Genomic DNA, 288,358 nt, shown 5'->3' with positions numbered 1-288,358 from the left:
CCTCGTGTTTCAGTTAGGACTCTAATAACTCCTAACTACTCACTGTCCCATCTGACCTTATGGGTTTGGTTACTGAGTGTCAAGAAGAAAGAATTTATTCTCAAGCATTATGTGGAACTGAATCACACAAAAATTATGCACCTGCACCTAGCTACAGCCGCTGTGTTCCTACGGCAAAAACACAGCAACAACACATTCCTTAAGTGTTTCTAAATGTTGGCTCTGCTCCACATGGCACATGGCACTGAAAGAAAAATCCCTATAATAAATAATAGTGTCTTTCATCTGAGGTCACAATCTAACATCTGCAGGGGAAAACTTCCTTCCCTAAAAATTCTAGGCATGATACTGGACAGAATTAATACTTCTAGACTTAGTGGTTTCCTACTTAGTGCAGAGAAAGTGGTGAGTATCTGACCTATATTTAGTGACCGTTGTCTCTGAATTTCCTTGTCATAGGAATGATGAAATTGTTTTTGAAAACCAGCATTTGTAACTATATGTTGCACTAAAAATGTGACCCTTGCAGAGTATAATACAACTTTGTTTCTCTCTAAACCTTAAAGTTTTAAAATCTTTGCAACGCTTTAGCTCCCAAGAATCCACAAGGGAAAGTTTCACCCACTTTAGGAAAGGGTCATGGTAAAATGATTTCAGAATACAGCCTATCCATCTTAGAGAAGTTACTTGTTCTGTTAGAGAAGTTAACAACCAATCAACCTTTTAAAATAAAGGAGCAGTGCCAGGTCTCTAAACCTGGTCTCTCTCCACTGAATGACTTGAAGTTGCTCACCTTAGCCATCGAAGTGGGGGTATATTCACTCCTGAGGGAACCATCCAACTGTATTCCTGTCCATTTAAAGTGTATCCATGATTTATCAAGCCCCATACAGATGACAGTTTGGCAAGCCACATCACATAGAGGATAAGAACCTATTTATATAAGCTGGTGGCCTTGTAGGGAATTAAGAAATACAAAATAAAATAATCAGGGTAATATTCATTTACGTATTGAAGTAAGGCTTATGAAATGCTACAAGTAACATAGCCTTAAAAGGATGCATCACAAACATTCTCACTGGGATGTTAAGTATTGCATATAGACATTGCACTAAGATATTTAAGAGAGACTACACAGATCCAAATTTAAAATGGAAATGTTTAATACAATCAACAAAGAGAAGCATTGTGAATGTGAAACATGAGATGTCTCGTGGTTCCCTTTGTAAAAATTTTCTGTGCCTTTCCCTTGGCCATATTTAAATTGTGATTTTCTTAGGCCGCCCCCTTCCTCTCTCCTCTTGGTGCTAAGTAACGATATCATAGTGGTTATACGGTGCTAGGATTTTAAATGCGTGTGTTCCTTAATGCTGGTGAAAGAAATCTCAGGAATATAAGAAGGATAAAAATGTTTCCCTCTCTACAGCTGTAATATATCATATATATGTGTGTGTGTGTGTGTGTGTGTGTGTGTGTATATTATTCTGCCTCATATATCTAGTTCTGATATATTCAGTGAATGGAAAATATCTACAGAAGTATTGATCTTGTTCCTCCTATGAAATACATGTGAAAAAGTATAATCTTTTCTGTATTAGGCTATTGAAACTGTACTTATGCATGTTATTTGTACAAAGAGACTTTTGGGACACCTGGACTTCAGAGGTTAGTGCTCGGCCCTGAGAAATATAACCTGTTAGCCCTCCAAGCTTGCAATTCTGACTGTCCATATTACAATAATTATCTGACCTGCTAATAATATTCAAATTGGCAGCCTTATTTCCTGAAAGTGTAAATAGTTGTGAGGTTTCTTTTTAAAACCAGAAGAGCACTTCTGGAATTCCCTTTTCTCTCCCTTTATTCATAAATGTATACCATAAAAAAATGCCATGAAAATGCTGAATTCTCTTCTTTGTCTCATTTCAAATAAACCTAGTATATTCCGGGGCATTCTAAATTACAGTAACAAAAAAATAAGTCCTGAGACTACATACTTTTTTAAATGCAGAAAGAAGATAATCATTTCTAGCTAATAATATATTTAGGGAAGAATTATTTAGTATTTTTCTTGAAACCTCAAGGTTGACTGAAAAACAGAATATGCCTTGAACTTCTCTCTCACTTTTAACTTGAATTCCCATCATCTATTTGCAAAACTATGTTCAAATATAACACGCCAGCCCTCATGGGAATCTTCCGATTTACCGATGAACAAATTACAGAGCAATGGGGTTAGGTAAGAATGTCACAATCATGCATAAAAGGGTGAAAAAAGTAAGATTTTAATCTGCTAAATACTAATTTCTGGTGTGTGACCCAGCAGCTGCTTCTGAAAGAATACAATTAATTCCATATGACATTTTGTCTAGTTATTAATGCCCCAATTCTAACACTAGGGTAAAATCTTCTGACACGTTACAGAATAGACATAATTAAATGGAAGACTAATCTTTTGCTGTATTACTCATAGTGAGTCTTTTTCGAGATCATTCATAATAACTATCATTTCACTTTGCTTTATTTCAAGTAGTATAAAGGACAAATGTTTGAGTAGATGTGTATAGGTTCATGCCCAAAAGAAGAAAAATTAATAGTTTCTTTTATATATATCTTCTCTTCCTATCATCCAATTTTACATTGTATTACACTTAAAATCATTATGAACTCTCCATCCTTAAAGAATATCTCAATTTTAACTTAAGCATAACATTTTTAGAAGCATATTGCCTTAGAGCAGATTCTGTCATCCATGTAGCATTCTTGATCCTTTCATAAAATGGCACTTAAAAGGAGAAAATACAAGACTATAATAAAGCAGAATAAGGGAAGCATTTCAGCCCTCAATCAGAAAGAAAAAAATTTTTTTAATATAAAGAAGGAGTTATTTTAATTTCTTCTTTCTAGTAAACTACAGTGAGAAGAATAAGATATGATTAACTAAATCAAATCCATATTTCAAGTAATAAAGGAGAATAATGATAGGAATCACTTGTCCAGCCAACTGAGAAGAAATACAATTGTGTTTTCAGATGTTAATCTAACTTCACTGAGCCAAATCATCCATTAATAGGATGGGATACAGAATAAGAAAAGGCCCTTGTGGAATGTGTCTAGGAATGAAGCAACAGACCCATACAGAAATAATTATGAAGCAACATGCTGTGACTGGATGAAGTGCTATAACTGAAGAAAAGTGCTAGGGGAACATAGAGGAGGGAGGCACTATTTTTGGTTGGGGGTAAGGAGGCTGGGTGAGAAAAGACTTTAGGGTGATATTTTTCTATCTACCTCTCTACCCAAATTATCCCTTGCTATGGTGAATAGGTGAAAAGAAAAATTATTTATAAAACTATGTATTTCTGTACAAGTAGTAAGCTCTTCTCTCAGCAAAATTTTAAAAATTTGAATAAATTGTACATTGTTTATAGTTAACGCCTGCTGGTTCAAGTGGAAACTCTTTAGTATGATACTCAAAACCACTATTATCTGGCTTAACCTAAGTTCCTAGTTTTATGTTTCACCAAGTCACTTTCTTCTAAGTATACTCCTGGAAACTAGAATATTCTGGTCCCTGTGTATAATTTCACAGCTTCCTCTCTCTAGAATGTCCTTTCCTAATCCTATTTTTATCTGTCATAATTATCAATCTCCCATACCAGACCACTCAATGCTGTCATCTATCTTTCTATCCATCTGCAGTGGGTAAAGACGGCATAAATTCTTTGCCACTTTCCAAGAGGTGGGGTCTATTTATGTATCCCCTTTAATCTGGGCTGAACCTGTGACTGTTTTTGGCCAATAAAATATAATAGATATATTGTGCCAGTTTTGGACTTATCCTTTAAGATAAATGGCAGCTTCTGCATCCTCCCTCACAGTCCACTTGCTCAGAGGGGAGCTATTTACTGCCATATAAGAAGTCCAACTACCCTGCCACGCTGTCAGGAAGACATGTGAAGAGATCACACTGAAAGACAGAGATGCCCGACCACCCCCAAGCTGTTCCAGTCATTCTGCCTGAAGCCCCAGATGTGTGAGTGAAGGAGCTGTCTCAGACTCTTAGCCCATCTTCAGGTGACTGCACTGCCAGCTATCACCTTACTGCAGGCCCTGGAAGAGTTCAAGCAAGAATTGCCCAGCAGAACCCAGCCTGTATATAATAAAATTCAAAATTTAAAGAAAGGACACAAAAAAGGAAGATGGCAAATCAAGAATTTTATTTATATATATATCTATATCTATATATATATCTATATATATAGATATAGATATATAGATATATAGATATTCACAGTCTTACTAAGGCTAGTCATCTCCTAGGGCATTTTGGGGACCTCAGATAAATTTTCAGTGATGGCATATACAGACACCCAAACAATAGAAAGAAAGAGACCTCCGGTCACTAGGTGGCATTGTCATTAAGTCAGTGGAGGATTCACCATAAAGCACAGAGCCTGACTGTCCATCCATTCAAAACATCTCATAAATGGATCCAGAGGAAGGTCTTAGCTTCCCATGATCCGTTTCAATACAAGATATGTAGTTTTAAAATCCAACTAAACTGCACTTTTATGACTAAAATGTTTTAGATTTGGTGCAGTCTCTTTTGTAAAACAGCCCCAAAAGTTTTTATTTATTTGCAATTTGAAACACATTTCACTTTAAGAAAATAACTTACTAAATGTATGCATGTTTTAATTATGTACTGTTTAAGACATAATTAGAGAGTATGAGTTTTAATTAGGTACTGAGTTTTTATTTTCATTCTTTTGTATACTGTTGGGTATGTGCGGGTGTTTATGATTTTAAAGACCTGACTCTTTCTTAATTAGTTTCCACCCATTCTGATCTTTCTGTGAAATAATAAGCCAGCCGCATCATCCATTGTGTACATCTAAATATGTGCAATTTTCTAAGAGACAAAGATTTTTTTCTAAGGAAGTGAATTTGTGAACTTAATAAAATAACATTTTTTTCTAAGATTTTTACCTGTGGCTAAAGTTGTATAGATCTCCACCCTTATTATGAAGGTCTAACAGTTATATTTTCATAACAACCAGTGTAATTTCTTGAGAGCATACTGTAAAAATAATTTTTATAGTCACCTTGATATATTTAATAATAAATGTTTCTTAAAGAAGATTATATGTTCTCGGTATCAACATACTTTCTAAATTCACTTATAGATTTTAATACAAATAATCAAAGTCTCCTTACCTAGGGACCAAAAAGTATGATCTCTATTGGCTATTCCAATTCAGTCACTGTTATCAGCATTTGGGACAGGTGAATAAAAAGGAGGGTAACATTTTCAAAGTGCCAACTCTGTGCTAGGTCCTTTTATATATAGTCTCACTTAATTCTCTGATTAGCCCTGTGAGGCAGGTATTATTCCACTCTTTAGAAAGTACTTGGACTGGGATTAAAATATCCATGAGATCTGTCTGATGCTAAAACTCATGCTCTTTCTGAAATACCAACTTAATTATCATTAGAAATTAAATTTAGAAAGTAAAATGAGAGTATACCACATATACAAGTATTTGTGTGTTTGGGTGCATTTAATATGAAATAAACAGTTTTTGTTGCTGGTAAGAAATCATAATGAGACAAATTAAAGCATCAAAACAGATGTTTTTCAGCTTGTCTTAAATACTGAAGGGACCAGGCACTGTGAAACTACAGGAACATTCTTTCATTCTCTCAAGCTGTAAGAGAAACATTAAACAGTGATCTTTTCATTTGCCTTTTCAGAAATAAAAACAGTCATGAGTTGAGAAGCGATATAGTTCTTTATGGTTAAACAAAAGAAGAATACCTAGAATATGTCAGTAACTAAGGAAAATTAATTGTATAATTTAAAAACGCATCAAGTCTTCTTACTTTGTATGGCAGTACCAGCATTATTCCAGAAACAATCATTTTTTCTAGGTTGATCTTTGCCCAGCATACTACATGGCACTTCCATGAGTAACACTACTGTTTATTCATAGTAGATATAATTTCTTAAAGTAAGACACTATGCTCAAGAGCAGTACCAAAATAGCTGTCTTCTATCGAAAGGACAATGTTAAGTTCTTAAGTAGTTTGTATTTTGACATCTGTAAAATTTGGATATTATTACCTCATGGATCTAGCATTGGGATGAATTAAGAATAAAAACATAAAGCTATTTTGGTGCCTGATATACATAGGTTCTTGTAGTGGGTTGAATGGTAGTCCCCAAAGAGACATGCCCATGCCCCAATTCCTAGAATCTGTGAATGTTACCTCATTTGGAAAAATAAGGTCTTTACAGATTTATGTTAAGGATTTGGGGATGAAGAAAGCAGCCTGGATTATCAGGGTGTGTCCTAAATCCAATAACAAGTGTCTTATAAAAGAAAGAGGACACTGATAGACAGATGTAAAGATGGAGGCAGAGACTGAAAGGATGTGGCCACAAACTAAAGACACCAACCTCAAGCCACCAGAAGCAAGAAGGAAGTATTCTACTCTGGAGCCTCTAGAGGGAGTATGGCCCTGCCTACACCTTCATTTCAAGAGGTCTGGCCTTCAGAACCATCAGGGATATTTTTTCTGTTATTTACCACAAAGCCAACCAGTTTGTGTAAGTTGAGAAAGCAGTGACAGGAAAACGAATACAATTCTTGCATGGTAGTTACTAGTAGGTTAAAGTAATTACTATGCCTTCCTGTTGGTTTACTTCAAGGGCTCTCAACCTTCAATTCACATTAAAATCATCTGGGAAACTCCTAAAATATGTATGCCTAGACCGTATCCCCTGAGATTCTAGTTTAATAGGAAGAGGCTAAGGGAGTGATAATGGTTCTCAGTAGTTTTTAAAATATCCTAGGTAGACACAATGTGGAGCAAAGGTTGAGATTCATTGTTAATATTGCTCACTCAGAGTCTGTCTTTACCATTTGATTTTGAGCTCTGTCAGGACAGGGACCATGTTTGAATTGTTCCTGCCTAACACAATGCCTGACATATAGTCATGTATTTTGGGAATAAATGAATGAATGTCTAATTCTCTAACATATGTTTATTCAAATGTGAAAAATGAACGAAGTATGGCACCTAATCTCAAGCAGTTCTTGATCATGACGGGAGGATGAGAAGGCAGTTTGGGGATAATAAGCATTACATCAAGTAGAATCACATTCAGCTCCAAATAATAGAAACCCTAAATAACAATAGATCAAATAAACAGAGGTTTCTCTCACAAAGAAAAGTAAGCAATTAGTAGACTAGAACTAGTAAGATAGTTTTAAAGTTATCATGGACCTGAACTTCTGTCTTGTTCCTCCTTGCTTCTCAGCATATGGTCCCTAATTCATGGCTCAGTATGGCTGCCTGAGGTCCAGAGATGACAACACAAGCACACTGTCCCCAGCAGGAAGGCATGAGGCAAGCACCTCCCATGAAGGACCCACTTAATATACATGACATGACACTCCCACTAAATCACTATCCCAGTATCCCAATAACCACAACTTACTCATCTAGCCATCTCTATCTACAAGATAGGCTGAGAATATTTCTTTATTTCGTACATCATATGCCCAGCTAAAAATTGGGAGTTCTATATATTATTAACAGGAAATGGATATTTAGAGGAATAAGTTATTATCTCTGTCATAATAAATAACTTTATCGGAACAAACTTAGATACTGGGCTGTCATAAAGGTCCATACTTAGGGAGTAAAGGAAAGGAACTAAAAATCCTGCCTGGAGCATCAGGAAAGGCTTTATTGAAAGGTAGCACTTGAGCTGTGAAAGAGAAATGGAACAATGGGCAAGGAGAAGGGTGCTCAAGCAGAGGGAATATTGTGAACAAAAGTACAGAAATAGACAGAGCATATATCACAAAAGGTGCATCTAGTTGAGAATATAAAAAAGAGGAAGGGTGTTCTGCTGTGGAAAGAGAACAAGGATTTTGAATCACAGAGATGGAGCTTTGAATCACTTCTCTAACTACTTAATAGATGGGTCATGAACGGTAAGTTGTGAGATTTAGATTAAAATATGAAACACGGTTTACAAATAATAAAGTTGAAAACTATACACATGATAAGGATGAAACTGAAGCTTCAATCAGTGATGGAGCAACATAACTGTCATACTAAAAACTTTGTGTTTATTCTGTTAGTAACAGTGAGGAAACTGATTATCTTAATAAAAATCATACTATTCTTCTTTATGGAATGTCTTTTTAGTAATTTTAATTATAATTTAATTATAAACGTATTTAATGATTATTTTAATAATAAAAAACTATTCATTACAATGAGGAGCTCTACATGCTGCTGCCATGGAATTCTTCCACACCATTTTATTCCTCCTTACAGCTTTCAAAGCATCTACTAGACACATGCAGAAAAATCTGTTTGAAAATGACAAGTGAAGGATGTTTCATAAACTCCAGATGGAATTTGGTCTTTACTCAGATCAAATATGAGAAGACATCCAGCCACCAGGGTAGATATCTACCAAGTAAATCCTATCTGACTTCGTGAATTGAAATTGTCTGCATTTTACTAACTGAACCGAACTTCAGTGTGGAACCTCAGCAGTTATGCCACTATGGGGAGGACAAAGGGAATACGGAAGAAATGGTGGAAGATTATCCTTAGTTATTGATAACGACAAGGTACTAGGCATAGTACCAGATATTTTATAGCCAATGTCTCATTAAACCCAACAACCCTACGAGCTGAATATAACTGAGGTTCAGTAAGGTTTAAGTGTCTTGCTTGAATCATTGGATGACCAATGTCATCCAGTCATTGTACGACCAAGATTCAAAATCCCAAGTCTGTCTAACTCAAAAGAATTTTCCTGTCCCATACAGATGATAGGCACTTTCTTACTCACTCACTCACTAATTCTCTTTTCACCATTAATTCTCCATTTCCAAATTATTCTATCCAGCTGTTAAACCAAAATCCATCTCTCTTCTATTTGCCCAGATGTTTCCAGCTTCAACATTCACTGATTTTCTTTTCCATTTCCAAGTTATCTCACTTCCTTATTTATAATGTAACATATTAACGTTTCAAAATTTAACAAAAAAATTATCAATGGAGTTAACATGTAACACTTATCTTGCCTTTAAAAGCTCCCCAGTCTTTATTGTCCTTTGCATAAACAGCTGCTGATTGATTTAACATTTCTTCCTTTCTCTTTTCTGCAGGTGTTTGCTTTGATCAGTGGTGGGCTAAAATATAGACAACTATCTTTGCTCAAGAGAGAAATTGAGATCAACCTAGGCACTAAGCCAGTTGTAAACCCCTAAGAGATAATTTATTTATTCTAGGAGTATTCATAAGATGACTACTGTGAATCATGAACAAATACAATTATCACAAGTCACCCCTTATGTGCCCTGTGCTACTAATCTACCTTGTAGCTTCCCACCCCTTCATCAGAGGCAATTGCAATTAACCGTATTTGGACTACTGCCATTCTGTAAAAACACTCTAGGCATTTCCACTTCTGAGATTTTATTTATTTTTTTCTCCCTACCCAGAAGGCTCTCTCACGTCTCACCTTATAAGAATCCTATTCATCCTACAAAGTTCATTGCAGCTCAAAGTCCATCCCCTCCAGGAGACTTTTCCAATAACTAAAAGTGGTCTCTCCTTTCTTGCAACTGTTATACATTGTATTGTATAGAAAGATATAGAAAAATCATATAAATCAGATGTTTGGCTTAATAAATTACGTTAAAATGAATACCACCCAGGTCAAGAAATAGAAACCCCTTCCACATTCCCCCACCCTAATCCCAACCACCTCCCTCCTGCCACAAATCAACATTATTGTGATTGAGTCATTTTTCACATTCTATTTCATAATACTGATTTGAGCATATATGTGGGCCTCCCCAATTAGAGTATAAGGAATTTCAGTCTTCTTACCTAGTAATCTGTGCAGTTCTACAGCTCTGTGACAATTTCAGATTCTGTTAAATGCTATGAAAGAAATAAATATGATGATATGGCAGAGTAGCTGTGGTGGCAGGAAGGAGGGGAAAGATAGGAAGGCAGCTGCTTACTTTGGGAAAGTATCCAAGGAAAATTTTTCTGAAGCGGTGGCATTTCAATTGCATCCTGAAAGAAGAGAAAGAGATAGCCATGGGAAGGGCTGGAAGTAACACGGATAAGTACAAAAGGCTCTGAAGAAGGCGAATATGAATCTGTGACATCTTACTACACTGATGGACAGTGACTGCATTGGGGCATGGGGGGGACTTGATAATATGGGTAAGTGTAGTAACCACATTGTTTTTTCATGTGAAACCTTCATAAGAGTGTGTATCAATAATACCTTAATAAAAAATATTTTTTAAAAAGGCTCTGAAATATGAAAGAATTTGACATGTTCAAAGAAAGAAAGGAGGTCAGTGTGACTGGAGTGCAAACAGCAAAAGCAAGAATGATAAGAATGAAGGCAGGGGACATGTAATAGGGTCCAGTGCCATTAAAGAGTTTGAATTTTATTACAAATGTAATGGGAAGCCATCCAGGCATTACATCCAGATATTGACATGGTCTGATTCACATTTTTAAAAATATTATACTCTGAAGTTCTGAAAACCTTCTCCCTGGAGATGGCTCTGGCTATTACTTTAATCTCAGGAGAGCAGTCTCTTCCAAGCACCAACTTCACATCTTCAACAGCCAATCAGATCTTTCTTCCTGAGAGACTCAACCTTACCATAGACTCAGAAAGCTGAGAACAAACTTGTCTTCTCCCCAGTAACTGATTTAGCTTCCTTATTACCATCACTTCCCTGGTTCCCTGGCTTCAACACCCTACAAGTCCTCCTTCCTCACCCACTGAGCCTGGGCAGGGCTCTTATGTAGGACATTCTTTTTCATTCCCACAACTACTGCATGAGATCAGGATTGCACATAAAACTTGATTCTAGACTACCAAAAAGAGAACCCAAAAGATCTCCCCTTCCTTCCAATTTCCCAGCCCCTCTTTCTTAGAGCTCTAATAGTTAGGTGATACATTCTCCATTTAACAACTCATATTCGCACTCTGCTATGTTCAAACTCTGCAGTGTGGCTCTTAAACCCCATCCCAGCCATGAACTTTAAACTTTATCTTCTATCCCTTTAAATCCATTATTACTATCAGATTCCACTTAACTATGAGATCTACCATCTAAAACATCCCCCTCGGATTTGCTTATGTAAGGGTTTCAATTTGTATATCTTATAACATTAAACACTGGTCTGGAAATTCACAAACAGAATTTTGAATAATTGTGTCTACTCACATTCAACCTGCTTTAGCAAAAAGTGTAAGTTTAAAAATTACGTGCATAGTTAAGATGATTCAGGGGAAAGAAAAAAGACTGAATTCTCAAACCATGAAATATTTTACCTCAAAGCTAAAGTCTTTATGGAAAAAAATAATGAATAACAAAATAAAATCTCAAAGATAGCTATTGTTATTTATCACATGAAAGATTTGAAATGCTCTAACTCAGTATTACACCAATATCAAAGAAAACCATTACATGTTCATTTTCATATGCTGAGGATCACTTCTCAGAGGAAAAAGTGGGGTGCCAAGTCAAATCATGACTACTGAAGCAAAAAACAAAAAACCTTGAAAGACACAAGTAATACTTTCCATAACGTCTTCCTGAAGGGAATGCCAGCAAACAGAAGGGACATTTAGTGATGAAATATAAGGCTTTGTATGCATTAGGTGTTATGGGTTAAAATTGCAGTATTTCCAGAATCTCACCTAGCCTTAGTGCTTCTCCATATCAATAGGTGTTTCCAAGGGGTGAAGAAAAATAGTTCATCTCCATATTTACAGATAAATTACAAGGGGAGCCAGGGTATATCTGGACCTAAGAGGTTGGGTGGGGCCCTTTTTTGAAGCCAAGTTGCAAGAGACTGCAGAAGTAGATGACTGCTTGTAAGAAATAAATGGGTTTCTCTCACTTTATATCTCCCTTTGACTGATTTCATTTTCGAAGGTATTTTGCCCCAGGACTTTCCCCCCGGGAGTTACAGGTGCACAAAAATTTTTATGAAGTCAATTCCATGTTAAAGTGGCTCCTTTTTGCTCTCATCCTAAACTGATGGAAATACAGGAGATGTAGGAGAGGAAGCTGTCTGGAGGTTTTCATAACAAACATACAAATAGTTATATTCTGAGAACCACATTTGAGAGAATTCTGTATCATCTTTTAAGTCATTAACAAATCGATTATTGCTTATTATCACAGATTGTAAGACGAGTACTGTGATATACATAAATTAAATGCTGTGATACAAATAAATGTGAAATAAATTTTTAAAAGTCTTCCTTTGCCATTTGAGATGAAAATAAGATACATAAAGGCCAAGCTGACTGGTAAGCTGATGTCATGAAAATACTGATCATCTACTGCCCCTAGGACTACTAACAATAATAATCATAATGATAATGATAGCAGTTTTAATTTTGTGCCTGGTATTTGACATAAATCACCTCATTTAACTTCATCAATAACATTGCTTTGTAGATGTACAGCTCAGTCTAGAGAAGTCATGCAGCTTGTGTTTGAACTTCAGCATATTGTAAAGCCTGGATACTTTACATTGCTGCCTCTGTTGAATGTGGAAAGAGAAGGAATGGAGGGAATAGAAGTGTTTTTAAGAATGATTCCAATTATCAGAGGTAGAAACCAATTTATGTCGGGGCAGCAGCTGAGGGAATAAAAACAAACAATATTTGTCTTAAAATTTCGCCATGAGCACTCACACCAGCCATCATCCTGACAAGTCAGTAAACGTTGGTTTGGCTAACCCCCCTTCTCCTGGTTGGGAAAGATCACATGGAAAGATGACTTGATGGAGTACAATGAGGCAGTCCCCAAAATAGAGAAAACCCAGGAAAAGAGGTGAGCAAAGCTCTAAAGGGGTCAGTGTAGGAGTCTAGAGAGAATGCGCAAAGACAGTTTGGGTCACTTGTCTGAGATCTCACAGTGAATGAGTGGAAGGCAGGAACACTGACCCAGCACAGACATACTGAGGCAGGGAATGGTGACCCCTGAGGCATATCTGTTTCTATAGCTATTTAGAGCCTTGTCCAAACCATATTGAGATTTTTCTCAAATTTAAATAGTCCCAAAGAATATAATATAAGACTTTTCTTTAAATTTTCCAATATTTCACAATCTTCATTATTAGCTTCTTCAGCCCGGACCTGATCCTCAACAGATCTATTTTTATTTTATTGTGAATATTTTCATCAAATTTTTTATTAAGTCATGGATGTACATAATTTTCAAAAATGAAATTTTAAGTAGGCTTGCAAGAAAAAAGCAGTTCTGCCAAAGACTAGATGTTTCCGTATGTTAAGTCTTCACTCCTAATGTGATGATATTAGAAGGTGAGACCATCCTGATCTTTTTGCCATAAGGTGATTAGGGGAGGTGATTAGGTCATGAGGGTAGATGGAGGCCTCATGAATGGGATTAGTGTCCTTATGAATGAGACCCGGAAGAACTCTCTCGCTCCTTTTGCCTGGTTTAGACACAGCAAGAATTCCCACATATATACCAGAAATCAGTCCCTTAACAGATGCCAAATCTGCAAGTACCTTGATCTTGGACTTTTCAGCATTTAGCACTGTGAGAAATAAATGTCTTTTGTTTATAAACCACCCAATCTATGGTGTTTGTTTTAGCAGCTCAAACTAACTAAGATAAGTTCCTTTCCCTAGTACTCAATACTCCCTAGTTCCAACAGCAAGCACTTCCAATTATTTAATGTTTCCTCTGATATTTTCATTCATATTTCTGAATAAAATGCTTATACTGCTATTTCTTATCAACTTCAGAAATTACCTATTTACTTCCAATTATGATAGGTCAATATGTAACGTACTTAAACTGCCACCCCTACATCTGTTTCCTACCCTCCATCCTCACAGTACAGTTATATCTTAGTTTTGACAACTTGGTAGTCAATCCTTAAACTACTGTTACTTTGTATTTATCGTTATCAAGCTAAATAGTGTACTAAGATTTTATTCCCTTATTTGCATACAGTTTCCTCTCTATGTGGATTTAATGATTGCCAGTTATTCTCTTGATTAATTATGTGATTTTTTCCTTGATTACATCCAAATGTCCCAGTAGATATTTCGGATATTTACTATGTTATTTTCAAATGCTCAAGGATTTCAGAAGCATATCAATTCCTTTTTTCCCTGATAATATCTCCGAGAGCCGTCCGGCTGCCTCCTCTGCTCCAGACCGGTAGGTCTCTAGGCCTGCCACAGAGCTGTCTTCTTGGGTCTTTTTTTCCCCCTGATCCTGATCTTTTCTTGAAAATCCCATTGCAGCTCCACTATTTCTTCTATCCCATGATCCTTCTTTTAAAATTTATTATCTATCCTCCAGTAGCCTTCTAGTTAGAATGAGCAGAAGATAAATTCGAAGTATCTAAAAATGAAATTATTTTTATTATAAATTCCCACTTGATTAACAAGTCTGACTTGTTATAAGATTCTAAGTAGTAAATTATTTTCCATCAGATTCTTGAAGGCATTTCTCCTTGTTTTTATCTTCCCAGTTTATAATAGTAGCTTTCTAGTCGGTCCAGTCATAATTATTTGGTACGGTGTTTTTTCATTCTCTAAATATCTACCGAATGCCTACTATGCACTATGTGCAGAATCTCATCTACTTACAAGGCAGTATAATATGTAGTTATGCGCATGAACTGGAGCCAGGCTGCCTGAGTTCAAAACCCAGCTTTGCCTCTTTCTAGCAGGTAAACTTGGGTAGTTTTTTTATATCTCTTTGTTTCAGTTTCCTTACCTATAATATTAAGAAAATTAAATGAGTTATTTGTTGATGTCCTGGCACATAGTATGAACTAAATAAATCTCTGCTGTTATCATTAAGGCTGTCTACTTTGCATACACTATCAAGTAAAAGGCAGACTTTGCTCAGGGATTCTCTAAGAAGCCACTGCTCTTTGTAGGTGGGTTTGTTTCCAGCTTATCATTGGCTTCATGATGCCACTAGACTTGCCTGAGACAAACTAATGCAAAATACTTTGGATGAGTCCAAGAGAAGTAAATCTTTAGTAGCCCTAGCATTCTAGTATATGGTGAAGCTAAGTGAGACTTCATACTGTGAAAAGATTTAGTTGTTTAATCCAAGGGTACTAACTACAAAGTTTTGTTATTCATGGTAATGTGATGTAAAATCAAGAGCCAATGCTTCCTTGCTGTTTATTTAGTATCAACAAAACTCTAGATGCTTGCAGGCCACCCCTTACAGGGGAATTTAATTAAACTGGACAAAAAGAATGCTAAAATAAGTAGGGAGGATTGCTAGCACCAGTGTATATAGACAACTTGTACTGAGTGGGAAATAAATTCACTCGGAGCTCTTCACATTTTAGGTTCCATTTCTTTTCCTTGAAGAATACAGAAGAAATCATGATTGATTTTTAAGAAGAAAAAGGCTAAATGTTAGCTATCCTAACTTAATAAATACTTTGGTATTCTTGAGTCACCAAAAGCAGCAAACAAAAATGCTCAGCATGGGAAGCAAAAGAATTTTTTAAATCTTCATAGGAAATACATTCAAGAAGTGATTTGCTAACATCTTGCAGCACTGTGGTTCCACATCAGTCAGGTATCAATAGAAACTTGAGAAAGAAAAGCATATTGATTCCCTGAGATTGTTTCTCCTCATAATATTTTTCCTTTGTAGATTTTCGTTTTTCAGGAGTGTTCATAGCCAGATACTACTGCCAAAAAGGAGGAATTAAAAATTCCAAAAAGGCAAAGAAGTCCAAACAAGAACAGATAAAATGGAAGAGACTATGAAGAATAATAAAAGTTCTTAGAAATGAAGAAACATCATTCTTTTGGTGAATGAAGAGAAACTAATGAAAAACTTTAAAAGGAAAAATGGCTGGGAAGCAAAATAAAAAATTTAAAAACCTATGAATATACAACTTAGTTTACAGAGAATAAGATCTAGAGACAATTTGTGCAAGTCCCTATGTGGCTCTGCAAGTACTATTGCATTTCTCAGTTATTCAAGCAGCCAGCTTTACGTACAATGGAGTGAAACTCATGCTCAGGGTACAGCCATCCCTGTAGAGTACACCAAGCTAACTCCTATACCCCAGGACCCCTTTATCGTTCTGAGAAAATGAAAGAAAATATGGTGTCCCTGGGCAAATGATTGATGGATCTGAAATATTAAAGTCTGAAACAAAACAGATTAAATCACATTATGAGAAGCACTGAATAAAAGGATTATAAAACTTCCAATAATGGTTGTATGCAAGAATATAGAAATTACATTCAGAAAATGTACTGACTGCAGCCATATGTCTCTTATCTGTATGGCTCTCAAACAAAAGTGGAATCAGAGGTCATTCCCTATTGCTCATACATATTTCAAACAAATTTACTAAGGTATATTTTATAAATAATAAAAATTTTGCTCATTTTAAGTTTATAATTTAATTATTCTTAGTAACATCTCTGGATGGTGCAACCATGAACATAAGTCAGTTTTAGAACATTTTCATCCTCTCCTCCCCAATAAGATCTCTCATGCCCATTTAAACTCTTACCCTACTTCTAGGCCCAGGTAACCACTAATCTACTTTCTGTCTCTGTAAACTTGACTTTTCTGGACATGTCACATAAATGGAGTCATACAATCCATGTAGTCTCCTGCCTGAATGTTTTCACTTTGCATAATGTTTTCTGAGGTTCATTTGTGTAGCAACATATGTCAGTAGTGTATTCCTCTTTATTGTTGAATAATATTCCATTATATGGATCTACCACATTTGGTCTAACCATTCACAAACTGATAGATATTAAGATTGCTTCCAGTTTTGGGTAGTGAGATAATGTTCTAAACATTTAGTCACAAATCTTTGTGTGGACACTTGCTTTCATTTTTCTTGAGTAAATACCTAGAGAGGGATTGCTGGATCATATATGGTAGTTTAATGTTTAGCTTTTTAAGTTTAATTTTATGTTTACATGCCAAACATTTTTCCAAAGTGGCTGCACTATTTTACATTTCCACCAGCAATGTATGAGGGTTCACATTGTCCACACCCTCACCAGCATTTGTATTGTCTGACTCATTTCTTATAGCCATTCTAGTGGGTATGAAATGATATTTCCTTCTGGTTTGGATTTGTATTTCCCTAATAACTAATGATGTTGGGTAGCTCATAACACTTTGAATTTACAAGATCCTTATTTTTCAAATTAGGAGATCTCTAAAAAAGTGATTTATCTAAGATGATTCAGAAATTTAGTGGTAAAAATAGAATATACATTTCTTGGCTGCTTACTTAATTTTTATTTTTCTCTCCGAAGCAAAAAAAATGTATAGCCATTGTGGGTAAAATGGTAATATTTCCAGAATATCTTACCTGGCTTTAGAACATCTGCAAATCAATAGGTGTTCAGAGGTGGAAAGAAGTATGGCTTTAGTGCATTTGCATCATTCCTCAGAGGTGGAGAGAAGTTCATCTCTATATCAATGGGTAATTTTCTGGGCAAGGAGGGCTTATTTGTACCTGAGAGGTGAGGGGGAGCACCAGATTTTGCTTCTGCTGAAGTAGGAAAAAGAAAAGGCCCTGGACTGCAGTTTGTAAGCAATAAACGGATTTTAAATTTTATCTCTTCCTTTGACTGATTTCAGTTTTTAAAAGTATTTTGCCCCGGGATTTCCACTCCCTGGACCTACATCTGGTGTAGTCAGCAGGATTCCTCTGAACCGGAAATCTGTTATAATGGGTGCAACCTTTGGGAGGGCCACCTCTAGAAATGATGGGGAGAAGTGGCACTCACACCAAAAGATGTGTGCCTACACTCATGTGATTGTGGAGGCGCCCCCCCTGCTGCTGGCCATGCCAAACCCAGCCTGTGACCTGAGCCTAAGGTTACTGCTGCTGCTGCTTCTGCTGCTCCTGCTGCAGCCAGAGCCTGGTCACAACTGTGGAAAGGAGCAGAAGTCCAGTACATGTTGATAGAGAAGCAACTGGCTGCTGTGTACCATGCCTTGCTGGCTATGGAGCCCATCGCCGGAAAAACTCCAACCAAGGTAATAACCACCTATCCCATCACGGGGTGGGTGAGAGACTGGACCCAAAGGCCATGGAGTGGTGTGGCACAGACATCTACTGTATATCATGGGACTGGCCATTTGTCTTTGGCATCCCCAGGGAATGATGAAACAGACGCATTGGCCCAGATGCACTGGCTAGAAGGAAAGCCTGCCTCTTATGTGGCCCAATGGTTACATCAGTGTTTGTTGTACATGGGGAAGACAATGTGGGCTATAGCCCGTCGTTGGGGTTCACCATTGACCTCTGGAGAAGTCAGCCTGGAAGGAGTGCCCTGTACATTGTGCAGATCAGCAAACCACCAAGAGGGCCCTAGAGTGTGTCTGTGTCTCTTTGCAGCCTATGGCCGGTCGCCAGTGATTGAGAGCAATCACAGCACCCACTTTATTGGACATGCATTGCAAGGATGGGTGCAGCAATTAAGAATAAAATGGATGTGGCCCTGGACATTTTGAACACATGGACCAATGATGGCTGGATCTTCTGGCACCTTGGGAAAAAGGCCTAGAAGCTGGCTCCTGTGTATTCCTGGAATAACAGCAAGGTGACCCCCCAAAATCACAGTTATTTGCTTCTACAGTCCTTGTGTCCTGGATGCACCCCCTGGCTGCAGCTGCCATGTGATGACTGGAATAGATGAGCTTTGGACTTAATCTGCATGGGACTTTGAACCTAGCTGAATCCTCTGGCTTGAGAATTATCATGATTGTATTGCTGTTGTCAAGAAAAAATTGCTTAAAGAGAAGCTTGACTTTGTCTAATGTTTAGTAAAAGTTTTGTGAGTAATTTAGCATGGTTGTTAGGAATGAGCAAACAAGTATAGAAACATATTTTATGCTTAGTGAAAGATTGTGCTGTAAAGTACATTTATTTAATCTGCATAGGCTGAGTCCCCTGGCTCAAGGATTATCATGATTTTATTGTTGTTGCTATTGTATGTCATTAGTTTGGTCAGAAGATGGGGAACGAGTAAATTGTAAGGCGAGATTTCTGGAGGGGTGACCTGTGGGTAAAATTGTAATATTCCCAGAATATCTCACCTGTCTTTAGTACATCTGCATATCAATAGGCATTCAGAGGTGAAAAGAAATATGGCTTTAGTGCATTTGCATCATTCCTCAGGGGTGGAGAGAAGTTCATCTCCATATCAGTGGGTAATTACCTGGGCAAGGAGAGCTTATCTGTACCTGAGGGGTGAGGGGGAGCACTGGTTTTTGCTTCTGCTGGAGTAGGACAAAGAAAAGAACGTGAAAGTATGTTCTATCCCTTCAATTAGCAGGTGAAGTGAGGTATTTTTGCTTACTCCCAAACTTGATTTGTGCTCACCACCCCCACTTGCACTTCCTAGTGAAGTCTCCATCATTTCCTAATTGAATTATAGTAATAGCACCAAAACTGTCTTTCCTGCCACCAGTTTTCTTCAACTCCTGCTCATCTGCAAAATAAATATCTGAAGTCATTCCCCTGTTTTAAAACTGCCTTTGTCTCACAAATATTCTTAAAATCCAAGTTATTTCATATGATACACAAGCTCTTAATATTTAGCATGATACACTAGTCACATATTAAATGGGTCTTAAGGACCAGATAAGTTGCCTGGAGATAATGGGTGGGCCAGCACCAAGAAAATCTCTATTCTGAGGCAGGTTTTCAACCTAGCCAATAGCGTCACTTAAACCTTCCTAAGGTGTAAGCCTGGATTTGCAAAGCCTTTCTAAGCCTGTAAACAACAACAACAAAAACATATAATTAATCGCTCCTGCTCAGGCTGTTATTGTGGAAGATGTGAATACTTGCTAGTATAGCACAGTCCAATCTCCATTCCCCAGAATTGGTTACCTTATTGTCTGGCTCCAAAACCATGCCATTTTCTCTTCTCTCCATAAAACAGAAAACCACCACTTTGATGGAAAATAAGCCCTTATCCAGCACCACTGGGATAAGTCCAGTGCTTTCTGAGGTAGATAAGCTGAGGCTTAATGCTTCGCTGAGCTCACAGATGCAGGAACCCTGCTGATATCTTTGTTCTCAAGCAAGGTAATCCAAACTCTAGGATTACTCATTCCCTGTGTTCACGTGCATTTCCACAAATATTAGCATGGATTAATGCATCAACTCCCACTTGGCATGAGTTTACGATTTGTTAAGAGCAACTGCGAATTAGAATGTGACAGAAGATCTGTCTATGCAGAAGAACACCATGCCCTTTCCAACTTCTGGAAAATGTAATGCTACAGACAGGCCAAGGTAAATACCATACAAAGTTGTGATATATTTCTGTCTACTCTTAATTTGTCTGTCAGATTTATTATAAATGCCTTAAGAACTACCTCTGGATCCTTTTTTTACTTGATCACAGTTTTAAGCACTCTTATGTGTGATCTTACTTGTGCCATTGTCAATGGCTTTTTTTATGTCTTAAAATAACCTGCAGATTTTGTGAAATACCAAATAATAGAAGTTCACTGTAAGTTTTTAACAATACTTCTTGTTATGCAAAACCTTATAGAAGTACAATTATATGTATATTTAAGTATCATGTAAACTTGAGATATAGTTTTATATTTTTGTAGATATTCCAGATGGTAGAACACCTAAAAATACTTAAATAATTTTTTAAATGATGGTATAAACAGTTTTTGCTGGCATTCTAGAAACCCACGCATTTTATTAGCATATGCCTCCCTGTCATATTTTAACAGTCCCTAATAATAACCAAAACAGTTAACACATAAATAGCATTGATAAACTGAGCCAAAGTATAATGTGGAGAGAAAATGGTGCTTCAGCAAGAGCACTGAAAAAGTGTCAGGATGCGTTGTTTCTTGTTGTGGCTTTAGCATTAACTGTGTGACAAACTTCCCCACCTTTTGGGTCCTCCATTTTCTCTTGGATAAGAAGTGTCAACAGGGTTTCCTGAGGCAGGGTCTAAAAAAAAGGCCTACATGCAGTTTATTTGGAAAATGATCCCAGAGATCGTAAGTGAAGGACAAGAGGAGTGAAACACGGAAAGAGGAGAAGCCAGTAGGAGGATTTTTATGCTGTCAAGTTGGCCACTGCTTTGAGCTACTGGTGCTCAGAACCTTGCAGGAGCCTTAGAAAATGAGCAGTCTTTGAGCAGTCCACCCAGGGGACAAAAGAGGAAAGGAAATGTTTATTCATCAGCTCAACGCTGCCTGAGTTAAGTCTGGCCCCTTAAGGGAGCTAAAGCTCCTGCACTTGGAGTTTGCACTTGCACTGGTGCACACCAGGGTCCTGCAGGAGTCCTCTTGGAGCTGTCGGAGAGGCCTGGTCAGGTCAGGAAGTGAGAGATGTGAAGGGAAGCCTGAAACAAAGTGCTCTCAGGTTGCACTAAAGGGAAGCAGGTCAAAGCCCACATAGAAATGGTCACCTTTGCAGTGACTAGAGTGAAAGAAAAGTCAAGAGCATTTGAAATGGTGCACAACAGGTGCATGACACAAGACAGGTGGTGACATGTGCTTATAAAACTTCCAGTTATAATATTATTTAAAACAAATATTTACAACTACCATCTATTTAGTTTCTACTAAATAGATCACTCTTTTTACTTTATTATCTAATTTGGCTGCCTGTAAGTAGCTGTTGCTATTCCATTTCATGGATGACTTAATTAAACTAAGGCTTGGAAGGTTGAGCAATTTTCTTAAGGTGAGGTTCCTCAACCTTCATACTTTTGGTGCTTTGGACCAGATAACTCTTTGCTGGGAAGAGGGGAGACTGTCCTGTGCGCTACAGGGTATTTAGCAGCATCTTTGGCCTCCACCCACTAGATGCCAGTAGAACCCCTGCATTGGTGAGAATGAAAGATACCTGCCAAATGCCCCTTAGCAGGCAAAAATCACCCCCAATTAAGAACCACTGACCTAAAGTCACAATTGCAATAAGCAACTTAAGTGCAATTTGAATGCAGAAGTGACTGCAAAATTCATGTGAAGCCCAGAAGTGTCCCTTTTCCTGTCTCAAATTAATCCAGCCTTTTGTGTTAAGGAAATCAAAGTTCTATGGAAATCAACTGGTGGGAGAAAAGTCAGCTCTTATAGATTGTTTGAATAAATACAAAGGTAGGGACACAGAGTTAGTAATAAGAATCCTGAAGTAAGACACCAGACATCCCAGCACACTCCTGACGACGTAGGAAATGGGTGAAGTCCATCACACTGTACAATGTTCAGACTAGATCATAGCAAACCATAGTAACTGAATCTTGTCAGCTTGGTAATCAAGAGCAAATAAATGCTGAGATCAAACCTTTATTAGTCATTATGTATGCACATATGTGCAAAATGAGTTATCAATAAAGTAAATAGTTCATATAAATATCTGCTTTCTCCAATCCTAGGCAAGAAGGAAGCCAATATTATGTTTCTAAGAACCTAACCAATACTTACCTCCTCATGCTAGCAGCAAGTGGAGTATCCCTTTCAGGGAATGTGCTAGGAGACCCCAGAATAAAAGGAGATGGAAGCTACCAGTGGTATTGAAAGGAAGAAGACAGAACAAAAAGATAAAGGAGAGAAACAGGAGTATCTAATTTTCCCAAATGCAAGACAGCCTTGCCTGCTTGTAAGAGACCACGGGGAGATTGCAACGAGATGCACTAAAGTCTCAAGAGCAAGGAAGGGCAAGGGTCTCTGGAAGCGCTTGTGGTCAAAGACAGACTGAGATTGGATGTCCTACCAATCAAGGGGGACAGAGGCGAGGAAGGTAGTTTTGTAACAGATTGAACTTGATTCAAAATAAATTAATTAATGTGACAATTTTCATACCCTAGAATGAAAAGTGGATAGTCATATTTAACTATATATATTTAATCTGTAAATAGTGCTCATTCCAGGCTGACATTCTAAATAAATCATCTGATCATTTTTAAAATTCTGAGTTTAAAAACTTCTTCTGTCATTGTTAAATATCTGGTCTAAAGGTTTGTATGGTCTATCTAACCATAACAGGCAAAGCTCTGGGATGCATAGGAGTGGAGTCAGGTGAGCCACACCCTTCTTCTGAATGCTACTATAGCTATGCTCATTAATTTTTTCAAAATTGCTATGTATTCTTAATTTCAATTTAATTATTAATTCACAAAATATAATCATTTATTCAAAAAATACAAGAGAGCACCTACTATGTGCCAGGCATCACGCTAGAAGCTGGAATTCAATGTTGAGCAAAACAGACATAATCGCTGCCCTCATGGATATTAGCCTGCTCGGTGGGCTAATAACATGAGCGCTAAAACAGGAAGATTTTCTTATTCAGAGGTCAGGAAATATATGGTCCTTGATGCAATAATACCTGAAAAGATGAGTAGGAATAAACAGGCAAAGAAGGGAGTGGGGAAGGGCAGAGTTCTAAGCAAAAGGAAGAGCTTGTGAAATCTCTGTTGAGAGGGAAGAATATCAGGGTGCCAAGTGAAGGCCAGAGAAGTAAATACAGATGAGAATATACATGTTTAAATCATGTTAACAACTTCATATTTAAGAAAAATGACACATGATTGAAGTGGTTTAAACTGAAGATGGGAAAGAGGGTAGGGGTGGGAATAACATGATCAGATTGACACCTCAGAAACTGTAGCATGAGATACAAAGGCCAAAGTTATATAGACATAAAGGTGCTAGGGTTCATGAAGATAGCTGGGAGAAAAATTTACTTTCAAGGTCAAAAGAAATTAAGCCAGGGGCAACAAACTATTATAATAAGCCCATTATGTGCCCTAACAAATCTTGTGTGGCAATGAAGGATGAGAAATGCTCAGGATAGAGAAGCTACATGGAAAAAATGACCTAACCAAAGGTATCACCACTGTTACAGGTCATCTTCTCATGAGGTCCTCCATGGCTAGAATTGATATTTTAGAATGTGAACATTGTTTCCCTTTTTGTTGTTTTAGAATTTCCATTTAAGCAATATATGTTGATTTGGAAAGTACCAAGAGTAAAAAGATAGATAATGACCATCCATAATCCCACCAGACTATCAAGATGTTATTGCTGCCTGGCTCACCACTGAGGAAAATTGAGCCCAGCCCCGTGGTTCAGGGAAGGTATTTCATTCTGTGAAGTACCAAGAAGCTACGTGAGATAACAGAAGACACCGAGATTCCCGGATAAATCAAGCCAAGTGACTAGAAAAGAGGCAAATATCCAAGTCCTGGAAAAAGCACATAGGATCACCAAATCTAGCAGTATCAGAGATAAGAATTAAAGTTAATGGCACAATGTCAAAAGATAGAAGACAACAGAGTCAGAATTTCCTTGAACAACAGCTGGCGTTTGAAGCTCATTATTATAGGCAGGCAGATTTTGTGATACATGGAAATTCCATCTGGTGCTAACAGAGATAAAAATCTCTGAAACTGAGGTTCAGAATTATGCATTTTCAACAAGTTTAGATAATTCTTATGTGCACTCAAATTTGAGTATCACTGGTCAGGGCTATGACTACCATGAGGCCTGATGCTAAAAGAAACCCACGCCTATTAAGCACTAGTGACCATGCAAGGAACACTGACTCACCCTGCCTATTTAGAGGTTCTTTTTCTCAGCAATCAGAAAGAGACATTGAAGGTTCATAAATACAGGTCCCTGCCTTCACTATAGCCTTCCCAAAGCCCAAAATCTAATAGTGTATTTCATCAACTGCATGAAATACTTTGGATCAGCAATCTTTTACAAATAAATTAAATTATTAGTTATCAAAAGCTAAGTGAAATAATATTTGGCCTCCTTTAAATATCATCTTTCCTTCTTACTTGTAATATTCCTTAAACCAAAGCAACACCAAATGAGGGCTCAATATACTTTCTTTTCTTAAATTTTCAACAGAGTACTAGGAGACAGATTGAAACCTGCAATAGCAGTGATTTACAGCTTTTCAGACTTAAGAAGTACTTAGCTCATATTGGAAGAGCAAAAAATATCAAGCAGAAAAGGACAGGTTCTGTGTGATTATCATAGAATAAGACCAAGAAATCACAGAAGATAAAACACTGAATAAGAATCTCAAAATATCAGTTGTTTTTTAAAGTAAGCATAACTGAAATTCATAAATAAAGTACATGATTTAATATTTATAAAATAACCTTCCTATTATATTCAGTAACAGTCAAATACTCAAATATTGGATCCAATTCTAATTCTGAAGTCCTCAAATTGGAATATAGGTTTGAAAATACTTCAAATCTGCTTAGCTAGTAAAAAATAAATAAGCAAGTGAAACTATTTCATGTATAGCCAGGTAGAAATGTCTTGTTAAAGCAGAAATCCATAAGGGATGGCATTTATTTGGTTTGTTCTCTCTAGGAATTAGAATCTTGACTTTATTATTTAACCAAAAAATCAACAACAATTCTTAGAAATATTCTTTACGAAAACATCTTTATAAAAAACACAAATAGAGGGTGGGTGAGGAGAGAGGGAAAAGGGGATTGAGGGGTATTATGATTAGTATACATGGTGTAGAGGGTTCACGGGGAAGACAGTGTAGCACAGAGAAGACAAGTACTGACTGTAGCATCTTACTACACTGATGGACAGTGACTTCAATGGAGTATGGGGGGACTTGGTAGTATGTGTGAATGTAGTAACCACAATGTTTTTCATGTGAAACCTTCATAAGAGTGTATACCAATGATACCTTAATATTTAAAAAATTAAAAATAAAATATGCAGAATGAAAAAATAACACAAATGGAGGGTCAAACTAAATCCACATAATGAATAAAAATTACATACAATTTATCTTTCAGTTAACAGGCATATTAATATATAATGAGCTATGTAAGATATACAACTACAATCTGAAGTGAATTTCTAATGTATTGATTCAACAAGCAATTCTTAGACAGTTAAGTTTCCAGGTATTATTTTAGATGCTGAGGATACAGCACTTAATAAAACAGACAAAAAACCCTTACACTCAGAATTCACATTCTAGTGAGGAGAATTAGACAACAAACCTAATAAATAAGTAAATGCAATAATCTTTTAAATAGCAAAAATAAGTCATTGGAGAAGAATAAAACTAGAGAGGAATGGAAGAATTTCTAAGGGGACTAAAGGAAAAGGCTTTTAAACATGAAATTGTTTGTCCAGATTAACTATTGTTCAAGTATGAGGAAAAAGTAAAGATGTTTTCTAACATGCAAGAACTAAGAAAATTTTCCACCTTGATTGATTAGGATTCTTTCAGGTGAAAGTGAAATAAGTCTAATTAAAACATGTTAAATAAGAGAGGGGTTCTATTGGCTCATATATCTGAGCTGCCTCTTTCCACCCCAATGTGTTTTTTTTCTATTTTATGTCATTTTTCTCTCTCCTACTGCATATATCTCTTCTCCATATCATGGGAAAAAGAGGAAACATGGCTGAAACTACTCTGATTTTTATATCATCCCACTTGTAAAAACAAAAGAATTACATCAGTACATATAAATTCCCTGGAAAGACTTGGATCAGATTCAAATGATGCACCTATCTCTAGAAAAAATCTCCTGTGTATCAGATGACTTCCTTGTTCTTTTCTCACGCTTTTGAATTTGATTAGTGAAATTTATACCCCTGGTTGTTTCCAGTCCTCTATCTACTCTAAATCTGAATTCATGAAGCTGAACACCACTGAAGAAAAAAGCAATTCCACACATGACTGCTCTCACTTTCAAGTTCAAGACCATGAACCTCAAATGGGGCCTTAATGTTGCCAGGGAAACACCCCATAGATCCTGGGTTTATGTATTCTGCTATCCTCCTAAACAGCTATTTTGCATATTCTTCTTTCTTTTGGAAATCCTTCCAATACCCCCTCTGTAAACATCAGTCTCAGCATATAACCAGCTTCCTATATTCTGGAGGATTTGAAATAAAAGAGAAAATTCAAACATCACATTTACAACCACCTGCATTCTCACCTGCTATCAGAATGAACTTTCAAGTTCCTACCTAAAGCCAATTCTTCCACAAATACATTAGATACCGTCCCTTTCTGCTTACTCATAGACAACTTTCTAACAATTCTTTCCTTTCTCTCCGACATCAACTTCTTGCTGTCTACTAATTTCCTGCCAGCATACAAAGCTACATGTGAAAAAATAATTCTCTTTTCCTTCTTCCCTCGTAACTACCACCTCCATTTCGCTGCTCCCTTTTCCAGCAAAATTCCATCACTACATCAAAACTGTTCCCCTTAATGTCATCATTGTCCTCCACATTGCTAGGTTCAGTGGTTAAGAAGGGAGTGGCCCATTTTTTTACTTGACTTTCAGAACATTACACTCCCTTGGTTTTTTCAACGATCTCACTAATTTCTCCTCTCTACTTTGATGATTTCTCCTCTTTTCATTGATCTTTTAATATAGGAGGGACCCAAAACTTAATCTTTAGTCCTCTCCTCTTCTCGATCTACACTTACTCCCTTGTTGATCACATTTATTCCCACAGTTTTCAATACTTTCTATAAATTGATGATTCCCAGAGTAGCAGCTCTAGCACTGATGTTTCAAAACTCCAGACTAGTCTGTCCTCTTGCCTCCTAAACATTCCACTTAGGTACCTAATGAACATCTCAAATGCAGAACGTCTAAAGCTAAACTCCTGATACCAACTGTCTTAGTTGGCTTAGGCTGCCATACCAAAATGCCATTACCATCATCTGGGTTTAACAGAAATATATTTCTTACAGTTCTAAAGACTGGAAGTCCAAGATCAGGGTGCCAGCAGGGTCTGGGGAGGGTGCTCCCTTTAGGTTGAGGATGGCCACCTTCCCACTGTATCTGCTCCTGGCCTTTTCCTTAATCTGTGTAGGTAGAGAGACATTTGAAGCAACCTCTTTAGTCTGTATTATAAAGACATTAATTCCATCATGAGGACCCCACCCTCATTGCTTCATCTAAACCTAATTACCACACAAGGCCCCATCTCCAAACACCAGCACATTGGATGTTGGAACTTCAACAGAAAAATGGGGGGCCTGGGGGAGCACAATTCAGTCCATAGCACCGACCCCTCAAGCCTCCTCCACCCTCAGCCTACTGCCTTTAATTTGATAGCAACAGCATTTAAGTTACTGGAGCCAAACATCTTGGAGTTACCCATAGTTTTTTTTTCTCACTCCACACTTCCAATGTAAGAAATTCCTTTTTATCCTATCTATAACAATATATCCAAAATATTTCAGTCAACTCTCACCAACTCTACTAATACCTCAGTCTAATCTTCTGTTCAATTTCCCCTCCTAACAGGTCTGCATCTTATTCTTTCTTCTCCACTATCTATTTCCCAACAGAGTGATGCTTTTAAAACATCAGTCAGATCTTACTCTCTTTCTCATTCTTAATTTTTCAATGAGACCTACCCAGACCACCCTATTTAATACCACAACTTCTTACCCCAGATACATCAGTCTCTTCCTTTACCCAATTCTGCTTTTACTTAACATCTTCTAACATACTGTACTATTTGTTTATTGTTTATTGTCTATTGTCTGTCCTGATTAGCATGTGAGGTCCACAAGAACAGTAAATTCTGTTTTGTTCACTGATGTATTCCAAGTATCTAGAACACGTCTTACACATAGTACGTGTTCAATAAATATTTTTGGATGAATTAATAAAATCTATTAGATCTTATAATAACAAATAATAATGAACACTGGAGCAACTGTTCATGACAGTGCTCAATTAAACATGAATTGCTATAATGTACTAAAGGACTATCACAAACGAAGCACCCTATTGGACAACTTACAAACTTTACTTAAAATTTTGAAAAAAATATGAAAGTCAGGTCTTACTATCAACAATTTGCTGATGGAGAAACAGAGAGTCTAAGAAGCTATGGTTGCAGCCATATCTCTCTTATCTCCAAAACCCCATGCTCTTTCTGCTGCAATATGCTGCTACTGCTTTCAGTTTGTTTGTTTCACATCCTTTTTGGAAATGCAGGGTATGACGTGATCAAAAGTCATAACAATGCATTTATTTTCATCCCTTGCCTGATTCCTTTTTTACCACAGAACCACAACCCAGTCTTCTAATTATGTTTCCATATATTGGAGAAAGAGGTACTAGTCCACATTTTTCCATAGTAGTCAAGTCAGAGGGAAATATTTAAAGAGCTAAATATTACGTCAGAAAGAAGAACATCCAACATAGACTTTAAAGCATCAGTGAAGCTGAAAAGTAGCACATCCCTATTGGGAGAAAAATTATTATTTCTCCTTTTTGCTTCAGAATAAAAAGATGAGGCAGAAAACCTTCATAATTGCCAAAGCTGAAAAGTCTTGCATGGCTAAAAAGACTTGCATGTAAAGTCTTTACATGGCAGAGCAATGTAAAGAATCTCAAGACTTAAAGACTATTAAATCTATATATCTAACAATCCTTTAAAAATGTTTAACTTCTATCACTAAATACACTTCATTTCTTATAGTCTGCAATTAGGAATGGGACAAGGTAATAATTCATTATGAACTCATTTTTAGGGATTAACTAATTTTAAATAAAATCTTTCCTTACATGTTTGTGAACATTATCAAATATGACCTTTTCTAATCTTGTCAGTGACAATTTGACAATTTTAGAAGGTTGTGTTTTAATTTTTTTAATTTCATGTTTACATGAAAAATTTAGTTTTCCCACCTTTGACAAGTTGTGTTTTAGCATAAATAAAACTAGGGTTAAAATATATACATATACAGTTGACCCTTGAACAAAATGGGTTTGAACTGCATAGGCAAACTTATGTGTGAATTTTTTTTTCCATAAATATCCTGGAAAAATTTTGGAGATTTGTGACAGTTTGAAAAATGTTTTTTTCATCTAGTTTACTTTATTGTAAGAATATAGTATATAATATATATAACATACAAAATATGTGTTAATCAACTGTTTATGGTATTGGTAAGGCTTCCAGCAAACAGTAGACTATTAAAATTTGGGGGAAGCCAAAATTGATATGCGGATTTTTTACTACTCAGAGGTGGGTATCTCTAACCCCTGCCTTGCTCAAGGGTCAACTGTATATGTTTGAAATGATAAGAAATGTGGAAATGAACATAAATTGATTATTTTGTACAACACTTTAACTATTACATAATCTTTTATGCCTAAATTGAATATTCATGCATCGGTATATTTATTAATGTGTCATTTCTTTGCTATCACATTTTTAAAACACAGCCCTAACAAGGTACTGAAATTAAATAGTAAGTTAATATAGACTAAATTTTTTGCTTGTTTATCAAGAACCCATAAACCTTAACAACACTTAATGTCATACCACGACTTTAATGTTTAATATTAAAAAATAAATATTTTAATTGAGAAAATTAAATTTAAATTTTCCATTGAAAGGTTTTTCATGTAAGCCAATGTTCTAAATTATGAAAATTCAGGAATATAGGTATAGATAATGAAGAAATACCTTAACATTTAAAAGATTAATTAAAATACTATGCACTATTGATAGATAAATATTATCTCTATTTTCCTGTATCTGTAAGATGTAAGAAAAAAAGAACTCTCTTTTATTTTTATTTAACTTTTTTATGTATGACTCCTGTGTTTCCCTAACCAGGTTGTCAGTCTCATGAGAACAACCATGTTTTATATCCATTGCATACCCAGGAGTTAGCCTGGTATCTTGTATATAGTAGCACTCAGGAAAAAAGAAGAGGGAGAGAAGGAGAAAGAAAGAAGAAAAGCAATATTAAAGCAAGTACAGTTATTAAGTTAATGGAAAGAGCATTAGCTTTTATTTTAGTTCCACAAGATTTTACTGTGTGTCATATATTATATTAGGACCTAAAATCTAACATCTCTTTACTTGAATAGGTCACTTAATCTAAATTAGTTTCATTATCTGAAAACAGGGTTGATAATGGATTGGTGAGAAAATTTAATGAGGAAAAATATAGAATGTACTGTCAACTTTACGAAAACTACACAATAGACATAAGGATGACAATGATAAACTAGCTACCATTCTACAAATGAACATGATAATGAAAAGGAAATTAAGAGTAGTTTAAGAGATAAAGTTAAATTTTCTGAATTCTTATAATAGGATGGAGAGATAGAAAAAGATATCCTAAAGAGGGATATCTGAAAAAATTTCATGTTGTATTCCTCAAATAATTATTGAGTACTTAGAGTGAAAGCAATTCAGAGACAATCCTTACCATCGATGACTTCATGGTTTGTGAGACAGACGGTCCAGCGAAGTATATAATAACACTTGAGGGTAGTAAATCTTCTATTACTATGAAAGTGTTGATCATGAAATCCCTTTCAGTCCCCAAAGTTTTGATTCCATGGACACTTCCATCAGGAACACTATAAAAATAGATGTGGAAGCAGATTGCAGCCATATATTTTAGAAAAGGAATATTATTTGAGTAAAGGAGAACAGAAAATAAAAGCAAAGTGAATCAGGATAGGAAAAAGAAATAGGGAAAAAGGGAGGAAGGAAGGAAGGAAGGAAGGAAGGAAGGAAGGAAGGAAGGAAGGAAGGAAGGAAGGAAGGAAGGAAGGAAGGAAGGAGGGAAGGAAGGAAGGAAGGAAGGAAGGAGGGAGGGAAGGAGGGAGGGAGAAAGAAGCTTGAATAGCATGTCTTACCTTGGAATTATCCTTCAGCGTAGAAAGTTTAGAGAAAGAGTTTCTCCATAGGCATATGTATCACTAGAAAATGAGGTTATTCTCCATTGGGGATCTAATGTGTGAAGTACTAAAAAGTAATTTGTTCTAAATTCTGGAAGTTCAGTATACTGCTTCCTACCCCAGGAAGCCTCTTTTAATCTTCTGATTTGTTGAATATAAAGCAAATTCACAAAATTAAAAGGGACTTCAAACTATAAAGTAAGGAACAATTTTTTGCTATAAGAACAGAATTAAGACCTTCAATATACTTTCATTTTAGTCTATAATCCCATAAGATTTTATATTTAAAAAATCATAAAATGAAAAAAATATCGATACATATATAAATCTCCATCTAAACAATATTGCTCATCTTCATGCTATCCTAAATAGAACCTTCCCTTGCTCCCTAATCTATAATTACTAAAAATTTTAAGATTTAGCTCTAGTTCTACATGTTTCATATAAATCCTCCCTCCCCAGCCAGAATCAATCTTCCAAAGTTCTGTACCATCACAGCACTCAGATTGTTCACTCTGTTCTGTATTATCTGTCAATATGTTTTCCCCAGGAATTAGATGGAAATTCCATATCTTGCCTATCTTTGTAACTCCCACAGTACTTAGCAAGTGCTTTGCATCTATCAAATCCTCAAGAAAAGTTTATTCAACTGAATATTGTATTTTATGGATGTTAATCTAACAATATTTCGTGCTTTCTTTCAAATTTACCAATATGCAGTATCCTTCTATGTCTAAAAATTACTATTTTTCTAAGTTTAAATGCATTTCAAGTATAATATCAGTTACTTTCATAATTCTATTCCAATTTAAAAGTTTTCTCCATAATATACTGTGTTTATAAGAAAAACCTGTTAAGTAAAGGAACTTTACATCCAACTTCTAACAAATTCCCAGAGCAGTTTTCAAAGACATATAGTAAATGCATTAGCCATAGCTAAGAATCCAGCCATGCAATCAGTTTGAGTCAAAAACTAGGAAGACTTGCAAAAGTGTATTTTCTTACATCTGTTGTTATGCGTTGTCACTCTTGTGATAAAAAGGAAAACTGAACAAAATATATTTTTTTAATTAAGTGAAGTTCAAAAGCTCTATATACAATGTGAATGTGCTTAATGCCACAACTGTATACCTAAAAATGATTAAAATGGTAAATTCACACTATGTATATTTCACTGCAATAAAAAACTGCTGTATCTTTTTTAGTAGCTTGTTTATAGTAAAAGGAGTTCCATGGAACCTAGCACAACACGTTAAACATGTTAAAATAAAATAGTCCAAATAAATGATGTGTTTGAATTGTGTCTTAATAAAGAAAGTGTCCTGAAAGGTCAATATCCAAAATATACAATAGGCTTCAAAGCATAAAGGTAAACATTCCTTAGCTTATGCTTCTTAGGTGGGATTCCTTAAGGCAGGAGAACCTATGGGTAATCTTTTTATTTATAACCTTTAAGAGATGAGAAAGCTCCTTTCTAAAATAGAAATAATGATAGCTATTAGTAATTACATGTTTGCTATGTACCAGGAGCTCTGCTAGACATTTCCAGTATATTATCTCTAATGTTTGTCCCATGAAAATCAGTCAAACCCTGCTCCATTCTGCAGATCCCCATAATCACAAACATTAGCATGATTGAAACTTTTTTTTCTCCTGGTATAAAAAATGTCACAAATCCATAGGCTTGTCTTCATAACTGATTTCAGAAAATCCAAGTAACCATTTTTATGATTCCAACTGTATGATATTCTGGAAAAGGCAAAACTATAAATATAATAAAAAGAGTATTTTTCAGAAGTTGGGGATGGGGGGTAACTGAAGAGGGATGAATATGTGAAGTAGAGGGGATTTAGAGGCAGTGAAACTATTCTCTGTGACCCTGTATTGGTGGATACATGGCATTATTCATTTGACAAAACTCATAGAATTACACAACACAAAGAGTGAACTCTAATGTAAATTATGAACTTCAGTTAATAAAACTGTATCAATATATCAACAGTTATAACATATGTACCTCACCAATGCAAGATAATAATAGATGAAACTGGGGTGGGGAGAGACGGTAGTATTTAAGAACTCTGTACTTCTATTCAATTTTTCTGTAAATCTAAAATTACTCTAAGAAATAAAGTCTATTAATTTTTTTAAGTTAATATTATAAAAATGTTAATGGTTTATAAAACTATGCCTCATTTCTTAACAAGAGATTTAATTTAGCATGAGAGCATTCTCTCTCTTCAGGTAAGCACATTTTCAGTGCTATACAGCTTTATAACATTGTATGTTTATGAATTGTTGTTACATTTTATTTCTTTGTAACCATCTATAAATTGTTATTTCTGTATGTTCAGTACCTTCAAAAATATTCCTAGATCCAACTCCAACTTTCTGGCATTCTAATTAAAATACCCATCCATACTTTAAGGAAGTTCTTCCCTGTCAAAAAAAAGTGCTTAATATTAAATAAAAGATTAGAAATAAATGTGAATTCTCAGTTTTTAGAGAAATAAGTCAGTAGTTACCTCAAAATTACACACTGAGCTAATTTCTATATCACTCTGCCATGTGCAAATTAAAATTTTCTGTCAGTAAGTTTGTAGTTTGTCAAATGCTAAGAGGGGGAGGAGTGCAGAGAAATTTTGTGAAGGTATATAAAGTATTTGAACAACATGCTACTAAAGTGATTAGAAAATGAAGTAGCAACCGAAAGACTGTGATCCACTCAGCTATACTATGAAAGAAACTTTCATTTTGCCCTATTGCAAATAAGCGGCCTCCAAATTTTGATTATTGACACTAAGTGCATAGGTCCTAAAGCAAGTTGTCCTACTCATCAAGGCACTTGACAGCTGTTAACAACGATCACAGTAATGATGAAGAAACTGTTTTACAAGTGTAGCATTTAGAATAGCAGTAGACTTGTGAGGTATTCTTTTGCGAAGTAAACTTTAGAAGACAAGGAAAAAAATAATTTTGTAGAACATTCATTTTTGCCTATAGATGAAAGTATTCATAAATGATTTCATAAAGTCTTGTTGAAAATCAATATTAACAAGGAATAAAAAATGTAAATCAATTTAAGCAGGTGTTAGTCATAGTAAAAGTCACTTATACAAGCCTTGTGAAGAAATAGTTGGGTTCTGCTTTGGCCTCAATATTAAGGGAGAAAGGATAAGCAAGAAAGAGCTAAAGACAAAAATATGCCAAAAATCCCACTGAACATTACTCACATTCTCTTCCACAAACCAAAAAAGGCTACAAATTTAGCAGATTTGTCAATAAAAATATAAAGCCAAACATTAAAAAATTATTAAATAAATGCTATATGAATATTCAGCATATAATCAATAAACATTTTTGAACATGAGACACTGATCAAGTGTTTAGAGACTATAAAAAAGTTTCTAAAATAATGCCTATACACAAGCTTAGATAGGTGAAGAGATAAATAATACAAACAGGTGTACTAAATGTTTTATGAGTCAATTTAAAAGGGAAGTACTATTGTTATTCATGAGACACAGTAACTATATAATGTTCAAGTAGTTGGAGAAAGCATTGTAGAGGCTGTAGTTTAATGATAAGATTTAAATTGGTAAAAGAGGACATTAGGAGAGGAAATACTGAGCAAAATGAGAAAACATTAGTTGGTAGAAAGTGAAGTACTAATGGACTAGTTTAGTTGTAGGGAAGTTGTTGGGTGGTTATCTGAAAGTTACACTATTAGGTCAAGTCAAAAGAATGGAAAATGATGAATAGGTTAGAAAACACCTTAGAAGAAGGAAGCAACAGGATTTGATAGTGAGGAATAAATGCCAAGAAGGAGAATGAATGATAACTGAAAAATTTTTAATGATTTTAATGATGACTGATATATTGAGTTGAAGTTAATGACATGTAGCAATGTGGAAATTAGAGCAGTGTACCATAGCAGTTAAGAGCTTTGGCCCTGAAGCAGACTGCCTGGGTTTGAATACTGATTCTGCCAATTAATACTTTCTGATGTTATTAAGTTACTAAACTCACAATGTAAAACAGAGCTAGAAATAGTATGACTATGGGGTCATTTAGGATTAAATTACCTAATATATATAAAGAGCTTAGATTAGCTTCTGACTCTAAGCATGCACTTAATGAATATTAGTTTTTTTGATTATTGCTATGCAATTGAAAGTAGAATTAAAGAAAGATACAGTTTGGTGACAAAACCATAGATATAGTATGGTAGGTAATCCCATGAAAATTGGTGAGATTTCTAAGGAATATAGAAGTAAAGAGCAGAAGTCCACAGACTAAACTCTGGAGTTTACTTATACCTAAAAATCAGAAAGTAAAATAAATAGTATACTCAGAAAAATAAGAAGTAGTGTATTATCACAAAGTGAAGGTTTCAAGGATGGAAGGCAGCTAGCAATGCAAAGAAATAAAAGAAAATGCAAACTGATAAATGACCAAAGTCCTCAGTGACTCTTAAGATCATTCTTTCTAATGAAAGGAGATAGGGCAGAACAAAGAGATTAAGACTCTCAGAGAAGAGAAAGGATGTGTGTACCTATAGGTGAAACCTACAGTAGAAATTAGAGCTATGGGACATAAAGCAGTAAAATAAAAGAGAGAAATTGGAATGGCAATTAGAGAGACCACAGAATGAACCACAAAGATTTTTTCAAAAAGGAGACATACGACCATATAATTAAGCATGTCGATAAAATTATACTTATTAAAATAGGAATATTATGTTAAAGTAGTATTAAGAATATTTTTAGAAGTTAAGAATCAGAACTTCTAAAGTTGCTTTAAAAACTGTAATTTTAGTCAATATTTCAGATTCAAAAACCCATTTAATTTTTCAAGTTTGTTTCTTTAGCATTAAAAGTTTTTCTTTCAATTTTTTAACATGGTGAAATGCATAACTTACTGAATTTATTAAATATTCTCTCGAAAGTATAATTATAAAATAGGCAGCAACCAAAAATACTGTATGCTTATTAATAAATAAATATTAGTGTTTCATAAAAATATGTAGGGGCAAAGAACTACTAAACTGTCTCCTCCACTGATGGAAATTAAAGAGCTAAATGTCAAAAAAGAAGAGGAGGATTTATATTCAGTGTTTCTTTATCCTTTTTTTATCTTTTGAATTTTGTACCATGTCTAGATATTAATTTTTCAAAAATAAATAACTGAATAAAACTTAAAAGATTATTTAAAAGGTAAATATAATAAAAAGTCAAAAATAAAAATTTTGGAGTACTCTAACAGCTGTTTTTTTTTTTACTAACACAAAGGAAATAAGAAGTTAGAAAATTTAAATTTATGTTAACTGTATAGAGATTTTAAATGGGATAAGAGGACAATGAATTTTGAAAAGTATTTTTATAACTTAGTTTCCAAAATTATTTTAAAATTATTCATGCTATAGTTCACTTTGTTTTACCTTATTTTTCTCTTCATAGAAAAAGCTAAAATTCTGACAAGTTAAGCTGCTGAATTTCTGAAGAAAAATACATAGTAACTGATCTAGATCTGTGCTTGGTTTTCACATCTTTGGTAAAAGGAAAAAATGCAAGAAGACTAGCACAGAGGATGGAAGAGACCTTTAAATCCTAGGAGGGCACAGAACTATATGCCTCAAGAAGAAAAGGCAAACTGATACCTTTAAGACACACCTATTCTTGTTCACATTGTTCATTCTTGCATTCAACTACCCTTTATTGACTATTTATTATATCAAGCACTGTCCTAGGCACTGGGAATACAGTAATAGGCAAAATAAGAAAAACTTTGGCTCTCATAAAGTTTAAAAACCTAGCGGGAAAGGCAGACAATAAGCAAGATAAGTAAAATACACAGTATGTTGATAGTAAAGTATTAAGGAGAAAAAGATAACAGCAGAGAAGGCACATGTGAATGTTAGTAGGAAGCAAAAGCCACACTGAGAAGGTGACATTTGAGTAGAGTTCTAAGGAAAGGAGGCAGGGCAAGCTATACAGATACCTTAGGAAAGAAAACAAGTAAAAAGACCTTAAGGCAGGGACATTCCTAAAGCATCCAGTGAACAGCAAGGCCAGTGTGGTTTCTGTAGAATGAACAGGTGAAGATATTAAAGAGGAGTTTAGGAAAATGAGAGAGGGTCAGATCAGTAAGTGACGGAAAGTCTCAGAAAGCATCGAGCAGAGATGTGATGTGCTACGACATACATCAAAGAGTAGTTCTGGCTAATGTGTTCAGAATAGATTGAGGGGACCAATTAGCTCTCTATTGCAATCGCCCTGGCAGAAAAAGCTAAACCCAACAGGATTTGCTGATGGGCCAGCTGTGAGTTGTAAGAAAAAAAGAAGTGTCAAAGAAGTCTCCAAGATTTTTAACCTGAGTAACTGAAAGAATGGAGTTACCATTTGTGGACATGAGAAACCGAGTGGGAGGAGTAGTTTGGGGGAAAAAGTCAGGAGTTCATTTTGGGGCATGTTACGTCTGACATGCTTATGACTTCACAGTAGAGATGCTGAGTAGACAGTTACTAGTTAAGTTCAGGCAAGAAGGCCACAAGACTTCCTTTTTAAAAAAATTACATGTGTATAAAATTCCAGAAACATAATTACAGGGATTTTTAGATCATGAATTTTACAGTTTTGCCCATAGCCTGAATAGGTAGATTAGTTTTAATGACTATTTCTTTTGACTTTGCTATTATAGCATGTGCCTGGGCTTTAAAAAAATAAAACATGAAATAGGAATATCTGGCAAGGATATTGAAAGGAAAGGAGCGACACACAGCAGCAATTCACCGGAGAATTCCGCTTTATTGGGGAAAGGTGCTGGTTATACAGGAAGGGGCATGGGGTGATTGTGGTGTTACTTCTACGGGGCTGGTGGCTATTGGCTAGGTGCTGGGATTAGGGGGGTGAGGGGTGATTGAGCTTCAGGTGGCACCAGCGGGAACTGAGGACTCGGAAGAGAAGCAGGAGGTTCACCATCTTATGAGTGGGGGCCCTTCATTCCCCCCTTTCTCCTCTGTGGGGTTGTGGACGTTGCTTTCTCTCTGACTGCTTCCTGCTGAACGGGGGCGGAGAAGGGAGTGAGGGCTTGAGGACTGGGAGGAAAGGGTTGATAGGACTCCCCACAGTAAGGACGAGTAGATGTGGACTTCCTCAGGTTGGAAATCAATGAAGGTTCTCTGTAACTATAGGTTGAGGACTTGTTGATTCTAATGGTGCCAAGAGGATACGGGTGCCAGAAGCCAGGCGTCTGCGGCCATTGTTTCCAGGAACAGTTTCCAGAGGAGAGAGGGGTCCATCTCAGCGTGTGCTGGGGAGGTCACATGAGGATGAGGGATCTTCTGTGGCTAAAAGCTGGTAGTTCCTGAGTAAAAGCTGGTTGAAAGTTTGATTAGATATTTTACTAACTTGGGATCAAGGGCAAGGGAGGTTGGAGCTCAAGGAATGCTGCCATGCTGTAAAGTGTAAGCTGTGGGATTAGGGTGATGAGAATGCAGAGTGTGCTGGAGTTGGGAGGCAGTGAGTTGAAAAGACTGCCATTACACCAAAAGAAGTGACCTGGTTGTGTAAAAGTCTTAGAGCCGGAGGTAGGGGTGTAGATAGAGAGACAGTGAAGTGCGCTGGAGGGGGGAGGGGTTGGGCCTACACAGTGGTGGATGGTGAGATTATCTGCGTATTCTGGTTCCCATAGGGGTACGTCTGCCAGGGGATGGAAGGGTTGTCCTTCTGCATGGAAGGAGTAGTTGTAAATATTAAGGGGCACGGCGGCCAGCAGTGGGCGCTGTAGTGATGCTCACAAGAAACAATTGGCGGTGTTGAGGGTGTGGTTGAGAAAGATGGTGGTGTCTTGAATGAGCTGTAACCAAGAGTAGGAGCAGGGGTAAGAAGATGAAGAGGCACTGTCAAGAGTTTGGACAATGACTTTTTTGGAATGTCCGATATCTGATGCAACTTGAGAGATCTGGGAATGAGAGGGAACATACTCTCAAGAGATATGAAGGGTACCGTGGAAAGTGGGGGTATAAAGCCTCAGAACAGCCTTTCAGAGGGCAGTCTGATGTGGCAATGAGGGCAGTAATTTTTGTTTGATGCTGTGTGTAAGTCTGTCTGACTTTGAATTGCCATACAAAGGAGGCTGGGGTGGCGGGGAAGACAATAGGAATGAGGAAGAAAAGCAAGAGAGAGCGAGGGAGCAGTAAAGGAGGAAAAAGTCATGATTTGGGTATGGATGGCAAAGGGGGTGATGGGATTTTAGAGGAAAGAGGACAGTAAGGTCAGGAGTCTGGAGGGAGGGAGAGTCTGTAAACTTTTGTTGGTTAAGAGATCCTTTAGGTGATGTGGGGACAGAATGGTAAGGGGCGCCCCGAATGTCAGTTTATGAGCTTCCTTCTGCAAGAGCTGTCCAGCGGCTAATGCCCGTAGGCAGGGGGCCCATCCCTGAACCGTGGGGTCTAATTGCTTGGAAAGATAAGCTACTGGGGCAAAGGATGGGCCATAATGTTGGCCTAGGACTCCTAGAGCTTGACTGGACCTCTCATGAATGTATAATGAGAAGGGCTTCGACAAATCAGGAAGATGGAGAGCTGGGGCTTCCACAAGGGCTCCACGGAGCTTAATGAAGGAGTGTCGGGGTGAGGAGGATAATGGTTCTTCATGGGGGCTCTTGCTGAGGTCATATAGGGGTCTTGGCAACAGGGAGAAGTTAGGGATCCACGCTCTAAAATACCCAGTCAGGCCTAGAAAGGAAAGAATTTCTGTCTTGGTTTTGGGAACGGGCAGGTCAGAGAGGAGCTGTTTTCTGTCTAAGGTAATGGACCTTCTTTGTTGAGATAGAAGGAATCCGAGGTAAGTGACAGAAGGGGAAGAGATTTGAGCTTTAATGGGGATACCCGGTAACCTCTGGAAGCTAGAAGGTTAAGTAGGGAGGCAGTGTCAAGTTGAGACTGTTCCCACGAGGGACTGCAGAGTAGAAGATCGTCCACGTATTGTAATAAGGTGGACTCGGAGTGATCATGATGAAACTGTTTGAGGTCCTGAGCTAGGACCTGTCCAAAAATATGGGGACTATCTCGGAAGCCTTGTGGCAAAACTGTCCAAGTGAGTTGTTCAGAATGTCTTGTGTACAGGTCCGTCCAGGTGAAGGTGAAAAAATCTTGGGAGGAGGGGTCCAGAGGGATATAAAAAAATGTGTCCTTGAGATCTAGGACTGAGAAGTGGGAGGCCGAGGCAGGGATCTGTGATAAAAGGGTGTATGGATTAGGGACTAAGGGATGGATAGGGATGATGGCCATGTTGATGAGGCGAAGGTCTTGGATGAGGCGGAAAGATCCGTTGGTTTTTTTAACAGCTAATATGAGGGTATTAAATGGGGAGTGAGTGGGTCTGAGGTAATTTTTGTTTAAAAGATCTTGAATGATGGGTTGAAGGCCTATGAGGGCTGAAGTGGTTAGGGGGTATTGGGCCTGACAGATATACTGAGAGGGGTCACGTAATTTGATAGAGGCAGGAGGACATAGAGCCATGAAGGGGCTTGTAATGTCCCAAACTTTGGGATTTACAGGGTGTAGAGGGCAGAACTGGAGCTTTCATTGGGTAGAGGGGGGTCTTCGGCTATGAGGGCCATCAGAAGGGAGTACTGGGGGCTGTGGGAGTGGATATAGTTATGGAAACATGGAGGAGAGAAAGGATGTCCCATCCTAGTAAAGGGATGGGACACTGGGGCATAACCAGGAAGGAGTAGGAGAAAGGTATGGGATTGTCTTGGATTGTGCATAAAAGGGAGGGGGTTTTAATGGGAAAATCTGTTTACCTCCTACCCCGACTATAGGAGTAATGGCAGGCATGGTAGGGCCCCAGTATTCTTGCAAGACTGAGAAGGTGGCTCCTGTATCTAGGAGGAAGGAGATGGGGCGACCGTCTACTATTAGAGTAACCCTGGGCTCCTGTTTGGTGATGGAAATGGTCAGGCGAGAAGCTCCCAGGCCCCGTCAATCTTCTTCTGCCAGCCCCACTATGGCGGGCTTAGGATGGGGGTTGTTCGTCCAGCCTCCCCTTCGGGTGGCTGGGCAATCAGACCCCCCAGTGGCCCTTTTTGTGGCATCTGGGGCATGGGGTGGTAGGAGATGTGGGGGAGGGGCATGCCCTTGACCAATGTCCTTCTTGTCCGCACTTGAAACAAGCTCCTGGGGGGGGCTTGTTTGTAGAGGGGCGCCCAGGTTGTGGTTTTATCAGCTGGACCAACATTTGAAAATTGGCCTGATCAGCCTTTTGTTTACAGCGTTCTTTCTCCTCCTCCTGGTTATGGAAGACTTTAAAGGCCACTGTTAGGATCTCAGTCTGTGGAGTATTGGGGCCCTGTTCTAACTTTTTGAGTTTAGCTTTAATGTCGGGGTAGCTTTGAGCTAGGAAGTATGTCATAAGGACATGTCTCCCGTCAGGCGTTTCTGGGTCCAGGCTGGTATACTGTAATAGGGCTTGAGTGAGTCTGTCGAAGAACTCGGAGGGAGTCTCCTCCCTCCTTTGAATTATGTCTTGGAGCTTTTGAAAATTGACTACTTTACGAGCTGCCTATTTCAGACCTGCTATTAAGCAGGAGGTGAAAATATCTTGAGAGCAGAGACCCACGGCAGTGGGGGACTGAAGGGTTCTGGCTCAGTCTGTGGGGGAGAAACAGGTGATGGGGGCAAAGACGGAGGAGGCTCCTGGGACTTAGTTAGAGGGGGGGCTGAAAGGCTCAGGCTTGATCTGCAGGGGGGTGAGGTGGGGGAGGAGATGGTGGTGGAGGAAGGGGGAGGGGCTGTTGTAGGAGAGGAGGGGGAAGGGAGTGGGTGGGAGGCTTCTGCGGGGAAGAGACGGCTTGCAGGCTAGGAGAACTTGGGGGGAGGCGGGGGGAGGAGGCGGCAGTGAGGGAGGCAGGAGGAGGAGACGGAAAGCTTCGGTATAGGGAATCTCCTTCCATTTTTTCAGGCGCTGGCAGTAGTTAAAGAGATCGCGAGTGATGTTAGGATCAAGAGCTCCCCCTGCGGGCCGTTGGTTGTTATTGTCTAGGGGGTATGTCGGCCAATCTTGGGAGCAGTATTTACGGAGAAGTTTTGGTTTTATATCAGGCGTCAGGGAGAGGGTGGCTAGATGCTTGAGCAGGCATCCAAGAGGTGAGCTTTCAGGGAGGGATGAGGAGGCTCCCATGGCTAAAGGACAGAGAAGGGGACAAACAGGGGAAGATGAACGGAGACCCTCGGACTGGGAGCAGACGGCAAGGAGACAAAGGGCGTCCCCGGTGATCCTTGGGGGTCTGCGGAAACTCGTATAGGAGTCGGTTTCTTAGGAGGTGTGGGTCGTCACCCAGACTCCTCTAAGAAGGCAGAGTGCCGGGGTCACGAGGAACCTAGTACTAGGAATTTTCGGCGGAAGGAACGGAAGGAGAGGGGGGGAGGGAGCGTTCTCATCCGCAAAGGGGTCACCTCGTTTATGGCTGTTGGAGGAGGGGGCCTGAGGGTCCGCCGCAGCCGTGAAGGCCTGAGGCAGGGAGAGGTCCCCCCTCGTCGGGGAAGAGTGGCCCGCTCTGGGGGAAAACTTACCCAAAGGCCAGAGAGGAGTGGGGAGTGTGAGGAGCCAGCGCCAGAGAAAGAGGACGAGGGCAAGCTGCTGCTGGTGTGGGGGGAAGACGGGGCCCAGTTGGGGTGTCCCGTCTCCCGGGTTTCGGCACCAATGAAAGGAAAGGAGCGACACACAGCAGCAATTCACCGGAGAATTCCGCTTTATTAGGGAAAGGTGCTGGGTTATATGGGGGGCATGGGGTGATTGTGGTGTTACTTCTACGGGGCTGGTGGCTATTGGCCAGGTGCTGGGATTGGGGGGGGGAGAGAGGTGATTGGGCTTCAGGTGGCGCCGGCGGGAACCGAGGACCCGGAAGAGAAGCAGGAGGTTTGCCATCTTATGAGTGGGGGGCCCTTCAGATATTTTCAAGCAATGATATATTTTACAACAAAGTATGGAAAGCATAATCTGGAACCTTTCTGTTACCTGTATGTCTTAGTTCTCAGCATTACACAGCATTCTCAACAGAAAGAAAACTGTACTTAAATAAACCCAACAGGAGGAAGATGTTCTCCTTGCCTGGCAACAGCCTAGCCAATGAAAGACTGTCACAACTCAGCCAATGAAAAGTCACTATACTTTGAACTCTCAGTTAACAACAATGGACTATTTGTTTATAACAGCCCCTCCCAAGTACCCTCTTTCCTCTATAAAAGATCCCTTTCCTTTCCTTTCCCTGCTATTCCCAAATAACCCCACTTTTCCTGGTTAGATAACTGACAATTTTATTTTTAAGGTTAATAGTTTATGCACCATTTATTAAAGAAATGATGAAAGCATCTATAAGGCCTCCTAAAGATTAGGAATAATACTGGAAGCACGTAAACTTGACCTCAAGAAAATATGAGAACAGAAATCAATATTCACACACAGGGACAGAGAACAGGGAAAAAGACCAAGGTTTTTGAAGATAAACCTTCATTGTGATTAGATTTGTCTTGTATAAAGATAAAAGAAAAACCCAATATGAGGCTTATAATAATAATAAAAAGAAGGAAAAGGAAGATGAAGAAACTTGTAGAAAAAGAGCAAAAGGGATACCTTCATAAAACTCAAAGGAATAGGCAAATATTGCTAAAAATAATCTAATTCATTATCCAAAAACAATTTCAAGAAAAGTCAAGCATTCTAGTATTAAACATTGAGTGGTTACTATGTATCAGTAAATTCTTATTCATTATTGAGTAGTTAGTATGTATCAGAGCTGAAATATATAACAAGTATTTTCTCATTTAATCCTCACAATGATCCCATAGTTATCTACTTTTTTAGAAATGAGGACTTATCCAAGATCATAAAGCTCTTAAGAATTCAAAAGGACATAGCTATTATAAGCAGATGCAGAAATTCATTCATTCACTCAAGTAATATTTTAAGGGTACTTTGAAAGGACAAGTACTATTCTGAGCACTTGGGATATATTAGTGGGGGAAAGGGAAAGAATCCTGTCCTCAAAGAGCTTGTATTTATTCTAGCAAAGTATAAATGATTTGGCATGTGAGAAGGTGATGAGTTCTCTGGGGGAAAAATATTAGAGCAGTGTACTGAAGTTAGAAAATACATGATGGGGGATGGAAATTGATGAATAGAGCTGAGTTTGAGACTGCTTTTAGTATATCTGAGAACGTTGGTTTATAATAGAATCATTTAATCCAGTCACATTCATTTTATGAATTGATACTTTTAGTCTTTGTCACTGTATGTTGTTTTTTGTCTTCTTGATGCTTCCTTCTTTCCTTACTTTTTGTTAAGTAGGCCAGTTTAACGTTTTTTAAAAGTATTATTCTACTTATGGTTACTTTAAATCATGTATATCCTCCATTTCTTTACTAATGAAGCAGAAAAATTAAGCTCCATAAGGCAGTCTTCTTCTGTATTCTATTACAGAACCTAACACAATGGTAGGAGTACTAAAATATATTTGTTCTATGAGTGAATAAATCAATAGTACATATTAACTACATCATCATAATTCTGCTCTGGGACCAAAGGTAGACATGGGATAGGGGAAATAAAAATTAGAGAATGCAGAGAAAAGTAGGAAAGAATGCTACAGAAGAGAGTGCCTCTATCCGAATCTGATATTAACAGTGATATTGAAAAACTTACCCATCCTCTTGTACCTCTGTTTTTTTCTCCTTGAAAAATAGAAGTGGATTGGAACAGTGGTTCATTGCCTTTTTATGAGTCACAAATCCTTCTGAGAGATCTATAAAGGCTATCAATCTCCACAAATATCATGAAGAACAATAAATTGACATGTTTCTTAAGACAATGAAAAGCCTTTAATGGGTACATTGTTAATGTGACATGAAAACATTAATGAAATATTTATAACATTTAGAGGTAATTAAATAATTCACATACACAAACTCTCTCCATACTTAGTAATAAGGAAAAGCCAAAATTCCTAAGCTGGAGGAAAGCATTTAACTAAAGACAGAAAAAAAGATTGATAGGTGTTGTGAAATGCTTTGAAATATATTAAAGTCCGTTATCTTCTTTTAAGTTCTCGCAACATTCATTTCAGATAGGGATGGAGTTTTTTAAGTTTAGCTTTTCTTGACAAACCAATTCTGATTGGCCGACTGCATGTCTTAAGAGGTAATACTCTTGAAATTCCATGTGAAAAGTTACTACCTAAAAATATAAGACAATAAAAGTATATAAGGGAGTAAAAATTACTGTTTCTAAGCTTAAAACTGTTTACTTTTATCATAATCTAATATTTACTTAGTCACTGAGCTAAATGTTTTGAAGACATTAGTTTACTTAATCCTATCTCCATTTTTCAAATGTGGAAACCTCAGCACAAAAAATGTTAAGTAACTTTCCCAATACAAAATAGCAACTAAATAAAATCAGCATTCCAATAAGGCAGACTTAACAACAATAACAACAGTATATAGGTTCTTAAGGTTAACTTGATATAGTGGCTTTAAATAAACCATGTCATTTTTCTGTTAAAAGCTGAACAACTAGGCTATATTGTTAATAATTATGTTTGGCTTCTGATAGAGATTAATTATCAATAACAGAGAACAAATGTATTTCATTTGTTATACATCAATGGAGGGCTCTGATATTGAAGCTTTATTTAACATCACACTATCATTTTCAAGAAAGTTCAAAACATTTCATGGAGGTATATCTGTTAAAAAATCAGTTGACCAGACAGATAGGATGAACTATGCTTGATAGCAAAACACAAAAAGACCTCTAATTATCAAAGTGCTTTTTTAAAAAATAGTGGTATACATATGTAAAGCTAAAAATGTATCACACTTTAAGCAAGCTTTAATGAATTAGTATGACCTTAATATAATAGCACATTACATTGAAATGAAAACAGTGTAATCAACCTAATGCTAAATCTGACATAAGATTAAAAGCATGATTTCTATTAAGTTGAACACAACAAAAATCTGTGTGTGCATCTATGTAAACAATAATGAAATAGCATACAAAATTTAACTATATTTAAATAGTGGAAGAATACAAAAATAGCTATAAATCAGTTTTTGATACCTTATTCAACATTAAAATTATAGTTATATACAAAATAAGAGGGAAGTACAAACCATTAGATATTTTTTTCATTTTTTATAAAGGGATCTCCCAAATAAAACAAAATTATTGGATCATACCTGATGCACTAGATTTGGTTATAAATTAGATAATTTCAGCAATTTATGCAGAGTGGACTTCTTCACTATGAGATTGTTATTTCAGAACGAAGCCATGATTAGTGTATCTGATTACTTTTTCAAAGTATAGCCTTCCTGTTTTGCATTCTAATATGATAGATACTTCTGATAATTTTGCAGTGAATGGGAAATCATTGAACCAATTTGTATCAGCAGCAGATCTTCTGCAAAGCCTATGCCCTTCAACAGTCATTAAGCTGTGATTACATAGATGTGCTTCTCTGTCTCCTTGGCTTTCCTACATTTCTAATAAATAAATAGTGATCCCTTTTATTATTGCTATATGCTGGATCAGTCTATTGTTTTATATTGTTTAACAATTCTAAATATTCAAGCACAATACCATAAGTTGTTTATTTTAAAAATCACTGTTTAAAAAAGGTCATGAAATGTATTAGTGGTCTTTCAGAAATAATACTAGCTCAATTGTTTTCTAAATCGTTGCAATCCACAGACTAGTAGCACCTACATGTGCTAGGAGCTTGTTGAGAATGCAGAACCTTAGGGTCTACCCCACAATAGAATCAAAATCATTTGACAAGACACCTTGGTAATTTGTATATACATTGAGGTTAGGAAAGTATCAGTGTTAAATGATATGTAAAGCACCTGGTGCACTGGCTGGTTGGTATATTACCCATACTCACAATAATTCCAAACTACTTCCTTGTCCACACCACAAGGAGAGGAGAGACAAAGAGCGACAGGATGCACTGGAGACATTAGTGGTAGAAACTTTTGTTGGAGGCATGATGATGACAAGTGGGTAGGTATCAAAAACATTTCATCACAACCAGGAGTTTCCCAACCTTTAAAAATCACACTGCATACCCACTCTGCCTGTGCAGTTAGTTAGTCCATTCTTAGTATCTCTACTTCCCAGTATCTCCCCACTTTTCCTTATGAATTTTCACAAGCCTCGGGAAGATCACTCCATTTTTATGTACTTGGAAAGTGAATGCAAGATGACTATCCTAACATAGTATTAAGTAATTCCAGCTGACCGTATAATTTCTGATATTCAGGACAATGAGGCACTTTTCCTTGTGAAGATACAATAGAGTATTACGGGTTCAGATATTTCAAATGAATGTAATATGTCCAAACAGTGTGTATTTTGTAATCTTCCTCATATATCCATTTCATTATCACAATTGCAATCATGATGATAATACGAGCACAGGCTCCCTAATGGTCCTCCATTCTATCTCAAAATATGTTCCTAAACCCAATTTGTTTCTTTCTGTCCTGGAAGGAATAACCCCTATCTTTTGCAGGCTAATTCCACCACTCTGTGTTTAGTCTCACAGAGTATAATTACCTCAGTTATTCCCTTTGTTCAGGGGAGAATAGACTACCTGTGAGCTTTTGATCTTCCATTGGCATGGATTAATTTTTATGATTATTTCATTGTTAGCTAAGAAAACAGGGAAAGATGCAGATCTAAACTGACCAAATCTTTACTCCAGTACTAGAGACAGAATTCTACTACTGATGAGAAGCCAGGAAAAATGTTTTGAGAAATGATGTTTCTCATCTTCTGCAATTGCAGATGTTTTGCTTAATATATTTCACCTACATCATTATTCTTTTTAGATCTGGTCTTGTGTAATACCAGAAATTTCTTACCATATGAAAATTTAGTCAATTAGAACACCATTTCCTAATTTCAGTCCTACCTTACCTCGCCCCATCGGTCCTCAAAGTTAGAGTAGACGGTAGATTTGGTATGCTTTATTCTGATATCACAGACCTCTTAGGCAAAGGATAGGTTAGTTGTTTAACTTTTCTTTAGTTTTATTTTTTTACTAGTAATCAAAAGTTTAAATGGCATAGTCATAAATCATGTTAATATATCTAAATGATACTCAATTTTTTAAGTTATTAAATAAAATGTCCAGATAAAGAGCCCCATAATATTTAAAGGATAAACATTGATAATAAATATATGATTGTAAGTAGCATCTCATCAGTGGAAATCCAACTTAGATAAATGCTTGTTTTGGTTTTGCCAGTATTACACACATTAGATGCATATATTATATTCTAAGTAGCATTTTAATTTTTAGCCAATTTTTAACCATTGGAATTTGGATCAGTAAATTATTATTTACAAAAGCATTAAATATACAATCTAAGTATATTTCCCTCATGCTAAAAATACAAGAATGCAATAATCATCTCAGAAGGTATTCTAGCAAATAACTAAAAATCTTACCTCCCCTCAATAAATAGTTAAATTTTTCTTCCTTAAAATCATCAGAGAAAAATGCAGATCTTTCAGGTAAAGGTTTTTCACCATCTAAAAATAACGATAAATCTGTTATAGAAAAGAGTAACTTTTATGTAAAATGTTAATACTAAAAAACAATTATTTTTTCAAAAATATTTCTTTCCATTGGCTCCTAATATTTAGAAAAATGAATCAAGACTTCTTGAAAACTCCTTTTAAAAATGTCATCCCTTGTTACCTTGACTTCTGTGTATTATTTAAAGTTTAAATAGCCTTTCATAAGAATATGACAGGCATCAACATTGTTTACTCCTTATCTTCTTTTACCCAAATTATATATTTGGTTGACACAGAAAAAAGCAGCAATTTTTCTTTTTCTTTTTATCATGAGAAAGAATATGTTAAAATTAATTTCATACCTTCCTCAGGAATAGAATAGAGAAATTCTTCCTCTGACTTTCTTGGACAGCAATATTCATTTGGAACTTCCTGTTCTCCATTACTGGATACTGTTTTCCATTTAAATAAACTTTGGTGTCTTTTGTGCATATTAGGACACGCTGTTATATCACAGAACGAAGAAGATGCACATATTTTGTTGACTGTAGCTATTTTCAAATCTCTTGTTTCTGTTTTTACTGCCTCAATATCATTATTTCCTTTAAAGTAAGTTTCTTGCCCATTGTTTGTTTCCTCAGAGCTTTGAATTTCATTTTCCTTACTGATTTCATGAAACATACGTAGTTCTTCAAGCACTAAATCAAATTTACTCTTCATCTCCAAATCTCTTACTATTGTCAGAGCTTCTGTTGATAAACATTTGGCAGTTAAGTCCTGAAAACATTCATTGTTCCCTACACTCAAATCAGTTTCAAACTGATGATTAACACATTCTGTAGCATCATTCTTTGGATGACAATGGTTTGAATTAGCCAACTCAGTTTGTTGTAAAATACTCCAATTTCTGTCAGCTACATTATTTTGATTAACATATTTCATTTCTTCCACATTTACCTCTGTACCCATTAATGGAACTAGTTGCACGGAAAACATGCCATCCATTGAATAAAAACTATTTTTCTCTTCCTTTTCTACTTTAATATCTTTATGAACTTGGCAACTGTTTGTTAAATTTTGTGGTGTGACTTCTACTTCCTCTCCCAAAATTGAGTCATGTTTTTTTCCTTCAGGTACACTTAGCAAGTTCCCAAAATTTAGCACATGAGTTATAGTTGTGGGATTGGTTTGTTCACTATGTTTTGTGTCACAGTTTGTCAATATGGTTTGTTGCTTAATATTAAAGAAATCTTCAAATATGCACTTAAAATTAAAGCTTCTGATCCTATTATGCTCATGTTTTCTTTCAATATCTAAATCTTGGTTGTGTATATTTATTTCATAAGTTTTTTCATTAATATGTCTATGGTCGTTCTCCATCATTTTAAGACCAGACTTAACATGCGTTTTCACAGTATTAGGACTACAGTAAGCCCAATTTTCCACATTCTCAAATTGTTCAAAACAACTCTTACTTTTGTAACTAATTTCTTTTGTCAAAAGAGAAACTTTTTCATGTGTCTCAAAAATCGGAAAATGTGTATTTTTAGTTGCAATACTGAAGGAATTGATGGTCTTTTTCTTAGGCTCTTTAGAAACTTGCTCAGTTTTAAGTAGCTTTCTTTTCTCTAACATAGGTTTTATGTTACCTTCTAATAGTCTTGAAGTTAAAATCTTCATTAGATACACAGTATGATTTTCCTTTGTGTTTTTTGAATAATTCAAATACCCTATCCATTTGAAAATGCATCCCTCTTCTAATTTAGAATTATTTTCAGTTTTTGCTAAACAGTCAAAATTATTGAGCAAAGAAGCTTTGCTGATTTTCAATATGATATTTGGAGATTCTGAAACACTGGCTTGTAAATAGATGCTTAATATACCATTCTTGCCATTGATAATCATATTCTTAGTTACTAGATATTGAATATCAATTTGTTTTTTACACTTCAAATTTTCATACCAGGTTAAAATACTATTATCCTTTTGATTTCCTGAAATACTTTTATGGAAATAAAAAATTTCTATAATGAAACTTTCAAAAATGTCACTTAAATGGAAGTCTTTTTGTGTAGCAGTATATCTCAGCTGTAGCACATTATTGTTTTCCCCTTTACTATTTAACCAAAAGAATTGTTTTAGAGCTTTTTGGCTATCTAATGTTGCTTTCATGAGATGCCTTGATTGTTCTTCATATGAATTCGTGGCTTTTGTATTGTGATACTCTTCTTTGCTTAAAAGAACTACTTCTAATAATTGCAGCACAGTTAATTTTTCTCCAGTTTTTTTCATATCTTCACATTTAGCCTTGTAATTCTCCATAACCCAACAATTTTCTCTATTTTTTCTCAGAATATCTCTAATATTACAGTCCCAGCTTTGAGATTTTTCCAATCTGGTAGATATGTAACTGTCCAGGCATGTTTCCACTTCTTTCCAATTTGCACTTTCTAGTATTATAATGAAATTATTTTCAGAGTCTCTTACATCAGACTTGACACTACTGCGGTTATAGCAGTTTAAACCGATCAAGTCTTTTATTCTCGCACAAGTATTTTGGTTGCTGAGTGGCTGTTGGTTACTCTTAGAACATGAAGAAAAAATACCTTTTGCATCCACAATTTTTTCATCATCCTGTACCTTTTGCTTCTTCACATCAGGTCTATTTTGGGACCAGTAAATGTCTGTGAAATCCCTAACATATGCCTTATTTTTGTCATTCTTTTTCTTTGCTGTTTCCTTTAAATAGACAGAGGACATTTTGTTATTCAAATCAGTTGGAAACTCAGGGATACTTATTGTGCTGCTATCTCTAAAACAGCTGGATTTGGCAATTTCCACACTGGGCTGGTTCTGAGGTTTTGATATTTTTAGAAATGTAGATGTTGAAATGTTATTTTCCTTTTTATTTGATGGCATAACACTGTCAGCCTTACATCTGTTGTTAATTTCATGAGATGTTGATTTGGTTTCCTTGCAAAAGGTGACATCCAAAAATAGATGTTCTGCCTGTTTTATGTAACTGTTGTCCTGAATATTGTCTCTCCCTTGGACTAAATATTGTCTTCCATCCTCGTCGGGAACTGCATGTCCATCGTACACAGAGGCGCGGGGCAGAAGCTGCCCAGCCTCTGCTTCGGCGCTCTCACTGCAGGGCACGCTGGACACCGACTGGTCACCTGGCTTCCGGTCCAGAAGCCCCAGTTCAGAAGACCTCCGGGAAGCCCTCACACAAGAACCAGGACTTCGTGAGGGGAGAGACTGCCGACAACTGTTCATCCCAGATTGTCCATGTGGGCCCCCCAGATTACATCTCTGCTTCCCGCTGACGGATTTCTCCACACGCGAATCCGTGGAGTCACCAAAATTCGCGTTAGCTGGAACAAGGAGCGCCTTGAAGGGTCTGGGCGAAAGCTCCCAGACTTTTTCCACCTCAGACAAGCGAGGCACCAAAGGCAGCCTCCAGCTCAAATCAGACGCAACGCCGGGCTCCTGGAGTCGGAGCCGCTTACTGCGGGGCGGCCGGGAATCAGGGTCCCCAGGAGGTGGCGAGGGGGAGGCGGACTCCCCGAGCTCCGTCGGCTGCGTCGTGTGGCGCGTGAGCGACATGACAGCGAACTGAGAAGAACCGCCTGAGTTCCCGCCAGGCTTCTGTCTGTCGACCGGCGCGAGGCGGCTCCGCCCAACCCAACCAGCTGCCGCCCTAGCCACGCCCCCGACACGCCCCCTGAGTCCCGGCTTAAGCCCCAGCTTCAGGGCCAGCCACGCCCCCCACCACCCGCGCGAGACCCAGAAGGTCTGTTTCAGAGCGCAGAGCGCCAGGGTCCGCTACCCTGTGCATTTCTAGCTCCTCTTTCGAAAGCCGCGGACCCTGACCTAAATATTTCCTCCCCTCTGGTAGAATTAAAAAGAAAAGTCAGAATCTCTTTTTCTAGGAATTTGTGAACGGAAACATTATTTTTAAAATTCTAAATTCCATGTTTTCCTCAGAAGCGGCTTCTCCACAGTTGCTCTTGAGCGTATGGTCCAGGAAAGTTGTGTCTTTCTGTCAGGACCGGACTCAATTGCGGTGTGTGTGGAAAAGGTTTTTTAAACGCTCTTAATCATCCCGGTGGCATTTCAAACCAGATTTCCACATTTGGGGGGAAGAAGCCACTGGTACTTCCAATCTGAGTATTTCAGGAAAATGTCTGTGGAAATTATTACCCAGATAATTATTAATTTTCACCTTAAGACTGTAGAAAAATAAGTTTCGTATCCACTGTGGGATGCCCTCCAGTATTATGGACAAAATAAAGTAACAATTATATCTTGCAACTGTTTCATTTATTTTAAGAAAAAATAATACAGTTCTGACTCACACCTAATAGATATTGTAAATGTTATCTTCTCTGCTTTGAGAATAATTGATTTCCAGGCACTTCCGATTTTTGTGAATTCCATAATCATAAAGAAAATAATTTTCAAAATATTTATTACTATTATGTACACGTTTATAAGAAACATGTAATTACCACTCAGTAACCCCAAACCCCAAGCCCCTTGATGATTGTTTCAAAGTTGATAAGTTTTATGTCACCTGGTAAAAATCTATAAGAAATACAATAATGTATCACAGGAATCCTAACTTCAGAACCCCTGGGAGCATATAGGGCAAGATACAACTGGCATACTACTTGAGGTAATAAGATGTTCATCAGCCTCCTGTCTTGTAAATACTCTTAGATAAATTGTGATTCCAGTTCTGGGCATTTGCTTTGACTTTAGCTTGTAAATTCCTCCAGAGAAATGTTTACTTAAATCTGTAGAAAGCCTTGCTGGATAAGCACTTCATCAACACTATAAATAAGAATGTGGCAGCAGTTCAAATTATACATTAGTGAGTTCTTAAAGTTCTATATATCTTAAATTCCATTGTTCTTTATCCTAGATTTTCCACAATTCTACATTCCATTCTAAAGCAATCTGCTCTAAGCTTGAAGGACAGCTTTCATAGCTAAGGTGGTTGTAATCGGTGTACTAACATGATTTTAGGAACAAGCATTCTATCTGTAAAGAAAATGCCATAGTTTTGCAATTCTAGATTGGTCTGTAACTTAGTATTTGATTCTTCATCTTACTAATTGGCCCAAGAACACCCCTTTTTTTTTTTAAGATTGCCATCACACCATCATTTAAAAACTATGCACTGTTTAAGGACTAGAGCACAAATAAAACCCAGAAGTATTCAATTTAATTCAACAATTGTTTGAGAACTGTCTAAGACACTGTTGGATGTACAGAAATGTACACTGTTTTGTTTTCTATCCTGAAGAAACTTATAGCAATGATGACAGAAAAAGAAGTCTTTTCTTGCACTTACTTATTTAAATATTACACTACTGAAATTACTATTTATATGGGGGTTTGCTTTATTTTTAAAATGTTACCTTGAAAATAGACTAGTGATAAACAAGAAATGCAAAAGGTTTTATCCTCCACCCATCATTATTAAAATATTAATGACACTTGTTCAAATCTTACCTACTCTTCTAAGCCCACTGCAGATACTTTTAGTAACAGTAAACTGCTTTAAGGACAGCACCTGTCATTCCTTTCAGCTTGGTATCTTTTCACAGCTCAGACCTGAATGAATGAAAGAATAAATGAGTTCACGAGATAAACCCCAGAAGGAAATGCTGACACAAGCTCCCACTAGAGTTAAGTCAGAAATTCACTCTGTACTTCGAGATTCCTAAAGTCTAATGTCCTAAGCATGGTGTGCCATATCTTCACAACGAGGTCCTACTTTAACTTTCGGTTTCATCTCTTTTTCTAGTTTGCCCTGTGCTGCCTACCCCAGACTTACTTTCTTGCTTTCCCACGCATGTTCTCAATGTCCTTCTCTTTCTGCAACTGACAAATTCCTCCTATTCAGCCCTGTGGGTTCTACCCTCAAGTAATCTCCACTGTGAAAGCCCTTTACCTCCTCCTTATTCTATCCAATCTCCAAGAAGAATTACTTGCATCCTCATTTGTGTTCCTATAGAACTTTATTTTCAACTGTACTATAAAACTTAAAACATCTTACCTATTGAGTTGTCTACAACCCCTCCAACAGACTAAGTGTTAAGGCAAAGATTTATTAATTTTTGCATCATTTTTGCACTAAGTACCTTAGTTAATAAGAAAAAAATTGAATGATATTACTGTTACTATAACTTTACCAAATGGATTTAGTGGTGTCGTGAGAGTGTTTTAAACTTCGTTTTGGTTTTGGTTTTATTAGTTACAATGGAGACTTGCTTGAAACTATACCACCACAAAGATCAAAAATTGACTTTAACCATTACTGGTTTTAACATTTAAGCTTCATGATAGAGCCAGATTATTTGACATCACAGTTTTTCTCTTTCATGTCTTTCAATAAATTGTGTAAATGGTGAATAAATATGCAAAGCCTAAAACTTTGTTTCAGACTGACAAGATAATCAAATATATTTTAAATACCTAGTAAGAACCACTAACAAAAATAATTAAAACCAATACAAGAGTTAGAAAGGAAAACATCATCACTTACTAAAAATATTTAAAATAAATATGGCTATAAATAACAAAAATGGCACTTTTTATCAAGTTACTAAGAAGCACTAAATGGGAAAATATTTTAGAAAACTATGATGCTGTATATATCCACATATTCAATTAACCTTTCAGCAGAGTGATAATGGTAATTTATAACATAAATATAATCTTAATTAAGACAATGTATGTGTAAATATTTTAAACCATAAACCGCCTCCTTTCTCAATTCAGTCTCCTAAAGTAGAAACTTAGTGTTATTCTTAACTTTTTTCTCTTTTTACTTTCTCCAACATCCATTCCCTATGTGGATATTTATCAAATCTTTTTGATTTTACATCAAAGAATACCCTGAAATTAATCCTCTATTCTTTATCCATAATGTTTTAGCTTTATTTCAGTCCCTCGTCATTTCTTGCTGAGAATATTGCAATAAGCTGATATTTTTACTAGCCTCAACTTCCTTAATTCCTTAAATATTATAAGGCTCTTTCAAAGTTTCAGTCTTAGGCATATGGTGCTTCATTTGCCAAGTGTAAATGGCAGGTCTTACTTAAAGTCATTTGAAGTGATTCCAAAGTTTATGGCCATCTTGTGCCTTTAGAAACCTATAGTCTTATCTGTTCCTCATTCCTTTGTATTTCTAAATCTTACCTCATTAATGTACTATTATAGTTTCTGCATTTTAGCAATAATATTTTTCATGGGCTCTCTGTTCTGGAAAACCAGGTGGGAATATTCAGCTATTTACAACATCCATTTGATGTTCTAATAAATTTCAGCTTCAATTCAAAGATACTTTACTGCTGAAATGAAAGCAAGAGTGTGCATTATTTTGAAATTCAGGTGATTATAAATAATACCTTTTTTAAAAATAGTTGTGATTTCTTTTCAATTAACCTTTTTACAATAATCTATTATATGATTTTAAGATGGAAAATGTCTATCACTTACATTATACAAATTTATAATTACTTCTGTTGCTTTCTCCTTTGTACAGTTTTCTGCTGTGATGAGTCACTTTGGTTCGCTGTATGAGAAATATTTAGCTGGACATTGCAAATTCATAGAACTACAATTTACTTTAAATTTTTGAAGAACAAGATGCATTTATATTAAATACAAAATACATTTAACATGAAAATTATGCTGAACATAATTTAATTTCTTAACATTGAAAGCAACATAGTATAATATTTTGGTGAACAGGCTCCTGGGGTCAGACTGTCTCTTTGAATCTATGATCTTCTTCTTCCCAGCTGCATAATGTGAGGAAATTACTTAATATTCCTGAGATACAGATTCCTATAAGTGGAAATGATAAAGTAGAATTACCTCATAGGGTGTTGTATGGATTAAATGAAATACACCATACATATAAAGCATTTAGAACAATGTTGGATATGTAAGTAGGTGTTCATTACAATTTTTAAAAAATATGCTATTATTATTAATGCCTAACTAGCAGTGCACTGGATTCAATATACAGGTTTAGATGAACTGATTGTCAGCATCTCTTCCCAACTATGTGTTTCTATAATTTCATGTGGGTAGCTTGGAGTGGGCCATGATGGAAGTATTTACATCACTGAAATCAGCAAAAACTACAAATCAGGGTTTTTTTCTTTTTATAAAGCCAGCTGTTAAACCGTTATTAGCATGGTATTGAATCAAACACTTCCACTACTTCAGATACAGTACAATGTAAATCAACTCTCACTACAGAATTGTAGCTGTAACAAACCAAGCAGTTTTTTTTATAGTTGATACACAATCTTACATTAGTTTCAAGTATATAACACAGTGGTTCACCAGATACCCATATTATTAAATCCCCACCCCAACTAGTGCAGTTACTATCTGTCAGAATATAAAGATGTTACTGAATCATTGCTTATATTCTCCACACTATACTACCATCACCATGACCAATTTATATTATGACTGAGAATTTTTGTGTCCCTTTATCCGCCTCCCTGACCCCACTCACCCACCCAACCTCTCCCCCATGGTAACCACCAGTCACTTCTTAGTGTCTATGAGTCTACTGCTGTTTTGTTTTGTTTTGTTTTTAGATTCCACAAATAAGTAAAATCATATAGTATTTGTCTTTCTCCGCCAGCCAGGCAGCTTTTTATATCTCATCTGGCAAAGGTCAAAGATAGGTAATTTGACAGACTATATTGATGCCAGGACATACTGTAAAACTTTGTTAAACAAATAAAATAAAACTATGTTAGTGTATTTCAATCTCATCTGATACTTTTTTGAGTAGAGAATCCAAACTTGCTTACATTAAAAAAATGACTTTCAATATTTTAAATTTGCTTATAGTTTTATGATTTCAGGATGGAAATAGGTTTAGTTTGGGGGAATAATGGATCAAAAGGATAATGCTTCTATCATTATCTAGGGCAGAGTATGTCACTGTTTATATCAATAATCATTGACAACTGAATAACATAGTTTTCAAAGTACTTTAGGTAGATGGTCTCATCTGATGCTTTTAACTCTGATTTGTTGAGCATCTTTTATGTGCAAAGGACTATGCTTGACACTGAAGTAAATATGATGATATATCAGATATAATCCTTGTCTCTAAAGAATGCATTCTAGCGAGAAATATGCATATAAAAGGATAAGTAACAATGTGGCCCAATCTATAGCCTAATCAGGCCATTCACAACTCTGTCCTAGACTATTTTGTAGCCTGATTTCCAGCCACTTCATTCCTAGGTCTCACACTCTGCCACATAAAACTGCTTGGTATTCTCCAAATAGTTATGTTTTCATCTTGTTGTTGTTTAACTCAGAAGTCATTTATTGTTATGCACCAGGTACTGTATTAGCTATTAAGTATAGAAAAATAAGACAAGTTTTTTTTTTCAAGGTATTTACAATATAATAGGGGAGACAGACATACAGAACTTATTACAGTATAATAGGATAAATGCTACAGTAAAGGAATACACAGACGCTGAATAGAGGGGACCAAACCTAGTCAGGAAGCTTAAGGAAGAAAATGTGCTCAAAGCTGATTCTTGAAGGATACGTTCATGCATTCTATTCCTTTGAGCCTACAATTTTCTATAAAACTCCTTTTCCTCTCCATACTAATCAATTTTTCATCCATGTTCCCATAGTATTTCAAACATCTATTATAATACTTATAAAATTATATAATGGCTAGCTGCATATATACTCTCTTCTTCACTAAATTATTAGCTCTTTGATACTTCACCTTTGTATTTCCAATGTACAGCAAGGGACCTACCATACAACAGGACAGTACTATTTTTTTATTGTTGGTTTGAATATATACCAAGAAATACATAAGAAAGAGCTATTAAATACTATATTCAGAAAAGGATGAAATCAGTTTTACATAGGGTAGATAAGAAGGCTTCAGAGGAGAGAACTGAACTGGATCTTAACAAGTGGGGGCTAGGCAGCCTCAGGGGTGTAGTGTCAACTAGAAAACAAAAACTGGAAAAATAAAACTCTATTCCTCAGAGACATAGGAAGTAGAGAAATCACTATAGCTTTGGACTGACAGGCAGAAGTAAAGATGAACTAATCAGAAAAGTCATTGACCCATAGACTCTGGTTATAGGAAGAGCGAGCCAGTCAGGATGAAAAACAATGAAGGTCTGGAGGAAACTAGGTGATATTTTTAAAAATAACGACTAAATAGGACTATAATCCAGTAATTTATCTATACTGAATATATGTACCAATAAATGCCTCCGAATTTTTCTAATGATAAATAACACATGAGTTTGGCACATTCTTCATAACTAAATCCAGCATGTTCTATACATTAGTGGACCTTATAGAGATGAACTAATGATAAAAAAATGTAATCAAAGCCATGACTCCCTTTAACAGCTTTTTAGAGGCGTCTCCTAGAAACAGCACCAAGAATCATAGAAACAAGGAGGGAACATAACTTTGGGGCATGGGGAGAGACAGTTAGTTGCCTGCTGCAGTGTGCTGTCACATAATTCTATTAAAGAATATTTTCTCTGATTTGTAAAAGTTTCTCACAGCAAATGCCAGATTTCTCACAGATAATATGCCCATGAGGAAAAAATGTAGGACGAGCAGACGTGTATAGTTTTGTAATGTTATCTGACACACATTCATTACATACATAATACTTATTGTTCCACATAACTTACTCATGAACAGAAAGGAAGGAAAGTTGCAAAATGTCACTTGCTTTGCAACTTTGCCTGAGCCCAGTCATGTAATCACCCACTTCTGCAGTCACATACCCGCTGCCAACAGCTAAACCTGTCATCTTTGGGACCACTCAGGAGGATTCTAGAGGTGACTTCCTTAAACTCGTTTAGTTCATTTCTTGAACAATAACCTGGAAAAACACAGATATAGGATGTGGACTCTTTAGTTAGTTACAAAGTCATCTGTGAGAAAACATTAAATGAAGGTAGGGGCTGGGCTTGGACTATGATGTTTAGCTAAGCAGGGACAGAACCACCGTGATCATGGTTGGAATGAAAATCATCTTTCTCATGAGAAAAACCAAAAGGTAAGAAGGAAAGGGAGAAATAGAATCATTGTGGTCATATATTTCCGAGTTGTACTAATTAGAATATAAAGGAAAAATAACTGTGTGTATTCTCCAATATAAAAGTATTACAGTGAATCAAAGGATTATAAATAGAATTTAGTTTAATATGTCTATGGCCAAGTTTTTTACACATAAAAAATAACATTTAAAAAGGCACAGAGGTTTTCTTTTTTGATTTTTGCTATATAATCTCTGATGGGTGGAAACAAACAGAAAGTTATTTAAAATGAAATAATTTTAACACAAAATATGTGCTCAACATTGCACTTGAGTTGCCATGATCTTCTCAAAAGTATAGGTTTGTGAAAGGAAAGGAGCAACACACAGCAGCAATTCACCGGAGAATTCCGCTTTATTAGGGAAAGGTGCTGGGTTATACAGGAAGGGGCATGGGGTGATTGTGGTGTCACTTCTACAGGGCTGGTGGCTATTGGCTAGGTGCTGGGATTAGGGGGGCGAGGGGTGATTGGGCTTCAGGTGGCGCCGGCGGGAACCGAGGACCCGGAAGAGAAGCAGGAATTTCGCCATCTTATGGGTGGGGGCCCTTCAGTTTGCAGTCATGAATGCATAAATATGTATGTGTCTTTCTGTTGACTAGCCTGCTTACATAGAAATGTAATGGCAATACCATCTTCTCTACTTTTACTCTCCAACTCCTCTTTGCCAGAATAAATGAAAAAAAAAGAAAGACAAGTATTTTAACTTCTGCGTGACATTGAAGAAAAGACCTCTTCATTGGCTGTGATTTATAAATTAATTGCCTCAAGCTATAATTAATCATCCCGGAAGTACCGATACAAGTTCAAACTATTAGGAATGTCAATACAGAAACAAAATATGCCAGTTTAAACTCCAAAAGGAAAGTTTTGTGTTTGCAGGAAAGTTTGGTACTAGGGACAAACAAGTAGAAGGCTAGAAACAGAATTGTGGTATCATTCACCATTAACTCTGTCTTCAGCCCTTGTCCTCTTGTACAGACCCACAGTAAGATCATAAGGGTTTGCATAGAGTCAAAACTGTTTTAAGTACACTGCTCATAAATATGCCATCACTGAATTTTTCAGAGGCTTCATAGAATTACAAGACTATGTACAGTATCTTTTAAATTTTTTTTAAAGTATTCAAATTCTGGCAGGAAAACAACCTTAAAATTCAGGGTATTTCAACAAATTTTGTTTCTATTGCTTTTTATGAATGAATACTATAAATTTGAATAAATGTAAACTGAAATCATACTAAGAACTTGAAAGTGGAGAATAATGTCTAGAAATCTATTGAGAGGCAACATAGAGAGCAGTGAAGAACATAAGATTATGGACTCTGTATTCTGGCAGACCTACTCACGCTTCCATTATCTACGTCTTTATCTGAATGTGTATTCATTTTGTGATGATTCATTGTGATAAACATTTATGAATGGTATCACTTTATGTATGCCTTATTTCTATTAATAGAGAAAAAGAAGAAAGAAGAAGAGAGGAAGCAAGGAAGGAATGAAGGGAAGGAGGGAGGGAGGGAGGGCGAAGGAAGATGGATGGATGAATAGGTTCTGGAACTAAACTGCCTGGATTTGAATCCTGGTTCCACAGCTTACTATCTGTGTGATTCGGGGTAAATTCCTTAACCCTCTGTGCCTCAATTCTCTGAACTGTAAAATGAAGATGATTATAATGGTACCTGCCTCCTGGGTGGTTATGGGACTTTATGAGTTAATATATGTAAAACATGTACAACAGTGCCTTACACACAGCAAGCTCTGCATAAGTATTACAATTTTTAGTAGTAACCATTTTTAGTAGTAACCCATTCACTTCTGTGACCATTCTAGAATGAGAATCCTTAGGCCAACTCTAAAGAAAATCATTGAAATGTATTTCCCAACTTCTTCCAGACTTTTCATTGATTTGTCAAATTTGTTTCAACAAAGTTAATTTTTCATTGTTTTCCCCCATATGGAAAAACTCTAGGAAATAACTCAATATCATTTTTGTCTCTAGATTTAATATAAAAGGAAAAGAGATATAATATATCCCCTTGGATATTTCCAAATATATTAAACAACTTCACTAATATATATGGCTATCACTCTGCTTTTCAAATACACTATTAAGTCTACTTTTTAAAGTGTCTGTTATATATATTTATTCATTAATTCTCATTTAAGAATAATTAACCATATATCCTGATTTTTTAGCATCAGCTGTCATAATTTACAGTTTTTAAAAAATGACTTTATTAAATATAGCCAAATAAGACCCTCATTACTAAGGGCTCAAAGGCATTTACTCTGGAAACCAGTTTTGACTCAATGAAACAGTCATTTAGTACTGTGTAACTTTATTCAATATTGTATCAGGTGCCATACAAAGAAGTTATGACACAGACACAAGGCATTAACAATAAAAAACATTTAATAACTATACAAAAGGTTAAAAGGCTTGTATGTTATTTTAAATAGATTATATAAATAATATATGCTTGTGGTTCAAAAGAATTGAGTTATTAAGGTTTGGAGTAGGCTTAAAGGCATCATAGAGAATACTTACGATTTGGATACAAGCAGAATAGCAGAATATATTGCAGATACAGAATATGAACAAAGGCATCGACACAAGAGTAAGATATATTTGGACAATAGCATGTAGACAAGTGTATTTGAGAATGTTTTTGGGAGGAGGTAAAAGAAGGTAGGCAGGAAACAAACTGAGGCCAAGGGTGTTCAGAACCTGAATGCCAGGCTAAAAAAGGTAGACAACTAAATTTGTCGATTTGCTTCAGAAGAAAGATATATACTAAAATAGCATTTTAGAACAAATTCATCCAGCAGCCAACATTTAGGATAAACAGAAAACAAGTTGGAGCAAAGGCCATTCCTAACAGAAATTAGTTAAGAGGCCATTGCCACATGACCAGAAATGTTAAGGACCTAAATGTGAGGATCAACCATAGGAAAGGAAAGGAAAAAGCAAGTAGGAATAATATTTTAAAAGAAATTATCATTAGAATTTAATTATCTCTGTGCTGTTGTGGGAATAAGGAATCAGTAACAGTTCCAACATTTCAAAGCTAGACGATTAGGAAAATAGAGATACCATGAATGGATGAAGGATATGGAGTGGCTGTTCTCATTTGAGAATTGATAAGGATAAAGGTGAGGAGTTTGGATTTAGGCATATTGCCTTGAAGAAACTGGTAGACTTACTGCACTAGACTTTTAATTGGAAAAGCAAAAATGGAGCTTGGGAAGAGGCAACAAATGCAGAATACTTTGTCACCATGTGTATTAAAATGTGTTGGCATGTTTGTGAAAGACATAAATACCAGAACTGTGTATTCCCAGAAACGTCTTGCTGCTGTTACTGTGTTCTAACTATACATGGTAACAAGCAAAACAATATAATTTATACACTGTGCTATTTATATGTACTATCAATGACATGTGTGGGCATAGAAACCTCTTAACTCTCAATGGAAATTAAACCTCATCTTTTTTTACCAGCATGATTGGCTTGGTTTTAAAACATGATTTCGAAGTATGATCCCTGCTTTAATGCAGTCTGATTTTGACTGCATTGTAAGCTGACAGAATTTTTACCAGGATATGTAATCATCAAAATGCTTTTAAGCAGTAATTCTTTGAAGATACTTATTGTTTAATATGGTAAGCTTTAGTATTCTTATTTTGGAATTACTTCCGCAAAAATTAGAGCGAGTGGCAAAGAATCTTTAAGTCAACAGCACATGGATTTCAGTGTTACCTGCATATAGACAATCACTCTCAAAATATAAAAATATATGACATTTCCCTTAGAAAGTATAAAAGGGAAAACTATTTAAACTTTTGCAAATACCTTGAAAAGGTCCAAAGAAGTTACCAAATAAACAAAGAAAAAGAATGAAGTCTAGCACAACTTTCATTTTTCATTACTAAAAAGAAAAAAAAAAGACAACTATATAAGGAAGAATGTAAACATATTTCTTGGCTTGCAAATGATTACTCTGGTTGCCAAAAGATGATTCAGTTCCAGTGTCTAATGGCAACTGTAAAAACTGTTGCCCAGTCAAATAAACCTAGAAACTCCCTTTTGTCAAGTCTAATTTCTTCTTTCTTTCATAAATCAAATCTAATTTCTTCTTTCTATGAACACGGTATTTATAGAAATTAACTTAAACATGAAGTCACTTTTTATTTAAATAGTTTTATAATATATTCCACCATATCTAGTAAAAACCTATATTGAATAATAATAAATATAAATACCTGCTGGAAAATGTCAAATTCTCTCTTTAAAATCAGTATAAGAAAAAAGCTAACCTTTTCAAACAATATGGCTTCTCTCTCACTAACCAACTTTACATTTCCCTGTATGTCCCCGGAAGATGACTGGTTAGCCAGAGACGGGTAAGATTCCTCAAGGGAGGAACAACCTAAGACAGGCACAGTCGCAGGGGGGCCATCAGGTGAGAAATTGGGGATCAACAGAGGTGAGGCTTAGAACCTCACTCCCCCTGTTCTGAGAGAAATCTTCTGCATCCGTGGATGTTTTATTGCCCTTGTCTAGCTTGGATTAACACATAGTCTACAGGCACACACCTGATCATCTACATTTGCTCTCTTACAGCACCAAACTATGTTTTCTACCTTTATCTTACATCTTCCTACCACTTCAGCATTTTATTAAAAATAATAATAATAATAATAATAATAAAGGGAGAAATGTGGGATCCACATATAAATCAAGTATAAAAATCAAACGAATATTGAAAAAAAAAACTGAAATATCTGCAAACAGTGCAATCTGGAAAGCCACAGAATCGTATCGTTGATGTTTTTTTGACTCACTCATTTGTTTGAAAACAATTAAGAAACAAAGCTCGCATTTAATGGTTACTCCAATTCAGTAATATAGTTCATGTATGAACTAATACGTGCACTTACTGACTATATTTCATGGTTTGCAAAGCTTCACTGTCTTAATTTTAAATGTAAAATCTCCAAGTGGTCACACAGAATAACAAAATGGAAATAATTCAAGTTTGTGTCTTTATCTTTATCATCACTGTGCTCTCCTTGTGTTTCGAGTATCTGTCTGGCAGAGCTTGGAGACCCTCAGACAATCCCAAGCCATTACAAATTTACTCTTCAAAATCACTCTCCAAAGCTAAGAGTCTTGGTGTGTCAGAGTTGACTGTATAACTGAGGGTCCTCTGAATTAACTTCCATGCGGAGTACAAAGTTCATTAAATATTATGATAATATGAAGCTTACAAATAAACTACCATAATTCAACAGTTAAAAAAAAAATCAGTATAAGAACAACTGTTTTTCATTGTTTTGGGCTCTGTAAACAGGAAATTATGTGTCACCTACTATACCAATTATGAAACAAATTTATTTATTAAATTATACCTTTATCCTCATGATATACTCTCAAACAAGGACAACCTCTCCACTCAACTCTTCCCTTAATGGTATCTCTACTTTCCTAATCATCTAGGCTCGAAACCTTGGAATCATTGCTGATTCCTTACCCCCATGACAGGACAGCAGTAATCAAATTTATTAAGTCATAAAAATAATTTTCCCAATTACCAGAATTTCCAACTGAATTTTAATTCTACTAGATAGTAAAATCACAGAAAAATAAATCACTGAGAATGAAAACTAAAGAGAAAGAGGAAATAAATCAACCAAGTAACTACTGAGCTCTACTATCAATCAGGAGCTAGGCATTTTGAGTGGTACAAAGAAAGCACATAGTTTCTGTGCAAATTAGGTTTACAATATAGTGAGTTATTAAGATCTAAAAGGAAAACTATATGTTTTGTCATATTTCATTGATTACTTTATTCATCTGCAGTCTACTAGAAAGTGAAAAGAAGGAAATACCATTCTGGAAAAGATAATCAGGGAAGTCTTCATGGTTGAACAAGACCTTGAAGAATAAGTAGGAAACATTACAGTTATCCAAATTCAGCACTGCACTATAATCTGACTCTTTGATGGAAAAGTGCTAATCCATTGTAAAAGTCCTCATTTGGGGATACAAATTAGTGAGTTGGGAGATCTCTGATAAGATTTTTGTCCTGCTCAGGCTCTTTCAAAAGATTCTGTTCTACTCTAAATTCAGCCTTAAGGTATGGTCAGAAATCACTGTCACTGTCTATTATTTGCCCCAGTCCCAGTTTACCCCACAGAAAAGCATCACCATAACCAGAAAAGGGTATAATTTTCCTCTCTGAAGGAAAAAGATTTTGTCATAGATCCAAGGAGATTTGCCTTTGGTGTACTCTCCACTCATTCATACTATCTGAGTAAAATGCACCACCAAGAAGCAATGTGATTCTTTCTACGGGAGGGGCAAAAAAGAGGAAAGAAAGAATCAGAGAAGGAAATGAAAAGCACACTAACTTGACAGCAGTAGAGACATCATATCTTAACTGTTTTAATGTTCATGGATAAGGCTTTCTTAATTAGTTTTAAAGTGACCCTACAGGTTATTTCAACAGCTGCTCAAGAGATACAGACTCTTCAGATGAACACTGGTAGTTTCTAAAGACATAAATAGAGTAGGTTACTGAATTATTTCCTCTGGACCAAAGTGGAAAATTGTTCACACAGCTTTTGGGATAGAAAGAAGACAAGGATAAATAGTAGCATTAATAGTCCATTCTCTTAGATTAATAGATTTATTAGCTCCTAAGAAGAAAGAGCTTCAATCTATTTAGAAGTATTTATAAAGGTCTATTTTTAGAAATGCATGGGAATTCATAAAGACCAAAGAATGAATTTTAGTTTTCTCAAAACTTTCTTAATCCATTGGATTCAAACTGCTTTCAAAATGACCATGATCTCATGTCTCAATTACTTATTTTTCAAGTAGTACAGTGATGTATGGAAATTTTAACATTTCCAGGTAACAGGATTTTAATAGAATATGACCTCTATAGATTTAATCTTTGGGTCCTATCTATTCGTGAATGACCCTGAAGGTTATAATGACAGTAATACATCATTTTGCTAAAGCACAAATGTGAATCTTATACAACTATGAAGCTGGTGCTTGTAATTGATAACTAAATTAGTAAGTCTAGTCAACTGATTACCCATATCTGCAGACCAATAAAGCTTTGCTGTCCATATTTATTGTCTCAATACTCTATAAATGGATTATTAACTCCTTAGAAAGGCCAAATTATAATGCCTTTTTAAATCCTAGAATGGTATCCATATATTGGTAATCAGGAAGGTATTAGGACATATCTCTCATGGATATCATGGGCCTATAATATATTAAAGATGCAATACTATTAATCTGTTATTTAGTCTTATTTTTCATCCAATCCATAATCAACATGTTTGAACTTCTAATATGATACTAACAGTTTGTATAACCAGAATCTATTAAGGCCTATGGTCAACAAATGTTTCTGAAAACATTATATGTACTGTGAACCTATAATTTCTCTAAAAAGTAAAGTCTATTAAAAAAATTGTATTGCCAAAGTGTTATGTAATTCTAACTTCAAAATACTGTTCAACATTACAATGTTATTAATACTCAATTTTATTGTAAGATCTATAAACTAGCCTGGGAAATCTTAAACAGAATTTGTATTACTTCTAGCAGGAGTACTGTGATCAATGTATCTAGTTTGATTTTCATGAGCAACATGAAAGGTCTCCTAGGAAATTATTTTAAATGAACTCAAAACCAAAACTATGAATTTAATTTAGTTTTCACTTGGAAGAAACTGGCTCATTATCATCTTAGATGCAAATTAGCACAATTAACTTACCACCAGAATTTTGTGGATGTTCAATATCTTGAATTGTTGAACTATAGAGTCCTTCTTTTAGGTAGAGTTTTAATCTTTCTACATTTATAAATGAAATTAAGTCATGAAGAGAGGTTAAGGATTTTTCCAACACCACATATAATAAATAGCAGAATTCATTCTTGAATCCAGGTCTCTTAAATCAAAGTCCAGTGATTTTCACACACAAAAAAAAGTATGTCTATTTGTTGGGGAAAAAAACCCTTTATTTTCTATTATCTCATTGCCAGAATATTGTTTACTGTGAACCTAATTGCACAATGCTGTACTTAAACGCGTATAATAATCCTCTGTGTTAATTTCCTAGGACTTCTGCAACAAGATATCATGGGGTGGGTAGGATGGGTGGCTTAAAACAACAATTTATTCTCCCACCGTTCTGGAGGCCAGAAGCCTGGAATCAAGGTTTCACAAGGGTTGGTTCTTTCTGAGGCTCAGAGGAAGAATCTGCTCTACGCCTTCCTTGATTCTAGCTCTTTGTGGCTGCTGTTAATACCTGATACTCTTTGGCTTGTACATAACTTCAATCTCTGCCTCTAAATTTACCGTATCAGTCTAAAATAATAAAGCAAACTATGTCTCAATCACTAAGTATCAGTGGGGACTCAGAAATTCTGCTACAGATAATCAACTAATTAAAATATTTCTGTCTTTGTTATATTTCAAGCAATTTGAATATAGGTAGATTCCTTGATGGCTCTGAGATTTGGGGAAAAATGTAAAAGTAATAAGTGCTTTAATAAACACATAGTTTATAGCTTTAATGTAAAAAGTTCTATGGGATTATACTATGGACAGCTAATGGATGCTCAACGCACTTTTTCTTTGTGTTCTTAATGTACTCTGGTTTTCTAAGTTGTGGAAAACAAAGTGAGGCATTTTAACTTTAAATAGTTAAAATTTGTCTTTTTTAACTCTGAAAGTCAAAACAACATAACTCACTTTCTTCCTAGATTATAAGCTACCACTGCATGTTCTTGTCATGCCAAACAAGAATCTGAAACTGAGAAAGATGGAAAATAAGCAGAGCATTTTGTCAGTATCAGAGAATAGTCGCTGAAAAAAAAAAAAAGATTGCTGAGTTGCGTCTAGTTCCACCACATTAAAGCCACGTAACTTTAGAAAGCATTATAATTTGCCCTTTTTAAGGAGATAATCTCATCTGTAAAATGAGGATAATGTATCTGGGGATCAAACAATACAAGAATTGTAAAATCTTTTAAGAGCTATAAAATACAAGATATTTTATCATAGTTTTATGCTTACAATTTATGCATGTCTAGAAAAACAAAGAACAATAGAATAAAGGAACCGAAAACCAGTTAGTTTATGAGTGATTTTGAGTATGCCAAATGTGGATTATTTGCAAAATAGTTCAATGAAGGTGGAAGACACTCATACAGAAATGTTACAAAATTTCTTTATATCAGAGTTAGGAACTCTAAATTCAGTCAAAGGCCATATATTAGTCAAAACAGTTGAAGAGTTTTGTTCCTAACCAATGTAATATATTCATTTTGTCTTTTGGAATGAAAAGCAGACAACATAAAGCCTTGACTTAATAATTAATAGACAAATTGCCATTTTACAGTATCTTATGTTTAATTAGAGCTTCATATCATATAAAATATTATCATATACACTATCTCAGTTAATCTTCACAACAATCCCATAAACTGTCTACTATGTGCTAAGAAGGGAAAGATTCTTCTGTTAGGAGATAATATTTCAGCTGAACTTGAGGGATTTATAGAAATCTCCCAAGCACAGGAAAGAAGGATTTCCCAAGAAGAAAGAAAGAGCATATGCAAAAGCACAAAGAAGTAAAAGTACAGCTCACAGTGTGATAGTGCAAAGGACACTAAAAGATGTGGTAGGAGATTGGGCTGGAGGAGTAAGCCAAAGCCAAACAATGAAGGGTCTTTAGTGCTATGTTAAGAAATTTTTATTTTTATTGTTCAAAGTGAGAAACCACTTAATGGTTTTATTCAAGGGAGAGATGTGATTTTGTTTGAGTTTTTGTGATACTTACGAGAATGAAAAAGAGCAGGTCCAGGAGTGAGATGAAAGGCTGAGCTAATCCAGTAGCAGTAAAGGACGAATTCGAGAGATATTCAGGAAATGGAATTCATAGGACTGATTAATGGTTTGATAGGGAATGAGAGAGATGGAGGAAGGTGATATCCAAGGTTCTGATCTAGAGGACTAGGTTGAGAGCTGGCACCTTCGAAGTCCTAGAGAGCACAGGTGGGAGGAGGTGGAGGGACAGAGGTGATAATTATTTTGTAGATGTTGAGTCTGAGGTATCTGTAAGAAATTCACATGAAGATGTTCTGCAGGGAGCTGTAAATAGGGAATTGGAAAAGAGAAATATCTGGATTTAAGATTATCAATGGTCATTCATTCTCAAACACCCCCACTTTAGGACGGTAAAATAAACTTCAAGAAGAAATTTTGTTAGAACAGCAAAAAAATCTGGGAGTCTTCTGTTTCTTTTCTCCTTTAGGCAGGAGATGGCAATGCAGAATGCTGGGAAAGGTACACTTCGTTGTGGGCCTCTTTCCTTCCTTCCCTGCAACGCCCTGCAAAAACAGATGCTTGGTGGTTAAGGCAGACATGCAGCAGTCTACCACATGGGGGGAGATTCTGAATATATGACTGAGGGCTTAGCTTTCTCAAAGGAAATGGGAGACTACTGAAGAGAAATTATGTGATCACAGTATTCACAACGTTTATCTTGCATAGCTATATTAGGTGGATAAAAAGGCAGTAATTTATAGAGGATGAATCATAACATTAATTAGAAGGGGGTGAAGAAGGAGAAATTGAAGCTAACTGAAGAACGCATCTGGAGATAATACTAATACATACATTGCTTCAGTTTCCTCCTCACCTGTAAAACGGGTTATACTAGTACCTCTCTCATACATAATCAGGGTTGTTTAATGTGAAATGGCATACAGCATATAAAGTGCTTAGCACACTGCCTGGCACAAAGCAGGTGCTCAATAGGTATCTGCTAAATGAATAATGAATGAGACTTAAGAGAATTTAACCTGATTCCACTATAAAACACCACCATTAGTTACTCAAGCTCTTTTTTTTTTCATCTTTTTAAAAATCAGTGCAATCCATCCTTCCAAAACTACATTCTGAAAAAAATCAAAGATTTTCAATGGTCATCGTTCTCTTCTTGAACCTCCTTAGGATGGTAGAATGAACTTTAAAAGGGGAATATGATAAGAACACTAAAAAATGCAGGGGCCCCCTATTTGTTTCCTTCATGAAATAGGTGAAAATACAAACCCAATTAAGGAAATCTTTTGTTTTTGGTGACTGCCTCAGAGAAGGTGTAGAATTTATTTTTATTTTGCCTTAAATTTTATGCTAAGATTCTCTAAGTTTCAGAGATTCATTAAAAATGGAAATGAGCAATATTAAAGAAAATGGAGATTGAAGGAAGAAACAAGTCCACAAGATCTGCTTTAGGCAAGAAGGGCTTTTGAAAACCCTTCAGGATCAGAAGTTTTCCCTCCAAAGTACAGAAGTTCCAGAATATGAAATCCATGATTATAGCTGCAGTGGCTATTCACACAATTAAAAAAGAATACAGCCTAGCATAAAGAACTACTTAAAAATCATTGAAGAAAAGAAATAGGGGTGATATACAGTCCAGTTCTACTATCATCCATTCTTTTGTGTTGTCAGTAACAAAAATGGTGAACATTTCCAACTTAAGAGCACTGCTAGGAATCCACAGGTTAGGCCCAAATGTGGAAGAGAGAAAAGAATAAAGCATCTTCTATTCTTAAGGCTGTAGACCACCTGCATTTGCTATGACCATTTCTAAGACCCCAAGAAACTTCCAGGAAACTCAAAGCCTTCACAATAATTCACTTGGCAAGGACTTATGAAACTTTTATTGTGACTTTTTCAAATTTTAAGGGAAACTGGTGGCACAACTAAGAGTGAGGTTTCAAACTCAATTTAGATTTGATCATGAATTACAGAGATAAATGAGGGGTGGACTGGGAGAACTGACCAATGGAATCCATTCAAACTAGAACCTTTTAATCCCACATATGTATAGAAAGGCATAGAACTCTCCCACTTAATTGCATGGGAATCATTCCTTCATGGCCTTGCATTTTTCCACTTATTTTAGAAAATCATATAGAAGGAATATAAACGTATACAATGAAACACTTCATGTGTTAGAAAAACTGCTGCACAGTCTTATTCTCCACAATGATAACTTCCTGTTTGACTTTATAGGAAGTTATTATATTTTGTTAGTCTCTCCATGTATGTTTTTAAATGGGATTAAAAAATTCAGGACAAACATAATTATCTTACATATGTATCTCCTCTATAAGGATTAATACCCTTTGCTTTTTAAAATAAAGACACTTTACCCATATAAGAAAATTACTATCATTATTCTGTGTGAATTTAAATGAATATAAATCCATTTTTCCAATTCCTCTTTTCATTTTCTCATGTTGACTTTCGAACACTTAATTTTTCTTCTAATTTCCTAAATGTCCCTGTGGGTAAAATGAAGGTTCCTGTGGCCAGGATTCTCACCTGGCCCTGATTGGCTAGCTCACTACACCTGTGTGAGCAATACGTTTTTATGGACTGTATATAAAGAGCTCCACCCAGTGCTCTAGGCGACATGGTGGCACGGCTACAAGGCTGCAGGGGAGCAGAGCAGAGGCTGGAGTGGTGGCAGGGCCAAGGACAGAGGCTGAGATGGCTGCAGGGGTAGAGCAGCCCAGAGGCAGAGGCTGGCTTGCTGCAGGTAGACACGCTCTGAATGGACGGGATTCTAATGATTGACTGGCCACCATGGAAATAAAGTTGGGTATAACCCTTTCACCCCAAGAACGTTCTACTCTCATTTCTTTGGTCTCATTGAATCCATAGTGAACCTGTCTGGAGCTGAAACATACTGGCAAGACAGTCCCCATGCCTTACATTCCACCATGCTTGGTTCTACTTTGTACACAAGATACCTAATATTAAATTGTAAATAATACCATGAGCTCACAGGACTACAAGCTTAGACCTGTTACACTATTGGCATTTTGTGCTTTTATTGTTATTCTCAGTTTACAACTTGTCCATACCACCATTAAAGTGGATTGAAGTATTAAATGAAGTTGTGTATACTTAAAAAGTCATTTTTTGTTTTGCTTGTTTGAATCTGGGAAGGAGTGAGGTAGAAATAGTTCGTTTCGGAAAATAATATAATTTGCAGCTGAGGAAAGGAAAATGGCTCCTCAGTTGCCTCTGGGCAAGTGAGGATTCTACCAGGTACTCCAGGAAAACACACCTCTTCCCCGCTCCACCATAGCACCTTCCTCCCCTCCTCATCCTTTTCTCAACTTACCCAGCCCCAAAAATCTCCAGAGTGGGAAAGCTCACAGTACCGTCGGTCCGCAGTGTTGCGGACTGGGCTTTAAGTAATGGGACAACTGCTACAGCTGATGGCGTTCTTCACTCAAAACGGTGCAATGTCCCAGCGTGCCTAGCAGAGCAGTGCACCTCTGCTCCTTGGTGACCACCAGTGACTTGTGCAAATGCCTGAATAAGGAAAGAAAGAGAGGGCTCATTTATGTTTTAGTCTCCCTACCACATTCCTCTTTTAAAGTTCATTCTACCATCTTAAAAGGGGAACTGCTTTTCTGTAATTTAAACGATAACATTCCTTCAGTGTCTTTTAAAATCAGCTTGCCTCCTGTGACTTCGTGCTTCATATAAAACTCGACTAGAAGACATCTCAAAAAAATTGTTTTAAGAAACACAGTATTAGAGCTTAAGAAGATAAAGCTGCATTAATAGTTGGAGATTAAAAATGAAGATATTAAGGACGCCAAACAACCCTTCAGTACAAATAGAACTTAAACAAAACAGCCTACCCCATTAGACAAGACTGCTTTACAGAAGCACATGTATCTAAGTCAAATATCGCCACAATAAAACACGTTTTAAAGTATGTGTTCATTTTTTCCTAAACTCAAGTCAAAGTTAGTTAAAACAAAACATTGCCACGAAAGAGACCTCCAAGGCGCAATCACTAGGTACGCCTCTTCCAGGCAGAAATGGCTTTATGACCCCTTGGGTGATGCAGATGGCAGTGCGGAAACCGTTCTTGAGAGAGGAACCAGAGAGCCCAGCGCAAAATGCTTTAAGGGGGAAATCGACAAAACACGGGAAATCACTTTGAAAGCTTTGGAGGCTGTCTCCATAGCCAACCAAAGTGACTTGGGCAGAACTGACTTTTGCCCCCACCTCAGCCGAAGAAACAGAGGAAATTGGCCGGGTTAGCCCGGCTGCGCAGTGCGCACTGCGGCCCGGGAGCGCAGGGCTGGCGCAGCCAGACTCGGAACGTGCTCGGCTGCGGCAGGGCCGCCCGGGCCGAGCGCCCAGCTCCGCGCGGCTCCGCATTCCGGGTTTCCGCGGTCACCAGCATTCAGGCGCAGAGCCCCGCGGAGAGCGGACCCCAGCGAGCAGTGCCTGGGGAGTCCCGAGAGCGCTCTTGCACCCCTCACTTCGTCTCTTTCCCCAGGCGACTGGCCTATCGGGAAGGGCGTTCCTGGGCTTCGGGCGGGCCGGTTTGGCCTGAAGCTGCGCCTTAGGCGTCACCGCGGGGGACTTGTCTGGTGGAGTTTCTCCTAGCTTTCGCTTAAGTACGCTCCAGTTCTCCCAAGCGGGAGCTCCCCGCCCCGCCTCGGCCACCTTGCAGCTAGGAGCAGCTCTCCCAGGGTAAGGGAGATTCGTCAGGAGGTGCTTTCGGTGTCCTCAGAATCCAGAGGTTAACCCTGCAGTTTTCCTGAACTGTTACGGTGTGTGAAGGCGCTTTGCAAATTGTAAAACTCTCTACTTCAAGTAAGCATTGATCTTCAGTGCACCCCCAGAACTCCACACCCTTGAAAATAAACTGCCACCTGAATTTAAACCTCAAGAGGGGTTTTGTTCACTACGTTTATCCCCAAAGCATAGGAACAGTAGTGCCTAACAGGAAGTGGGCGGACAATGCAAAATTGTTGAATGAATGAATGTACAAACCCTTGAGGAAACCGATCAGGTTGGGAGCACCTGGGAATTCTCCCTGCTTTCCTGGTAGGGAAATGACCAAACACCGTGCACTACTCCTTGCCAAGTCTTCTAGGCTTTGGCAGTACAGTGAAGAGCGGGAGAGGGCTAGCAAACGTGTGCGGCCTTCAAGGACACAAAAGGGGGCTTTATAAATCACTTGGTCCAAGCCCCCAACCCTGGATTGCAAGAGTGGTTCATCCCCGCCCGTCCCCTTCCCCCCACCCTCATCCTACCCAAAGCATATTCAGTAAACATTAAGCGCATACAGAGGCACTTATGAAATGTTTGTTGATGGTTATCGTGATTTGCGCAAGGTCACACACACAGAGCAAGAAGCCTCCGACCCAGCTCCCTTCAACACACGTTTGTCCAACCGCGCTAGACCAGGGCCGGCCCGGGTCTGGGGTATTGGAAGGCCCGGGCGGCCAGTACTCCCAGTCTCAGAGCCTCAGAGGAAATGGCCCACGCCAAGTGCCCACCATTCAGGGCTTTTTCACAGTGAGCCCGGCAGACGTGCTCACAGCTTGCTGAGACCGCTTCCTTCTGAGAAAAGGATTTCTGCAGTTTTCGCCTTCACTTTGCAGCCTGACAAAGGGTGAGCCGGGCTCTCTATGGCTGAGAGCGGCGGGAAATGCAGGCTCCACGTGTCCCATCTCTGCCCTCAGCCTTTCGTCACCAGACTTGGTAACCGCTGGCCGTGGTGAGCCCGACTCGCTCTTCTTAGAACCCGTCCAGGTGCAGGCAGCACGGGTAGCCAGGCTGCCTTTTCCTATCTACTTTCCTTTTGAGTTTCCGCTAAAATCTGGAGACCTGGAATCCACCCGCGGAAACTCCGAGCCCCTCCATCTGAGCATGCGCCGATGCCGGGCGGCTTTTGGTCACTGGCTCCCGAGCTCTCCAAGCTGGGGCTGCGGAGTTGGAGGAGGAGGGAGGAGGTGAAAAGGAAGGGGGTGCCTGGGGAGGCGGAGGCTCGCGCGCCTGCGCATCCAGCTCCAGGGACCCTAGGTTTTCTATGGGATTCCCAATCTGCAGTAGAGATTTACCCGAGATTGTTGCGGCGGTGGCTGGGCTTGCAAGGCGCGATCCAAAAGGGATTTAAGCAGCCTAGAGCTCCAGAGAAAATAAGAGCGCCAGAGAACCGCACGCAGACGCAGCTTAACCTTTTGTCCGAATTACGTACATATATATTTAACTGAACTGTTGAGTTTTATCATTTTCGTTAAGTGACCGTGCGCAGCGCTCTGACTGTAAGTGGAAAATACAACCTTCGTTGCATGTGTAGTGCAGCCAATTGTCTGGGAGATGCTTTAGCTATTGTCACATACTTTGCTTTGCATAAATGCCTCCAAATGCATGGTGACAATTGCTTTGGTTAATGCTGGCGATCGGAATGTGTTGTTCGTCCACGGGGTACTTTTTAGAATAATGGGGGTGGGGGAAGGGGGACTGTTTATATGCAGTGTGTTTGGGGGATTGACTTGGGCTCCATTTAAGAAAGGTGAAGCAGAGGTGCTTTTTAAATTTTAGTCTATAAATAAGTGGATTTCCTTACACAGATCTAAGTAGCAAATTGGCCAGTTGTGAAGTTTTCCGGTTGCTGATAAAACTATTGAGCGGTGGCAGTCAAGTACCAACCTGTCAGCCGTGCGGTTGGTGCACCATTTTTCTCACCGTGGAAGAGCAGCGAAGGTGTTTGCTAAGTGAAATTGAGTGAGCAAGATGGTGTGGCAATCAGGGTTGGTTTCCAGGCGGGATGTTAGTGTTCAGAACCACGGAGCTACGCGCAAAATAAGCACATTTCTAAGTATTTAGAAATGAGTAGATAATTTTTCGTTTTTGATTTTTCATCACTATGGTGAATGGGCAGAAAAAGGAAAAATGTTCAACCGCGTAGTCACCCATCTATTCTGAACAGTCTGAGACAGAGTCTGTGAATGGGAACTGTCAGACTTAAACTAGTTACCTGCCTTCACATCCCGTGTTCGCATTCTGGAATGCAGGGGTGAGAAATGTATACCCAGATGTGTTACATTTGGTAGTGTTTCTTTAAGGGAGAAAAGGTCGTTTTGTGTTTTGAGTTAAAATGGGTTGTCCCTTGCCCAGAAACTGGAGAAGGGTCTTTGCAAGGTCAAACCCCCTGTGGAAATCAGGGGCACTGGTGATAAGGGAGGGAGGAAACTGCGATGCTCCCTGCGAGTTCTCCGCACTGCATGGATCAGTGCCCTGTGAGATTCGAGAGTGGGAATCCATTTTTCTAGAGTTGTCCTCCTGACCATATTTTGGAGACTAAAATGAAATGGAAATAATAGTGGGTGTAGAAAACACAAGTGTATATACTGTGTGTCACATCCCACTTGAAAACAAGAGCAGCAAGAGAGTTGTATTTCTACATATTAACCTAAACATTTTTAAGGAATTTCAGGTTGAGACAGATTAAAAATGAAAGTCTTGTGAAAACATATTTTATCCTCAGGACCATCTGAACTGCCTCCCTGTGTGTGTGGCGGGGCAGGTGTGGTCCTGCACGGTTGAACACCTCATTCATGAGTGCACTCTGATTAAGCTTGCGTGTTTAATAACCCCAGAAAATGCTGCACGGAAGCAGGTTGGTAGAATGGCATGAGGCTGGCAGACAAGAGAAGAGCATGGCCAGCGTGTGCTGGATTTCCTTGGGAAAAGCAGATCCAGTTTCTGGGATGAAATGAAATCAATTTTCACCCAAATAGGGCAGATCATTATAGTGTTCTTTGGCCCTTTAGTCAGTCAAGTAGTTGGAACCCCTCAAAGGAATTATAATTTATTTAAATGGATGAAATTTGAAATGGAAAATTCGAGAACACCCTCTCCTTGGAAACCCAAAATGTAAATCATACTGCCTTTGCTATTCCTCCCTTCCTTACTCCAGGGCTGAAGAACCAATCATTTGTCATAACTGAGCCATATTCTTGTCATCACTAAGAGTTGGGATCAGCTCCATGAATGGTGCAGGTGTTGCCCTGCATTGATAAATGGGAAGTGGGGCAGGAAGGGGAAATCTGGTACTGAAACTCAAAGGCGTTGGCACTCATAGGCTGACGGTTATGCAGGGTCACGTTAGCTAGCAGAAACCTTCTAAAGTATCTACTGCAAACTTTTTGTTTTACAGATGAGAAAACTGAGGCCCAGGGTCTTGGAACTAGGGAAAAGTCAATCAACTTCTAGTCTATGAAATAAACAATTAAAACATGGTGATGAGTGGAAATGTTCCCTTCTGTCTACACTTTTAGCATCCTCAGAAGCCTTCAAATATAATACTGCTTCCCAGCACATCTTTTGAGAGAGTCTCAAGGGTTCCTTTTTACTCCATAGCACTTCTCTGCCTTGTAAGGTGTCTCTCTTTTCCATTGCTTCTCACCTCTAATACACCCACCTCATTGGCTGTTAGATCTGGCCCTCCTCGCCTTTTCTGCATCTCAGTCAAATTTCTTTGAAATCCTTGGAGATTTTTGAAAGAACTGACGAGTCTGTCAGACTCTTCAGCTCCTGTCTGAGGACTGCCTAGGCCCATCTCCATCCTCACCCTGCTCTAATTCCTCAGGAAATCCAGCCTTTAGAGACACTGCTGGCACCATCCTCACTCTTCTGCTGTCTTACCTCTTCCCAAACAGCTGCAGCTGCAGGGACTGGGACCTAGTGGAGTGAGGAAGACGCAGTGTAAACACCCAGTGGGCTCTGCCAGCTCTCTTCTGGCTCCTAGAAGGCAGAACCCACATCCAAGATGCCTGCCAGTCTCCAACCTTCATAGAAATCCTCCAGATGAAGCTACCCACAGAGAAAGGGGGTTGGGGACTGAGGAAGGAGGCTTCAGTGATTCAACCTGAAGGGGGCGCTAAGTGGGGGGAGGCAGTACAGCTTTTTAAGCCCTTAGAGCTTTTAAAGCCCTTGCACATTTTTTTCTTGCACGGCTTCCTTCTCTGTCTTGCTGGACAGGGACAGCAAAGCAGGCAGTAATACTGGCCTAATTGGACCTTTTTCTCTTTCCTCCTTTCCTTCTCCTTTCTTCTTACTTGCTTTCTGTATTTCTCCCTCATTTTCTCCCTTTCTTCCATAAAAATTTCCTGAATGCTTATACAGTAAAGCTCCAGGCCTTCTTATTCTTTCTCCAAAAAATTGATCTCCCAGGCCTTCAGAAAGATAAGTATTACACCACAAATGTCCACTTTGGGGAAATGCCAGGAATTCTTACCTGAAAAGGCTGAGGCATTAGGAGAGGCTTGAGGAAGATAAGAGTCTGAGTTTCTTATTTGAAGGCTTAGCTGAATACCCTTGGAAGCTATTGAAGAAGCGGAAGCAAGGTGGTGAGTTTCTTAACATATTCACCAATTTAAAATTTAATTTAACCCTTCCCCTCATGGAAAACTTTACTGAATTGGGATGAGGTCTGTCTTGGATAGGGTCTTCTTCACATAATAAATGCCCTTGGGTCAGATGTCACCTGGTCTTGCTATCCCATTCTGAAACAGTCGTGTCCAGGCTATTCTGAACACTAAGTAGCCCATGCAGAAATCAGAAAATTGTAGCTGCTAAGTGCCCTGCTTTGATGTGTTATGCTGTGAATCTCATTCTGCATTAGTATACCATGATTGGAAATGTCATCCTCAGCAAGCCATAGGTTTTTGACTGGGGTTGCATATAGATATATCTTCCAAACATTGCTGAGGATCTCCCTGGGGAGTTTCCTAGAATGACAGTATAACATCAATACCAATGAGTGTTTTCCTAATTCACAAGAGCAGTATGTTTTAGTGTCATCCTATAGGTCTTTTTCTTTGTATTGAGTGATTGCTATGCTATGCTCCTAAAATTAGTGATGATTTGGGAAGATAAGAAGATTCTTCTTACAGAAAGGATCACATTTGGTTTCAATATGGTTGAAATTGACAATCCATCTCAGTTACATTTAGTAGATACAAATATATTCATTTTCCTAAAGTATCATACATTACTAATATAAATTAATAAATAATTGATATTTCTACTATCCCAGTGGTTAATTCACATAATTAATAGAGTATATGTGCTGGATGGCACCCATATAAATTACCTAATCCATCTCCCAATACATAAAAGGTACAGTATATTAAGGAACATTTTTCTCTTAAAGACATATCTACAATATGAAAGCATAGTTCCAAAGGGTAACGATTTTAATAATCTTTTATATTTCCACAATACCTGTACAATATTTTATAGTACTCTATGTTTGTCTATTAAATATTTGTTCTAATAAGAATAAGTTGCATGTTCCTTGTTAAGTATATAAAGAAATTAAATCATTTATACAAAAGCATATGCACATTTATACTAAAATGCATATGCTTTAAGTTTCTGTACTAAAAAAGCAAAGTTAGACCAAAGATTATTCTATAATTTATTTTCAGTAAAGATATGAAAGTACTATATTAATACCTTTGAATGCTTTTCAATCCACTTACATAAGTATCCTCCCTTTAAACTCTTAATAAGTAAAAGTATAAATTATTTTTAGTATTTACAATAATTGCTATTAATAAGTCAAAGAGGGAATTTGAACCTAGACTGTGGTGGCTGCATTTACCATTATTTAGATCATGATTCTCTTGAGCTATGGAATTATTTTAACATGTTCACACTGTGAAGGGACCACAACACTGCATTTCTTATTTACAGTTTGTTTCTAAAGATAACTTATGCTCTCTTAAGTGAATCAAAATAGTTTGAGTAACCTGATTCATTGAGAATTTCTCAAATGGGGATCTTGGGGGTGCTTTAGGAACTACTTCATGAATTAAACAGAAATGAAATAGCAAATTACTAAAGAATCCTCAAAGAGGTTTGACACTTTAATAATAAGGTGCCTGTAACTACATTAAAGCGATGTTCTATATACCCTTGTCAGCTAACTTAAAGCATGCAAGTCGGCAGCTAATTTGTTATGATTCTCATGCTTTCTCTGGATTTCTCCACTGCTTAACTTCACTGCAGTTCTAACACAGATGACCTGCTGTGAAACCACCAGCTGTTTACTTTTTTTAAAAAACAATGCACTACATTTCTAACCATTTGTTGGATTATTTTTAGGTGAACAATCTATTTCCTTTTGTTCTAAATTACAATTAAGACTTGGAGTACTCTCATTCACCAAGTGGCCTATAAGTTCAATATGTCTAATACAATAATTGCTGAACTTTTTATAGAAATTAGGGCTCTCAATTAAAAAATTGCATTTTTATGAAATATTGCTCATAAAAGACAAAGTGTTAAAAAATCAGTTAAGTTTACTTGAAGTTATAGATGTACAGAATGAATCCAATTTTTCTTTTGCTTTTATAGGGACTTTTCTGAAAACAGAAATCTGTCACTTACATATATTTTTTTCTCTTTTGTTTTATCTCTTAGGCTCTGAAAGACTATGAACTTTTGAGGAGCTGAATGTAAATAGATTTTTTGCAAATCATTAACATGTTAAATGTGCTTTGGAGTCTGGGTGAATTTTTTCTAATGCAAACAACTAGACCTTATTTCCGTTGTTTCATATTTTAGAATGCTTAGGCAGCTGAGGATTTCTTAAAATAGTAGATCTGGTGCTGCAGGATTCTCTGGTGTTTTCTATTTTGCATTACTTCTATTTGTGATTTGCTTGTTTATTTCTAATTTCTTAAAACCCAATCTCAAATTATGAGTGAAATATCCCATTGGAGGCCCATTAAGCATGATCCAATAAAGTTGACAGGCTTATTAATATAATCTTTTTAATGTATCAAATAGTGCTTATAAGTCTGACTTTCAATTAGCAACTTCTATGTGTTCAAATTCTTGGCATTTGATGTTATAAGTTAATGCAAGACTATCAATTTCATTTATTCCAGAACTTGAAATGTTTTTTATTTTTATTCATAAGACCTTGGTGTTTGCTTTCTTGCTCATGTGTGAAATTTTATGAAAAATACAAAATTATGAAATAAGTTTATTCTATACAAAATTGTTAGTTTTTCCTTTAAATGTTTATAAAGGTATTCCTTCCTCTGAGTGAGATGAAAACCATCCATTTACTCTTTCCTCATTTTAGTTTGTGAATGAGAAAACTCCTTAGCCCTCAGTAAGGTTTCAATTGGCTCAAAATTATGAGAAGAAATATAAACAAGAGTTTTCAAGCTAGATAGACTTAGAAAAAATATCCAGTTCCACAGTTAACTAGGTCTATGACCTTGAATTATTGCTTGATCCCTCAGCCTCAGTTTCCATTTAAAATAATAATTTACAGAATTCTTGAAAAGAAAATAGAAGACTACATATGTAAAGAACATAATGTTTCATTATTGAAAATGTACAATAAATGATAGCTATCATTATCATTCCTTTCATCAGAAACAGTAGTTCATAAACCACTTTAGTCTCTAAGTTGCAGTAATCTCATGCACAGCTGAATCTCTAAATAAGGAACTATTAAGAGCATTTAGTTAACAGTGCTTAACCTACCTTGTAAAGCACATACAGATTGAGTAAATGTGCTAAGCACTGTGTAGTCACTGTGAAATCAACATTAAATAAGGTACAATCCCAGCCTTCAAGGAATTTATGCTTAAGGAGGAAGACAGACAGATACAAGTCAGCAAATCAAGTGAAATAAAAAGGTGGTATGAACCCAGAGAATAATTTCCAGAATGCCTCAGATTTCACATTTCCTTCATTCTTTAAGTGAATCCCCTTTCCATTATACAACCACTTTACCATCAGCACCCACCATGTAATACCAGTGTGTGACTGGCACAACAGAATATGGAACTAATAGGACTTATAAAGTTTGTTTCCTTTTTGGACACATTTTAATATCCTCTATTAATTATTTTTGACTGGACAGTAGTGCTCCCTTCTCCAGGGTTTCGCTTTTCATGGTTTAGGTTACCAAGGTTCAGGGGCTGGAAACAGCTGACCCTCCTCCTGTGGTAGCATCAGAAGATCGGTAATAGCCTGACGCTATGTCACAGTGCCTGCATCCTTCACATCCCTTCATCTAATCGCAGGCATTTTATCATCTCACATCACCACCAGAAGAGTGAGTCCAATGTAATAAGCAATTTTGAGAAAGAGAGGACACAGTCACATAATTTTTATACAGTATATTATAATTCTATTCTATTACTAGTTTTATTAATCTCTTTGCCAAATAAATTAAATTTTATCAAAGGTATGTATGTGTAGGAAAAAACAGGGTAAATCAGAGGATTCAGTACTATAACCAGTTTCAGGCATCCACTGGGAGTCTTGGAACATAGACCCCACAGAGAGGGGGCCGTCCTGCAGCTAAATAATGTGGCCCTTGGCTCCCACCCAAGTCTCCAGTGGGACTGAACTTCAATAAAAACATTCTAAGAATCCTGCCTTTTGGCTTAAATATTATATGATGATACTTCTATCCTTTAATATCTTCCAAAAAAGGAATTTCTCTCTGATATTCTCCCCTCACCTCCCTTATTATTCCAACTAATTTCATGACTAATACTTCAATGCGTATCTGTGGGAGGACTCTTATGCGATTTACTCTTTTATTCTTTCTCCCAGGGCTTTTATGATAAGGGAAATATACCTCCCAACTCCTCTTTCCTGCTGAACTGAAAACTTGTTTCCAGCCCCTACACACACAGCCACACACAGACACCCCATGCACACATACAGCACAAATCCAAAATGGCCTTACTGTCTTTCACCTCTTCTTTTTTACCCTCTTTCCCTTCTGCCTCTATTTCCTGCCCGATTTACAAGGGAATTTCAAGTATATTTCTTATCTGTGGTTAGAAAGGAACAACCTTTTCTCCTTTAAAACTCTACCGAAGTTGCACCTATATTTCGAGGCTCTTTTGAATAATAGGAGTCTTGGATGATTCACAGAAATGGGTAGGACTTTTGGTTCTAATTATTCTTAGAGGCCCATTGTCCTACTTGTGAAATGGGGATAAGATATTTACCTTATAGTGATGTTGAAGAATATATATATATATGCCACTCAAAAGAACTTAGCTCAGCGTAAAAAATATGTCCTCACCTCTAGACCTCTACCTTCCCTCCTGCTCATCCTCCTCAGTTTGAATATCACCATTTCTCCTAGTCTTGTGTTCTAAGTGTTTCACTCTTTCCAAGTAGATTTGCCTAACTTGCTGGTAGTTAAATAATAGCTAATACATACATATCCTGGGTAGCTTGGTGAGAGTGGGAAAGGTACACTAACTGCACCAATGTCCTAGCTTAGACCCATGTTCCTGAACCTATTTGGAAAAGTTTTTGCATTTATTTAAGACATCCTACCAAAGTTCCCGAAGCTTCATATGACGAATGTGCAGTTGATGAACAATCTTCCCCAATGCCAGTGCTTTGTAGTGCTCTTCATAAATAAAGTCAGAGGACATCTGCTACCCTTTGATTGTCTTCTGAGCCTTATCCTCTTCCCTTTGCCTTTTCCTCCATGCCCTGAGTGACACATTCCAATGACACACTTATTTCACTTTTGTGTCTCATGTAGAGCTGTCACCTGCACATCTTTTGTTCATCAAATAACACCAGATAAACGGCTGAAAGGGAGCCTTCGTGGTGCACACAATACCTATTGCAGAATATATTTGAGTCGGGATTAGCCCATCGGAACCTTCATCTGTTGAGTGTTTGTAGAAATGCACACTAATGCACTTTGGCCTGGAGCAGAGGACAGCTCTCAAGGCAGGGGTGAGGGAGAGATGCACGTACATACAGACACATACATACATACCTGATGTGTGCACAATGAGTTCAGTGTACTTTCATAGATTGTTTTACCTTTTTAAGTAAAATATTTAAGAGCAAATAGCCTTATAACAAATCAGTGCTTATGAGATGAAGTGGTTATTAAAAGGAAGACTTATTGAAAGTTTCCTCCTCAGTGGAGGGACAAAGGCAAAAGGCGCATGGTTTAAATTTGGTAGTAAGGAAATTTTAGACTTTGTTTCTTTAAGGAAATATTTCCAAGACACTGAGTTATTTCCCTTCAAAGTGTTTTGTGGAAACTTCTTTAAAGGGAAATAGCACTTCCTACATCCCACTGGTAGATATTCCCAGTGGACGTTTTCACTCTAAGTCCTGTTGTAAAGACCTCAGTATCTGTTTAGCTTTGCTTAACCTTACTTTTCCAAGGTTTGCTCAGTGAAATTTATGTTAAAAATACTTATTACCATCTCACTATAGTTCTGAAAATCCACTTGGAAAAGTTGCTTTAAAAGGACAAAGGCTGAATTACATATACATAAGTACATAACACTAGCAATCACTAGCTGTGTTTTAGGCATCACAGCTGTGCTGTAGTCATCTAAGTGTGAAGTCCTAGAAAAGTTCTTTAACTTTTCTGAGTTTAGTTTCCTCAAGTGAAGATAAATAAGGGATTACTTATCCTCTCTAGGTAGGAGTTATCGTGAGCTTGAGATAACTTTGAATATACTCTGTAGATTGTAGAGTGCCATGTAAGGGTAATAAATGTATTATTATTCAACTTTAGAATTTTAACTATCTTTGATTTTTAAAAAGAGATAACTTAAGAAATTAAGTAATAATTGCATACAAATTATTATGTCGAGATTATATCTGGTAAAATAAGTCCCCTCTCCCCTGCCCTCCCCAACATAAGCTCCTAGGATAAAATGGCAAGTATATGATAACTGTAACCAGGTCTTCACAGTTAAATTGAAAGAAAAAAATGATACTGAAGTCAAATAATTCTAGAGGGAAAATCTAACATGTTTACGGTCTGAGGTACATCTGTATCTTCTATATTTTTCTCAGGATTTCTCATCCTGTAGTTATAGAAGTTGAGCCCACAGCCACTTCTCAGTGAAGCTTGTCTCAATTTCTAGAAATTCTTGTGGAAATAAAGGCAGCCATGAGCATGCCATGTGTTTACTCTAGCAGAGAAGCTTCAGAAATAAGAATTTTATCCTGATGAGATAGAAAATTTCCATATGAATAAATGGGCCTTCCATTCGTGGAATCAGCATGTGTGCATAGATCTGCACAATATAAGGACAGTGAAACTGACAGGAGAAACAGAAGAGACCCATGTGTGCATGTGTCCAAAGCAAATCCATTTTGGACAAATTCCATGCCTGCTCACTGTAGGTTTCTTCTTATGTTCATTGGAAATCATTTCTAAAGAGCTGCCCACAGCTCTGATCATCAAAATCTGATTCTTCCTTAGGAATCCTTCCTAGTCATCCTGGCCAAGGGTTATCTATCCCTCAGTCTTCTTATCACATCCACACCTATATTAAAGTTGCCCATGTATGTGCCAGCTCTCCTATAAACCTGGATGTTCCTTGAAAGGAGATACCATGTCTGATAAATTTTTAAGTCCTATTTAGAGAGATGTACCACTGGAAGGCAGCAAAACATGAGTGGTAGCAAGCCCATGGTGCATTGCCCCATCAATAAATTATCAAGTTTGGAAATCTCCATCCAGGAGTTGTTAAGGAATCCACAAACACTTCAGAATAATAAGAAACAATGTTTGAACATCCAGCTCACAAAGAGTGTCGATGGCTCAGTTCACCAGCACCAGTCAAGTAAGACTTTGCCCATTTCCTGCATAAGCCCCTTTTCTTGTCCCTACTAAAAGCAGCAGAGCAAATAACAGAGGAGGGATGTGAGCAGAATAAAAGAACAGATTACAGTTCTGTACACAGAAAAAAACAATTTTCTGCTACCTGAAAGTGACCTGAAAAGATACAGATCAGGCCAATATATCATCCTGAAATTGAATGGGAGACACAAGAGCATATTTGAGACAGTGATGAGGGAATAAAACTATATAGCCAGCCCATTCAGTAAACTGGTTATGAAAGGAGTGACACAAAATGACATATGATTCATTCATAAAACAAGAGGTTTAGGCCCGAATTGCTGGTGTAGGTATTAGAAAGAAGAAATCGATGTGAACTGGAATGGCAAAAGAAGGTGGTCTGGATCCAGGTCCCCAGTGGCAGAAACTGGAAAAGGATGGCATTTATCCAAAGAGGTGCTCTGTAAAAGACCACGTACACAGAGGGTTTATATCATTCATCTTTGGGTCTTAGCCAAAACCAGATTCATCTGAATATTGGAAGTTATCTCTAGGTTAAGTCAAAAAGCAAGAGGGAGGAAATGAAAGCAGAGATCATTTATACTTTGTAATATGAACTAGCAGTGTTGTAAAGGACTTAGAGTGTATAGAGCTCTGTGGTGGATATTTACTTCATTGAATCCACATTATAGCTCTGCAAGGTAAGTGTCTGCAAGGTAGGCTTCATTTTATGACCAAGATCTGTATTACAGAAAGTAATTTGTCCAAGGTCACATAAATGATTTGTCCAAGCTACTAAGTGTTAAAGATGTTACATAAACCCAGGACTCTACCAATCAACCTAGGCTTTTTTTTTTAACTTTTTATTATGGAGTGCACATACATTAGAAGAGAATGATGTAATGAACTCCCGTGTACCCATCGCCCAGTCTGAACCACTATTAAGGCCACTTTGTTTCACTTCTATCCCCATCCTTTCTCCTCCAATGAATTAGAGCAAACAAATTTATATATATGTGTAAAATATCATTTCATCTATAAATATTTAAGTATTTGTCTATAAGGACTCTTTAAAACATGTCCATGATGCTGTTATACACCAAAAAAAAAATACTTAATATCATCAAAGATCTTGTCAGTGTTCAAATCTCATAAGTATTGTAATTTATCTGCATCAGAATCCAAATGAGATCTACACTTCCCAGTCAGCTAATAGGTAGCATCTTGATTTATATAAGATATTTATATAAAAAACATGCTCTTCATTAGAAAGAAAGATGGTATGGACAAAAGAGAGGTGGTTTCAAAGATAAACCTAGTCTGAAAAAGTTACCTAATTTGGGGAAAATTATATCCCTGACATTAATTGTGAGAATTCATAAAAATGCCTGTGCCAGTGCTTAGAATAGTTAGTCTGGCAGATACAAAGTTTTCAATGAATGTTAGTTTCCTTTCCTGAAAAATTTAAAATGAAAAAATGGAATAATAGTCCAAGAAGCTCGAGGAAACTTCTTGGACCGTTTTGGCTCCTGATCGCTGGGGATCACTCCCATTTTGTTTCCGGATGGAAATTTTATGATAATTGCACCAAAGTGGCTAATGACTAATGACTCTGAATCCTCCCCACTGACATGACTGTAGTTCTGTATCATTTCCTACATGAAACGGAAGGAAATTTGTGACACTAAAATGATCTCAAATTCAGAAATATGACAATATTCTGAAATATTTTAATTTCATGTCAATTAAAAATAACAGAAAAAATTAAAATATGATATGTTAAACAATGTTGCAGAAATAACATAATTTTAAAAACAAGTAAAAGCAATGAATCTAACTCAGATTAGAGTTTGCTTTTTGTTTATATGAGCTTGAGCAGGTCAACTTGACCTTCATTCCTCAAGGTCTCTGCTTCTTAGAGTATAAAATAGAAGTTCTGAGTAAGATTAAGTAATCCAAAGATCAAACATCAACAATATAGGCAAATGGAAATTATACTGGACTATAAATCAGATCAAATTTGAATTCTGACTCCACCACTTAATGGCTGTGTGACCTTAGGCAAATAATTAAATCTCTCTGAGCCTCAGTCTTCTTTGTTAAGTGTAAATTACAACCTGTCTCACAAAATTCTTGTGAAAACTAGAGATAATATCTATTTTTCTAGATATTAGAAAAATATCTACCATTTAATTGATATGCAATTTTTAATAATGATGTAGCATATGCTGTTGTTAAAAAGCTTTTAATTTAAACTGAGAAATTAAATGAATTCAGAATCAAGAAGTATAGAACTATAGAACTGAGTATAGCTGACAGGCGACCTCCTGCATTAGGTACATCTAAAATCACTTATGAAGTTAATGCACACGTTGTCTAGATCATGGATGTTGCATGGATGTTTGAATTTAAAACAGTATATTTATAAAGGCTCATGGCACAGTGACAGTAATGTTCTTGTACTGCTTATGCCTGCTTATTTAGAAAATATAAAGTAAGCAGCTTCTATGTTATGTGGGAACCACTTCCTAAAATGCCAACCAGAGATTGCTGGTAAGGAGGGCTCAGACTTGTATAAGGTTATATATATGAGTAAGGTTAGACATCTGTGAATGAAATAATAGAAGGAAGGCTAAAAATCCATGCAGTATTCCAGCTAGCTTCTCTGAATTGTAGTTATTGGTTCCCATGGTAGATAACCAAGAATAACATCATATCTCTGAATTTGGAACTAGTTTGGATACCACTGATTGATTGTGATTGAGATTGTCTCATTAAAGCAGTGAGGATATTCCAGTTTTGTGGTTGCCTAGGATTAGATATAAGTGCAGAATTTTTTTTTAATTACTAAAGGCAACAGAAATTACTTTTCTCTTTTAGAACCCTTTTTTAAGTCTAGTATTACAAACTCATTTGACAAAACTCCAAGAACTGTAACTAAGGAGAGCTGATGTTGGTATTTCAGATAATTCCTTGAACAAAAAGTTGGTTCCTTACATCCCAACTCTGTACAACAGTTCTTAAATGAGCTTCATTAAGACCTGAGAATTTGCTCTTTTTAGATTAAAGACATTAATATGTCATTAATTATTTTTCTTGAAAGAAAGTATATTAAAAAGACATTATTATATCTTTTTCTAAACTAAAACAATAATGCTTATTCATTGTAGAAAATTTAGAAAGTGAAACATAGAAAAAAACAAAAATCATTTGCAATTGTTTTTTATAGCTTACATTTCCCTCCAAATTATTTTCTAACTGAAACTACTCATTTCTTTAAAATTTGTATCTTTTTTTCCCTTAACATGATCCTTGCAATTAAAACTCATCGCAAATGCCATTTTAAGGCATTTCGCTAAATCTTATACACCGACATGGTTTACATCAGTATTCTCTTATTACAAATTTTAACTTTTAAATACCACTGAAGGAAACATCTTTGTGTATATAGCTCTGAGGGTAGCCTGCACAATGTCCTTGGTCTAGATTTCTAGACATCTCTAGCAGAATGAATGATTTCACTGAACCTAAGCTTGCTGCCTAGCAACAAAGGGTGGGATTCTAGAGAACAGCAGGCCTAAGGGGTTATAACATTTAGCACTTTGTGGAAAATTTGTCTAAACTTGTTAGTAATTTTCAGGTCCAAATTACAGACAGATGGCTTTCTTCCTTTTGGCAGCTCTGAAAAGCATCTTCTGATTAAAACCTGCCTGAATTGTCCGAAATTCCATTGCTTACATCACTTTGTTTTGGAGCAGAAAATAGGAAAGACAGCCATATCTAGGCTGAGACTCCAGGACACTGGCTTAAATAGTTTTTGTGGCATGCTTTGCTTTTATTATCATTATGACTACTACCACCACTACTGTCATCATCCTCTTCATCATTGTTTCTAGTAATAATCTTTCTAACCAGTCCGTGAATTCCTAGAAAGCAGACCCAGGGCCTCATTAATCTTTGAATCTCTCATAGGTCCATACACCTAAGGGGTCTTCAGGGAACATAGTTACTTTAAAATGAAATTCATTCATTTATATTTTAGCTTAAATAAATTTGTGATTTTTTTTTCTTGAAAGCAAGTTTTGTTAGAAGAAACTAAATTAAAGGCCATTGGGCTCTGAAGAGGTAATGAACAACAAATTTCACGTGTTCAAAATTTGTTTTGTCCCATGCCAGTGCAAGCCCCACTTTGACACTCCTAGGAGGCTCCTAACAGAATTCTCCCTTCCTCATACAGCAAATGTCTCTTGTGCTTCTGCCCTGTGCCAGGGATGGAGCTTGACCACAAGGATACAAAAATCCTTAAGATAAATCTCTGCTTTCAAGAAGCTCATGGTCTAAAGCAGGAGCTAAATGAAGTGAGCCAGGTGTTAAGTCAGTGTTAAAATGATGGTATTTCAACCAAGCAGGATAGCTGCTTAGTATCTTTACCTTTTAAAATATAGCATCAAGCAAACCGGCCGATACAAACACAGCCATGGTCTTATGTGGATCAAGGTCCATGAATCTGGCACTCCTGATCTTAAAGAAAAACTCCTGGATCCTGACTTAGATTCCATTTTAAGATGAGTTTTGAAAGGATCGCTGTACCAAAGGCAGGCAGTGTCATGTCCCAGTGAAAACCCAGCCTTTATGATCGCATATTTTTACAACAGTTATTAAAGGAATCATATTTGTTAAACTGAGCAATCATATATGAGATCAGCCTAACAAAAGGAAATAACATTCTAAAATAATGCCAGTTCATCACTTCTTAAATCATTTACACTATTAAAAGTGATTGACAGGTAGACAGGTAGAGGAACAGCATGGCTGTAGTTTCACACAGATCTGAACTCCCACCTCAACATTACCACTCACCAGTTGCATAGCTGCTGTTTTCTTGCCTAAAAATGGAAACTATTAAATCTATTATGCATAGTTCATGTAAAGATTGAGTGAGTAAGATTATGCATGAAGCATACCTAAGACAGAGCTGGGGATAGAGTAAATGTAGAATACCAGATAGTTGTCATTATTACTGTTTGCAATGATATGTGAATAACTAAAGCCCTTGAACCTTCCAGACTTATTTAATTATAAATAAAGCTCTTAGACTAACACCTTATCTAATCCATCAGTGTATTCTCAGAGCTAAGTCTACTGTATAGCATGCCATAGCTGTTCAATAAACATACATTCAGTGAATCAAAGCATACCAAACGGTTGTCCCAAACGGTTGTCTAAGAAATGGAATTGGAAGGTGGGACTTTTTGACCACATGGGGAAGCTATTTCAGGGGAAAAGGACCTTAGATCTTCCTGGGTTTTTCTCTTCTGAGTTCTTACCACTTTTCACAGATTCTTATACCTTATGATGTTCAGGTGTTCCAAAACTCCCCACACTTAATTCATCAAGGAAGGAGGAGAAAGGGAGAGATGCTTTTTGAAGTGCACAGAGTTTGTAAACATTCATAGTGTATTCCATCTGTCTGTGCTAAGGACTCTACCCAGTGCTTTGCTTTACATGCATATTATCTCACTCATTTTCACAACTCAGTGAGACAATCTTTACTTTAGATGAAGAAATTGATACTTACTGGGATCAAATAATTTGCCTACAATCATAAAGTGTGTGATAGCTTTGAGATCCAAAAAAGATCTGTGCTCTTCCTGCTTATTTCACCTTGTTGCTTTTATATTCACTATGTTGCTTTTATACGAGGTACTGTCTCTTTGTTTCACCAGTTCATTCATTCATTCAACAAATATCAATTGAGCAACTGTTATTTGCCTAGTCCTAGATATACAAGGTAAACTAAAACAGCCTTAATCCCTGTTCTCTAGAGTTCAGAGTGTAGTTAGGGAAACATATTAAATAAATAATCACAAAATAACATAAAATTACAAGTAAGATTAAGTACCATGGAAGAAACAATACATGATGCTGTAAGAAAATGTAACAGGGAGACCTATTTTGAGCTGTTTAAAGTAAATGATTTCAGAGAAATCCACTGAGGTCTAGATTTCCAGCTCAGCCTCCTGGGATACCTACTAAGATGTGTTTACAGTTACTGGGCCTTGAGAAAGGAGATGGTTGCTGCATTTCTCTCTGAGAAGAGGAGAGTGGGCCCAGGTTTTGCACCTCCCAGTTTATCCATGACTCACAAGACCCCCAATAATGAGGACAACAGAGTTCTGAGGTCAGTATTTCTCCAAAAGACTCACATTCTTTTGAAGATGCATAGTTCACTGGGACAGTTTCCAGAGTACTTATATGTCATGTGTCTTCCCAGACCCTTGGTTGCTTTTATATGATATAAGCACATTGGTCTTTAAACATGCCCAGTGGCTCTATAGTTCCATTAAATTAAAAGTGGTTTTCACTTATTCAACAACTGTTTAATTAAACACTTACTGTATACTCTGAGGATACAAGATATTGTTCGTACCCTCTCAGAGCTCACATTCCACTGGTAGAGCCAGATAACTGATAGTCTGATAAGAACAATCGTGAGAGAAGCATACAGCACTGAGAGTACTTCTGGGGATGAAGAACCCAAAACTCCACAGGGTGAGGGTGGATGTGGGATAATTTCAGGGGTGCCAAGATTAGGAATTAGCTAGACAGTGGGCAAAGGGGAATAGAGATGCTATTATTGACAGAGTAAGCAGGAACCAAACTATACGATACTGGCAGGAAAATAAAGAGTTATAGAATCTTGATCAAATAAGATGAGCATGGATCATTAAAAAAATGTGGATTTTGTAATCAGGTTTGACACAAAATATTCCAAATTATATGAATCATTTCATCTATGAAATTTAGATAATGATACTATGTGACAGTATTCATGATGACTAATTATAAATATTGCCACATAAGTATCATTTCATGTTTGGACTTTAGAGGTGGTGGCAATATTGGTTTCAATAAGATCAGTTATACTTCCTGTGGTTAATTTATACTGCTTTCATCACATGCATTTATTTATCTAATGCTCACAGAAACTCCTGCTAATGATTTCTGTTGTTCCCATTGTAAAGATACAGAAACAAAGACTTGCAAGTAGTAAATGACATGCCCACAGTTACATATCCAGTAAGTGGCAACACCAGATAGTCTGACTTTAGAACCCATTTCTTAACTGCTCTCCCTTGTCTCCCTGCAGTAGTCAGTGTACAGATACTATTGTGATTCCCAGCATTACAATTATTATTTTAAATTTAAAGTTCTCAAGATCATAACCAGAATTCTGATATTAAGTATCTATTATGCTTACTTGCTTTTTTTCTTTTTGAGCAAGAGTTTGTAGATTATCTTTCAGATAATTGTACTTATACTGTTTGTTACACCTTATAATTTCTTTGGTAAACCAGTTAGAATTAGATTCAGCTTAAAAATGATAGAAAATCCCAAATAACAATAGCTTCAGTAAAAGAACTTTCTTCTCTTGCATATAAGTCAATCCAGAGGTAGGCAGTCCAAGACTGACAGGGGGTCTTCACAAAGTTTTCAGGGGTCCAGACTCCTTCTGTCCTTTACCTCTGCCGTCCTTAGCATGTGGCCTCTACCTCATGATCCAACATGGGTGCAGCCATCACACTGCTTTTTACCAGTAAGGAGGAAAGGTAAATAAAGGTGTGCCCCTTCTCTTTTAAGGACACTTCCCTAAGTCTTCCCAAAAATTGGCATACACACCATTGGCCAAAATTTAGTCACATTTAGCAAAACTCCTGCTAAAAATTAGGAATTTTATTACTAAGGAAGGAGGACATGAATCTGGGAGGAAACTGGAACTTCTGCCATTCTAGTTGTAACAAAATTATGAAGTTAACACTGACGGTTGTAACTGAGATTGCCAAATTGTTCTTTAAAGTGTAATATGAATAAATCTACAAAAATAATAGTATTTTTAATTCATGTCCAAGGTTCTGATCAACTATGTCTTTTACAAAGAACATTGCCTCAGGGGTCATAAAATCTTGGTATTCTTTCTGGGGCTTTGCTTCTAGCTTTCCATTTTGGTCAAATCACTTTTTCCTGCTGTTCCTTAGTTTCTTCTAAGGGTTAAACTAGAATGTAAACTAGAATGTCTCTAACATTCTTCCAGATCTACCTACTATTACTGAATGGCATGGGTAAATCTCATGCATTTCTTATAAAAATTTTAAAGTCAAATTAAGTGTTATAGGGCAAAAATTTAGCAATGAGCCACTTTCTCAGGAATAAGTACAGGTTCGTCTCTGCATATTTATAATGTCTCAGAAAGGATTAAATGCTTCAGTTTTCTTTATTTGTGCAAAATCAATATGATAAAAAATGAAATAAGCTGAATAAGCATTGGAAAATAGATGAAACTATCATTTTGGGCTGACTATATTACTGGGAAAATCCAAAGATTAAAACAAAAACAATTAATAAATATTTAATAAGGAAGCTGGATACAAGATAAATTATAAAAACAACCTTTTCTTTTAGACTATCAAAATAACTCAAAAATGAAAACTGGAAAAAAATATTCTTTGTACAATAGCAACCAAGATGATAAAATAGTTCAGATTAAAAATTATAGGAAAGGTAAAGTGCCTTGTAAATGGTAACTATAAAATCTTATTGAAGAACAGAAAATATGATAACAAAAGATAATAGGAATACTGATTATATGCATACATATATATGTATACATAAACAATGATAATGCTACAGGATTTTTTATTGTAAACATTATTTAAGTTGTTAAACCTGATTTTAAAGTTTATCTGGAAGACTGCATTTTCAAGATTAATAGCTGAGAAAGGTATTAAAAAGGAACAGTGAAAGTAAGCTTGCATTACCAGATGTTAGAACATAATATCATTATAATCAAACTAATAGACATAGGCATGGGAGTAGATAAATAGAGCCATGGGATGAAATAGAGAATCCACAAATATATCTTATTTTTTATGAGATTTTATGAATTACCAACATAAGTGGCATTTTAATATAGTGGGAAGGATGTAGTTTATGTAACAAATGGCCCTGGCACAACTGATTACCCATTTAGAAATGAACAATTTGGATCCCATCTCATACTTTGTAAAATGTATCCCAGATATGTTAAAGACTTCAATTTTTTTTAAAGGCTTAGAAGAAAATCTAGAACTATACTTACAAGCTACATGCAAAGGGAAATAGGCAATACAGAACCTATAAAAGAATAGGCATATATGGTTACATAAAAATTGCAGGCTCCCATTATGTAAAAAGGTCTTACTATGGAAACTTCCAGTGTATTTTAGTAAACTTTGGAAGACAAGTTTCTGTGTCCTCTGGACATAATGCCTGGTCATAGTTGAGATTCAGATTACAACATACAAGTCATACTGAGATAAGAGCCACTACAAGAAGGGTAGAGTATGTATTAAGAAAGTTTGGATGTGAAAAGGAAAATCTGATTTCAGTGCATTTGTTAGGTTGCCTCTTTGGGGCTCAGCAGTTTCTTCTGCAAGAATATGACAGTTAATCCATCTCAACAGACATTAATTGATTAATCCATTTTAACAGACTAATTTAGTATTTTTTTATGTGCCAAGCCATGTACTAGAAAAATTTAGAACCAAAGAAGATAGACTCTCATGAAATTTATGATAGGGAAGGCACAATAGATTATTACAAATTGATCAACCTGGCAACATAGGGGGGCATGGATTATGTTCTGGTGGGCATGCATAATAAAGAGGTTTAACTTAATCTAAAGAATCCAGGATAGAGACAAAGTGAGATCTGTCTGCTGAGATCCTAAGGAGGGGCAGAGTTAGCCAGGTGAAGAGAGGCCCAGAAAGAGTAGTGCTTCCCACACAGGTATTAGCCTGTGCAAACTGGATTGTGACAGTGAACCTGGTGAGAAATAGAATGAGGCTGAGCAGCCAGGTTCCAGATTGCACTGAATGTTGGAAGGAGTGTTAAAGATTTTTTTACTGCCTCCTAAGTGCAGTAAGAAGCTACTGAAGGTTTTAAAAAGGAATGACTTGATCAGACTTGCATTTGTAAAAGATCCTTCTGAAGAATGACTTTGGGAGGAGCAAGATAGAAACAGAAGAGTCTGGAGGCAATTGTAGTTGTCCAGGTGAGAGGTGATATTACCTTGGTCTACGTGACATGGCACAGATTCAGAGACTTATACAAATTTGGGAGATATTTAGGAGGTCATACAGGAGCATGACTGTATTTGTTAAAAGGAGAGAGTGTGTTCATTGGCAATTGGGTTGAAGGTGGTACAAGTCTTCAGGTAGAGTATCTATTCTTCTCTGTGCCTCTTAACAATAGAGCCCTGAAGTTAGCCTAGAAAATGACACTCCGTTTACAATGTTCTAAATATGCACACTCATCAGAATAGAAAATGTGACTCACGCCAAATGCCCTAACCCAGCCAGCATGGTCTGTAATACTCCCAACCTATGAAATTACTATTGGATTCTACTGAGGTTCAATTCAAACCTATTGAAATGTCCCTAGGTCTACAGTGTATGTCAGGTGTTCCCAATCTTTTCCAGCACTGCTTCATACTTCTAGGACTCTTTGTAATACCAACAACTGTCCAAGCTCCCAAGGTTAGTACTTGTAATTTCATTATTGGTTGATTGAAAGAGCACACAGTGACAAATAGCCTCTGTGAATTCAACAATGTTTAGAATTCATATTAATAGCAATAACACTGACATATATTTGAAAAATAATTCAATGATATGTGAAAGATACTCTATTCAGTTTCCAAGGCTTAACGTTCATATGTATTCACAGACCCATTGCAATAATTTAGTGGGCTCTCCCACCTCCAGACAACACCCCAGTAAACCACAGACAAAAATTTATCCTTCAGATGATCATAAACATTTTTGTTTCAAATAAGAAACACAGCTAATGTTAACATGATCTTTTTAAGAACTGCACATTATTTAGATATCAAAGAATCATTTTTTTGCTCCCTATTGATAGCATTTAGACAGAGTAGTGGGATTGTATAAACAGGTATTATTTTTGCTCTGCATAATTTGGGTCCTAGGTACTGAAGCTAGAGTCTGTCCCCAAAAAGGGATACTTATTTTAAGAATAAGCATCAGAACTAGACCTACAGAACCGTTAGGAACCAGCAGAGCTCTAGGTATTTGCTGCTGTTGCTTTTCTTGGTTTTGTAGGATCCAAGAGGTTCGTCTATTTATACACAGCAGTTCGTGTCCCTGCAGTTTCATTTTGCATTCACAATTGATAAAGGACCCAGGACCATTTATCTTTCATTCCAAATCCCTGAAAGGGCAAGTCTGATTACTTTTGTCTGTGTTAGTAGATCCTTTCCCACCATGTAACCTCATAGTGTGTGTCACTCTTGGATCTGTGAACCCAACTTTGAATTTTTAGGCCATCTCTGCCTAAAAACAGTTTCACAATACGTCCCTAAATATGAAGTATGAACTGGGCCATTTCAGCTAAAATGACAGATGGGATGTATTAATAACTGATATGTCCAGGATGTTGGGCAAGGAGTAACCAGGAAGATGAGATGAAGAAAAAGGGGGGCTATTTGATACCAAAAATAATTTAGGCACATCACATGTAGGTATTCCATCATACATGATTCTCAGAGCAAAACTCAGAAGATTTATATTATCTCCATTTGACAGAAAGAGGACAGTGGAACTTTGAGGGCATGAGCAATACACTTGGTCATCTCACAGATCCAGGTCTGTTTCAACCCAAAACTTGAGCTGTTTACAAACTCATTCTAGCCAGGAGTGGTTAGCGATGGCTGGCATTTGTATTATATGCTTAATACTGGGAATGGAGGACATTGGTTAATCAGTGAACTTGGTTGGTTAGGTCAGTCACCACAGCTCTTAAGATGTTAAGTCAATAGGTAATTGCCATACATTTAAGAACTGCCTAAGTACTACCTAAATTTGTAAGTAGTGTTGTTATGAAGGTAATATTTGACAGTGATAAAGAATCTGGAAGATATTAAATCAGCAAGAAATAAAAATCATCATGCTAACACTCAAAGTTAATTGTTGGGATTCTTTGGCATATATATCTTTCTCATACTTTTTCCATATGCCTACTTTTTTACATAGTTGTGATCTAGATAATATGTACCCTCTTCTAAACATTCCACTTTAAAACCAGTTCCTTTAATTACCTCAAGTGTTTTATCCCATTATACTCTTCTCTGTTTTATTCTAGTCTTCTGCCTTGCTTCAGAAAAGATTTCAGTTAGGTTTAGAAAATACATCAAGTATATTAAAACAAAAAACGAGAATTAAAATGGAGAGATTTCAAAAAAGGAAAACAAAGATTTTCTTCTGATTTGTTCTTCTAGCTGTTAAATAGTTTCCCTGTGTGACCTAGAGACCTCTTCTGTGCCTTCCTCGAGTCCTTCTGACCTAAAGTACACTTTCAGAGTCAATAAGCTGAAAGAAACTATGCCTAGACAGTTGGCCAAAGACTGTGTTCCATTTTGGCAAAGAAATGCGTATTTATCTTTAAGTGGACTTTATTATACCATTTCATGAGGCTGTTCAGAGTGTGGCCTTTCAGAAATTATTCCAATATTCATGCTTAGGATTTTGGAGAAACAACAGCTACTACAGGAATTACATACTCACTTTATGTGTTTAGTACAATGGCAGGAAACAGGTGGCTCAAAGGGTCACTCCTTCCCGTTCCATTGATTCTCTCAGAACCTTGAAAGGTCAGAATCTTTCACGATACCTTGCAAATAAATGTTTTGCTAAACTACTGTGTCTGTTCTCCCCATTCATAAGAAATTTGATATTTTATTAAGTAATTTTTTAAAAAACTTACTGAATGCCCATCTGGTGTAGGAGTTGATGAGCAAGACAGGGTCCCCATCGTCAGAGTGTTCCAAGAGCCTAGTGGAGTCATGCAAGTAAACACGTAATTGCAATCCACAAAAGTGGGCACCTTGGAAATGTTAACTGCAGATGAATTGCAGCACTAACCAAACAGTCATATGATTATGGGAACTAATTTGAATTTCCATTTTACTTTGTGATACCAAATTTGTATTTACAAAAATGAGGTCACTTGAGAATTACCAATGGAGGATCAGAGAAATGTATTTTTTTCCTACTTGAAATAGATTTGCTTTAAATTAGTAAAATTTCTAGAATATGGTGCAATTTTCTCTTTTTCCTGTGATATGAATATGATTACTCTCTATGATAAAAGCTAGAATAAAACATCATTATCCAAAATTATAGATGACATCCAGGCCATTTGATTAGTTAATCTTCAACAATGTAAAATACCTAGGAAAATGTCAGGATTAGAGAGAAATATGAATTACAAATTGCTTTAAAAGAAAATACATTAATTTGTATTGTGAAAAATGTCAAACATGCATTTAAGTTCAGAGAATAATGTAATAAATATCCATTGACCTATTACCTAGAATTCATTAATATTAACATGTTCCCATATTTTGGAATTACCTTTGCTTCTCTTGTCAGTCCCACTCACCTCTCTTCTCAGAAACATTCTATTGAGTTTAGGATGCATTTCATTCAAGAGCACATTTGCCTTTTTTACTAAATATGAATATCTCTGTAGTATCATTTTGGATCTTTTTTATTTAAGTAAATGATGTACTATATGTATCATTCCCCAACTCATCCTCCTGAAAATATTTTTATGTAACTTTTTATTCATATAATATCATTCATTCTCCTTGACAACTATATAGTATCTCATCATGGGACTACACCCCAAGTTAATTATCTATTCCCTATTTAGTAAACATTTAGGTTGTTATCACTTTTTTTATGTTTGCTATGACAAACTTGCAGTGTACAATCTCTTTCACACATCCCCTTGTTTATTTGTGGGTGTTTTCTCTAGAGTACATGTGGTGAAAATAGAATTGCTAGATCATCTTTTATATGCATTTTCTGCTGTATTAGATATTGCCAACTTGTTCTCCAAAGAAGATAGGCCAGTTAATATTCTCACCAGCAATATATTAGAAAGAGTTCATATTTCTCTACAACTTTGCAAACACCTGACATCAGCATATTTTAAAGATATTTTTATCAAACTGATTGTGTAAAAAATTATCCATTGTAATTTTCCATTTCCTTACTCTTTATTGGCCATTTAGGTTTTTTTCTGTGTATATTAGCTGTTCATGTGCACTACCTAATAGGATTGTTTGTCCTTTTCTTATTCATTACTTGGAATTCTCTATATCTTGAATACAAACCCTTTATTATGCAGATACCTTCTGTGTGTCACTTATTTAATTTTATTATGATTACTTTTGTCTTAAAAAAACAGTTCTTAATTTTGAGGTGTCATATTTATCAATCTTTTACCATAATTTGTGCATATTGTGTATAGTTTAGGTTTTAATCCATTGGAAATATATTTTTGTGACTGATGTGAGGTTGGCATTTAATTTTATTTTTTTCCTTTAGTAATAATTTATCCTAACAGAATTTTACTGAATATACTTTCCTTTTACTGGTTTCTTATTATGAACTCTATCACATGTAAAGTCCTAATATTATTAGCTCTGTTCTATTGCATTGATTTATTTTTCTGTTCTTACCAGTACCATACTCTCTTAAATAGTATGGCTTTATAATAAGCTTAGTGATATGATGGAGCAGAAACTTCTCCTTGTTCTTCAAACTTGCCTAAAATATTCTTGACCTTTTGATTTTCCATTTAAACTTTAAAATATTTTATCTAACTTTATGAAAAATACACTTGGGATTTTTATTAGAACTGGATTGAGGGTTTACATCAGTGAGGAGACAATTGATATGATTTGATTTCTAATTTATTCAGATTTTATTGCTTTTTTCAATGAAGTTCTATAATTGTTTCAATAAAATCTTGGAAAATTTTTATAAGGCTTATTTCTAAGTAGCTTGCCTGTTTTATTCCTATTATAAACAGGGTCTTAACTTTTTTATGTCAGTTTGCTATAGTTTTTTTAATATAAATCCTTTACTAGGTTAAGAACATTCCTTCAAGTCTTAATTTAGTGAGAGCCTTTTTTCTAATATCATTAATATGTATTGATTTTATTGAATGTCTTTCTAGTGAGCATTTTTTCTTCTTTTATCTATTAATTAGGTCAGTATCAGTAATAGATCTCTTAATATGTATCATCTTTGCATTCCAGGAGCAACTCCTACTTGACAGCAATATTTTAATACATTGCTGAATTCTATCTGATTTTTTTTAGGTGTTATACTTTTCTTTTCAGAAGTTAAATTAGCCTATAGTTTTCTTTGGATGTTTTCTTAAAAATGGTATATAGCTGGGTTTTATTGTAATAACTGATATATTTAGATTACATCTACCTTCTTATTTTGTATTATTTATTTACTAGGCTTTTGTTGCTGTTTTTTCTCTCCTTTTCTATTTTTTATTAGATTAAGTTTTATTTACTCCTTTTCCTGTATTTATATGGAAGTTACAAATTTATTTCTAATCTTGTGGGGGTTTGTTACCTTTTGTTGTTTTCACAGTGGTAAAATGGCTTTATGTTCCAATATGTAAAGTAAAACGTCCATGCTATATAACACTTGAAGTTCCATATCGCTTTAGCTAACATGTCTTCCAGTAAAGTTTAACCTATAGTTTGTGTGTGTATTTTTATCTAAATCATTCTTAGTTTTTAACAACAAACGTTTCTTAAAAATTTAAATAGATATATTTCCAAATATCCCCCCAATGTTCATTTTGTTAAATGTATTCATTTGTAAAATGCAAAGCTGAATTTAACATGTGGCTTGCATTTGTGAGATATTTATATGCATTTGTGAGAGCTATATATGTATGCAAATAGTTTAGTTATTTCCCAAATCTGATTACAGAGTTCATATCAGTCACATGGATGCTCTGGTGATATTCAGTGCTAAAGGGTTGTGCTGAGGACTATAAGATTCACCTTACTGGAGAATTATCTTTGCTCCTCTGAGCTCACTGGCTGAACTTACTGGAAGAAAATACTTAACAAATTCTGAACGTAATCAGTATTCTTCTCTGAGGTTGACAATAATTAAGAAGTCTACTAATTGCTGCAAACCCATGAGCTCATGATCAGGTAGATGGGGAATCTTTCTTCCAAACAATTCGACAGAGACAACCTCTTTGCCTTGACATATGAAATGAACACATTCATATAGTAACTATCAACAGCTATCACTTTCAGGAAAGGGAGCTTGTCTTTAAATATTATGGAAAGTTAACATATTCATCTTGTGTACTGCCTACTCAGTACCAGGGATTGGTCTAGATAGGGCCACAAAGAATATAAAACAACGTAATGGGGTGACAGTCACTAAGAATGTGTTGGGTGAGAGGCTGGTTTTAATAGTTTAAACAAAAAGACCCAAAGATGACATTTAAGCAGTGAATTGAAGGGTAAGACCAGCCAGGGAAGATCTTAGAAGAAAACTCTAAAAGGAAAAGTTAATGCAAAGGTCTTAACGTGAGAATAAGTTCCGTGTATTACAGATAAAGCACAAAGTCAGTATGGCTGCAGCATAAGGGGGAGTGATCAGAGATAAAATTGGAGAGGCAGAGTGACTATACACCCCAATTTGCTTAGGATAGTCCTGAATAATGCCTGTTGTCCTGGTATAAATAAATAGCACCTTCTTCACTCTTTAAGTGTGCTATTTAGAAAATAAGTTACATGATCTTACTATTGAGAGTTAAGTAGCTGCCAGATTATAGCAAATGAATAAAAATTTTAGAGACTAGCTAGCAAATGAATTCCTTCTTATTCCATTGGCCCTTCCTATTTTAATCTGAATTAGAGCCAAAACATTTTATTTTGCATTAGTCTAATGCATGCAGTAGAAGAAGTAAGTAATACTTAGATAAATACTGATTGCCCACAGAGCACATCCTGTGGAGAGCTTTTTAGATTTAGACCTTAAAAATGCCCCTAGTCTACATAGTGAATGGCTGGAGCAGCCTGAGATACTTGTGCCAAACCAAAGAATTACCACTAGGAAGAAGAGGAGAAAGAACAAGGAAGAGGAAGGAGGGGAGAGCTCCTGTTTTTTGCCAAGCAATAATCAGTATTCTATATTATCTCATTGTTAATCAAAATTTATTTTAAGATGAGGAAATGAAAGCTAAGAGAGTTTTAATAGCTAGATTAAGGTCATACAGATAGTGAGAATTAACTCAGGGATTTGAATGTTTCTACTCCTTTCCATTAGGTTATGCTCCCCATCTCAAGCTTTCCAGTTATCTTCTCTTAACTCCTTGATCCCTGAAAATGCTATGCTCTTTTGTATCACATTATCTGTTATTTCTACCTGACAATCCCTATTCATCCATCACAAAGTTGTCATATGAAACTCTCCTTAATTCTTACAAATGTGGCTGATTGTTTCCCCAGCACTTCCATAACAGTCATACAGATTTTTCTTACAAAGTTTAATTTATTCAACCACCTGTTCATTCATTTATTCAACTTTTAAATGTTGGATATCCAACAGTGAGCAGGACAGACATTGTACACATCCTTACTGAGTTTATGGCTAGAGAAGATTATTTAGCCCAGGTATAGATGTCATTAAGAAATATCTATCAGGTCTCTTTCATCTCATTTTTTCATTCAACAAGTGCCTACTATGCTAAGGGAGGCCTGATAAGATACTGAAACATTTTTGAAAATGCAAATTCAATGTGAGCATGAGTCTGGGTATATGAGAAAGAGTAAGAAGAAATAAAACTGGAAAGAAAGGCACAGGCAAGATTATGGTGGTCCCTGTGGGTCTTACAAAGGAATTTGGACTTTGCAACAAGGAGGCATTGAAGGCCTGAAGTAGTCAGGCATTTATTCTAGTAAAATCAATATGGTAGCAATGTCAAGAATAAATCTGAAAGGTAGAGATTGCAGACAGGAAGACTAATTTGGTAGTTGTTGCAAAAAAAGTAATGTCTGAAGTAAAATAGAGTCAATGGGATGGAATGTAGAAGAAGGGTCCATAGTTAGTCATGACAGAATTTCTGACTAACCGGAACTAGGGTTCAAGGAATGGAGAAACATATACAGACTCTTAAGTTTCTGACATGGGCTTGCAAACTCATGCCCTCTTCCTAAATTATTGAGACAGATGAAGTCGTGCCCTCTATGTACTCTATTGCTTTGTGCTTCTCTAGAATTTAAATAGCCCAAGTATCTCACTTCTTTAGTCACCTCCTTGGTGTTTTTGTTAACGGGCTCTAGGTAAAAGCTGCATTTGAAGAAAAAATTGGGTTTGCAATCAGAAGATGGGCTCTGGAACTAGGTCTTCCACAGATGTTCTTAGAAAAAGCTTATGTCTTCTCAAGGCCTCAGTTTTTCATTGGGAAAAGGGAAGCATTGATCAAAACTAAATAAATAAACTAGTTATTTACTATCTCTGGACCTCAGCCTTTTCAACTTTATAATAGGGAAGATTAATTAGATTTTTCAAAGATTTTCACAAGTTCTCAAATTCTAATGCAAGTTAATATGGTAAACTATCGGCGATCTTATTTAACATTAATGTGTTACCATAGAATTTTTACATTTTAGGAATGTGCTTATCACTCCATATTATAAAATGCAATTAAATATTTTACATATTATTTGTCTCTTCCACTGGGTCATTGGTTTCTACAGGACATAAGCAACTTCCTATTTATCTCCATATCCTCATACATAGCATGATTTTAGAACATAGTCTACACTTTTTATTGATTTATAGAGAGGAAAACAACTGACTTGATATTTTGCAGTAAATAGCTGTAATGACACTGCAGATTCAACATTTGTGCTGTTTTCCATTTATCATAGCATAAGTAATTTGCCATGTTTCAACATGGTATTTACAATTTTACATTCCATTGAGTTAACATGCCAAACCTTACTATCCATTTTGCTAACGGGGAATGGCTATAGTTCTAGAGTTTTTACTATTATTAAATAAATGGTAACTATATCCCCATGTATTATTTATTTAAATAATCAACTATTTCTTTAAATATTGGATTATTTCTTTAGCTTCTCCTTGAATCAAAAGTGTTGTTATTTAATGTGTCTTGATATTTAGTATTTTCTAGTGGGTTGTACCAACATGTAATTTTACCATTTTTGATTATTTGTAGGATTAAAGTTAGCCATTGATATTTCATCTATTGTTCATATTTTGTCCATGTTTGTTGTCCAGATTTCTAACATATTCACTTCCCATTTATTTTTAAGCATCTTTTATACTTAAAAGACATTTATGCATATTTATTCCCATTTTGATATTTGCCTTTTTTCTCGTGTTGTTAAACTCCCTAAACTTGGAATTTATGTAATTATATTTTTCAATTCTATCTTTTATGGTTTTGGCTGGATGTTTGCTTTTATGTTTAGAAAGTCTAACCTAAAAAAAAAGAAAGAAAATCTAACTTAATCTTAATAAATAGGTTAAACATGTTTCTGTGGGTCTGTTTGCTATTTGTGTCTCCTCTGGTATGAAATACTTATTCCCACTTTATTTGTTCATCTCTTCTGATTCTGATGGTTTCTTTAGTAATTGGTATTTGCTTTACATATAAAGCTATGTGTTTACATGTATATATAAAGCTATGTGTAGTTACATTTTGTCTAACATTCTCAGTTTCATTTAGTTTTCTTTGATTTAATTTTTATAATAAACTGCTTATTCAAAACATTAATGATATTTTAAAAGACGGTATATGTGGTAGATTCTGACTTGCTTTTTCACCAAATTGCTATCAAGCGTTGATGGCATGACTTACAAAACTGTATTTCCTTTCCCCTTTGTTCTGAAAAGCTTCCTTGATCATACATGAATTATGTACAGCCAGATCTATATCTAAACTCTCCATTCTCTTACACTGATCTGTGTGTCCAGTATTGTGCCAGTAAATTCTTCACTTACTCTAGGAGAGCGCACATTTCCTCTCCTGAGTCTTTGCCTCCCCAGGCTAAACATTCCCAGTTCCTTCAACTGCTGCTCCTGTATTTAGCATCCAAAACCCTTCCCAACTCCACCCCCTTTCTGAGGGCCAGAAGCAGGCAATCGTGGAATAACTGAATAAGCCTCAGGGTAGCCCTCACTTCAGTAAATACACGTAGAGATCAGGGCAGACCAGGCAAGGAGGGAGAAAGGTGAACCTCACACTGAAGTAACCGTTTTTATCCTGGTAAGTGCTGTTTTTCATTCTCTTTAGCAAGGCGGAGGAGCTGACACTAAGTAAGAGCCCTCCACGGTTCACTTCTCAGCTCCATCATTTTGTTGCTCTATGATCTTGGCAAATTTCTTAAATTTAACTAAGCCTTATTTTTCCTCAAGTGTCAAATGAGCCCTAGTGATATCTACTTCATAAATTATTGTAAAGATAAGGTGTAGAATCCACGAACACAGGGTAAGCACTTGATAATATAAGCTATGATTATTACTGCTAAATATCAGTCATGTAGATTATTTCATTTCATGTTTCGAGGTAGTTATTAACATACACAATTTAAAGTGGAATGAACAGGACAGTAACTTTCCCGAAGGCACCAGCTAACCCGAGTGTTAGAGCCGGGGATCTCGCCTCATCTAACTCCAGGCCCTGCCCTGCCCTGGAGGTGACACCACTGCGCAGCATGCCAGACAGTTCTTAGAAGTGGTTCTTTCGGTTCTGCAGTGATTACAGAGGTGAAGCTGTAAATTCTTAGGTAAAGGTACATATAAGGTTCAAATATATCATTGCCAAGATTTCCTTTTGGTTTTAAGATGGAAGGCATTAGATTAATGGTAAGGAGCAAATGAGCTGTAAATGAGCTAATGTAGAAACATATTCCTTCAAACTAAGTGTTAATCAATATACTGCTCCAAGTGGCAGTGACACAGGCCCCGAAGCATGTGTCATCCCCACAGGGCGCCAGAGGAAGCAATGATTTCTCTCCTTCTGCACGTTACCTGTGCTCTCAGAAGGCCCACAGCCGGGAGGGAGGCAGCCTGTGCACACAACTGCCAGATAGAACCGGAAGGTCTAATTTTAGCTCTCTCAGCCTTGGCATTGTCCCTTTTAGCCAAGATATTTTTCATGCGCCACAATAAGGTGCTTTGTTCCAGCCTTGCTGGATGGCTCACAGAGGCCCCGTAAGGACAGGGTTGACCGCAAGTCAGAGCTGGAAACACATCAAAGCCAGGAACTTCACCGGAAAGGGTCAGCACTCCTGCAGCAGCCTTTGGTAAATGTGCCCTTTGCATCTACCTCCCAAAGACCAGAAGAGACACATGGCGCTTCCTCTCCCTCCAGCTTCTTCTTTGTGAACCTTCTGTCAGCTGCTCACGGACCAGTGTCTTTGTTCCTTCATGCCTGGGATTTGCATTTTACTCCCCATCTTCATCCCTGCCTAACAAAACCCGCTTCTTTCCGTATATCTTTCCATATATATATATGTCCTGTTTTCTTTCCCGAGATGTCCTGGCAAGTGCACTAGCTGGAAACAATTTTACAATTTACAAACTGCCTCAGTGGTTTGCTCCTTACGATACCCGGTGAATTGGGTGCAGTGGACACTTTCAGAGAACTTTTGGAGATGAAGGAACTGAAGCTCAAAGGGAAGCTGACTTTTGCTAAGGTCACACAGGAAGACGCTGGCAGAGTTCATTTCTGAAAGCCAGCTCTGGTGCTTTAGGGAAAGGTAGGGTCCCATGAACCTAACAAAGCACAGGAAACCCACTCAGCCCAGTTGGGAGGGCCCTGGAAAACTTTTCCTGAAGATGTCGAAGATTTTGTGGCCCACAGTTCCAGACTGAGTACTCAGATAGTGGGCTTCAAATTTAGGTGAATCACCATTTCCTTATTTCCTAGAAACAGGTCAGGGAAGGCAGATCCACACATCCATCCAGAGATGCTATTCTTTCCAAAGCCTTTGTAGAGAAGGAAATATAATTTTCCCTCTACCCTTCTAGGTTCTTGGCTAAGACCTCCCACACCCCACTCCCATGATAAAAACCAGATTGATAGGAGAAAAACAGAAGTTTAATAACATGTATACCTCCTGTAGACCTGGGGTATACCTAGGAAAACTGAGTAACTCTGAAATGGCCTGAGCCACCACCTTAGGTACTATCTCCAGCTAAAAGCGAAAGATGTAAGTGGGGAGGCTATCAGGCAAAGCACAGTAAACAAAGGTATGGTTGTCCTGCAGATTTAGGTTAGTGTCTTCTCCATTAATAAGAGTTTCTTGAGATTTAGTCATCCTCCTCTTCCTGGTACAGGGAGGGAGACACCCTTACAAATGATTTCCACTACAAATATAAATGTCTCCTTCAGAAGGGTAATTTTGACTTGCTTTTTTTCTCAAAGATTGTCCTCTGTGTGCTGGTCCTCAAAAGTAATTGACCTAAAATAATTTTTATGCTAAAGAGGCATATTTTGGTGTGGTGATTTTGCTTCCCTTCACCTTCTTAGACCTCCTTGGACAATCCTAGATCTGGCATTAACACTCAAAAATGATGATCTATAGGATCATATTTTTCTTTGAGTTTTCCATCATTTGAATTTGAATTTGAATCATTATAATGAACATTGGATAGTGCTTTAGCATTTACAAAGCTCTTTCCTATCTCACATCTCATTTAAACTTCATGATAACACACTGAAATTGATATTGTTAACATTGGTCTCAATGGGAGAGTTCCTGAGGGTCAGGGACTCTGATGGAGGGACCCTCCCCACCCTGTCCAACACACACACACACACACACACACACACGCATGCACAGTGTCTCCCCATCCATCACTGCTTCTCCAAGTTGCTAAAACAGGTGAGCAGGTGGTAGTCTCAGGGTTCTCCCTAGTTTGTCTTCCTTGTTCATCTCCATCCAGTGCTAACCAGGTGGGCCTCAGAACTAAGGGTCTTTGGCCTTGCAAGTAAACCTGGAAATATTACTGGAATTAACTGAAAGGGCTTGGCTTTAACTGAAAGTACCGCAGGAGTTCTCTTTCCAGGATTCCTGAGACTGATTGTTTTGTAAACAAAAGACATTTTGTTTGGTGAAATTATAAATATGTATTTTTTATTATAAATGTTATATGTGCTCTTCATAAAAAGTTCAGAAAGGTGTTGAGGAGTGAAATACTACCATTATACTGCCAGCAGTATAGCCACTGTTAAGATTTTAATGTAAATTGTGTATTGCCCATGCTCTGCTCCCAAGATTGAGCGTGTGTATGGAGCAAAACCAAGGTGATACCCCACATTCTCTTTCGTAAGTTGCTTTTTTTTACTTAACAGTTTATTGTAATATCTTCTCCTTTTCAGACCTCAAGGGCACACTTATGTTGATCATACACCTCTGTTCATGCATGCTGTTATCATTGTCTATAGAAAACCCCTCTTGTGCTTTATTACATATCTTTTGTCTCCGGTACTCACTTCATTCCCCTCCTCCATTCCATTGTATTTAATACATGTCCTCCGGTAAGCATTTATCTTAGAAAATATGTACTTGTTTTGTATATTTATGTGTTTTAATTTAAATAAGTGACATTGAGTCAATACCAGTCCAAGTCAGTCAATGTATATCTGCATTACCACTTTTAATGGCTTCATAATTTCCACTGTGTGGTTCTACCAAAAATCTAACCAGTTTCCTATGATGGACATTTAAGTCATTTTTAAAACAGATAATTTTTTGTTGTTTTAAACAATGCTGGGATAAACATGCTCGTATATACATCTCTGTGGACTTCTGTGATTATTTTCTTGAGATAATTTTGAAGGACCACTTTGTAAAAAAATGCTTCACCCAATTTTCAGCTCCTAATATGCTCTTGTTACTGATTCCCTGAGGTCCCCCCTCGTTTCTTTTCTGTTCCTCTCCTCATCTCTCTCTCTCAACGCTTTGCTGGTCTCTCCCTGATGGCACGTCGCAGTCATCTGTGATCTCTGTTTCGTACATTCTCTCTTATCATGCAGCTGATAAGCTCTAGCTCTGTGTTCACAGGGATCACATTGTGGTTAGTTGCTTCAACAGTGTTTCTGGGCACCTGCTCAGGAGTAGGCTCTGAACTGGTGCTGAGGCAAACATGACAGTCATTCTGCCTTGAGGAAGCCCAGTCCAGTGAGAGGGCAGACATGCCTTCCAGGGACCACACTGTGGCAGGCGACGTGGAGACAGCAGTGCTCACAGTCAGTATACCAAAGAGGAAGCCAGATGATGTACTCACCAGACATGAGGTGCCTCATCTGTGAATGGAGTTTCCTAGAGGCCCAAAGCAAAGCTAATGGGAACTGCCATCAATGCAAAAGGCACAGCTAGCACACAACCAGGGGGACTTGAGATTATGATAGCAAGTTGGAGCACAGCATGGGAGCTAGGGGAGGGAAGAGAAGAGAGTTCCTGGGTGGGGAGCAGAGTGGGCACAAGTGAGCTGGTCTTGAGGGCCGTGCTGAGGACTGGATCCAGAGTGGATATGATGGGAGGCCGCTGAAGGGCTTAGGCGGGGCAGGGACATCACTGGGGTTGGTGTTTTAGGAAAGTCATTTTGGGTATGGTGTGAAAGATGGGCTTCAGGAAAGCAAGACTGTAGATGGGGAAGCAAGTTAGGAGGCCATTGTAATAATGAAAGTGAGAGATGATGATGGCCTTAACTAAGATAGTGGCAGCAAAGAGAGGTAGATGGAATTTGAGAGTTATGAGGTAGAAGCTACAAACTACTGAACTTGCTGATTGATTAGATACAGGAATATGAAGAGGGCAGAGTCCTGGGTCATCCCCAGGCTGTGACTGAGACCCTGGGCAGAAGGTAGGCCATTTACTCCGAAAGGAGCACAGGACGAAATGTTGAGTTTGGTGTGCTTGTAGGATATAAAGGTGGAAATGCAGTCAGGTAGATATATCATCTATTGATAAAGCTTGCCCTAGAGATAGACTTGGGAGCCATATTTATCTTTATAATATGTGATAATAGCGAGTAAAAGTTTGTTGAATAAGTGAGTGAATGGATGAATTTTTAGCATTATATGTCCTTCAAATAAAACCTTTTACTTTTATGAAACCACCTTTATGTGAGAATTTCAAAAGTGTCTGTATCTAAGTCCCAAACCCATGATTTATAGTACTTTTTACAATTACCGTAGAGATAATAATTTAGGGACATGGTAAGTGCAAACAGCTCTCAGAGGGGAAAAACCATGAGAGTCAGACCTGAGTGACTCGGCCCTAGCAGTGGATGACATGTCACTCACCCCTCAGCATGTCCACGTCGTAACTGAGAGCAAGCAGAGGGCTTGCACCAGCGATGCTTTGAGGGTGCTCTTCGCCCTGGGACTGGGGATGTGCCGGTGACGTCAGTGGCTGTTCTGTGCTTCTCCTTTGCAGCTCCTGCTACTCTGAGATAAGGGCCACGGTCCTTCCCCACTGGGACTTGGCAGCTCAGCCTCGAATGCAATCTGTTGGACAGAAGGCTGTGATTATTAATGAAAGCATTTCCTCGGATATCTCACAGAACTAAGTGAGATTCTAACACTGCCAGAGATGGCCCATTTCCTTTCATGGAAATCAGTGCTCAGAAACACATAGAATGGTCAGAGACAAGACTCACAGAGAAGTAAAAATAAGATGCAGAAAAGTGGGTGGCTGCTTGAAACACTCCCAGATGAAAGGTTTACCAGCTATTAATCAGCTCACACTTGTGTTCAGTGGGTGAGTGAGGAATTGGCTGGAAACTTCACCAGACAGTTGATGCTTACTCGGGGCTGTGGGGTCCTCAGATGACTTGACTCTGTTGGGTCCAGTATGAAGCACTTTTACTTAGAAGAAGGAGAGTAAATAGGACCACAGTAGAATCTTCAGGTTTCACAACTTGATACTTCCGTTGATACATATTAGACCTGGTGCTAGGTATCAAGGTTATGACGACTCCCAGATATTCAGGCAGAATTTTGAAATGTCTGCCTTCCCATCTTCTGGAGCAGCTCAGTTTGCTGGATACCGTGATGAGGATAATAATAGCTACTGTTGGTTGAGCACCTGCTACATGGAAGGCACTGTTGGAAGAAATTAAATGTGTTTCTCATTCATTCTCTTTACAACCTTGTGAGCAAATGTCATTATTTCCATTTAACAAGTGAGGAAACCAAGGCTCCAATAGGCTAAGTAACTTACCGTAAGCCCTACACCATGTATGCAGCAGGAACATTGTTTGCTCCCAGGTCTGACTCCAGAACACTTTATTTCCCCATTAAACTAAATCCAAGTGAAAAATAGAAGAGACACTGGATCCCAATAGAATGAGAAGGGAACCTGCAAGGTGTGATGAAAGGGAAACTGAGTCTCAGTAGAAATGTTTCCAAAGTCATAGCCTCCAGCACCTGGGCACCAGGGTGGGTAGTACCTGGGCACCAAGTCAAAGTTTCATTCTCCAGGCCCTCGAGAACTGGTCTTTGTGCCTGGAAAGAGAGGAAACACATAGACTGGTCAGAGACAAGATGCAGTTGAGTCTGCGTCAGGTTGAGTCTGACCCCCAAGGCTGATCGGGCTACGTGACCCCTTGCAGTTCAGAGTTCCTGAGCACCTGGCCACCTAGTTATCAGGTGGGATTCAGTTTGGAACCATCCGGTTAGATCCAAGGGCTCGTGTCCGCTGATGGCTCTCGTCCTGAGTCAGGGCTGTCCCACCCAGCCAAGGTGCCAGGGTCCCTTCAGGCTCTCAGCCGAGAACTGTAGAGGGACCCCTCATGCAGGAACGTGGCTGAAAGCTGCTGGAGCGGGCCTGGGGAGGGAGCCCACTCTCCATGCCCTGGCCACAGGGACATGGATTGCCTCTCTCCAATCCTGCAGAGCCTGGGACCCATCTCAGTGCCCAAGGATCACAGGCCCAGGCATTGCCACAGCCCCTGAGCTGTTGCTGAGGCTCAGAGCCAGGGCACTGCTGGGCCCTGTTACTAACTTGCTCTGTTCCCTGGCATGAGTCATCTAACTCCCTGGGCCTCCTCCAGAAAAACAAAGGTGTTGGATCAGAAGGTTGATCCCTGGGGCCCACTCCGCCTTTACCTTCATGCATTTATTATACCTTCTGGAATGGAACTCTTGTCACTTGCTCTAATGGTGCCCCTGCCACTGCCATGAAAACATTTTTCCTCATTTATTACACAGCAAGTAATACCCGTGCCTTATCTTGAGCCCCCAAGGACATGCCACCTGCCTGTTTCATGCTTGCAGGCCAGAAATGTAGCTATAAGTCCACGAGATTCAGGTTTTCAACTAATGTCACAAGAGAATGCAGTGAGAAAGGACTTCTCCCCTTTTCTGAAGTTGCTCTGGTCCCCAGAGATGGCATGGAAGACAGCAGGCTTGTGAACAACACTCATCTTGCCCCCAGGAGATGGGGGCTTGGGAGCACTTGGCTTTGGGAGGATGGAGAAGAGACGAGCAGAAGGAGCCAGGTAGTTGCCTTTATTAAAAAAGAAAACCCCACACGATGTGCTGGGCAGCTTTGAGGCTTGGTTTTCAGGGTTGTTTTGACAGCCTCTGGAAACTAGAGACCTAATGTCATTTGTTTATAGGACCCGAGAGGAGTGGTGGTGGGGATTGTTTCAACATGCTGGCACGGAGATAAACACGCCTCCTGGCGCACAGGCTTTGAGTGTTTGGCATGAGCACCACACGCTGTGGGTGGGAGGTGGGGATCACCCAGCCAGGTCGGGAGACAGGGCTTCTCATCCAGACTCTGCCCTTAGTTGATCTTGGAGAGTGTCGGACTTAAAACAGAGGAGCCCTTTTCAAATCTTTTCAAGCTTTGGTCTTCTGCAGTTGTGTGATGTTTGAGTCCTTACAGCTGGCCCTCTGCAAAAGGATGTGGAGCCATATCAGGGAGGCCAGGTGGAGGCAGTGAGGAATCAGAGAGCTCAGGCCACGTCTGTGCTGCTTTGGGTGCGTTCTTCTCAGCTCATCTACCTTGATTTTCAATCATGTGTTTTCACTGGCTCTTCCCAAATTGACTGAGGATCATCGTCATCTGAGCTGCTTGTTAAAAGCATAAAAGCACAGATATCCTTCCAAGGGAGAATCTCATGTAGGTGTATTTTTAACAGAATCATCAGAGATGATTCTTTGTGTTCAGGCGAATTTGGGACACAGTCTTGAAGAGTTTTGACCTGGGGAGCAGACACACATGACGTCGCCTGATCTGCGGGAACTTGTCTTTCTGTTCCATGTGTCTTTGCCCCCATAGGTGCATCAGATCAGCCCCATGTTCCAAGAGGTGGGACTGTCTCCTGTACTCAGCTTTGAGCCCTTCAGGATTGGAGCAGGTCTTCTGTCTCTATCCCACTCTGCTTAGCGTGGGGCTTTCTTTGCTGATAGATGATGCCTGTAAATGTCTGCCAAACTGGGTTGTCCAAAGTTACTAGGCCGTGGGTCATTACTGAAACAAAACCTTGTTGTCAAGGACAAGGAGAAGAGGAGAGTGGTGAGAGTTTGTGGAGAAGTGTCACAAGAAGACAGCATGAGAACTGAGCCTTGCAGAAGGAGTAAAATTTAGATAAGCAGTAGGGAAAAGAAAGGACAGTCTGGGTAGGAGTCTAAACAGAGTGAGGCCAGCCACTTCCAGTTCTTCCACTGTGCAGGTGAGAAACCTGGGGCCCAGAAAGAGCCCCTGGAGTAGTCAAGCCTGACCCAGGTCATCTGACCCTAGAACCAGTTCGACTTCGATTGACATCCCCAGCACGGCCTATTTCACAGGCCTCCAACCTGAGCCCCTAAAGCGCTTCCATCCTCTGCTCTGGCCCATTTCCAGGGCTGTTTCCCCATCAACCTGTTCATCCTGCTGTGGGTCTGCACACCAGGCAGTACAGCCCTGTATCATGCCCCAAGTCTCTACCGAGATTCAGCCGGGCGGGTGGCCAGATTGCCTGCGAGAAGCTGGGTGTGATGTCTACATCCTTATCACACCCAGCAGGCCTTGGTGTGTCCTGAGGAGCTGCAGTGAGATTTCAGAGCAGGTTAGGGACAAGCTCAGGGCAACACACACACACACACACACACACACACACACACATTTTATTTGAACCCTTTTTAAGATCAAAAGGGTTTGCAGAGGAAAGGTGCTCATGGGTGCTTCTTTGCTCCCCTGCTGGGACTCTTCCCTCCCCCAGGAAGTCTCCCAGTTCTCCCCTAAGGGCACTCTTACAAGCTCTGCCTCTTCTGCTCTGGAATCCTGTTCTCAAAACAGGGTAGGAAGTAGTGGATAGGCAGTGGGCAAAACGGAAGGCAGGAAGACCAGTTAGGTGACTGCAGAATCCAGGCATGAGGAGATGATCGCCTGTATTAGGAAACCGGTGGGGCTTGACGGAACTTGTTCATTTTATATTAAGCTTTTTACTAGCTGGTGTTGTGAGGGTAAATTACTTCATCTCTCTATGCTTTACACTTCTCATCAGTAAAAAGGGGATGATAATTATCTCTTTCTTATAGGAATGTTATACTGATAAATGTTGTTGCACAAAAGCCTTTTGCAAATTGTAGTGTATAAAAATGTTGTCTTTTCTGGTATCATTTACAATTGGGTGCTGGGCTTTCCTCAAGCATGGGCGCATCAGTGTTTCTGGCTGTGTTCTCTTGCCCATCAGAGCTGCTCCTCCAGTCCTGTTTTCTGCCTAGCACTGAGTCTTTATTGCAACTCAAACCATGAGAAGTTATTTAGTTTGGGGCTGGGCGAGTTTTTATTGCATAGCCTGGAACCCTAGCTTAACAATGACATGCTCCAGTGTCTATCTCCTCCCTTCTTAGGTAAGAAATGCTCAAGTACTGACAGGTTCTCAGGTAAAAGAATCCACAGAGCCAACATGTGCTGACTTTTTTGAGACAAACCAATTTGAAGTCTGTAACTCATATTTTCGTACTTACAAAACTTGTGTTGCAAATCAGCCAGTGGTGGTTTAAAAGGGCCTTAAAGCTCATTTGTTAAAGCTCATCTGGTCCAAGTCACTCATTTTTCAAATGGAGAAACTGAGTAAAAAGAAAGAAAAGGATCTTGCCCATGATTACAGAATCAACTAGAAGCAATAATGCCCTCCCTGCCGACACTGTGTCATGGAATCTTTTTCATTGAGAATGTGATAAGCTTTACTGCCCTTTTCACCCTTTCTGACATCTTGGTCCCATAATAAAAGATACTGTTTGGCCCATAATACCGCAGCCACAGAACAAAAGGAGCATAGGAGGGAATAATCACCCATCAGTGCTTTCATTCATTTACACACATTACTAAGCACCCCCGTTATGCCAGCTACTGAGGATACTGAGACAAATGACATGGCCCCTGCCTTCAAGGTGCTCAACATTTGGTGATGAAGATAGACAAGGAAAAAATCTCCAGGACAGCAGGCTCTTTTCCTTACAGTTAAATGATACTTTTCCTCCCATCTGCTCCTGCACTTTATATTTATATTTATATTTATGACTTCATGTGCTCATATGTATATTATTATGAGACTGATATTTCCAGAAAGAAACATACCAAATACTGTAACTTGATGAAAACCAGTGACAAGGTCCTTGAGTACCGATTTCATAGTGGCTCAGTCCCTATTATTCATTCATTCCTTCAAAAATATTCATTGAGCACCTAGTATAAGGTACCAGAGATGCAAAGATAAATAAAAGACAGTCCTCTGTCTGAAACTAACAATCCGGTAAAGAAATAAATAACAATCATGGAAGATTTTACAGGGGAATAGAGATGCCTAGGAGAAAGGATACTTAAGTTAGCCTTGGAAAGTCCATGAAGGTTTCATGGAGGAGGTGGTATTGAGCCAAGAGGACTTAAAGGAAAAGTCTGCTGAGCAAAAGGGTAGAAGAGAACAGTGTGTGCAAAGCATGGACTTGTGGAAGCACGCAGGCCCTGGGGCCTGCGGGAGTGGATTATGCCTGGCACGGGAAGTGAAAGGACAGATTGGTGGAGAGGGAGGATACAAGTAGGTGGTACCTGTGCTACCTGCACTCTAGGGGAGTCAGGGCTGCAACATGTAAAGAATGGGGAGCTGTTGAGGGTCTTAGGGAGAGGATCTGAAGGTAAGATTTATACTTTAGAAATTCATTCAAGCGGCCATGCCGAAGGTGGGTTGGAGTTAGAGTCCAGTGAAGATCACTAACCAAGCAAGATCTGGTAAAGGCAGTGCCATGCCAAGCCAGGCCAGAACTTGATATTCTACACGCTTCACCCATTGCTGGAACACCTGAATGCTGGTGCTGACCGTGACCTGTAACCAAGGAGCATGAAGCTATGCATATGAGTCTCCAAAACTGTGACTCGTGGTCCTGACAATGCTCCCTGTGTGTGTGAGACCACCCTCTCCTCAATTAGTTGGAACATTTTAAGTCGTCATAAATGATCTATGGAGAATCCAAACTTCTTGCCTAAGAGAGAAGCTGACATGTTGCTGACCTTCTAGAAGCATCTGGGGGAGGTGGTCTTTAATAACCCTTAATTTCCCATCATCAATGCTAACTCACTCCTGGCTTGTAGTTTTAGTAAATCTAATAGACTTTTCCAAACAAGGGCCTGGCAAGGTGACTGATCCCTCTCTCATCCCTTCTTTCAGTGCTGAGAGGCACTGATTCAGCCTCTCAAGCCTTCCTGCTTTTGCCCTTCCTGTTTCTTCTCCTGAAATGCCTTCTATCCATCTATGTGTCTGTGATTGTTCATTGGAGACTTGATGCTTCAAATTCTAGCCCTGCCATGCATTAGTTGGATGATCTTGTACAACAGAGCTGCTGTAATCCTTACTACTAAGTTGTCATAGGGTTAGAGAAAAAGTTCGTGAAGTGCTCAAAACAGTGCTTACCTCACAGCCAGCACTCGATATTCAGTAGCTATTGTTGGTAGGTGAGATTCTAGTTCAATAATGAAAACTTACAATTCTCTACTGAAAAGAACAAAATGAAGTACCAAAAGGTTTGGTAATACATCTTTTGCTTATCAGGATAACCATGAATTACAGTTTTCTTACCCAGATTAATTAAACCTGACACCTGAGTACCCACTTGATTTCCATATCCAGCTGTGGAACCCCACAGTAACCTATAATTAAGAACCAGTTCCTAATAAGACACTTAGAACCTGAAATTAAGAGCAAAATAAGTAGAGAAGCTCCATGACAACGGGCATAGTTGCTGATCCTCAGGTCCTTACCTCAAAAAGAAGAGTTTGGTATTTTCTCACCATGTTGCATGCTGTTGGCATAATGCCAAGAAGGAGCTTTCTTTGGACATAGCAAGAATGGTTTGGTTTCATTGAGGTGAAGGAATTTTTCAGAGTTAAGGCAGATTACTGACAGTGGGTGTGGAATCTGTTTTAGAAGAAGGTAAAAAAAAAAAATAACAACAAAGTATGTGATGAGATTACCCCTTCTGAGCTATTACAAATCTAAACCTGCCTAGAGCCTGGAAGAGAATTTGTTTCAAGAACATTGAAGGAGTAGGTCCACCTGAATAGAGTCTTCAAAGCCTGACTCAGTCTCCTCTAAAAAGATTTTGAAGATCTTGTAAGACTTTCCTTATTCGGGTGGTCCCACTGATTTTCAAGCTTAATTTGACTTTTTATGTCAATCTGTGATTAATTTGGGTTTTCTTTTCATTCTTTTTTAAGTTATAAAACAGCCTTAAAGGGAATTTTTAAAAATCATCCTTAAAGTCTCTACACTAATACAACTATCTTAATTTTGGAGTATTTTAAATCTTTGTTTACCTACTTATTTTGTAATTAGCCATCACAGTAAATCTGAAAGAGTTTGTTATTATAAACATTTTATTAAGGAAGAAATTGAAGATAAAGTAGTTAATTATATTGCCCAAAGTAACACACATAGTAAATGTCCAGATCGGGGGTAAAAATTGGGAATGACTCCAAACCTAGGCTCTAGTCACCCACACTCTACTATGGTGTTGGCCATACAACCTGGCATATAATTATTACAGGTAATATTATACACTATTTTTTAAATGTACTATCACTTAATAATAACAGAATGAAATTATGTCAATTGAAATTCACCAACCAACCTCTCAAGAAAACCGTAAAGACTTTGTCAACACTGAAGGCAGTGTTGTAGGAAGCAAGTCTCTGAAAAAGAGAGGAGAAGGAGAATAAACGTAGTTAATAAAAATGAGGTGTTTCCATTTGGGGGAATAAAAAATCTGCAACTTTATAACCAGACCAACCAAGACTCCTTACCATACCATTGCTGATCAGATTTTCCAAGTCACTTTTTGATCATTTGGCTATAAACCATTTTGTTGTTTGTGTCAATAATCCCACTATGTAGAATTCGGCACTAAGGCTGTAAGTGTGGATGAATTGAAATTCATAGGAGAATATAAATAGTTTCCATACACTGTGCATGAAGTGCCTAAAAGGGGTGATTGCCTTTCCGTTTGGGAATCGATGCCATGTGAAAGATGATCCATGATAGAGGAGGATGAGCTCTACCTCCTCTTGAACTGTGTGAGGAGAGTCTTTTTGACACATCACCTCTCTAGAATACCGAAGAGAAGAAAGCCAACGGGCAGACTGACTGGCCACACTGGAGAAGGTTTGCACCAAGGGACTGCTCAGAACTCCAGCTCAGCACCTAATCAAGTCTGAAATGATCACAGTCTCGTCGCTAATTGCATTAATTTGCTTTTCTTCAGGCAGAATGGGGAAGCAGAATAGCAAACTGGCCCCTGAAGTGATGGAGGACCTGGTGAAGAGCACCGAGTTTAATGAACATGAGCTCAAGCAGTGGTACAAAGGGTTCCTCAAGGACTGTCCAAGCGGGAGGCTGAATCTTGAAGAATTTCAGCAGCTCTATGTGAAGGTAAGTTGTTTTTCAATCTCTTTTTCTTTTAAGACCAGAAAATATTGTCTTCAGGAAATGTAGCATCCCATAGAATTATAACTCCAAGTAGGCAATTTATTTCAACTCTGGTGTTTTTCCACCCAAAAAGGAAAATGGACATATTTTTATTGAAGTATAGTTGATATACAGTATTATATTGGTTTCACATGTACAACATAGTGACTCAAAAATTATATACATTACAAAATGTTAACCATGATAAGTGTAGTTACCATCTAGCACCAAAGGTATTACCAAAGTATTGACTATATTCTTTATGCTGTACTTTTCATCCCGGTGACTTATTTATTTTATAATTGGAAGTATGTACCTCTTTATCTCCTTCACCTCTTTCCCCTGTCCCCACCCCCACCTCCCCTTTGGCAACCATCAGTTTGTTGTTTGTATTTATAAGTCTAGTCTGTTTGGTTTGTTTGCTCATTTGTTTTATTTATTTATTTATATTCCACTATGAGTGAAATCATATGTTATCTGTCTTTGTCTGATTTATTTTACTTAGCATAATACTCTCTAGGTCCATCTATGTTATCACAAATGACAAGCTTTCATTCTTTTTAGAGCTGGATAATATTCTGTTGTGCTTTTTAATCCATTCATGTATTGATAGACACTTAGGTTGCCTCCATATCTTGACAATTGTAAATAATGCTGCAGTAAACATAAGGGTGCATATATCTTTTCAAATTAGTGATTATGTTTTCTCTGGGTAGATACCCAGATGTGAAATTACTGGGTCTATGGTATTTCTATTTTTAATTTTTGGAGGAACCTCCACACTGTTCTCCCTTGTGGCTGCTGCACCAATTTACATTCCCACCAACAGTGTAAGAGGGTTCCCTTTTCTCCATATCCTCACCAACACCTGATTTTTATGTCTTTTTTATACAAGCCATTCTGACTAGTATGAGATGATACCTCATTGTGGTTTTGATTTTCATTTCCCTGATGATTAGTGGTGCTGAGCAAGAGATGTGTTTTGTTTCAGACACAAGTCATGCAGTTTCTGAACAAGAAAAGTAATTGTTCAATCAAAATACTGAATAGGGTTCAGAGGATGACAGTAGTGGTGAATGAACAGTAAAAATCTCAGATAATAGTGTTTGCCGATGATTATTAACAAGCTTCTAATACACTATGGTTTGGCTTGTTATAGGTATCTGCACCTCTCTCAACTAAAGAGAAAGTACCTAGGAGGGCTTTTTCACCAAGAAAGGTCCTCCTATTTGCAGATAAGAAAAAAAAACATAGATTCTACATCTGAGCATTTAGAAGGGGGTAGGGAGTCCTGATACATATCCAGGCATCAAGGTCTACAACTCTTAACTCAGTATCTTGTACTGTTTACAAGCTAATCTTTCCGTGAACTTTAGATAAAATGGTTTCATGGAAGGTATAATTTCTACTGCAGTGGTATTGTTTTGATTTCTCTGAGTTTATCGGTTGTATTGGTATTTGGCAAGATCTGAGACATTCCATTTTATGTATACTTACATAATGCAAAGTTTGTGGAAAAAATGCATTGTTTTTTCTTTTTATAGTTTTGACTAAAATAGAAAATATTGCTTTCATCATTTAAGTGTAGCAAGTGTCAAATTGAGCAATATGAACCATCTACTTGAATACATGTGTGGGGGATAATTGCACAAAATGTTAAGCATTGCCATAGTCTTCTGAAGTTGAACATTTCACATAGTCTGTGCTCCAGCAATTCTACCCTTGTACATGTACAAGAAGAGGCTTGTATAAGAATGCTCATAGTTACACTGTTCACAACAGCAAAACTGGGAACCATCCCAAATTCCCATCAAAAGGAGAGTGGAGAATAAGCTGTGGTATGTTCATACAGCAGTCAAAACTGTAGCAACACTAAAACATTAAGTGCAAAAAGTCTCAAATGTTTTAAATTAAACACAAATAAGTTAAAAATATATATCATACAACTACAAATAAATGCAATAAAATCATATAAGAAGGAAAGCAAGAAAGTGATGAACACAGGATTCAGAGTGAGTTGAACCCAGTGGGAACAACGCAAGAGATGAGATGGGGTACAGGCCCACAGTTAGCTGTAGATGGTGTCAAAGTCGTAACTGTGGTTCTGGGTGGTGAATTTGCAGGTGGGTGGTTGTTGCCTAGTTAAAAGCTCACTAACCCAACATGGACCACTGATGAATGTCAGAGACCCAAGAATATTATTATCCAAAGCTGAGCACCTGAGGGCCCCAGGTACATATAAAACTATCTCCTTAATTGTGTGTGCAAAGGTGTGCATGTTATAAGATGTCACATTTCTAAGAAGATGTGAGTACAGTTGGCCCCTTGAACAATACAAGGGTTAGGAACAGCAATTGACCCCACACACAATCAAAAATCTGAGTATAACTTTTGACTTCACAAAACTTAATACTCCTAACCTACTATTGATTTTATGATAGTAAGTAATAAAATAGACTTGTATTTACATGTGTTTTATGTATTCACAACATACCTAACTTTGCCTTACTTTTTTCAGTATTTCTAGGCTACACAGTTCACCTGTGATTTTTTCAAATCATCACAAATCTCAAAAATGTTTTCAAATACATTTACTGAAATAAATCCATGTGTAAGTGGATCTATCCAATACAATACATGTTGTTCAAGGGTCAATTGTAATTCACTTTTTGCATGTAGAGATCTTTCATAGAGAAGTGCTGAGAAATGAATTATTGTTCAATTTATATAAATTGCTTTTGCAGAGAAGTGTGATCACTTGCTTACATTATCATACCTCTGTGTATAGTTTTCAAAGTCACATCTTCTATAATTTTGTCACCCAGGAGTTAGCCTGAACCTCAGAACTATCTTCACTCTCAGCCCCAAGGAAAGTACAGACAAATGAGATTTGTTACAGCCACTTCATATCACTGAAGGTCATGTAAGCTGTCACTCTGTGTTTGAGAGAACTCTGTGTGCCACATTCCTCACTACTTGTTTAAAATGAGAGGTGTTATGCCTTTGAAGAAATAATTGAAATGCAGGAAATGAGGTAATTCATTTATATTCTCAAGGACTAAGCACTGCAAAAACACTAGCCTCAAGATGGGGGACCATGTAAACATTAAACACAGCTCCACATTTTGTGGTACAACTGACGTATATGTACCAGCACAATCTCCCACCACCACCTTCCCCATTCCACCCCAGAATGGATTTTTTTTTGTTTCAGGAATAGAATGTATGAGTTTCTGGATGAAATTTAGATTCTTGGCAGCTTTTTAACAGCCATATTCAAACACAGCCTGTGCTCTTGTATCAGACAGAAAGCAGGGAAAGTCTTCCTCTCCTTCCTGAGTTGTCCAAAGACATAATACAAAGGAGAATCACAGAGGAAATATGCCATGTACGCAGAGAAAAAAGAAAGGTCTGATGGGCTAGAAGGGAGAGGCAGGGAGAAAGATGTAGATTATGTAAGAAGGCCCAGGAGAGGGTCCGACTAGAAATAACTTCCCTTAATTCTGCTGAGAAGTCCAATATTCAGCAAAACACAGTCATTATCCTGGTAAAGAGGCACTTTTCAGTAGTATCTTCTCAGTGTGGACATTGAGACATCCTGGAATCCAGTCGAGCTAGCAGAACTGCCTTTGACCTCCGCCTTTCTGTCTGTGTGGTCAGTGAGGTGCCTCTGTAGTCACTGGCCTAACCCACGTCAGGCTCCAGGAGAGTCACCTGGCTGTGTAGGGCCAACTCTGATGAAGGTGTGGGGGGAGTAGAGAGCAGGAGAGGCCCCCTTTGCAAGGCCAGGAGACACAAACTCTCAACTTTGGAAACCTGTTGTCTCCAGAATATAAAGGAAGCCCTTCATTAGGTCTGTATCTAAAAATGTATAAAATTTTGATTCAGAAAACTGAGCCATGAGACCAATGTCACAAAAAGAATGGAGGCAGGCTAGGTAGGTATTGGGCACGCCGACCCGCACTGTAGCCCATAGCCTTGCCCCACGGCGGCCCCTCGCCAGCCCCCTCTGGGCCTTTCCACCACACAGCTGCTGGAGTGATCTTTGCAAAACACAGATCTGGGGGTGGTCCTTCCTAGTGCGATACAGGTTTCATTCTGTAGTCATGTAGACGAGCCACCTGGTTTCTTTCAACATAAGACCCAGGGGCCAGCACAGAGCCTGCCGCAGAGCAGGCAGCAGTGAGCACTTATGGTGTGAATCATATTAAAGCTGTCTGTGTTTCACCTTCTCAGAAAGCCCTGTGATTGAGACATACAGAAATGATAAAAGGCTAGTTCTCACAGGCTGATCAGGAAGAAGTGCTAACACCATACAAGGCAGAAAGCCATAAATGTTTGTTGGGGGACAAGAGTGGAAAGAAGAGGTTAATTTCAAAATGGGATATTAAAGTAAAAAGTTAATTAATACAGTGATGGAAGGAGGACTTTTCTCTTACCCTTTTATAAGATAAAATGTCTTGGAGTAGATAGTTTTTACTTTTTAGAAGCTTGGTACCACGTTTATTTTAAAATATAATATACTGGTGAAATTCCACTCAGTAGGAAATGTTCTAGGCTTAAAGCATTGGAAATACAAGTCTATTTACCATAGCTCTATCAACGTAGCTACCCAGAGACATGTATTAAAACAAAATAAAAATCACTGGTATCATAGAACCAGGAGCACCTAAACATTTGATGATAAAATTATTTTAATAGAATAAGAAAGATTTTCTGGTTAATAAAGTATTATGACCATATTCTATAATATGGTTTTAGAATTTTACTCTCAAATTTGTTTTTGTGCTTAAAAACCTGCTATCAGGAGTAAAAGTCATGTTGCCTACAAGTTACAGCAAACATACAATAAATGTAGGATTTTAGTTATGTAATCTGTTTTGTGGAATATGAAATAAAACATGTGCATCTGGTTTTTCCCTGTTTACTGTTCCCTGCCTGTCCTCATTGGGCCTCCAGGTCCTTCCCTCTCTTTCATGGTCCTCATTACAATCGGCCCTGCATCACAGATGTGTGTGTGTGTGTGTGTGTGTGTGTGTGTGCACGTATACAGGCCCCAAACATCCATGACATCCAAAGGCGTGCTCTTAGATGATGCCTCGACTTCTCTGTCCTCAGCGTAAGGTTGAGAAGAGCCCTTTAGAAGTCTCTCAGCCCACCTCCCCCACCTCTTCCCTCTTCCCTCCCCATGTGTGTGTGTGTGACTTCAGACAAATGACTTTGTCTCTCTGATTCTCAGCTTCATCATCTGTACAAATGAAAAAAAATCTGTCTGCCTTAGTGTATATTTCAAATTTGAATGTGCATCAAAATCGCCTGGGCTGACTATTCAATTGGCAAATTGCTAGACTCCTTCCTCAGGGTTGCTGTTTTACTGGGCCTATGAAAGAGCCCCAGGATCCGGATTCTTAGTAAGACCCCACAGAAAATTTCAATGGAGAAAATCCATGAATGATGTTTTGAGAAACACTTGTCTAGAGCCTATTCTTGGATAGGCTTCCAGAGTTCTGTATACACTGAAATTATAAAATTTTATATCTATGCTTTCTTGGCATAACTTTCATCAGATTTATAAAGGGCTCTATGGGCTGGAGAAGGGTTAAGAATCACTAAAGATACTTCCAATCATTAGCAGGCCTAACATTCTAATTGCCATGATAGCAGAGTTATTAAAACTAAGACAAATGGAGAAAAATCTCCATCTTTACTACACTTTCAACTAAACTTCACTGACAGAAAGTAAGAATAGATTTTCTAATCCATAGTTTGCTCAGTTTGTAGGGGGTGTTTTCTTGATTCATTCAAAGCCCATTCATTATTTTGTCCAGAGACCCATGACAATGAAAAGAGGAAGGCCTAGTGAGATGAAATGCAATCCCTGTTTGCCATTCATTCTTTTAAGCACACCTGTGCTCCGGATGTACGTAGGTCCTGGGTCTACAGAGCAGAATGTCACAGTTCCCTGCCCTCAGAAAGCTATGGTCTGGCTGGTCTGCTACCATCAAGAAGCCTATAGCCAAATGTGGGGCCTGTATACGTACACACACACACACACACACACACACACACACACACACACACACACATCTGTGATGCAGGGCTGATTGTAATGAGGACCATGAAAGAGAGGGAAGGACCTGGAGGCCCAACGAGGACAGGCAGGGAAGGTGCCATTGAAGTGACCCTCAAAAGAAGGGTAACTTGGACATGAATTGCTGTCAGTGTACCTGAAAACTCAAAAATCTCACTGACTAGAATTGTAAAAGCTGGAATAAAAGATGACTATTGTGTTTGAGAACCCCCATGGGGTTGGCAGGAGGCCCACCATATTGAGTATATTAGGTTGAAACAAAAATACAACACATTAAGACAAAACAAACAACCAAAATCTCTTGGCAGTCCTGCTGAGAGAGTATGGAAAACCACCTGTTGAAGAATAAGCCTGTGCATGCCAGGGGCTCCTGCCTAAGCCCCCTCTCATGTGCCTCTCTCCCCGCTTCTCCCTTGCTTTTTCCCCTTCCTTTATTATCATTCTAAAGTACTTCAGTCTGACCAATAGCTCACTTGATTCTCACCATGGCCTATGAACCAGGCTTTGGAGGGAGCATTTCCCTCACTTCAGGCCACAGGGGTTGGAAAGTCAGATTTGATGGAGGCGGCAGAGGGGTCAGCAGAGACAAACACCCGGGCCACTTTGCAGGAAGCATCTCCTTAACCTTGCTGTACTTCCTGTGTCCTCTGGGCCACATCCAGGAGCCAGCACCTGGGAGTTTCTCTAGCCTACTTTGTTGTGAAGCAGAATGAACGCAAGGCTCCCCTGTGGCTCCACCCTCGCCATCCTTCCAGGACCAGTTCATAGGTTTCTCCCTGGGAGGACCTTCCTTGATCTCCCCATTCTCAAAGCCAAAAGAGTCTCTTCCTCCTCTGTGTTCCTGTGACTTTGGTCCCTCCACCTCCGTTCACAAGGACATTGTATTTTGCCAACACAATCTACCAGCTTTTCTCACCTTCCCATTAGGCCGGGCCCTTCTGCGTTCTCCAGAGCCCACGCTGCTGTCGGTGCCCTGCCTAAATGCACAGAGCTGCAACATGGTTTAATTAGAAGGCTGGATGTGTGCCTGGATCTACCTTACACTGGCCATGTGAAACTGGGAAAATCTTATGCTTGAAGATTTGTTAAACAAATCAACAAACCACTCTGGGGGCAGTTTCCTCATTTGGAAACTGATTTCAGTGGAAAGAATACTTTGGGCCCTGTTTAATTCATGCGAAAGCCAACCAAAGTGCTTTGTAAATAGTGCATCGTCTTGCCCACGTGAGACTGATTGGTGGTTTGACTTTAGGTATGTGGGCGTGGGAGGGCTTCCAGATGCCAAATAATCCAGTCTCATGGGTTGCAGTGTCAAGAGCTGGCATCCCATCAGATATTTTGTCAAAAAAAAATGTGACAGAGATGACTATTATGTCTTCTCGATATCTGAATCAAACCAATTTGGAAAATAAAACCCTTGGCTCAAAAAAGATTTTTGGATGATCAGTTTTCAGGGATTTTGATTTTGCTTGTTCATAAGAGGTAATTAGGAGTAGGCCTTATTAAAAACTTGTTGGGCAGAGCTATATACAGAACATTTAATTCCTTTGGGAAATAAACATTACATAAGACACAAAATGTCATCCAGCTTGGGCTGGTGAGGATGTTGCAATTTTTAGTGAGAACCTGGGAATTCATTTCCATTTGGAATGTTTGCCAACATAACCCAGGCTACACTTCAACCTGAATTAATGTGGGAAACGAGAGCTTGTGTCTGAAATCTCAAGGAAGAGATAATGATAAAGTTACACTTCTGGGAAAACAAGGTCCTATGTGAGGCTCCAAAGGCATTTTATTATGGTGAGATTGTCTCAGGGAATAGCTAGCTACCAGCGTGTCCTGTATTAGAGAGAGAATTTATCCCAGAGGGGTGGAATTGATAACCTTCTCCTGTCTCAGAGAGTGTGAAATTATTTTGGATGGCTTCCACACCTTGGAATTTTGCTTTCTTGTGCTGGGCCGGGTGTGGGTGAGAGATTATCATGGTCGTTGCCGCTATGACATCCAAAGGCGTGCTCTTAGATGATGCCTCGGCTTCTCTGTCCTCAGCGTAAGGTTGAGAAGAGCCCTTTCGAAGTCTCTCAGTCCACCTCCCCCACCTCTTCCCTCTTCCCTCCCCATTTTACACAGAAATAAACTGAAGTCCTTGGGAGAAGGAGGAGCAGTCTAAGATCCAACTGTTCCTTAATGGCTCCAATTAACATCCAAAGTCTATGTCTCAACACCAGGCTGATTATGGAGGTTTTAAGCAGAGGGATCTATTCTCCTATTAACTATTCTCTGCAGCTAATTGTTAAAGGACAATCCATTTCTAATTGGAAATAGAGCCAAAGAGGAAGAAATAGCCCATTGCTATGATAGGATTGGACTAAAAACACAAAATCATGTCTGGATCTCTCATTGTAAAACTGTTTTACGTTATTGGATTTTTGTGACCCTTTGAAAGGATGATAGGGACTTGGATCTGGAACAATGGACCCCCCCTTGCTGGGACTCGTTTCCTCCCTCTATTCCTGTGGCCCAGTGAGCACCTGCTGGAAGAAAGCATTCTCTCTTATTGACCATTCATTCTCATATCTCTCTTGCATAGTTCCTGGACCTCTGACTGCTTCTCTCTGAGGGTGGACATGGAGCTTGGGGTCCCATCCTTGCGACTGTTCTGACGGTGCTGTGAATCGTGTCCTGTGCTGAGCTCTAAGTCAGCTTCTCCCCTCACAGAAGAAACGCAGCCCTGCCATAACTGGAGGACAGATGGGTGACGCCAGCCATAAATCAGTCCTAAATTCATCTATGAAATGTCCAATGACTTCGTTACCTCTCTCTCAGGGAATCCCTTTGTAGCTGGTAATCCAGAGGAGCTCTTAGCAGTCATTGACTTTCAACAAACACTACTGACTGGTATCTGTAACGAGTCTGTGGCCGAGAGCTGTGGGGGTTGCAGAGTTTGAGTCAGATTCCCTCATTCACTTAAAGTGCTTACAGCCGAGCAGAACCATCTACGATAGCTAAAAGATAATCAGGAAACCTGTATTTGTCCCAAGACCAGTGCTGATATTGTAGCTGAGTGAAATTCTGTATAAATACCTTCACTGAAGATTTCAAGATACCTTGAAATATAGGTAGGATTTATAGCTGCAAGGATGAGGGACAAACTTCGCAAGGGCACAAGGGCGGGGAGACAGGGGGATGGTGTGGGGAACAGCAAGCAGCTGTGTTGGCTGAAATGTCAGATGCCCGACCGGTATCAGGGGAAAAGCAAGGTCGGAGATGTGAGTGGGGCCCAATCACAAAGGGCACTGAATGCCAGGAAACCCTACAGCCCTAAATGTGGCGGCCCAGGTAAACAGATGGTTTCCTGCCAGGATGCATTAGATGACCATGGAAATGCTGGTGACCTGCTGTCGTATGCTTCTTAAAACGACATGACAGTACCAGGAACGAGCAGTTACGTTTCGTTTCCCTGTGATCCGGTGAATGAACCTGCAGGAGCCTGTGTGCCCTCAGGCAAATGACTTAGAGCCGAAGTTGACCGAGTTGTTCGCCAAGGATTCATGGTCTGTGCGTGGTGTGTGCTGTACTAGAGCGGACAGTGAGGGAGTCAGCAGGTGGGGCGGCCGCGGAAGAGACAGAGGCTTCCACGCAAGTGCAGGGGCAGCCCAAGAGCTAAGCAGGGTCATGGGTGGTGGCAGCTTTGGGAGCTCAGGGACGGGGAGGGAGACAGAAGCGGGTCTGGAAGGGTCTGGAAGGGTCTGGCAAGGCTCCCTGGGCAGAGGGGGCGGGGTGGTGTGGGAACGGAGGCCTGAGGTTCCTAGAAGGACTTAGACGGAGAGGGTGAAAACCCTCCCTCCACAGAGCAGGTGGTGAGCGGGAGAAAGGCAAGGCGCTGACTTAGGAAGGGCTGGGACCCTGCCCACTGGCATTTTGGAATTTTCCTTCCTGTAGCCTCTCTGCCCAGGCTCCTCTCAACTCCTCCCTTTAGTGGTGGAGGACCCCTTCCCCCACCCGCAAGGCTGCTGTAGTTCTCACCCTGGTCTGGTTCCCGGTCCCAGCTGCCTGCTTGGAGCCCTCCGCTCCCACGGGCCTTTCCTGAGCCTTTGTTTCTGCCCCTTTCCACAGAGGGGAGCTGGGGGCGACTTGCTGAGAAAGAGGTGGGTTCACTGAACCTCTCGGGGTAAAATCAGTGGTGCTAGGCGGTTCATGAGGACAGCGGGCCTGGCGGCTACAGTGCCATCGTGCAGTCAGACGTCCATCTCCTCTGCAAATGAAATCCCTTCTCTCTGAAAGAAGAAAGCAAACTCAACAGATTTTGGTTTGAAATTAAAGACATCTGGGCTGTTAACCAAGGTGGTTCACAGTGTTTCCAGGGAAAAGCACAAGATGGATCTTGTCCTGTGTTTTTGGATATATATTTTTTATTACTAAATGGCACAAAGATGTGAGATGAGGTTGTGCAGATTATCTTGGATCCCTCTACCAGAGACCCAGAGCGTGACTCAGCGTGCGTTAGGTCATAGCTGAAGCGGCAGCTGCATGGTGGTTCACACAGCCTGGGGCCACACAGATCGGTCTGGATGCAGGGCCTGCCCTTCGGGCGCTGTGAGTCTGCAGGCGGGGTCCTCCTTTGGGGTCCTCCACTTCCCTTATCTTCATACCTGCCTTACAAGTGCCTGCACTAAAGGTGCTCAGTTAGTGCTCAGGGTCATTCTCATTGTTACTGGGGCCACAGGAACTGGGGGCAGGGGCAGAGTGCTGGGCAGCTGAGCTCCTCCTGGGCCTGCTGGTCTCTGCGAAGCCTTGAGTTACCATCTGCCCCAGGGACCTGTCCCCCCTTTGGGAGAGGGCTGTCTTGGCTTTCATTCATGTGCACCAGTTTTCCCCAGCAGCCCCCCTGGGCTGGCGCAGCCTGCCTCCTGTGTGAAAAAAGGGAAAAGGAGGGCGACAAGAGCCTGTCTCAGATGCAGGTGCCACAGGGAATCCCTCCGGTGGGTGGGGAGGTGAGCCCCCAGAGAGGAAAGCCTTCCCGCCTCTGTGCCTCTCTGCAGCAGCAGTAACAGTTTGGAGGTGTTACCCTGGCTCCAGAGAAAGGTTCTGGGAAAAACGACTTCCCCGCAACAAGGCACCTGGGTGGGGTTCCTGGGCCTGTGCACAGCCCTCACTGAGGGCTGACCCAGAGGGACAGGGGCCCATCTGAGACAAAGCATCCTAACACTAGATACTGAGGGAGGTGGCAGACAAGGTTTCTGCTATCCTGTGCCTTCATCATGTTTACTGACTGCCCTGGGAACTGTCAACCCTGGGGATAGGTAGGGAGAGGGCTGGCATAAAACACCATAGAAAAAGGGCACACCTTAGGTCCTTTCTAAAAAGTATCAAAGGATGAGTAGATGCACAGATGAATAATAGTAGATGACAATAGCCAACTTTAATTGGTGTTGATCGAGGGTCAGAAACTGTTTAAGCATGGCACTCTGCATATATTACTCATTTGATCCTCCCAAGGATAATGAGGCAGGTATTATTATTTCCTCCATTTTACAAATAAAGTTAGGCACAAAGTGGTTAACAACTTTCCCAAGGTCACACCACGTTCAAACCCAGGCAGTTGGACTGCAGTGGTGCTCTTGACTAAGGAGATGGATCCTTGGTGGAAATCTCAGGGGACCCAATCCTACTAATAAGGGTGGTTTATGTGGTTTACCCATCTTTAGTCTTTCATAAAAACATTCTCATAAATGGCCAATGTGGTTCTTCTAGATGGAGCATGGACAGGAGGAAGGAGCGAAGGGCCTGGAATCAGACAGAGCTGAGTTCAAATCCTGGGTCTGCCACTGCCTTGCTGGGCTGTGGGCAAGTCCTTCACTCTCCAAGTCCAAGTTTCCTCAACAACTGCAAGGCGTCATCTGACTCCCAGGTACTCACCTGGGCCAATGAGGCGGCCAGTTTAACAGTATAAGAGCTGCCTGTTGGCTGGGCTGGAGTTGGGTCAGTGGAATGTGTGTGACTAGGTACATGAGGTTGGAGAAGCCCCAAGAAATTGCAGCTTCCTTCTCAAGCCAACTTAATGAAAAGACACAGAAGCCTGGTTAAATGAGGTATCGGGCAGTGATGGTCACTACCCAATCACCAGCCCCCTCTCCTCACCTTCTCCCATCCATCCGTGGCTTACCTCCCACTGAAGAGGCTAAAAAGCCATGCACATGCTTTCCTGCCTATGTTGCATCTAAGATATGGGCATGTTACCCAATCCTGGTCACAAGGGATCTGAGGAAGGATCTGCTTGTGGCTAGGGAGGGTTCTAGAAAAGGTTTTCTTCACTCACAGGAAGCCTAGCATACGTGTTTGTAGTGCCTGCATGTGATACCTGGAATGACATAGGTAACTTTCAGATGGTGGGGGGATATATTGCTTCTGATCTGAACACAGTGGAGTGGAAATACAGAAAGAACCCGGCCCTTGGTGACATCCTTGAGCTGCTGAATTGGTCTTGAAATGGTACCTGGACCATGTGTTGTATGGGGTAGTTAACCCTTTGTGGTTTATGCCACCTTTAGCTGGTCTTTGGTTCCTTGCAGGAGAAGGCAGCCTACTTGATACAAAGGAGAACGAGGCCGAGAGTCAGGAGCCCCTGGTCCAGGTCAGGACTGTGCTGCTAACCAGGAGCGTGATTCTGTGCCCCTTTATCATTTGTAGGGCCTCAAGTTATCGAAGAGGCTAGTAATCCCTGCCCTACCTCTTTCTTAGAACAATTGTGAGACCACATGAAACATTTTTTGAGCCCCACCTCCTACTTTGTTCTGAAGATATAGAAATACATAAAATATGGTATAAAGGCAGATATGGGAATGAACTCCATGTTCCATGGACAGAAAGAAGTTCAGTATGGCTGAGCAGAGATGAGGGGATGGGCGGGCAGTAGAAGGGAGCCGTAGGAGAGGTAGTTTTTGCCTCTGTAAAATGAGGGAAAGAACCGTATCACCTCTTATGTTCCCTCCCGAGGCCAGGATTCTAGGAGCCAAGTGGAGCTGTCACTCAATCGTGGCTAGACATTAATGTCCCTGTACCACAAGTCACTTGGCATCATAGCAGTTTTCCTGTCAAACTATCCACATGGACAGAGACTATGTCTCATTCATCTCTGTATCCCCAGATTTCTACTGTCCTCCAATAACAGAAATTCATATATGAATAAAGGAGTGTGTCTTACAGATTAACTGAAAATCATTTTGAAGAGTAAATGAAAGGAATGAAGCATTCTATAGTGTGTTACCCAAAAACAATAGGCCTACAGAGACTCATAATGAATTATTTTGAAATGTAACGTTTATGTAAGAGGATGCAACATACCATAACAGGATAACATGGCATCCCCATTCGCAGGGTCAAGCAGCAGGCTATTTTCTTATGAAAATGTGAGGCACTTGCCAGCAAAAGAGAGTAGTCAATGAACTCCTGAAATACTATTTTCCTAAAGAGGAAATGAAAGGCTATAATGCAAAACTCAAGATGTCTAATATGAAAAAGCTATTTAAAATTAGGCTGCTGACGTTTGAGTTTGTAATGAGATGGTCAGAGAAAAGTGTGAAAACTGAAAGGATTTTCTTTTAGAAGAAATGTGAGGTGGCCCCTAAAAGACATCAATGGTCTCTGAAAATAGGTAGCTGTGTCTGCTTTCTAAGTAAATCTCACTGCATAGTCAAGGTAAGGCTTATTTTTATCCATGTTCTTTTAAAAAAAACATGTGACATGTCTACCAGGAGCACGATAAATGGTGACATCGTGTTACAGCTAATATGTTGTGGCTTCCCGGCCTGGCCCCAGTCAAATCTCTCGCAGACTCAAGCTTGTGCCTGGAGACATCTTTCAAGATGACACAGTTGGGTTACCAGGGAAACTCACTGGATGAGGATCTGGCTGGCTTTGGGGGAGGTTATGTAAAACAAAATCAGCTGGGAAGTCAAGGGATGCCCTGGAGTCAGGAGATGAAGGGAGTCAGGGCTGTTGCCCATTCAGCCTTCAGGATGAGGTCATGGTGGGGACATTTGGAAGTGGGTGGCCTTAGAGCCCTGGATCAGCCACCTAATAAAAAAATCTCAGTATCCAGACTGACGGAGACAGCCATGGGTGCAAGATTCCAGTTGATAGAGAATTAACATAATATATATTGAACAGGGATGACCATTCTCCTAAGTATCAGTCTTACCATTTCCTTTTAAGATTTCAAAGGTATTAAAGATGCTCAGTTATTTTGTGTTAGGGGCAAATGTTAATATGTGTTTACTGTTCAAGTAAATGAATAACTCCCTTAAAGGACCAAAAGTCAATTGAATTTATTATAGTGAAGTAGACACAAAGATCCTGCTGAATGTGTGTGTATGGTTTTATATACACACACACATGCACACACACAGACACACGCATAGTTAATTCATTTACATGGGTGCCTTAGTTAAAAGTTCCACTGAGTGTGACAGAGATTCATATGGTTTTGACTATAAGATTATTTTTCTCACATGGGAAGTCCAAGCTGGACTGGCAGCTGTGTTCCACAAGCCACCAGGGCCTTCATTCTCCTCTGTCCTGTGCCCCTCCCAAGGGTGTTGCTCTGATTAACATGCCCCCAATTGCTCAACACAGTGGCTCATCCCAGTTGGTGGGAAGGAGAAGACAGAATGGATGGGACAATATACCCCTCCCTTCATGGGTGAGACCTAGAAATTGCATACATCGCCTCAGACATATCCGGAACTTACTCTCATGGCAACATTTAGTTGCAAGGGACACTGGGAAAAGTAGCCTTAATTTTACCAGAGTGAACTAGCTGGCAGTGAAGAGAAGGAGCTCTTGACAGTAGCAAGCGTTTGCCGTCTGTTTTATTTTTATTTTTTTGCTAAGATTTATTTCTAGTACTAGTCCACAAAATCATCTTGCAAGGCAAGAGCCTAGATATTTCTCAGCTACACTAAAAATACATCCATAATCTAACGGAAACAAGCACGTTGGCAAAATGTTCCCCTTCCTGCCCATTAGTCAGCCCTTTATCAGAACAGCCCTGTCGAGAACCGAGAACGTGACGTTGGATGGCAATGTGTCAGTGATGTGGAACTAGAAGTATCCGGATGACAGAGCCCTGGCTCTCCATCTTCACTGTGTTTCCAAGGATCTTCCTCTGAACTCCAGCCAGGCAAGGGCCACAGCTCAGGGCCCTGAACCCTGCTTGCTTTGATCCAGTAGTGCCAGTATTGGCTCCTCTTCCCAGGAAACATGAAAATCTTAACTCCATTAAACAAGCATTTTTGTGGTCCTGATGGCAGTTTTCAGAGGGACAAAGGAAAGAGAGCTAATGATTACCGAGTTCCCCCTGTGTGTCCTGTAGGTGCTGTGAGAGAAACAGAGGAGACGGATCCCTGGAAGCAACACCAAACAGCGACAAGAACAATAATAAGAGCAAACGCTGAAGTAGTGTTTGCTACACGCCAGGCACTATTCTCTGTGTTTCGTATATTAATTCTTTTCATCTATACACAGCCTTTGGCAGTAGGTGCCATTACTGTCTCCATCTTACAGATGAGGCGACTGAGCACAAAGAGAATGACAGCGTGTCTAAAGTCACACTGTGCTCTTTAACTTTGGCGCTCTCGGCTCTGACTTTCACTGTGTGACTTTGGGCAAATTGGGTAAATCCCTGAGTCTCTGTTTCTTCATGTAAATGGAGACATCAGCACCTCACACATAGCTCTATCGTGAGGATTTCAATCAATTTGAGAGACCAAGCCTGTACAGAGATGAGATGAAGGGTAATGCATACAACCAGGCAGCGGCACACTCACATACAGCTGCTATGAGGGCAAGCGTCTTCCGGGAAGTAGGGCCTAAACTAGGCCAAAAGGTAAACTTCCTTCCAGGAAAGGAAGACATTCTGCGGATTATTCTGAAGTGGACAGTGGTGTCTCCAAGTGGGAAATGGGCCAAGTGCCTCCATGACCCCCACTTCCATTTTCTGTCTGTGCCTTGTTCTCTGCCCATAGTTTCTCACCCCACGCCTACCTACTCTACTCTTGCCCTCCCTTCACCCAAACCTGCACCCCTAAGTGTTTTGAATCAATTAATTTAGACTAACGGGTTAATGACTGATTAGACTTCATGTGTACATGCTAAGGATTTACAATTTAATCAGAAAAATCAAAGTAATAATGATGATATTTCAGTGCCTGTAGAAGGAACCTTCTTTATGTGCTGAAAATCACATGACATCATATAGGTGGGCAATTCAGGGCAAGACTTTGTCAGTCATGGGGGTGGGAATTTGAACAGCCATGTCCTTCACTCCACCTGGGGGCATGTGAGTATGTATTGGGAGTAGAAGAAGAGGAGTGTGTTTTGCTGCAATGTGTTCCTTTGCTGGGGCTGAAGCTCTCAACTCTCGGAGGGAAGCAGAGGGTGGCCCCAGAGGGTGCTTGATACCTGTGCAACTGCTGTTGCTTTCGGGAGCTCAGACTGCATGGCAGCATGCTCTGCAGTGGTCCGTTTCAGTCCACCAAGGCCAGGAAGGCTAGTTTCAGGAGAACAAGAAAGAACTTAGCTGTGTGGAAGGTCCCAGCTGCAGGAGTGACTTCTTGAATCAAACAAGGGGTTTTTAGTCGTGCACAGAAAATATTAACTGAGGCAGAAAATGGGAATTGCAGAAAACAAAGTAATAAGTTGAAACGTACAATGACATTCTTGGAAAACATTTGATGAATTATACATGTGTCTACATTCCTGAGACCTTTATGGCCAGATTCAGATGATGACCTCAGGGTGGCACCTGGAAGCAGCCAGTGAGCTCCGGGCTGGTCATGAGCAGACAAGGGCTTTCATTCTGGCCCCACCACTGACCCCCAGGAAACCTCAGAGTAGACCTTTTTTCCTGGGCCTGCTCCCTCAGCATGAAAAGCCTCAGGACTAAACAACTCCTGAGGACCCTGCTTCTCGGGACAGTCATCTCAGGATTTTCTTCATGTTGAATGCTTGTCACCCATCATAATGCCCAGGTTTATCCCCCATGCAGAAGGTGGGCCCTATGCAGGTGGATGCTGGTTTCCCCTGAGCAGGGCAGAGCTACTGGTCCACAGTTCATTTGCTCACCTTCTCACTTCTCATAAGCAAAGGGTACATCTCTCCCCAACCAGTCATTCATTCATTCGGTCAGTCAGTCAGTCAGTCTTTCCATAGAAACTTAAGTAGCTCCTGGCATTTAAATGGCTCTTAGAAGGGTGATCAAGAACTAGAAATCAGACAAGATATTGCCTCAAAAGAGTTTCCATTCCAAGAGGCAAGAGATAAACAGTTAACACTTAAGGTAAAATGTGCTTAGTTCCCTTCAAAAGGGAAGTCCCCAAAGGTTAGGGAAGTTGGGTGGGAGCGTAGGGAGGGGATGTCAGAGACTTCCTGGGAGAGGTCTTCTCAGCGCTTGCTTTGAACTGGGGTAGGTTCCCAGGGCTGTGGAGTGGAAAGCATTCCACCAGGAGGTCCTCTCCTAGGGGCAGGCGCCCTGAGGTATAGCTAAGGGCAGGCCAAGGCTTGGTGGCCTCTCTCACTACCTTTCCTTTGGGGCAGTAGTGGACAGGGGCACTGAAACTGCTTCCTGTTGTCAGACTTCCAGTAGGGGGGAATATTGGCTTAACAATGCTCAGCAAATTACATATCACAATGAATCCTGCTGGCAAATCTTCCCAGGCCCAGAGCACCAGAGTGCCTCTGACAGCAAAATTACCTCTCACTATGAATTTTGCCAGTTGTCATTTTCCCAAGAGCTTTGCTTAGCAGTCGGCAGGGAAGCCAGCCTGATGGGCTCCACACAGTACTTTGTTCAGTTTTCTCATCCTGCCCCTCCTTGCCTCCAAACCCACGCCGGTTTGTCCCTGCCTCAGTTACTCAGTGTTGGCCAGCACCAAAGGGAGCATTTACAGCACAGGACAAGGTCCAGAGCATTTTGCCTTCTTAGCAGAACCCACCGGGAGGAGGCTCTTCAGGCACTCACTTTGCATTATGCCTCCCATCAAGGCGGTTCAGATATTTGTCTTTGGCAGTATGAAACGTGGGAGCAGCTATGACAGACCCCATGGGGAAATGCAAACCTGCTTGTTTGTGAAACCAGGGACTTTGGGGTCAGATAGAATGGTATTCCGATTCTGAGGGAGCCTGTTTCCTCATCTGCAAAATATCAAAAATCTCACAGAGGAGCTGAAATTGAATGAAAATGCCTAGTATAACACCGGCCTGTAGGAAGTTACCAATTTATCTCAGTTTCCCCATTTTCTTTTCAGAGAAAGGGGAGGTTTTGTTTGATTCTCTTTATGCTCTGCTTATAGATAACTGAATACTTCATATCAATGTCGTCTTTCTTGAGTACAGCTCCCACAATATCCTGCCTCTTCTCAATAACCTTCTGGATCCATGCTATATCATTGAATGTAAAAAGTCAATTGCAAAAGACTTTATAGATAAATGTATAGCATGATCCTGTTCTTGCAAAACATACACACATCTCTCCCCACACCCATCTTTCTTTATAGTATTTACCTTCCAGATATGGTAAGAGGGGGCCCTTCATTCATTATTTTATATACTTCTTTATCACCTGAACGTTTTCAGAATGCACATGTATTACTTTCATTTTAAACTAATCTTAAACAAGAATAACAAATACTTCCTATAGGTTCCTTTGGCTACTGGAAAAATACAAATTCCATTTCCTTACACTGGAGTTGTCTCAGTTACTTGGCTATAAGTAACTGAATATCTAACAGTGAGTTGAATAGACAAGAGCTTATTTTTCTCACATAAAAATAAAATGTTTGGAGTTGGGAGTTGGACATTTGTTTAGTTTTAGATCATGACTTCTGAACATCTCTGGGATTCTTAGTCTTACCCTCATGGATACAAGGTGATTGCTATAGTTCCAGGCATTACATCACCATTGAAGTCTGCCAGAAAAAGGGAAAGGGCACCACTGCATCAGTCTCTTTGTATCAGGAAACCAGAGATTTCCAAGAAGTGCCTCGTACCCACCCACCTTCAACAGACTTATTCTTCTGTCTCTTTGGTCTAAACTATATCATATGGCCAAAAAAAGAAAAATAAATATGTAAAAAGCAAGGATTAGGATTGTCATGATAAGTTTTAGTCCAATCATCATCTATTGCCTCACTCTGGCAATTTTGATGGGCTGAATAAAAGTCAAGTTAATGAAAAATCAGGGAAGAGAAGGTGGGTCATGTAACTCTTTGCTGATGTCCAGTAACCCTCCTTTCTCACTGCATCTGTCCATGCACTCAATAACTTGGGCAGCTTATAGTCACCAAACAGCCTTCAACACTGCATCTCCAGCCCTGTTCACCAGCTGCTCTCTCAGCCTCTGACATGCTCCCTTGGGAGGCTGTGGTGAAGGAACAAGGCACTCACTTACTGTGAACATCATCACAGAGCGAAGCCCAGTAAGCCATACACTTTTTCTTGACTCCGGGTGGCCCTGCAGCCAGCTCTGTGGCTCCTGTCAGGTTCTCATATTTAATTGATGAACTCCAATTGATTTATCATGAAGTGCAATGAAATGGCAGGGCATAGCCTTGCCCCATCAACACCGCTAGCTCGCTGGACCCTCTCTGCAGCATTGTGACAAGGCCCACAAGGATGGGGAAGGACGGAATGAACTTCTCTGAAAACCTGTTGCTGACTGGTGGTGCAGTGGTAGATGGCGTGGGCTGATGGAGCAAAGTGAATTTGCTTTCTAAACAGATCAGCTTGGTCAAGGTGAACTCTGTGTAGACCCTTCATTACAATTACTTCTGTGTATATCTCAACTTCCCTATTGGACTCTATCTCCTGGAGGTCAGGAGCTCGTTGAGTAGCTTTAGAGAAATTAACTGGTTAACCAGATTGATTTGAGGAGTCCCTCTTGCTTTGTGTTATATGGACCCCAGAGTCCATCCTGGCCAGTGGTAGGGAATAAGAGCTGTGATAATGGTTCCTGAGGAACAGGAAAGGAAGCAAGGCTCTCAGAGTTCAACAGCAGGGGCTTCTCTGACATCTGGAACTATTAACCATACAAAAGAGAGAACAGGCTGAGAAGAGGGAAAGGACTTTAACCAAGAAGATCTTGAATCCAGTGCTCTGCCCACTGTACCTGCAGACTCCCACCCCGTTCTCAAAGCAATTCCCTGGCTTCTAGAGTCCAGGCAGGTAATTTAGAAGGCAGGGAAACAGCAAAAGTCTTCTGGCCTTGGGTATGCCTCCCGTCCTGCTGTGGAGCTGCTGAGCACTGGGTGGCACCTAGATCACGCGGCAGCAGGGCTGTGCTAAAGAGGCAGCACGCACAAGCCAAGAGATGCTGTTTCCATGGCAACTGCCATTCATCCTGGCTTACCAGGTTGGGAATTCTGGAGTTGAGCAGGGCTGAATTATTGCCCCATCATATATTTTTTCAGTTTTGAGACATAGTCATCTACACACATATGTGTGCACACACACACACACACATCCCTGCACCTCCTCCCGCTACCTTGTCCAGGGAAGAAGAGGCATGGTTCCCAGTAGTACATTTCAAGTTTGGCACCATCTTCCCAGCTCCAGACAGCATCAGTAACCTGATGAAGAAATGTGGGGGAAGGGCCGAGGAAGTGTGGGGTCCAACTATTGTCATGGTGCCCAGTGATCAGATGGGTTTGCTGGTCACTGTCGCTTCTCAAGGATGTAGTTACCTGGTGTATCACTTCGCTACTGTTACTATAACACAACGCAATAAATTGAGAGGCTTAAAACAATACAAATGTATAATCTTATAGTTCTGGGGGTCAGAAGTCTAAAATGGGTTCCAGCTACAGTCAGGCTGTCACCAGGGTTGAGTTCCCTCTGCAGGCTTTAGGGGTCAGTGCATCCCCTCGCCTTTTCCACCTTCCAGGAATGTTTGCAGTCCCTGGCTTGCGGTCCCTCTTCCCTCTTTAAACCCAACAGCGAAGCATCCTCCAATCTTTGTTTGCTTTTGATATGTCTCAAATCTCCTCTTACTCTTTAAAGGACCCTTGTGACTACATCAGTCTATCTGGATAAGCCAGAAATAATTTCCCCATCTCAAGGTCCTCACCTTAATGATATCTGCAAAGTCCCTTTTACCATGTAAAGTAACATATTCAGATTTGAGAAATTAGAATGTAGACACCTTTGGGGGAGCATTATTCTACCTACTCCATCCGGTTCTGTGCCTCTGGGGCTCCAACAACGCATTATTGTAGGAGTGATAATATTCCCACCTATTGAGCACCTAATATGTGATAAGCGCTCTGCTATATTTTTACATATATTAGCTCATTTAATCCTCACTAAAGCTCTGCAGGGATGATATAATTATCCTAATTTACACATGCGGAAGTTGGACTTGAGAAGCTCAGTGAATTAGGCCACTGAGTTTCCCGTAGGGAAGCAGAGGCAGGAAAAGTTCATAATGTGAATGCTTTCCATTATGTCACCCCCACATTTCCCCTGCAGGTTAGAACAACTACTGCTTGTCGTCATTCCCTCATTTCTAAATGAGTTGGGGGTGGGAGGTGGATGGGAGAGGCTTGTGGGGAGAACCTGCAGGGCAGGGTCAAGAAGAGAATCAACACCCAACACCCACGGTGTGATGTCAAGCTGGGTGCTCTCCCAGGCTGGTCCACCGACTCCCCAAAAGATTTCAACAGCAGTGGGGACAGTGGATTGGCAGCGAGGCCAGTAGGAGCTGCCCAGATGATCGAGCTGGGAGATGTGAGTGGCCCCCCACCCCCCTCAAGGAAGATGGCTCAGCTGAGCTCCCAGGACGTGGCCCTGCATGTGAGGTTTTCAGGATGGAGGATGAACTGCCACTGGCCCCAGCTTAAGATCTCTTGCCCCAGATCAGGTCTCTAATTAAAACCAAGGAGCCACGGAAGAATGCATCATCTTTGCTCCCCTGGGAAAGTGGGTGCATAGGTGAGCAATATGCTAGTCATGATATTCTCTTCTGTGGGAAAAAAATTTCACACCCACCATTGTCTTTTATCTAGTGACACTACAAATAGATTCCAGGCCTCAGAAATCAAAAGAGGGTGTCTGGTAAAAAATACCAAAGATAACAATCTGCACTTGGCTTGTGTTAAAAAAAGCACAGAGTAATCCCTGAAAAATTCAGAAGAAAAAGTAGAATGAAACCTTTCCATTTAAACCCCCAGGGGAAGACTTATTTGAATCTTACATTGTTTCTAAGGAATGCGGTTATAATCCTCTCGCATCTAAGCATACAGAAACCATAAGAGAATATTTGTGTAATCAAGTGCTAATGATGGAATATGGCAAGCTAATATGAACATTGTAATGACGGATGTTATATAATGATGAGTCATGAGCAGTCTGGTCAGTTTATATATAAGAATGAACCTGACATGAGACAGCTTTCTTAAAAAAAAATCCAGCATTTCACTTAACAAGGAGTCTCAGTGAACACGCAGCTCTATAAAAATCAGCAGTTTCTGGGGAGGCTCCTGATTTTTAGATCGGATTCTTCTGGAGAGTTGGGAAGACCCTGAAGAGTCACATGAGAGAGGGCAGTCTGGAAGGGGAGGTTTGCCTCTGTCATTCATTCTCCTCCATTCCTCTGGGCCCCTTCCTCGTCTTCCCCTTGCACCTGTCCATGACAGAAGTCAAAGCCAGAGGTGCCCCAAACTTCTGCCAGCTCATCTCTTAATCTACCACCAACCTAACCTCTAAACATAGAAAAATCATCAATGAATTCTAGCAATCCATACTTAAAGCATATTAAAACAGTCATTCAGCACAGTTGAATCAGTTCCCACCCCCCAGGAATTTAAGGAAAGTTTAGCGTTAGAAAAACTGTAAGTACTTTATACCAATTTAAAAAATAATAATAATCATTTGGATAGATGCATTTAAAAACAACAGCATCCTCTAAAAGAGAAAAAAAATTAACATCTAATAATGGAGGAAATCCTTTAATTTGAGGGAGGTTTGCTATCTTCAACCTACATTGGCATCATCTTAATAAAAACATCTATTAAAATCAAGACTGAGGAAGAGACACCAGTGGCTTTTGGCCACTGTTATTTAATTTTGTTAGTGGAAATTCTCTTCTATTCACTAAGAGCAAATCAGCACTAATATCAGAAATTAAGAGATCTATGTATCACTATTGAGGGACCATATAGCCCCCCACACAAGAATCTATGAGTCAACAGAAAGATTAATGATGATTGATTTTTAAAGGCTAGTATAAGTTAAAAATATAAGTCATTACCTTTTCCATATACCATTAATAATTAATCAGAAAACATATAAGAAAAAGATAATGCTTTTAATAGCAATAAAATAAAACACCTTTAGGAAAAAAGTGTGAGACCTCTAAAAGAAAACTTTTTTGAGGGACATAAAAGAAGACATAAGTAAATGGAGAGAAACACAGTGTTATGAATTACATTTTATCAAATTAGACATTCTAAAGATATCAATTATTCTGTAATTAATTTTCAGTGTAATTAAATGTTAGATTTATTATTCTAAAGATTATTATTCTGCGATCCAGTTGGAAAAATAAATGGTTGAGGCCAGCTAACTTTTAAGTAAATAAGATACCTGTTGTGTCAGATATGAAAACATGTTTTATAACTTCAGTAATTAAAACAGTATGGTACTGGTACTGGTGCCAAAACTGAAAAATGGCATGAACAATTGGGTCAGAAACAAGACCTAGTGTATCTAAGAATGTAGTATATGGTCAGATGCCATCACAGACTAATGACTGCTGGCACATATGGTTGTTTTTTGTGTGGGGGGAGAGAATGGGAAATAAATTCAGGGCCTCTCCTTCCACCAGGCACTAAGTTCCAGACAGATTAAAGAGTTGGTGGTTTAAATTAAATAATAAGGAAACTCTAAGGAAAGAGATGTGGCTGTTAATCAATTGTCTTCATGTGAGTGATTTCTGAGAGGGAAAGTAATGCAAAGCATCTATCAACCCATAGGTTGACAGTGTACGAATTAAGGAGAGTGTAGGTCCAAAAATACCACAAGCCAAATTAAAGGCTTCTGCTGTAGAAACACATTGTGGTGAACTTCCACAAGGACTAATGGAGCTGATCAGAAACACCAACTTCTGCAAGGCAGTTCCTGGAAAAGGGAGAGCTGGTAATGAACCAGTCCTTCCAGGGAGCCATACCTGTATGTGGACAGATGCGCCCAGCATGTCATTATCAACTGGTCTGCAGCTTAGCATTCATGGGTTAACCACTTCACTTTTCTGTGCCTTTTGCCTTATGTAGAAAATATGGAAAATAACAGATGTGGTAGGCAGACTAACACACTGCCTGACCTCCCAGTGATACCATATTCTGTGCCTAGACCCTGTGAACCTGCTATGTTCCATGGCAATGGGGAATTGAAGTTATTAATCAGCTGTCTTTAAATTGGGGGGTATTCCTGGATTATCTATGTGGGCCCAATGTGATAACATGGGTCCTCAGAAGTGGGAGAGGAGGTCATAGCGGGGTGATCTGAGATGGGTTCCACTGCCCATTGCCAGCTCTGATGAAGCAGGAAGGGGCTGCAAGCCAGGGAGTGTGGGCTGCCTCTATATAAGAAAGGCCAGGGAAAGGCTTCTCCCTAGAGCCTCCAGAGGGCAGTGTGGCCCTGCCAACACCTGGATGGTAGCCCAGGGGACCCCACCTCAGACATCGGACGTCCAGAAGCAGGAGGTATTATGTTTGTATTGCTTTAAGCCAGCCAGTTTGTGGTAATTTGGTAAAACAGCAGTAGGAAATTAATACAACAAATAATACTCAAACATATGGTTAAGATTAGGAAATGATAACACCTACATGAAATGCCCACTATGGTGGTCAGCCCCCAGCTGCTCAATTAAAAATACCCTGGTTACCGTAGCAGGAGCAGCTATCCTGAGATTCAGCACAGGTAACCAGGTTTCCCATAAACTCTCGGCTCCCTGACTTATAAACACGAAGTGATTTCTTGTAACTCTGCATAGCAACCAATGCTGTGGTGACCGCTCTGGCCTGTGCAGGAGTTACTTTGACAGCATCTTGGCAAGATTTCCTAAGTTTGCAGTCACTTCCGGTTATAAGAGGAGACTCACTGCAGATGTTTAGGACTGAGTCCTACTCATTTAAAAGGATTCTATCTCTGCCACAGTCAGAGCCCTCCTTCCCTCCTGCTGCAAGGATGACTTGTCTGTGGCTACAGCTCCAGGGCTGGGGGTGGGAAGTTAGTCGGCACTCAGCTCCCCCCTCCTCTACGACTCACTAGCTCCTCGCTCCTCCGCTACACTGGATGGGGAACAAATAGAGAAAAGAGAGCATCTCCTTCCTGAGCCAGGCAGGTTACAGTCCTCTCCGTGGCTGATCATCTCCTCTAGCTCACTGTCTGGGGGCTCCTTGCAGGCTGGCCATGACCACCGGGCTGCATCACCAAGATGGAGGCTTGTGGCTCAGCGGTGCCCCCAAGCACAGGCTGCCCTGGGCACTGTGAATTTCATGCTGCATTCCTGGGAGGGCTCAGGGTGTACCCCCTTCAGCTGCCTCCCTTGGCCAACTTGCAGGCCAGTGGGCACACACAGGATCCATTTTCCAGCCCCTGAACTTGGAAAGGGTGTGGAATGGGGAGCATGTGTCTTGGGCATCCTCTATATCATCTGTCTCCAGTTCTCTTTCCCAATAAAGGCACAGGGGCCACTAGGCAACTGCCACGAACATTGGTCCAGGGACCAAAACGCCAGTCTTCCCTTGTACAGGAAATGCCATTCCTTCACGGAAGCTCCCTGGAGCTGCCCCTTTGGCTGTGAGGAAGGGAGACAGTCCCCTGCCCCTCCCGCCGTGCGCGGAAAGGGAGCAGGCCCTCGCTACCCTGGACACCAGGGGTGAGGCAGGATAGGTTCCTGATTTAGCACCTTTTGATAAATCCTATCAGCATATGGCTGACCCCAACTGCCAGCTGCTCTCTGAAGTTAGGATGAGGGCTGCTTAACACCTCTGATTCTAAGCTTTAGGCACTGGCCACAATTCCCCGACACCCAGGAAAATCTCTCTGTCGCTAGCTAGAAGCCTCACTAGGATTCTCAGAAGAGGCACTGGGAGGATTCATACTTCTAGTCACATGATGCAGAATGACAGCATTTGGAAGTCAGCCCCACGTCCAGCTGGGTCTGACCAGGGACGGGACCTGCTGCGGCCAACATCCCTGCTACAGAGACACAGGAGGAGGTAAGCCCCCACAAGGAGTTTTAGCAGCAATAAACTCAATGAAGGACTGTTTTGTCCAAGACCTACTGTTCCTGGCCTGTTCCAGCAGTGCCACCCTCCTTTCAACAACAGCATCCGAAGGGCTTCAGGGCCAGAATGTAAACCAGGCCCGGGAGACACCAGACTCGGCCCCTCCCACGCACTGCTGGCTGCTGGGGTGGCTGCAGGACATTAAATGAGCACGTGTCAAACTCTCACGCACGTTTACACGCACACAAACCTGGAACCACTTTGGGAGTAGTCAGTCATTCCTTCTTTCAGGGAGACAGCTGTCTTGTGCCCCATCCTGTGCTTTGAGGGATACGACGAGAGACGAGGGACGGCCTTTCCACTCAGTAGCATCTCCCAGCTGAGCAGGGCAGACACAGCCACATAGTTATAAAGTACCCTAGAGAAATATAAATGAAAGGCTAAGAGACCCAGGACAGAGAGTGTAGCCTGAGCACGCCAAGGCATGACGGAGCGTGAGCTCCTGGGGACAGCCGTATCTCCTCTCTCTGTGCTCATCTGGGTCTGGCGCTGTGTCTGACACAGACTGGATAGCTAACATTTGTCAAACTAACCTTGTGTTGGAGGACCATGGAGAATTTGAATAAAAACAAATCATCGGTATGTCCGGTGTGCAGCTGGGAAAGAGGGAGGGAGTGATGTGAGATCAGCGCCCCGTTATGAAGGTGTTTGACTACCCTGCTTCCTCCAGGCAAGACGAGGCAGGAGAGATGAAAGAGAAAAGCGATGTTGTGAAATTTATGATTTAGGAGAATCACTGTCAGTGCCCTGGATGGTAATTAAAGGCAGGAGGCGTAGGGAAGTGGTTTTGTTCCAGGGACAGGAGACTGGCAAGGATGGAGGTAATCTCTGTGTTCAGGTGTGGCTTGGAGTTTGTTGGACTTCTTCCCTTCAAATGGCATTAAAAGAGAAACCCCGAGTCCCACAGCGCCTCATGCAGGCTGCCCACCTCTAGGGTTTGAGGCAGACCTTTCCTCCCTACATCCCTCCAAGGGTCAGCAAGGGAGGACACTTCAGTGGCACATAGAGAGGAGTGTAAATAAAACATATATACAATATCTTTTTTAAAGCAGCTATGTGCCAGCTGTCTTCCTGGGGCGGAGTCCTGTTTATGGAGGCAGCTCGCAGCAGCAGTGGAGATCAGTAACACTAGCAGTGACCCAAAGAGACCAAGACTGAGGTCACCAAGGTGGCAGACTGTTAGGCAGGCAGGAAAGGTACCAGCCACTTTGAAGGCTGAAGTCAGTGTGTGATATCGAACAGTATTCAGGTTTAAATCAGCTCTGACTGGCAGGATGGCCCCTGAGCTGAGCAGGGAGCTCAGACTCCCTCCCTCCTGGGCTGCAGCCCCGCCAGCGTCTCTGAGGAGCCCAGGCTCAGGGCTGTGTCCCGCCTGCAGGTGCTGGGGCACGCAGCCCTCCCCTGGCATCCTCATTCTCTCCCCTGCCCCACCTGCTTTGATCCAGGCCTCCCTCACAGTCATGTCCCTTTGAACTTCAAAACTCCTGGCTCCCGCTGAAGAAGAGAATGTGTGCCGTCACCGGGGCTCAGAGCCAGCAGGAGCTTCACTGTCGCAGTCCACTTCCTGTCCCGCATTTACCCCTGGTCCCGGGCGTGCAGCCTGCAGCGTGGGCTTCGCCTTCTCCCGCGTCTCCAGCCCTCCCCAGATGGGATTTCAGGCTGATTTATTAGGTCCTCTACTGCTCTGGGTGGTTTAGGGAGAGGCTTGGAGGCAAACCGATCTAGGACCCAGGGCCAGGGCATTAGCTGCCAGTCCTTGGGCAGGTCGGTGAGCCCCAGCTCCTTCCCTGTTACATGCGGCAACACCACCCACCCTCAGGGTGAGAGAGAAGATGCGATGAGATGCTTCCATAAAGCATGTATCCTAGAAGGTGCTCCTGAATCAGCCACCCTTCACTGCACTCAGGAAAAGCTTCTGGGGCCACCCCTACTTAGGTTTGGACTGGGGCGATTTCTCCAGAGAAAGATATATTTATTGTAGGGGCAAGGTTTTCCTAAATCCCTTCTCTGTGTATACCTGGGTCCAGCTGACTTGACTTATATGGCACCGGGTTACAGCCACCACTGGGAAGTCCAACCGAGAGTCCCTCTTGGGTCATTCTGAGAGCTCAGTATCTCCACCCCACAGCTTCATGGCTCTGTGCTCTGTGAGGAAGGGAGATGGCTGTTCTCGCTCCAGCAGCCTGGGCAGCTGGGCAGGCATAAGTACACAGGTGGACGCATCTAGTTCTTGGATAGAAAGACTCTGCAGAGATGCCAGCTCTCCCTAAATGAATGTAGCAGCTCAAAGCAATCTCAAACTCTCACTGGGTTTTGCTCTGTTTGGATGTTTTGCAACTTGACCTAATTATTTTGAAGTTCCTCTGGGAGAATATATTTTCAGTAATAATCTAAAGAAGAAGAGTGAAGAGGCTGCTTACCCCCTATTAAAATGTATTATAAGTTTGCAGTAATTAAGGCACTGTGCTATTGACAGAGGAATACACTGACTCATAGCTAAAGAAAGAGAGTAAGTTCAAACACGGGCCCCCAGGATCCAGTGTAAATGTAGCATTTCAATCTCGTAAGGAAAAAGTGGATTCTATGTTACATCATGTAACAATTGTCAAGTCACAAAATAATGTGAATGAATATTCAAAGGTAAATGACAGACAGAATTAGAAGAAAATATTTTGAATCTCATTGTGAGAAAGGCCTTTCAAAATATGATACCAAAACCAGAAGTCATTTAGAAAAATACTGATGGACTTTACCTAAAAATTAAATTCTGTACAGAAGAAAAGAAAAATAAATAATTGTTATCAAGCTTACTTACAGTTTTCCCAAAGGAAATGCCAAAGATATTCAACCTCATGAGAAATCAAAGAAATGCAAAATTGCTTGGATAATGATGTGGTATCATTTTTTTTCTCCTGAACGAGAAGATTAAGGGAAGTGCTAACCTTGTCAAGGATGCAAGGCAAATCAGCACCTGATTAGATATTGGAGTGTCATTTGGCAGTATGTATCAGAATTAAAATTTGTGTATTTTTCCACCACTGATCTATTTTAGGAGATGACCAAAACAACTTTGTGCTTAAAAAAAGTTTCAGTAAGGTATTGATAACAGTGAACTTTTAGACAATTATCTAAGAGTTCAGATTTAGTTAATTAAATTATGAAATATATCAGCCATAAAAAATAGGGTCATGCATTTAAACTCTGTGGCATGAAAATATTTTCATGACATATCAGTAAATGAATAAACCTAGTTAGAAACTGCAAATATACAAGCTTGTGTGTGTCTGCACAGAACTGTAGATGAGCACATATGTAAACAAAGACCACTGGGAAAGAAAGCTTTTCATGGGCAGGATTCACTGCTATATCTGTAATGCATGAAGCATGGTCAGTGTTCAGTAAATACTTGTGGAATCAATGAATGAACATCTAGAACAATGTTCATTGTTAATAATAGCTCTCTCTGAGCAATAGGTTTTGGGATAATAATTCCTTAATTACTATGTTTTAAGTTTTTCCTTTATAAATGTATTTTATCTTTATAGTCAGAAAAAAATTGCTGTTTTCTGTAAATCATGATAAAAGTACTTCTTAAAAAATATCAATAAAGACTCTCCTTCAGTTATACATTGAAAAAAATCACTCTTTGGAGAAGTATAAAAGAATTGTGGAAATCAGTTTGGAAAATACATCTCTTGGTGGATTTAATATTAAAGTAAGATAAGACATATAATAGATATTGTAGTGGGTGGCCTTCACCCATTAAGTTAGTCAACAACTGTTTAGAGGGATACATAAATGACCCTGCTTTTGAGGACCTCACAGCAGAGTTGCGGGCAGGCGTAAAATCAGCTCATTGCAGTGAGGAGTAGTGTCCTGTACATATCCACACAGGCAGGGCTCTGCCATCACACATGGAGGATCATGGCTGAGGGAGAGTATGGGGTGAGAAGGAAAGAGCAGTCTGGGAAGACAGCTCAACAGAGGTGACCCTGGAGCTGAGTGACAAAGTGTAATAGGAACTAGCAAGGAGTGAGAGAGAAGTGTTGGCCAAGCATGAAAGAGCACTTCAGAAGGACTTGCAGTGGATTGGAGCAGGCATGGAGTGCCAGAGGGGTGGGCTGGGAAATGAAGCTGGAGAGATTTGCAGGACCCAGGACCCGTGTGACTGGGCTAAGCAGGGTGGCTTTAATCCGGGGGGGTGCTGGGAGTTTATTGGGAGGAGGGTATCAAAGAGCTTTTGGAGAGAGGTGAAAGGCTCACATTTGCACAGGTACTAGCTCATTCCAACAGCAGTATGGAGGCGAGAGTCAGGGCCAGCTTCATGGGTGTGCAACCCATGGGGCTGCGAAGGGCCCCGAGCTCAGAAGGGCCCTGCACTTGGTTTAATGCTCTGATCTTGCCATCTTGAAATTCCTAATAATTTTTTAACAAGGAGCCCACATTTGATTTTGCACTGGGCCCCACAAATTATAGGTCTTTCCAAGACTAGAGGCCAGCTTTGTATTGTAGTTGATCAGGAGATGGGGCAGTCTGGGCCTCTGTCTCTCCCTGTCCCAGCCTTTGTATTTAGGGATCTTCTTAACACACCGTCTAGGGAAGGAGCAACAAATAAAATGGCAATGTGTGGCATTGCCAGGGCCGGGGAGATGTCCTGCAGTGTGTAAGGGGGAAAATGAGTCCAAGGTAAAGACTTACTGGGGCCCCTTTGTCTCCTCTGACACCCTCATTTCACCTCTGCAGGGAAATTGGGATCAGCTGGCACAGGAGGTGGGTGAGGAGGAAGACAGGTGTTCTGTGTATTTGTTTTGTTTTGCTCGGAGAACAACCACAGAGGAAGACAAAATGGTTCCCTTCCTGCTTTAAACCATTTAGCTCCTTCCCGCCCCCTCTGTGCTCTGTCTGCTCCCACACTGTCCTGGGGCCCTGCTGCAGGGAGTTGGGGTCTCAGCTTTGTTCTGCCTGGAACACACACACACACACACACATACACACACGTGCATGCGTGCAGCTCTGGGCACGTGAGGGTTTGTTTTTGACACCATGAGGGTTTCCTTCCACACATCTCAGCGTGCACCAGCTGCTTAGCAACAAGCCGTTGGGCAGAGCACTGGGGATTAAATGCCTCTCTGGCTGCTTCCACCACAGGTGCCCCTCGGGAGGGGACAGGTCCACCAGAGGGACTTGTGTTGAGCTAAAGAGCATGGGTGTGTGGCCGCCAGAAGGACACTCCAGAGACAGTACAGTCAGGACTCTGGTGCCGTGCCAGGGAGCTCAGAGGCCTGCTGGGAATGATGCTCCAGAAAATAGAATCCTGACGGAAAGCCGTGGGTGGTGGGAAAGCTGCAGGGATGGCTGATAACAGGTGGCAGGCAAAATGTAAAAGTTCATAAACATCTGCTGCTGGAAATTGCCTTGGTAGGATCTGGGTACAGGTCACTATTACGGCTGCCCTAAGAGCTTCCACACCGGTTTGTGGTTCTTGCCTGTGGAGCTTAAGGTCAAAAGTCCCCTCCCTTAGGAGTCCTGCCTTTGGTATAGCAGCAAGGAAACACCAGGACTCTGTGAGTGGATTTCCTAGGTTCACATCAGCTCCGCCATTTACTGTGTGACCTTGAGAAAATTCCTTGAGCTCTCTGTGCTTCAGTTTCCTCATCTATGAGCCCTACCTCATAAGACCGTTGTGAGAATTCTGTTAAAACAGGTAAAAGGACTTGAAACAGTGTCTAGCACATGGGTGTTAATCAATGAGTGGTCAATTACTGCATTTTCTGGGATAAAAGTACTTTTTGTCAGAGATGGTATAATTTGTCATGAAGACTTCAAAATGGACATCCGTAATCCTGACAGCAAGAAGATGTAAACTACTTTTTTTCTAGTGTCTTCCATTTTATACACCTGGCACTGTACAAACTGCTTACAGAAATTTGCATTAACCACCCATGGAAATGGTTATTTCACACCCATGGAAACTGAGGCTCAGAAGCAAAATGCCCTGCTCAGGGACAGATGGCCACTCCAGAAGTGGAGCCGAGGTTTGATGCAGTTACTCTAGGGCCCTCACTCATTCCTCTAGGCCAAGCTGTCTCTCGCATTGCTTTTCAGAGACGGAAAGAAAAAAATACTGATTTCTCTCAGCAAGTAGGATTTGCTGGAGAGCTCCCCCCAAGGGTAACATTTCAGAAAAATTGTGTAAGGCCAGTGAGCTTACTGTGGCACTCACTGGTGTATGGTACCTGGGATGGGGAAATACTAGCCAGCGTATGGGGAAATGGAGTATGCTACCATGGTATGAGGCCTTAGACACCTGGATGTGGAATGGAAGCGTGGATTCATGCAGCTGTTCCAAGCTCCACACATAAGCAGGATGCCCAGGCTGCCTGACCAGTCACTGTCCCAGAAGCTCAGGGTGTTTCTGGTTACACACAAACCCCAGCTTCATCAACCAAATGGTCACTTGAGATAGACTTACTTTCTGAAGATCTTTTATAGCAATAACCTGTATTTTTAGAATTGTTGTAGTTAAAACACATTGGATTGCATTGCACTGTACACACCATCCAGGGCTGCAAGGACCCATATGGCAGCCACGAGCCACAAGCACTCAGAATGTGGCTAGTGCAAACGGAGATGTGCCATGACTATAGCGTACAGGCTGATTTCAAAGACAGTCCAAAACAATGTAAAGTATTCATTAATAACTTGAATATTATTACAGGTTAAAATGATATCATTTGATGTGTTTAAATATGATGGGTTAAATAAAATGTTATTAGGATTTTTTTCTCATCTTTTCAAATGATGTATGTGGCTTGCATTTGCAGCTCACAGTACCTTTCTTTCAGACAGGGCTCCTCTTAAAGGTACTGATAATAGGCCTTGCATTTGGAGAGGGCTTTACAAGTCATAAAGCATCTGCCTTTCTTTATAGTAGAATCACAGTAAGTCAGAGCTGGAATGAGGAGCCTTAAGCCATTTAGGTCAGTCTCCTGATTTACAGGTAGAGAAACTGAGGTATTGAGGGAAGCAAGGGTCTGGTGCATTCCTAGCCCCCAGCCCCAGCCCAGCCCATTCCAGGCCAGCTCAGGGCTGGCTGGCCTGCCCCTCCGCCCTGGGGAAGGCCCCGGGCATTCCCTTGGGGATGCTGGCATCTTTATTCATGAGCCTGGCAGAGGGGAGCCCTGGAGCCTGTGGGAAGGCTGCTCTCTGCTTTCATGGTAGAGATAAATAAGGAGACCTGACAGGAGAGGCTGTCAGCAGCTAGGGTGGAGGAGGAGGCTCCCAGGCTCACACCAGCTGGGTCTCCTGGGGCTGCTCAGTGCCCCCTCCAGGGGCCGGGCCCACCCTCCCCCTCAGCAGGTTCCCACAGGCAGGCTCAGCAGACCCCAGACGTCTCCCCTCACTGCCTTTGGCTTCTGTTTTCCAAGGCATCTCCCTGGGCTGCCCCTCAGTGCCCCACAAATGCACGTGTGCCTGCTTCTCCCGCGGCCTTTGGAACCCTGATCCAGCCTTTTCCATGGCCTCCCCAGGCCTGCTGGGCTTCTTCCTTCACATCCCAGATGCCTGGAGTCTGTGTTCTTGCTTCTTGAAGTGTGGTCAGTGGAACAGGGGCTCCTGCACCAGGAGCAGGTGTGAGATATGCAGATCTTGCGGCCCCATCCCAAAGCTGCTGAATCAGAATCTGCATTTTAACAAGACCTCAGGAGGTCTGAGCTCTGGCTCACACCAGAGATTGCAGGACACGGGGCAGGTTAACACTGTACCAGCTACAGTGACTGGCACGTCAGTGGCTGCTCTAAGCGCAGAGGGAATGTGCTTTCTCAGGTCCTTACAGTCGATGCAGCACCTTCAAGGGTGTTTTTGCACATAACAACCCCTCTGCCCTGGACGATGCTGAATGGTTAAGTCAAGAACCTTTGGTTCTGGCCGAAGCCTACAACCCCTAAGCCACTTTGCAGCAGGAATCATGTCTGACTCCTAATGCGTGAATCCTAAGCAACTTTGCACAACTTTGCATCAGCAGTCAGAACTGCTGACCTCACCACCAGGCTCATGCTGCGTCTGCCTGCCTAGAGTAGAGGCACGGGTCTACTGGTGGTATGTGCTGAGGGGTACTGGGATCTTGCCTTTTTTGGTGTCTGTGTTCCTGTTGTACTGAGATCAGAGATGTGTAGGTTCGTGGCTAAGTGTATAACCTCTAGGGCCAAACAAAATTGCACCACTAACAGGCTGTGATCTGGGACAAGTTCACGTAATATCCATGTGCCCCTGTTTACTCATCTGTGTCATGGGGTGAGCAGGGTGCCTACGTAGGAGGATTGTTAGAAGATTACATGGTGAAGTATTGGCAGTGGCTTTAAACCACACGTGGCACACGTCCTATAAAAGTTTAATTAAACCAGCATCTTCTGTCAAGAATAATGTTGACTGTGTGCCGGTTTAGACTCATAGGCGCTGACAGAACCCCAGGGCTCATAGAAACCCCTCTCTCTAATCCAGCACAAGAGGAAACAGGTCGGATTGCCAAGTCCTCTCCCAGCATTAGACAGCCAGTAAATGGCACGAGTGGAACTTGGGCTCTGACCCTTGTCTGCTCTGGGGTCATGCCCTGTGGGACTTGATTACAAAGCAGAGTGGCTCCAGGTCTGGCGCCACTGTCCTCTGTCCTCGTTAGGGTGCAGGGACTCTAACTGCTGACTCCTCCTGGCCAGCCCTCCAGGGACTTCCTCTGTGCTCTGAGATCTAATCTCTAAACTGGTCCTTCTAGACCACGGAGTCGAGAATCGGACTGCATTTGCTGGCATCCCTCCCTAAGGAGGGGAAAATCAAGGAGACTGAGTTTGGGAGGAGACAGTAGAAACAGGCTCCTCCCCAGGGCACTATGTGGAAGGCTGGCTCACTGCTCACACTGATGTCTGCAGGGAGGAGAAGAAATGGTGAGAGTCCTGGTGCCTGGCTTGCCCACACTTTAGTGTGCGTTTTATGTTCTTGCTCTTCGAGCCCATAAGTTCTGACTCTTGGTGCATGTCCTGGACCTTCCCAAGTAAGCCCTCATTCTTCCCCCATCAGGTTCCAGTCTCTGGGTTGCAGTAAACAGGACTCCCTCCTGGAAGGAGTCCTCCCTCAGGAGCTCAGCAAGATCTGAAAATAGGTGGCTGGGAGCTTTCTGCAGGGAATCATGGCAACCATCTGGTCTGTCCATTCTGCCAAGGGGCTGGTGGGGTGGTGGGATAGATTTGCTGCCCTGGAGGGGCAGCAGCCTCTCAGAATTTCTCATGTTCCAAAATTCCTTGCCTCAACCAGATTACAGATCTTGAGCAAATTTGGACTCTGACTGACCTGGTGTTTGTATGGACTTGACGGTAATTAAAGGGAAACACAGATACACCAAGATGTGTCCAACAAATCCCGCAAGGCTGGGTCAAAGGCGCCATCCCTGGCTGGCCGGGAGCTCCCCTGGCTGCCTGGCATGGCTCATAAACTTTGGGCATGCCTGTGTCTGCCTCCTTAAGCAGGCTGAGATCCTGGGCCACAGTTTATGCTTCTCTGTATCCTTCCCAGCACCTAGCCCAGCACCTGGCACATAGTGGGTACACATAGTAGGTGATTATTGACTGATCACTCAGTATATTTTTCCATGAAAGAATAAAGAAAATCAATTTCTTTACATGTATTTCTTTTAGTGTTCCTCAGTTTTCATATTCTTGGTGCATATAAAATATAGCCTTTCTGAATGATAATTCAGAATCTTTCACTTGCCAAGTACCTACTATGACCCAAATGCCATGCAGTAGTCATTACATACATCACCTTAGTCCTCACAGCGTCTGACCAGAGCAGGAAAGCCCACTGCCCCTAGTTACACAGCTCCACCCTGGAACTGGTACCCAATCCTAGGATGACTCATTTCCAGTGTCCTCCCCATTAAATTCCAGAGAGCCCTGCCCAGCAGCCAACTCTCCACCGACATCCCCCATCCCCCGCCACCATATGAATAAGCAAAGGCTTTGAAAAAGATTAAAAACCCTTTGCCCAAGACCCACATCTAGTAAACTGAAGAACTGATATTCAATCCCAGACCCCTCTGGCCACAAAGCTCCCATCTCCCACCTGCAGACCATCCTTACTTCTCTATAAGACGTATTTTCTCTGTTTCTTGGTCTGCAACCAGATCTTTTCCTATACTTTTGGTAGCAGTGGGAGACTATGTGGGACTGTAATAACTTGGGTAGAAGTTATAGTTATGTCGGTAGTGCCGAACAATAATAAATCTGGCGAACATCTCAGAGTTGGTCGGAAGTTTCTCCTGAGCAATCCCAGCACTGTCCCCATGCCAGTGTGAAGTTCATTGGCTCTGGGCTGCAATGGAATGATCTCGAATAGACTGTATTATTCTAGGAGGAGCTGGGGAGATGAAACAAATAACCAGCTTTAGAATCAGTAGCAAAATCTGCTGTGCTCCTCACCTCAGCCGGAGTAATTAAATAGACTATCAGGTGAGGGGCCTCTTTCCAGTTTTCCCCACAACAACCAGCCTTCTGCCAACCACCTTGAAAGGTCCTCATCTTTCCCTAGTTTTAAAGATGAGTCATTTTAAAATTGATACAACAATCTTCTTCCTACTCTGGCACATCGGCTTCAGATGGAAACTCATGACGGTTTCCAGAGTGTGAGGTACTGTTGTTGACCTCCTATTTTATAACATGCTAACAGTGGACTGATTTATACTGTTGACTGAAGATGAGTCAACAAGAGAAGTACTAGAAGAATCTCCGTGGCACAGACCGAGGTGCCATTGACCCGACTTGTCATACAAATTGGATATTAGACAGAAGTAAAGAGAGTTTGTTTGGTTTTTAAAGTCTGAGTACCAATCAGGTTTTTAAAGTCTGAGTACCGGCTATCTTTTCGGACCTGGGACACACTTAAAATAGAGATACAAACATGATAAAGAAATAGAAAAAAATATACATATATATATATGTAGAGAGAGAGAGATCAATTATAGATAGAGATATAATCTATATATAGAGATAAAGATACTTGGATAGCTGTGGATGAAGACAGAGATACATTCACTCATCAGAGTTCGATCCTATAATTAGGACACCAACATAAGGGGGTGGTAGGTGCTTTGGTTAATAAATCCAAAATCATGAAAGTACCACTGTTGACAAATTCATTATTTTCTTTTTTCTACTTCTTTTTTTTTTTGGAGATTTTATGTCCAGAATCAGAAAAATAAGTAAAGCATTATAGCCAAGAGGAATTTGGAAGCTTATCTGATTTATCGTCTCACCTTATATCCCGGGAAATGGAAATCCTAAGAGGCAACATGGGTTTGGCTTTAGTCACCCTCAGGCACCCCAGTCTCCTCTGCAACCAGTTGCTTCCTTTATGCATCCTAAGTATCCATACAGCACCTACGGTATACCAGTTCCCAATCCAGGAGCAGAGAGGATACAATCACAAGGGAAGCATATTTTCCTCAAAATAGAGGTGACCTTGGCTTTTGTCATGGTGAGAATTCTAAAGTGAAGGAAACCTGAAAATGAGTGAGGAGTCTGAATTTCTCCAGCCTGTGTCTTGTTTTCTATCAAATAAGTAACAGGCTTTCCCTGGGAGTCATGACCTTTGGGGGCAGGGCAGCCGGGGTCAGTATGCAGACAGAGGGGTCAAGTCTGGGCCATAAATGAAATCGCCTCCCTGCCCCAAGAGGCAAAACTCTTTCTCTACAAATTTAGTTCAGGAATAATTTTCTCCTCAAATACATGTAGATCCAGAAGAACATGAACTAATAGTGATTGCTTTGTGCAGCAATGGCTGTACAGAGCAGATATTGTCACTGGAGGACAAGTGATGGGGTGGCTCTGACATGCCCACGGAACCTGGGTGACGCCTCTGGGGGCAGGGGGAGGGTGTGTGTGTTTACCCCGCGTCCAGAGAACCCACAGGTGGAGGGCGGCTCCATTAGGCTTTGTAATAAAACTTTGCCTGTTACATCTACTTGAGGTCAGGGACCAGGTCTTGTAATTTATTCTCATCTGTGTTGCCTCTCCTCACACCGCCTCCTGCCCACACAGAGCTCAGCATAGAGCCTGGCACCCCCCAGACTTCTGTGAGTATCTGTTGAATGAACACTTCGGCAGAAAAGAGTTTTTGGACTCACCATTTTTAATGAAGGGGAAGTGTCTCTTTCCTCTTCCTATCCACATGACCACGTGCATGTGCCGCCCTGGGGATGATTCATACATGAATCATCTGCTAAAGTAGTAATGGATATGACAAGTTTTAAGGCCAAATGGTGAGCCTTCTTTAGCGTAGCTGATTCACACAACCTTCAGAACGCATTTCAGCCCCTCTACTGGCCATTGTGTGCATTTGCCGCTGCTCCTCAGGCTTGAGAAAGGCCTGCTGTGCTGAGCTGTTCATTCAATCAACAGATGCTTATTGAGCACCTTCTGTGTGCTGGGCCCAGGCACCAGGGATGGCAGTGACAGGCAGAAACAGGCCATTCCCTTCTTCCATTCAACATCCAGTCCTCGGGGAGAAAGGCATTAATCAAGCAAGCCCATGAACATTTCTTCACGTCTCTAAGGACTGTTACCAAGGGTGGGACTCCGTGATGTGCGTGTGTGTTCAGGGTGTCCAGACTCAGGCTCCGAGAAAGCATTCCTGAGAAAATGAAGACTGAATCAAGGTCTGGAGCCAACCAGGCAGAGGCAGGGAAGGAGCATTCCAGACAAAGAGAACAGCATGACGTGGCCAGAGAGCACAGCAAGGTGCCACGCAGGGAAAGAAGCTCGGGGAGCAGAAACTGGGCATGGAGGCAGGGCCAGACCTGGAAGGGCCAGGAGGCCGGGGACAGTGTTACTCCTTCTTCTGAGAACGATTAGACAGGCAGGCATGGGAAGAGCACATGACCTGGATGTGAAAAGCTGAGTTGTGGGAAGAACAGATTGGAGGGGCCTGACAGTGGGGGTGGCAGGAGCAGTTAGGAGGCAAGGAAGTGGGGCATCAATGCAGCCAGTGAGGCAGCCCAGGAAACGGGCACAAAGAGCCTGAAACCAAAACCAAATGCTAAGTTAATGCTCAAGGGCACCAGCATGGCAGCACCCAGCCTGTGTGCTGAGACCCCACCGCTAACCACCTGCTGCCCTGGTGTAGCCTTGAGGGGGAAGGGGATGGGGACCTCCAACACCCAGGGCCCAGCTGCAGCCTCAGAGGTCTTACCATCTGTCATCACAAGTGACTTGCACACCACCACCACTATGTGTTAATTACTGTTGCCCCCTTTCATGGATGAGTAAACTAAGGCCCAGAGGTGTTAACCGACATTGCCGGTCAGCCACCATCACAGAGGCAGGTGGAACTGCGTTCACATCCCGCCTCTGCCTCTCCTTAGCAGTGGGTGGGTCCTGCTTCTTTCAAGGACACACTCATGCATCCCTGGGCAGGGAAGGATGAAGTATCAGTACTGTGCTGGGCCACGGCCGAGGTCCAGGAAACTGACTGAAATCCTTGGGCTGGGCTTAGGGGTCACATGCCCCTCTTTCCACAGTGGCACCCACCACAGAGCTGGGGCCGCAGACTCCATCGGCCTGCCCTGGATACAGCTCTGCCTGGGCCTCGGGAATTGCTCTGGGCCCTTCTTGCTGCCTGGGGAGGAGGCGTGTGGACCGTGTGAGGGGTGGTATGTTTGCCCCTTTCTTCCCTAGAGTGGGTGTCCTGCTCCACAGGGGCCTGCTGCGGCCTGCCGGGTCCTGCTGACAAGGACAGAGACAGGCAGGCAGGGCTGCTGTGAGCACAGCACAAGGCGGGAGGGGCGCTGTGGGGAGGAAGAAATGGGGGGACGGCAGAGAGAGGCAGAGCCTCTCCAGTCTTCATGGAGGAGGTGGACTGCAGGTCTTTGCATATTAGGGTGGGGGCCTGCCACCATAGCAGGTGCAGGAATCAGGCGACATTCTGCAGACAGCTGGGTTTGATCCCAGCCCACTCACTTCTCTCAGTGGTATGACCTTATGCCAGTTACTTAACCCAGAATAACGACACTCACGTCCTAAACTTGCTGAAGGACCAGGGGAGGTAACATATGAAAGGGGCCTGCTTGGGGCTTTGTTCCCTGACAGGCGCCTATGAAGCAGTAGGTGCTATGTTAGTGGCAGGGCCTGAGAAGGTGGGTCTTGAGCCAGGTCATCCACAGGAGGCTGGAAGCCCCTGCAGGAAGCCCCTGGCTAATTCCAGCAGAGGTGAGGGTGGATGACCTCCCAGGCAGCGTAGCCATATTTCACAGGTGCGATAAAGAAGACTCCACCTTGGGGAGGAGATTATGTTTGTGGGTTCATAAGCCAGACAAGAAAGGCTTCTGACATTTGAGAACAAAGGAAAACAGAATTGGCCTGATCAAGGATGTTTTCAAAGGGACTGTGTCCAGTGAAGGACTGGATGGCCGACCTCTCCAAGCCTGGGAGCAGTGAAGCAGTCCCAGAATACCCTCCTGCTCTTTGATCCCATCAGGAGCTCTATTTCAGGCAGCCTAATGGGCAGAAATCTATTCTGAGGTCTGAGGGCTGCTCAGCATCAGCTGGGAGCTGGGCCTGGGGCAAAGCCCTGGAGAGAGGCCGTCCTCCTCAGTGGCCCTGCTGCCACCCACTCCCGCCACAACCCGGAGGCCGTCACAGTGGGCTGAGGACATGGTAGTACAAGCATCTCCCAGCTGAAGGTCAGATGGGGCAACTTCTAGGCGACCTGCATTCCCCGTGAAACAGGCAGGCACCTGTGACTCTGGGCGAGGGAGAGATTCCTGTGGGAAATGTTGCAGTTGTTTTCTCTGGACTTGGTGCAACTTCTGGAAGGATGAAGTATACAACAGCAAGACGGTGCCAAGGGCTGTCTGGGTGACTGCCGGCAGGGATGCAAGCACGCTGCTCTGGGGTCATTCCTTAACCCAGCTACCAAACAGCCTTCTGCCGCTCTGGGTGGGACCCGGGCGTGCTGGGGTGAATGACAGGCCCCGTATTCAGCAGGAGGCATCTGGGGCTCTTTCACCACTTCTCAAAAGAAACATAACTTTTAATACAACCAGATAAATTATGGAAAAGACAGAAATGAAGGACTTTGGCCCACTAACTGTGGGGAAAACCCTCTGCTGTGGCTTGGAGAGAGCTGGTTAATTTATGCAAAGTCTCCTACTGTCTTCCTCGGGAGAGGCAAAGTCCTCGAGCCCTGGCTGGGGCCTTCTCCTCCTGCACCGTGGCTGGGTCAGAGAAAAGCTACGGAGTCCATGCAGATACCGTCTAGGCTTGTGTGACCCCAGAAAGTTTCAGGCTCAGAGACCATTCCAAAACTGTGATTTAAAAAAAAAACAATTGTCAGTAGCCTGCATATTAGGGTGGGGGCCTGTCTCGCCAATGGGTTTCAGCCCCAGGCAAATTTGCTATGGATTCAGTGTGACCAAAGAAAATGACAGCAAAACGTTCTTGGGGTGAAAGGGTTATACCCAACTTTATTTCCAGGTGGCAGGTCAGTCACTAGAATCCCACTCACTCAGAGAGAGTCTGTATGCAGTAAGCCAGTCTCTGCCTCCGGGTGCCACTGGGCCCCTCTGTCCTCACTGCCGTCCTGCACAGCCATCCTCTGGGCCTCTCTGCACAGTTGTCCCACATAGCCGTCCTCTGGGCCTCTGTCCTTGGCGCTGCCACCACTCCAGCCTCTGCTCTGCTCGCCTGCAGCCTTGCAGCCCTGCCACCATATCACCCAGAGCACTGGGCGGAGCTCTTTATACAGAGTCAACAGCCTTGTATTGCCCACAGGTGTGCAGTGAGCTAGTCAACCAGGGCCAGGTGAGAATCCTGGCCACAGCAACTCTCATTTTATCCACATGGCCACACACTAAAGTTTTGTTCAAGTTTCAAGCTTGTAAGACCATCTTCATTACTCTTATTTGTAACTCTGTACATTGGTAATGACCAACCATAGTCATTTTCTGCTTCTTTATGTAGTTGATTAATATCTACACCCCACACTATCTTCAGTGCTCTAAGTCTTTTATTTATTTTATTCAGCATCTAACACAGTTTCTGACACATAGTAACTGCTATAAATGTATGTGGAGGTAAAGAATGAGTCATGAAATGACTAAAAAGCCCTCAGCATCTGTCATTTTCATGCAGTACACACATGCTGCCAGAAGGTGGCAATAAACACCCACAGCAGAGAATTTCAAGCCTTAGAGGCGATGGAAGTGAACGATTACATAACGTAACCAATTCTTTTGCTTCATTACATGTGGATTTAGGTTTTTTCCCGCAACTAATACTTGATTAAGAGCAACAGAAAAATGTAGCAGAAATGGCCAGATGGACTCATGTTAAATCCTGCCTCTGCCACAGCCAGCCAGGGACCTTGGATAAATGCCTTGACCTTTTGGGTTTGTTTCCTCATCCTCTACATGGAGTTTACAATGGCAGGTTTTGTGATAAGAATTAAATGAAATAACAGACATTACAATATTAGAACTGAGCCCACACCAGTGTTGCGTGATAATCATGAAAGCGTTCCAACAAATGAGGAGGCAGGAGAAAACCTTCTTCCCTACCTTTCTAAGTTCTGTTTTGTATGTTCTTATTCTCAGAAGGGCGTGAACAGTTCTTACTATTATATCGTGGCAGCAGATTGATTGACACAGTGGGAAGAAAATTAACTTAGGAGCTTGCTGGATGTGTTTGAGTTCCTTGTTCATGAAATAGGGCTCAAGATAACCGCTTGACAGGAGCACTGTGAGAGCCCAAGCCACAGCACAGGTCGTACCAGCCGACATAGAAGCTACTAGCTCATGTGGTCATCTAAACTGAGACATAATTTAAATGCTATTGAAACTTCCAGTTCATTAGTTACACCATTTCAAGGGCTATTTCTCTTGCATCCTCAATGTTCTGCGTTTTTTTTTCTATGTTATTCCTAGCACCTAACACAGTGGTGACACTCATGGCTAGTGGCCATCATTTTGTATGGTGCGCCTTATAGAATAGTGCCATCATCACAAGATGTTCTACAGGACAGAGCTGCCTAGATTATAATAAATGGCCAATAAGTGATAGCTGTTCTGAGCAGCAGCATTTGATCCACTGGGCACCCTCAAGTTGGCACTATATACACCTCTTGCTCCAGGTCATTCACAAGATCGTATGGGGCACCTTCCAGGTGCATGACCTGTGCTGTGTGTTATGGATACACTGCTGGGCGAATAGGATTTGCCCTCTGGGAATTTACAGTTCAATAATAAATATGAACAAATAATGCCTAAATAAATAGGAAAGACAGATGGGGCTAAACGTCTGTCCTAAAAACCTCCGTTACCAAGTAAAAGTTTGGGAGAATGGACCCTGTGGGTGACCTGAGAGTTCCGGGAAACACTGAAGGTATGATCAACTGCAGCTGTGCTATAGCTTTTCAGAGGCACAAGCGGCCCAAAGAAATTAATTCCTTCACTCATTCACTAAAGAATGATTGAGCAACTAGCCAAGGAGCAAAACAGCCTAACAGCCAAGGCCCTCTGCCTTGTAGAGATTACATTTCTCATCAAGGGAGATGGTCAGTGTATATACATATGTTGTATGATGGTCAGCTCTTTGGAGAGAAGTAAGGCAGTGAAGGGGATAAGGAATTGTGGGAATGGGAGAGCTGACATTTTAATGAGTTAAGATTGTTAATACTTTTCATCATCATTCAGGTGTAGTGAAAGGCTTGTCTTTCCTCCCGGGAGCACAGATGCATTTGGTTAACGCAGGAGTGTTCCCGTTTCACAGGTGACAGTGAGCTGCTGAAAGAAATGATGCAATGACAATGCAAAGATGTGCAAGACTACAGTCTCTCTGAGCCCTGGGCCTACAGGCCAGAGTGGACAGGAAGGGAACTGACCATAGTCTCAGGCAGAGGGTTTGGAGAGAGTCTTCTTGAAATAAGTGAAACACAAACCAAGCAGGGAGAGATGCAGTCCAGTCAAGAAGGTCTCCTGGAGGTGGAGCCTGTGAGCTGGACACGAAGAGAAGGTGGGATTGTTTGACTGGCCAAGATGAGATGGGATGAGGAAGGGAAGAGGGATGTTTGGTGACACCTGGAAACAGCGCACAGGGGCACAAAAAATAGAGGCGGGAGAGATCTGCATGCAGGTCAGGGCAACCACTTAAGCTACAGGCAGCATGGTTACAAATTCAGAGCTGCCCCTGTGCAAACGGGAGCCTCTGCAGGGCTGGGCCTGAGAGCAGAGAGACGCGGGCTGCACTGTATTTAAAGCACATATGGGGGCACATAGAAGCTCTCACATGGCAGGTGAAGGAGTTTGGATTTGATTCCGAGTGTCTCTGTGTAGAGGAATGACACCAACTGAGCCATGTCATTTTCAGGAAGATGAATGTGGCTCTGAGTGTTGGCCCTGCAGAGGCAGGGGGCACCTATGAGACTGTGGCCTGACTCCGTGAGAGGTGACGTGGCTCTGGCCAGGGCAGCAGGGAGAGAAGGGCTAAACGGTGAGAGTCCCTCCAGATGGAGAGTTGATGGGGAGGCCAGATGGGAGGAGAGGCAGGAGTCTTGACCCACCAGGGCTTTGCTGATGGGAGTCGCTGAATGTGGAGCTGCAGGCGACCTGCTCTGAGCCTGCTGTTCCCACAGCCCCACTGCAGGCTCAGAGCTCGGCTGTGACCCAGCCCCAAAACATACACACAGACTGAGAGGGTCCTGGCCGCCCCCAGGAAGAGGACAAAGCCCTGCTTTGCAGCAGCCCCGAGTCTGAGGCCTGCACCATGGCCAGACCTCATCCCAGAACCCTGGGGAGGAAAGATGTGTAGCCCAGAAGACATCTCTGAAACTTCCAAAACCAGTCCAGGGGATGACATGGGACAAATACACCTTCTGCCTGTCAGTCGGAAGGAGAGCAGACATCCCCAGCAACTCTGCACCACTCCCCTGCAGAATCTGCTGAGAAGCCCTGTTCCTGGGCCTGTCCAGAAAGCCCGGTGCCCTTCCCATGGGGCAGGACGGCTGTGCATTCCTTGTTCTCTCTGGTCCACATGCAGGGCCAAGCACAGCAGAACCAGGAGGCCTGTGGGGCTCGCCTTTCCTCCTTTCCAAGGTTCCATCCTCAGGGGCCCCTTTACTGCAAGCCATGGCCTTCTCGTCAGGTTACAAAGACTGTGCTGGGAACAGAGCTAAGCGAAGCAAGGAGTATACATCCAGCAGAAGAAAGCTGCCCAGACAAAAATAATCCAGATACAAGGAGAGATGGTTGACAACAGGATGTGTTTGCAGAGAAAAGGCCCTGGAGAAGGGGGCATCCAGGCTGTGCCTCAGATGCTGGGAAAGAGGGAGAACTGAGCAGGAGGGGAGGGTCCCACGGTCGGGAGAAGCCACGCAGGCAGAGGCAGAGGCAGGAAAGCGCGGGGCACTGTGGACCTGGGAAACCCCACCTGGCTTCCGCACACAGGTGACGGTGCCCCTGGCCGGAAAGAGGGCGTGCCCTTACCATTCCTTTGTACGCTTGTTTCCAGCACCGCAGTGACGTATTCCTGTGGACACCATGCTACACTGGGAAGTTGGTCCTTGGTCCCCCTACAGGCCAGCGGCCTCTAGAGCCCATTTTCCCAGAGCACAGTTGGGGCACAGGACTGTCCCTGTGACTGGGACAGACCACTGTGTGGCCGTGAGGTCAGGATCTCACTAGCAGTGTACAGAGGGTCTCTCCTGCCCCTACCTGCTGCCAACCTCCTGCTACTAAGCTCTGATCACCCAAGTGAGGGAGCAAATGGGCTGCGGGCCCACCCAGGATGTGGACCTGAGAAGGGGACCCTTGGGAGGCCCGAGGACACTGCCTCTGGTGAGCCGCCCAGGCTGGCCATCACCTTCCACCGGGAGCCCAGGACCTGGCCAGTCACCTCTACCCGCAAGATGCCTGTGCAGATTGGTGCCAATGGTGTGATTCTCACCCTGCAAATCATGCCTAAGGCTCTGCTGCTCAGAACCTGGAGCAGATGCTGCTCCACCCCATGCCCTGCTCTCCATAGAGGAGCCTTCTCTCCGTGCCCTCTGGAGGGCAGCCTGCCAAACCTCACAGGATTCCTCCCAGAGCCACGCCACACAGCTTCCTGGGAAGGTCCCCCAGCTGCAGGGGACCTGGATTCCAGTCGGCGGGCTCAGCTGACCGTGTGCAGCTGCATCCCAGATGGCTTTTTTTTTTCTTTTAATGGAAATACAGTGTATACTTGATTTAAATTTTGAACCAAAGTAGGAAAACAAAGTGTACTTGGACATAGGCATAAAAGATGACCTGGAAATTTACTGAAGACTAGCTATGTTAGATCATCTAATACAATTTCTAAACTTTTTCAAACTAAATTTATTTTATTTCAAACACATTGCTATGAACTGAGTGTTTATGTCCCCCTCAAGTCATATGTTGAAACAAAGCGGTGGTGTGCTAGGAGATGGGGCCTTAGCCAGGTGGTTAGTTAGGGCTTGAAGGTGGGGCCCTCATGAGTGGGATTGTGTCCTTATAAAAGAGACCCCCAGAGCTCCCCTGCCCTTCCACCTTGTGAGGACAAAGCAGGAAGCTGGCAATAAATACCACACACTTCAGGCAACAATATGTAAAAATATTTGCACTTCTCAGGCACTACTGTCCTCTAACAGAAGGAAATAGGAGTTCAAGACCCTGATTTCTTCCTAAAGAGGTTAAAGGGAGCGTGGCTTCATTTTTCTATGGTGATTCACCCAGAATTGAATCATTTTCATGAAAAGAAGGAGCTGATTAGAAAAACTCAAAGCACTCAGAACAGGATAAGATGAAATTCTACAGGAAATAATCCCTCCAGATAGGTGAGGGCCCTTGAGCTCACACTCGGGTCTCCTCAGTCAATCATGTTGGCTATAAAAGCCCCTAAATAGACCTTCTGCAAGGCACATGTAGCTTTATAGCTCAAAACTTACAATCTATTTTTTTCCTCAAGAATTTTCAGATCTAAATTTTTTGATATATTGAGCTAAGGAGCCCAGCTATCTTTATCTCAACTATCAGATCTCCCCTGACTTTAAAGTATGCCATAAACTATAGTGGTTAAAGCACTGCACTACCAGGAAACCCCCAGGGATGGAGAAAAATGCCCAGTGATCTCATGGCACTGCACATAGAAGGCCGGTGGGTAAACTGCTCTGCAGAGACACTGGGGGTGGGCACAGGGCTTGCTCCGCTCTGCCCTTTCACGGGGACCAGCTCTGCCCAGGCCCCTGACTGCAAGGAAGATAAATGCATCTGCAAACAGCAGAAAGGGATGAAGAGCAATCATGCCTATGTTACCAAACCTCCACAAAACCCTTCAACTGCGGGGTTTGAGGAGCTTCCTGGTCGGTGGACAACGAGGTCCTGGGAGGATGGTGTGCCCAGAGAGGCTCCAAAAGGGAGACAGCCCCACTGGGTGTGTGGCTGGCTCTCTGGATGGAGGCTGGCTGGGCTGCTCACAAGCAAAGTGGTGAAGCTTAGGAAGAAAGGGGGAGTGACAGCCTTGGAAATCGGCTTTGAACTTGTATCGGCTGGATGTACTCATCCTGAAACACACATGTAACTCTTCTGCCTTAAAAACAGCACATGGTTTGTTTTTACTTTTGTTTTGAGATTTGTTTTCTAGTGCCCACCTGGAGAGTGCCCTTCAGCCACTGGGCAGAGGGTCAGGTATCAGCACCACCTGCCCTTTGTGAGTGGCCTAGACTGGGGTGCAGGTGAGGCCACCGCCTCCCTCTCAGGGGCCTGCCCTCTCGGCTCTGCGAGTCCTCCTCCTGTGCCCATTCTCTATCTCCACGGCACCCTTGCCAACTGTTGGCTCAAAGAAGAAACCTTTTTCTGTTTCTCAGAAATAAGCCCAGTCATGTTCTATTTTTAATGGATTTTAAATGTCTGTTCTACAAAAGTCCCTGTATAAAGAAATGGGACACTGTAACTGCACCCAGGTTGGTAAGTGCCGGGTGGGGACTGAGCCAGTGGGAGGGGAAACCAGGTCTGGGCACCCTCGCGCCGGCCCCCCTGGAGGCAAACCTAGGTTCTCACACTGAGAGGAGTGTGGAAGCTCGTGCACCACCACCGCACTGCTCCCTGCCTGTTGCTGCCCTTGTCAGGGGGTGATCAGAAAGCCACTAATGAGGGGTCTAGTGGCCTGCATCTAGGCCCCGCCAGCACTAAGGCCGCGTGTCACCAGCCTCCCCGCCAGGAAACAGCCGGGTGTCTCTGCAGACACGCCGAGATGGCCTCCTTGTGCCTGCCCTTGGCCTTGAGCATCGGCCGGGCCAACCGCTGTCCAGACAGGCAAGCCTGACCCTTCCACCTGCAGCATGGAGGGGTGGGGGAGCACCCACAGTGCTGTCAGCATGAACCCAGTGTTTCCCGGCTGAGACCTCAGCCCGGGTGGGCCCTGCGACCCTCTCACCTCCCTGCACGAGCTTGTGTGTTCTGCTTTGCAGTTCTTCCCCTACGGAGATGCCTCCAAGTTCGCCCAGCATGCCTTCCGCACCTTTGACAAGAACGGGGACGGCACCATCGACTTCCGAGAGTTCATCTGCGCCCTGTCCATCACCTCCAGGGGCAGCTTCGAGCAGAAACTGAACTGGGCCTTCAACATGTATGACCTGGACGGCGACGGCAAGATCACCCGAGTGGAGATGCTGGAGATCATTGAGGTGAGCGGCCAGCACCTGCGCTACAGGGCACAGAGGGCAGACACCCCAGGAAGAAGCTTCCTGGGCGCCGGCCTGTGGTGGCTTCTTTCCTTCCTTGCCGGGGGCCCTGCTAGTTGCACGCCAAGCCTTGACTCCCCCTGGCCCCCTGCTCCAGGGCAGTGTTGGGACAAGTCACAGATCCAAGCTGCTGGGCCCTGTCAACTGACAGTGGGCATCTGAACCAGCTGCTCACGCTGTCAGATCTGCCACAAACATGAGCCCACTAGGCACAGAGGGTATTAGCAGGACTCAGTTTCTCTGGCCCTTGGCTTAGCTCTGCTTTGCCTCAAACTAGCTTTACCTTGTGGATGTAAGATGCTGCTCATGGCTTCTCTAATTGCCATTTTAAAAAACTTCACTGAGTTACAATTTAGACCATAAATTAACCCACTTTGTGCAATTAGTTTTTAGTAAAACTAGTATGCAACCATCACCCTAATACAATTGTAGAGAATTTTCATTCTCCCAATTAAATCCCTTATGCACCCTGCCCGTTCCCACCCCTGACTCTGGAAACCACCCATCTGCTTGGTCTCTAAGGATTTGCTTTCTGAGCATTTCATGTTACGTGTAATCATACAATATATGGCCTTTGTGTCTGGCTTCTTAACTGTGTTTTAGGTTTATCAGTATTTCACTCCTTTCTGTGGCTATTAAAATAGTATTCAATTCTATAGCTATGTCTTATTTTGTTTATCTGTTCACCAGCTAATGAGCATCTGTGTTGTCCCTACGTTTTGGCTGTTATTAATGCTGCTATGACCATATGCCACAAGTCTTTGTGTAGTGGACATGTATTTTTTTAAGACAGCCGCCTAAAACAAAAAGTTTCTACTTAGGACCTAATTCGCATATTGAGAATTAATTGTATAAAATTGAAATCTTCTTATTCTTTACCTTATGAGCAGAGTCCCTGATCCACCGCTTTCCCAAACTAGCTTCTTTCAAGACTGGATTTTACTGGTCCACCTTGCTTGACTGCCTTCACAGATTTTAAGTTCCTTAATTCCTCAGTTGGGTCCACATTTCATCTTTTCCTCAATCTCCAAGGGCTAATGCTTGTTGACTATATCACCTGCATCTCAAACTCTCAGTGTTTAAAACTGAACTTTTCTTTCTCCCCCTGAATGTCCTGAATCCATTGCTTTTGATCTGACCACTGAGCTGCTCTTTCTATGCACTTCCTCCAGCTGGAAACCTGGGAGTCACACAATATTCTTCTATATCCAACTGGCCACAAGACTCACACATATTTGATGATATCCCTGTCATTTAAAACCACTTAAAGAGTCCTTTGAAGTAAATGTAAGTTCTTTATCCTATCCAAGGAGAACTTCATGGTCTGTTTCTTGTTTTCCCAGGCCATCTACAAAATGGTGGGCACTGTGATCATGATGAAAATGAACGAGGACGGCCTCACGCCCGAGCAGCGAGTAGATAAGATTTTCAGCAAGATGGATAAGAACAAAGATGACCAAATTACACTGGATGAATTCAAAGAAGCTGCAAAGAGCGACCCTTCCATCGTATTACTTCTGCAGTGCGACATTCAGAAATGAGCTGAGGTCAACGCTATAGACTGCACAAAAGTCTCAATGTTCCATTCAGTCTGCAGCTATTCACACACACACACACACACACACACACACACACACACACACACACAAATATTGCTTGGACTACCTATAAATGGACTGCTTCTTGTGTTTGAAACACTCGTGTGCATGAGAATGTCATTTGCTAATGAATTTTAAAAGCATATATTATAAAACAGACAGACAACCTGCCACAATGTGATATGTGTAATACCATTTCATAAACAATTCCTTCTCCTCCAAAGCCTGGGCAGAAATGTGCTGCAAAGAGTTATATGGTTTCTTGTTCATGTTTTGCTAATGCTTGTGTCTCCTTGATTACATAATGTGAGTAGCACTGAGAGCCCCCATCCCCACCCCATGGTAATGTAACTTAATTACAAGCTGTGTCACCATCCTTCTGTAAAATAACACTGGACAGATACACACAGGAGCCAAGCCCCTCTATGTAGTCCACACACAGGATCTTGTATTACCAGTGAATATAAATATACTACATCTGCATGCCTTTTAGGTTTGCCTTAATTCTTACCTCATTTGCATCCTACCAATCTGGAAAGAGCTGTATTGGAATTTAGTATAAAACTTAAAAATCCTGCTAAATGACACATTAAGTATATCTATATATACATATACACAGAAAGATATTATTTATTGAATGTTAAAGGAAAAAAGATACAAGTGTATTGATTTGTTTGAATTTTCAAAGGCTTCCAAAGAGGTGGCAATAGATGTCCCAAATAAATTTATAACATTTGACCTTTTCCCCTCAATTCTTATTTCATAATTTTAAATCTGAAACAGATGTTCATAACCATCAAGGGTCAGCTAGCAACAACTTACCAAATCTACCTTTAACATACAACTTTGGAATTCAAAGAATTAATAACAAAGAAGAAAAAAGCAACTTCCCAACTCTTCATCCTGGCCCTCGAAAGAGGACAATATGGCATGTAAAGTTTGAATAAGACGTAACATTTGTTCGTGCTAAAAAAAATGTTCAGTATATGAAAATAAATTTTATCTCAGTGTGACTGTGGTGTTAACAAGGCATTGTGTTCCACACAGCTATGTGAGGTCACATTTAGCAGGCTGAGATGTGTCCTTCAAAAGAATGAATGAGGCGCAAACATTGGAGGGTCCATTTCTGTCCTTGCAAATCACAAGTTTTAATGATGGAGCAAAACTCTGACCCTTTTACCGTCAGGAAGGTAGGAGGGAGAGATTCTTTCAAGAACTCGAAGGAAGGTTTGTATTTTCAGAACATGTCTAGGAGTTTCTTTCGACAGTGCTGTTCAAAAGACCTTCAGTGAGGATGTAAACGTATCTGCACCAGCTACGTGGGGCAACTGAGCACTTCGAGTGTGACCAGGATGATTGAGAAGCTTAATTTTTCATTTTGACTAAGCTAAAAATTTGCCACATGCTGCTCATAGCTATAGTATCATACAGTACAGTGTGATATTATTCACTTTTTATTGAATGCTTTATTTTCTAAATACTCTTCCCATCTTCTGCCTAAGACCAGAGACCAGGGCCTAATGATTCCATTCATCCATTCAACAAGAGACTGTGAGCAAGCAAACCTCACTCCACTCAGGACACTGATGGTACCTAAACACTGACAAACCAAACTTCTGCCCCCAGAGAGACCAGTCCCAAGGGCTAATAGAACATTCTGGTGTCTTAACCCATGTACTTGGTGAGCCCAGAGTGAGGGCGGGGAGAGATGGGAGAGGTTCAGTGCCTCCTAATATTCTCTCCTGGGATGAAGGATGGGCGGGGTGGGGTGAGCAGTGGGGAGGCTCCTTGGGGTGGCACTGGGTTAAATCAGGCTCTGAGCAGTGCATTCACAGCAAATCTTCACTGACCACCTGCTGTGCACCTAACCCAGCCCTATGTGGGCAGACAGACAACCAAGCATGCGCGGATGCACACACACACACACACACACACACACACACACACACACACACACACACAAACTGTAAGAACAATGAAGAAAAGCACAGCAAGCTAAGAGGGGCAGAGTGCTGAAATGCAGCTGTGGCTGTACATGATTGGTTAGGTGACATCATCATTTAAGACCTGAATGAAGTGAGCCACGTGGATATTCCAGCACTGATGGAAAACGAACCCTCAAGCAGACTAACTGGTCCTTAAAATCCAGTGTAGAAACTGGGCCAGCAAGTGAGCATCTTGTTTGCTTGTTGTAGTCTTCAGCGCTCTGGTGGTGTAGACCAGGGCAGTGACCTCCTGCGCAGCCCCGCAGCACCTGTCAGAGGAAGTGCACGTATGCCCTCTGACCCAGGTATACTGCCCGAGAAGCCCTCACAGAGGGCCGTGGTGGGACAGGTCCTGGGATGTCTGTGGCAGCTGTCCGTGGTGTGGGAATTGGAGGCAATCTAGTTCATTACTAGAGGGGCAGGGAAGTAAAACGTGCTGGATGCATCCCCTGGTGTCAGTGGGAAGCAACAGACTGATGGCATATACAGCAGCATTTTTAAGATGCTGAAAGGGGGAACAAAAGAACAAAACTTGTTGTGCAGTATAATATATATATAAATGAAAAATGTATTCTCACAAAAGAACAACAAATCATATAAGACAAAAGCAAACCTCACATTATGAGAAACTAGCAGGTGGATAGTAATGGGAGTGGCTCCACAACTCATCCTCAAAACTTAGTGGCTTAAAACAGAAACAATTTTATTGTTTTCCATGGCTTTTGTGGATCAGGAATTTGAGAAGAGCCCACATGGAGGATTCTGGCTTGGGGCTCTCATGCAGCTGCAGTCATGTAGCCCAGCTTGTGCTGAAACGGGGCCCCGGAGCAGCTGGGGCTGGCAAGGCATCTCCCACGTGGTCTTAGGACTCCTCGGTGTGGTTTCTCCGCACAGGCTGCTTTAGGCGTCCTCACTCCGCGGCAGCCTCGGCCCATCAGATTGCTTCCACCACAGCCCAGCGATGCAGCCTGAGTATTCCAGCGCCCCAGGCAGGATTTTCACTTCCCATTGCCTTTCCAGACTTAGTCCGAGAAGTTACAGTGTCATGTCCACTGCGTCTTATGGGTTTTAAGTGAGGTACAAGTCTGCTCAGATTAGGCAGGAGATCAGTCTCTGCAAGTCAAAGTTTAGAAGAACACAGGGATCTACTGTGCCTATGTTTAGAAAATACAACCCGCCACAAGGAATGAAGAATGGACATGAGGAAAGCACCACCACAGGGCCCAATGATGAAAGCGACCCACAAACGGAAGGGCGGGTTTACCGTAACCGGCTGCCACTGAGCTCCAGTAAACACACACCGTCAGCCCGGGGTCCTCACGGACTCCACACCCCAACCACCCAGGCAGTTCCTGGAACAGGACCAACTACAGACTTCTAATCATTCAAGCAGGCTTGGGTTCTATTAGTTCTAGCTTACATTCCGCTGCTAATTTAATTACCATATTAATTAGCTGTTTATCTCCTGCTGCTGTTCTCAAAGGCAAGTACCGTCAAATGTCTTTTATTTAGCTTCAACTTCTGCATTCAAAGTCCTAAATTTCCATATTTCCTTTCTTTTTTCTTGAAGAACTCTAAACTATTTTAAAAAGGAAATCATATTGCCTTAAGGCTTCATTTTTCTTGTAATCTTGCATTTAGGATCAGTCTCTGGGTAAATAATATGAACTATTTTCTTAAAGAGGCAGATGATTTTTCCTCCACCAGTTGGAAATCATGTCACGGAGTAAAACACACTTAAACATAAGTCTTCAGAGCCTTATTGCAAAGGATGTGCAAGGATTGAGAGGAGCTGACAGTCAACTAGAGCTTCTAAATAAAATGACACTGTCTCCTGAGGTATTTCCTTGTAGGCAATTAAGTTTCCCAACTATTTAGGGCACACAATTTGGATCTCTAGAACCTAAGTCACGTTAAGAGTTTTCCATTTGTACACTAACCAGTGTAAAGCTACCCAGTCACCTCTGTGCCTCAACATCTTCCCCATCTTTATGAATGGCACCATCATTCATCCAGTTTTTTTAGGCCCCAGGCAAATCATCCTTGATTCATGTCACAACTCCACAGTATTCCCACCAGCAAGTCCCACTGCCTACAGACTGCAAGTTTGAACGCTTCTCTCTCCACTACTTTAGTCCAAGTCACTGTGGCCTCTAACCTGGACCTCTGCCAAAGTCTCCAAATTGCTTGCTCCTTCCAGGTTTGCCAAACTCTAACCCCCATCTGCTCACACATCAGCCAAGGATTCTTTGAAAATGGTCTCTAGTCCAGATCTGAAACCTTGCTTAGGACCGTGAATGACCTTGCTTTTTTCTGTCCACCTCTGAATCTCATCCCTGTGCCATCCCCTTTGCGCATGAAGCTCTAGCGACACTGGCCTTCCGATGCCTGGACAGGAAGTTCATTCTTCCCCAATGGGCTTTGGACTCATTTCCTCTGCCTGGAACTGCTGCCCTTTATCTTCCTATATAGCTCATTCTCTCCTTGTTCCAGGCCTCTGCTTAAACATCGCCTTCTGAAGTCCTTCCTTAGTGCTCCATCTGAAATACCACAGCATCCCACTCTCCTCACCCTGCTTTATCAACACTCATAGAAATTATCATGGTCTGAAATTGAACACAGTGCAATGTCTCCCTAACTGTCCTTACGTTCCATGAGGATAGATTTAGTGTTACCATAGTATTTCCAGTGCTTAGAATAGTTGCTAGCACATGGCAGGAACTTAATCATTTTTGAATGAATTAATCTCTACATCCTTAAACTAGAGAAAAATTAAGCAACAAAAACCCTCCTGAGGTTGCTGATGAGTTGAATATTTTCAGGCCACTTTACTTTCTTTCTATGGATTCTACCCAGATGCCCAAGCCAAAATGTAACAGGTTAGGTATCAATATTACATACACTTTAAAAATAAAATGTCATTTGACTCAAAGATGCAGCTAATTTATATCCACATTATAACTTTCCCACTCTTTAAAGAACAAAAAATAGTCCCATTTAATAATATTTTTATATATCTTCAAGTCCATGGTCATTTAATTCAAGTCATGAAATATCAGTGACTGCTTCAACTTTTTAAACTGTAAGTTTCAGACCAGTTTTCCTGAAAATCTGAGTTGGTCAAAGTATAGGTATCTGTATAGGTGTCACGAATCTAACCATAAAATCCCTCAGGACGTAATAATTTACACTAATTGGTGCCACATCTAATTTGTAGTCGGGACAACTTCTAATCAAGATAGTCCGAGCACTTGGATTTCATGGGAGCGGACACCTCTGGTGGAGCTCCTCAGTCCCAGCCAACAGTTTCTTACTGAGAAGGGCAGCATTTTGGTCTCCCCACATGTTGAAGACATGCAAAAAAAATCATGAGGAATGGATGGAAGAAGTAAAACCTGGAAAATATTTAAGAAGCAGGAAGTCTTTAGTGTGGATTATGTTTGAGTAACTGTATTATTTATGCACACCTTTGTTTCCTAACCTCATCACAAATGTCTATATTCATGTTCACCCCAAAGTCTTGAGCAGGTAGGATTTAAGAGGCCGAGGGAGCGCTTCTCCCTTGGTCTCAGGCTCCATCCCTCAGTCAGTCGGAGCTGCACTGATGATAAAATGGGGGTGGAGGACTTTCAGCTCTATGATATATTCAAATCACTCAGCACATATAAAGTTTTACTTTTGCAAGTCAGACATATTTTAAAAGAACAGTATTTTCCTTTTATACTAATTAATGTACCTATTAATTAGAACAAGTAGAAATATTAATTATTAATATTAATTGAAGACATTTTCACTGTATAGGAAGTAATGACCAATCTTCCACTCAACCAGAAATCTTGGGCACCTGAGGATTCTATTTCCCATTCTGTCTTAGAGACCATCACATTCAAAAAATACCACAGAGATTCAGACACTGACATTACTAAGCTAAGTTTATGCATTTGGTACTTTTTCTTTTATTTGAAACAGCACATGCATGTTAAAATAGTTTTGGTACAAATTAGTTATACATGTAACTTTAAAAAGTCAGACTTCGGTTAGTGGGGAACGTGTAAAACATTCAGCATATATTTCTTCTTTCTGTAAATTCTCAGACTAGAAAAGCACAAGTTTTCGACTTCTCATTTGCCAAATGATCTCAAAGTAAGACCAAATTAGACTCCCTTTCTCCACCAATATAAAAAACGAAATCCAGTTTTTCTCAGTATGTTTTTAAAATATTACATTTTTTTCTTAAACTACTTCCTTTTCAATTTCATAAACATGGATTGCCAGCAGTATAGGCAATGCTTCTTGTTGGATATCTATGTCTTTTAAAAAGGTTGTCACTAATCCTAGTAGCAAACACAGAGAATACAGACAGGAATCCTATTCCTGCTTTCTTTGAAAAAAAAAAAAAGCATAAATTCTATTTCTAACAATATATTTTATTCTAAGAAGCACACTTTTTTAACAAAGCTAAAATCAGGGTGTGCCTTATAAGTGACGTCAGCTCGCCACCCACAGGTTGGCCTCTGGCTGCTGGCTGCCTCCTGCTCCATGTGGAACCACCCTGCATCCCGATTCTCCCAGCCTTCTTGTCACCAGGTCTACACAGTCCCTCTGGCCTGTGTCCTCTTTCAGCTGAGCCAGAGCTTGAGAGCCCCTGGACTGCAAACACACGGATTTTAAACCAGGCAAGCACAGTGCAGGTCAGCATGTAGAGCTGGGCCATAATCCAGCTCTGACGTAGGTTAGCTGGGGGCACGATGGGTAGAAGGACCGAGAGAAAAGCATGTGTCAGAGTTGGCAGAGATTTAGTGGTCCACAGAAGTGTCTTATAAATAGCATCTGAAATTTGCTGGAATACAATTACACCTCAAATCTGTAACTGTATAGGTAGAGTTAAAAGAGACTTATGCAGGGACTGACCCAAGCTTTTATAGTCTCACGTAGGTCCCTCATAAGAAATAAGGAAAATGTACAATAAATCCACCATACACTGGTCCCTGTTCCAGAGACCACCTCACCTGTGTGCCCCCACCCTCTGCAATGAGAATGTAATATTCTTGAAAAGCAAAGCTAAATGTAATCAGGTGCTCAAGTTTTTATTTTAACTCTTACAAAATACTACAGAAATGAATCCAAACAAATACGTACATGTACATATGTACAATATTTCACTTCTGAAAAAGAATCAATGAAAGTAGATGGTTAAAACAAACAAACAAACAAAAAGATTTTAAACCACTACTATGAAACTGATTTTCTCAAAGTAAAATAACAGTAATTTGAAATTGCTGGTTGTAGCTGGTTTTCTAGGCTTATTTACATATTTTATTATAGTCAGATATATAAAGAAGTTTCTTTTATTTCAGAGTATCTTCAGTGTCATTTTATGTCATCAAATAAAAATACTGCTGAACCACTTTCCCTTTACAACCCCTTCAGCACGAGGGACCTGGCAGCCTGTCAGCTCAGCGTCGGTCTTCCTCCTCCTCCTGCGTCAGTGTGGGCTGGAAAGGCAGTGTAGTTTGGCCTCTTTCGGGATCAGACATTCGAAGAATTCTGATCAGTTTACTTGATGGAAGTGAGCTAAAAGAAGCAAAATTAATCACCCATATTTCCAAGTAAAAATATTCTAATACTTCATGAAAGTATAAACCTGACTGGCTGTTATCTGCTGATGGGGATATGAATATCTGGAGCCTAGGAGACATAAAATCTGTAGTAAAAACATAATTTGTTTTCATTTTTCATTTCACAGCATTCATTCCTGCTAAATGCCATGGTTTTCAGTTGGGAGGAAAAAGGAAGTGAGGAATTTACAGATCAACTATTTCAACTCTTGTTCTTTTTTTCTAGCCAGGAAGGAGTTATGTGAATATTGCCAATCACAAATTTAAATCCCCATATGATTGAATGAATCAAATGACCACTTTGGAGACAAGAGTATCAACTCTAAGCGATACAATGCCTGACACCTTTTAGTTACCCAACAGATGCTGACTGACAGCAAAGTAGACCTATTTAGAAAGACTGGTACTTGTAGATCACCAGGAAAAGTCGAGAGTAGGTAAATTATGAATTGTTTCTTTAGTCTAAATAGAATTACAAAATTCACCTTATATTAGTTTCTCATGATAACCACAAAGGAGCACATTGAAAACAGAAATAGTACCAAGTCAATAATCATATTCAAATCAACCTGCTTCCATTATGGAAGGGAGATAATGCAGACAAAAATTTAAATATCTAAAAAGGAAAATTTATCTTAAATCTTCTGATAAAGGAGCTAAGTTTTCTTTTCATTGGCCATTTATGCATTCGCACTTTGAAAATTAAGATTATGAGAGATTTCATCTCCCTTTTATATACTTGATATATACATTCATAGTTACCTCATGCTTTGAGGGGTAAGCAAGATAAATTGTCTGAAACGCTGGGAATCTGCCATCTTGAGTATCATGTCCATTGCAATTCTCCGGTTAACCATATCCTGATGAATAAAGTTGTAAGTTAAGACCGCTGTCGTGTCAATCATGTTCCCGTAAAAGCAGCAGTAGGCTGGCTGCCACACACCCTCAGCTTTCTATCCAGGGATCACCTATTACCTTATCCATGATGCAAAGCAATTCATACAGGGAAGGTAACATCCAAAACTTTGGGGCAAAATAACTGAATATATGTATCTTCCAGGTAATTTTTATAGTCAAACTATTTGTAAGTATAGCTCCCTCCCTCAAATATAGTTAGCAATTAGAATAACCAGAAAATATTTAAAAGACAACTATTACAGAATGAATCTAATTTGTACAGTAATAGTTAATCACACAGAGAATAATATCAAAAGTGACTAGCTGCAAACTTATGAAGTCTCTCAAATTTTCCTCAATGATTAAGGTATTTTAAAAATCCTGCCTCTGTCCTAACACCTTCTACAATTTTTACAATGTGAAGCAACTTGAATTTACAGACCAATTTCTTGATTCAATCTCTAAATTAAGTTAAAAAACATATCAGTGTATAGGAAAATAATGCTTAGCTCTAACAGGTTTTGACTAAACAAAATTAAACCACGTGCTTACATTTTCTAAGTTAAATAATGGGAAAAAAGTCAAACTACATATTTTTAAAGGTCTCTCTGAAACTAGTGGCAATACTAAGCACAGCACGACGTTTTAGCACACAGGCTTTGGAGGCGGACAAGGTACCCGCATCCTAGCTGTGCTGCTTAGTGGCTTGTATTATATAAATTCAACCATCAAGCATATCTGTAATATAACCATAATCTAAAGTTAACAAAAATCATCAAAGCTTATACAAATGGACTCATGTCTTTGCAAAACACTGTGCTGGGGAGGCCTATAACTTAATAACAAAGCTGCCAATGTTTCTTTGGATTGGTTCTCGGAACTTGGGTACATTTTTCTGAGGAATTTCAAAGGGGCAAATTGCCACTCTGATTAAGAACCTGAGTTTCTGAAAAAGAAAGTTGTTGTAGAGAATTAAATGTGACAAGTAAGATGGGTGATAAGGCTGCATAATGGCATTTGGGACAAAAATATTACATGGAAAGAAAAATCACCTTCTTTGATTTTTCTGAGTTATAGCTGTGAAGCCAATTCTCAGATTTCTAACTGATCTTCAGCAATGGTAACATACAGGGGAAAAAATGGCACTGAACGATTACACAGCACTCATAAATATAAATAAATTCTGATTCATGAATAAACATTTGCTAAATGCTTACTGTGGGCTAGGCATTAGGAGGTATAAAGATGATTAAGATATAGTCACTAACTTCAAAAAGGTTGTAATCGGTAGTAGATTCAGACATGAAAACAGGTGATTGCAGCAAAATGAAAAAAAGTATGTAATAGTAAGATGTATATAATAAAAAATATTATATAATAATATATTTTACAATATAAAATATAAAAATAATATAATCATATGAGCTGACGTAAGGTGATCCCAGACTCTGTGAAGGTCCTAATCTTGCCTGGATGGATGGTGGTCATGAAGGGTACATAAAGGCGGCATGTGAACCAAGTCTTGAAAGATGAATAGGAGTGTGACACACAGCAAAGGGGGGCACACCAGGCAGAGGCAGAGTTTGTAAAGTCATAAATGGCTTAGTATAGCTGAAAAGTAGGCAGATGCTATATCATGAAGGGCCTCAAAGCTGCCATACAGAAGAACTTTATCCCAAATAGGATAATTAAGTACGGAAGAGTCTACTGAAGAGTTGTAAACAAGTGAGGGGCCACAATCAGATTTATTTTACAAAAATAAACCTGGCAAAGCAGTGAAGGAGCGACTGAGAAAGGAGCAGGACTAAAATCTGGCGAGTCTGGACAGCAGGTGATTACAATAGCAAGGGGTAAGGGATAACAGGAAGGAGAACAGGCAGAGGCGAGGGAGATATTTTGAAAGAGGAACAGTCAGGGGTCAAACAATGAGAGAGTAAAAAGGAAGGACAGATCATAGTTACATCAAAGGTCTTGCAGTTACATGAGCAAGTTGGTAATGGCAATTCGCCAGCCAGCCAGGTAGGGAAATCAGGAAATAGAAGAGGCTTTGAGTGGAAGACAAAGTCAGTGTCAGACATGCTGAGTCTGAGACGGGGTCGTTTACTAGCTGATGTCTAATAAGGAGTTAGACATATGGGTCTAGAGTGCAAGAGAGGTTGTCACAATGACATACTTACATTTTGTCTCCAAATGTAGGCAGTGGTTTTGGGGACTATGCGCATATACATGTGGGGATAGGTAGGGTATGGTATCCAGAAAAACCGACAACAGTATAAAACAAAGACCTTAAACACTTAAGGGCAGCAGAAATAGGCGAGGCAGTTTGGCAGACTGAGAACAAGGAACACGGTGAACTAGAACAGAGGTCTGCGGAAGCTGGCAGGAAGGCACACCTTAGAGATGGAGGATACGCCTATGACGCCAAAAACCTCAAAGAATTGAAGACTAAAAGTTCATTATGATCTTTGCTAGATAAGTTTGGCTGGAGCATTGAAGTCTAACCCCAGACTGCAGTGGGTTTAGGGAATGAGGCATGCAGGGGCCAGGAGGATGGTTAATAGCTGGGCTGTGGGGACTCCCTTCGTGTCGAAGCACAGTCAGTACATGACATACAAGGCCTCCCTGGTGCTTCACCACAGCCCTGAGGCAGGACAGACCAGTGACCTTGTTGCATGCATGAAGAAACTGAGGACCTGGAGGAGAAATACTCTGCCTGACGTCACCTGGGTAGCTAGCGGCAGAGGCAGCTCTCAATCCTTTTTGAAACTTCAAAGTCAGATGTGCCTGTTCCTCCTGTTCTATCTACTACTCTTCTGAAAAGTGTGGCTGTGAAGGAAGGGTGAGAACCAGAACCAGCCGTGGAGTGAGTCAAAGTGAGGGTGTGGACTGGTTATAATTTTGTGTTGAAACAGGACATGGGAGGAGGCTGGTGGGGAGTCTGCTGGTGGTCTCGGTGGAGAGCAGGGATGTCCGTGACGGGTGAGAAGAGGATGCCACCCTGGACAGGTCTCTCCGGGTGCTGCCCTGAGCCGGGGAGAGAACTACAACTCCCTGGTCCTTCTCCCACTGACTGCAGCCTGCAGGGTCAGGGTAAGGTCTTTTCCATTATAGGCAAAACTAAACAAAGAACTGCTTACTTTCAAGGTACTCATTTCCAGAAACTAAAAGTAGAGAATTTAAAATTTAACAGTACCATGTACACATCAAACTCATCCAGGCATCTGAAAGGAGATTCTGCAATGGACCAGAGAGAAAGGATGAAGCAAACCGTAGAAAAGGAACGTTCCCCTCCAGATAAGGCTCTCATGTCACTGAAAGCAGCTCTGTTTCCCTCTCCAGGCTGAACCTTGAAAGAGTTAACAAAAAACAAAGTATAGAAAAAGCCAGATTAAACTATAGAATAAAGGTTGGCTAACATTAGAAAGAATGGGTTTATAGTAAAATAAATAAATGAAATCATTGAGTGACATGGAAATAACATCTATTAACAACATTAAATCTTCGGATCCATGAACACAGGGTATCTTTCCATTTATTTGTGTCTTCCTTAATTTCTTTCATTAATGTCTTATAATAGTTTTCAGTGTATGGTTTTTTTACCTCCTTGGTTAAATTTATTCCTAAGTTTTTTTGGTTTTTTTTTTTGATGCTATTGTGAATGGGATTGTTTTATTTATTTCTTTTTTCAAACATTTCTAAGTGCCAAGATAATCTTTCGTTACTTGAATTACAGTGACATCTAGTGGGTAAGCTGCTTTAAAAGTATTTACTGAAGGTCAAAGGACAACAGGGCCGGCTTAAAGGAGCTCACGCTGGCCAAAGACTAACAGCAGCAATGAACTAAAACATGTAAAATCTTCTTAAATAATTTATCTACTACATTAAGGGGTCTTGGAAACAATAAAAAAGCAATTAGGTGAAATTAATTATAAACTCTTTCAAACAATTTCCTGAGAAGACAGCATAAAATAACATTAGAAGGAATTCTATTTCATTCTGACAGAATTCCAGACATACACATATGCCCATAAGGTGGAAAAATTGCACCAACCAATTTTATATCATAAAGTTTTATCATATGTATTTTAGCAGACACATAGCTTCACATATTTCTAACCCACTACTTGAAAAGTTATGTAGTTCTCAAGTGAGCATTATTTTTTAACCTTTCAAGGGTTATAAAAAATCCTGAGTTTAAACATATATTGAAATTCATCATCTGTGAGTCTGACTCCTCTAGTAAAATCTAACTGAAAAAGCAACATTAACCTAAAGAGTAAAAAGCCAAACCAATCCAACCAACCAAACAAAAAAGCAAGAACTAGGTAGCAGGATGAAATCTTTAGCTCCAAAACTGCATTTTGTTCAATCTAATAAATGAAGCCCTAGAGAAATTGTAGAGACCTAAATTCTACCCCTGGTCAAATTTTTTCCATAGACAATGGGTTAAAGCTTATCAATGTATCATCAAAAGAAATGTAGCACCTAATTCTAATGATTAACATGCAAAGGGTTAAGATACTTACTGATATACTAAGAGTCTCATTCTTGTGGTCAAAATTCATTTTTCCACAATAGGTTCGCTGAGATAGTAAGTTGTCAAAGTACAATTTGCATCGTAAAGTCAAACACCTTGAAATAAAGAAATTGGCACATTAAAAAGAACATAAAGATATATAGCTATACATTCAGCAGGATCTTTAAACCAGCATGTAATACCAGACAGAAATATCCCAAAAGGTTAACACTGGTTGCCAATTTAAAGGTGGCATTTTAGAATGTTTCTCCATGTCTTTACATTTCATTCCTCTCCCCATTTTTATCACTTCATTTTCTTTTATGACAAACATACATCTATAAAATAAAGATGTCATCCCACATTTTATACCCTATTGTATTACAGACAGCCCATACGAACATACCAATGAGTCAAGCAATTTACATAATCTTGTCCTTGAGAGGGTTAATCTCTACTAGTGTTAAAATAATGGATAAATGGCTTGTTCATATCCCCATCTCCTCTCAACTTCATAGTAACACAAAGGGTAAGAGCAACCACTTAATTAAGTACACACTGGCACAATGCAAATTCACCATTCCTTCTCTAACTCTCAGATGGCATTCTACTCTCAGGAAGACCTTTACCTTTTTCCTCAATTATTTGTTTATGTACCCACCTTTCTATTTATCAGGATGAAGTTACAGATTCTTAATTTATTTTTTGGGTTATGATCCATTACTGGCCTTATTTATTTTGGTCCTCAAATTGTCCAGAGTTCAGCAATGGAAGCTCCTTCAAGCTGCCTTCTTTGTCTTTCTGTCATGACTCTAGTCTTTTTGAGCAGTTCCTTACTCTCTGGTATAGCAAATGGCTCATCTGTATCTTCCCTGCCCAGCTCTGGAATCAGCCTTTCTCAAGGAGCCATGATTCCTTCTGGTGGGGAATGGTATTTAAAAAATAATATCTGGGTGATAGGTGACTGGCTATTTTTCTTAACATCTTTACTTCTTAATGAGCCTATAGCTCGTTTCTTCAGTCACTGTCATTATTTTATTCTTTTCCCTCCTAAACTATATCAAATTTCCATAATAGAAAATGACAGTCTAAGTTTTCTTTTGTGATAGTGGTTTTGTGCATAACCACTGTTAGTTACTTTCCAGAATTTTCTGTTAACTTTACTGATATGCATTCTTCAATTGCTCCCATTCAGAGGATGTCTAAGAGAGACTGTCCTCATAAAATGGCAAGGTTTTCCAGTATAAAAAGATAAGCAATTTTAAAAATTGGATCATTCTTAGATTGCTAAGGATTGGGGATGCTAAGGATTCTTAGGATGCTAAGATTGGAGAAAGAATATCAAACATGTCAATGGGGAAGAAACATTATCAGGGTAATAAGCTATTAAGACCAATACTTTTATAGAAAACATTTTAAATACAAATTTTCTGGATAACAATGTAAAAACAAATCCTATTGCTTCCGGGAATATGTATTAATAGGCAGTGGATTTACTCTTCTGCATGAAACAACTTAAAAACTGGACAAAATATGTGAAACAAGAGTTTTCAGAGTGAACATCTACCAGCACAGGCAGTTCCGGTCCAAATGATCTCTGGAAGATGGGAAACAGATGAACTGAGCCCTGCCGATGCCCCCAAGATACTACTTATGGGAAGAGTAAAGGAGAGAAGTGACCCAAGCAGCGTCTGGAGGTCTTCCTGCTTGAGGAGACAGAGTTAGGAGTGTGGGGAGGCCAAGGCACCTCCGGTTCACAAAGCAGGGCCAAGAGGAGAGAGCGCAGCAGAGAGAACTAACTGCAGAGGACCCACTGAGGGTGCCAGGGGACAGGCTCAAGCTGAGCGCTGTCAGTGCTCGGTGAGGTCACTGCCTGAGGCTGCGGGAAAACACCTGAAAGAAGCCAAGGCAACCCCCAAAGGTACCCTGAGCCTGGAAATGTTCACATTCCCACCGGCAGGACTGGAAAACCCTGTCACTCACAAGACATCAGGGGGCACTCGGAAGAGCACCACTTCACAGGAGCAAAGGGCCCTGACGAAAGGCTGCTCGGGCCCCACTGAACAAGACTTAAAAGCAGCCTCAAGAGAATAAAAATAAATCCTATATAACAGAAGTCCTAATAACATGTTTATAAAACTGAAACACATTTTAAAAACTAACCTTAAGGAATATAGTCAGCATGCAAAGCCTGTCACTCTTTATGTCTTTATCTGAATTTCCCCACATGTACTAGAGCTAGATAGATTGTTTCTTTTCTGTAGTCTTAAGATTATAGAGCCTGAGGTATAAAGACAGGTAGAAAGTAGGGTACCGAGGGAATGCCATTGGGGAAAAGTGAGGTTAAGTGGAAAGACTAGGGCTGCCTTGGATCCAAGTATATAAAGGGCCATCCTTACCTACAAACTGTCTTCTGGTTTATTTCTACTGCTTGTGATTTTTGTTGCAATCAGTCTATCCGTATAGTCTGCATCTTTCTAGGTACCATAAGAACACCCTGTTTCCCTGTCCTGTGTTAATTAATTAATTCAATCAATATATATCAAGCTTCCACATAGTGCAGGCATATTAGTAGGTGCTACTGGAGCCATAGCAGTAACAAACAGAGATTCTGCATCCATGGAGCTACACCATTCTGTCAGATCATGGTAAATCAACTGAGATTCTGCCTCAATAGGTCCTATTAGAAGCTTATATCCCTTAAGAACATGCAATGTCCAAGAGTGAAACAGGTGTTTCAGAACCAGTGAGCTTCCATTCAAAGGACCTATGGGAACAGAGACTCAACAGCCACCTGATTCATCTAGGACAGGAAATCTATCTAACGGAGTAGGAAAGTTGGATAAGCTTGCTATGTTAAGGTCCAGAATTGAATCATATAAATTATAATTTAATTTTATTATTTGTGAGGGATAATGTAAAAACAAACACAAAAATGAATAATGTGTTAGTATTTTTAAATACACTTACCTTCTAAATTGTTGATATGTTTTGTATCGATGGGTCATTATTTCTTCCAGCAATTTAATAAACCTCCTTAAAGTCTTTACTTTATTATCCAGATCAAGATAGGTTTCTCTTGCTTCTTGGTACTGCCTGTTTTATAAACAAAATATTAAGTAAATAAATACCATTCAAAGTAACATAAAAAGTAAAATCTCAAACCTATTTAGTGGGGAAGAACAGGGAGTGCTGAGGGGTCCAGCACTAGCAGATCTCCCGCCTCCAGACAAGACACACGCCTGGAGTAAGAATGTGCTGTCCTGGCGGGAAGCGCTGTTAGCCGGGCTGGCTGGAGGCCAAGTCCAAGTCCTGGAGAAAGCAGATCTTAGAGAATGCCAGCAAATACTCACCTTTTAAAAGCGCAGGGATCACACTGGAAAGCAAGAAATGTTTCCCTCAGTGACAGATGCCAGTGCAGAAACAGAAGAATACAGAGTGAGCACAAGGATCCCCCTACCACAGCCAGAGAAAAATCACAGAGGCAGAGAAGTCACGGCTACTCAGAGAAGCAAGGGAGAGGAGGTTCCTGACCAAGTATGAAAGGCAAGTCTGGCCGAGCCTTCCACTGCTACCTGATGCATCCTCCTTCTAATGCTCAGTCCAGGAAAATCTAACTAATTAAAAAAGGAATAACAAAAAAGGAAAAAGCACAGCATTCACATGAGATATTTATGCAAAAGAAGGGTTGAGAAAAAGCAGCTCAAAGAAAAAACCTCAAAGAAAATTTATTAGAATAATATTGTCACAAAACAGACAAGAACTATAATTGAACACCATGAATTAAAACAACAGGAGACAAGTGCTATCAGGAAAGAAAATTTTGAAAAAGTAATCAAAGAACTGAAAGAAGACATAAACCAAAGAACTCAAAGAATTGATGGGTAAAAATACAGAAGGTGATAACGAGACAAAAGCAAATGAAGCGAGAACTCACAGAACCCAAGGTAAGGGAGGTGGGTGAGTTAGAAAAAAAAAGAACAAAGATATGAAGACAAAATGAGAAGATCATGCACAGGTACAAACACAGAAAGCACTGAAAGATACAGAGATCAGAAATGAGAAAAGCAAACAAAATAAGGAAAAAAAACATTTAAATAAAATGTTAGACATAATAACTAGAAAAGAAAAAGGATATACAACATATGTATAACTGAACACCTCAAAGAAAACTAAATAACAGAAGTATCTAAAAGTAAAATACAGGACAATTTTTAAGAAATAAGACAAATACACAGATTAAAAGAGCACAGTGTATACTAAAGAAAGACTCAAAGACTTTGATATTATGGATAAGCTATAGGACTTAAAAGACAGGTATCATATAAACAGATACTCAGGAGAAAAAAAGGTTTTGTATTAGGTTAAACTCTTCTTCACATTCAAAAGCTACAGACAAATAGTTTTCAATAGGCAAAAACACACAAAACATCACTCACATAGTCACTCTTCATTAAGAAGCAATTATAGGACAAACAACTTTTCAAGTAGATACATTTCTCACATCAAAAATATCACAGAAAAAGGAAAAAGTTCATAAAAAATTCACAGAAAAGGAAATAAATGGTCCTTAAGACATGAAAAGATAGTCAACTATACTCAATGTAAGTGAAATGCAAGTGAAGATTACACTGAGGCTATTTTTTTTTTTAGGAAATCTATCCACCAGCAAAAAGAATCTATGATTATCACACCTTGTTTGGGCTGTGGGGAAATAAGCACTCCAATACACTGCTGATGGGGCTGCAAAAAAGTGCAATCTCTACAAAGGGCAATCTTCCAAAATGGGAATTTGTTTAAAAAACACTGAATATATATATATATATATATAATGACACATGGACAAAATTGTTTATTATGTACCACCCTTTATAATATCAAAAGATTAAATTAAAACTCAAATTATCCATCAGTACAAGATAGTTAAGTATTATAAAATAATGAAAAAACAATGAGAAGATGCCTATGTACTAACACAGAAAAAAAATCTCTAAAATATATCATTAAATCAAAGGAATTCATAAAAAAGTTTACTTAGTGTGCTACTTTTTTATCCACAAGGATGAAAAATTACATATATTTAAGTTACCCTGCATTTGCATATAGAAACACTGAAAGCATAGTTAATAAACTAGTAAGATAAAAGGGAATAAAAGTGATGGTGATGAGAATACAGAAGACATACTGTGTGCCCATATTTTGGAAACATGTGAGGTACTAGCTATCTTCAAGAAAATCTTCTCTTACTATTTTGCTTCTTCCCATTGTTTTCCAATTAAAAAAAAATAGCATTGAGATCACTCCTGTTCCCAACCTTTCTTGATATGAAAAGCTCTTCATAAAGTAATGGCTATAATTTGCTACTGTAATTTAATGAGTACCCTACAGCTGTACACAGTTTCTAATTTTTCAGCATTATAAATAATGCTGCAACAAACACATCTGAATACAAATTGTTTTTCTCATTTTGGATTATGTTGTACAAGCAAAATTACTTGGCTAAACTGTAATTTTTGAAGGTGCTTGATATTAACTGTCCTAATGCCTTTCAGAAAGACTTTAATAATAATACCCGACATATTATGTACCATATATATTCTGTTCTTCATAGATCAGCTCATCAACAGAACAACTTTAATAATAATGACACCTAATATATTATGTACCCTACATATTCTGTTCATCATGGATTATATCTCATCAAATCTTCACAACCCTATCTGCACTATAATTATGAACAGTTTATAGCTGAGAAAGTTAAGATTCACCAAGATCAGGTCATTTGGTCAAATAAGTAGGTGGTAGAATTGCAATTCAAAAAGAAGTACTCTTTCTTCAGAATCTGTGCTCTAACTACACTAGAGTTACCATTTTTACGAGTAAAATGAAAGTATCCATTTCACTGAAATCTCACTGACATTAAGTGTATATTTTCCAGCTTGATATATGTGAAAATAGCTCCTGATCATTTTGATTTGTGTTTCTCTACTTGTAAAACTGAACATTCTCACGTCTATGGTAATCTTATAGGTATAGAAGAGGCATTTATGTTAAAATGTCAATCCATGATGAATTTTGAAATAATTAATAAGAAACTTTATAATCAATAACACACAGATGAAAGACCAGCTTAGCTGTAACTATGCCACAGCAACATTTTAGCCAAATAAAAATATAAACTTTTTTTATATCTTGGTAATATATATAGATAGTGAAGTAGAAAAGCTACCAACCACTTACCTCATTATTTCCTCTCGATCTCCATGACTAGCATGTTCTGCCTGTATCTTTTGTCTCAATCTATTAATCTCTTTGTCTAGAATTGATGCAGATTTTTGTACTTCTATCCGCTCTGGGCAGATTTGTCTGGCTTGTGACATTTTCTCCTAAGATAAGAATATTTAATCTTTAAATATTTTTCATATAAAATTCACTGTACTACTTGTGCCAAAATATGCAAAGTAAAATTCTAAACTTGTGTTTAAGAAATGTATTTTAATTACATTTAGTATCAATGTAATTTCTCGAAGCTTTATATTAAGAAAATCTTTAAGAGAAAATTGCATAACTGTGCCCAACTTCAGTTTTGTAAGATCTCCATAACTTCCTACTGAAACAAATTTCAAATAGCAGTTATAAAAAGTTTGGCACCAAGGGCACTGAGCTCAGGAAGCTTTCTGTGTGTTTTAGGATGGACTCTTAACACCAGATAGTGTTGAAAACATAAAGAAAATATTAAAAAACACAAAGCACTTGTACACATAGCACTTATATTCACAACATTCCATATAGTAAGTCTTAAACAGGTAAGGAGATTGATTACAGTGTTTAAATCATTTTCCCAAGAAAAGCTGGAATCCATCTCTTCTAGTTATACTAATGCTGCCTTTAAGTTATTCTCCTCTAAAAAAGGGCTGTTGCTTACAGCTGTCAACAGGAGTGTCTAGTAAGTACCTGAATTCCAGCTAAGACCATACCCAAGCTACTCAGAGGACAGGGTGCTTTTTTTCTGACAAAGCTTTTTTCCACTTGCCAAGCTGGGTGTTGTTTAAGGAGCTCTGTTAGCTAAGATGGGAGTGCCATTTTCCAGATTACTCAAGAGGCAAGATACTGCACCTTTGCACTCCTGCCTAAAGTCCTCTTCATTTGGTCTATTTAGGTCCCCACACTTTTAGCGTCCCTAAGCCTACTCTTCACGTTGATTTATCACAACAGCTGTTACTCTGTGCGGATATTCATCAATTTGCCTATGCTTAGAAACATGACATTATGGAACACATATTTTAATAATCATGACTAATGTTGTACACACAACACAAAAGAAAAAATGCCAGATAACCTCTAGTTCCTTTTCTTTCATATCCAGTTCGCGTTTCTTTTTATTTAAAGTATCCAAGTGTTCTTTCTGTTTTTCTTCATAATGCTGCTTTCCTCGTTTTTGGTTATCCACTTCAGAATCAGCAACGTTTAATTCATCCTGTTTGAATAAAGCCAAAATAACTTCCGAAGATTGCTTTAAAAAAAATTACCAACACAGGAATAAAACTAAGTGACAACTCAACAAGCAGATTGGATTATGCTGCTTGAAGAAGTTAAGTGTAAAGAGTTCACATCTACATGTCTGAATAGGTGGGAGGAGTTTCCCAAAATTAAGAAGTCACATTATTATTTTCAATTTCTTAAATGAAGTCTCTCTCTGTCTCTCTCTCTCTGTCTCTCTCTCTCTCTCTCGGTATATATATATATATATATATATATATATGGTGTTTCCAACTTTACTTTGGTAAACAAAGTAGCTTTGTTGGAAGCCCCATTAGCCTGAGCATCTTAAAACTGCAGGTGTTGGATATTTACAGAGGTCACCTGACAGAGGAAAAGTGATTTCAAAAAAAGGTGAATTGGGGTAGAGGAGGAAAGGATGCAAAAAAATTTAATACTGATTTATTTAGTCATCATTTCTGTAAGTATAACTTCACAATTTGACCACAAAATGTAACTTTGAATAATCTACCACAATGTCACTTTAAACATAAACAGGAATAGACATGGAGAAGGTAAAGATGCATATTATAATACAGATCAACCACTGGTGAAAAATAAGTTGTACCTAAAAAACTAGTAGAGGAGATTAAGAACTGGGAACATTAAAACTACTTGGCTAATTCCCTTAAGGAGGAAACAGAAAAAACTGGAACAAGAACAATTAAAACACAAATAGCAGCTAATCACTACTTTTCAGATTAAATACTGCTTTTTATTTAAGATCAAGTACATGGCAAGGATGTTTAGTCCCATTATTTCTATTCAACATTCTACTGTAGGTCCTAGCTAGTTCAAATAAAATTTAAGAAGGAAATAAAAAGCATAAAGATTTAAAAGGAAGAGAAAACTGTTATTTGAAAAAGAGAAGATTGTGTACAAAGAAATTCCAAAGGAAAAACTTTTAAATTAGTAAACAAGTTTAGAAAGGTCAGTGAATACAAGGCCAAAATAAAAAAATCTGGAATATTTCTACATACTAGGAATAATTGGAGAATGAATTAAAAACTATCAGTTACTATAGCATCAAAAACATCAAACATATATACAGAACACATAAAAAACTCTGAAAATTCAACAATAAAAACATGTAACACAAGTGAAAAGGGGCAAAGATTTAAATAGACATTTCTCCAAGGAACATAACAAATGACCAGTAAAAACATGAATATTTGCTCAATAGGATCAGACATGAGGAAAATGCAAATCGAAACCACAGTGAGGTATCATTTCACACTCAAAGGATGTTTAAAATAGGAAAGGCATACAATACAAGTGCTGGCTGGCAAGAATGTGGAGAAATCAGGATACTCAAACATTGTGGGTGAGAATGCAAAATGATGCAGTCAACCTGGAAAATAGTTTAAAGGTCCTTAAAATAGAGCATAAGCATGTAGCCCAGCAGTTCCACCCCTAGGTATCTATACATGAAAAATGAAAACACATTATCTACCTAAAGACTTGTACACAAATATGAATAGCAGCAGTACCTAAATGGCCATCAACTGTTGGGATAAAATGTGGTATACCCATATAATGGCATATCACCAGGCAATAAAAAGGAGTCAACTGCTGGTACATGCTAGGACATGGATGAACCTTGAAATTATTATGCTCAAGCGAAAGAAGCCAGTCTCAAAAGACCTCATGTTATATGATTCCATTTACATGAAATGTTCAGAATAAGTAAATCTAGAGACAGAAGTAGCAGTTGCCCGGAATACAAGTGGTTGGTTGTTCAGGATTTGTATTAAAATTTGTATGTTTTGTTATATTTACATAGAAATATTTCTTTTTTTTTGGTAGGGAGGCTACTATGAATGGCACTGCAGTTTTAATTTCAGCAATCATGTGCTCATTGCTATTGTATAAAAATTCAGCTGGTTTTTGCACGTTTATCTTGTGTTTTGTCATCTTGCTGAACTCATTCATTAGTTCTAGGAATTTTCTTGTAGACTCCTCAGGGTTTTATAAGTAGACTGTCATGTTATTTGCATGACATTCCTCCTTTACAATCTGAGTATCTGTCATCTTCTTTTCTTGCTATACTGCACTGGCTAGAACTTCCAATACTATATTGAGTAGAAGTGGTGCGAACAAACATTTCTGCCTTCCTCCTGTTAACTATAGGTTGCGTGTTGGTGCTCTTTAATGTGCTGAAGTTCTTTATTTCTACCATTTTTTAAAAATCATGAATAGGTATTGAATATTACCAAATACTTTTTCTGCACTGACTGATTATAAGATTTTTCTTTTTCAGCCTGTTAATGGATATCGTGGTGTATAGAAGCACTTGGAAATAAGGTGTTCTGTGCTGTTGTGGGTAGAGTCCTATAAATATCAACTAGATCCTATAAGTTGATGGTGCTGTTGAGTTTTCAGAATACTTACTGATTTCTGTCCTTTCATCATCAACTGTTGAGGGAGTTCTACCATATTTTGCAGTTCCTATGTTTGGTGCAGCTCTGATGTTTGATGCATGCATTAAGATTATGTATTCTTGGTGGACTGATCCTTCAGTCCTTCTCTATCTCTGGTAATAGTCTTTATTTTGAAACATTCTTTATCTGATTTTTAACGTAGGTGCTCCTGCTTTCATTTGATTATTATTTGCAAGACATAAAATTTTCATCCTTTTAAAAAACTTTTCAACCTGCATATACGGTTATGTTTTAATTGACCTTACTGTAGATAACATATAGTTTGCTCCTGTTTTTTGTCTACTCTGCCAGTATCTGTCTTTCAATAGGTTTATTTAGACCATTTACACTTAATATATTTATTCATATTTTACTTATGGCTTAAATCTGTCATTTCATTTTTTTGTTTATCCACCTTCTTTTTCCTGCCTCATGTGGGTTACTTACATTTTTTAGGATTCCATTTTCATCTCTCTATACTACTTCTTAGTGTATCAATCTGTATAGCCTTTTTAGTAGTTGCTCCTGGTATTATTTTTATGTCACAGATATTCAACAACATAGTCTACTGGTCATTATTTTACTAGTTTGGTAAGTATATAAATCTTACCTCCCTTTCACCCTTTACCCTTCCTCATTTTTAATATAGTTGTCTTAAATATTTTCTCTATGTATTTTAGAATTACCTCAGACATTATCCTAATTTTTGCTTGCTTCATAAATACTTAACTCAAGAAAGGCCTATTGCATTTACCTATATATCAGTTTATTTTGTTTTTCTTCCTATGCTCCAAAGTTTCTTCTATTATTATTTTCTATTAGAAGAACTTCTTTTAGGCATTATTTTAGAGCAAGTCTTCTTAACAACAAACTCTCTGATACTAGAGTTTCCCTTCATCTGAAAATGTTTTGATTTTCCCTCTATGGCCGTAAGATACTTTTGTCGGACATAGGATCACAGGTTAACTGGTCTATTTCAGTACTTGAAAAGTGAACTACTTCCATGTGTTCTCTATGGTTTTTAATGAGAAATCCGCTATCACTCAAATAGATGTTTTCCATATATGTAAAGTTCTCTTGCTGCTTTTAAGACTTTGTCTTTAGCTTTCAGAAGTTTGACTATGATGGATCTTCTCATGGAATACTTGGGGTTTAGCCTGTATGGGGTTCACTCTCTTTCATTTGCAGGTTCAGGTTTTTTATGAAATTTGGGGAAGTGTTCAGCCACTGTTTCTTGGTGTACTTTTTCAAACCTGCCCTCTTTCCCCTCTTTCTGGGACTGACACAAATGTCAGATCTTTTGTTATAGTCTCTCAGGTTGCTAAGCAGTTACTCATTTTTTCAGTCTATTTTCTCTGTTGTTCAGATTTATAAGGGACAATAAGGAAATACTATGAACATGTTATGTGATAAACTTAGGTAAAACAATAAAATTTCTAAGTAGAAAACTTGAATAGCTTAGTATCAACTAAAGAAATTAAACTCATAAACTATAGGCCACAAAGAAAGCTACAAGCTAAGATAGCTCTGCTGGTGAACACTAAACATATAAAGAAAAAATAATTCCAAATCTGCAAAAATGCTTACAGAGAAGGTCAGAAGAAACACTTTAAAATTCATCTTATGAGGCCAATATAGCCATAATAAAAAAATCAAACACAACACAGGAAAAGAGAATCAAAGACTAATGAATAAACATAGGATCAAAAATCTTTAATAAAATTTTGGTAATTTAGAATCTAATCATTTGTGAAAGGAAAATAATTATGACCATGTGGGGATTTGCCAAGATTAGTTTAATATCTGGCCAAAAAGGAAAAAAAAATCAACATAATTCTCCATATTAACAGAAGAAGAAAAAACAAATGATGATGATAGTCTTCAATAGCAGTTCCACTCCCAGGTATTTAACCAAGAGAAATGAAAACTTACATTTGTACAAAGACCTATACTTGAAAGTTTATAGTAACTTTATTCATAATCATCAAAACTGGAACCATCCAAATGTCCTTCAATAGGACAAGCAAGCTGTGGTACATCCATACAATAGAATTCATATTGGCAATAAAAAGGAACAAGCTATTGATACAGATAATAAGGATAAATCTTAAAAATGACATGCCAAATCAAAGAAGCAAGACTAAAATATTACACACTATATGATTCCATTATATTATACTATATAAAAGGCAAAACCTTAGTGATGGAAAACAAATCAGTAATTGCCAAAGGTTAAGGTGGGGGAGGTTTGACTGAAAAGGGGTAACACAAGAGAATTTGGGAGAGGGTTGACAGAATAACTGCCTGGGGAAAAGAGGTAAGGGCTGGGGAAGGACAGATTACAAAGCAGCATGAGGAAAGTTTTAAGCATGAAGGATATGATCCTTTTTCTAACTGTGTGGTTTCACAGGTATATACACTTCAAAACTCATCAAACTGTACACTTAGATGATATTTATTATGTATCAATTACATCCCAGTAAAGCCTTTTTAAAAGATTCCTGATTTAACAATCACAAAATTAAATTTTACTGTTTGTCTGTTTTTTGAGCCTAGCACTAGTCATATATACTGTGATTATCACATTTAGCCTGAAACAGTTATAGTTATAAACAAAGAAACAAATACAACACAAATAACAGTACCATGAAACACAGAATATTAGACGTTGCAAAAAGGAAAAGAACTTGTAAAGTATCTAAAAATTAAAAACATTTACCTTATATAACAGACGATTTAGGCTATTTCCTACGAACATAACTTACTACATCTCGTTCATAGTTAAATACAGTTAAAAGTAACTATCACCCCTAGTAGAGGTCTGACAGTATACAACTTTTATTAAAAAGTTCTATTAAAAACATTGTTCTAATAAAAACATTATTACATGGAAGATGGAAATGAACTGTTCCTTTAAATAGAATAAAGGAAAATGGGTACAATTTATGTAGTAGGACATATTAGAATCAGAAATTGGAATCGTTTATGAAACAGAATGGTTGAACACTAAGTTTTCTCATTATTTTGGCAGAAACTTTCAAAATAAGTAACTCATATTTGCTTCAGAGAGGCAAAGGGTAAATTATATTAGACCACATTTGTACTAGTTAGTTTTTTCTGCTAGCAACTTTCAAAAGGGAAAGATCTAACTTGTAAAATAACATGAAAAGAACTACTGCTGTTAATACCCCTCTCTCCACATTTGACACGGTTTCTTGATTTGATCCTTGTATACTTAATAAATTTATGTCCCGGGTACAATCAAATTTAAAACTAAAAGCAGAGCAACAGAGTATTTCAGTTAATTGTATTGGTGAAATAGAGACCTAGAGATGTTAAGAGCCAGTTATTGACATTCATGCTGATTTCTGGGTAAGTAGTAAGACAAATTAAGTCTAAAGTTAAACTATGATGTATGTAGCCCTAAACCTGTAGAGTGTCTAACCTTTAAGAAGTTACAGTCTTCTAAAAACAGGCAGAGAATTTTTATTCTCTTGGATGTCTAAATACCCAAAGTTAGCTTCCCAGCAACACTGGATAAATTGCTATGGTATTATTACTGTCACTTGTTTCATATAAACCTATATTAATTACGAGGTTGTAAAAACTATGAAACATTATATCTTGAAATTTTCAAAAGCAGTTTTAATTTCAGCAACCATGTGCTCATTGCTATTGTATAAAAATTCAGCTGGTTTTTGCACGTTTATCACCCTCAATCCAAATAAACTATCTATATCAGAAACTGCGAGGCTCCCCAACTCCAATAATGCAGACCGTCTGTAGGCTTACTAGGCGTCACACTCCCAGCCCAACAAATAGAATTTGTACTGAAAGCATTAAGTTTGTAGCACAAATCAAAATAAACTGTTCAAAATGAGAAAAATATTCCCTAAAGCCAAGATTTTAATAACTACATACTTAAACAGAGTACCCCTCACCCTCCCTCTGACACAAAATGAACAAGTGTCCTAACAGCAAACAGATTATAGCTAGAAGCATCATGATGGCAGTTCCTCAGGAATGAAGATTATTTTGTTAGCCAGATCCTCCTGGTCCTGTTACCGAGGGCCAGTGTGACGCGATAGTGTGGAAGAAAAGCACCTTGGCTTCCTGCTGATCGCGTGCAGGCTTACTGGAGGACTGACCTCCTAGCTGTCAGGTATTTGCAGCCAAGGCGAAAAGCTCCAAGAATTTTTACCTCCTCTGCCAAGATTTTCTCCTCTTGAACTTATTTATGGACCCCCAATTCCAAGAGCTGCTTTAGTCTAGTAGTCCCTAACAGAACAGGACCTAGCTTATACTTCATTGCTTGTTTTTTTTTAAGTTGTCTGGGATAAAGAATTAAGGTGCTAAACTTTCTTTTTCTATATTGTTTTAGCATATTTCATTATTTTAAGTCAGCTTGTTCAATCTTTAACCTGTTAAAAATGAATTATCTTTTGTAAATTCACTGCTGTAATTCTCAAGTGGTGAATTCTAGCATGTCTATTCTTCACAATTTTAATACTTATTTTATTCCTTCTTATTCTTTTCTTTTAAAAGCAATTTTGTCTTTTTTATCTCAGACTTTCTTTTTAATTCTTATTTCCTATAGCAACTACATTGCCTTTCTCAATATTATCTTTAATACATTTTTCTTTTTCACAATTTTGTTATGTAAATTTTATATTCTTCTTAATCAGCCAATTTATCAGCCTATTGCCCCATTTTATTCGTTTCTTAAACAGAAAAACTCCAACCACCATGAGTTATAATGGCAGGCAGGAATCCCAGCTCCATGGACAGTAATTCTGGAGAAACCTACCAGAAACAAAGGAAAAGTTGTTTCTATGTGGCACTTCTCTAACTTCCTTAAATATTCTCCCAACTCTTTTAATTACGTCTAAAATTTTCAGGAGACAATTACAGTAAAATTTATATGCATGCAAATTCCTTTAAACTATTAAATTATCTAAATAGATTTTGATTCAAAGGGGATAATTTTCCTGACCAAAAAAAAGGGGGGGAGGTACGTTACTGTGATATCAACACACCCTTTTCCTTTTATTTATTTATTTATTTATTTTTCTACCTTTTCTCCTTTTAAAATACATATTCATCCTTCTTGGTGTCTAAGAAGTAATATGTGGACTTCTGAGAATAACTGAGCTATTCACAAAAATGATGACAGTAAGCTACTAATAACAAAGCTAGTAAACAACATGGGAAAATTTACACAATTTAATTGTTAAATAATTTTATTTCCCTAAATTGCCTGTGTTAAAAAAATGCCAATTGAATTCAGGCTGAAATATAACTGAAATAGTCTAATAAACTGGAGCTGACTAGCACATTATATCAACTAATCATTGAGTTACTGAAGGAAAGAAAAGAGGGACAACAGAACAGGCACGCACGGAAACAGCAGAGACAGACAAGATACCTTCGCCTCTGGTTCTAAAAAAAAGAAGAAAAAAAATCACAAAATAATGAAGAAACAAAAGCTGTGATCCTCTGGGTGAAACAGAAAATTGGCAATTTATTCTCTTAAAGGCATGCACAGTGTTTAATTCTAATTGCCCTAATGGTGAAAATTTGGTTTCTATCCCATTTTTATGTGGTTATATTTATATTTAACCATCAAATCTATTAGGCCAATATCTAGTGAGTACACTGTGAATATAAAACTAAAACATAACATATGTATGAATAGTATATGAGAATAATAGTAATATTACCTTAAGGGGTTCTGCTAGGTCTGAGAGTTGATTAATTTTCAGTTTAATTGCATCATACTTGCTTTCTGCTTCTATTTTCAGACTTTTAAGATGTTCCATATTTCCTTTCTGTTGCTCCATGTTTTTTTCAACCATTTTCATTTTGATTTTATTTTCCTGAGCTTCATCTTCCTGGTTACATTTACAGAGCATATAAAGTCAATTAAAATATTTTAGGAATCAAAGAGAAAAACAGTACAAATGATTCTGAGAGAGGAGTAACTACAGGCTATGGGCAAATCAGATGACAGGGAAATACAGAGAATGCTAGGATATTTTATACCCTTAATGGTAAATTAGGAAATAGAAGAAAACAGGTTCAAAAATAAAAAGGAATGGCATTTAGAAGATAAATTAAACTATATTGTGCTTAAGTTATAATGAAAAAAGGAGTAACTTTTATTTTAGGTGGTTACTTTTTCTTTCAAAACATAGTGCATATAAATACATATCTTATGCCTAGACAATAAGTTAGGTGCTGAGTTAACAGAAACAAGGCATAGTCCATATCTGTAAGAAATTTAGTCTGTTAATAAAAGGAATTAAAGCAGAAAAATAAAAAGTAGAAAACAAGACTACTAATAAAAAACAGAGAAAAATTCTCATTAGAGTAAAGCTCTAACAGTGTAGGGACTTCATCTCTCGTTCACTGCTGTATTCTCCAGCACTTGATATGGTGCCTAGTACAGAGCACACTCAATAAATATTTATGCATTTTAACAAGACTCTTCATCTGTCTAGTCAACTGCTTACTGTAACTCAGGAAGGCTAAGCTGAATGTCATACATAGTGACCTGAAAAAACGAGAGTAAATTAAAATGAAAATTTTATTTTCATTAAAATTAAAATGAAAGGAGGGTGAATTAACATGAAAACCATTAACTTGGGAGAAAAAGAAAACAGGGCGGAGACCAACTACAGCCTGCTAAGAGGTATCTGTTACTATTAATAAGGATTAACTCTGAAAAATATTATGCTAGTGAGTTTCGTTTGAAAGGCTACTGTTTAGCCACTGTTTAGAAGCACAATTACACTTTGATGACATTTTATTGCATGCAGAAGACCAAATCAGTCACTATGCATGCAACTTATATACACAAAACATTAAGGAAGTTGAAAGCCATATACCAGGTAGTTTCTACCTTATTTGTAAATGGAGACAGCAATCATAAAAAGTAGCCTCAATTAATAGGAATAAGAAAAAAAGTACATGCTATTAACCTAAGTGACAGTTTTGTCCTTTCACATTACATTTAAATTGAGGAAAAGATCGTACCAAAGTTGCAATATCTACAGATTGGTGCTCTTCTATATTCTCAAGTTCCCGAATTTCAGAAATACTTTCTGTTATTTTCACCTGAAAGAAAAGTATTTAGATGTTAGTAACATGAGAATAAATAAAAAACATATAAAAACCCGGACAAGATGTACTAATCCATGGAGTTCTTACTCTGCTTTATATTACAGAAGGATTCTGTAATTAATGGAAGAGACACATTAGAATTAAATGTACCAAATGAAGTCGTGTACAGAGTCTGCCTGGATCACCCTTATTGCTAATCTATTCCCACGCAAAAAAAGATGTAGGCACTCCACCTTAGCATTTAAAATGATGACAATGTTGAAACCACAGAGACAATATTTTTCTGAAACATCCAGACTCAAGTTATGGAAAGTTTACTGGAATCTAACAGTTCATCAAGTATGATGTAAATAACCAATGGATGCCTCTGAAACTCTTTCAGGGTGTCGTGAGGTCAAAACTACTTTCATAAAAACACTAAAATATTATTCTCCATTTTCACTATCATTTTCTCATGAGTGTAAATGTTTATAACTCTATAATGTGTAAAACTGCAACAGACTGATTGTAGAACTGGTACGATAATTCAGTTGAGTTGTTTTATTAAGCCAGATAGTATTTACAAAACTATAAAAATGTCAGTCTTCTCATTACATATCTTTGGATTTGAAAAATATAGCTTTTGTAATAACAATGTTATTTATGTTAATACATAATGAGTTATTATTTTTAGATGAGCTAATAAATATCCTTAAATTGTTCTAATTTTTAATAATGAAAACACTGAAAGATAAAACCCCCATAAATGAAAGCTCTTTCATGACTATAAAGGGAATTGAGGCCAGAAAGTTTGAGAACTACTCTTCTAACTAAAAGAGTGGTAGGATGTGAAAAATAACTTGGAAGCCATGTAAGATAAACAAATAACATATATTTTACCTTTAACTCTCTATAATGTATTTGGCGCCTTCTAAGAAATTCTTCATTGCGTTTAATATCCTTCTCAAGGGCAGACGAATGTTGCTGAAGATTTAGTATCTGGGCCGTCTTATTTTCAATCTCATTCTCCAAGTCACTTAATAGAAGACAAAAAATACTTTAAATCTGTTTCTGAATATTACAAATACTTTAGGCCTTTACAAAAAAGTTTATTTGTAATAGTTTATTTGCAAAAACCAATTCAGTTAAACCAGTTCTATATTCCCACCAAGTTATTAACATGAAAATACAGATTTCAAAAATATCTTCTAAACTGACATTCAAATTTTACTTATTTCATTAAGAAGTATTCATGCTATGACTTCTGTGTGGCAGGTGCTTTGCAAGTAATGACAGGTAGAGGTAGAAACAGAATTAACAAAGGAATCAAACAAAAAGGGAAAAAATCAGGCAGTAAACTGTAACATTAAAATGCAAACAGGACGCTATATGTCCATAGTACTCCACGAACCTAACAGTGAATCTCAGAAGTGACAACTGAATTGTATTCTCTGAACTTGCCATCAGCTAGACCAACTAGGCGAGGAGATGGGAAGAAATACACAAAGACACAGAGGGATGAGACGGGTAAACCTGAGAGCTCAACCTGTACCACTGAAGAATAAATGCTCTGAATGAATGGGGAGCAGAAGGAAGGGGGAAAGAGAGGAGGACAATGAGAAGGGACAGGGGACAAAGCAAGATGATGCCAAAGCCATAGAGGGTCTCCAAGAAAGCAGTTGTCATCTTCAGAAGTGATCTTTTCCTGCCTCACTGATCCAAGCATCTGTCTCCTAATATTCTATGCCTGGTGGAAGACAATCAACCTACACAGTTAAGAAAAGCTTCTGTTTGAGAGCATGTCACATTTCAGTAAGATGCATATTACTCCACATTTTAATAGCTCTGAAATCATCTTCTGGTCCATGGTTCAATTTGCAGCATTTTTTCTTTTTTTACTGGTATATAAAATTAATAGAACAACTTAATTTTGATGAAATATAACTGTGCTACCTTGCTGGAATTCTTAAAATTAAGTAAATAAGTAAATGTCAGTTGAATGAATGTTAAATGAATGGTAAAAATGGAGAGAGGAGGAAAATAACAAATATTTCTGGTAAAAATGAGGTCAGATACAAAAAGTTTACGATAGTCCCTCGGGATTTAAGAAGAAACATTTATGTTATCATACAAAATCAATACCTTTATTACCAAACAGTAATTTTGCTCAAAACAATTTACCAAGTAAACAAAAACTGAAACCTAGAGCCTAAACCAAAAATAAAAACCAACAAAATGACTACAGACAATATTATTATACAACTTTCTGAATATTTAGAATAAATTTAAGCAATCAACATAATTTACAAAAACAAAATTGCTAAATGTTGTAAGTTCATTTTTGCTGGGTAGGGCAAATTCTGTTACATGTTTTCATAGTGTTCCTCCTTATTTTTAATTAATTTTTACATGGAGAAAGAACATTACCTAATGAAATACTATGACAGCTAAGAGAAGTGTATGTGTGAGTTGTTTGTGTGGCACAAACACACGTTCCCTGTGCAGCCCATCTAAGTGGGACACCCCTCACTCTCTAGCCCTTACTCTGTGTATTTGTCTCCATGGCACTGTACCTAGTTAGTATCCATTTATGGTCCATCTCCCTTCCTAATATAAGCTCCAGGAAAGTAGAATTTTTGTACTTTGTCTCCTGCTGTACTTTGTGCATTAAATCAGTGCCCAGCATATTAAGTAGTCATTTAATATCTGTTTTACAGAACAAATTAAAGAAGAAAATTTGAAAAACATACTTCGGAAAATCATATTAAAATGTTACAGGATTCTGACGATTTGAAATTCCACAGGTAATTTTTATGTAGTGACCTTCGTATAGAGCAGTAGCTGCACTGGTAATTATTCTGAGTCCACGTACACATATCCTTCACCCCTGCTGTGTACTTTCATAATGGGAAATCACACTGGCAATAATAAAACCAAGTCACGACCTGTACTTAAGACTTGAAACTCTTTGCCTATTAGGAAGCCACTTTACTCATGAAATTATGAGAAATAAATAATAACCTCTTCATTTAAATTGCAGAGCCATTTTTCATCAACAGAAACCTGTCAGTTCTGAGTTGGAGAATATAAAGAGAAGCATTCTTCGTATAATACAAGAGGAAACTGAGGAGTCTTTCTACAGTCATTTGGCAATCGCTATTCAATAATCAACTTACATTAAAAAAAGATAAAATTTAACAATTAAATTATTTTAATAAATAACAAAGCTCATTTATTGTAAATATTGAAAATATTAATTTATATTAGTAATTAGTAATATTAAAATATTGTTTAGTAGTATTAAATATTTTAAATTGGACCATAAGTTGTATATTTATACTTCATGATGGTCACTGGCAACAGCTAGTTGTTCTGGAAATACAGAAGAAACTGTTAAACTTTTGAAAGAGGGATAAAAGCAAAGGGTTTTACTCTTCATTGTACACTTTCTGTACTATTGATATTTTCTTACCATATGTATATATCATTTATAATTATTTTTAAAGGTCAATAGGGACTATGGAGAAACACAATTATGATTACTTTGGTTTTCTAATTACATTTTCCTGCATTTAAAAGACACTAATGAATTCTTAAAATTTTCCAAGTGTCAGACAACTTTCATATTAGCTTAGGCCAAAGCAGATCACACACAAGTCATTTAAAGATCATCAGAACTTTTACTTTTCTCCCAGAAAATCCAGGAATATTATTTCCTCCAGTGCCTTCTCCTCCTTCCCATATTCTTTCAGACTTGGCATTTTTTTAGCTATCAGCCTTTTTCTCTGTTTTTGTTGTTTTAATAGAAGTGTAGTGACATAGGGTATGACACTAGTTTCAGGTATAGATTCCACATGTATATACATTACGAAGTCATCAACTGATAAATATAGTATCATGTGTCTCCACAAAATGTTGTCACAATATTATTAACTATCTTCCCTTCCCTGTATACTATCTATCCCCTGACTTACTTATTTCATAATTGGAAGCTTCTATCTTCCCCTATTTCAGACATCCTGTTACACCAGTTCCCTCTGGCAACCACTAGATTGTTTTCTGTATCTGAGCCTGTTCCCATTTTGTTTTGTTTGTTGTTTTTAAGATTCCACATGTAACGTGGATGTTTTATTGCCCTGGTCTAGCTTGGATTAACACATAGTCTACAGGCACACACCTGATCATCTACATTTGCTCTCTTACAACACTAAACTATGTTTTCTACCTTTATCTTGTATCTACCTACCACTTCAGCATTTTATTAAAAATAAAAATAATAAAGAGAGAAATGTGGTATCCACATATAAATCAAGTATAAAAATCAAATGAGTATTCATATTTGAACTGACTGTTTATAGTTCATAATGCATGAGCCAAACCGAAGGTTTCTGTGATGGCTGCCCTTGTACTGTTCACCATGTAAGAACTTATTCACTATGTAAGAATTTGTTCTCCATGTAAGAACTTGTTTGTTATGCCTCAGAAGATTGGAGACTGACGAAAATTAGGCTTGGGGTGGATTAATGATTGTGCATTGAGCATTGATTCCCCTATACAGAATTTTATTGTTAACAACCATTTGATCAATAAATATGAGAGATGCCCTCACAAAAAAAAAAAAAAAAAAGTATACACTTCCAATGGTAAAATTATAAGTAACCGGGATGTAATGAATATAGTCAAGATATTGTAACAGCTTGGTATGGTGACAGCTGGTACCTAGAATTGTCATGTATATAAATGTTGAATCACTATGTTGTACACCTGAAACTAATGTAATGTAATACTGTGTATCAACTACCCTTCAATAAAAAAATAATTATCTAAAAAAAAAAAGATTCCACATGTAAGTGAAATCATATGGTTATTGTCTTTCATCTATTTCACTTAGCATAGTACCCACAACTTGGTGCATTTTCAATCAATAAAGTTTATCAATATGAGAAACAATTTTTTAAAAACCAATGTTCACCTGGCTTTTAAAATAAAAGCTTCGTCCACTGAGCACTAAGCAAATACTTTCAGCGAAAAACTGAAGCCAAGTTATCAACTGCAGTCTAAGTTTTGAACCCTTACTACTAAAACGGTAGAATCAAGGATCCTGATTTGCTGTGAGATACCATCTTTTCCAAGAGTGCCACACTTCTTTTTAAAGATTTGGGACAAAAATGCACAAGATACTTTTTTATTGAAAGAAAAAGTATGAATCACAGAGAATAACAATACCATGACATTTTTATACATTTGCACTCTCATTTGCTTGAATACTGTATAATTTAAGTATTTCTTGTTAAGAGTAAGGAAGGCTTGATTTAAATACAGCACAATGGCCAAAAACTTATTACTTTAGAGGACATTTTTATATAGAGCACATTCAAAGACTTATGGACTTGCATTTATCCTATCAGAAAGATTCAGTGTCAATTTAAAGTATGTCCTGAGTGCCATAAGACCAAATTGCTAGTCATTCAACATTCTTCTGTTGCAAGAAGTTTAACTAAACTTTGTAATATACATTATGTTATTTTCCTTTATGTTGCTCTCATAAACACATAAAAATGACTAATATTATTTGAAAACAAGAGATCTATTCCAACAAAACTCTCATTTCTCTTACATATAAGTCATTTAGAATATATTTGCTTTTACTCATTTTCTTAGATATTTCTTTTACTTGATTTCTAAGTTCTTCTATTTAAGGCTTTCTAGGTTACTAATTCAGTTCTAACTCATCAATTTGTCAACTAAATTTGTCTGATTGCAAAATCATGTTTTATTCATGCCAAAAATTATTTCTGTAATGCTTTTGAATCTCATTAAGTACACTTAATACTTTTTTGTTCAGCTTCTCCATTTGTTTCCTGTAAATTTTCTAGGCATGTGTTCTAGTTGTGCTGACTGACCTTTGTCTAACAGTGAAACTCCAATTACTAGTCAGACATATAATATGAAACTTGAGCCAGAAAGTAAACGGGCACACACGTACAATCACTGCAAAAGATCGGCAGAACTAACAATGGGCATAGTGATGCAGTTGATTCACATTCTGAGTTAAGCAACTTGAGCTTGCAGACATGTAATAAACAAAGTGCAGATCAGCTGAACTGCTCAGGTGAACACACTGTGTTCTTAGCTCAGAATGTGTTGTCAAAGTGATGATGGAAGATAACCATCAACCTAGAATTCTGTGTACAGCTAAATGATCTTTTTAGACCAAATAAATTATTCACAGTTCTTCACAGAAATGACTATCAATAGAGTGGTATGAAAGGAACTAAATCCCAAAGGAAGCAGTGGGAATAATAAAGGTAACACTACACTGGACACCAACCTTATTTCAGAATCCACATCTTTGCTTAGGAATTTAGGTCTTTTATTTTCAGATGAATAATAACGTTCTTCAAAAACTTGATCACCATCAGCAGTAAAAGCTTCTCTACAATTCCAAGGTGGCTTTTTGGACTGCATTACTTTACGAGCTACAGTGTTATTCTGAAAAAACAGAGGGGAAAGTAAATTTATTAAGTTATGCCAAAGCATTTCTGATGCACACAATTTCAAAATACTGCCAATCATTATTTTACGATTAAAGGATTTTTATTTAAACATTCAAATAATTTCATCAAGAGAAAGAATTTCAAAAATAATTTGCAAGATTCAAAGAATTAAAAGTACTGAATCTTTAAAACATAGTAAACAATGCTTTATGACAAACCAAGATACTTAATTTTTAAATTCTAATACTGCTATCCATTTAAAAAAATTATTTTAAGTATCCTTTCACAAGAAAATATTTACTTCAGACCAGTTCATACAAATCATTTTTTCTAAATGATTTTTACACCCTGGAAAAGATGTACATGACTAGCAAATTCCAATAGAAGATTTGTATACTGAATTATGTACAAAAAGCCTGTAAATATTTAAGCCCTGGAGGAAGTAAAAAGGGGATTAGAATTAATGCAGTACTAACCAACCTCCATGTGGACAGATCTTAACAACAGACTTCAATATTTTCTTTCATATATCCTTCTAAAATATAAGAGAGCCAAGCCCACAAGTAATTAAAGTATGAATTTGAAATATATATATATTTGCATTACTGATACTATTACTTCTCACGTTCCTTAATAAGAAAAAGACTTATGTTTTTCTTGATTACAGATTTGTTTTGAATCTCCATTCCTTCTCAGCAAATTTATTAGGCCAATAGATGAAACACTATATGGTGGTCTAATCCAGCAAGTACATAAATATATATAAACAGATGAAGACTAAATATTGATTTATTTTACAGCACTTAAAGTTTTAAGAAGAATTCATAAAATATCAAAGTATGTGTTTAAAAAGTAATAATACATGTATCTGTGAGGGTAAATAAAAAATAGGTTTGTCAGCTAATTAAGAAAGAATGAACAAATTTTATCACATCATTCACCAAAATAATAATATATATTTGTGAAATTATCTTATAAAAAATATAACCATAAGGTCAAAAAGCTCTCTGGGGCAGAAAATATGCAAACTAGCCAGCTAGTTCTATAGTATTCCAAAGATTTTCCTATAAGGCAAAATTACAATGATAAAACATGTCAACAATTCTATGATATAGAAGGGAAACAGGAATTTATATAACCAAGTTCAATTTTGAAAATTTAAAAATAACCTAAAATACAGCAAGCATCTGGTCTTACTTTGATCAGAAGCACTGTCTCTATGCCTCTCATGTCAATGAGGCTGTTTGCAACAACTGCATTATCTATTTCTAAAGCAGTCAGAACCGTGGGAAACTCTGGGTGATAAGCAGCTCTAGGAGACAAAAATACATATATATGGATTAGGTTATCAAACTGAAATTATATATGTATATATATATATTTTAATGGGTGAGTAGATTATAGATAATACTACAATGGGATATATCTCATAATATTTGAATACATCTGTAATAGGTTTACTTTACTGACTTAGCAAATATTTATACAATACTATGTGCTAGGCACTGTTCTAAGAACACTGTAAATATTAGCTCTTTTAATCCTCATAACAACCATGCGATAGATACTGTTCTCTCCAGTTTTTTTTTTTTTCAGATGAGAAAGCTTCAGAGAGTTTAGTAAGTTCTCCAATGTCTTAAAGCTAGTTAAGAAGTGCTTGGGTGGGGATTAAGCCATGCAGCTCTGCTCTTAAACCCCAATTCTTAATTATTATGCCTTTCTGTCTGTTATAATTAATAGTCACAATTTCCCTAAATCTTACACTGCTAGCATTCATAAATATAAATCAATTAATTAAAACATTTTTAACAACTAAATGATTTTTCTTCTGAGACAAGAAAAATTGAAGTTTATTTTCAACACAGAGGAAATATAAGAGAATAGATATTCTTATGAATTGTAATTTGGGCCCCCTAAAGAAACATTCAATATTTCAACTAAAAAAATATAAGCATGTGAGCTACTAGTAGCTCTGAAGAATAGAAAACAGTAGGTACAACAGCAACAAATGGCTCCAGGGAAAATGGCTGTGGCACCCTTAGTGCTTGCTTAGTCCTAGAATTCCAGAACAAGGAGTGTATCTTTGCAGACACTTTACACCTACTCAGTCATTAATGCAACCTGTATGTATTAAGTGCCTACTACATGCCAGGATTAGGAGACAGACCAAAGGTATCTCGTCCTTTTCCCCATGGAAGTTACAGTCTCCTGATGGGAGATAGAAAATTACAAGGGGCACACAGGGTTTTCTCACACCAAAAAGGTCAGGAATAGTCTCACTAACGGGACACCAGGCAGACATGTGAAAAAAGGAAGAGTCACTCAGTATCCTGAAGAGTGTTTTGAGCCACGGGAACGGTGCTGGTAGAGGCCGAATAAGGGGTTGCAGAGAAGCCAAGAGGCAGTGTACCTGGTGGGCTGGGCAGTGAGGGTAGCACTCCTGGAGACAGGACAGCAGAGATGGTCAGAGGACAGATCACGTGGGCCCTGGAGGTGGCAGAAAGGCCTCTCATCAGGGGAATAGGATGGGGAACATATGGAGCACTATGAGCAGAGGAATGACATGAGCCGACTTCCTTCTGGCTGGAGGGGTGGCAGAGAACCAGAAGCAGGAAGATCAGCCTATTGCAATACTCAAGTGGGACACAATAATGGCCTGAACAAGGTGTGGTCAGTGCATAAACGTTTAGATCCTGCATTTATATGTATATTCTTTAAAGTATAGCCACTAGGACTAGGGGGCAGAGGGGAGCCAGTGAGGTTATGGCTTGAGCAACTGAAAAATGAAGATGGAGAGCATGTTTTAGAGTGGAAATCAGGAGTTTGGCTTTAATTTATTTATGTATTTTTATTCTTGGGAGGAGGGACACAATGGTCATAGGCCTGCGCTTATTTTGTTATGAGTGGAAGTTGAAGGTCTGTATGAGGCTCTAAGCATTTCATTGGCACAGTCGTCAGGCAGCCAGCATTGGCAACACCCATGCTTGTGTGGGCACCCCTCTTCCTGCCGGGCTTCTAAGAGCCGCAGCACATGTTCTCCCTGAATACTGTGTCACTGCCTGGCAAAACAGACTTGCCCTCTCAGAGGCTCCAATGTAGGACCTTCAGGTTATGAGACTGATGCACTGCCCACTGCATTAAGACGGCTTCTAGGAGTTTAGCTTTTAGACATGTTAAGTCTGAAATGTCTGTTATAAAAGCAAGTGGGATGTATATATACATATATTGAATATGTAATATTCTGGAGTTCAGAGGAAAAAGCCAAGCTAGAACATAAACTGGTAACCATTGAAATATAAAATGTATCTTAAACCGAGATACTGGATGAGTGCACCTGGGAGCAGATGCACATGCAGACAAGGTCAGGAGCTCTGATCTAGTTAAGAGGTGCCCAGGTGAGGAGGAATAAGTAAAAGATTTTTTTAAAAAATACCTAGAGATTTAGGAAAACCGTAAGAGTAAAATCTTAGGGACGAAGTGGAAAAGTATTTCATGAAGAATGAAGTAATCAGCTGACTCAAATACTGCTGATGGGTTGAGTTGGTGAGAAGTAAGGATGAGTCACAGGATCAAGCAAAGCAAGGTTCAGTAGTTACTGGACAAGAGTTGTTTTTGTATGTGGCCAACTTATAAAGGCTTGACTGGAGGAGGTTCAAGACAGAAGGGGAAAGGAGAACTTAGAAACAGAGACAACTGTTTTGAGGAGTTCTTCCTGTAAAGGGAAGGAGAGAAACAGGGCAGTAACCTTAGGATGTACTTCCACAGAAGTGAAAACGAGGATAGGAAAGGACGGAGGCTGGGCACTCGAACCATCAAGCAGCGTCAACAAAACAAAGTGGGGAGTGAAAGGAGAAAAGAGAGGCAGCAGGAGCCTAAGAGGGGAGGACGGCATAAGAGATTCCAGAGAAATGAAGGCTCTGGCCAGTCCACTGAAAGCCCAGGCTTCTGTGCTAGGAAGGAGCAGCTGTTTTGAGCAAAAACATGCCACTGCTAGACAAGACTGCCTCTACCAGCGGGTTGTAAGCTCCAGTCACAACCACCTCTCCTTCTGCTCAACTTCCATGGGATGGCCTTCATGTTGGCCTCTATTACAATCAGCTGCATGCTGGCAGATACCGTAAAATCAGCCCAGAGGAACGAGAAGTAGGAAAGAAGAGTAGCAGTGAGGCATCAGTGACAGGGGATGAGGAAAGGATAATATGAAATAAGCTCACTACACCACGTAGAGTAGAAAGCCTAAACAGGACAGGAGGAAAGGGAACATTCCCCGCAAGCCTAGCGCGCCTCACCAGTTAAGAGGAGTTACAGGACCAAATGACTAGATGATCCTAACGAAGCTTAGAAGAAATCTTAAACAAAACCGTGAGTTCTACAGCCAAGTAAAAGGAAAAATACCACTATCAAATAAAATACAGAAAAAACACACTTAAACTTAGGATGTTTTGATGTCTTTAAATGTAAGAATACATAAAGTGAGAAGTGACAGCAAACCAACAACGGAGCTGCGGGGAGCACCAAAATCACAGGAGCAGGAGGGGAAGGGGAAGCCCACCAATCGGCATGCAGCATCTGGAAGGCAGCGGAGGGCCAAGAAAACAGTTCCCAGGTAACCGAATGAGCACAAGGTTTCAAGGCAGGTATGCTTAACAGGATTTAGCAACATGAGTCATCTGTCAGGGGCCAGGCAGTAAGTAGTGTGTCAGGGAGCGAATGCACAGTCACACCTGAGAGTCAGTTCTTAAGATGCGAGAATCAAATCAGTGTACATTTTAAAGGGGAGACATTTGGAGATTTGAAGGGGACAGAAGTCAATGGAGTAGGAAAGTTTAAGGCTCGGGAGAGTTGAAATAATTAAAAGGAATGGTTCATGAATCAGGAAAGAAAGTATGCAATTCAGAATACAAGTAGAATCTACTTAGGCTTGGAAAGAACATCTCTTTTGCTGAGATGCAGACATGCGCTGGTAAGAGCAAGCTGAGTAGCTTGGTGGCCTCTTCTTCAGACTCTGACAATAGGAAACAAGCCCATCTTCACAGGAAAGGAAACCACTCCTAGTACCTCCCTGGGAGCTAGGCATGTTCCCAGGTGCCTTTGTTGAGGTTCTCTCACAGAAGCCTGATGTATCTGATTCCATCTAATATTCTAATGCTTTACTGTGTTTTTCCACATTAAAATAACATGCCCAATTTTAAAAGTCAGCATCTGAACCACAATTTATATTGATAAAGTTTACCAAAAAATTACCCTTCAAAATGCTGGAAGGAAGCTAAAGTTGACAGAATATTAAACATACCAAAGACTTGTCCATTTCCCGTCAACATTTAAAAGTTATCAGCCAACTTCTTCCATTATTCCACCAACTCAAACTTCAACAACCCATTCTTAAAGCCAGACATGGACCTTGCCACCCCCCGAGGCAGCTCCATGAAACTCTGCTTCCCCCTCTCACCACAAGCTGCCATCCTCCTGGTTACACCTGCTCTCTAACTGCATCAAGGCTGACCTGAAGATTCTCTACCAGGCCTCACTGTCTCCCCAGCCTAAAACCCACGGCCCATCATTGAACTACTTTCCCAGCAGCCCTTCCTCAGTTGCTTTCCTCCTCCTTTGCTGTAGTACTCACCCACTCTAAAAAGTTTCAATGCAGTATTAGGCCAACGCAAATTACCACTCAAACCTACTACAAAAACAAACATTACTAATGAAAAACCCTACAGCCACCACAGGTGTTTGAATCTGAAAGGACTTTGGATAAGTTTCCTCTCTCATTCTCCCAAACCTGCTTCCCAACTCCAGAGACACCTTGTGTTCAGCATATGAGGACATGAGCATATTCTCATCTACTTCCAAGTAAGTGACATTACAAGGCACAAACCTTCACAGGATACTCTATGCCCCACCTGGCATACTGCTTAGAAATAAAATGACTAGGAAACAACCTGCCAGGAGGGCAGGGCCAGGTATGCCTGTTCATGGAGTCCATGCAGCAGTTCAGGGTGGTCCACACAGCTGACCAGGACTCCTACTGTTCTTGGTCCCCAAAAGACAGTTCGGGTGCAGGAGGACACTCCCCAAAGAAACCAATATTTCTTAACAACCCCACATGAACAGTTTCCAAGGTCCCAGCAGGGAAATGCCCATTACAAGAGTCATCATACAGGCAACCCACCAGCTATTAACAGATCTTCCATTCCAGATGCAACTAACCTGTGAGGGGTCATTTTTACGTTCTCTGGTAGTGCAACTGAAATTTCACTTTTATCAGGTTTTAGAAACCAGGGATCAATGCTAGAAATTAACATAAGGTCAAATTTTCATGCAGTGAGAACACTTTAACCCTAAATCCCAAATCCTTTTTCTAGCCTAAAAATTCAAAATCAATAATTTCTTAACAGGACTTAACTACTTTTGACAAGCCACTTTTTTTTCTTATACTTCTCCTAAATCACCTGATGGCACATTTGTTAGGTCAGAAATCTAATGGTTATCCTCAACTCTTTCTTCTCTTATATTCAAGTAACACAGTTTATTAATGTTGTCCTAAATATCTCTTAATCTGTTCCTTTCTATCTGCAATGCAAATGCTATTTTTTGCAGTCTAATTTATGTCATGCTTCCATGTGTTTTGCACATAGAATTCTATCTGCTTAGAGGCAATTAACACTTGTCTGTCATTTGACAAATCCATCAGTTAGAAGACTGATTATTTACTCTCTTTTCTGATTTATTTCCTACCCTTTAATTATTCCCTCATCTGAACTATATCTGCATCTTGTGATCCAATTTTACCAAAGCTGACAAAAATTAGAAAATATGTGTATAGTTACCTCTGAACAAAGTGGGGGTTAGGAGCGCTAACATCCCCCACAGTGAAAAATCCACATATATAACTATTGACTCCCTGAAAACTTTACTAATAGACTACTGCTCACTAGAAACCTTACCAATAACATAGTTGATGCATATTATGCATGTTAAATTACATACTGTATTCTTACAATAAAGCTAGAAAAACTTTTTCAAATTGTTGCAAGTCTCTGAAAAATTTTCCAACATCTATATTGAAAAAAATATGCATTTAAGCGGACCCGTGTAGTTCAAATCCATGTTGTCTAAGGGCCAACTGTATATTATTTAAAAGTAGAGTGACCAGGTAGCCAGCAGCTACCGAGAGGACAGTTTGGGACCTGTGCCCTCATGGAAGGTTAGGGTCAATCAAAGAAAACAATCCCAGCTCTTTAGAGAATCTGTGAAGCACTTTTGGAGTTAACCGTAAGCAGTGAGCCAATGTTCTTTCTTAATACCCAGCTCTTAATTTGGCCAGGCTGGTGTTATTTCCCTCATCAGTGTGATTTCTATGCCACACTACATTTGCTTCCCTTCACTGTTGTCCACAATAGACCTCATATAAGGAACTCAAGGTCAGGGATGGTCTCTTATCTACCTATGTATATCCAGTGCCTACACTGAAATTAAAGAAGTGGCTTGATGAAATGTTACATCAGTAGAGTAGACGTGGTTAACATAAAAATGTTTTCTTTCTTTCTAACCTTAAACATGATAAAGCAAAACCAGAAAAACATTTAATTATTAATGCTTTACCTGTGTCTTACATCATACATCTCATTCCGAAATTCAGAAACTATAATTTGTGGTCGTGAGGTTCCTCGTGAATAAAACCTTTCCATCAGTGCCTGAAGGACTCTTTCATCAGCATGATTATGGCAACAATAGGCTTGCAGAAGTCCTTTTAAACAAGACTCAATAGCCAGAGCAAGTTCAGGGTCCCGAAGATGAATGCAAGCCCCTAAAAGTCAAAGATAATTATTAAAAGGCCCATAAATGCTTATTTTGAAATATTAATTTAACTATTTTATTGTGAAAGTTCATAAATGACTTCAAAATATTTTCACATTAAGGTAGTTTAAATGATATTACAGACCTTTAACTGAACAGGAAATCCTCACATACCCACTGGATATACTGGGGGAAAAAACTCACCAAATACTGTGAAAAAAACTGTCCCACTCTAATGTAAATCAACAGTGGTTTTTCCACGTAAGTTTATACCATCCCAGCCTCTGAATGGTGTTCTGTAAACCCCAAACCAAAAGGTTTATAGATTATTATTTTCTATAAAACTGATCAGTATTGGGATTTTAGACTCAGAGATAGAAAAAATGCCTCATCCATTGAAACAGATCCTGGTAGAGAGGAACATATCACTTAAATGAAGAGATATTACCACAATATATAATACAGGATATAATACTGTACTTACACAGTAACACAGTACTTTACTAACAAAATGTATTTATATTTACATTTTCATCTAATGATGTATAGGATTGAAGATAACTCCTAAGGAGAATTCAAATGATACATACATTTCTTAATTTCATGTATATATGGGGAAAATTAAATAACCCCAGATTTTATAGTTGGAAGAGGGCTTAGAAACAAAGTTGTCCAACGTTAATAGAAACTAAGAAAAGTCATTTTACAACGGTGACAGAAACTCAGGTGGTGAATGTTCTTTTGATTGTATCTTGAGGTCACCGGATTTCCTAACTAATCAATTTCATTCAAATTAGTTCATTCATTTATTCATTCATTCAGGAAAAAAATAAGATTACTCAACTCTGCAATTATTTTTCCTTTTCCTAAATTCTCTTTTGTTTGGCTATTTTATACTTTAAAGAAACAAAAGTAAAGTAGCAAAGTTTAAACTGACTTTTATCATCTCTTAAATGTTCTTTGTTAACAGAGTTTTAAAACTAGATTCAATAGACCCTCTCCTTAAAATAAAAACTTGTATCTAATGTTTATTACATCTTGTAAATGATGACAAATACCTAAAGGACCTATAGGTTTATAGGTAAAAAGCCCACGTTTATAAGCATCATCTATGGCTTCAAGAAGAGCTGGCACATGAGGGCCAAATCGTTTTAGTCGATCAGTTTTACTATCTTTCAATTCCTTCAGTTGCCTCTGATTATAGTTCAGTACATGCTTCACGTCTAATTCTTCTCTCCTAAAAAAAGTGCAAGAACAGAACAGGTATGTGATTCAGTTACACAGACATGCTCAACCTTTTCCCCTAACACCTGCCTACCAGTGAACAACCCAGCTACACTAAAAACTAAAAGCAGATTTATTTGAAAATAACTATGTTACTAGAGAAAAATAGAAGTCCTCAAAACTTAGCATAAAAAAAAAAGCCACAATGATGGGGGCTAGGAATCCCAGAAATAGTCCAACTCTCCAAGTGTGAGACAAGTCTAGGAAAAGTAATTTTAAAAGATCCCTTACATGTAGAAGAAAGAAAAAACCATGTTTTCTCTTTTCATATAAAAAGTAAAATATCATTTTTAAATAATTGAAAAAAACCATCTAAGGATTTTGAAACTTACCTAATTCTGATGCTTTCTTCTTTGTCCTTTTCTATGGCTTGATGAAACTGTTCAACCTCTTGACTGACTGAACTTTCTTGATCCTTTAACGCCTTTACTCTCTCTTTTAACCAAGATATTTTCTTTTGCCTTTCCAAGCACTCCGATTCCAAAGATTGATCAGTACTAACAGTAAATAATCCAAAGGTAAATATCTTAAATGGAAAAGTCTAACATTTAAAAAACAAAGCCATGTGATAAAATTCCTTTAGTAATAATACAGAAAATGTGACACTCCATTTCACCTAGATTACTTTATTAGAGAATGAGACAATCATGAAAATTGAAAAGTAACTATGTTACCTTTTCTTTAGCTCCTCAATTCTTTTGCAGAGCTGTTCATCATCTTTCATTAATGCTCTATACTCATTTAGGGAGCGGTTATATAAAACCTAACAAAAAATTAGACACACTTCAGTAAAATGAAAAAACAAATATCCCATTCAAGTCCACTTCTGCCACATCTTTAAATCAGAGGCTGAATATGTGCAGAAATAGATTTTTAAAACAAAGTACATAAATGGCCATATGAAACATTCTTATATCTGAAAGCAAGATAGATTATATTTGATAGGCAGTTTTTAATATTCTAGGTTGGGAAATTTCCCTCACCTCAGCTTCATTATAGACCCTTTTCTTAGCAGTCACATCTGTTTTCAGTGCCAAACATTCTGGTGCTCGATCATTTGTCTCCTGAATAATCTTTTCCAGTCTGTCTTGAATATCCTTGTATTTGTTTTCTGCTTCATTAAGTCTGACCTTTAAGAAAATAACACTGTTGGGGTATATTTTATTTTTCTTCAACAGAAAAAAAATTAAATTATTTATAGCTCACATCCCAATACTAAGCTTAATTTTATTCTGCCTAACTCAAGACATTGGATAAGCAAACATAATTACATAAAATAATAAAATATAATTTTAATTCCACATTTAGTTATCCAACAGAAGTGCTATCTTCTGGGGATACAAAGATACAGTAACAATTATCTTCAAGTGACTCAATTAAGGGAGACAGACACAATCTAGCGAGAAACAGGTATGCTAATTGATCATACATTTTGTGTACAACAGGGTATGTCTACTTATGATTGTGGGAGCACAGACAAAGAACCCATACGTCTGCCAAAAGTCAGGAATGCCTTCAAAGCAGAAGTAGCATTTGAGCTGAGCCATGAAAGAGTAATCCAACTGTTCTAGGAGAAAAGTTGGGGAAGGATATTAGAGAGGCAGATGGGAAAGCACGTACAAAGAAATTAATACATATTTTATGCATTAAAAATATTTCTGGAACTTAAGCTTCGAAGGTACTGTTGGGAAATGAAGTGAAGAGGTAGAAGGGTCTTACTCCCATACTGATCAGCTTACAACTTAACCCTGTAGACAATAGAGATATAAGAAATGACCAAATCTATAATGTTAAATCACTCTGAAAGCACATGGAAGGCTGGGTCGAAGGAAAAATTAAAGGGAACAACTTCAGCATGAAGTTAATATGCTAATCTGGAGCAAAAATAATTAGGGACAAACAGAGCAATGACAATAGGAATGTATTAGAAGGGACATATATGGGAACTATTTAGATCAGGGAATAGTGAACTTCTCTAGGAAGACCCAGAGAGTACATATTTCAGGCTGTGGGTCATATAGTCTTTGTTAAAGTTATTCAACTAGACATGCTAAGTCTGAAGTATCTGGAACATGCAGATAAAGATGAGAAGATGGATATCTACATCAAGTGCTCAAGGCTGAATAGGAGATAGATTAGGGAATTGTCAGAAGGTGGGGTATTAAGGAAACATTCCATAGACTGGTAATGAAGTTCTATTACTAAAATATCAATAGCATAATGTTATGTTTTATTTTATGTTGTTTCCATAAAAATTGAATTTGGCATGAGCAATTTTTTCCTGGACACGTCCTCGGGCAACAGAACAAAATAAAAAATGAACAAGTGGGACCACATCAAACAAAAACTTCTAGACAGCAAAGGATACCATCAGCAGAACAAAAAGGCATCCTACAGTATGGGAGAATATATTTATAAATGACTCATCTGACAAGGGGTTAACATCCAAAATACATAAAGAACTCATACACCTCAATACCCAAAAAACAAATAACCTGATTAAAAAATAGGCGGAGGACCTGAACAGACACTTCTCCAAAGAAGAAATACAGATGGCCAACAGGCACATGTAAAGATGCTCCACACCACTGATCATCAGGGAAACGCAAATTAAAACCACAATGAGATATCACATTACAGTGGTTAGAATGGCCACTATCCAAAGACGACAAACAACGAATGCTGGCAAACATGCAGAAAAATAGGAACCCTCCCTACACCGTTGGTGGGAATGTAAATTGGTGCAACCACTGTGGAAAGCAATATGGAGGTTCCTCAAAAAACTAAAAATAGAAATACCATTCAATCCAGTAATTCTACATCCAGGAATTTACCCAAAGAAAACAAAATCCCTAATCCGAAAAGATATATGCACCCCTATGTCTATCACCACACTATTTGTAATAGCCAAGACATGGAAGCAACTTAGGTGTCCATCAGTAGACGGGTGGATAAAGATGTGGTATGTATACACAATGAGGCATTATTCAGCCATAAAAAGAAATGAAACCCTGCCATTTGCAACGACATGGATGGATCTAGAGGTTATTTTGCTCAGTGAAATAAGCCAGGCAGAGAAAGACAAAGGCTTATGATTTCATTAATTTGTGGAATATAAAAACAAAGCAAAACAGAGAGAACAAAATAGCAATAGACTCAGAGACACTGAGAAATGACTAGTAACCACTAGAGGGAAGGGTTGGGGCAGGTGGGTGGGAGGGAGGGATAAAGGGACACAATAATTCTCCATGGTAATGTAAGTTAACCACAGGGATGGTAGTTCAACATGGAGAATACAGTCATGATTTTGTAACATCTTTCTCTAGTAACTGCACTAGAGGAGGTAAGGACTTGATAATGTGGGTAACTGTTGAGCCACTGTGATATACAATTGAAACCAACATAAGATGGTATATTAATGATACTTTAAAAAAATATTGAAGTTGGTATTAGTGTTACACAAACTGAACATAATTCCTAGTTCTCAGTTTCAAATTAGGTTAACACAAGTTAAAAGTCTGCTTTTGATATCACTTCTTCAGCAACCTTTCATTCAACAGTCATTCAATAATCAATAAGTGAGCATATACTATATGAAGGGCTTTATGTAAGACATGATGAGGAAGAATGGAAATAAAAGACAATCCTTACCCTCCAGAAATTTACCATTTACTACACAGAGTGCCCAATACTTAAGCGGAGCAAATACCTACAGAACCAAGTAACACCCAGCCTCAACATCCTCCCTTTCCCATTTGAAAATCAGGTGAGCATCTGTTCCTCAGGCTGGAGTCCATTTTTAGACTGGGGAATATCTAAAGAGGAAATTAACTTAAGGTCTTTCCCTACGACAAGCTAAGAAATGAGATGGAGAAGAATTTGGTGAAAATTTCAGACTCTTCTCTCAGAAATGAGTCTTTCAGGTGGCATTGGGTGAATTTCCATTTACTCCCTGAAGAGGGAGTAAGAAACTCAGCCCAGAGATCATTGTAAATGTGCTATCGTCACTGTTAGTTTTGCTTACTGATCCACTACCTTTGATGGACTGTCATAATCCTTCAAAGGAAAAAGACTGATCTACTTGTCCTGGAGGCAGACAGGAAAAAGTAAGGTGAGGAAGATTACATCCTATACAACAACCAAGCACAGGGGTCAAAAACTCCTATGCAGAACAAAATACTACAAGGTGAAGGCACCCACACTGAGTATATAGGGGCTCCTATAAAGAAAGAAAAGGCTGGAAGTTCTACTTTTGGCATGACAGTGTGAGGAATTCCACAGTGGTGGCTGCACACCTTGTGAATGTACTCAAAAACCACTGAACTGTATGACGTCTATATGACATCTCAATAAAGCTAATGAAAAGAAAATGAAAAAGTGAGTATAAACAGTGGATCTGCTATATGATAACCAAGTGGAAACCTCCAACAATTACTGCTTTTATGTACCACTCGCCAACTTATACCTTGAGGCCTAAGTAAAAAACACTCTTGTGGCTTTCTTGAATCTTAGGTAAATAAATAGTGTAATTCCTACCTGGGCTTTTAGATCTCACTGTAAAATTAACCTTAACAGACCTAATAGCAGGTCCCATACCTATTCCACCTACATGAAATCCCTAGATGGTTCTGGGCCCCAAATCTCAGTTCCCTGAAAGTTCCATCAGCTATCTTTGGGCACAGGGTTCAGTTCTGAATTCTTCTACTTCATGATACTTTGCTTTAATCCCTTTCTAATGAACTATTATCCTAGCACCCATGTTTTCACTCCTTAGTGAGTAAAAGCTTCATGCTCTAGCATCTCTAGTCGGCAACAAAGTGTCATTGTCCACATGCATGAACTGAGTTCTACATCACGAAACTCAACTGGCTGACCACATCCAAATACAGTAACTCTTTTTAAAAGAGAACTGACACAATAGTCTTTGAACAAGTTTAGGTCGGCTTCACATCAATAATAAATACAAATAATAAATACAAATAGATACATAGGTTAAAACAATTGCTTTTGTAGGCCATAAATAGTCTAATAGCAGTAATTTCATATGATTCAACCAACTAAATCTGTACAAAAATACTATAATTACCTGCTGGTCTTCCATTTTCCGATCAAGTCTAGCAGCACGATCTTCTCCAATTTTGATATTATCTCTGATAGCATTCAACTGTTTTTCAATTTCATTGACCTGAAAAGTAGTTAAATAATGAATCATGTATAAAATTAACTGCAACCAAATGTATTCTATGTATTACAAAAGTAAGTGAACAAGTAAAAATTACCACTGCCCAAGCCATTTCATGTTTCAATTCTTCTAAATTATTCTTCATTGTACTTAAACCAGCAATGCTTTGAAAACGTTCTTCTTTCTCCAAACACTGCCTCTTTAGTTCAATAAGCCGCTTTAAAAAAAAAAAGATTTGTTACTAACAGAAAAGACAAGTCTTTTTACAAATGTATGTATTTTGAATATAATGCCTTAACAGTGCTAAAAAAGATTTGCTAGTCATGACTCCTATAAGGCAAAAATAAAAGTAGTTTTGTCCTTTGGTATAGTTTCACTAAGCACAATAATTTTGTTAATTTCTGCACTATAAAAATAGCCCAATATTCTTCAGATGAAGAAGAGCAAAGAAATAAACTGCTTCAAGACCACACAAGTATAGACAAACCACAAAACTCAGTTTCCTATTTCCTCTCAATCCATATCTGGTCTCAATCCATATCAGACAGACTGGTCTGTTCTCTTGGGCAAAGGATACCTGTACCCATTCGAAAGATAACAAAAGGCTCAAAATAAATTTATTTCCAAAAATCAAAGAAGTTTGAAAATTTTTTCTTACCTATATTCTCTTAGTAATTAATAAATAAAATCATCAGACAAATATTAAATATAATGACATTAGAACAGCTTCTGATGAGGCTTCTGGACTTGATAGTCTGTACACCTGGGTGGATGGCCTCTCCCCCTCATGCATGTTACCATGTCCGACTAGGGCCTTACACCATAGAGCTTATTGTGTTTCCCTGTCCAGGTCACTTTCCCATTCTCCAGGTTTAGTTCTACTCATTATCACTCTCTTCAGACCTCACACCCCCTGCCACCCTAATCTCTCTTATTCTCCCTTTTCCTTATTTCAGATAATTCAGTAGCCATTTTAGACTAAAAATCTAAGCAGCCATGCCTTCCTCCTGCTGCAAAAGAAAAGTGGCTTCATTACACTTAAATCCAGTCCCCACTTCCTACCTATTTTGGATGCTACCATCCTCTTCTGCCTCCTCAGCAGGTCTAAATAAGCTGGGTTTTTTTCAACCTATCTTTGCAAATGATGGTTTTCACCTTACCCTCTTCACTGACTCCTTCTCATTATCATGTTTAAATCTTTACGCACTTATTTTCCCAATTATAAACAAGAGCTTCACCATCCACCCCTGGGCACCCCCTCCTCCTCTGCAAGTCTTCCTCTCTTTCCATCCAAGTTTTGTGGAAATTATCCCGATCTCTTCTGTTTCCTCACATTCTCAGGCCCACAAATCTGGCTTCTGTTTTCACCACTACAGAAACTTGTCTTGCCACAGGCTACTCTGAAGTTTATGTCACTAAATACAGTGAGAATTTGTCAATCCTTGTGGTGTCTTCCCACTCAGTACATCTCAGTCATTACGACTTTCTCCCCAAACCCTCTCTTTCCTCGGCTTCTATTGCTTCCGTGAGCATTTCTCACGGCTCAGGACTGGGCACACTTTCCAGAGGCACTCCTAGGACTCAGATACCAACAACATCCTGACAACTCGTAAATTTTTTGCATCTAGATTTGACTTCTGTATTCCTAACTCATGCCCAACTGTCCACTTTGTATTTATACTTGGATACTTTATAAATACCTCAAAATGAATGTGGTTCAAAGTAGAATTCATCATCTTTTAAGAAATTAAATTCATCATCTTAAAAGAAAAAAAGTCAGAAAAGAAAAACTGTCTTCTCTTCCAAGCTTCATATCTTAAGAAACTTACTCTACTGCTCTGGTTATTAATCTAGAGGTCATCTGATCACTGTTGATGACTTTACCCCTCCATGTCCCATAATAACATCTGTCCGAATCATTTCCAAACCCTGCTCTCCATTACCTTACCCTAACTTACATGGTTATCACCTCTTTAGATAATGACATCTCCTTTACCAATCTCTCCACATTTGCTTTCTTCCCTTATAGCAATTCACTCTTTCCTAGAGCACAGCAATCTATTGAAAATACACACTTATACACCCCTATATGTTTATCACAGCACTATTTCCAATAGTGTAGTAAAACTGCAATATTTCCAGAATCTCTTGCCTGGCCTTAGTGCATCTCCATATCAATAGGTGTTTCAATAGGTAATTACAAGGGCCAGTGAGGGCTTATCCAGACCAGAGAGGTTAGGTGGGGTCTCTTCTTCTGCAGCCGGGTCACAAGAGACATGGGACAACTGCTTGTAAGAAATAAACAGGTTTCTCTCACTTTGTTTCTCCCTTTGACTGATTTAGGTTTCAAAGGTACTTTACTCCAGCATATTCCCCCCAGAGTTACAAATAGCCAAGATATGGAAGCAACCTAAGTGTCCATCAGTAGATGAATGGATAAAGAAGATTTGGCACATATACACAATGAAATATTATTCAGCTGTAAGAAGAAAACAAATCCTATCATTTGCAACAACGTGGATGGAGCTAGAGGGTATTATGCTCTGTGAAATAAGCCAGGCAGAGAAGAACAAGTACCAAATGACTTCACTCATGTGTGGAGCATAACAACAAAGCAAAACTGAAGGAACAAAAACAGCAGCAGACTCACAGACTCTAAAAAAAGTCTAGCAGTTACCAAAGGGAAGGGGTTGGGGAAGGGGTTGGGGAGGGTGTGTGGAGAGGGAGAGAGAAGGGATTAAGGGGCATTATAATTAGCACTCACAATATAGGCAGGTCATAGGGAAGGCAGTATAGCACAGAGAAGACAAGTAATAACTCTATAGCATCTTATTATGCTGATGGACAGTGACTGCAATGGGGTGGCAGGGGACTTGATAATATGCGTGAGTGTTGAAACCACAATGCTGCTCATGTGAAACCTTCGTAAGATTGTATATCAATGAGACCTTAATTGAAAAAAAAAAGAAAATACACATTTAACCAATTATCCACATTCCTATGTTCTACTGTCCATAGTTTTACAAAGTCCTCCATGATCTGGCCTCTTATTTCTCACTCTTGTGTTCTTAACTCCAGCCAAAACGGAATTCTTTCCACTTGTTGAAAGCACCTGAGTCTTGCCTGAGACTATACCATGTTCATTATTTGGAACACCCTTCTTTACTTCACCATCCCATGCCTAGTATTATTCATCTTTTACTCCTCATCTTGACATCACTTCCTTAACATCAACTCCTCTCCCACTGCCCCTACCAGCTCCTCCCCCCAGTGCTGGACCCTATTAAGTGCACAAATCTTTTCCTCAGCTCCTTTACTAGTGCTCACTATACTCAATTTATTTGCCTCTGTTTCTCGCTGAATAGTTAGATCTATGACCCCAAGACTCTGATATTTATTTGCTGTCATACAGGCAACTGAAGAACAATGCTAGGAGGAATGTGGTAGGAACTTCAGATCTGCTGACTGAAGGACTTCCAGTTTCTAACCTTCACATATTATTTCTTAAAGATTTTACTATTCAAACCAAGAGTTCATCTTGAGAATATAGGATAGTTAACTGACTGGAAATAGAAGTTCTTATTAAGTCCCTATGTCTGCTACATGGCATAGGGAAGTGCTTCTTAAAACTTTATAATCAAAGTACCTCCAATTACTGATGACAGAGTATACCAGGGAGAAAAAGTGGGTGTTTGGCCCTGAGCTGTCTGAAGCAAACAAATTTCTCTAAAGTCCTGATTTATTATCTTTAAAGTAAAGAATATAATATGTACTATGTACATGTGTTTGAATATGCAAATATTTCCTTTCACCAATAATAACACTGATACACTCTGAATTCTGTGGTTTATAGTACCTTATTGCACACTGACACATGCCCCAGGTTTAAAGGGATAATAATGTGGGGGATAAAAATAATTATGCTCATCCTTGCCTTTTGAGTTTTCACTTCATGAACCATATAACTATAGACCTAATTTTAAATATGCATTCCTCAAAAACATAAAGTAAAAAGGTCAGTGTAATAGCTAATGAATTTGACTGAGTCAATCAATAAATAGTACAATTCTGTCTCAAAAGAACAAGCTAAAAAGTTGCTAAAAGCTCAACTTATATAAAACTAACAAAAGAACAAGATACAGAATTACAAAAAATTAGCAGGACTTGATGAACAGCTGAGAAGTCTAAGCTTTATGATTTTGAGGTCTCTGATTATCAGAAAGAAGGTTTGATCTTCAGGAACTAAACAAGAAAGAGTAAGAACACAAATTTAAGTCAAGTCATGCTGGTGTGAGTGATTTCAAACTGAAGCAAATTTGCATGGCTGCCAAGTTGGTGTGTGCTGATATGACAGTTATTACCCAGCCATCAGTGCTTAATGATGCTAGCACTTTACTACAGTAGTACAAGTTAACCACTGTGTGTAATTATAAATGTGTATCAGGTTTAATATCAGCTTGGCTTGTGCTTAAAGGTATTATCACAGTTTTTAAACTACTTATAGCGGGAATTAGTGATACCTTATTGTAGAACCCATCAGTCATAAATCAAGGGATAAGCATGTTAAGATACTGCCCTGTCCTCCAGTTTGTAGCCTAAGTAAGTAAGATGTGTACATACATACCTATTACTACAAAATGAAAATGGCTAATAAACACCTTGAATACAAAACCACACTTCACAGAGTTTACAGTGCTATAAAAGTATTCATTTTATATAGCTATATATCTATATTTAGTGTTTAATTTTAAAAAACCATTTATCTTATAAGTACTATAGGAATTTCTCAAAAACATTTGCATTAAGTATTTGCAAACCTCTTCTCCTTGACTTATCTGCTCCTTTGTTCTTTCTTTTGTTTCCATAATGTATGAATAATCTTCCTTCATCTGTTCAAGTTGGGTTGCTTTCATGAAGAACTATATCAACAATAAGAAAAACACAATTAGGAGTTTGTAAATTTCCATGGAACAGTGAAAAGAAGAACTTGGTCTCTGAAAACTTTTAGACTAATTATGTTTTAAAAAACAATAAAAATGCACTTAAGCAAATACACTTAAACACACAAGAACATGTTTTATTTCAGACCCCAAATTTACTTAACCTGCTTTGTTCACACCTTACATGTTCATTTGCAAAAGCTCTTAAAACCCCATGGAAGAAAACACTTTTGGCCTGATAGTAATACCATTTTGAAAGCTCATTTTCACTGATCCTTCCATTCTTTAAACAAATACGAAAACAGAAGACATTCGCAACCTTCATCTTAACACATCTTAAAACTTAAGGAAAGGAAATACCAAAACACAAGCAAAAGTTCCACCTTAAGTTTTAGTAGTAGTCCAATATTTTATTACCTTTTTAAGTTTTTAAATAATTTAAAGTTTTTAAGAGCTATTATGTATATATAGCCAATCATTACCTTGTATTTCTTTAAAGAAAATAATAATCCATTCTCATTCAGGCTTAAAAGCCAAAAAGTGAAAGCAAGGATTTACCAAGAAAATTCTACTTCCATGTTACTTAACAATTTTCTAAACTTTTCCTACAATATGACTTTAAATAGGTGGCTTAAAAAAATACTCAGTATTTATTATGAGAAGCAAGAGTTATATTCAGTGTATATACTGAATGGATAACAGTGGTGTGGGAGGTTAAGTTTAGATGAACTTTGGTGCTCCTTACTTTGTATTTGTCTCCCTCATTTTTAGACTGCAAGAACTGCTTGCTCATCTCTTGTGTTAAAACAGAAACTGGATTATCCACCTGCAACAAACAAACAGAAGGTTATTTCTGAATATTCTACTCTAATGCATAAGACAAATGACCTGAAATATACAACTGACCTATGGTGCCATTAAGAAGGTTAAATACTAGCCAAAGGTTTGAGGATTGGGTAGGTAAATACATGAAAGAAAAAAGTTAGAAATTTTTAATGCTGAGAAGATATTTCGATATTTCAGGATACTAAAATAATAGTCAAAACTAATCATTCTGCCATTACATGAGGGCACAAGCACAAGAACTTTCTGAAGAACTGCTTTTATTAGTAAGTTTTCATTTCTTTCATCTGTTTTATAAAGGTTGTCACTCCTATGCTATTGGTCAACCATCAGACAACAGTGGGAAAAGCCACAGCATGGGAGTCAGCTGACAGTTCTTGTATGGGCTCTGTTTCTGATCTCCTATGTAGCCTCTAGCAAGTTACATAGTTTCTCCAACTAAATACAAAAGTCCAACTTAGTTACTTTTAATCAGAATTATGAAAACAAGTTATTGTTTATTTTTCTTATATCTGTTCCAGATTTCCCATTTGTTGTCATTTCTGCATGAAGATACTGTAAAACAAATGGAAATACTGGAGTCTTTCTATCTTTTGGAGGGGGAGTCATTTTAAACAAGCCATTGCTTGAGTAAAATTACCTTTGGCTAAAAAGTTCAAATACGGTTAACAGTAAAATACAGGAACAGTTCAAAGTACAATGGAAAAAGATTTTTTTTTAAAATACAATACTTCAAAAAGATTCAGGGTCATTACTCATTTATATCTTTGGCATTAATAACAAAGTATTTATACGTTAGAAAATAATCCTGCTTGAAAGTTAGAGAATATATAGGACCAGTATAAATGAAAAAAATGTAAACTCCTTTATTTTACCATCTGTAAAATACTGATTGTACTTTGGTAGTATTCCAATGGCTAAAGTTTCCCTTTAAGTAAAATTTCGGGTCTTCTAAAATAATAAAAAAAAATTTTATAAAGTTAAGGTATAAAGAAACATCAGATTCTGACTGCCACACCTGTTTGGCAAGGTCTGCCCTCCATCTTAACCTTTCCACTGATCATCTGACTTCTTGAAAGACCTACTGCAGTAGCCTGGATGACAGTTTACTACCAGCTCTGGATTAAAAGCTTCACCAGAGTTTACATTTTTCTCTACATCTTTTTGATTAATAATTTGGTTCCTCGTTTCTATATTACTCTAGGGATTACTTAAGAATCTTGTAGCTTTACCTGTCCAAGACCCTGGATCAGGCAAAAGGCAGTCAGAAAAAGGGTAAGAAGGGGAGACATGGAGGACAAATATAATCAATACTTAAATACATTAAATCCTCTTCTCTCTCTAGGTTATTCTAGACCAGCACTGTCCAATGGAAATATAATGCAAACCACACATATAATTTTAAATTTTCTAGTAGCTACATTAAAAACATAAAAAGAAACAGGAAAAAGTAGTTATAATAATACTTGTTTAACCTAATGTATCTAATATAGTATCACTTTAACATGTAATCGATATAAAAATTTAGCTATTCCTCTGCATTAAATTTCCAAAATCCAGTGTGTATTTCATACTACAGGACATCTCAGTTTGGACTCTGCACATTTCAAGTGCTCAATATCCGCACGTGCTTAGCGGTTACTGTACTGGTAGTGCAGCTCTAGACCTTCTGCATTTTGGTCAATGAACTTGAGTCCTATGAGAAGAGAACTAAAGAGGTTAGGATAACAATTATCTTCAAGCATTCTGAAAGAGAATTAAGTAAGTTTTACATTCCCTAAGAAAGTGGGAGCTTAGAAAAACAGGCTTTATTCAACTTTTCACATAATAAAAACTTTCTAATCAATACAGCTGTTCACAGAAGGAATCAGAAGCCTCAGGCAGAGGTGATTTGCCCACTACCGTCCCCTCAAGCATCTGCTGAAGGGGCACCTGGTGGAGACTCCGCTATGGGTAGTTAGGGTACATAGGGTACGTGGCAGCTGTACTGGATGGCCTTCAAAATTCTCCCAGACACTATGATTCCACAAATTTCACATCTGATTTTCCTGATTTTTTCTTAACAAATTGTCCTGTGTTCTAATCTCAAATGTACTTGTATCTGCTTTTCTCCAGATTTTAATAATTATTTTCTCTAAACCTGTGTTGTCTGATATGTAAGCTAGTAGCTATGTGAGGCTTTTTACACTTAAGCAAAATTAAATACAGTTAAAAATTTCAACTTCTCAGTCACACATTTCAGGTGCTCAAGAGCAATTCATGGCTAATGGCTACCCCATCAGAAAGCAAATACAGAATATTTCTACCATCACAGAAGTTTCTCCTGGACAGCTTTGTTCTAAACCAAACTGCCAAAGAGACCAGACTTGTAATTGTTCTTTTTCCTTAGTGACTAGTTTTGGCATTCTTACTCCTGGAATAAGGCCGGGTGGTACAACGGATAAAGCACTATAGCAAAACAGGAATACCTGGGTCCCCACCCAGGCTCTACCAGGAACCAGGCCTTGACAGCTCTAAGTGCAGATTTACTTTCTTCCAGCTCCTACTCTCTCACCTACAGAATAAAGGGTCTGGGTTAGATGACCTCCAGAGATAATTCCAGTGCTAATGTCCTAAGACTGTATATGCTCTGCCCTATTTCCAACTACTCAGTCCAAATATCTTGGCAAATAGGACTCAAGCCTATCTCCTATAGGTACAATCAGTAACTCTGAAATACATAAAGAAATGCTTTTTTCTAGCATAAGCCACCTTTCTCAAAGATTTTAGCAACTGAATTTAGGAAATTATGATGCTGTTCTGACCAGAACAGCAGAAAACAAAAAATCTTTATAGCCTTTATTAACAAATTTTAACATAGACTGGTATAGACTACATGTTCTATTAAGTTGAAGGTGTTGTATTATGTACTGAAAGTTCCTGTTAAATTTGTAAATTTTAAGGAACATCACTAATAATAGTTACATTCTTTCTGAGGTCAATTTACTCCCATAAGGCCATTTTAGTTCTACACCACAAATGAATCACAATAAAAGTAATCAGTTACATTAGTTAACCTGAGGCACAAATTTAGCCATTACCTGTATGTTAAAATGATCAAGAATTGCAATCAGCTCTTCTTTCCTAGTGGAAACCACAGTACCTAGTTGAGAGAAACATATAAAATGACCAGATTGTTTCTAGGGCAACAATACAGAAAGAATGAGCAATTATTTACAAATATCAGTACTGATTACTTTTCATTTTATCATTCAGCACACACACACACACACACACACACATCTGAACCAACTGGGGTGATATACTAACCATGACACAAGTGCACGGAGAAGGAAGCAACACACAGAGGCACGACAGTACATCTCTCCTTCCCACAGCTGAACATTCCCTTACCTCCTCAGTTACTCTTAACAACCCCCTCCTCTTCTTGAATGTCCTTTTCCACCTTTTGCTAACCATCTCTTTCCACATATGACCAAGACTACAGGGGGGAAAGATGTGCAGGGAGAGCAAAATGGCACAGTCTGTTTCAGACAGACCCAAATTCTGCTTGCCCTGGTTCTGCTGTAGCATGTCCTGTGGTTACTTACTACATGTAATGTATGTATACACACATGTGTGTGTGCACACATGCAACCAACTCATCATTCTACAAGGTCTCCAAAGACTGGGACAAAGTGCCTTTTCAGTGAATACCAACATAATTGCTTCCCTCCTTTCAACTGGTCATCTACTATATTTTATATGAAATGAGAAGAAATTTGTAACCAACCTGTTTCACTTTTTAGTTTGTAAGACCGACTTCCATCCACACTGATGCGCTGCTGCACGATTATAGAGCTACCATAGGCATTTGCTCTGTAGGCATCATCTCCTCTGTTCCTTAGCGTTATGGAGACATCTGCAGAGCTGAAGAAGTAAGCCACATGGAGATACAGTGTAATTACAGTACCAGGTTACTCTGACTTCCAAAACCTACAAGTAATCTGGCTAATTCATTTGAAAGGTGGCCTGACAATAGCTGTCATGGCTGACAGGCTATCAGAGGATAATGTTAAAGATACATACCTAAGAAAAAAATTAAGTTGAGAATAAGAGAAGCTTTATAAAAAATAACTGACTATTCTATTTATAACAGAAATGTTTGAACAGAAGCCATTTAAGTTTTGGTTGGTTCAGATCATGTAGCTAAGTTACATGTCTCCCTATAAGCAATGTGTGGCTGATACAATGCTGCCTGACTACTCTGAAATATTTAAGAGTGTCATGCTGACAGCAAGCCTTTAAGGATGACAAAGGAAGAATTATAGTGAAATAATTATATTTTCTAAGAGCTCATGAAATAATTACATTTTCTAAGACTCAAAGGAAGCTACCTTAGTAATTCAGTTACTTGGCAATAAAGAAGAAGTATTTGATATCAAGAAATGCAAAACTCAAAATTTCTTAAAGCTTCACTAGTTTTACAAAAGAATTGTTTTTAGAGACTTAGAAGTTTAAAACATTTATCCATGCATATTTTACTATATGGGAAAAAAATCTTGACTTTTCTACTCTAACTTGTATTAAACTAAGGCTTGATAGAAAACCAAATAAAAAATGTTAATGAAGTAAATTAATAAATACATACTCATAATTTTCATAAACATAAAAGCTGGAAGTATTTTTTTCTTGGTCATATGAACATCTGCCAAAATGCTGAAGTCCTTTAATACAAAACTGCTTTAATTGGTAATTCAGTGAAATCATTAATAGAACAAATTTATCATATTCCAAAATTGTTCCCATTTGCAGGAAATGTAGAAAAAAATACTCAAGATAAGCTCCACTGTAAACAGTGTAATGGCAGATACTTGGGAGGGTTTGCTCAGGTCCTGCTGACCCACCCTCCTCTTTGCAAGTGCCCTAGGAGATAGAGCGGGCTCAGCAGCCTTATCAGTCCCCAACCTGTCCTGCAGGGATTGAGCTAAACAGAGAAATGTGACACTGACTGAGCCAAGTCTCATCTTTAAAAATTCAAATTAAGAATAAGTGGTAAAATCCAAACAAGTTCAGTTAATATTACACCGATGTCAACTGCACAGCTTTGATAAAAGCATCATAGTTATTTAAGATGTCAACATTAAGGGAAACTGGATGAAGAGTATATAGGAAACTGTACTCTGTATTTAACACTTCGGTTAATCTAAAATTATTTCAAATGAAAAGTTTCTAAAACAAAATCAAATTAAGACACAGCCAAGTCGAGAGATGGTGATTCTTTGGAGCTACAAAATTATAAGGCCTCTGGGGACTAGAGAAACCAGTTTGGGGCGCTACACCCTTATGAGCAAGTGGAAAGTCTGTGAGACTACAGAGAGAAGCAAGAACAAAAAACAGGTAAGTTCTTGGGATGCCAGACTGGTAGACATACCCACAGATACTGGCTGTGAATCAGAAACACAAACACAAGAGCATTTTCTTACCCACCCAGCCCCAAAGACTAAGAAAATAAGATCTACATGTCTAACCTCACAAAGACACAGAGTAACAAAGACTCAGCTAGATACTGAGAAAGAACTCACACACTGCAGAAACAATACAAGCAGCACATTCACACACTGCACACCTGTTCCGTGAGAGAGGACAGGGGAGGGCGGAAAGAGGAGCACACGAGTCCAGCCCAGTGAGTAAGGGCAAAGGGGGAGGCACAGAGGAAGATCGCAGCATGGACACAAAGGAAGGGAGAGGGAGACAGGCCCAGAGCAGACAAAAAGACACAGAGAGAGAGCCAGGGACACAAAAAGAACAGACCCAGAGACAGAAGATACTCGGTTCTGAAGTCTCTCATTTCTGGTCACTCATGAGACCCAATGTACTTCCTCCCCACAGCTTCTAAGACCTACATCCCTGAATCTTTATGATGAATCTCCTATCTTAAAGCTATCCTCAGTGGGTTGGTGTGTGTGCATTTTAATCAGAAGTACCTAAAAGATAGATATGCTCCTAAAAAGTTGTAATTAATGGGATTTTTAAAAGCTTCCCAAGTTGATTCTAGTGAACAGTCACAGTTGAAAGTCATTAACTATAACTACGTATGATGGGGAAGGGCAGCTGGCCTACAAAATAGAGCAAAAAATATTACATTTTATTAACTAGTATGATTATCTAGTAGTAAATAAATATATCTCATGAAAACATCGTAAAAATAAAGTGACTACATACATTTGCTTTCTGGATTATCAAACATCTCCCTTGATTAGCAAATACCTACTTTATTATTTTCATTCCCAGCTACTCCTTGCATCTGAAAGCTCTCTTTAGTATTGTGAGAACTTTGGAGGCACTGGTATCCTGTTGCTATATGAATTTAGTAACTATAAGAAAGGCAAGTTATTGAAACAATTAAGGCTTAAGAGAAAAGCATCATACTAACTGCTCAAAAAACCTGAGCAAGGTAACAGGGGCAACTGAGCTGGACAGTAACTGCTGTGTCCACACCACACAGATGTGGCTGGCTGAATTTGGGTCAAGAGCCAAAGAGCCCAATCTCTCTAAATACAAGACACCCTTTAAGTGAAAAGACAGCCTCTCAGTGAGAGTCCTTTCAGAATGACAACACGAACAAGCAGGGCCACTGTAAGACTGGCTTCTTTCTCCACTCCAGAAGAATCTCTCTGCACAGAGATTAACTGGCAGCAGCACACAGATGGGAACAAGGAAAATGCTGTATAAAAATAGGATGCATTTGCTCTTTCCCTGGATAGCCAGTTCATCTGGACTAACTTCTGTAACCCTGACTAAACAAATCAGGAACATCCAGCAGGAGTATTGAGTTCTCATCTCCCCATAACCCAAGGCAGAGCTGATGTCAAAAACGGACTGGTGCAAAGATCCCAGTGGCATCAGGGCTCGTTTGGGGAGGCCAAGGAAGGAAAGAGTGACCTGAACATGTTCAAGAACCCAAATAGCTAGGAGCATGAGACCTTGGGGCACTGAGAGAGGTTATTTTTCATGGCAGGAGATCTATTAGAATTCATTCACCGTCCCTCATTAAAGAGTTGGTGGCCAATTACAGGGCTGAGCCCAGGAAAAGTGTCTAAGGCATAGCTGTCTGGCTTCTCCTAACCCTAGAAAAGCAAGCATCTCTAAGGAGGGTCAGAACCCTCAACAAAGGCAGCCCAAAGCCCAAATGTCACAATTGGAGAGTGTAATATTGGACATGAGGGGAGGAGAGAGTCCTCAGGATTCCCTCAACCCTGGGCGAGACTGACAGACATTCTTCAGGCAAAAAGGGGCAGTCTCATGGATTAAAGATGCAGCAGACTAAGAGTGGGCTGAAAAGTTCAATGAACTGATTCTGTAAAAAAGTGATGCAGAATCAGAACTGTAAAATAAGGTGAATTTTACAGATACCCAATGTTTTAAGTGAGGAAGGGGATGACAAGAGAAATAGTAATGGGTTTGGAGGAGGTGTGTTTAACTACTGTTTCAGGTCAGTAAAAAGGAGACAGAGCTCAGGTTAAAGCTTTTAACTAATATTAACTGTTTATATTTTAAACAGCTGTGTCCTCAAAAGTTCATGTTTTTTTTCTTTCTTTTAATAGTATTTAGAGGAAAATTCTCAGAAAAAAGTTTCTGCCTTAGTTCAGGTTCTTCCCAAATGGAAAAAATATTTAATTGAAATAAAACACTTAATAATACAGAAAAAATTTCGTTTTGAAATATCAATGTTACCTTGCTAAGTAGACTACATGATGATTTAGACAACTAAGGAGTTGGGGCCATAACTTAAAATTGTTAAAATAACTAAGTTCTGGCTTCAGACAGTTTGGTTGGGGACTGTGGGGGAAAAGACCTCTGGGTTGGGACACAAGATAAGCAGAGACAGAAAAATATGCTGGCAAACTGTTACCAAACAGTTCTTTTCCGAGGCCATACAGCATGGGAAATGATTTTCTGTGTATCTTTTCCCAGCTTCTCCTGAGTCAACCTGAATCCCTGGTTTAGGGTAAAGATTCCTAAGGTTTCCTAGAGACACATAAGAAACCTGCAATCCTGATTCACATCCTGCCCCTATTCTATTCTTTAGTAATGGGAAAAGTTAATTGGCATAACACTGAGCAGAAGGAAAGTCTATTATATGATAAAAAAAAAAAAAGGGATCACTGTTAATTATCAAAGTTCCAGGAGTTCTGGGGACTGGCAGTGCAAGAGAAGAATGAGCTGGGAGAGTAACCCCTCTCTGGAGCTAGTAGGACAAGTTTGGAACGTCTGATTGTTAGGAAAAACCAGGATCCCTTCAGTCATCTGAGGCATTATTAAAGAAAAAATAAGGAGATAAGTCTGAGAGCTCCTAATAAGCAAAAAGCCATGAGTCCATGATGATGCGAATAGGGCAATTAATAGCTATTTCTATGAAAGCAAGCAATAACAAAAAGAAATAAAGTCATAGAGTCAAGGAGGGTGTCACATGACCATTCACCAAGGGTCAAGATGGACCTTTGTGATTGTGGTCCTCCAATCCAACTCTTTGGTAAATCACCTGGGTAAAGAATATAGAATCTGAAACAGAGTTGAAATACTTCTTTGGAATTCTTAGAGAGCTAGAGGCAGAAATTGTTTGCAGGAACACCACGGCTGGTCACTGACTCTGCTATTACCCATGTCTTATCAACGTGGGTGTGCTGAAGCTGGTTTGAGTCAAGAGCCAGGAAAATCCTGTTAATAAATATTCCTTTAAAAAGATGTACAGAGATGTATCCCTGCTTGTTCTTCCAGATAGGGAGCAGAAACAACAGTGCAGGAGGACAAAGCAGTAATTTACACAAGCTTCCTATCTGGAGAGAGTAACAGACAACAGTGGGCCATGCTGCCAACAGGGAACAAAAGGAAGGAATGAAATGATAGGACACCTCTGCTCCAGTTCTGGGAAGCCAATTCATGTCCCATAACTTCTACATAAATTAGGAATCTAAAACAGTTGCTTTTTACCAAGGAATTGAAAAACACATGTAGAAAGCCAACACTTACTTCTGTCCATCTTTCACAAAACCTTTTAGAGAAGATCCTCTATTAGTAGCAACTGCTTTTCCACCAAGACCAACTATGAGAGCTGTGAGTACTGCACTCTTCCCACCTAAAGAAACAGATGTTGAAGAAATCACATTCATTAGAGAAAGAGAGAGAGAGAAAAGGTTGACTCCCACAATCTGATGTAAAAAGATTTCTGAATGAAAATATGAATTAGTTCTAACCGTGAAATAGATTATATTTTAATTATAATTTTCTTCCAGTGCCAGAGCAGTAAGCTTAAAAAAAAAAAGTTGCACCAAGAAGTAAAAAGCTAACCTTTTCAAACAATATTGCTTCTCTCTCACTTACCAACTTTACATTTCCCTGTATGACCCCGGAAGATGACTGGTTAGCCAGAGACGGGTAAGATTCCTCAAGGGAGGAACAACCTAAGACAGGCACAGTCACAGGGGGGCCATCAGGTGAGAAAATGGGGATCAGCAGAGGTGAGGCTTAGAACCTCAAGCCCCCCTGTTTTGAGAGAAATCTTCTGCATCCGTGGATGTTTTGTTGCCCTTGTCTAGCTTGGATTAATACTTAGTCTATAGGCACACACCTGATCATCTACATTTGCCCTCTTACAGCACTAAACTATGTTTTCTACCTTTATCTTACATCTACCTACCACTTCAGCATTTTATTAAAAATAATAATAATAATAAGGGAGAAATGTGGGATTCACATATAAATCAAGTATAAAAATCAAACGAATATTCACATTTGACCTGAAAGTTTATAGTTCATAATGCGTGATCAAAACCGAAAGTTTCTGTGATGACTGCCCTTTCACTGTTCACCATGTAAGAACTTATTCACTATGTAAGAATTTGTGCACCATGTAAGAACTTGTTCGTTATGCTTCAGAAGATTGGAGACTGTTGAGAATTAGGCTTGGGGTTGATTAATGATTGTGCATTGAGTCCCCTATACAGAATTTTATTGTTGTTAACAACCATTTGATCAATAAATATGAGAGATATCCTCTCAAAAAAAAAAAAAAAAGTTGCACCATGAATTACTTAGCTGCTGTTATTAGAAAAAAATTAGTACATTTGAGGAATCAAATTCTTTGCCAAAAATAAAGAAATGGAAAAAATGGTTGGTATCTTTCCAGCCTAAAAAATCCCATGTATCATCTTGGTCCATCCACTTATTAAATGAACTTATTTTTCTAATTACACATGTATGCTTAATTCATCTGATTTTTATTATTCTAATTACAATTTACTTTTCTCACGAATTCTCAGAAGTCAGGACTATTTTTAATAACCCTTAAATGCAAGCTCCACAGGGACAGGAATGTTGTGTGTTTTATTCAATGCTGTATCTCCCATATCAGCCCATAATAGCATTCGTGTATTTGTTGAATGAATGAATGAACTTAAATATGAAAAAATTATCAGTCATATAGTTTTCATATAACATTTTGATACTTTGAAAAGTGTACTTTTTACCCTAATAGACATAAAACATCATAAACCTAAACTCCAAAATCTGTTAACATAACCCAGAATATGGTAACCATTTTGTGCTCCATGATCAACCAATTCCATCAACCATTATCAGCCCATCATCTGAAATATACCCCAAATACACCACTAGTTAACTCAGTTTAGTTCCTAGAATACCTTTCAAGTCCCTATTTTCTTCTCTTCTTTTTCATCATTTCCAAATTCATTGCCTCTCCAAATTCACTCCACTACTTGCGTTATTTCTTCTTGTGTTAAGTTTTATTTATAAAAAAGAAAAGTCACTATTTCAGAAGTTGAAAAAGAAAAAGGAATGACCTAACTGCACAGTTCACCAGTCCTTCTCTACTCCTGGTCCTACATGATCTCCCGGTAACACTGATTCCTATGTCCTTTCTCTCCTTTTGAAAATACTTTCCTCTTGACTGACTATAAAGGAAGGAAAACAAGCAACTAAACAGGCTGTGGAGCCACACACCCAGCTCCACACTGCGGCGTGTCACCAGCTGTAGACTCCAGCAAGCCCCTTCTCCCTGTGTACTGGCTCATTCAAGCTCGTCAACAGCTCACGCCTGGCTTGTCTATCACAAAAGCTGCTGAACTGGTCTTTCTAACTCCTTTGTCTCCTCACTTTTAATCCATCCTCCACAATGTGGCCAGTTTGTTTAACAAATCTTGACCACATCATTCATTTACTCAGAAACTTTGGCACCCCACTAACTTCGGAATAAAACACCAAAATCTTTATCATGGCATTCAAGATGCTCACCAATATCACCTACAGTGACTCTGGGGTATATAAGGCCACCTACAGTTGTTCACCATTGTCCATACGTATCTACCTGTACCTCTCCAAAACTATGCTAATGAGCAACCTCGGCCTAGAACACCTCAGCTTCTTCTTTCCCAGTAAGATGTAAAGTATCAATAATTTTCATCCAAGTACAACCATAAATACCACCTTCTTGTAAAGCTTCATTGACCACAACAGGGAGAATTAAGTTTCTTTCATGTTTCAATTCCCATGGTACCATATTTATGTCCTATTAAAACTTGTAATAGATGTAAGACACAAGACTGCCTCAATAGCAATGGGAATAGCTTGTCCACTCTTCTACGGTATGAACTGCAAGGTGAACAGACTCAAAAGATACCTTATTTAAATAATGGAACTAGAGTTTATTGTTTCTTATAGACTGGCAGCAAATACTGAAAATACTCATGACCATAAGTTATAGATCTAAAACTGAGATTTATTAGCAATAACAATCACCTATTTAAAAATGTGAATATATTCTAATCTCAAAGAATTCTTCAAAGTCAAATAAAAAGGAAGGCAAAAGCACTTACTTCCATTGTTGCCAACAATAAAGTTGACATTAGAACCAAATTTAAAGGGTCCAAGCATCGAATGACACATGAAGTTCCTTAGCTGAATACTCTCAATTATTCCAACTTCTGCTGCAGTCTATTAATAAAAAACAATGAAAGAAAACAATTATTTTATCTGATTCACTCATTATAATCATCCAAGTGTTTGCTGGCAGGAGGAAGTTACCAATGAAAAAGTGAACTTCAGTAACTTCAATCACTGAGTAAGATGAAATTAAATGGGAAACTTATATGAGTAACCACTCATTCTAAGTTCTTAAAGGATCAAAGAAGTGTATCACAAGGTTTCTTAATATGGACAACGCTAACAATTTGACCAGATAATTTTTTGTTGGTGGGGCTGTCTTGAGCACTGTAGGATGAGTAAATAGCTTCCCTACCCTCCATCCACGAGGTGCCAGTAGTACACACCCACCCAACAGTTGTAACAACCAAAAATGTATCTGGACATTGCTAAATGTCTCCTGGGGGAACAAAATCCCCCCTGGATGAGAACCACTGGTGTAGTGAACCTTCCTGTAAAATACAGAACCGTATTTAGAGCAACCCTGAATGATGATTAGCCAGCCATGGTTTGAATACTGCATGAGCTATAGATAATTCAAAAAGGAGAGCACACATTCTTAAAAGGTAAAGCCTATTTTTCTTGTGCCTTTCTGTACCTGTCACTTACTATGGTAACTGGATGACTTTAACAACATATAAGGAATATATGATAGTTAGAGAAGGTATATAAAAGTTTTAATCATGAGTTTGGCACATCATGGTCACACTTTGTAGTTAGAAATACCAAAGTAACTCAACCATATTTTACCAAACCTTCCATTTTTTTCAAGAACACTTAATGTCTCCAGCTTTTTAAATAGTTTCTTTAAAAACTTCCTGGCTCCTGTCTGAACACCATCTTCTTAAATAGCAGAAGACATAATATCCTTGTATGAACATAGTACTGGAAATCATGGTTGAAGACTTTTAAAAAATAAAATTATTGTTTGATCTAATTATAGATTCAGATGCAGGTCTAAGAAATAATGCAGAGATCCTGTGAATCCTTTACCCAGTTTCTGCTTAAAGTAACACTGAAAACCATAGTACAAATCACAGCCAGGATACTGACATTGGTATAGCCAAGAGACATGTTTCCATCACAAGCATTCCTCAAGTCGCCCCTAAAACCAAAGGCATATCCCACCTAATCCATCCCCTCCTTAGCCGCTACCCCACTAATCTGTTCTCCATTTCTGCAGCATTTGTCATTTCAAAAATGTTACATAAATGGAATCATACAGAATGTAACCTTTTGACATTACCTTTTTTCACTCAGAGTAACTGTCTATTGTTGCAGTTCCCTGCTTTTTATTGGTAAGTAGTATTTTGTGGTATGGATGTACTATAACATGTTCAACCCTTCACTCACTGGATGACATTTGGGTTGTTTCAGTTTACGGCTATTAGAAATAATGCTGCTAGAAAAGCATGTACAGGTTTTTTCATGAAGATAAATCATTTCTCTGGGATAAATGCTCGGTTATATAGTAAGTAGTCAAATATCAAACTACATCATGTCACGTGAGTGCCATCTGTATATCCTCCTCTTTAGTCTATGACTTCTGTCTGTTCTCAAGTTGGATTACTTGCTTTAAACTGCTGAATCTTGAGAGTTCTTTATTTAATCAGGATACTAGGACATTTTTGGGTATATGGTTTGCAAATATTTTCTCTTAGTCTGTAGCTTGACTTTTCACCTTAACAGGGTCTTTTGCAGGGCAAAATTTTTTAATTTTGATGAGATCCAACTTATCAATATATCATTTTATGATGTGTGCATTTAGTGTCAAGTCTAAGGATTCTTTACCTAAACCTAGATTTCTATGTTCGTTCCTGAAAGTAGTATAGTCTTATATTTTCCAGTTAAGTCTGTTACCCTGTTTTGAGTTGATTTTTGCATAACGTGTGAGACTTAGGTTGAGATTCGTTTGTTCTTTTTTGCCTGTGGATATCTAATTGCTCCAGTACCATTTGTTGAAAAGACTGTCTCTTCTCCATTGGATTGCCTTTTCACCTTTGTCAAAAATAAATTTGTCACTATTTGTGTGGGTCTATTTCTAGATTCTCTGTTCTGTTCCACTGATAGATATGTCCCCCACATCAATACCACATGGTCTTGATTACTGTAGGTACGCTGTATCTCCTGAAATTGAGTAGACTGATTCCTCCCACTTTATTCTTCTTTTTCAAAAATGTTTTAGCTGTTCTAGTTCTTTTGCCTTTTCTTACAAAGTTGTTTGTATCTGTAAAAAAATCTTGCCAGCATTTTGAAAGTTACTGCATTAAACCTGCATATCATTTTAAGGCAAGACTGACATATTTTCTATGTGGTGTCTTTCAATCCATGAACACAGTATGTCTCTGTTTTTTAGGTCATCTTAGATTTCTTTCATCAGCATTATGTAGTTTTCAGCATACAAATCCTGTATTTATTTTGATTTAGACCTAAGTATTTCATATTTATTGAGCAACTGTATATGGTATGGTATTTTGAATTTCAATGTCCTTGTGTTCAGTGCCAGTATGTAATAATTGACTTTTTTTTTTAACTTTATCTTGTATCCTTAAAATTTGCTGAACACACTAGATCTAAGAAATTTTGTAGCTTTCTTGAGATTTTCTATGTAGATAATCAGGTCACTTGCAAATAGGGACAATTTTATTTTCCAACCTGTATACCTTTTGTTTCCTTGCTGTATTACACTGGCTGGATTCCCAGTAGTATATTAAAAAGTGATGAGAGCAGACAACCTTGCCTTATTCTTAACCTTAGGTAAAAGACATTTCAGTGTATCACCATTAAGTATAATTTTAGTTGTAGGTTTTTTCAATATTCCTTACCATGTTAAAGAAGTTCCTCTCTATTACTACTTTTCTGAGAATTTTTGTCATGAATGGGTGTTGAATTTTGTCAAATGCTTCTTATGCATTGAGATATGATGTGATTTTTCTTCTTTAGCCTATTAAAATGGCAAATTACACTGATTTTTCAGATCTTGAGCCAGGCTTACATGCCTAGAATAAATCCTACATAAACACTAGTATATACTTCTTATTTATTGCTGAATTCTATTTGCTTATACTGTGTTAGGGATTTTTGCATCCATCCCATGAGATATATTGGTCTGTAGTTTGCTTCTGTAGTACTCCCTTTGTCTCATTTAGATTATCAAGATGATGACTTAGAAAGTGTTTTCTCTTCTACTATTTCTAGAACAGACTGTAGGATTCCCACCAATTCTTCTTTAAACATTTGGTAGAGTTGTAGAGTGATTCACAGTGGATGAGTTGTGGTAGTCTGTGTTTTTTGAAGAATTGGTTCACTCCATCTAAGCTGCCAAATTTGTGTGTAGAGCTAGCTTTTAACGGTATTCCCTTAATACTCTTTGGATGTTTGAAGGGTCTGTGGTCATACCACTGCTTCATTCCTAATGTTGGTGACTTGTGTCTTCTGTCTTTATCCCTTTGTCAGTCTTATTAGAAGTTTGTCAATTTTATTGATCTTTCCAAAGAACTAGCTGTTTCACTATATTCTATGATTTTTCCTAATAATTAACATAAACTTGAAAATTAGGTTATTTTACCTCAGCTTTTTAAAAATCATGCTTTTCCTGATAGTGGATTATCAAGAATATGACATATAAATCAGACATGAGAAACATGCCAATTAAAAAAACTAATTTTGTAATGTTGCACTTACCAAAGAAGAGGTACCACTAGTCAAAGAAACTGTACATTCATCTTCGTCACCATCTTTATCGAAATCCTCCAACTCTTCTTGTCTCGGTCTTTTGGCATTGTCAGGAGAGAAGAAATTTTCTTCCTTTCTTTTGGCCATCAGGTCTGAACGAATATTATAGTAACAATGAAATACATAGGTATAGCATCCTACACAAATCAGGTATAGCAAAATAAGACAAAGTTTAAGTACGATGTCCATTCATTCATTTTCATCTTAAAAAATATATATATATCATTTGCATGGAGGAAGGGGGCCATGAGCCAAAGAATGCAGGTAGCCACTCAAGGCTAGAAAGGAAACAGATTCTCCCCTGGAAGCTCCAGAAAGAAACTCAACACACAGCCACCTTGATTTTAGCCCAGGGAGATATATCAGACTTCTAACCTAAGGAAGTATAAGATAATAAATCTGTGCTATTAAAAAAAAATTCGAATATGCAGTATAGATGCATATAGTTAACTTTATTTTAGACTTACTCATGGCCAAGATTTTATTTATATGGGCCTACTTAAGTATTTTGAATCCTAAACTAACAAAAGGTAAAAGATTTTATCTGTAAAAACTGTGGTTTCTAGTTTCCTAGATCTATTAATAGAGATGATATGATGCCTTCTGAAATTATTCCATCTAAGTTTTACAAATTATAAGGTAATAGTTATTTAGCTAAAACTTATTTTTACCAAGAAGCCCGTTTTGAAGCAGTCTTGACTAGCACCAATTGTTTCCCTTAACAGTTTCCTAAAGAAATAGTCCATGATTGTCTATTTTTTACCAATATACTATAAAATTTATACCTAGAAAACTAATGTATTTAAAATTACACAAGATTTTCTAAGCATGTGAATACTGCACCTCAATTCAAAGCTGACAATCTGTGGTTACAAATTAAATGCTATGACTACTTTATTGTGGTTTTCTCTCTTTAGAATGTGTTTAACACCCCAAATGATAGTTACCTAATAACTGTTTGCTGAATAAATGGAGAAAAATCCATGACATATGAAATCAAAAATGTTCAGACAATTGCCCTACTCCAGCCAACTACCATTGAAAAAACTGTGGCCCCTCCTCCTATCAGTGTCCCCATCCCTCCACCCTGCACACCAGCAAAGGCCAAGTGGGTAGCCTGGACTTCTACCCTGTTCAGCTATAAGGAGGAATCTCAACATCCCAACTGGGCTAGTGTCAGAAAAGGCTAGTACACTATGTGAGGAACCATGATAACGGTGTAACTGGAGAACCACCACCTGGAGAGCCTAGATGTCTACCCCCACCAGGCAGTAATACGGTGCTACTTTATCCTGCTCCCCCTTGGGTGCTGTCAGAGAAGGCTTTTTACCACTGCCCAGAGAATTGAGGAGGCCACCTCCTAAGTGTGCATGGAGAACATGTGGGGAACTGACTCTCCTTCTCTGGCCTTGAAGTCACAGCAGCTAAAGGGAAGAGCTCTGGCAAAGTTCTAGACTTCAGCTTCTGTGTCCATAGCCCAACATCATACAGCAGCAGTTCTCAAAGTTTGCGGTCTCTTAAAAAGTACTATGGACCTCAAAGAGCTTTGTGTTTATGTCTATCAGTATTTACCATACTATAAATTAAACTGAGAAACTTAAAGAATACACAATTATGTATTCTATCAGTCATCCAAGAGATGACATCATCACACTGTGCAACGCCTGCAAAACTCAACTACATATTCCTAAGTGAATGAGAATGAAAAAGGCAAATAACATCTTACAATTTATGAAAGCAGTTTGACCTTGCAGACCCTTTGAAAGAATCTCAAGGTTCCCTGGACCAAACTGCTGCTCTAGGAGATATGATAAGCACGTCCACAGCACAGTGCTATAAATTATAAGGCACAGCTAGCAGAGAAACTGCCAACCACAGAATGACTTGTAGACTTGATAATCTAAGTATAGTCCAAGGACCAGCAAGTATCACCTACTTCTCCTAGAAATCTGTTAGATATGCAGAATCTCAGGCCCTACCCTAAACCAAATGAATTAGAACCTTCATTTTAACAAGCTCTCAGGTAATTCAAAAGTGCATTAAAGTTTGAGAACTGTTGCAATCAACATTTAAAAACTCAGACTTTATCCTATCCTGAATGCAATGAAGAACCTAATTTATCATAAATCAAAAATGTATCATTTAAAGGTATATTAGTTAGCATCCAAAGGACATTTAATCTAAATAAATGTCTTTTAAGACAATATTAGCAATAGTCATAATTATGTAATATTCAACATCCTTTTTACAAATGTCTATTTTAAATTTTACACACATCAAAATTTTAAAATCAAACATACTTCTCAAATTATTTAATATTAAAAATGAATTCGTTTCAGCTTATCGTTAATTTAAATATCCTAAAATACCACCAGGCCATTTCATTATCTTCCTAACTCTTCTTTCCCACCCATCCTCTGTTCTCTTCTCAATTACTGGACAGAAATTTACTTATTGAAGACTTATTCTATTTATTTTTTATAGAAGAGCAAAGAGGAGGCATTACTTTTTGGTTTTCCCAACACTAACTGCCCTTTCAGACATTTTTTTTTCAGACCTGTTTCTACTAATGCCTATACATGATCTTGCAGTTAGCAGGCACTCAGTCATCAGCTACTGATATTAATTAGTATCTTACCATTAGAAGATGGCAGTTTTTCAAGTAAAACTGGGGGGAGGGAGGGACACAGAGGTAAATGTGATAATCTTCTTACAATGAATGTGAGGTTCTACACTACATAGAAGATACTGTACCACATAATGAGGATGGTTTTTATTTGCTGTGCTTAGGCTTGGGATTCGGTTGCCGTGGTAACCTGCATCTAACAGACACTGAAGAATTCTACCTTTTAAAACATGAATCACTTTGTAATTTAATGATAATGAATTTTTAAAAATATGTGAATGTCCTAAGAGTTACCAGTTGAAACAGCAAAATGGTCTCCAACAGGCCAGAGAGGCATAAACAGATGCAAAGAAAAACAATTTTAAAAATTCTGGAATACACAAAAAGAGGAAAAAAGCTCCCTGATATTTTCAATACATCTGTAAAGCTCTCATAGTTTTTAATATTATTTACAATAAAAAAAATCAGAATTAAGGAACATATTTCTCCTTCACAGGAAGCAAACTCCATCAGAGCAGAACAGTAACAAATATGCAGATTACCAATAAAACATATATTCAAGAAGAAAAACTAATAACCAAATGTTCATATAACAATACCAAATATGTGCATAGGAAATCTGACATAGATCAAATGCATTTTAACAAATAAAACAAATTTTTTAATTTTTTTAAATTACAGATATTTTTATTTTAAATTTTATTGTGAACATCTAATAAATCATACATCTCGTTATTATCAAAGTAGGGACTAGAAGAAGTGACAATAGACATAACTGAACTGGAATTATCAATCAAAAATACTGGCTAAAAAAAGGCAAATCGCTACTACTTCTGAATCTGCTGTGATTGTGTTTATGTTTATTTACTCCCAATTTCACTCCTCCTACCACCACGGACATATTCATTGTGCATTAAACAACCTCACTTCCAATGTACTGAGTTAATTAAGTACATTGCCTGGATTATAGCATGAAATTAGATGAGATGCAATAGATAATATGAATATTTAAAGGAAAAAATTCATAAATCCATCCATCAAACAGTTCTTGATAAGCAAAACTGAGAAGTCCTAAGCACAGTATTTCAGATAAAATTTGAACACTTGGATTCGTGTTTTAAAAACATCCCTGTGGCCTCAATATAGAGGACAGATGAAACAGGGGGAGTAAGAATAAGGGTAGAAAAGACCAATCTCTAAAGGATGAGGGGCTCTGAATAAAAACCAAGAGATTAAAAAGGCTGGCTAAGTGGGAAAGGAGAATTAACATTAGTTGAGTGACTAACCACTTACTACATGCTTAAACTTTCAGATAAACACTTCATTTCTTTTAATCCTCAGCCTCATTTTAAGTATTGTCCTTACTTTCAAAGGGCATATTGAGGCTCAAGGGAAATACATTTGCCCAAGCTTATGTAGCTAAAATCTAACAGAGTCCAGATCAAAACCTAAGTTTGTCAAAACCCAAAATCAAACCTCTTTAATGCCCAGGTTCCTCTTGGCATGAACAACTGAGTTTATTTGCTAATTTAATAGTTTTTAGGCAGTGAAATTGACTCAATGTGTTCGTATTCTTGTCTATTCTTTGTTAATGTATAAATCTACAATAAGTATTTTATTGTGATGTAGCCAATTAAAACTTTGGGCTAACTTTATAAAATTTCATTTTGTGTTTAATTTTCAGAAATAATCTTTACACTTAATGCTAACTGCCATTATAAATAGAGCAGGTTTGGCAAGGAGGGAGGATAACACTGAGTTTGAAAACACTGAGTTTGAAGTGCTTCGAGGATACTGAGATGGAGAGGCCACAAGGCAGTAAAATATACTTTGTAGAACAGACGGATTTGGGGGTAGAGGTAAGAAAGCTACAAAAACGATTTCAAATTTGGTCCCAGGGAAAGTATGTTGTATGAGTAAAGATGTTATCTCATTAACTAGTGAATCAAAATTGCTAACATCAAAAATGTTAACATAAGCTATTACATTGACTCTCACTCATCTGGACTTACTAGCCTGTGTTTATAGAGCTGTGACATTTAATAACACCTTAAATGTAATGCACACAATTCTGCTAACATTTTGAGTTGCTTGTTTATTTATTCCTGAAAGTAAGCTAAAAACAGCTTTGATTAATTTTCCTAATGTAGGTCTAAAAATGATAGTCAAGATTTAGACAAGTTTTATATATAATTCTGTATCTAGGGAGTCAGTAAAATAAACCTTTGGGGAATGAAACCTGTTTTTTCACCCTAACAACTTTAATATGCCATTTGTACTGACTTTTTGCCAGGCTCAATACTAAAATGCTTTATACTCATTATATACAGGTACAGAGATGTAACGTTCCTTCTACCCTCCCCCACAACGTATTTAAGAATCCTGAGTTAAGCAGGATGCTCTTCTTCCCAACTACAATATGAGAACTGAAACTTAAAGAGGTAGTACCAACTGGCCCAGGGACACACAACACTGGTTCTTATACAAAAACATCCGTCTAAATCAATATTCTAGTGATCTCCAAACTTTTTGTACTTACACCCATTCAAGAAAAGAAATTCTGAATACACATTCCAACGTGAAATTATTACTCTGAATATTTTGCACAGTAACAGAATGAGAAAAAGTAAATCTTAGTGAAAGTTCTAATACGCTCCCTCCCACCTACACACCCATGAAAGTATCTGCAGGTCATTGCATATTTGGACCGTTTTAAAAGACGACACAGCAGCCATCTAAAAGGGAATTTGGACCTCTCTCTGGAATATATATTCCAGAGTAGCTTGTCTTTTAAACACGCGCACTTAATCTCCTACTCATGAAATATACATAGAGTAATACGCGCTCACCTAAATTGTGTCCTTGGGGCTTAAACATCAAATAGTTGTTCTTTCTAGGAATTAAGAGCCTACTGGTGTCCTACAGCTCTTTACCCTTTAATCCCGTGTTCCGCAATTTCCAGTTGGGCTTCTTCTCCAGGCTGATTTCCACAAGAAAACGGAGAAAAAAATGCCATCATAAAACCTCCAGGTAATACATGTTGCGTTTTCATGAAACTGGGATTCAACAATAAACCCAATTCAAGTGATATTTGTATATCTCGTAAACATACTTAAGTTGCTGCTGATGAGGTATCATCAGATTTATTGCAGGATCTCACTGTCCCAACCCAACCTCACCCCCTTACTCCGATCTCCCCCTCAAGCTGCCCATCAAAGCCTCCGGGCCATTAAGGGCCGGGCGCCAAGATTCGCCAGCCTCGCCGCCGGGGCCGCCGGGGCCGCCCGAGGGAGGGGCCCAGCTCAGACCCGCAAGTCTCCCGTGGCTGATAGGACCTGTGCCGCCTGCAGAGAGGCGCGAAGATTCCCGCCGGCCGGCCGGCCAGCTCTAGACACCGCCGCAGCCCGGGGGACCCGGCCACCACCAGGTGCGCTGGGGGCGCCAGCTAAGTGGGCAGCGACTGAGGATGGATCCGAAGCAACGGCGAGCGTCAGTGCGCACTCAGCTTACCTCGAACAAGCCGAAGTCTCCCCTAGGCAGCCGATCGGCGGGGCCGTCGCGCTGCCGCCGAAGGCTGAGGCCACCCTGGGGGCGTCTTGGCCTCGGCTGACGGCGGTTCGCCCGCCGGGAACCGCGCGCCGGCCACGGGAGAAGGCATGAGACGGGCCGCCCCGGCGCCCACCGCTAACAGTCCGCGCCTGCGCCACGCCCCCCCTCCCCGCCGGACTCTGCCCGCGCGTGCGCTGTTTGGAGTTTTCGCGCCTCCAGATCCCAAGCGGCGGGGCCGGAAGATGCCCCCGAGCTGACGGGGACGTCGGTAGGGCCTGGCGTCGGCTAGACGCGGGCGCGAGGGGGCGGGCGGTTTGCCTAAATGAAAGGGAAGATAGCTGGGCGGACCCGGCAACAGTCCACGCATGCGTAGAGCCGCCCGGCTGGGAGCCTGGAATGCCCCGAGGGCGGCGGCAGCGGGAGAGGAGACAGTTACTTCCCGGAAGGGGTGGAGCCATGTGGGAAAGGGCGCCGAATTCGAAGTGCTTACAAGCTCTTCCTGGGTGGGCTGCTAAGCCCCAAATGCTCGTCTTTGGGAAAGGAAAGAGGAGTTTTTCCTTTCCCTCTTTCTTTCTTTCTTTCTTTTTTTTTTTTGTAGGAAAGCAAATTCGGAAACTTGGAGGTAGCAATAGTTAGGATTCAGGCCAAACTGGTAGAAGACGAAGGGCGTCTTGCAAAACCAAGGAGAAAGGGTTGGCCGGGTAAGTCCCGCGGAACGTGGGTACCGCACCGCCCGGGCCCTTCCACTGGCTCCCTGGGAAAGGTGGGTTGGGCGAACTCTGTTCGCGGCCGCGGCTCCTCTTGGACACCGTGGGAAACCGCCTGGCCGCGGCCCGGCCCTGCTGCCCGGGAGGACTCGGTGTCCATCCCCGAGCTCTGCCTGGGCGCCCTCCCCCGTCCTTCCCCCTGGGTCAAGGCGGAACGGGGCGGGCCTTCCCTGATCTCTGTACGCACACTTGGGTCTTGCGTTTTCCGTGTTAATGCTGCGCTTCGAAAATACTTGCCATTATCTCAGAGACCTTGAGGCATTGTGGTGGTTTATTTAAAGTCTTTTCCCCGCACAATCCTATATTGTAAACCCCCTCAATAAGTACCGGACTAATGGAATTGAAGTTCCTTGGCGTAGATTTCAGTGCTCTCCTCAGCCCGCCATTACCTTACCTGTTGTGTCTTCACACAACTCTTATAGTGACTAAGCTGACTAGCCAAGTAATCCACTTGCTGTACTCCAAAATCTTTCCTTCTAAATGGGACAAAGTGGCAGTTACGGCCACCCCCCAGCCTCATCCCCAGATAAATAGATGTCAAACTTCTGGTCCCCGGTAATGCAATTCTTTACATCAAAGTCACGCTTTTATTTCTAAAGGTAAAAAAAAATGTATATTCCTATGGTGGCCCTTTTCAGGGTACAGTGAAAAGTATGACCTAGTCAAAATAAACCAAAAGCACTGCATCTGGCCTAAGTTGGTCCTTGTTGATAAACAATGGGAAACATAGTTGGGAGTTTTCTCCTTAGATGTCACTTCCGTTAGGAAGCCTTCCTTGATACCCAAGACTAAAAGGTACTTTTGCTGTGTACTCCTATACCTCATTCACCTTACCTCTAAGCCTGTACTTGTCACACTGTTAAATTATCTCTTTATCTCCAGTCTCACTGACCAGTCTTAAGATCCTTAAAGGCAGAGCTTGGTCTTTCATTATTGTATCTCCAGTATCTAAAATAGTTGCTGGCATATAATAGGCATTTAATAAATACAGGTAAATATAAATTAAGCCTGGATTATATATTGGCTGCAGAGTTGAAGCTAAATACATGTGGAAATAAAACTGAAGAAATAATTTTAAAACAGCATTGATTAGTGAAATTATGTGTTAAATCCCACACACTTACAACCATGTTCTGAAATAAACTTTACACCATTTACCAATCTTTATATGATTACGTAGTCTTCTAAATGGAAATTGGGAAATTTAAAGTATTTCCCACTTTACTGTTATGAATTCTTTCCAATGATTATTTAAAACAAAATTGCAAAACTTTTACTTTAATAAAATGTGTATTTTTGCATAAATCAAGCAAATGATTTATTTAAATCATTTAGTTTATTTAAAACAAATAAAATTGGAAAACTGTTGGTTTAATAAAATGTGTATTTTTGTATGAATCAAGCCATTGACCTCCTTTTTATGTTCTTTAAGTTTGATTCATTAGTGGAATTAGCAAGGTTCTGTGCTTTTCTCACCTCATTCAGTTTTATAATTAACCAATAAAAGCTTATTAGCTTTTAAGGAAGTTTTAGGAACATAAATTGATTTATGGGCACCATATGGGTACATCAAAGGAGTTGTTTTTCTTTTAACCTGAAGTGGATTTGTAAGCCCTTTCTTTAAACTAGAAATTCATGCTCTTTCATCCAAGCAATAATATTCAAAATAGAGTGATCTTTTTTTAGTTCCAAGCTACCAAAATTGGTCATGAGATTCAAACAAAGGACATCAAAGTCTTATAATTCATCTAATTCATTTTGTAGATGGGTTAAATGTCTTCCCAAGACCATACAGCTAATCAGTGCCATATCCAAGACCAAAATCCTAGGTTTCCTATCCCAAGTCCAGTGCTCTTTCACTAAATAAACTGAAGCCACTACTAGGTTTTAAAGTTATTTGCTATGGCTTGCTCTGACTTTGTTGATTCATGTAAGTATTCGTGTGTCATGCTCACTCATCAGAGTTGTGAATATGGTAGGAGACTCTTTTTACATACAATATACATTGATTTAATGATCAGATTGACATCAATGAAATTATTACATTACAAAAGATCTGAGCAAAGATGCACTGAATCCCATATCTCAAAAACTTCAAATTACATCCTGTTAAAAAATAAGCAAGAATGGGGACTTGATAATAGGGGGAGTCTAGTAACCATAATGTTGCTCATGTAATTGTACATTAATGATACCAAAAAATTAAAAAATAAGTTATGCATTATTCTCTGAGTTTAATATTATGTAGTTAAATTTTACTTAATGCTGAACTGTTTTCAGGTAACCTCATCAGCTTGATCATGACCTCATGCCAGAACCATCTGTTCTATCTTTGAATGTAGTTATACTTGAATATCTTAAAAGCTGGTGCATCTGTCCCTTTTGAAACCTAGTGCGCTTTTACAGTTTTACCATTGCTAGTTAATGTCACTTCAGAGGAAGTGCTGGTGTAAAGAAAGTAACAAGAAAAGGAAAACATCATGCAACTAGACCTTTTGGATAAACTGCATTGTTAAAATGTCACTGTTATTTTTCAGAAGACATACATTTCACATAATTTTGCCCTTTCAGAACTATTGGGGTAGACCTTTACTATTCCATTTAAATGAATGACTTTCAAAAGAAGCATGCATTTTTATCTGAAACAACTTAGATGGTGGATCTGCTGAAGATAATCCTGAAATAGTATGTTAAAATAATGTTACACTTAGAATGCTTATGTAATTAAACAAAATTAACATTTTTTGCATTTATAACTGGCTATGAGGTAGCAGCATAAATAAAGAAGTAAATTAGTGACAAACAAGTTATGTCACTTTAAGGAAATCCACTACCCATTACCAGAAAGATGATGATTTTAATATATTTTCAGTTTTTAAACAAGATCACTGCCTTCTGTGGGGAGAGTAATTGTGTGGGAGTGGAGGGCAGTAAAAAGTAGAAGCAGGAATGCCAGTTGGGTGACTAACAGTTATATACAGGCAATACTAGGGGAGTATCGTTAGAAATGGGGATTTAAGATGTATTTTGGAATAGAAGACTGCTAATCAAGTTGCTGTTGGGAAATGAGTAAAGCAAAGAATCAAGAATGAGTCCTAGGTTTTTGGCCTAAGCAACTGGGTATTAGGGAAAGACTAGAACAGTTTTGAGGAGAGATGGTAGAAACAGGATTTAGATGCATATTATGCATCTAAAGTAGAAAACTAGATGTTCTAGTCAAGAGCTTGGGGAGATGTCAAATGTAGTGGGGATAAATCATATTAGGGAGAGTGAAGAAAAGGTCATAGAGTCTTTAAAGGGACTCAGCAATAATGTTCCTTCCAGCGTAGTCGGCCTCTGACTCTGAAACTATTCTTCCTATAAATCTTTCTGCTCACTTTCCAATTCCATGTCTACCCCCAATCGTTTAGATATTGTTGCTTAGCATAGTTCTAATCTGTTATTGTTTAGTTAAAAGTAGTAAAGGCTGTATAAAGTCTTAACACTAATTCAAGAAGTTCTAATAGAAATTCATTAATAATTTTTTAAGAGAAAAAAAGATTCACTGGGGCATGTCATAGAGGCTACCTCTTATAAAAATGTTTCCTTGTTTCCTATCATCAGAGAAAAAAGTCGGGGAAAAAGCATATTTCACAGTAGCAACATTTCTTTCATGATCATAGGAGTGTGCGTGGGGAACAGGAGAAACTAACATTTCTCAAGTCCATTTTGGTCACTACAGGGACTGTAGGTTAAGGTATCAAAGTGGTCGAAAAGACTTGAGTTGCTTAAAATATGACCAAAAAGATTGGTAATGAGAGACATTTTTTTTAAGTAGCCATTGTTATAGCTTCATAGTCTTCGCTCACATTTTAATTAAGGAGTAGTCAAAATAGATGTTCTAGGTCAATATTGCTGATACCTGTTCACCCACAAGTTGGTAGTTGTTCTGTAACATAATCATGGATGCTCATTCCTTAAGCCAAATTTATTTCTGACAAAATAATATGAAGAATTAACTTTTAAGTATAATGATCATATTATATTAAAGATAGTATTTATGGGCTCAGTTAAAAGCACTCTGTTTCTTAGGGGATCCAATCTTTGGGAATCAATATATTAACAGAATCAGTTCTGGCCTTATCTGTTCCCAGGCATGGTTGCCCCAGTGCATCATATTCCATTAAAGTCTTTATGAAATGTTCCTAATGTGCTTGAAATATTTAGAGGACTACAGTTCATTAAAATCAAGAGTCTACCTCATCAGTGTCTCTAATTTTTGCCACAACCCTCAGAAGGAATACAGGTTGTATCACAGTCCTATACATGAATGTGTGTTTGTGTGCCATCATAAACAACACTGCACTTGGTGACAGTCTTCATTAATTACTATTATTTATATATGTGTAGTCAACTTATGTAATGAAGCATTAGAGACATGATAGGAAGGATTGAACCTTAGAGCTGGAAGGGCCATGGAAACAATATGCTTTGCCTAAGACCACATAACTAGTTCCTATGCAGCATGAGGGAAACCAGAAAATGTGAATCTCTCATCCCTTAAAAAGCCACACTGAAGTCATATTTGATATCAGGTACTCATAAATTTGTAGAAAATTACTTTTTTTTTAATTTTTTTTATTTTTTGGTTTATGCAACTTTATTGAAGAAAAATCAATTACTAGCAGAGCTATTAGTTGATCACTCATCCATTGACAATTTGCATAATTTATTCAGTGCTATATTAAACAGTGTATTGGAAGATAGATTAACTAATAGCTCCAAGCCTCCTAACAATTTAAATGAAAATTACAAAATGTTTTGAGACCCTATTTTAGAATACAAAGGGTGTTTGACTTCCAATTTCCATTCTCTGTAGAACAAGAATAGGTCATTCCTTTATTGACATGCATGAGATATATCACATTTTCTGTTCTGCTGATGCTATAAATTCAATACCAATTCTCCAGCCACATCAGTTATGAGCATAAAGTATATCACATAACCTCAAATCTCTAACAGTGGAAGGCTTAAACAAGACTGGATGCTAGAGTAATGCTGCTTCCTTTGATGTGACAACTGAGCATCCATCTCCCTCCCCCTCAGGTGAGTTCTTCAGCATGTTAGAGCAGTGAGGAATGGTTTTAGTGGTGAAGACATTGGCCACATAATACACATGCTCCATTTTTTTAAAAATTCTGAATCTTGGACAACTGTTCTCTTGTAACTACTTTACAGTTTCTAAAAGCAGTTATTGTCCAAAGCTGGAAGAACTTAGTAAGTCTTCTCAGATGAGCATGTGAATAAATGGAGGGAGGTAAACAAAAAATAAAATTAAAAAAGATGAGGTCTGATAGGGGAGCAGCTGGATAAGAAAATCAAAAAAGGAACAGTAATTTAAAGTTTTTTCTAGCTATAATCAGGTTATTGTGACTTTTAGGTAGCATCACATGGCATACTTCTGAGTCCATTCCCGAGATATTCTGTTGTACTTATCTTTGTCTGTCTTACAGATCCATGCAATCTCTGGCACTAGGGGGTCATCTGGGTTTGGATCACATAGCAGTGAACAAATGGATAAAAGAACTTTAGAAATAGTTAAAGCAGGAGACCACTGTGATCTTAGAATATCGAGACAAATGCTGCCATTACTGTTAATATTTGGATGATAAATTCTTGTAAATGCAACCTCAGGTGGTTTGAAGGGGTAGTCTGTAGGAAAATGAATTGTCAAAAAGAATACACCGCCTTGATATGGGCTGTCCCATAATTGTGGCTTGCCAATGAAACATATCATCCCCCAACTGGACCTGCAGACCATTGTGCTGGAGGGTCACGGGCCAAATCACTAAGTTCCTTATTAATCCGTTTCAGCGCCATAGTCAGTGCTTTTCATCTGGCTTCTCTCTCTGTCTCGGTGTTGGTGCTCAAGGGTCCGGCCAAAATTCTTGATTATCCGGGCGGCAGGGAAGGACTGTCTCTTGTCTCACACCGGCTCTGCCAGACACAGGCGCAGAAGGGCGGGGGCCTCCTCCCCGCGCGGCCGCTGTGCCTCCCCAGCCCTACCAGAACATTACTTTTTATTCTGACCCATGAACTATATCCATATTTGGTCACTTACTAGTTAGCCAAGACACAAGCCATCTGAAGATTTCTAGTTTATTTCCCCAACCCCTTCCAGATAGGACCACATTTTTTAAAACTTTTTTTGGTAATACATGCATATGATTGCTTAAATTAACACAAAGGGATATTACTTTGAAGCATAATTCTCCCCATCCCTGACATACAACCTATTTTGTACCTGTTTTCATTTAAAAACATGGAGACTGTTTATCAGTACATATAGATCGACCCCATTTATTTATTTGCTATGTTTGACCATACCATAATTTACTTAAAGATAGATCTCCATTAACAGATATTTGGTTCTTTTCATTGTCTTACCAATATAAACAATACTACTGTGGATATCTGCACACAGCTAAGAGCATATCTTACATTCCTGGGAGAGCTATCACTAAATTAGAAGATAACGAGCAGTTAAAATTTTGACAGCTAGGGTCAGGGTCTCATTTAAAATGAGATCAATTATTATAATGTGCCTCCAGGGGGAGAAACTGCCTAATTTCCTTAAGAGCAATCCATTCCAGTACCCAGCTTGAATCACAGGTAAAAGGAAAGCAAAACTATCAAGAACTTCCTCCTCAAACTTCTTATTCCTGAATTTTATGTGTTCTGATGCTGAACACTTAACACTTTCATAATAATGCCTTAGAAAATATATGTATCCTCACTCTTTATCCAGAATTAACTAAGTTTTCACATGAACAGAGATGAAATCTTAACTGAATCTATGCCACAGTGCCACATTCAACTGGTGGGGCTTCCTAATGTAAAATGGATGGTTTTAGTGATAAGACACCATGAACTACTAATGCTTTTTGTTCTTTGCTTTTAAATTTGTGTATTTTTCTTAGTAAAGTGATAATGAGATAAGTAGAAAACAAATGGAGAGACCAATCCAACTCCACATACCTAAGTCCTGACAAAATGCCTTGTGACTCAACCACTAACTAAGGTTCCAGTAGGTCTTGTTTTTCATATCAACCTATTGTTTTAACAAGTTTCATAGCCACTATGTCCTAGGTTTTGAAACCCCTTGGTTAAGTAATCAGTGGACCAAGCCACAAACAACTTGTGACATATGCATAAGGAAAATTTGGTGTCCATAGTTGCCTTTTCCTTGTCATAGTACTGAATTTCCCACCCCTGAGTGGAGATTTTATATACTAAAGCTACATGAGTGACATTGCATATGTGTATGTAATTACATTTATGTATGTAATCCAACTGCGCATGTGCTAATTGCCTCCCTACTCATGCTAGGTGTCCTAATTACTAGTGAATAAATATTTTTGCTCCCTTTAATAGGAGCTACCCTGATTCTTCTCTGAGCTGACTCTCTTGAAGCAGCTCACCTTGGTCTATCAAGGTGTTTGTTTCCTCACTTCTTTAATAAAGTGCACTGCTTGCTTGCATACTCCTAAGTCTCCATGTTAAATTCTATGAGTACATGAAGAGAAGAATGGAGGACCCTGTTCTAGAGTCTGCTGGTAACAACTCATCAGCAAATATTTGTACAGTTCTTCATAAAAATGAGTGCACAAAACAGTACTTACGGTGGCACTGGCCACATTATAAAATTAAGATTCAGGAAAATGACAGCAACATTAACAGCATTTATTTTCTTTATTTAACCACGTAAAATTTGAGAAATTTTGCTCTTACTATAGATTTTGTTACAGGAACAGACAATACTGTACTTTTTATTTCAAATGATTTTGCATTGGTTTTGCATTTTGCATGGGGAAAGCCTTTTGACTTAGTATTTTTTCATATTCTACCTTGTGTTTTGCAGATGAGTTAAGGTCATTATTAAGTTGATGATAATCTGGGTTATATTTGTATAGTCAGACCGAATCTTCATTGCAAATGCTACATAATGTTTTTATCAATTAATAACAAAGTAAAGGAAAAACAGATATAAGTGTTTAATAAGGAAACACTGGTCTATAGAAAATACCCAAGCAGGTGACAATAGCAGAGTTTAAGCCAATTTTGTTTATAGAATGTCATGGATGTAGAAAAGAGTTTAGCATTAGTTTTCTTTGAGTAGTGAACTACAGGTGATTTAAACTTTTTTCTTTTAAAAGACTTTTATGTTTTTCCACAATGAACATGTGTGACCTTGCAATTTAAAAAGCCAGTGCTCTTTTTAAATAGATAATTCCAAATTCCTCCAGCTCTCCATCTTCTCTGTACCCCCACTTTTCTGTCACTTTTCCTTAATTAATCCCTTGGTTTTTTTCTTTAGTTTGCCTGCTTACATGGTTCCTTGTTTTGTTTTTCTGTTTTCCTAATTGTGATAGAGGATGAGTCCTATTCTCTAGGTATACAAATCAAAAAGTAAATTCTCAGGAAGACAAATATGATTTACAGCAACTCTGGGTTTTCTACCAATCTCTGCATTTGTTAGCCCTTGTTCTTAGCTGGAACAAAGCCAATTAGCACCATATACTTTTGGTGATTTTTTTCCTTTTATTTTCCAAATTTCATGCAATATTAATGTAACCAGGTAAAAAATTTTCTTCTCAGGCACTGCTAAAGAGAACATAGAGGGCAGAAGGAGAAGGGACAAGGGGACCATTGACATTTCAGTTACATTAAATTTAAAAATAACTTTATCAGTACTGTAAAGAAATCCATCTTTGGTGATGAGTGGATTTTAAGGACAAATTTAGCATGCTACAATCTGTACACAATGTTTAATCTATTAGTTTCATCTATTCATAGCTAGTGATTAATTACCTCATTGTTACTGTTTCTGGTGTTCTTCATTCATTCTGAAAAGCTAATAAGGAGAATCCTCCATCTATTAATTATCCTAAGTTCATAATATATTGTTTGAATTCTTGTTTTGAGCTTCTGTGTCTCTGAACAATTTTTTTTTTTAATGTGTTCAAATAACAGCAGATAATCACCAGGATGGGAGTGAATGACTTGTGGCAAATTCTGGAGCCTGTTAAGCAACACAGCCACCTGCATAGTCTTGGTGGGAAAACCATTGCAGTTGATCTGAGTCTCTGGGTTTGTGAAGCACAGACAGTCAAAAAAATGATCGGAACAGTCATGAAGCCCCACCTCAGGTACAGTAAAAGTTTTTAGAATATAAATATAGGTGCATAAGCAGTCAATGTCTTGGCTTTGTTTCCACTTTATTTCTTTTGTTGTTGTTTTACATTTTGATATTTTAAAATATTAATATATTGACTAGATCTGCCATCTCTATGTTGATGACTCACAAATTTGTACCTCTTTACCCTTTGAGCTATTTGAATTATATAATTCATATAATTAGCTACCTTCTTAACATATCCACTGGGAGCTTTGGTGACTGAAACCCAGAAATATCGGGGACATTCTGCCTGTTTTACCCTCCCCACATCCAATCTATCAGGAAGTCTTGCCAGTTGCTACTTCCAAAGAAGACTCTCTGTTCATAAACTTCTTGGTGTCCAGAGGCACCACCTCAGTGTGTGCCTACATCATCTCTCATCTGTACTGCTGAGACGACTTCTTCACCAGTGTCCCTGCCTCGGCTTTTGTCCCCCTCCAGAGCACTTTCCACACAGCAATTAGAATTATCATAAATCTCCCTTGCTTAAAAACATTCAGTGATTTCTCAGTTCACTTAAGATAAAACCTTAATAAATAAAATGTTACTGCATATAACCTTTTTTATACTAGTCTAATGTTCTTGCCATTATGTCATACTGCTGTGTTGACTTTTGCTATCAATATATGATGATTAATGTATTACTCATTTTTATATTTCAGGAACTTATTTTTTCGTATCTCATATTTAACGCTAATGGATGTGAAACTAGTGTTTGTTATGGAAGGGGAACCGCCAAGGCTAAAAGCTGATGTTATAAGCAAAAGGAATCAGATGCGGTATGGGCCTTCGGGAAAAACATGGCCTCAGAGAACAGGAAGATCACATTTTAAATCAGTTTTAAGAGAGGTGAGCATTCAGTTTTAAGAGAGGTGAGATCTGATTTCAATAATTCTGATTTTAATTAGAGAGTACATTTTATTCTGATAAAGGTTATGAATCATCTTTAATACTCTCTAACCTTCCTATAAATAGAAGGTCAGTGTGGATAGAGAAGAGAGTTTATATTTTGGAGTGAAACTGGCCCAAGTTCAAGTAGCTATGGCATCTAGATCTAAACTCTCAGATGTTGAGTAAGATGTTTAACTTATATCTGCCTCATTTCCTACTCTGTGAAATGAGGGTACTATACTTTGCAGGATTGTGGTGAAAACTACAAAAAAAAATGTAAATGTCTAATATCTAAAGCAACTAGTACGTAGTAGAGACTTGATACATGTTGCCTTTTTATGATATTTTTAGTACTTAATGAACTCCCGTAATAGAGATCCCATCCACACTTCACTCATTCAAAACTAATAATAGTTTGTATATAGAATACATGTTTGGCTTCCCTTAGGGCTCTGCAATTTTTAAAAGTACTTATTGTTTGTATTTCGATATATTTATATATCACCTATAAAATGTACATATTTTCACAAAAGTTAGGCAAAATCTATAGTAAAATAAAATATATAATTAAAACAATTGGAAGCTACTATCATTTGCCTCTTTTCAAATGTATGTATTTTTTAGAATTTGCCATAATAGTGCACAAATAATTTTTTTCTTGTACTTTTCATTTAACATATCCTACCCATAATTCTCTGTTGCCACATTCTATTCAAATTCATAACTTGTAATGGTTGTGCAATATATATAAAGGTATGGAATCATTCTCCATGATTATGTATTGTTTGCTTTTCAACTCTACTATGAGCAAAAATTCAAATGAACATTTTTTGTGTAATTGCTTTTTATTCTGATTTGGGATTTTAAAATAAAATTACCCAAAGTGGGATGGATAGACCAAAGTTTAGGAATCATTTTATAGCTCTTGCCAACTTTTATAGCTATTACTTACTTTCTACTAGTTCAGATATGAGATAAGCAATTTCAGTGTACCCACAGATCATCGGATAGTAGGAGGTTTATTTTTGTTTTATTTAATATGCAAAAAAATATTTCTTTGTCTATATAACATTTGTAAATACATATATGTTTAATATGTGTTGATCTTTTATTGGTGAGGTAAAACATTTAACTTAGTTTTTGTACCTCAGTGAACAGTGGCCATCATGTCCTTGTCCCTCTTGTCTTTTGAGGTTTTAATTTTTTCTTTTGTTAAACTTCTTTATATGTTAAGTATATAAACTTTTTATCATATTTGCTTTTAATTCATATCCCTGTTTTTCTTTTAAATTTTGCTTAAAATTTTCATTTATTGTGAAAGGCACTGTATAACAATCATTTTCTCTTAAATACTTATTTTTTATTCTTATGTGATTTTTTTTAGAAAATAGTTTTCAATTAATTTTTATGCCACCTTAATGAGTATCAATAGCTGAATAAAATATCTGTACTGAATTGTAATTTTTCTCTTATAGTCAGTTCCTGGAAATGTCCATGGTCCACATACTTAGGGCAGTAAATACCTGATATAAGGCAAAAAGATGTCCATCTGTTCTTGACAAAATTGCTCCGTTCCCATTTCTTTATCCCAGTAATTGTGGTGTTCTTAAATTTTTTGTGTCAGTTGAGAGTTGTTTGCCCATTATTCATTTTCCTGTTTCAGTACCCTCCGTTACTAGGCCCTACTTCCTCCTAATCCACAGCCATCTTTTAGGACCAAGCAGGAAAGCACAAATTAGTCTTCTTCCAATACCACCCTCTATGACAGACTTAAGGGTAGGGAAATTTGCAACCAGCCTCATCACAAATTCTATGCTGGGTTTTGAAAAGATTTAGAATGACAAATGACACAAGATTTTGAAATAACTTTCAAACTCTTTTATTATGAAAGGATACTTCTTATAAAGGAAGGTTAAAGCAACAATCATGTTGCAGTGAAGCAAGACCTGTAACTGTCCCCTGAAGTCACCTGCCCAGAGTCCTGAGAAGTACCCTTTTTTTTTCAACATAGTACTTTTTCTTTTTGAACCTTGTCCACCTTGGGCAACATATGGCAGAGGATTGTATTATATAACATAATGTGTAAGCAATTAATCAGTTAAAATAAAAGATGATATTTATTCTATCAATCTCTAGAAACTACAAGTAGCCTCTCTTCCTCACCATACCCAGTATTCCTCAATGATAAAATGCAAGAATGATAAATGACAAGAAAGAATGCACCAGGTTGTAAGGCTAAACTACAAGCTGCTTGGCTGGGTTAAATTCTAACCCAAAGAAAACTCACAGAAGATTATTTATGCATTAGCAAATTGATAGAAACTTCCTGCACAGACATCTGACTCCTCAGGAGCACATCAACTGACCCCTGTGTGGCTTCTCACAATAGGAGAGTTTCACTGTACAGAGGTACTCTGAGGAAGAGAAGAGAACTTTACGGCCTCAAGTTGAAATGTTTAATAGTATCTTCTCTGGAAGAGCTCTGATTGAGTTGCTCCTGTGAGAAGAATTCTTAGTTTTATCAATATAAATCTTAATGTGATTAATTATTAATTATTTAAAAATATTTCCAGGATCTTGAGATAACACTGAACAAAACAATGAAAGCTGAATATTATGTTTTTTGAAAGGATTTTTAAATTTACTTTTTAAAATTGAGTATTGGTTACTTTTTAATTGACATTAAAAATGTTGACCTTTTCATTACAGAAAATTTTAAATCAGTACAGAAGTAACCCATCATCAATCTGAAACAGTTATCAAGTCTTGGCCAATCTCATTTCATCTATCCTTCCATCCATTCCCCTGCCGCCCATTCCCGAACATAATATTGTTTCACTCTCAGTATTTCAGTACCTTTGACTAAAACATAAGGACTCCTAAAAATTAATAAAAACATAGCCATAATACAATTTTTACTATCATACTTAAAAGTTTAACAGTCATTTTTTAAAGCTATAAAGTATTCATTGTTCAAATTTCCAGTGGTTCCTTAAATATCATAATTTGTAAAACACCTACTTACAATAATATTTCTAATGTAGAAATAAGTTAAACACCAAAACTATAGCAATGAAAAATGTTCTTAGATTTCTTGCACCTACTTTTTCTTTTCAGTGTCTTGATATGCTGGAATGCTTAGGAATTCCCTGGGTCCAAGCTGCTGGGGAAGCTGAAGCCATGTGTGCTTATCTCAATGCCCAGGGTTATGTAGACGGCTGCCTCACCAATGATGGAGATGCTTTCCTTTACGGAGCCCAGACTGTTTATCGCAATTTCACCATGAATACCAAGGTATTTTTTTCTTTCTCCATTTCAGCATTTTTACTAGCTACCTTTTTTAAGGAAATTATTTAATGATTAAGTAAAATAATAGGTCCAAAATGCTTGCCATTATGCCTGGCACATAACAATTGCTAAATAAAATGTTTGCTGTCATTAAAAATAGCATTGTCACATAGTTCATTCGCTTTAAAGTGTGGATTTCTCTCCTCAGGGCTTGACTTGTTTCACATGACTTAATTTCTATATCAGTTAAAATAATATATCATAAGATTATGAAATGTATTGCTTTGACCTGGAGTTTCCAGTTTAGTGATGTAACACCTCCAAATATGCAAAGAGAGATATACAAGAATGTTAATTACAGCATTGTTAGTAATCACAAAAATTTGGCAAACAACCCAGATGTCCACTCATCGGGAATGGCTGAATACAGCCATGGTTCTCAAGTAGGGAGGTACTACCAAGGGACATTTTCATTGGAACTACTCAGGGTTGGGCAGGGAAGACTATAGACATTTGGCAGATTGGAGCCAGGAAAGCTATGCCTCTTGCCAAACAATTCTGTTCTCTCTGGAAATGTTAATAGTGTCCCCACTGAGAAACACTACCTCAGAATCCATATAATGTAGTAAGAAGTCATTAAAAAGGTATGTAGTATTGACATTGAAGATATCCCAATATATTAGAGTGCAAAAAATGTTGCAAAATAGTATTTATATATAATTCTGTTTTACTTAAAAATATAGTTTATAATAAATATTTTCATATATCTGTCAACGAATGTTTTTGGAAGAATATGCACCACACTTATACATAATACTTAACTTTAGATGATGTAATTACTGGAAATGTTTACTTCCTAAAATATACATTTTTATGTAGTTGAATTTTGTAAGATGAAAATTACTTTTGTGGACACCAAAAAAACAAGAGGAAAAAAAATACTACATGTATTCTTTAAACCATTTTTGAAAGTATGGCTTTATTTCCAGATACAAACTTCCCTAATGTCCAAAAGTGGAGTATCTCTGCACAGCACCTTTCATAAGCTGAGATGGCATAAAGCAAAGTAGCAATTACCATTAATTTATATGGAAAAACTTTTTAGTGTTCCCAGACATGAAAATAACCTCTCATAGGCTTTTCTGATACGTTAGGACACATCTTGTTAACATATCCACAGAATAAATAAAGGTAAAGCACAGTTGCTCACAGATACAATTCAAAGGTCTGGCAGCCTGATATTGAGGTGCTGGATGTAGTTTGCTGGGAAGGAGCTTGGCAGGACCACTGTCACTGCTCAGGGTGCACAGCCTCTATTGGCAGCTTGCTGTAAAACAAATGCTGAGCACTATTTTTTATTTTCACCTTTTTTCATAAAAGTGAAAATCCTTTTCTGATTTCTTTTGGTCAGAGAAAACAGGTACTAATGTAGACCTTTTGCTAAAGCAAAGTGGTGTAACACGAATTTTTAGGAAAGTGGGGGATATACCTGTTTTGAAGTGTAGGACTGTATGAAGATTCTGGTGACTAGGATAATTCCCTATTTAAACTTTTAGGAATAATTGAGCATTTAGAGACAACTCTGATAAATTATTATTTGTAATATTGTATAGTGTATGTATGTTTGATTTTTGAAGATTAACCTGTACTTTCTTCTAGGACCCACATGTTGACTGTTACACAATGTCATCTATCAAGAGTAAACTAGGTTTGGATAGAGATGCTCTGGTTGGACTAGCAATACTACTGGGCTGTGATTATCTTCCAAAAGTATGCTGAAATGGTTGTATTGTTATTCATAGTATATGTCTTTTTTGATATCTTACAGGCTGTACAAATGTAAATAAATATGGTTATATGATTAAGAATCTAATTTTGAATATAATTTTAGGCATAATAAACTTCAGTAACTAAAATAATCAGCATTTCAAGTGGCATTAAAAGCTGGCTCATTCTAACACTGAATGTTATCAATGAGAATAGAATAATAAGTAGTACTATGGCTTGAATCTCAGTAAATCATTACTCTAGACAGAGATTCACACTCAACTTTGACTACCCTTTTAAAGAAATACAGATATTAACTCTTTTCTTGTCTCATGCTAATATTAGTTTCTATTACTGTTTTGTTGGTTTGTTGGTTTTTCACTCTCCATTGTAGCTTTCTAATTATGTCTATACTTAATTTATTACTATTGCTAGGCAATGTGATTGTTGAAGTAAACCATTCATGCTTTCATGCCTCTTAGCATTGCATGGAGTTTTGTTCATACAAACCTTTTATTTTTATCTTAAGATGCACAATATGGTACTCTGTAACTGATAGGTATAATGGTAAGTGATAAATTAAGAATTATGCTGTTCTTAAATATGGTATTTAAAAATATAAAATGTTTTGTAGCCCTTACTATGTATATAGTTCCATCCTTATGTCCCTACTGATCATCAAATCTAAAGAAGGATAATGTATAATATTTTTCACCAGAGCTTAGGAGAGAGGAAAAAAATTGGATAGTAAAACCTATTTTAATTTCTAATTTATGTCATCATGAACCCTAATTTTTAATTTATGTCATCAGTGGCCAAATAGAGAAATCAACAATTTTTTTTTAACTAATAAGAAAAAGAAGCAGGATGTAGAAACTTATAATAACACAAAAACATAATTACTTTTATTATAATTCTCATTCTGAAATAGAAGATTCTTATTTTCCGTATGTAATTCTATCATCACTGAAGTCTAGAAACAGCCCATGATTGAATATAAGAAAAAAATTTGCAGACATAAACTCACAGAAACCAACTTTAGCTACAGTGGTGTTACATTACATTATTTGACCTTTTGTATCCACTGTAACCAAAAATTCTATTTATATTGCTCTAGTTAAAGATTTTTAAGATGTTACTAACATGATTTGCCTTCAAAAAAGTGTAAGATGTAGCTAATGCTAATATAAGAATGCTGATACACAAAGTATCCAGCAAGGGTACACCAAAGATAAGCTGTAGAGATGGAAAAGGCTTCTGTTGTGTTACATGCTGCCTTTTTAGTAGCTGGATCCTGGGTATAGGTAGTTTGGGAAGGGGATGAGAGTAGAGGGAAGAGACCTCTTTGCCAGCAGGCACTCAGGTTGCTTAAGAAGTGGCTATTTACTAACCAGTTTTGAAGTATTTTAACACTGGTGTGTTTACTGCAGTGCGTATTGGCTAAAGAGCAGCCCTGATTATAAGAACATAGTAAATTTTCAAAAGAACTGGAAGACTCAAATTTAAACCAGAAATTGTCATATGAATTGCACATATATATCTGTGTTGTGTATTGTATTGTGTGTGGTATGTGTTGAAATCTTAATGCTTGTTCTGATTTTCTTGTTATTAATTTCAAGAGTTAACTTGGCACTCTTTTTAGTTCCTTTTTGATGTCTGAGTCTTTAAATGTAAATATTCATATAATTAAATGTACATTCTTTTTCCTGATTACAAATGTAACATGAAGTTAGGCAAAATTAAAATGCTGTTGACCCTGGAAAAACGTGGGAATTAGGGGCGCCAACTCCCTGTGCAGCTCTAAAATCCACATATCACTTTTGACTCCCCCAAAACTGAACTGCTAATAGCCTACTGTTGACCAGAGCCTTACCAATAACATAAACAGTCAATTAACACATATTTTGTATGTCATGTGTATTATATGCTTTTTTCTCAAAATAAAATAAATAAGCTAGGGAAGAGAAAATGGTTTTCAAATTATCCTAAATCTCCAAAAAAATTTCCAATGTATTTATTGGAAAAAATTCATATATAAGTGGGCCCATGCAGTTCAAAACTGTCTTATTCAGGTGTCAAATGTACTATTAAAATAATTAACATAGAAAGTGAAAGCCGTATGTGGGGGGGACTTGGTGAAGGGGAGAATCTAGTAAACATAATGTTCCTCATGTAATTGTAGATTAATGATACCAAAAAAAAAAAAAAAGACAATCAGTAAAGACTAGGGAAGGCAGAAAAAGGTGTCAATAAAATTGCTTGGGGGACTTCAAGCTCTACTACAAAGCCACAGTAATCAAGACAATTTAGTACTGGTACAAGAACAGAGCCACAGACCAGTCGAACAGAATAGAGAATCCAGATATTAACCCAAACATATATGGTCAATTAATATATGATAAAGGAGCCATGGACATACAATGGGGAAATGGCAGCCTCTTCAACAGCTGGTGTTGGCAAAACTGGACAGCTACATGTAAGAGAATGAAACAGGAACATTGTCTAACACCATACACAAAAGTAAATTCAAAATGGATCAAAGACCTGAATGTAAGTCATGAAACCATAAAACTCTTAGAAAAAAACATAGGCAAAAATCTCTTGGACATAAACATGAGTGACTTCTTCATGAACATATCTCCCAGATAAGGGAAACAAAAGCAAAAATGAACAAGTGGGATTACATCAAACTGAAAAGCTTCTGTACAGCAAAGGACACCAACAATAGAACAAAAAGGCATCCTACAATATGGGAGAATATATTCATAAATGACAGATCCAATAAAGGGTTGACATCCAAAATATATAAAGAGCGCACATACCTCAACAAACAAAAAGCAAATAATCCAATCAAAAAATGGTCAGAGGAGCTGAACAGACAGTTCTCCAAAGAAGAAGTTCAGTTGGCGAACAGACACATGAAAAGATGCTCCACATCACTAGTCATCAGAGAAATGCAGATTAAAACCACAATGAGGTATCACCTCACACCAGTAAGGATCGCTACCATCCAAAAGACAAACAACAACAAATGTTGGCGAGGTTTGGTGGAGAAAGGGGGACCCTCCTACACTGCTGGTGGGAATGTAAATTAGTTCAACCATTGTGGAAAGCAATATGGGGGTTCCTCAAAATGCACAAAATAGACTTACCATTTGACCCAGGAATTCCACTCCTAGGAATTTACCCTAAGAATGCAGCAGCCCAGTTTGAAAAAGACATGCACCCCTATGTTTATCACAGCACTATTCACAATAGCCAAGAAATGGAAGCAACCTAAGTGTCCATCAGCAGATGAATGGATAAAGAAGAGGTGGTACATATACACAATAGAATATTATTCAGCCATAAGAAGTAAACAAATCCTACCATTTGCAACAACATGGATGGAGCTAGAGGGTATTATAGTCAGTGAAATAAGCCAGGCGGAGAAAGACAAGTATCAAATGATTTCACTCATATGTGGAATATAAGAACAAAGAAAAAACTGAAGGGACAAAACAGCAGCAGAATCACAAAACCCAAGAATGGACTAACAGTTACCAAAGGGAAAGGGACCTGGGAGGATGGGTGGGAAGGGAGGGATAAGGGGCGGGGGGTAGAAATGGGGCATTATGATTAGCATGTATAATGTGGTGGTGGGGCACAGAAGGGCTGTACAACACAGAGAAGACAAGTAGTGATAAAAAAAAGAAAGTGAAAGCCTATAACAGTTCTGTTCCTCCCTCTTCTGAAGTAAACACTGTCAGTGGTATGGGATATAACCCTCTGACTTTTTGTTTGCATAGATTAACTTTTCTTGTTACATATGGCAACTATCTTAGCACATCCTGTCCCATCATTGCAGAGTTACTGCCTCTTTCAGATGCAGTCGCCCATTGAATCTGTGAACAACAGACACTAGGACAGGGTCCTTCATCCTTGTCGTTGCATATTAAAAGAATTTTACAGAGATTTAGGATTATGCAAGTAGGCAGTGCACTTTCTTAGAGAAGTGAGGAAACAAACACCTTGATAGACCAACGTGAGCTGCTCTTAGAGCATCAGCCCTGGGAAGCAAAGATGTTTATTCATTAGTTATTAGGTGACCTAGCATGAGTAGGGAGGGTTTCAGTTAGCACGAGCACAGTTGGGTTACATACATACCTGTGTGTTACAGTGTCACTCATGTAACATTAGCATATAAATTGTCCACCCAGTGGGGATATATTTAGTACTATGATAAAGAAAAGGCAACTGTAGACACCAAATTTTCCTTATGCACATGTCACAAGTTGTTTGTGTCTCGGTCCATTGATTTTCTGACCAAGGTGTCTCTAAATCTAGGACGTGGTGGTTTAAAACTTGTTAAAACAATAGATTTACATGAAAAACAAGCTATATGGGAGCTTTACAGAGCCAGTGGTCTGAGACACAAGGAACTTGGTCAGGACTCAGGTATTTGGAGCTGGAATGCTCTCTCCTTTTTTTTCTTTCTCTACCTATCTTAACATACCACACTTCATTCATCCACTCCCTAATGATTAACATTTGAATTTCTTTCCCACTTTCTGAAAAGGGAGTCCCTGGAGTCGGCAAGGAGCAAGCGTTAAAACTTGTACAGATTGTGAAAGGGCAAAGTTTACTTCAGAGGTAAACAAAAATTACTTTTACTTGTGACGTTAGACTTTTATTCTTGTTGAAATTAATAGTGAATATTACAAAAAGTAGTTTGCTTTCCAAAGAAGGGTTTTTGTATTTTTAAGCTGATTTATATTTTCATTTAAAATCACTTATTTTTATTTATCATGAAGTTTTCCAAAGAAAGGAATAAGAGTATGTGTTCCAAGGCATTCTGTGTTTCTTTCAATATTATTAGCTCACTGCAAACACAAGTAGTAAGATGTCAAATGTGTTTATTTATAACCATGGGCATTTGCCACCAGCTATTTTAGACTGTTTTGCCACCAAGTTAAACTAAGTATGACACTGAAATAATTTTACATTTAAAATTATTTTTCATATAAAGTACTTTGATATTATATTTATTTTCAATTAATGAAACGCCTGATGTTGCAAATATTTAATAAGTAACATTTGATCAAAATTTTTGTTTGACTACCCTTTGTTCTATAGCCACATATTTAGTAATACTTTAATTCTAATTAATTTAGACCATTCACTGAGGATTCAAGACAATTCAGATACAGAAAATATTGAAGTTAACAAACTATGCTATTTAGTTTTGAAAGCATGTGAATTATATTTACGTGATAAAAGCACAGTTTATAAAAATTAATATAAATGATGATAAAATAATGTTAGGCAGGAAAATAGATATGAGTGGATTGACAATTATAGAATGAGTAAGAAGAAAAGGAATAAGACACTGGGAAACGTAAAGCAGTCTTGGCCCCCAGGAGATCTGAGATGGTGAGTATATGAAAGGAAACATTAAGTTGTAGGATTTAAGAAGGAATGGCCATGTAAAGAATTTCACATCACTGTACTTTCTTCTATAACTCTATAAAGCTCAATAGCTTTAATTTAACTTAATTTAATTTAATAGATTTAAGATTTCAATAAACCGATTATTATGCCAAAGCTGGGGGGGAAGCCATATTTTGGCATGAAGTGAATTAAGGAACCGTTTGACAATTGTGAGGAATGATACAAAGAATGAAAAGCAAGCAAATACAGTACTTGGCTAATCACTACAAATCACTCTTACTGAAACAGTTGCAGCAAATCGGTACTTTTGGCAACATTTCATTAAATATTTGTCGTAACACTTGAAAACAGTGAAATTACATTTCTTGTTATAATTATCTGTCATTTTAATTTTGATTAATTTACACTGACTTTCCCCCTAGTTATTTGTAATTTTTGAGGTTCTATTTATTGTTCATCCAGCAGCATTTAATGCTTATTTTCAGCATGTTTGTATTTGGCCTTTGTAGTAAATGAATTAGAAATCCCAAAAGCTAAATAATAACTCTCAGTAACAGATACTACACAACAAACTAAAGAAATAATTTAGCTTTTTATTAGAACTTTAACTTGTGTAAGTACAAGAACATAATTCAGAATACTTATGTTTTATGATGAATACTATTGAACCATCTGTTTGTATAAGAGATTAAGAGAATGATAATTTCACATGATCTAGATTTTTTAAACAGTTTTTACCCAGGAGTTTAATGTTGTATTTACTGTTATGCTTTACCCTTTACCCTTTTTCTGATGAAGAACAGTGTTTATGTACATGATTATGTTTGCTTTATAACTTGGCATACAAAAAAGAGATCAAAACACATGTATACAAATCATTCTCCCCACTTTTTGCTGCCTAATTTAAGATTCCTTAAAAAAAAAAGCTGGATGACTATATGAATGCACACAACCATTTCTCTTCTCCCTTTCCCTTTCCCTCCACCCCCTCCAACCTCCTCTCCCTCCCTCCCTCTCTCTCTCTGACTCTACCCTGTTGAAATTCTGTCCTTAGGACCACATTTAAAAATTGAGGGTTTTCCCAGGCTGGATCAGCAACTTAATCTGCCACCAAAGGGAAAATAAGTAGGCAAGTGGAAGGGAACAGAATAGTCTGATATTTGAGAACATGGCATTTTTGGTGACCTTTCATTTTCATATTTTCTCTGTTAAACCATTCTCTTTTAAAGGTTTACTCAGTGGAATGAAAAATCTTGTTACTCTAATCCCCAACCGCTGGTTAATAAAAAACCAGCTCATTGCTCTGTGTGTTCCCATCCAGGTAAGCAGACATAATGAATGACATCTCTAAAGTATTAATGTCTGATACCCACGTTTTCATCTTTGTTCTTATAGACTTTTACATGCCTGTCTTCCTCACTAGATTGGGAATCCTGAGTCAGCAGTATTACATATACATTGGCACTCAATAAATGTTAATTGAATGAAATAATGTTAGGTACATATAGGATAAGAGCAGTTTCAAACTATGATACCAAATTACTTTGATCTTAAAATCATATACAAATCCATTTTAAGAAAAATGCTGATGAGTTTTAGGGGAAAATGGAACTGAAACCATTTGTATTCATGTCAGTGATATATATTTGTATATTTAAATGATTCTTAACTGTCCTAAAGTACATTTTTATTGTGTATGAAGATAGTGACTTAAAACTAATTTCTAATGCATGTTCATTATTATTGAAAATAACTTGGTTCCTCTTCATTTGTCCTGGTAAAAAAAAGATGCCACTGACATATACTAGATTAGAAAGACTGTTCACTCCCAGGAGAGATTAGGAGATTGTTTTAGCTCATCTTTTAAAAGAAATTCTCCTTTATTTGTCTTAGTATGTGTTCATTAACATTGGTAAGTTATAAATGAAATCATAGAAGAAATAAATATATTTTAAATAAGATTCCATTCTATGGTTTTTCTATGCAAATTGTTTCAGCATATCAATTTAAATTATTGAAACCATTTACACTTAGTATTTGTAAGAACTGTGAATACTAACTTAAGTACAGTATACAATGTCAGCCATTCCGTAATTTTTGACAACCTTATAAATGATGATCTTAGGGTCATATCAGTTGTGAATGTTTTTCTGTATTCTCAAAATAGTGCTGAAGGTGATTATGCTCTACTTTTAAAAGGAACTGGGGTACCATACCCATACCACAATCATAATTTGATCATGCTAAGCATAGTTAAAAATAGCAATACAGGTAACTGAGAGCTAGACCGTAGCAGAGATAACTAATTGCTATATTCCTTTATTCCCATTAAAGAAAACATTTCATGAATTTCTCTTAAGTAAATAATATTTTTTAATACTAGTAATTACATCTTACTTTTCTTGTATGTAGCTATCAAATAAACCACAAAGTTTTCCATTGTTGATTATTATATATGTATCATTTCAAGTTAGAAATGAACACTTTCTCTGTCAGAAGAGTAATTTTCAGGAAAAAAAATAGTATGATAATAATAGCTCAGGATCTAACTTATCCAAAGAATTTCTATAGTGTTCATTACTCTATTCAGTCTAAATGTATGGAAACCCTTCTACGTGCTAGGCCCTGTGCTAGGCAGTATTCATTTTTGACAATTTGGGTTAAGGGCAAAAGAAAAAATGTACATAGAAGATAATTTCTAAAAAGCAGTGAAAATCATACTTCTTTGTGTCTCCATAAAGGTTCACCTAAGGATCATGAACGTAATGGATGCAAATTATGTAAAACTGATCAATACTGTGAACCACATGATTATGAATACTGTTGTCCTTGTGAGTGGCACTGTACAGAATATGATAGGCAACTAAATGCAGTAGAGAACAGTATTAAGAAGTAAGTTTTTTTCTAACTCATTTTTTTCTGGCATGACCTATTTATACATTTGTGGTTGAATTATTTCCAAATAACCTTCTCCGATGTCTAGATTAGTAACATTTCACAAAATCCTTTTCCTGTTTCTGTTCAAAAGTAGGCTATCTCAGAAGAGAGTAATTTAATAGTTATTCAAAGAGAAGCTTGATAACTATACAAAGACATTTTTCATTAAATGAGAGGAGATTGGATGAGATAATTTTTGAGTGTCTAAATATGCCTGATTGTATTAATACATGTATATAATTTACTTTCAGAAAAGCCTGCAATTGTGAGGGATTCCCATTCTATGAGGTAATAACTAATAATTTAAATGTGTGTGTATTTCAGAAGCTTTTTTTTAAAAGTTTGAAGTCTCAGTTCCTATTTTCTTTTCTTGCTAGGTTATTCAAGAATTCCTTTTGAACAAGGATAAATTGGTGAAGACAATCAGGTACCAAAGACCTGATTTATTATTGTTTCAGGTATCTGCAAATAAATTCTTACTTTACAGTATGAAGTTGGATACTAAGAAAACAAAAAGGAATAATCACTTTGACTGATCTGAAAGATTTAAAATAGACAGCTATTTAAAAAATACAGAAATAAAAAAAATAGCTATTGATTGCCCATAAATTTTTTAGCATACATTTCTAATCTTCATTCTTTTGCCACACAGTAACCACACTTTGTAGACGTAAGACAAATTACAACTATACTGTTCTAAAGAAGACACCTTAAATCCCATGTACAGATATATTGTATACAGACATATGCTGGGAAAGTGTTGCTAATAACCAGAGACTGTTAGGATCAAGTATCTCATGAAAGGCAGTATAGTTTACAAGAGCACTGAGATTAGTAATGAGTGATGTAAATTTAAATTTGGACAGTCTGTTACTTACTTTGTGACCGTCAAAATAGATATGTGTTATCCTCAAAATAGAAATAATATTAGTTATGACATCGTGTAAGGATTATTATAAAATAATATTCCAAAAGCTTCTGTAATATACACACATTTAAATGAGATTATTTATATTAACCTCTAATACAGTGTCTAGAGAAACAGTGGGTCAATAAACTGTAAAGACTTATTGCTTATCCTTACAAACAACAGAAACAATAATAGCAACCATATTTATTGAACAGTTAAAATTTGCTATTATATTTAACACATTACATATAATCTCACTTAATCTTTGAGCTAGGTTATATTTTATAGATGGAAAACCCGAAGCTAAGAGAGGCCAAGAAATTTATACACCATTTAGGAAACTTCATACTGGCATTTAAACTGGGAACCCTCATACTTAATCATCATGTAATAGTGCCTCTTTTGTTCTTTCTGGGAATATTCTCATTAATACTACTTAAATGTTAATTCTGAAGGGAAAATAATGTCCCCTGAGAGTGCTGTTTGTCTCCAAGAGATAATAACATCTTGTTTTATTTTCATTACATCTCCAGAGATATACTCTTGAAAAAATGGAGTGGCCCAATCACTATGCATGTGAGAAGCTGTTGGTGCTTTTGACCCACTATGACATGATAGAAAGGAAGCATGGCAGAAAGAACTCTTACCAACTACAGCCAGTTCGGTAATGTAAAGAATTGTATGAAGAAGTCTGTGTTTCAAGTTAAATATCTTATAATCTTATAAACATTCTTCTTAATATCTTTAATATCAGGATATACAGCTCTTTGTTTTCTAAAGATGAAGGAAGGGTCTATTGGAATACTAAAAGTTTATTCAGGGTTTACAGTCAACAGAACATGGTAAGTTACTGCTTTGATACACTTTCCAGCTTTAAATACATAGTAACAATAGGTTGTTAAAAGAAATAAATACAAAGTATAGCCTGGCTTAACCAGACAGCTAATTCAATGGACCAGGAAGGGAACAAAAATGTACTGAGTGGAGTGAATAAACTAAGAATTGGTGAATCTCAATAAAGGGTATATGAGTATTCATTGTCTAGGCCTTATAACTATTCCAAAGGTTTGAACATATTCAAACTAAAAAGTTTGGGGGAAAGTATCAAAGAAAAAAGATAAACTACAAAACAATGACAATATTATTCCACACATCTTTCAAGACAGTAATAGAAGCCAGAAGATGATAATATTTCAAAGCTTTGAGTAGAAATAATTGGCAACCCAGACATCATTAAGACATTATTTACTAGTTGGTAAGGCATTTTCAGACATATGAAGACTAAGAGTTTGTCATTCACAAACCTTCATTAAAAGCACTGTTAAGGAATGTACTTCAGCAAGTAGAAAAATGAATCCTTTGGGAAGATGTGAATAATAAGAAGCAGTGGTCAGCCTAGAAAGCAGTAAAACATATTTAGCTAATTAAATAAACTGGAAAAAATATGTATATAAATATCTGCATAATGTTTAATGATTAATATATGATAATAAAAAACTAAAACTCCAAAAGTATGCATACAAACATTTAAGGATAACCACTAAAACATTAGAAATACAATCTCTATCTTCCAAACCAATGTCTAAAAAATTGGAAGATAATACTATCAAACCAAAAGAATACACGAAAGAAGAAGGGGGGAAAAAAGTAGACTAGAAAAGACAAAATAAGATGTATGAATGAGTCCAACTAAATTGGTAATCCCAATAAATGTAAGTGGATTAAGCTCATCTAATTAAATGAATAAATAAACAAAATTCAGCAATATTCTGCTATTTGTAGGGCATGTGCAGAATAAAATGGCACAGATTTTGAAAATAAAGAGATTCAAAAGATTTACCAGACACATATTTATGAAAGTGATAGAGCAAAATTAACAGAAACAAAATAAACTTTAAAACAAAAATCTTTATTATGGAAAAGAAGAATACTGAATAACAATGAAAGGAGCAAGCTACTGATAGGATCTAAGAATTATAAATTCTATGCACCTAACAAATTATCTTCTGGATGAACTAGCTCAAGGAATAACTGCAATAATTCCTTATAATATTTTTAGAATATTCTAAAAATAGAATAAAAATGGAAATTGAATTATGCAATCTATATATTGAAAATTTCCAAATAACTCATGCAATTGGACCTCATTAGGTGAATTTCTTTTTCAGAATTGTTAAAACCCGGATCAGAAATGGAGTTCGTTGCTTTGAAATAGAATGGGAAAAGCCTGGTATGTATTCATTTTAAGCAAAATTTGTAACATTTGACCATATAAGTTTAACAAATATTGTATATATATGTATATATATAAAAAATAAAGAAGAAATATATCATATGTACTGAGGATCAATTTCATAGTTTACCTGTGCTATTTAAATAGGCTTTGACTAATAGTAAATATGAAAACTTCAAGTGATTTTATTATAATATCTCAAATTATATTTCTTTTACAATTAATGTTTAAGAAAATAATATGGAAATAGTTTTGATTTATATTTCTCAAGAAAATGCTGCTACAAATGGTCTGGTCATTGGATTTCATTGTGTAGCTGGGTCTAAAATCAAGGTTGCTGAATAGTATGTAGGGTATTCTTCCTCTCTTTTCTTTATTTTTTTTTAGTTTTATTGAGAATTTATAATTGTCAAATAACTTTTATTTTGCTATAGACAGATATACAGTGAGCTCTGAATTAGCTCCAAAACTGAAGGCAAGGAAAGCACAGATCATTTAAAATGGAAAATAATCCCAAATTCATTTCTATGTGGCTTTGAAGTTAGATTGTGTGGTTATATGCGAATAAGTGGAAGAGCACTCTGTCACTGACAGTTTAAGTTATAGGTGACTTTGAAGAATGAAATTATAAAGTAGATAAATCATTCTAAACAATAATGGGAAAATAGCTGAAAATTTTTAAAAGCTGTTTAGGAACAGTGCCACCAACTGAAATATATTTTGAGAAAAGAAATTGGCATTAACCCAGTTTGGCAATGCATCAAGGGTCCAGAATTGAGGATTAGGTACCCACTTTCACTTACCCTTGTGGGAGCTCTCCCTTAAGGAAGAAAATGGACCCCAAATAGTTTCACTAAGAAACACTTTGAAGTTCACCTGTTTCCATTGTTTGTACCTGAAACACATCAACTAGTTTGGCTTCTTATGTAGTTGTGCTCTTACATAGAATAAACACAAGAATTTAGTCTACTATTTGTATATCTTAATGTGAATTTACATATGAGCATTCTCATTTTCATTTATCAGTGGCTTGTCAGTCCAGTAAATCTGGGTATATCCTCAAGACATTGTTAACCTCTGAAACAACAATCTGGAAAATAGTAATAATTTTGATGACCCTGTTAATTCTGCTCTTTTTAGAAGCCACTGCTAAAAAAAGCTAATGTTGAAGTTTTAAGAAGCTATTCCCGTTCTTCATATGGAATTTTAACACTTAATTATACTAAATGAAAACCAACTAACCTTGTCTAAATAAACAGTTTCCTATCTTCTAAGCTGCCCCTCCCATCTCTGAAACAAGTTCTAATTTAAAAGGAATCTCCTTCTAGCTCTTACCAAGCAGAAAATCAATTCTAGTATCAACAGATTACTAGGATAGAGATAACATAAAGTACAATTTGCCATAAATTATCCATTTGTGAATGACTTAGTTTATGTGGTAAACTTAGTTACCTGAAAAATCAAAATTTTCAAATCTAGTCAAGGCTGTTTTACTGTATTTATAATCTTTTAGAGCATTATGCTATAGAAGATACACATGGAGAATTGGTTCTGCAAACAACAGAAAAAGAATCATTGTTTGAAGCAGCTTATCCTGAGATTGTTGCTGTTTACCAAAAACAAAACTTAGAAATTAAAGGGAAGAAACAGAAGAGTAAGTGTTTCATTTGAGAGCTATTTATACCACATTCAAAAATATTATAGAAGAGTTACCTCTCTGCTTAAATCTATCTTGTCTAAAGTTTGCTGAGAGCTCTATAAAATCAAGAGTAAGGATTATCCTCTTGCTTCTTTGTCTTGGCACTCTTCTTTTAAAGCTAAAAGCCAAGAGTAAACTATTCTGCTCTGTGTCTGCTTACTTTACAAAATGTTAATCATAGTAATGAGACTAGCTACTTAGTGAACAACTAGTATATATAACATATTTTGTATTATAAATACATTTTCTTTATTTCCCAGAACTTGGTAAGGAAAACAATTTGATTATGACATTGTGTACAAAAGAAAATAATTTATAGTATTTTGTTATAGTTATTTATCATACAGTTTTCATGAATGCACTGAGACAACACAAAAAATGCTCATACAGAAAATCCCTTATCTGAACTCTTAGTTTGTTTACCTGAGTTAAGGAAAATAAAATAGATTTTAATAGTATTCTTTTTTTTTTCTTTTCAGATATGAAAATTAAACCTAAAGGAAATAATTTGCTAGAATCAGATGATATGATGTATTTTCAGTCACACATGAGTTTAAAACCCACATGTGAAATCTTTTCTAAGCAGAATTCCAAGTTAAATTTGGAAATTTTTCCTGATTCTCCATCACCCCAGGAATCTAATGCTGTGTTGTCGAATAGCTTGCTTTTACCTGAAGACACTCCCTGTGTGAATATACAATGGTTAATGTCTCCAAGACCTTTGGCTATGCAGCAAATTAAAACTGTCAGTAAGTCTCTAATCTCAGAACCTAGTCAAACCAATACCTCATCCCATAATATAGCAGTGATTGCTGATCTACACTTGAGCACCATTGACTGGGAAGGTACTTCTTTTAGTAAATCTCCAGCTATCCCAAGGAACACTTTCCCTCATGATTTAAAATCAGAACTTGAAACAGCCATCCCTGATAACTTTAAAAATAACCCAGAACAATTGTCAGGTGAATCAAAATGGTGCACCACAAACATTAATAAAGTATTGGATCAGGATCTTCAAAAGACTAATTCTGAAGAACATCTACTTTCTGGCATCACTGATTTACACCTTCAGGATTTGCCTTTAAAGGAACGAATACATGTAAAATCATTATCTCTTCAGGATAATGTACAAGCAGATGTTGACCTAAAAACTCTGTCCCTACTTACTGCAAAAGAATCTTATATTACTAACAGCAGTTCTGATTGTCAGTCACATCTCTCAAAGGATCTTCCAGGAGTTCATTTGCAAAATGAATCTAGAAACTCTGAAGTTCTAAAAGGAGACCAGCTGTTTCAGAATTATAAAGTGAATACTTATATACCTTTTTCTGTCAAGAACCCAATAGTAAAACCCTCCAGCATTAGAACTGGACCATCAAATACTTCTTTCAATCATAGTAGAAAAGTTGATGAACAAACTGCTCGGAAAATTGTAATGAAGACGAGCGTTGGCCTAGATAGACATTCCTCTGAAGAAAAAAGTGTCCCAGTATTGGAGAAAGCTAAGTGTTCAACTCAGAAAATAAAGCAGAGTTCTTGGAAGCATTACCCAGCCCAATTCAAGAAAAATGACACCAACAAATTGAGTAACTCTAACATACATGTTAAAGAAACTGAACAGTGTGTTCAGGCATATAAAACAGATGGAAATGAAGAAAACTGTTCCCCAGACGCAGCAAAAGGTTCTCTGAGGTTTGTACAGCATCGTAAGGGAAAAGATGACTCTAATAATTACTCGGATAGTCCCCTCCCTTTGTGTCAGAGATTAAAACTAAGGTTTCAAAACACTTGAAATGAAACTTAATATATTTAAGTATATGTTATTATTTTAGTACTATCGGCATTAGCAAAGGCAGAAAGAAGATATCTAGTTAATGGTTAGTAGAAAAATGTAATGTAGTTCTAAATCTCATGGGACACTTTTGCCACTTTAATTAAAATTGTAGTTTAAAAATATTACCTAAAACTGCAGTTTTAAAGGATGATCCTTGTGAAAACTTTAGAAAATATGTGTTTTTAAAATATTCTTTTGCTGTTTTTCGTATCTCTATTGATTATTCTTTAGTTGTAGCTTTAAAGTGTTAGTACAGTTCTAGATAGAATAAATCCTTTGGCACATTTTTACTCATTTCTTCTACAAGCTTCTAAAGTACTTGTTTATATTACAGCTCATTCCCAAGAGTATAACTTTTTGTAACTGTCTACACTCTCACAATGTTTTCTATGCTGCCTTTCCTGACAGTTACTTTTTCTTTTAATGTGAAGATACTTTTAAGTGTGCTCTGCCAGTTTGATGACATTATTCTCCTTTGTGAGGGGCCAAGATGGAAAAAGAGGCAACTGATCAATGTATATAATAAAAATGATGGTTGTAATAGCTGAACAAACTGAGGAAAGCTACTCCTTACATATCCCCAAAAGTTCACAGGCATGCCAAGTGGACTTGGAAGATAGAATGCATAAGCAGAGGAAAATTAGAAATTTCCAGAGGATCACATAGTTAATTAATGGTATGGGATTTCTTGCTTCCTAATGCCCTGGTTTTTCTGTTTTCTTTTTCTTTTATAGCACGTTTTTCTTTTCCTTTTTAAAATATGAATCTATATAATATTGACTTCAATACCTCCAAATATTAAGTTGTGTACTCATTTATTTAGCACTCAAACAGTCTGGAAGCAACCAGATTGGAAAGGAAAAAGCAAAACTGTCGCTCTTTGCAGATGACAGATCTTTTATATACAGAAGTCTAAGAAATCCATTAAAAGCTATTAGAACTGATAAATGAACTCAGCAAGGTTGCAGGATACAAGATCAAATTACAAACATCAGTTGTATTTCTAAGCATCCATGGTGAATAATACTAAATGAAATGAAGAAAATTCCATCTACAACATCAAAAAGAATAAAATTAAATAAATGTAACAAAATAAATGCAATTTATACTCTCAATACTATATTGTTTAAAGAAATTAAGGAAAATAAACAGAAAGCTACCCCATGTTCATGGATTAAAAGACTTGATATTAAGATGGCAATACTCCCCAAATTTGTAGATTCAATGCAATCCTCAGCAAGTCCAGCTGATTTCTTTGCAGAAATTGACAAGCTGATTCTAACATTCATATGGACATTTAAAACAGAATAGACAAAGCAATCTAAAACAAATTGGAGGTCTCACCCTTCCTGTTTCTGATTTCAAAACTTACTACAAAGCTACAGTAATGAAGAATATTGTAATGGCATAAAGGTAGATATATAGATCAATGGGATAGAATTAAGGGTCCAGGAATATGTGCTCACATTTATGTTCAATTGGTTTTCAACTCGAGTACCAAAACAATTCATGTGGGGAAATAATAGTCTTTCAGCAGAAGCTACTGGCATAACTGGATGTCCACATGCAAGAAGATGGAAGTCTTATCCCAACCTCTTACAATATATAAAATTTAGCTCAAAATGTACCAAAGACCTAAATGTAAGAGCTAAAACTATAAAATTCTTAGAAAAAAACAGACATAATCTTTGTGACTTTGGACTAAGTAAGGATTTCTTAAATAGACAAGTAGTGATTCTATAGCATCTTACTACGCTGATCGACAGTGACTGTAACGGGTATGTGGTGGGGACTTGATAATAGGGGGAGTCTAGTAACCATAATGTTGTTCATGTAATTGTACATTAATGATAGCAAAATTAAAATTAAAATAAATAAATGAAGAAAAAAAAATATGACACCGAAAGCTCAGTCAAGAAGAAAAAAAAATAGATGAGCTTCATCAAAAGTAAAAAAAATTTATGTTTCAAAGGACTCAAGAAGATGAACAGCAAAAATCCACAAAATTGGAGAAAATATTTTAAAATTATAAACATGATAAGGAACTTTAATCCATAATGACTTTCAAAAAGCTTACACCTCAGTAATCAAAAGACAAATAACTTAAAAGTGGGTAAATTCTGAAAGGACATTTCTGCAAAGAAGATACACAAATAGCCATACACAAAAACACATGAAAAAATTCTCAAGATCATTAATTTATCATAAAAATGCAAATCACAACCACAATGAGACACCACTTCACCCTTAATAGGATAACTAGAATAAAAAAAGACAGATAACAAGTGTTGGTGAGGATGTGGAGAAATTGGAACCCTCATAACCTGCTGGTCTAGATGTAAAATGTACAGCCACTTTGGAAAAAGTACAGTGGTTCCTCAAATGGTTAAACATAGTTACCGTATGATCCAGCAAATGCACTCCCTGGCATGTGTCTAAGAGAAATTAAACCATACATCCACACAAGGGCACACAAATGTCTGTAGCAGCATTATTCATAACTCAAAAAGAATCAACCTGAATGCCAATCAACTGATGAATGGATAAACAATGTATATCAAAACATGGAATGGAATATCAGCAATAAGAAGAAATGAAGTATGAATACATATTGCAACATGATGGCCCTTGAAAACATGCTCAGTGAAAGAGGCCATTCACAAAAGACCACATATATGATTCAATTTATGTAAAACATTCCAAATAGGCAAATGTATAATCTATAGAAACAGAGGAGAGCCATGGTTGTTAAGGGCTTGGGGAGAAGGTAGGGAGGTAGAAGGGAAATGTCTGCTAATGGATGGGTTTGGGAGGGAGTGGGTAGATGATAGAAATACTCTACAATTGATTGTGGTGATTGTTCAAAAGTGAAAATACTAGAACCATTGAATTGTGCAATTTAAGTGGATAAATGCTATGGTATGTGAATTATAGCATAATAAAGCTGTTTTAAAAGCAAAACTGTAAAGTGTATAGTATTTTTTTAATATGTAAAGTATATAGTATTTAACCTCATTCCCACATATGCAACACCATTATTTTCTAGATTAGGAAACAAGTCCAGAGAAATTAAGAGATTTGTCCAAGACTGGAGATGAAATTTTGTTTTACTAATCTAGTGTTTATTACATTATGCCATGTTGTAAATATAGACTAAAATTTAGAGTATTTTTGAATTTTTGTGCTTTTTCTGCAGTTACAATTTTGTGTTTTGAAAATTCCACTGAATATATATATTAAATGCTCTGAATCAAGTTCTACGTTTTAGAAAAGTGTCATGTTTGCAGAGACATATATAAAATCCTTGTGAGCAAGGCGAATCCTAAGTAAAGGTAATCAGTCCTCTGCTTCTCAAAATATATATAGTTTAATCCGTGGTTATTTGTGTAAGTGTTACTTTTTAAGGTAATACTTTCTTGTGGTTAATAAAGGTGAAATAGTACACAAAATATAGAGTGAAAAATTCAATCTCCTTTCTATCCTTAATGCCTGGACTCCAATTCTTACATTAGAGGAAAATGTAGTTCCTAATTTCTTACAGATCTGGAGGTGTTCAGAACCAATAAACTAATGTAGCTTAGAAATTATTCCATGTCAGTAAATATATGGGCTATCTTATTCTAATAGCTTCTATGTCCCTGTATATTTTTACAAGGTGCCTAGAGACCTATAATAGATGTGACTGTCATGTTTGATTTTAACTTGATAAATGTACATTTTTAAACATTTTTGATTTCCTAATTTAAGACCAAATAAATTATTGTAAGTCAGATATATGAACTAACTCACTTGAGTGCTTCAACTGATTCTTGATTTTGCTGTAAGCTTCCTCTTTTAAAAATTTCCCAAATGTCCTTTAACAGTTTAGAATAATTAATAAAATGCATTTACTGTGCATATGAAAAAAATTAATTTACTTTGAAGACCTAACATCAGAAAAAGTTGACAATATGGCTCCAAGAGTGGCATTTCTTTGGTAAAATCAGTTTAGGGTTTGCTCAGTTTTGAGCTAGCACCCGTGTATTTTTTTAGTAATCTCAATTTTAAATGCCCATGTCATGTAAATTTTAAGCTTTTTCAAGGAACTTCAGACATTCATTGGACCTTACTGCTTGGATACTGTATCCAGTACTATGTATTAAAGAGGATGAGGGTGAAATTTTACTTTGGAGTAATTTGATTTTGTTTTGAATTCCTGATTTCACACACAGAGCTATTATCTTGATTTACATTGTCAAAAATATACTAAAAGACTCAATTTCTTCCTATTGCTGATTTTATTTTATTCAGGTATAATTTCATGCAATAAAATACACTCATTCTAAGTGTAAAGTTTGATGAATTTTGGTAATTTGATAGAATTGTATAACTTCTACCACAGTTTAGATAAAGTCCCAACACCCTAAAGTTTTCTATTGCTCCTCTGAAATTAATCCTCTCCCAAACTTTGATCCCAGACAACCACTGATACGCTTTTTTTCACTATGTTTTGCTTTTCTAGAATTTTTATAAATGGGACCATACAGTATATAGTTTATTTGTGCTTGACCTTCTACTTAGCACGTGTTTAAAGGCATATCTATCGGTGTTTATTAATCTTTTCTTCCTTTTCTTGCAGAATAGAATGACATAGTATTAATATATCATTTTTTTATCCATCAGTTGATGGAAAATGTTTTCACATTTTGGTTATTATGAATAATGTAGCCATAACCATTCAGATACGGCCTTTAGGTGGACACATTTTCATTTCTCTTGGATGAATAAATATCTAGGAGTGAGATTGCTGGTCAATATTATCAGCATGTGTTCATTTTTTTAAGATACTGCCACACTCTTTTCCAAAGGGGCAGAGCTATTTTGTGTTCCCACCAGTGTTATGTGCAAGTTTCAGTTATGGTACATCATCACCAAAACCTAGTATTGTCAATCTTTCTCACTTTAGCCATTCTGGTAGGTATGCAGTGGTATCTCCTTGTGACTATATTTGCATTTTCCTGATAAATGGTGACACTGAGTATCTTAAGTGGATATCTACTTTTGTGAAATTCCAGTTTTGAGGGGCCAGTTTTTAAATTGGGTGCCTTTTCTTTTAAGTGTTCTTTATATTTTTCTACACATGAGGCTTTTGTTAGATACGTGTTTTGTGTCAGAGTCTGACTTATCTTCATTTGAACTATGTTTTTCAAAGAGCAAAACACTTTCAATTTCTTTGTCTTGTTTTATTAATTTTTGTGTTCATGGGCTATTTCAGATACATTTGTCTAGCCCTATGTCCCAACTAGTTTTTCTATTTTCTTCTACAAGTTTAATGGTTTTACCTCTTATATTTGGGTTTATGCTTTATTTCAAGTTAGTTTTTGTGTATGATGTGAGATAAAGATTGAGGAACACTTTTTCCCATACAAATAACGAATTCTTCCCCCCACAATTTATCTTTTCCTCACTGAATTACCTTGGCTCTTTTTGTTGAAAATCAATTGGTTGTGTAAGCATCCATCTGTTGCTGAACTCCATTCTTTCCACCAATCCCATATGTCTCCAGTACCACACGGTCTTGATTACTGTAGCTGCATGTAAGTGTTGAAATCAGGTATTTTATCTTTGTTTATTGTCTGTATTTTCTTGTCAAGGTCACCAATTGGTCTCCATGTTACTAAAGTCAATAAACACTTTACAGATTAAATTTACCTTTCTGTAGAATTTGGAATTATCAAACCTACCTCTTGAAAGTTTCTGTTCTCTTGTTTTTCATGTAAAAACTGCCTCTTGGTTTATTTCCTACCTCTTCGACTATAATTTTAAACTCTTCACAAGCTTAAATCTTCATGCTCCTTAAAAATTTGTATTATTCCAGTTCTTCCTCTTACTCTATTCATTCTTTCTAGATATTTTCTACTCTTATGACTTCAACCAGTTATGTGCTAATGACTCAGAAGTGGATCTTTAGCCAAAGCTTCTCTCCTGATCTATAGATCTGCTTACTTAACCAATTCTTGACATCACTGGGGATAAGAGAATGATAACAGAGATGGTAGAGGCTCAGATGCCTGGTACATCTAACCTTGGATGTAATTCTAAGCCTTGCTGTAACTGGTTCTTGGTTCCAAGTGAAGTCTTTGGGACAGTGTATATTGACACATCTGAGAGGCATTTATTCACGGTCAACTGAATATTATGCACATCAAATGCAAGGACTGCCAGGAAATACGAAGTGGCATAAAACTTAATTCTTACTTTCAAGGAATTGACAATCTAGAGCAAAGTAAAGAGATGTGATATATTTATATACAAGAATAAATTATACTGACTAGCACCAAATTGTTAAATAAATGGGATAAGCAATCAATATTGAATGAGACTTTTAGAGGAAGGGAGATTCTTATGGCAAATATGAGATTTGACTGGGCTTTGAAGTATAGGCAGGAATTTGATTGGCAGAATTGGAGCAGCATTACAAGCAGAGGACATTTCAGTGGATGAGAAAATAGATTGAAGTAATCTTGACATAGAATAAATACTGAAAATTGGCATGCTTAGGGAATGGTGTTTAGGGATCAGGCAATCCATTTCAAATGTGAAGTCTTATTAGGAACTCTGGTCTCCAGGGAACAAATCACTGTGGAGGCAAAGGAATGGCCAGAGACTGAGAAGAAATAGGAATCTGGAACAGAAAGCTAGGGTATCTTAGGACAAAGGAAAAAAGAAATAAGACAAAGTATAGCAAAAGAACCTGATCAGGATTCTCAAAGACTCTGACCATATAAGGCTCATACAAAGTGAGTTTATATGTGAGCTCATCAATTCACACGCATGAAATAACAAAATGTGCACCCAATCTTAAAGGGGGTCATAGAGAATGACACAGGAATTTAAAGTTCCTGGGCAAGGGGGAAAACTAACATTTCTTGTGTACCTACTATGTGTAAAATAGATTGCTTACAAGTTTTTATCCTCTCAAAAACTAAGAGCTGGAAGGCGGAGCCAAGATGGCGGCATGAGTACTTCAGTGGAAATCTCTTCCCAAAAACATATATTTATGAAAATACAATAAATACAACTATTCCTTAAAGAGA

At 38.4% G+C, this 288,358-nt stretch overlaps 4 protein-coding genes, 1 long non-coding RNA gene and 1 pseudogene across 10 annotated transcripts; 3 read left to right on the top strand and 3 right to left on the bottom strand.

The window, feature by feature from the left end:
- Window positions 1-45,728: 45,728 nt before the first annotated feature.
- RAD51AP2 (RAD51 associated protein 2) lies at window positions 45,729-75,698 on the bottom strand. Of its 2 annotated transcripts, XR_008995945.1 has the most exons (5): window positions 74,705-75,698; window positions 73,803-73,996; window positions 54,937-55,038; window positions 49,342-49,425; window positions 45,729-46,056 (listed from the first exon to the last, which is right to left on the bottom strand). XR_008995945.1 is itself a non-coding variant. In XM_036881855.2 (3 exons), the coding sequence occupies exons 1-3, from the start codon at window positions 53,020-53,022 to the stop codon at window positions 45,938-45,940; spliced, it is 3,450 nt and encodes a 1,149-aa protein (XP_036737750.2). In that variant the 5' UTR covers window positions 53,023-53,349; the 3' UTR covers window positions 45,729-45,937. The 2 variants fall into 2 exon arrangements, 1 of the variants encoding a protein (XP_036737750.2); XM_036881855.2 differs by lacking the exons at window positions 54,937-55,038; window positions 73,803-73,996; window positions 74,705-75,698 and adding an exon at window positions 49,776-53,349.
- Window positions 75,699-75,897: 199 nt separating this feature from the next.
- On the top strand, window positions 75,898-172,814 carry VSNL1 (visinin like 1). 2 transcript variants are annotated; one of them, XM_036881843.2, is made up of 4 exons: window positions 75,898-76,106; window positions 120,792-120,958; window positions 169,931-170,146; window positions 171,547-172,814. In XM_036881843.2, the coding sequence occupies exons 2-4, from the start codon at window positions 120,797-120,799 to the stop codon at window positions 171,742-171,744; spliced, it is 576 nt and encodes a 191-aa protein (XP_036737738.1). In that variant the 5' UTR covers window positions 75,898-76,106; window positions 120,792-120,796; the 3' UTR covers window positions 171,745-172,814. The 2 variants fall into 2 exon arrangements, with proteins under 2 accessions (XP_036737738.1, XP_036737737.1); XM_036881842.2 differs by lacking the exon at window positions 75,898-76,106 and adding an exon at window positions 76,459-76,758.
- Window positions 150,987-157,103, top strand: LOC118910581 (uncharacterized). 2 transcript variants are annotated; one of them, XR_005024050.2, is made up of 3 exons: window positions 150,987-156,366; window positions 156,500-156,622; window positions 156,734-157,103. It is a non-coding gene; the product is annotated as an uncharacterized LOC118910581 (long non-coding RNA). The 2 variants fall into 2 exon arrangements; XR_005024049.2 differs by having other exon boundaries at window positions 156,500-157,103.
- Window positions 172,815-178,857: 6,043 nt separating the features above from the next.
- Window positions 178,858-250,463, bottom strand: SMC6 (structural maintenance of chromosomes 6). Of its 2 annotated transcripts, XM_036881838.2 has the most exons (28): window positions 250,271-250,463; window positions 249,610-249,740; window positions 244,084-244,226; window positions 240,294-240,411; window positions 237,433-237,538; window positions 232,193-232,329; window positions 231,501-231,562; window positions 228,323-228,403; window positions 227,455-227,556; window positions 222,735-222,854; window positions 222,542-222,640; window positions 218,439-218,585; window positions 218,130-218,218; window positions 217,788-217,952; window positions 217,230-217,408; window positions 215,977-216,181; window positions 209,572-209,686; window positions 208,209-208,369; window positions 202,778-202,913; window positions 201,812-201,892; window positions 200,497-200,667; window positions 192,157-192,294; window positions 191,058-191,203; window positions 187,788-187,913; window positions 184,828-184,933; window positions 183,495-183,647; window positions 180,167-180,264; window positions 178,858-179,360 (listed from the first exon to the last, which is right to left on the bottom strand). In XM_036881838.2, the coding sequence occupies exons 2-28, from the start codon at window positions 249,635-249,637 to the stop codon at window positions 179,243-179,245; spliced, it is 3,330 nt and encodes a 1,109-aa protein (XP_036737733.2). In that variant the 5' UTR covers window positions 249,638-249,740; window positions 250,271-250,463; the 3' UTR covers window positions 178,858-179,242. The 2 variants fall into 2 exon arrangements, with proteins under 2 accessions (XP_036737733.2, XP_036737734.2); XM_036881839.2 differs by lacking the exon at window positions 249,610-249,740.
- A 303-nt stretch (window positions 250,464-250,766) lies between these two features.
- Window positions 250,767-284,431, top strand: GEN1 (GEN1 Holliday junction 5' flap endonuclease). 2 transcript variants are annotated; one of them, XM_036881840.2, is made up of 14 exons: window positions 250,767-251,010; window positions 260,089-260,264; window positions 260,956-261,142; window positions 264,302-264,478; window positions 266,132-266,242; window positions 270,798-270,871; window positions 272,899-272,990; window positions 274,411-274,561; window positions 274,858-274,894; window positions 274,984-275,064; window positions 276,050-276,180; window positions 277,685-277,746; window positions 279,263-279,403; window positions 279,928-284,431. In XM_036881840.2, the coding sequence occupies exons 2-14, from the start codon at window positions 260,104-260,106 to the stop codon at window positions 281,238-281,240; spliced, it is 2,718 nt and encodes a 905-aa protein (XP_036737735.2). In that variant the 5' UTR covers window positions 250,767-251,010; window positions 260,089-260,103; the 3' UTR covers window positions 281,241-284,431. The 2 variants fall into 2 exon arrangements, with proteins under 2 accessions (XP_036737735.2, XP_036737736.2); XM_036881841.2 differs by lacking the exon at window positions 279,263-279,403.
- LOC118910580 (ubiquitin-conjugating enzyme E2 D3-like) lies at window positions 255,767-257,072 on the bottom strand (annotated as a pseudogene).
- Window positions 284,432-288,358: the final 3,927 nt, after the last annotated feature.

The sequence above is a fragment of the Manis pentadactyla genome, chromosome 2, assembly GCF_030020395.1.
Source record: "Manis pentadactyla isolate mManPen7 chromosome 2, mManPen7.hap1, whole genome shotgun sequence".
NCBI classification, from domain to species: Eukaryota; Metazoa; Chordata; class Mammalia; order Pholidota; family Manidae; genus Manis; species Manis pentadactyla.
Note: the sequence above shows the minus strand (reverse complement) of the source record. Positions and strands in the feature narration are given on the sequence as shown.

Coding starts and splice junctions, on each gene's coding strand:
- VSNL1 (XM_036881843.2), top strand. CDS start 120,797: ATGGGGAAGCAGAATAGCAAACTGGCCCCTGAAGTGATGGAGGACCTG. Junction 120,959..169,930: donor TTCAGCAGCTCTATGTGAAG/GTAAGTTGTTTT, acceptor TCTGCTTTGCAG/TTCTTCCCCTACGGAGATGC. Junction 170,147..171,546: donor AGATGCTGGAGATCATTGAG/GTGAGCGGCCAG, acceptor TTGTTTTCCCAG/GCCATCTACAAAATGGTGGG.
- SMC6 (XM_036881838.2), bottom strand. CDS start 249,637: ATGTTTAAGCCCCAAGGACACAATTTAG. Junction 218,219..218,438: donor GGGTCTATAATGAAGCTGAG/GTGAGGGAAATT, acceptor ATTTTTTGTTAG/GTTTTATATAACCGCTCCCT. Junction 184,934..187,787: donor ACATATCAACAATTTAGAAG/GTAAGTGTATTT, acceptor CTTTATTTCAAG/GTGTTTGACTTTACGATGCA.
- GEN1 (XM_036881840.2), top strand. CDS start 260,104: ATGGGAGTGAATGACTTGTGGCAAATTCTGGAGCCTGTTAAGCAACAC. Junction 274,562..274,857: donor GTAGAGAACAGTATTAAGAA/GTAAGTTTTTTT, acceptor ATTTACTTTCAG/AAAAGCCTGCAATTGTGAGG. Junction 275,065..276,049: donor CTGATTTATTATTGTTTCAG/GTATCTGCAAAT, acceptor TTACATCTCCAG/AGATATACTCTTGAAAAAAT.
- RAD51AP2 (XM_036881855.2), bottom strand. CDS start 53,022: ATGTCGCTCACGCGCCACACGACGCAGCCGACGGAGCTCGGGGAGTCC. Junction 49,426..49,775: donor CTATTCTATTCCTGAGGAAG/GTATGAAATTAA, acceptor CGTTATTTTTAG/ATGGTGAAAAACCTTTACCT. Junction 46,057..49,341: donor TAACTATTTATTGAGGGGAG/GTAAGATTTTTA, acceptor TTATATTTTTAG/GTAGTAACTTTTCACATGGA.